Below are 288,358 nucleotides of genomic sequence, written 5' to 3' on the forward strand. Positions count from 1 at the left end.
TCTGTGTCGAAGCAGTGGGCTGAGAGTGGGTGAAGAAAGCAAGGGTAACTCTCTGCTCTTCAAGATCCCACATTAACTCCACCTCCTCCAGTTTAAAATCCCTCTTAGCCCTGCAGCAGCCCAGACATCAGCTCTTAACTCACACGGCTGACGCACACATCGACTCACTGATCCACTAAATCACTTCTGTTAACTACATTGATTCCCTGTCTCTCTCCATTTTTACTTGTTTGGTGAGTCAGTGCTCCTACAGTACATCCTGGGTTGAATGAGACTCTTTCTAGCGCTGACTCATTGCAAACTTTTCACCGTCAAATTTGGAATTTTGTGGATTTCTCTTTGTGTTTTCCAATCTGAGTTTTAAACCAAGCTGTGTTGCATTAATGACGCAGCAAAGCTATATCCTCATAGCGCTCCACTACATTAGTTGACTTTATCTTCCACCCCCAGCTTAGCTCAGGCCATCACAAACTCATACGGGCCTGACAGCTGCTATAATTGAACCATATATTTTTCCCCCCTCAGTAAAGAAAAGAAGGGGCATCTTTCAGTGCTCTACTCCTCGGAGCATTTTTGCTGACAAAACAGAGGCTGCTGGGGTTGGGTTAACAATTGTAATGACACTGCTGTCAGAGAGGGGCGCCGCGAAAGAGGAATGGATAAACCTGCTCTCTGGAAGACCCACACATAGCCGACACTTAGTTTGTTCTGCCCAACCTTGGGGAGCGAGAGAGCGTATTAGAAAATGCTTTCACACAGCCCACCTCTGCTTTGCACTAATAACTGTCTGCTGCACTTTTAAAGGTTGTACTGTATTTCTATACAATATTTGACAATATTTGGAAACATTGTTGTCAGTGCAGTGAGATGTTTAACTCAAACATATCGTAGCAAATGTTGATTGCAGAATTATGCTTTGTATGCATAAACATTATTTTACTCATAGTACAAGCTATTTTGTTCTACTCTCTAGTTGTCTACAGTCAGCAGACCTGACATACAGAATACCAAACAACCTGAGGGAAGCTTTTCGTGTCGTCCGCTAATTCTCCTAGTGGTATGAACGGGGTGGGACAGGATCGGCAGCAAAAAAAGCACTCCTCTTCTTCAAAGCCAAATTGAACCACAAATGTCCATTGAAAATCCATAACTAGATCGCTATAGTGAAAGAGAACACACTCTTGCAGGGCGCTGTCGATGTTTTTTCTGTGGTAAACTTAGAGAGAAAACACAGGAGGGATCATTTGAACAAGAGAACCTGCGGCTGCTCATCACCTCTCGTGCTTTTACTTTCTCGTTCTCCCATATGTATATATGCAGCTAAATTCATGCCCCACACAAGTGTATGTGTTGCATAACAGATACACTTGTGTGAGGCATGAATTTAGTTTGGTTCTCATCCATTGCTCACATAAATGTGACGATATCGAAATAGATCCTAATGAAATTTCCTTGTCCACTTTCATTGGTAAAAATGTCCTTGTCAGTCTTACATAAAGATTTATGCAACATTGATAAATTACAGGGTTTTTTTTAAGCCCTCTCCCCTCCGGTTATTTGAGTGAACGCAAGCCTGAGAAGTAAGCAGGGCTGATTATTCATAGATATGACAAATCCGTTAAATTATCACACAAATATAGTGCATAATATAGTGCCAGCTTGAGCCATAAAATCAAACTGACAATAGAGAATAAATGCACAAAACTGACAAAAATAAGAGATATTGTTCACATTTTCATTATGCTACTTATAAAAAGTAAATGCTCATTTATTCATATATTCCAATATCTGCAGGCTCAAGAACAAGTGCATTAAATACAAAAGCCACTTTTAAAGGATAAGTTTGACATTTTTGGGAAATGAATGGCAAACTGCATGGTTTGTCTCGTCTTGACTCTACTGTACTCACCTTGGTGTCAGGTCCTCTATTTGGTTTTTGGAACCTCGACCAAGGTGCATGGTTCTGAAAAACTACTATCTAGCTATCTAACTGTCATATTTAAGAGACAGATATGAGGGTGGTTTATCTTCTCATCTAATCTTCCATCAGAGAGGAAATAAGCATACTTCCCAAAATGTCAAGCATCTGCTTTAACAAGTCAGTGTTTGTTCATGTAGCTATTTCATTGATGTATTTTTCTTGTTTTTGCTTTGCCTTTGTATAATTTTGCACCACACAATGTGAACAACATGAATCCAGCTGAGATTCTTGTTGCATTTCATTCCCCTCTTTAAATGGTTTGAAAAGATTGCTGTGTGTCTGGACAGAGAAGTCATCCATTAATTTAAATAAAAAACAGTAAATGCAATCTTAGGCTGTGTTGTTGCAGAGTTGCAGAGGTGCTCGTTTAATTATGTAATCTTGTTACATCCCCTTGAGTACATTTACATAACTCCTGCTGATGTAAACACACAGTAGTTCACATTTCATCTAGCCATTAATATATATATATATATATATATAGCCATTTGATGGAAGCCTTTCACTTGAATGTCGAATAATTTGACTATTAAATCCAGTATGTAGACAACCGATTATTGTTAAATGTCTCAGACAGTATAAAAGACATCAGTAGGGTACCACAAAGTGACGAAATGATTAGATGCATTTGATTTTTCTTCTCCCTAAATTTTGTTTTGAGAAAACAGCAATGCTAGTTCTCACAGCATTTCATACGTTTGCATAAAATCCTCTTGACAGCATGATGGAAACCTATCGTGTGCATAGAATTTGTTTAATATTCCTAACACTGCGCTCAGTTATTGCCTTCGCTGGATCTCGACAGGCTGCCCACATCACAGCCTATATCAAGGCACTCCTCCTTAACTGTAAACGTTTCTGTGGCACATGAACACACGGGCCTCCTCTGGCCCGTGCTCACATCTAACCCCAAAAGCACACAGTGAAAACCTGCTGGGAGACTGACCCCTCGCAAGGTTCGGAAAACACAGAGAAGAGCCCTGTTCCCCGTCTGGCCCAGGACACCGGAGCACACTGGAGCCTTCAGAGGGATGAAGGCAGGAGGACGGGATTGGTGGGGAGGACACACATTGGAGCTCTGTATTTCTGTATTGAACTTCCTCCTCCACCTCCCTCTGGCACAGCAGTCTCTCTACGCCATCCTGTTTCCCTCCTGTCCACGAATACGCCTGTGACACCAAGCCCCAGGGTTGCGTCTGATTTTGGCGGCTGCTATACCTCTTGCTTTTTTGCCAGGTTTTCTCATCTGCTGTGGCCCGCATCTCCTAGGCCCAAGAGCTCTCTACCTGTGACCTCAAGTCTTCTCTCTACTGTACAGAGCTTTATATCGGAGAGAGAGTAAGCGGCAGCCTGTCTTTCAAAGAGATGAGTACGGGACCCTGAGGGCACTTCTCAGCTGCATGGAAGCCTGCTAACCCTTTGCCTTTCTACATGCCTAGAGAGGTGTTTCATAAATGCCATCCTCAATGGCCACTTTCTCCTTAACTGTATGAAGCTAAAAGCCTTCTCCCAGGTCGGTGTTTATGTTAATGACTTTAGTCAGGGTTTTGAAGTGCCTGTATGATGAGCAGCTAGCCTAGAAATGGCTCTGACCTTGGCTCACTTCAGGGAAACACTCTGGTTTCTGACTAATAGAGTATGCCCTATTCTTTCTCCCACAACATGCACTCAAAATAGCTCTGGCATGCCCCATTAAGCAACACTTTAATTGTTAACACGGCATACTCTGTCCTTGGCACACATTAACTACTTCATTTAAATGTCAATCCCAATTAAAGAAGGACTGAGGAGACGGCCGTTTTATCCGGGAACGAGTGTGGTGCTGCAACCACAATTGCCATTATCTGCTTTTCAGGGGTTGGAGTGCAACCCCAAACAGTTTTTGGCATCTCACCTGATGAATGATGAATGACTCTGGGGTACCATTTAATTATAGAGTTATAATAGGGGAACGCCAAAGTTTTTGCACTTCTAGATGTATTTATTAGTCATGATGGACTACTCTGTAAAACAGTTGTATAATAATCTGTTGGGGGCTCTGAAGGAGCTTTGTCAAAGTGAGAATAACTGTCCCCAGGGATTGAAGACATTTTACTGGAAAGCCTACATTACAATATAGGGGTTAAGGGGGTATTTACCAGGTGAAGAGGGTCTAAGGGCCGGGTCATGCTTGAAACGAGTGAGTGGCAGGTGTCGGACAACGATTACAGGAATTCCCCCAAAGCAGATGTTTGAAAGGTGTGGGGGTAAAGGGTTTCCACAGCTGTTTGACCATCCAACAAGCACTTCTGTTGAGGCATACCGGTCTCTTTTCAAAGGGACACCTCTTTACAGAGAGTTTTACTTCATTGTAATTTAAGGATCCAGACATTTTGAAGGTTGACCCATACCATAGTCTGAAATTAGGGAACAAACCAGCATTGCCTGCATCAGTTTCAACCGTTATAATACCTTTTTTGTGAATACCACAACTTTATGGAAGTACAATACTAAATTGTTCTAGTAAGCGAGACATGGAGTAAATCAATGTGGTGATGCATTTCACTATTCAGTCTAAAGCTGCTCCAGTGCTTCAAAAGGAGGTGCTTGTATTTGTCAGTAACAAGGCAGACGCCTGTGACTGATCTTTGTTTCCCAGTGTGTACAGTGCCTCCTTTCCTTCCTCTAACTGAACGCCTCGGGTGACATACCCTGAGAAACCCAGGGAAAAATTACACAGTTGGCAACCGCCCCTTTCAACCCCTCCAGCCTGTAGCCTGCTCAGCTGTGCTGTGACACAAACCCCATTTCCCCTGAAGAGCAATAATGCTAGCATTAGGTTCTGCACGGAATGGTGCCAGCCCAGGGGCCTGCATGCAACCGTCCACTGCTGCAAACAGAAGCACGCATACACTGAATCCATTCCCAGTACTGCAGTACCAGAGAGATGGTCCAAATCCCCTCCTGCAGCCGGGCGGTAGACTCTCACAGCGCTGAGAGGGAGCAGGCCGGGATTGGGACCTACTGCGTCGTTTTTTTTTGCTGTTTTGTTGTACCACTACCATGAGCTGCCATGCAGGTCTTTTAAGCTGTCTAGATTTTGAATTGTCACCACACGTGTGCTTGAATTACTTTGTTGTTTTTTGTGTGTTTTTTCTCTTTCCGTGAGGCTCTCGCTGCTTGTTATGCACCATCTGATAACGGGTAATGCACCGGTGGCTTCCTGCCTAATGACTTAGATAGGTATAGGCACTCATTTGGGCAAGCAGGCGTAGTGTTGTCATGGGGATGATGTGTGGGCCTGTCCTCCTCTACTGGAGTGAACCAGTGAGCGGCGCTTGACTGCCCACCACCAAAAGGCGCAAAAAAACGCCACCACACTCATGCGGGCACACACAAGTACACACGTAGAAGTACCAACACTGCAGAGTGGATGAATCAGCGAGCTCTAGAAGTACCAACACTGCAGAGTGGATGAATCAGCGAGCTCTAGCATCTCAAAGACGAGCTGGGGGAGTGGGGGAGGGGTTGTCTAGATCGATCCAGCCTTATAGCGTGAGCAACAATGAATCACAGCGTTGCTTCAGTTTTAATCAACACACTTAGGTTACAAATGACTCACTCGTGGAAAAACGCTTCATTTAAATTCCTGCTTGTTTGCTATTATAATGCTAATGTGTTCCTCAGCGCCCACCAGCCTACTTGAACACTCTCCATCATTCAGTCCTTCTATTTAGAACATCTCTCTTTCTCTATCTGTCTATCTCTAGCTCTGGCAACCCCTCCACCGATTCCTCCTATTCCACAGCCCCCACTTCTGTCTTCTGCCATGCTCCCATGTCTCCCATTAGGAAAGGAAATGAGGCGAGGTACCGATGCAAATATCTTGGACCCCTCGCTGCTCCCTGACTCATCACCCAGACACAGAAACAAGGATGGAGTGAGGGGGAGAGGAGGGGAGGAGGTGTGGCGATTAGACAGAAAAACAGACCTATACAAAACACGTATGATTGGTACACAGTGAAAAAACAGCCTTCACATTGGTGCGACCGCTTTTCCCAGAGGTTATTATCATGCAAAAAGCTTTATCCGGCAATGTAGAGCAACAAAGGGAGCATAACCATTCAACACAGCATTATTTCTCACTTTTACTCCACATCCTTCTTTTTTTGTGGCGGGGCTGTCCTATCGTTCAGCCTGCAGTGCTATTCCAGCAGTTCGGAGGGGTCATTCCTTTTCTCTGCCTCTTGCTTTGTCTGTCTCTAACGCACTTGATTGTTTTGTAGATTATATTGTAAAGGGCTCAGCAAAGCAAGCTCCCTCATTGAAAGCACAGTTTGCTCCTCATTAATAGCTTACTCTGTTGGATTGCTTTGTACTTTCATGCACAGAGATGGACTGAAGAGATGCATGGAGATTATGGCCATTGCAAGGCTGTGTATGTGTTTACATTTTAAACTTTTTTTCTGTCTCTTTGCAATTCCTATGGTAGGGACAGACGGGGAGGAAAAAAATGCAAAAGAGTGTGAAGCATAAACAAATGTATTTACTGTCAAAAATGCAACAAAGCTGACTACATATTCTCAGAAAAATGCTGGCAGCTGCACCAACCAGCTGTAGGTGGAAAAACACGGTGCACATTCACTTTGTGATTATCAGAAGCTGTTGTTGCTGAAGTACTCAGTCAGGATGTGAAAACTTGAATGTTCTTCTCGAGGATGTTAAAGTCCACTCCCTTATCGGCAGGGTTATGGAAATGAGGGAGTGTATTGCTGACTCAGAATAGTAATAGTCGACAACTAAACAATTCCAGTTGCCCCAAAACAGTATATGTCTACCTTTTCATAGCAATGACGAAAACATATTTAAATCAGCAGCTATATCTATATGTTTTTCTTTGATCTCAGGGATGTGACTGGATGCAGAGCAAATAATTAGTGAGGCAGGTTGTAAACAAATGCCCAATTCAAAAGTATTTTTTGGGGGGATTTGAATGCAAATCTTTTTATTGAAACGATCCTCTGGACAAAAGTGAAAATTAAAAACCAGAAAAACATTAAATAAATTTAGCAGAACTGCTTCATTGTTCTACTTGAAATAAGATTGAGGTTGTAAAGAAGACAAAAAAAATGTCCTTCATATTCTGCTGCTCTGTCAATAAAAAGATAAAGCCCCGCCATGTGGAGACATTTGTCCCAGCTGGGCGTCTGGCCCACAAGCTTGGCCCGGGCCTCCAGCATGAGCGTTTTGCTCCAAAGGCATGGGGTGCCCAACGATATAAAGACAGCACAGTGGAATCCTAATGAGTGTAATGATTATCTCTGTGGCCAGTTGGGCCGTTTACCCGGCTGGTGTCCTGCACCATTCCTGCTGTTTGACAAGCCATATATGAACAGAGAGGGTACGATTTGTCTTTGTCCTCAAAGGGAAAATATATTTCATCCAGACAAAAAGATGAAGAGTCTCTAGTTGCAGTGCCAAAACCTGTGTGTGTCTGCCTGTGTGCACTTGTGTGGCTATCTTGATGCGTAGACTGCAAAACACTTTATCTCAAGTGTCAATTCCAGCCATGTTGCGGCCTAGTCAGACATTTCCTGTGAATTCTCTCTCACTTTTTGTAGCTCTCTTGTCTCTTGGTTTAGCACTTCTAATATTAGTCAGGTCTAATTGCTGTGTTGAGTGTCATCTAAAGAGCTAATTAGGGCAGTGGTTTCTGGTTAAAGAGGAGGAAGAAAGTGAACAGAGGGTTTCTATTCCAGTAACAGGGACCCTGACAGTGCTGTATTTTCCCCCGCAACAATCTGCACTTTAGCAGTTTGGTAATAATTCCCAGAGGAAGTGGTTGCCAGATCCAGAGAGATTTGTGGACGATTATGTTCCACCTCAAGGTGTACCATAAAATAAGTCTAATTTAAACTTCTCTGAAATATATATACACCTATATATATTTTTTATTTTCTTTTTACTGTTGAGTGATCTCTGCCGCCAACATTATGGTGATCAGACGTCCAGGAATTGTCCAGGATCGTCCCAGATTGAATCTGGGATTGAATCAGTCTAAAACACTAAACGACCACATTTCCACATTATTTTCTAAGGAGCTCAAAGAGGCTTATTCCTGCCACTTAAATTCTGCATTCACTGCAAGAGTATATTTTCAGTTGTGCAACAGTGGAAGTGCTCCCCCAAAAGATCATATTAAAACCGAATAGTAATATCCAGGTGGCAGAGAAAGTGTCTCATTCGGCCATTTAGCTGTTAGCCTGCACTTGTGCAAACTGACAAATACCGTGTCTAATTAAAACAAATACCTGATGTAAACATGTTTGTAAACATTATACCAATCCTATCCTTGTATTTTGAGTGTACAAGTGTAGCTATGCAGTTTTCAGATTAACTATATATATTGGTGGATATTGGGAGACAAATTCTACATCTGCTTTGACGCTCTCCATGGTGTTGAAAGTTGCACTCGCTAGGTGTGCTAAGCGCTGAAATAATTGCCCTTCATCTTTATGAAAATGCATATTGTGCATGCATAAGCGCATACATGTGTACATGCATGAATGGGCTACACCAAAGGGTCCTCATTTGGGGGTTTTACAATTATGTTCCCCCTATCCAACATGTGCCCTGAATTTGCAGGGATAGTGTGCATAGTGAGCACTAGTGTGTGTCCAGGTAAACACAAAGATGCATGTACAAGATTATGTGTGACTTCTTTATTCCCTCAGACGCTCGAGGTGAAAATGCAATATAGGATTTTCACACCAATCTCCTGACTTTCGTTCAGGAATCTTGTTTAAATCTTTTCCGCCTTAAGGTTTTTACACTCTTTTCTCTTTTCCCTTTTTTTGGGGGGCGGTGGGGGGATTTCCCCTCTGCTTCTTTTGCATTTTTGAGTGCGAGCAGAGTGAACAAATTAAGACCGAGCTTAATAACAGTCAGCCTTTAAATTCCAACAGACTGGCCTTGCATGCATGGGTGACTGTCAGAGCCCTCTCCCCTCCACCTCCAGCAAAAACAAACACAACAGGGCGGGGCTGGGCCTCGCCGTCCCTTATGTTATGTCCATTCTCGGAGAGTGGCCTGATTTAACACCATCGCGTTTCAGGGTGCTGTGAGGGTGATTTAACGTCATGATGATGTACTGAGTAGCGCGCGTGTGCCTCCTGTATTTTTTTCCGTTTCATTAAGCAGAGGGTAATGAAAGTCTTTCTTCACGCAGAGGAAAGTCATTTTCGTTTGGCTTGATTGTGTTTCAATCCTGACAAATGTAGACGCCTTGTTTTTGTCTTTCTGAGTTACTGTTTGCACTTAATGTTCTGTGTTGTGTCTTGGTCTCTGTTTGGGGAAAGTAGATGTCTGATTTTATCTTGAAAAACAGGCTCAGAGGATGTAGCTGTTCCAGAGTTGTGTTTGTTCTGAGTACTGGATGCTTTCATGTAGCAACTGTTGTTGGTGCTGTGTAAGGGTCTATATCGTGTCTCATTGAGCCTTCATATGTTCTCATCCTCCCTGTGATGTGTCGACTTAAACATTTCCCCCTGTTTCTGTGTGTGTGTTTGAAAATGTCAACGTGATAATGCGCACAGTGAATTTAATCACCTTGATTGTGTTTTATAACCAAGAAAAGCAGCTTAGTTAAAGGCCAGATATTTGCTGGGTGTTTTCAAGAAAAGACATTTAAGCAACAATTAAAAAGCAAGTTAGGGCATGATTTGACCAGGACTCCCTGAAAGAAGAGATCTTGTATCTCAATGGGACCTTTTTGGCTACATCAAGGATAAAGACTTTTATCACATAATGACAACTGTTAAATATCTTAACATGTTAGTTAGAATAAGTTGAAACAGTCAGTCTTTGATGTTGAGAACAGAACGCCAGATTGACTCAAATGTAATTTACTAGTAGTCACTTGACATATTTCAATTTCCACATTTTTAGGAACATTAACCTTTAGCATTGCTTAAAACTGCATGATTACATTTGCTTTAAACCATCCAAATACAGAATATTCTCGAGTATATTTTGGAAATAAATTCAGGGGACTAAACAAACTGCATCATTGTCAACGCGGTGTATATGAGGGCTGTGAATCTGGTGATACGATACGTATCCTGATACAGGGGCTATGAGTCAATTAGGCAAACTGTAAACAAGGTGTTCTATTGAGAGTTTCTAAATATTATTTCAGGAACACTGTATAAAGAACACCCATAACATTCATTTTTTATACAATTAGAACAGTAGGATTTGCATTTGCATTTATCACAGGAACATTGAACATCACAGCACTACTTTCTTGTGCAATCTGAGCCAATTTTTGCATGAAACTATAAATTAAAAAACAGTAGGGTTTCTGAGAATCGCTGCAGTATCAAAAAAACATGATATTCGCGAAACTCAAGTGTATTGTACTTGCAACATCAGTGTAGGTAAAAGTATCAAAACATGAAATCAACAACAGCGTTAAACATCTTCAATTTTCGCAGCAAATCTTTAAATTTGATCGTTGTTGATAAGTCCTTCCAGCAGAATGACACCACATCTTTGGGTCACCGTACAGCTGTGGGTGTAGAGTGTGAATGCATTAACAATGGCGCTGGTTGAATCAGTTTGAATCTGTAGCTGCTCGTCTTAAACCCATGCATCATATCTCAAAACTGCAGTATTTAAGGCTGAGTGGTAATGCTTTTACAAACTGGGTACAATTTCAAGATTTGTGAAAGCGTTCTGACTCCGTTGAGGTGGATAACAGCTTTGGCTTCGGTAGGTTTGTTTTAAAATTTAGAGCACTTTCTTTTGTCAGTTGAGCGTGGGTTGATTTGTTGGAGCGTTTTTCGGTCTAATTTGAAAAAGAGCAGGAGGCTGAGGAGGAGAATTAGTGTGGGAGAAGTAGAACAAGCTCTCGGGTCTGCCCCGAGCTCAGGTGTTGGGCTCAGCAGTGTGTGGGTGTATGGGTATCTTCCAGCTCTAATACAGAGGCTTCTAGTGACACGTATGGTCTGCCTAACCGTTGCCTCACACATTGTGCTGTTGGTCTGTCAGCTGGAGCTTTAAAACCAGCAAGTTAGACTAATTTGCATGTAACCTCACTGTTATATATTTACTTAAGGACGAGAAATGTCAGCAGCACACTTTACTTCTTTTTCTCTGCCACTTCAGCACCATGCCATCCTTGAGTCACATCTGCTCTTTAGCTCGTGGTGTATGTGATGCAACGAGCTGCTCTCATCACTGTTGAGCAAGGAAAATATGATGTGAGCACTCTGGACGTGTCAGCAGACCGTCAACAACATAAGGTTGTGTGTCTGACACATGGCTCAGATATTCTATCCATTGCAGAGACCTACAGTTAGAAATGCTTGTTTTGATTTTAATCAGGCTGTACATTTAAATATGTAGATCTTACTGTATAGGAATCAAATTACTTTTGAAACATTTGGTCTTGGTTATTCATGTTGTTTGTTGTTGATATGAAGCATTTAATTCAGTGAAATTGACAATTGACAAATTATTGACAATTATTTTGGTCAATATTGAGATAAGCATTTTTGAACACGATCACATAATGCATTTATAAAAGTTAAATATAAAAGTTAAATGTGTCAATATGGTGCAACATCTATGTTATGACTTAGAGACGGTTGAGGTGCACTTCCAAGGAAGAAATACGCGTGGGAGAGCTGGTTGCTGCCCCTGACCTGCCGAGACAAAACAAGATAACAATTATACTTTTATGTGGATTTATCTTGTTTTCATATTTGTTGGAAGCTATCATATTAATTCCCCAAGTTCATATTATGTTTCGTAGATGTAGTAGGACGGAATTACATGATTTGATCGGGAAAGTGACACATTATTTCCACCTAGATTCAGATCGGAGTCAACACTGGATTACTTGTATAGTTTGCTATTCTATAGGGATAGCTTTCAGACCAGGTGGCAACTTCGGTTCTGCCGAGTAGAGCCAATGCAGAAGTGTCTTTAAAAACATGCATTATCTCTACTGACTGGTTGCAAAAAGAAGTCTGATTGTATAGAAGTCTATTTAAAAAATACTCTACTTCTCACTTGATTTTATACCTGAGTAAACATTGTACAAATGAGTTTATGGTCTCAATCACTTGTTTAAAGTCTTCTTAAATACAACATGATGTTCATTTAATCGGTCCATTTAGAGTTAAATAGACCATACATCGGAGTATGCTTTTGGGCAGGCTTCCTGTGATTGACAGGTTGCTGCCGTTACCAGAGACGAATACGTCGTCACTACGTCGCTCCTCCACATTCCAAATATGGTAACTTCTGTTCATTGTTTGCAAAAAACAACATGGAGGTGGCCGTAATCCAAGATGGCGACAGCAAAATCGGCAAACTCAAGGCTTAAAAAGGCCGTCCACAAGTCAATGGGTGACATCACGACGACTACGGTCACTATAATTCAGACACATTCATGTCTAAATGCTATTGTCTGTCATGCTAGTCATTTTTTAACAGCTATAGTCCCACTTTAATACAAGCTTTGCCTTTTGACCTTTTCTTATTGTTCTGTGAAAGGACCATTAGCTGACTGGGTCACGCAGCTCCAGCTGAAGCCTTAAGCCTCCATACTGAAGATGAAAAGTAAGCAGAAGCCATGGGGACATATTGGAGTAGGCTCTGCCTGGGAAGCTGTGACCAATTTCCCAGAAAGTCTTTCCCATCTTGTATGAAAAATAATCACTAGCTTGAGTATGTGTATATAGAGACCATTCATAGAATGCAACCAGCAAATAGCTTCCTAAAATACATTCAGGCTCATCCAAGAATGTCAGCAGGCTCATGGGGTCTGACGCTATGCTTTGATTACTGATTCGGCCACATTCTCAGACTACTATGAAAATGTGACATACTCCTTTTTTTAATCCCTCGTGTCAGTGTGTGTCTGTGTGAGTGTTAACTAAAACCATAATAATCCACCAGAAAATGCTTAGCTGCAGGGCTGTGGTTTGACACTGTGGAGGAGTTGAGCATCCATGAGGCACAGATGTTGTTGGAATGTAGGTGGAACAAAGAAAAGGGTCTTAAAGAGAGACTTAGTCTTTTATCTCTTACAGTTGTTTGATTTATTCGGTTGGTGTGTCAAATGACACATATACAGTCAAGAGTAGCTGTTGCTAAGGCAACACGAAATAGAGACCCCAATAAGAAATGTACAATGGTTATAGTCCCTATTATAACAACTGACTCTCTGGGACTAAAGTCATGAGTAAACGTTGATTATTGGAGCCAAAAAGGATGACATCAACTAATCCACCTTGGTTGTTTTTTATGTGTGTGTGTCACTGTTTGTTTCTGGTCATCTCTCCAAGCTGAATGCCCAGTCGGTACAGCAGGTGCCCTCCCCACTGACTGGCATGTTAATCAGGTGGGATTAGGCCTAAATTGAGTACAAATGTTATGGAAAATGGTTTGAATTACATGCTAAGCCCCCAATGGCCTGTAATCCACCGCCCTTCACTTGGAAGAGTCATCCATGGGGTTAGTGTGTGTGTGTGTGTGGGGGGGGGGGGGGGGGGGGGGGGGGGGGGGGGGGGTACGCACTGAGGCACGTGCCAGCATGTGCCTCAGTGCGAGCCCCACACTCTCTCCACACATGAGGCAAATCCTAATCGTAATCACATCCACTGTGATCAAAGATGTTTGCCCTGGGAAGGACTTCATCTGCTTATTCTGGCTCCCCCTGAAAAAGACACACCAGTTAACAGAAATGTAACTGTTGGGGATGGAGGGAGTGAGAGCAGAAGGAAAGGCTCGAGGCATCCCCTTGGTGTTTTTAAAGGACGCAATCAACGTGTTTGTCCCCTCTGAGCCACAGACGGCCTGGATAAAGATTAGTCTCAGCAAAGCAATAGATCCCTATCTCAAGGACAGTTTACCCCACACCCATCACACATTAAACTGGCTTTGGGACAGTTGTTTTTACCCTTTTCCTGTCACTCACTTCTCACGCCACCTCTTAACCCTGTCTAACACAGCGACGTCTAAGAATCCCTCTGACGCTTCCCCCCCCCCTCGTTGCTCATCGCCTCTATGCCAGGTGGTCGAGGTTACACTATCATCATGATTAACAGATGGTAAATAATCTGCACAGAGGACAAAAATCCCTGCTCGGGGTGAGGAAAAGAGGTAAAATCTTTCAGAAGCGGCTCGGTTTAATAACTGTGTCTGTGTCTGGAAGGTGTAAGGAAAGTAATGAGTAGCGTTGTTTCCTAGCTTAACTGTTACTGAAGGGCCATTCAGCAAAGCACATGATCTCATCGGCTGAAATGAAGCAGACTGTGATTGCTCTTGTCTTAAAGGTTGCTTCAGCCACAATCCTGCAGTTAAAATCATTAGACTAAAAGAAAGTAAATGGTCAGTTGTCGTATTATGAAACCTGAAACTATTAGAACGTGTCATGCCCAGACCTCCTGGGTAGTTCTGTCTGTTTCTGTTGTGTGTCTGTCAGTCTCCTTCTCTCTCGTTCCAGACTCCTCCCTCCTCGTGTGCCGCCCTCCTGTGTGATTGCAAGCCCCGCCCTCATTGTTTCCACCTGTGTCTCGTTCCCCTGTGTATTTAGTCTGTGTCAACTCCCTGTCCTGTGCCGGTTTGTCTTTTGATGTCCGAGTGAGTTTGTCCAAGTAAACCTTGTTATTGTGAAAGCAACTACCTCGTCCTGTGTCTGCTTGTGGGTCCTGCCCTCTGTGGTTCCTGGTTCCTAACAGAACGTGTTGATAGAAACTGCTGCCAGCGTTGGGTCATTAGAGCAGCATACAGTGAGGTTGGATGTTGAAAAGCATCTTACTGATGCAAAGCAGCCCATAATTTAGATGGGAGGGGGTCTAGGGGATGGTAGATATTGTCTTGTACAAGTTAAAAAATGTAACCTTTTGCCGTCCTTTGCAATGGAATTTATAATCGGTTGTTATTCTCTCACGCCTGAGAACGTTAAGTTTTCAATAGAATAGTAAGAAAAGGCTGCATTTATAACCCTAACCCCTTGGTCTACGTTTTCATGTAATTATTCTAGTAATGCATGTAGCTGTTTTCTTCTGAGGCAATAGCAATAGCTCATATAATGTATGTGTACAGATTTTGCTTTAGAATAATTTTGAATGCGCTGTTAACCACGCAAACCAAATTCGGGTGGAGGCAGTCATCTAAGTGACATTTATGTCAAAAACTAACTGCATGCCAATGGACAAAGAAATGCATGCGGGCTCTAGGATTTTGTGATTTGGGTAACTAACCCTATAATATGAATCTGTGTAACTATACAGAGATGAAGCGGGGAGAAGCTGGAAAAGAGCAACTATACACAGTTGACTTTCCTTGGATAAATAAACCTCCAAATGATTTATTTTCACAAGTCAAGATACTGATCTCACTGCAGTGTTTCCAGTGTGTGTGTGTGTGTGTGTGTGTGTGTGTGTGTGTGTGTGTGTACGTTTGTGAGGCATAAAGGCAGACATAAGTACAAAGAAAAACTAAAACACACACACACACACACACACACACACACACACCTACAAATGCCTCATGAATAGATAGTAGGGTCATTTGAAATAAGCGTTGTCCATGCGACAAGCACAGTGACTGTCCTCTGTGGAGGAGAGGGATAATTCTCTTTCACGCATCATTAGCCCTCCTCATCTGCCCGTGCGTGTGTGTGTGTGTGTGTGTGTGTGTTCAGCATCTGCCGCAGCCAATCAGAGCTGTTCATCAGTCCTGGACTACTCCAACTTCACATCACTGTAGGATGGCATCTCATTTCGGTTTCATCTCTGTGTCGGGACCAGCCCGTGTGTCTTCCCTTTTCTCTCCCTCCTTTATGTCGTTCTCTCTTCTTCCATCTCTCCTTTACTCTCAGTGGTAGAGAGACACAATGAGAGTCACTCCTGTTTGTGGCTGACAGTCCATTTGGTATTGAATTACATTTTTGGGTGTTCAATTTCATTTCTCTCCTCTTATTCAGCAACCTCCGCTGCTGTTATCATTTCTTGTGCAGAGGAGGTTGTAATGGCTGCCATTCTCCTACCCTGGACATTGTGCTGAACATGTAGAAATGTTGTCACTTTCATCTGGCTGCTGAGGTGCTAAGTGTAGCGTTTTCACTGCTGTCCCATCTAGTATCATCATCTTTCGATTACTTTGACAGCCACAGCCATCATAATCATTACTGGGTTAGATGTGTATCAGTAGTCATAGGCATAACTTTCCCCTGCTCTCTCTTTTTGATCTGTTCTTTGGGTATCTGATGAATATGAATACTGATATTTCCATTTAAAGATGCTAATGAATAGAGCAAAGACTGTGACTCAGCAAAGGTCAACTGAGGCAAACTAAGGTAAACTAAAAGTAGTTTATTTCGTGGAACAAAATAAAACCAGACAAATTGGTTAATACTAAGTTTCTATCATTGTATTTTAATCTGCAATTATTCAAAATAAATATTTAAAGCTGGGGTCGGCAACATTGGAGAAACCAGAAATAGCTGAAAAAAAAGGATCCTTCCAAAATACCCAACTCAGTGTTGAAACTGTTTTCCAATGAAAGTAGTGAGCAGCACTAACTTCAAAAGTTACTGAATCAAGCAAGAAAGTCCCCAAGTCGGGCCTCCCTCAGAAGCCCCTCCCCCAAAATTATAATTATGAACGTAAAGAATGAACATGGCCAGTAGTTACAGCTGTCAAGCTAGCAGCTTGTGGAAGACTCAGAGGAAGACAATGAGTGAACGGGCAGAATACATGCAGGGAGACGGGCAGGAAGCAGGTAGGGCATCCAATCATTTCATTTGCATTTGATTTATTGATTGTATAAATATAAAATATATATATATATATATATATATATATATATATATATATATATATATATATATATATATAGCAAAAAAGGGTTTCTAAAACACATTGTCCACTCTAGTAAGTGTTTGCTGGCCAGAAACAAACAGGATGTTTGCCAAAATCTTCCTCATTGCTCTGCTGTTCTCAGTTTGAAATACATGTGTGGAGACCCTTCAGCCTCAAAGCAGAAGCCAGTGGCAGAAATGTGCTCTTTTGTCATTGTGCCTAACTTGGCTGTCCCAATTATGGAAATGGGCCGTGGCTAAAAAGAATCCACCCATGGCGTTGAACGGCCTTACTGGCTGTTAGCACAAACATCTTTGCCGATGAAGAAACTATATTATATAAATATTGGATAGCAAGCGTGGAAAGTGTTGGATCCCTTTTAATTTGGACCAGCAGAGGTGTGGAGGATGCTGTCAAACTCCTGCTGCATTTCCTACACACATCTGGAGGGCCAATAGACTGATGCCAGGTTTCATTTTGTTCAAATTTTCATCAGCTTTAAAACGATCTGCCCACACATGCTGGCTGATAAGATACTGTCATATTTCTAAAACAGAAAACTTGTGGGATGGATGATTTCAACTTCATGACTAACTAATCCCAATAAGTAAGAACCGGAAAGCTGTTTTCCTGAGAGCTTGTGTTGGTTTGAAGTTCTGAATCTTTCCTCTCTCTTCCTCCTTACAGCAGCTTGACACTTCAATGTTTGATGCTAAATAAAGGAAAATAGTATCAGTTGGTCTTCGGGGTTTAGGCTTCAGGGGTTGCTGTTCTCCAGGAGAGAGGGGTTGAGCTCTAGCTGTGAGGCTTCACTTTCTTATCTATGTGTTTGCCTGGATGTCCGTCTGTTTGTCTGTTTAACAATCAGGGCATCAAGCTTTTGCAGTCAGAGTTGGAGTCAGGTTAGCACACCCCTCCAAATCAATCAAAGCAAACTAGACTGCAGGAGTGACTGTCTCCCAGTACGCGGCCAGAAGTTAATCAGAGTTTAGCTGCTGGCTACTGCTGATTTTTTAAGTTGCACTCGTCGTTGATCCCAGGCCAACTTTCAGGGCGACTGTACAGCCATATATCACACAGACAGAACCTAAGTATAGGGTTGCCGTGACACCCAGTGACATTCTCACTTGTCACCACTGAATCCACTGATCCATCACACTATTCTAAGAGTGTAGCCTGCATAATGGTCACCGTGGAACAACAACAACAACAACAACATCATTGTGTCGCTGATGAGTTAAACCTCTGGTCACCAGCCATATTGGAAAGGTTAGCTTTGAAGATATATTTCTGCAAAAGTGGGGATCAGTAGCAAATCTCTATCAAAAGGATTACTAATATTATTCTGTTCATGTCAGGAGCTTATAAAAAACATTTTTCATTGATCATTGTACATTTTAGGGATCAGTGTTATCTTGAACTAGAAAATTAAGACTTTGCACTACCTATTCTAGAGATTTGGGAAGCAGCAACAAATACTCAGCAACCAAAGCCTTTCAGGACATTTTTATGATATCTATTCTTTCATAATGGAATCATACCATACATATGAAACAATAATTGATACATGTAGGTGAATAAGTACCACAATTAGTTTGGCTTTGCAATAACTATTCTTGAGTACATGGCTGCACGGTGGTGTATTGGCTAGCACTGTCACCTCACAGCAAGAGGGGTCCGGGTTCGATATCCAGTCTTTTGCAGGTTCTCCCCGTGGCAGCGTGGGGTTCTCCCACAGCCCAAATACATGCAGTTTACGTTAATTGGCCGAAGGTGTGAATGTGAGCATGAATGGCTGTCTTTCTCTATATGTGCCCTACGATAATCTGGCGACCCATCCAGGGTGAACTCTGCCTTCGCCCAATGTCAGCTGGGGTCGGCTTTTCCATTCAGATCATGGAATGGAATTCTTGAATCTTGAAGTGTTTAACCATTACCCGCTTCCAAGGGCCTGTTGTCTACACCTCACTTGTCTCTGAAGCTCTTCATGTCCAGTAGGCCCTGTATGTCCAGGCCCTCACTGTAAACAATCTCATCAACACTCAATGGGCTTTTCTCAGCTACTGGAAGTCGGTCCTAAGTTTATTCCTCTGCAGCGGCATCTGGTGATCCATGAGCACCAGTTGGCTCTGTCACTATACACTAAAACAGTGATGAAGAGCCCTGATCCAAGCTGTCATCCCAGAAATACATCAGGAAACCAATACATAACCAACAGTGACTTGTCGGTACACTCATACGGAGCATGCGAATTTAGTGCCAAGTGCTGAATAATTGATATGGTGATAAAACTATTTTCCTCCTGGAGTCATTTCAGCATTTATGGCTGTTGTGGAGGCAACAGCGGACGGTTTTGTTATTAATAGCCCGGTAATTGTGAGTGGCAACCTGATTGATTCACTTCGCTTCCTGTGAGAGCAATTGACGACCCACGCACATCGTACGCGACCGTACAAATGTGTGCTCTTTCGCACACACCCATTTCATACACACACACACACTTTCTCAGACAGTGTTAAAAGTGTCTGCTTTGTAATTAACCTACTTTAACAGTGTTAATGTGTTCCTCAGGGTCCTTTACGTGCTGATAGGGGGCGGTGGGGAGAGGACGATGTGCCAGCGATTGCAAAGACGGAGGGGGAGTGTGCTGGTGTGTGAAGGTGTGTCTAGGTGTGTGTAGGTGTGTGTTGTAGACACACAGCTGGTGCTTATAGCAAGACATGCTGCAAGGTTTTTCCACATGAGCCTGCTCTGACCCCAGTCTGAGTAGCTCCCTTGACATTCTCACATAAGATATCAACTTGGCAACATGCTCAAGTGCACAATAAGGCTGCCGTGTGCTGTGTCAAGTTGAGAGTAAGACGTGATGTGTATCTGTTCAGAGATGGGTCTGTCATAGTGCAAGGAGGAATGTTTCGGGGCAACTCAATTGGCCTGCAGAGTTCAAAGGTTATGCTCATTTCTTTAAGTCTGTCATGTCGTCGTAAAAGACACAGTGAGTGGTGTGTTTGCTATGGAAGTCTGTGTGTGTTGCTGTAATTGCACTTTATCAATCATAACACAAGCACAGACTAGCCATGTTTCTCTGCGCCGAAAGATTGCATGGGATCCAGATACCACACCGACGTTACATGGAAGCTGATTTATGGCAGGGAATGTGTCTTTTCATTTGTTTGCTATGCCTGCTCACTGTAGCTTGTCAACTGAGCTCTGAGCGTGTGTATGACCCTTTTTTTGGAAAGCATCCAAACACAGAAAGTGCCCGAAGTCTTTCTGTCAGAGCTTTAACAAAGCAGATACACATCCTCATCAAAGAATTGGCATGGACGAGATGCAGATTACGGGAGCGTGCCCAGTGCCATTTACCCTCAGCCCTCACTCCCACTGTGTTTCATCGCGGACTCTAGTTCGGGACTCTCTGCAGGGGCAGCCAAGTGCAGCCTCGCTCTGATTGGCACATTAGGAGCACAGGCTCAATCGCTTGCTCACAATGCAACCGTAGACCTGATTATAATCTCTGCCATACATGCAGCAGAGACACTGGTGTAGCATTATGCAGTTGTAGTCATTTAATCCTTGCATACAATGCTAATACTTCCACTAAATGTAACAGCTGTGTTGATCAATGATCTACAACTCAATCAAATCTAAAGTCTAAATGAAGTAACTCTGAGTATTTCTTTGCTAATGCATGGCTTGAATCTGCAAAGCCCGCTCCAGCTGGCACAGATTCACACTTGAACTCTAATACATGCAATGGACTTCCCTTGATCTGGATTAGGTATACCCATATTAGATTATTGGATTAGATGAAATCAGAGATGCAGACATGGTAAAGTCAAAGAGCGGTACGGATGTGACGTACACATGGTCTGGGTTGTGTGTGCTTTGTGTCTTTGTGGTTGATGAGGGGCACGGTGATGTACAGTATGTGTGCTGTTGTGGAAGCTCTATTGCAGTGGCAAGTGTTAATGTGTTTATAGGTGGAACTGAAATGAACTCGGAGACTGTATGCGTCAGTCTTTTTTGCAGCTTTGTTCTCCTTTCACCTGATTTTCTCTCCTATGGTTACACTCCAAAAGGGCAATTCAAGTAACTACTCTCTTATTTTAACTAAATGTATTCTAATTTAAGGTTAATAATTGTTTCATGCACTATTTGCATAAAATGATTAAATTTTCAAGGGGAATAGGCCCGATAGTAATAACAGCGTTTTTTCTTTTCTTTTCTTTTGTTGAACCTGTCAAAAGCACAGTGTGTTTCAAAGATAACACAGTAAAATTATACATACTAGTATTGTCAGATTTCAAATTGAGTTGTCTGAAAGCAGACCTTGAAACCGGGAGAGTGAGCAGGCCCTAATTTATGAGGCAGCTGCTTTGTTATTTTTTTGCCTGTAATTCTGCTCTTTTCAACCCAATTTTTGGCTGCGGACAGCAGCTGTTTTCAGTGAAAAAAGCTCTGATGACACATCTTGCTGGACCAAATGGCAGATCAAAGTTCTATTCGATACACAGTGGAGCATTTAGCAGCTAAAGAACGCAGTTAGTGGAACAAAGCTGAGCTAAATGGAGCTTGAATACTAGATTTACATTCATCAGCTTGCCAGAAACATGTCTTCAGAATAAGAGCTAATGTTGCTCTGTGGATACCAGAACTGTTTGCCCTATCAACTCTGTCGGTGATAATATATAAATGTTGTGCTCTCAGCTCCTTCCGCAACTAGCGAGTGGCCAAAGAACTAATTTTTGATCACCCTGTTTTTGGTTTCTCAGGAATGCCTCGAGTGAATTTCTTCAAATTTGGCACAAACGTCCACTCGGACTCAGGAATAAAGTAATTAGAATTGGGCGGTCAAAGGTTTAGAAGACACATTGTCGACCGCGACTCAATAATGTATTTGATAATTATGACAATTACCCACAACTGTCTAATAGGATAACATTATGAAGTGATGCCATTTCAGACATGGATGTAAACTGCAACTTGACTGGGAATTAGAGGCATTCAACGGTCATTTCATTTCATTGAATTCTTGCAGTTGCTCTTGATTATAAAATATTTTGCTCGTGTTTCGAGGGGATTTTTTTGCATTGTATACGGAACATGTCAGGCCCACTCTTCACCATATTTCTTATGCTACTTTCAGACACTGAACTCATCTTACCAGCATCTATATAAATATATCACCTCGCCACTAATCATTTATTTTTCTTCGCTGTGTGTCTCTGTGAGTAGCACGGCAACATAAATAACCAGTAAACTCTCAATTCTGCAATTCTGGGCAAGTAATCCTTCCTCTTGTTGGAGCTGGCACTGGGGGTGTGGCGGGGACTGATGGATGCAGAGGCAGCTTATTGGCGAGGACAGCTTGCATGCCAGCATCAACACCCTAGTTGATCCTCGGATAATAAGGTTGGACACTCACTCTTAGATCCTCCAACACACACACATGCATACACACAGAGAGACATGTGCAGTTGAATCACACTCGCTCACCCACATGCTGAAAGAGCATTTCAGCAGGAGCAGTATTGCTCTTGATCTCCCTTTATTGGGACAGCCCTGCCTTTGGTCTTTCCTCTGAGACAACTTTCTTCAGCACTGATGACGCGCGTGTGTGTGTGTGTGTGTGTGTCACATTGTCTGTGTGCATGTGCATACATTTAGTTTGAAGCAGCGTGCCTCATTTGAAATCCCAGCTCCTCTTCTGTATCTTCAGGCAGCCATTTCCTTTCCTTTCTCGTAATGAAAAACAAAAAATCCACATTTGATGTTGAATGCTTTAAGTGTTTGTGTGCTTGTTGCATAAATACCCCCCTTACTAAATTACATTTGTTTACAATGGAGCACGCAATTTGTCAGTGTGTCTAACCACATGTGAGGAAGATCGACTCCGCTCTCTGGGTCTAATGAATTTCTTCTAACAGGACTAATGTCATTAAGGACAGGTAGGGATGGAGCTAATGCAATCAAACCCTTGCAGTAATTACAGCTATCCCCAGCCGGGCCCAGATCCGCCACAGCAATGAAGCCGCTCATCAGGAGTGCTTGTAAGCGATGCTGCGCCCGCATCAATGGAGGCGCCTTCCTCTGTTGTAGGTGTCATCAGGTGGTTTCAGTGAATGGAAAATGCTTGAGTTGGGTTGAATCTGGCTGCGCATAAATGTAGTGCAGTTTTATGCCTTTTTAATTGGGCAGGACATGTGAGGAAACCTGTCAGTGTCTTCATGCAACATCTTACTCTCCCATTCTGAAAGTGTGTGTTTAGTTTGCTCCATGACAGAGAAGGAGGCGGTGTGTATTTCATTCACTTCGTTTCCCTCACTTGTGTCTCTTCCTCGCGTGTTAGCTGAGATGAGAAGGCAGAGGAATCCTCAGCTGGGAAACGGGACATAGTCGTTCACTCAAGTGTTACTTTTTTTTTGCACAGCTGTATCACCTGTCACTGGGCTTAATTCAAAGGAAATCCTACATATACCCTGATGCGTGTATTAATATATATATATATATATATATATATATATATATATATATATTTTTGTTCATGGGATTACATGAACTTTACATCATCTTTTCAACAAAATATGCACATGGATAGCTTTTGTCGGTTTTAATTAATTCCAACATTAAGAAATAAATCGCTGATAATAATCTTCACAAAACTTTAAGCACTTACATTTGTGATGTGTTTTGTTTCCTGCCATGGCTTGTTTCATCCTGTCAGCTGTGGAGCTTTTATGTGTATAAGTGTAGCAATAACACTCCCTTATTGCCTGCACTTGTGTGCTTCCCTCTCCTCTGGAAGCCGCTTCTCTTCTGGATTTGAGTGAATTTAAGGAATTGGGACATTCTTCAAGATGCTGGGTCTCGATCAAATTCCCAGAAAATAGTCAAAAACTGTGAAACTGTTACATTTGCAACAGAAACACGTCATATAGATGTGTAAATATTAGATAAAAAGGCTATCGCAACCCATAAAGAGTGCAGTCAGACAACCAAAAATGACAAACAATGATGATGACAGTTTGTTTGGTAATACTGTCAAAACCCCACCAAATATTGACAAAAGCAACCCATATTTCATATACCAGCCCAAAGGATTCAAAAGTAGCACATTTGGGTGGAAACCAGCTAAATCTGGCAACACTGATAGGTGTGGCTGCCAGGTGCTCTCATGGTAATGGATAACAGAACAAAACACAATCTGTTCAGAGTCACCTTACTGTTAACAGTGATGTTTTGATGAGACTATATATATTATGTTATCTGAATTTACTCTCTGTTTCCTATGACAGAGATACTTTAATTTAAATTGTCTTCTGTGTGTTATCTTTATAGAGATTCTTAAAGAATGGATTAAAATAGGACTAAGAAATATGGATGAATCACTTCGATGACAAACTAATGAAATGGGAAATTTATATTGTATAAAAATATATAATTAATAATCATAAGCACAATTATGACTGTGTGATGTGTTAATATTAAGGATATCTTATTTTAAGTGAGTTTAGTCATACTTCATTCATTGACTAGGTTTGAACCTATTCATGTTAAAAGTGACTCTAATCAACATTTTTATAATAACAGTATATCAAATGAAAAATACATTTGTAATTGTGACAGATTTAAAGCAGAGCCCTGACAGCTCGTGTAATGCCTGTTTGTGGGAGAATTGCATGGTTTTCACTGGAGCTTGGAACGTATTCGACAATAATTGCATTGGAGTTTGGAGATGGAGGCAAATTTTCTTACTTAGCTCATTTCATCATTTTAAATAAATTCAGGATTAGAGTCTCTTATCTAAAAGCAAAAATCCATCTACTCTCCCTGCAAAATCGGTGTCATGTCAGCTCCGAATTAATCCCGTTCCCCAGACATCTGACAGAGCAAACAACAGCGTCTGTATCTCGAGATTGATACAGATGCCTGTACATTTATGGTTAAAATAAACTTGGGGTAAAAACTTTCCTCTGTGATGGGAGACGGACAGTTCCCTGCATCCGAGAGAGTAAAAGTGGAAGCCAGTGCTACTCAGTACCAATCATTCTGAAAGATTCTCTGAACCATGCATGTTTCAGCCCGCGGTGACAAACGTCCTCCATGCCTCTTCTCAATGCGGTCATCAGAATACCTCGGCACACGCCAAGCACCACTGACAGGGCTCTCAAAGTGCCAACTTTTTATGTAACACCTCCTGGAAAGAAGACGACCACGACATGTTATTCAGATGTTCCAGATTGAGTCACATGTTTGCTGAAGAAGGCAGAAACTGACAAGCGGTTAACAACACTGGTACATTTACATTTTACTCAAAGCACACAAAATACACAGATAGGACTTTGGCATTCAACACGTTTCTGTCTCTTCTTCTAAGTGTGTGTGTTTGTGTGTGTGTGTGTGTGTGTGTGTGTGTGTGCATGTTGTGACTGTGGCTGAGCCTGGGTTTGTCCATGTCTAAGTATATCCAGTGTTGTATGGAACCTCTCCCAGTGTCTGTGGTTACTCCTGCTGGGCAGTTCCCCCAGTTGAGTTTGTGGTGAAATGCGAACAAGGCGAATCTGAAAATGCTTTCCCTGCATGAGCTAACTTTAGGGCGCTCGAGGCAGACGGATGTTTGAGTAGTAGTGCAAAAACTGGACCGGTCTGTTTTTTTGTGGTTGAAGAATGAATAGGGCCAACCGGACGGAGTCGGCCGAGGCGGTGCAGTGGGTGTTGTGGGTGTTGTGGGACGTTTCCAGATTGTGAACCTGTTTTTTTGCCATCCATGAAGGGAAGTCCAATAAAATATGTTGTATAATAATAGCACAGTGGAGACAGACAGGGCACACAACAAGCACTTGGGAGATGCTGAGCAAATGGAACAAAAGTCAAAGGAAAGAAATGTTCTAAAAATCTTATCAAGTGTTTTGACAGGCCCCTGTGACTGAAATGTTGCTGATGTGCTAATAATGTGTCACCCATTTGATCCTTTTTCGAATAACACCAATCTGTTGCAGACACCTTAGAAGACTGAAGCACTCAACGATGTCCATCCAGTTGATCACTATCAATTCTGGGGTTAGATATATGATGATATATGATCTATATTTCTAGTTTTACATTCAGATGAGGAGATTTTTCCCATTATCCTATGATAGATGTACTCTTAAATAACTAATTCACCACATTTATGAGGCTCCATTCATAACATCTACATTACTCCATCAAGTACCACTTACATTTAAATGTCAAACAGAGTTTATTAGAATTTCAAAGAAGAGATTAATCTGCACTTCAGAGCAAATATATCGCGAAAATTGCTCTTTCTATAATTTTATTTATAAACGTTTTTTGGTCAAAACAATTATTCTGCATAATATGTGATCACAAAAGGGGGTGGGGGCTTTACAATGTTGTTTAACTCATATAGGACACTATACATGAATAGGCTATTGAGCACGTTGTTATCCTTTGAAACAACAACAAGCGTGTGCTCGCTGGCACTTGCAGCAGCAGACATTGTGTTTGTGCTCACACACAAGCACATTCAAAGAGTGAGAAAGAGAGTCTGTCTTTCACACAATTTCACACCATCCGGCACACATTAATAGCTGTTCCCTGGTGGCTGCATGTTGGAGCTGTGGAAATATATCAGACTGAGAACAAGCAAAGAAGTCAGGGGTGAAGAATACAGACATGCACACTGTGTATGTGTGTGTGAGAGAGAGAGAGAGAGAGTGAGAGAGAGAGAGAGAGAGAGAGAGAGAGAGAGAGAGAGAGAGCAATATGTAACTGCTTGTTGACTGTGAGCTCAGCATGGAAGAGGAAAACAGCATAAGAGGTTGAACAGTCATAGTGGAGGTGATGAATGGAGTCAGCTGACCCGGGACACGGTGGAGACGGTCTGTCCTGGCGGTAGACTGCAGGTATTAACTAATTCACATAAATGCTCTTCTTCATCTGGTGAAATTATTTCTGGAAGATTAGAGCAACAAATGATATCTTCATCTCAACAGAAGTGAGTGTCGTATACATAAAACACAATCTACTTTTTTTGTGAAAGTATACTGTCAACTTGTGGAGGGAATGCCATGAAACGATTCCTCAATAACTAATGAGAGAGTTGCCATCAGCCTCAGCCTCATCAACTAACAACTGAAGCTAAAGAAGCTAATTTGATTTAAATTGGCCTTTCATCTGATGCTTTGAGCCAGACTTTACATTTTTAACCCGTTACTGACGAGTTTTTAAGTAAGCTAATTGAGCTTTGTTGTAGTGCAGTTTCTATCATCCGAAAGAGAAATTTGCTACAAATATGTTCAACATGAAAGCTCACAACAATGTGTGTTTGCATTGGACAGATTTTGGCCGATACAAAATAAACTGAATTGAATTGAATAAGCTCAAAGCGCAAAACATGCTGGGACAAAATGATCCCAAAACTTGTTAACCTTTGCATATCTTTTCCATCAAGGCATGTGCACTGGATGGAACAGATATGAACCTTCATTGAACCTCTTTCTGACACGGTGTCTTGACAGGTGTGTTTACTTGTAACACAAGTGTCCCTTTTCTTCATTATTTTCTTTAAAATCAGAAGCCCACCTTCTAACTCGCCTATCTTCTTCTCTTTTTGCTCTCTGAATTCTTGTTCTTGTTCTTTCATCTTTTCTAATACCTCCCTCTCGTCTGATGTGTGTACTAACCTGCACAGGCGTGCGCACATCAGCAAGAGCAACCGCACTCAGCTAACAAACAAACACCTCAAATACAGCCTCAGTGATAGGATCAGTGTGATGCAGAATGCATTTCCCCTGGTGAACCAGGACACACTGACACAATCGTGTACAAGCAAGCACATGCACAGAAAGTAAACACACACACACACAATATGAACAAATGCCCTCGCTGTGTGTTGCCAAAGGACTACTGCAAACAGAGATTAGAGAAAACACATCACTTTATTTGCCACTGCTTTTCATTTACTCTCGTTCTGGAGCCGGTGGAAGTGCACCGGGTCCAAGCTCTCGACTGCAGCCAGCCACCTTATGGTTGTAACTTGTTTTGTAATAAGCACAGCACTGATTCCTGTATAATTACACTCATTAGAGAACCGTAGCCTGGACTTGACAAAATCAGCACTGATGCACTGGACACAAAGACCTCGGGCCTGTTTCTGTAGTTGCCGCGGTGACGAGAGTAATGATACTTTGATGATGCCAATTATACAAGTGCCTTTATGCTCTCCTCACAAATCACTCTCTCTCTCCCCGTCCGTCTCTCTGCCATCGCTGACCTGATTGAAAAATGCCTCGAGCGCTGGTAGATTTTTCGGAACATTTTTGATCCTTACCCATCTAATGCATGTCAGACAGGGAAACAGGATATCCCCGCCCGCAGTCATATCCCTTCCAGGCCTCACTGTCGAGACTGCTTAATGGTGAGGAATGCTAACTATCGTTGCATCCAACCTTTCCATCAAACTACCTTTTCCTTCCCGCAGGTGTATCGGTGTCACCTCCCCTGAGGCGGTGGATACAGAATATGTGTGCGTGCTCTGGCTGCTGCGATGCTCGTCGGCTTGATTGGATTTCATTTTTTGTCGATTGCGTTTGTTTATACTGCCAAGGTCAGTCCATGTGTTCTGGGCAGCAGAGGATATATTTAGCCATGTCCAAAGGCCTCTGTTTATTTCTGCACGTTCCTTGAATATCCTCACTCCTTGTTTACACAATCTGAGGGCAACTTGTGTTTGTAATTGTGCCTGTAACTGTACACACGCGTGTGAGGAGTGTGCGTGCTTCTTGCTCACAGTTCGCATTGTGTGGTCACGTGACCTGTGTGAGAATCAGTGTCCCATTGGGCTTACGCTGGTTGTCGATGTCCCCTTCTTATCAGCGTGATTTAGGAGCTGCTAACATGCGTGCAGTGTTTGTACTGGTCCATCTGGAGGCCAGTTCCTGCCCACAGGGTGTATGGGTGGTGGTGCTCGTCGCGGTGGGTCGGTGGTTAGAGCTGGTTTGAGCTGGGGAGGGTGCTGTAGTATTTCAGGATCAGTGAGCGGCAAACACAAGATCATAAATAGAGTTTTTATTGCTGAGCTGCTATGCCGGTTGAGCTTGGATCTTTCACCAAGATCACAGCAGTGATTGATGGTTCCCATGTGCCGAGGGAGGGAGGGGGTGCGGTCTAGACCGAGGGGAACATCAGACAGCGGAAACAGCGGACATGGCAAAGGCTGGCAGAGCCTCCTGGCCTCACGCTCCTCCCCCGGGGTTACCCCCTGACAGTCTCCTGTCCTGTGTCAGCCTCCAATACAGATATCTGTGTGCACACACAGCGGGGGCTCTTGTCTCACACAGCTTCTACCTTCAGCTGGATGAGTCTTTCAAGTTTGTGGAAGCTTTTCGGTTCAAACACACTCAGACACACAAACGCACAGGTGAAAGCTACAACAACCTCCCACCAGCAGGTGGAATCACAGCCACAAAGGTTGCTCATCCCGTTCACTTTACAGGTACTGAAGTGTGAAGTGTAAGACACCCAGAGTGTAAATATCCTATTGGCATATACAGCCTGCTATACTAGCAATTGGCATTTGCTAAAACGTATTAAAAGGTGTATTCAATGAGTGTGAGTTGATCTGCAATCTATTTTAGAGGGTTGTGCAATGGGCTTTAAAGGCAAGCATTAAGTCAAGACCGACTCTTCTATGCTAGACACCCTGCTTTTCTTCCTCCAAAGCACAAGCAATCTTTGAGATGATCTTATGTATGAGCGTTATGTTCCACGAAGAACTGTCTGTTAGTGCGAGGTGATGGAGTTCTGCAGGTCTTCATTGAAGGTTTTTGTTTTGACAACCAATGCTAATTTTGGGGCGGCTTGCTGAGTAGGTTGCGTGGTTAAGGACCACAGAGATTTTTTTTTAATTTGGTGCCAGAAACCAGCGTTGCTCAAAGCTTTTGAGAAAATATCTGATGGGGCCTCTTGAGTGCTCATGGATTGGCAACGTGAATAGCAGCTTTCATGGAGGCTGCTCGCCCTAATGTGTTTTTTAGCAATGTGAGTTGAGAGAGAGAGCTGGGGGGCGGGAGAGCGTTTTCATGCATGTAGGTATGTATGCATCATATACTCCACTTTACATTAGTGTGTGTGTGTGTGTGTGTGTGTGTGTGTGTGTGTGTGTGTGTGTGTATGTGTGTGTGTGTGTGTGTGGGGGGGGGGGCAGTTTGGGTGTTTGCATAAATAAAGAGGCAGAAAGCCAGCAGCATAAAGGCACAGCTGGGTATATTTCAGGGACTTTTTCCAATGTTGATGTCTCAATCCTTCACAGAGCCACTGTGGATGTACCTTTTCATTTATTTATAGAGACAGTAGCTGCATGTGAAACAAACAGCTCTTCTCTCTGACTGTCTATCCTATCGAGGCTTCTTCTCCACCAGAGAGTCCTCCATAGAAAAATAGGTTCAAGCAGATGGCCTTTTTGAGTCACTTTGCTTGATATCAATTTCCTGCTTTGCTGTCAACATTCATCCAGGTGCTCACACGTCTTCACAGATAGTTGTACAAACACAGAAGTGTTTCAGCTTCAGCTCTAATACTTACTTCAGTTGCCGTGATATTCATAATCCTGCCGATCTAGTTGAACCTTAATGTCAGCAGACATCGTCAGAGCTGTTTCATAAACCTCTGGACTCTTTTTCCTGTTTGCCAGTCTGATTCAGGCCCCGGTTGGCTGAGATCCTCCTCAGAGGCAGTGAAGCTGCTGCTGCTGCAGGATTTTGGCAAACGGGGGTGCTCAGACAGCAAGCAGGCATGCAGTCTTCACAATTGAAGCAGCTTGTCGTGAGGAGGGGGGGGGGGGGGGGGGGGGGCTAACTGGTCCTCAGAGAGCCACACTGCGGCACTCTGTCTCCCCCAAGTGGTGCGCCATTGCACCCCAGGACCACCACCACTTGGACTTCCCACCATACAGCGTGATCATGTACATATTCGTGCTCAGTCTGTATTTAGTTTTCTGATGTCTTCATGAATGTGTGCTCGTGCGTGTGTGTATACAGTGCAAGTGTCATTTTGTTCTGAGGGTGCTGAAAAGCATGACAGACAGGAACGAGGTCAGATTCCACACACTCCTCCACAAAGCTTTGGGAATCAGGGGTATTTTTGCCCGCGTGTCCTCGGCGGCTATCAGGTTTTAACAGGCTGGCTTTGTATGCCGGGTGAGCCGGGTCATGCCAGGAAGACGATACCTCCATCATCCACAGGAGGCACGGCCTCAGTCTGTTCCATGCTGTGCTGCACATGCTAATGCTGGGGTGCTTCGGGGGGGGGGGGGGGCATCTGACATGTTTCCCCTAAAAAAAGGTTTTGCGCATGGAGTGGTATGACACCTGAGCTGTAAAGTGAACCTCTAAGCGGTACTGGTCTTTCCTCCTGTCCAGTCACTTGTCCATCCTCTTGTATTTATTCTGTCATCTTCTATTATCACAGGTATGAAACGTCCATTCAGCCCATCACCTCTGCCAGACGACGAGCTGGACAGGAGGGGGTTTGATGCCGGGCCGGGAGCGCAGATGGACTGCGAGCCTTGCTGCGACACCCAGGATGAAGTACCAGATGAGCAGTCACCAGGGGGCGCCCTGCCTTCTGCGCTCTGCAGACCCAAAAGGGAGCGAAAGCAGCGGAGCTACACGATGTGTGAGGTTTGCAACATCCAGCTCAACTCAGCCGCACAGGCCCAGATCCACTACAGTGGCAAATCCCACCAGAAGAGACTCAAGCAGATCAGCAATGGCAAGGTGCCAAGTAAGACAGGTAGGCCTGAAGCGCCACTCAACTGGCCACAATATTGTTACGAAATCAGATGTAAGTGCAGAACATTGGATAAAGTGCTCTGCCTCTGGATTTGACAACATCCAAAGCCTAACCCGTTGCCAATATGAATCCCACACACTGTTCACAGAAACACTGTCGCCAGCCTCTGTGGACCAGTGCTCCCTACTTGCATTCAATAGAAGTTAAACAAATGCAATTATATTTGCTGAAGTGTGTTAAGACGGAGCCTCTGGGCTGAGGACACAAACACACACACAAACACAAAAGTTGAGCAGAGCTGAGTGAAGTCAGCAAGTGAGACACTAATTAAGTGTTGGTTTTGTTTGATGCGGATTGAGTGAAGCTGGACATTTTTTGTCATTCTAGTCACAGCCTCGATTAGGACTCCGCTCCGGGGGAATCAGTCTCTGCTTAGTTTGACTCGTTATTTTTGCTCTTTTTTCAGCCCTTGCTAAAAAGATGCAGACAAACCACACAAGTTTGGTAAAGTAAAGAAGGCAGACAGACAGACTATAAGCTCACATGGCCCTGTACAAAAATAATCAAGCAAGGGGAACAATTTGGAAAGCCAGGTCAAGCTCATATGACATGCGAGTAGATCCTCAGCAGCGACAGGTTGCAGTGGATTGTGTCTCGGCACAACGTCCGTCTATAACCAGTCACATGGCCTACACTGGCCAACAGCCAACGGGGCCTTGTAGATAACGTGGTCTGATGCATGTGTGCTTATATTCAGCATTTATGTGTGTCTGACGTCTGTGTTCCTGAAAGAGCTTAACAATATTTGAACCGGTGCAATCTGAAAAAAGCATTTGGGAATATAAAATCCTTCAAAGCAAGTGAAATAATCTCATCCCAGCGGTGGATCCATGTGGTTAAATGTCAAGCTCTGAAAATATGTTTCTAAAGCAGCACGGGACTGATGCTAAAGGCCTTAGGGGTGTTCAATGGTTACATTTTTGAGATAGCTGGGGAAATCTATGTGGGGTCGATATACCCTTGAGCAAGGCACTTCACATCATAACGCGCCATTTCTATGAGGCTTTATCTATCAAAATGTGTTGCTGTAGCATCTGAAGCAGGTCTTAAAAGAGCAAAAATAAAAATGGATAAAGCAATTAAGTGTATTTTTAAAGAACTGAAATTCCCTGAAGCGGATGTCTGAGCTATTTGTGAAACCCACTGTGGTGCTACTTTAACAGCTGCATAATAGATTATGTGTTATTTGTCCTCCAAATACATTCTCCTGATGCTTTTGAAAATAATGGGTAAGTTATTTGGATAGCTTTGCTTGCCTGGAATTGATTTAGTGTTTGTAGAGGGTAGAACTTTTTTGCATTTACATCATTTTGTTGTCACTTTTTGCAACTTTTCTAGAGAGAGTTTTGTGTGTTAGCCTGTTTCATTATTTTTAATGAAGACTTTTCTTCGCATTTCTTATGGATTTCCTTGTTGGGAAGCAATTCTATTACAAAGACAAGGGACTACAATTGTTAAAAGGGAAGGTTTACAGCCAAGAATCTGTGTCAGTGTTATTTTTATTGTACCTTTATATGCACGAAGTTTAAAGCTACAACTTAATGATGAATCAATGGCTCTGAGTCTCTTTTTGTATCGACGTCCTTTCAAGAGATGTGTTGCTGCTCTCACACTGTACTCTCAGTGCTGAATTCAGGACACTGTAATTGATTGTGTTCAAGCTCAGTGTGCAGACATGACACTCTGTCAACATGCTGACATGATTGTCGTATAATTATCTTTTCACAAACATGGCCTACATACATCAACCTAGCAGCAATGTTCAATGGTGCCTTCAGGTGCCTATGACTCTTCCTGTGATTGTTTAATCTAGGTTTTGTTTATATGCACAAGTTGAATTATGGATTTATCTCAGAAGTTCCATGCAGCATCTAAGGAATTTGTTAGGCAGCTTTCAAGACAGTCGATCAAATCTCTATTTTAGTCGTGATTCATCTGACAATAGAATCACAAAAACGGAAATGTGTGTCTCTATTGATGCAGACGGTTAACGATCACAGAGGAGAGCAGTGTGTCATTGACAGCGATTGTCAAAAACAGTGAATGGAGCATTTAGTGGACTGCAAAGCAAAAAGAGGAAAAAGAGGACATTTAAAAAAATTGTCAATGTGGGCAGCACATTCTTTTCAAAATTTGTTCTGAAAATGCAAGTGTTGACAGAAAACCTTCAGATGTATCTCCATTAGTGTGGTCACAGCCTGAGATCAGCACATATGCTTATCCTGAGCTGAAAATTGGGTTTGAGCGGTTGTGCAAAAAGTGCTTCGGTCCTACTTTTTGGCGAGAACTTCTTCACCCATATAACACCCGTGAGTCGAGTATTGCTGACGGCTTTGTGTGCTTATGGGCCAATGGAAAATTATGGACATGCATCTGTCTTACATGTGCATGTGTGTCTGCATGGATGCATGCATATTTTGTGCCTGAATAAATACATGCAATGTATGTATTTCTGCATTACATCCAGAAATACGTGTGTTGTCCTCCTCACAAGACACAGAAATATGCATTCATCCGTTCACACGCATATACTGGACAAACATACACATTGCACAGCATCTAAGGCCCTGGTACTGTTGGTTCTTATCAGCCCTCATCAGTGGCGTTTGCCTGATTCAGCATGTTCGGGTGTGCAGCAGAGGCAGCCGGTGAGATGGAGCTGCCATGGCGACTCAGTGATTACACCGTTTTAATGCAGTAACTCCTTAGTTTCCTACTCAAAGAAAAGCACAACTTTTCTCTCAAAGTGATTCACAGTGGTCTGTGTCTTTAGGTTTTCTATTTAGATTACAAACTAATTATATATTCCTTCTTACGGAAGTGCAGAACACAAGTCAGCTTGTCATTGCCTCTGGTCTTTGCTGTGTGTTCAAGTGCAACTTTTTGCAGCAAAGTGTTTCCCATGCTGCTTTTCAAGTTGCTTATTGTAGCTGCAGCAGAGCGGCAAGCATGAAACCAACTTCATAAATTCTATAATATACCAGAAACTCAGTCAGTCATACCACGTGCTGGCGACATCCCCCTTTTCGGTACACTGCTGTGATGCAGACTGCATATCTAAAAGTTTGTGAGCATGTAAGCGTGTGTGTGGCGCAGGGACTGCTGAACTGTTGTGTTGTGCAGATTCTCTCTGACATGCAGTCACAATCACACAGCCTTATCTCTCTTCACCTTCTGCTGACTCCCTCAGGCAGCCAGCTCTGCTGTGTCCTCAGCTCCACCACAGCTTCTCCGCTGTGTGTGTGTGTGTGTGTGTGTGTGTGTGTGTGTGTGTGTGTGTGTGTGTGTGTGTGTGTGGGTGTTTGTGTGCACGTATGTGTGCGTCCTGCATGTCTGGTTCAGATATTTTTAGAATTCTTAAATGCTGCAGAGTCTGTTACTTTTTCCGTGGAAACACAAATCCGAGCTTCGTCGCCTCTGTGTTTATGTCAGCCGCATACAGTAAGGCATCCATGCCTGGATCTTTTATAGGTTTATAGGTTCTTTGAACAAAAACTATAACATTTCCTTCTAAATCAATGTGTGTGTGTTACTCCCAGCGAATCGTCTCCATGTCGGAGTGCGTTTTCTTCCCTCTATGCTTCACTGAGCTGACAGTGGGTTCAGGCTCTTTTCTCCCTCTTGTCTGCCCTCCTTCCCCTCCCTTCTTCCTCATCTCTCCCTCCTTCTGGCATGGATGCTGGACATGAGGCAAAGCCAGCCCGACTGCAAGATGAATGTGCCACTGATTAAGTGATTTCACCCGGTTCTGATGGAGAGTGATATGCTGACTGATTAGGATGGAGAGAAGAAATCTAGATGCTTGGGTGACAATGCAAGTTTCGGTGTTCATTTGTGCAGTTTATGCCCGTTTTTATCTTGGCGAATTTTTCACGTCACTCGTTATGAAAGATTATGGCAGTGTAGTTGCTATTTTAAGGCAATGTTTAAGGTGTGGCCCACACAAATGAGCTTTTCCATCACCTTACCTGGAGCATATTTATTTCCTGAAGATAGAATAAAGCTACTTAAAGAAAAAACAAACAACAAATCCACAAGATATTTTTTTTACCTTGTGTGGCTGCTAATGCTGGCTATATTTCATCCTGTCCAAAAAGAAAAACAATCCCAATGCTTGCAATACTTCAATGCCATAGACATGTTTTGAACAAGAGCAAAAAATGGTGGTGGGGGAGATATTTTTAGCCATTTATTTGTGTTTATTGTGTTTACATCACTTGCATAATTTCCTCACTAATAGACTAAAGCGCTGGGAAAGTTTGCAGTATTGAAGACCTTTACAATGCTGGAAAGAAATACAAGGAGGAAAGCCCAGGTGATTTGGGTGACTCAGAGTTTTTCTCACAATCTAACTTCAAGTTGATAACAGAAATTAAGTCCAGATGCAATTCTTATTGTTATAATGAAGTTGGTCCCCAGAGGAATATCTTGTATGGGGCTTTGCCCTCACAGCACGATCCATCTCAGCGCATCCTAACGTGTGCACAGGCACGTGCATCTATCGAACAATACACCTTCAAAAAACTTCTATTGAGGCTTCTTAATTCACATCCCTCCTTTCACAAGGCTGTGATGGCTGATGGTTGTTGAATGTGTTATGGCAAGTTGTTATATGCTTTTACATTCGCATCCACATTCCCACAGCACTCACACACTTGCTCTCTCCTACAAACATACACATGTGGCTCAGTTCTGCATTGCTATTGCTATAAATAATCCCGATGATCAAATGATGATGGAAGGGTGTGGAGAGAGAAAGGGAAGAGAAAAGGGATGGAGAGAGTGGACAGCAGCATGGGCCTGGCCTGATATGACCCAACAGAGGCGGATCTGTGGATCTATAAATCTGACAACACGCTGATTTACTGTGTGTGTGTGTGTGTGTGTGTGTGTGTGTGTGTGTGTGTGTGTGTGTGTGTGTTTGTGCGTGTGTGTCACGTGTTAATCTTCTTTGGCTTTGTGAGGAAGCAAAATGTGTCATTCTGTGAGACACAGAAAGTGCGAGGAGGGAGAGAGAATTTGCATTTTCTTTTTTTTCATGGACCTCAATCTCTCGATTTCCTTTGATTTGTGATTTTTGTGTGTGTGTGTGTGTTAGTGTATGCTTGTGTAATGTGAGCCTCCTCTTCATGGTTAGTCTCTTCATCATGGTCCCTGTCTGACTCCATCTCTCTGGCTCTGTTTTAATAAAGCGTGAGGAATTGGATTAAAGGCAAGGATTTTCTGCTTGAATATATTTGCGCATCTGCGTTTTATTTTTGTGCTGCCTCGCCGTTTTCCAATTTTCTTCCCCAGCGGAGTGAAATGACTTTCCCCTCCTTTGGACATACATGTGCATATGTTGACTGCGTGTGGTGTTTGTGTAACGAGCGGCCTTATCTTAATCGTTGTATATCGTTGAGTGTCTTCTGCCTCAGGTTGGTCTATTTGATGTTTTCATAAAAACTGAGAAATTACTATGCAGCTGCTGGCTGTCTGCTTTATCTAACTCCAGAACACACTTTGGCAAACATTAAAATCCTCACAAACGAGTAAATCAAAACAATGAGAATAGCAAAATATGCTTTCCATGAATGTGAACATTTACAACAAATTAAAATCACAATGAGGACATATAGGAGATTGCAGTGACATATTTTACATCTGCATGAGCTAACCAAACTCTCAAATTATTGTATAGAATTTGAGCAACTCTTTCCCTTAGTGTCTTTTCCTGGTGATGGCTATTGCGTAAATCTACGTAAATGCTATGTGGCGGTGGAGTCTTGCACCTCTCACCTTCTCAGCCCTCCACCTCCGATCCCTCCGCTCGCTGGCCTTCTCTCTCCCGTCTCTCTGCCTCTCTGGGTGCGCCCCTCAATGTGACGGCAGTTCAAACTCTGGAAAAAGGTCGGCGGGCCTCCCGGGTCAGCACACAGAGCCCAGTGGAGCGAGAAACATGAGGAGCGGTGCTCACAAGGCCACGGGGAGAGGGGCGCATCTCTCAGAAATCAACCGATGTCTGTGTTTACCCGGGTTCTGACAGGTCGACTGGCTCCGTCTGTGGATAAGGCCAAACGAATCTCCCTATGAGCCCTTATCTCGCCTGTCTGATACACAAACCCGTATTGCGACATCTGCCGCAGACATATCTGCGAAATGAATTGAACCGTTTGCCAGTTTGCTAAATGTCAGAAAATATCAGTTTCAACGGTATTTTCTCAATCCGGTCACCTGGCACGACCCTGGGTTTTACTCATTTGTGCTTTTTATTAGCGCAACACTGTTGTATCAGCTCCTCCAACACACACTGAGCCTCAGTAGATATGTTGTATATTTCACATAGAGACAACAAAGGTACAATGTGACCTGATGAGCCTCTCTCTTTTTCTCTTACTCTGTCTTTCTATCTTAACCAATTTTGCCCTCTTCTCCCAGTGGCTCATTGTAAAAAGACCCATGAAAGGCTTTCATTCTAGGCAGAGACGAGTCCTTTTAACCCCCCCACCCCCTTCATCTCGCCTCCACCTTAGCCATCCTCTGAGCTCCATCATTACAGGCCTTTAGAAGGGCTAAATTACAGCAGAGTGACTTATTACCAGCTGTATCCAGGGATGGAGGTTAGAGAGGGAGAAGGTAGGCAGGAATTAAGGGGAGAGAGTGATGAAGCAGATGAGGGAGAGGAACAAGGAAGATGGAGGTTCTGAGGGGAAGGATCACATTGAAGAGATAGAGAGAAGGCGTACAGATTAAAAAAGGAGATTGAGAGGGTAGAGAGAGTGGGTGGTGTGTGTGTGTGTGAGAGAGAGCAAGTCGCAGACATAGACAAACACTGTCATTTACCGAGCGAGGTAAAGCTGTCCGCTAATAGACACATGATGTATAGCCCCTGAAAGTTTGCTGCGCCTCATAGTTCCCAAAGTTCACACTTATAGCTCCCATCTCTCACATCCAGTGCCTTGCCAACGGAAGCAATACACTATGGGAGGCCATGGTCAATAAGTTAGATTATAATTTATTGGAATTTGATCTGCTCTCATGAGAGCGCATGTTTCACATTGTGTGAATCAGCGGCAAAATAGTCTGACAGTGTCAGAGCGTTTGTTAGCGCGTGGACCTCCAGAGACCCGCGCTGTGTCGTACACAAAACCGAAGCAGACAGGCTTTAGTAAACAGATGTAAACTAGGTGGAATGAGATGCGGATGGAAGTGGGAGGAAGGCGCGTGTGGTGCACTAACAAACACAGAAATAGATTCCTCACTGGTATGGATGTGTGTAGCTTTTTGCCTCACACACGCACAAAGGACACTCATTTTTATTTCACACCGACACATGAACATCTGCTTTTTGTCTGTGTTAGTACCAACCTCAAACTGAGTCACATGATAACACATACTTAACAAAGTGTGAACGCATACCGTTTATGGCAAGGGTGTCAAACTCATTTTAGTTAAGGGGCCACATGCTGCCCATTTTGATCTCAAGTGGGTCGGAACAGTAAAATCATAGCATAATAAAGCATACATAACAACAATATTTCTTTATGTTTAAATCATTGGTGAAGGTTGTTGGATGATAAAACCTATTTTAAGGTCTTTCTACAATAAACTAGAAGCATAAAGACCAAAGATTCAGACCTCAGCCCGTTGTTTACCTGCCTGGGCTCTCCTCTGCAGATTCCCTCGCAGTCAAGTAATATTTTTAGTCAGTGTTGCACTCAATTGTGGCTTAATGGTTACAATGCCTATCTTACAATCAGCAGATCAGTGGTTCTAGTCCCAACTCAGGTAGTTTATTTTTTTTTTCCTGCAACTGAAACAATTATCCCGCGGGCCGGACTGGACCCCCTGGCGGGCCGAATCTGGCCCGCGGGCCGTATGTTTGACACCCCTGGTTTATGGAGTAGGATACACGTTACACGCATAAAGGAAACCACATGGATTAAGTGTAAACTAACTTTTCTGCACAACATATAAAAATAGGCAGGTTTATTTGTAAACATGTTGGGATATAGCCGGAGCGTGATTGGTTATTTGCAAATAGGAAAATGTTATTATATATACAAATACAATTATTAACATCAATAGGATTATTAACAATAATAGGGCACCACCCTGGCATCAGGGACCAATAACCAAATTGTGGATTAAAGTCTAAAAATGTGTGTTCACTCAAAAAAAGTATTATTATTATTAAAATTAGTCAAATTATTATTTCACATTCAGAGTGAACAATGGAGGTTTGGATCTGAGCACTTGACTATAGCCACCATCTATTATTACAACACGTTTGCATAAAATATTGAAAGAAACAGCTCCTTAAAATATAATGGAGTTTATTTACTTAACATTACTGATTGAAACCAATAATATGAATCAAGAAACATCTATTATACAACAACAAGCATACTATCTAAAAGTTATAAACAGAGGTGTGTGTGTGTGTGTGTGTGTGTGTGTGTGTGTGTGTGTGTGTGTGTGTGTGTGTGTGTGTGTGTGTGTGTGTGTGTTAGTTTGGGGGGAAAAGGAAAGAAGAAAGCACACACAGCTGTAACTCTATAGCACAGAAGACCGGCTGGACCTTTAACTCATAAAGTGCAGTTTCCTGACTTTACTCACGGAGGCAGATTTAAACACAACAAAGCTCAGCAGCGTGGAACAACACTATTACATCAGCAACAAGCACAGTTGTGTTACACAACGCTGGACGGGACTCAGTGGCCAGTAAAATACACACTAACAAGGTAAATAGTGCAGTTCACTGAAACTAAACAAAACAAGGTGACAAACACACTATGACCTGCAGTATCTCTGCCCAGACGAAAGCCTCTTACTTGAGATTGCTTTGTAGCAGTTGGTGTGTATCTTCTTATTTCTTTCTCTATTCGGGGACCGGAGCTTAACCGGTTCGGCGAGCTAAGCGGGACACAAATCCTCCGTACGACAGCGGGGATTGATTATTCGGAAATTTCTCCCTTCTACGACCGACAAATGTCGAGTTAAATAGAAACAGAGCAGGGCGTAGAAGTTATCCTTCTCTTCCTCTGAAGAATCCGTGAATCTTCCTTCCACAGGTTAAAGGCACACAGGGCAAGTTATCCGCTTTCTCCTTAGGGATCCAAAAACAGTCCCAGCAGGGGAATGAGGAACAAAGTAATCAAACTTGAACTGTAGCCTACATGAGAGTTGTTATTGGTATTGAGGAGTAAGGACCACAGCAGCATCTAAACGTACTGCAGTGATATTTGCAGGTACTTGTACATGCTGTTTGATGTGGTGCATTTGACCAGCTAATTAGCCCAATCTAGCCTGATGTTAGCGGTGCACTCTTCCCTGGTGAATGTTTGTCTGGATACCTCTTCAACAAGCTAAATTGCAGGACAGGATGCGTATTCATGTTTGTAATTTATATGACAAAAGACTCTGTGGCTCTTGCGTTGCATAGTAACTATCAACGTAGACAGGGGAAACTAACTATATTCCTTATGCTAAGATATTGGCCTGCCGTCAGGAAACCAACACATTAGATATACCATCCTCCCTTTTTCTCAAAGCAGAACACAGGAAATATGATTTCAATAGGAGATATATAAGGTGTAGAACAGGGAAATCTGTTTTATTTATATACACTGAAAAAAATTATACTATTATTTCAGTCCTTTTACTTTAAAAGGTCACCTTTTATATAATCTGTTACTTTGTGTTTGTTAGTAATTATGAATCCTTATTTTGTAAAGGAGTAAATGTGATCATTCAAACCAAGTAATATTACCGGTAACTAAACTACTGGAGTGACTGTACAACCTGACACAACGAAGTAACATTTACTTGGCGGATACAAGTAAACCTGGCAACTAGGGCTGGGTGGTATGGTCAAACATTCATATCACGGTATTTTGTAAGATTCTGGCGGTTTCACGGTATATCACGGTATTTTTTTCGAATAAAAACATTAATTCATTGATGCCGAAAAGGACCACTGGCCAACTGAAAAGCTGTTGTAAGTGGTGGGACTTAGGACCCAGGGAAATTCCTGCGATGTGAAAGTGGGCGACTCTACCCAGCATGCAATTCGGCAGTGTAATTTTATAAATGTACAATTATATGTGTCACAAACTGTTGTGTCGTGATGTTTGACCCTGTTAGTTGAGCGTTAGTTGTGGGTTATTAATTGTTGTTATAAAGTTAGAAACCATGACTCAGTCTCAATACACGTAATACAACTAGCTCTGGCTGTGCCCGCAGCGGAGAGCTGTGAAAAATACATGTTGCTGCCTGCCGAAGAGCAGCAACTGTTGTTACCATGTACTGGACTCAATAAACGTCTAAAGGTTACGGCTATATGACGGTATATGAAATCTTTATATATAAAGATTACTATCAAAGGCTGAGTAAATGTTGTCTCAGGAAGTAATTTTCAAGTAAAATTGTTATTAGTAAGTAAACTTAACTTTCAAACAGTAAAAATGACTTGGAAATTGTTACCGAGCTTTTTTTAAGTAAATGGCACTTTTTTTCAGTGTACTATCTCTTGACTCTTCAACGTACATCTAATATCCTAACCAATTGATTTGGAGAACGAAAAACCAGAAAAACTCTTAACAATGAAAAAAAACTACAAAGATACATGAAATTATAACAGCAAACATTATATAAAAGAAAACTGTTCCTAATTTACACAATTAGATAAAAAATGTAATTGACTGCACATCAAATGCACAGGTAGCAACAAGAGATATTTAAGAGCCATACTGGAAATGGCAGATTTGTGTTTTAATGACTAATGATGATGATCTTAATTACTGCACATGTGATGTTTCTAAGGGAAGGACTAAACTTGAATCCGTTTTCATCCCAAAATGCATGCACCTGATCTGAATGATCTTGGCTACTGTACTGTAGGTATGCCAGTTCTTAGAGGTTTTATGTAAATAGCATAAGCTCCTTGGTGAGCATGGCCAAAAGGGACGACTACAGCTCCTCCTGACTGCCACACACAAACATGCATACACACACGCAATGCCATTTAGAGAGCAAGCGAGGCAACTCATAGATGATTTTCATTGTTATTCATGTATTAATTTATTTGGTCATGGCAGATGTGAAACAGGGCTGTAATATGCAGATGTGGGTTTGTTTCTCGATGGGAATTTTCCGGTCCACTGCCTCTAGCTGCCACTAATAATAAAGACAGGCAAGGAAGGTGGAGGAGGAAATGGGGAGGAGAGAGAGAAAGAGAGAGAGGGAGAGAGAAATGTTAGTCAGAGAGAGAAGGTTGGACTTGTCAAGATGCCTCCAGTCATACACCAGCTCTCAAACAACTCACCTACTCCCTTTTTTCACACACACACACACACACACACACACACACACACACACACACACACACACACACACACACACACACACACACGCAAGCAGTGACCAGGTGTGATCTAGCTGTGAATGAGCTTGTCCTTGACATGAAGGTGAGCATGTAGAGTTGTACTCTCTATTGTTGACAAGACGCCTGAGCTGCTGCAGGTTGTTGCTCCTCTGTGTTTGGATCAGCAGTAGAAACTGATTTTACTGGCTACGTTTAATGTAACAACACATTAAGACACGAGGGAAATACTTTTAAATAGATATTTATGACCCGCTACGCACAGAACAATGTGGCTGAAAACGAGGCTTAAAAAATTCACAGCCAACTACTTTTCAACCCTCATCAACATCAACCTTTTATTTCTCAGCTCATAAAGAAAATGAATATCTCTGTTGTGCAGCTGCTAGAAAGCTAATGCATTTTTATGTGCCGCTTTTGTTGTAACGCTTGCTGTGAGTAGTGCAGTCTTTGTAAGCAAATACGCAGTTGAATAAACTGACTGTGTCACTGCCTGAGACATAAATAGCCAAGGACTTTAAGACACCCTGCAGGCAATTGGCTGTGAGACATGTTGTTTTCTGTGTGTGTTGTTGTGGTGTGGCACCGGAGTTAGTTCCTGCGGGAGGGTCATAGGCGGGGAACATTGCCACGCCGGAGAAGTAATGATGTCAAAGTAGAGATGCTAACAGGCAGCGAAGGATTCACCCTTTTTTTTTGTGTCTTCCCCGCTGCATTTATTACAGATATTAACCCCCTACTGTCTGTGTGATGGAGTGGTGGATTGTATCCTAGAGGAGAGGAAGGAGATGGATGAGAGACATAGCGATATCCGTCAGATGTTGAGCTATTAATATGAAAGAAGAAAAAGTGACTTCAAAGGTCACAGGCGACCGACATTGTGGATACACAGCTTGGACAAAACATTTTTTCTATATAATACTATCAAAATAAAAGTATAGTAATATATTTATACTGTTTTTATACAGTTTATTCTATCCACTGTTTATGCTTACAATGAAAGACAATAAAATACTAACTTCATTAAAAAAGGAAATTAATTACAATTGTGTAGCAGCACTGTCGTGTCAAGTTGATCAGCTAATTAGCAGCATCGTCAGCTGTACGACTGCCAATATACACGGTGGTTTTTCAAAATAGCCCGGGACCACAAACGGAGCTTCAAAGAGGCTGAAAAGGCAAAAACAAATGAAAATGACTTAATCTGGCAGAAGAGCAGTTTCAGGAATCATGACACAAGGCTTCAACAAAGAGGGACAGGGTTGCAGCGAGACATTAAATATACAGTACACATTCAATGCATTTTTTTCATCTTTGTCATTTTGGCTTGCACAATGTTCTGCTAAGTGGGTTGAAGGTTGGTTTCATCTGATGCTACAAATACAAATAAACCAGTAGTGAAACAAGTATTTAGATACTTTACTGAAGGGTCCAGTGTGGAGGAGTTAGTGGCAAGTTGCAGTCCTCTTCAGCAGTGTTGGGTCATTGGTAGATGTGTTTGTGCTTTACCAGCAGGACTGTGTCTCACGTGTTCAGGTATGATGTCTATATGTCTGTCCTTGTGCGTGTGCATGGCAAACAAAAAGGTGGACCCACTCTAAAAACATTGCCACTGGCCTAAGCTTGAATGACCATGAAGGTCCACCCATGTGGTGTAGTTACAAAAAGTTGCCATGGACGATGGTCTATTTCGAGAAGAGCCTTTATACTGTTTTGAAAACATGGAGTCTTCAGCTTTCAGAATCTGTACACCAACTGTATGTAAAACTGTGTCTCATCATGAAGTGTTTAAATCCAGGTTTCGACATTGTAACCCGAGCTCTGTAAGCACTGGCGGTAATACTTCAACCACGAGCACGCATTCTCCCTCTGAAAATGTGTATAGCATGCCAATCAGGGTGTGCTTATGAAAATACGTGTGGACCGACAACAGAAACATGCATATCCCTTATGGTTGAGGAGCTATTCCTGATTCATTTTGAATATGTTATTTTTAGATTTTTTTTCCTACGGCTACAGAACAAAAGGTTACCAGGGCACCTTTTACATGAAAGTAGAAATGCATTATGACAAAATATACCATTGCAGGAGGGTCCAAAGTAGATGTACTCATAATGTTGTCATATATTATCATATATTATATCATATCAAGTATTACTGATGCATACAAATGCAAGAGGCCTATTAAAGTTGCAGCATTAAAGTATCTGTTCACTAAAGCTGCCAGATATGTTGTAGACAAAAATCAAATTTGAAATGTAATTTGATAGAAGTATACAGTGCCAGAAAATGGTAATAATTAAGCTAAGTACTTCAAAATTGTACTTCATTGCTTGTAAATGGACTTGGTTACATTCCACCGCTGCTATAAACACAAACCTCACAGCATCCATCAAGCATGCTGACGTCTTGTTCCCTTCTGATTTGTAGACACACGCATGGCTATCTAGAGCCGAAGCCCACAGGCATGCACCCAGGCCGGAGTCCAAGCTGTGTCGAATCAGCGGAGTCTTCACCAGAGGCCAAATCTGTAGCGTATAATTAGCTTTTAATCAGCACCCTCTTTCAGGCGAGCAGTAAAGATTAGCCCAGCTTGGGCTCTGCTTAAAATAAGCATTCATAAATGTGTGTGAAAGCCTCTGACCCATCACATCCAATCACACACACACACACACACACACACACACACACACACACACACACACACACACACACACACACACACACACACACACACACACACAATACCAAGGTCCCTCCCCGATGTCCTCTCTCTTCCCGCTTTCCCTACTCTTGCCTGTAAAGCTCCTTTTTATTTTATCCTCTCTCTTCTCCTCTCTCCGCTCTGAATTTGTTAACATTGTTCGTGGATGTTGCTCTGCCCCTCCTCCTTTTTTATAGAAAAATATACAGTGACTTGTGCTGCTGAAATACAGTTCCATGTTTGCAAGGGTATGCAGACACACACATGCACAGCAAGCCTGACCTTAGTGACACCTTCTGCGCCGGAGGGTCTATTTGGATAATCCAATATGGTGAATTTAAAGTGAGTGTCTTTATTTGTAAAAGCTGCTGGGGTTCGAGAGCGTAACATTTTCGATGAGCTTGTCGCGTCTAATCCCTGCCTCTCTCTGGGGTGAGCCGCAGCATTTATGCCAGTAATGAAGTGCAGTGAGATGAAAGCCTTTTTAATGGGATTTTGTTAAACTGGGACACAAACCAGAAAGTCAGGGAGAAGGGAGGAAAACACTTCCTCATCATCACAGCCATCGTCATCGTTATTTCTACTTTCGTGCGCTGCTGGCTCACCTGCTGTGATTATTTTATCAGTGTGTGTCACTTCTAATTTCTATGATAAATGTCAATCAGACCTCCTGTTGTAAAATGTAATCATATTCCTCATGGGGTTTTTATTTTGCTCCTGTTTAATTTTTCCAATCAACTCAGTAATTTTCCTCCATTCTCGCTCTCAGCCCGCACAGCTCATCTTCTGTTGGTCGAAAGTGAACAAGGAGTGACTTCAGTGTATTTCGCAGCTTGAGTGGGTACATTGTGTGAGTATCTAAGTCTCTGGGTGACGGGTTCAGTCTCAAACACACTGAGCACATCGCTGCTTCATTAAAGCACCAAATGACCCAAACTAGTGTAAAGGGTACCTAACTTTTCTTCAATATTACATAAATGTTGCTGTTCTAAAAATGTAAACGTTAAGGGGTAAATACATACGATTATTATCACGCAATTTTGATAGATACGATTTTGGGCTGGTTATATTTAGTTGTCATGACTGAGAACTTGAGCCTGTGGTCTGAGCCAGTTGCAGTGGATGATTGGGAGAAAAGGATTCAAATCGTTTGCCTTCTAGTCAAGTTGTTGCTGCTTGTTGCAGTGTAATTGTGTGTGAGGAGCAGGTGAAATAACATTACATCTGAAAATGTGTTGGTGTGCCAAGAGAAGGGTTTTATGATCCATTTGATCTGGTTTTCAGTGCAGAAAAAAACTGCTGAGGTGAGGTTTACTAACCTTCAGCTCTTTGCAGTTACGAACCTTGTTGCACACGCCATGTTCCATTTTACCTAAAATTGCCCTTTTCCATTGCTAATACACATTTTTGCACAATATGCAATATACGTCTATTTGTACTTGTCTAGCACACAAAATGTAATGTTTTGCAAGATTATTTATATTTACTTTTCTGAGCATCCAGACTATCCGTGTCGGTGGATGTCAGTACTGTAGGCTTTTTACACATATTCTAGCATTCTTCAGGTCAGTTCACAGCTTTAAGGCCGTTGCACACCAAGTCGATTTTTTGCATATGCGTTATCCTTCGGTAACATTTGTTATGCAGAGAAACTTCGCACACTGAGTCTGATACATATTTATTTGTTGATTTGCAATTCAAAACAAAAAATGTATCTTTACATTCTGCATCTATTCTTTATTTTGTGCTTTGTGCCGGGTGACGAATGAACCAACTGATCAGCTCATCAGATGCCATATTGGATGATGTTTGCTCTTGCGGTGGCTCCCGAGTGGTCAAACAACTCTGACGGGTATGAAAAAACACAAACAAAAATATAAATGAAACAAAATTGAACATATTCCAAAAACTTTAAAGACGGAAAAAAAGTTTTGGAGTTTGTGTGCAAACGTGATTGACACAACGTGAGGTTGTATTTGTTTTTAAGAACAATGCGGTTTTCAGAAGTGTCACCATATGCACCCTTTGACACTGCAGACGGAGCTAAATGGAATTTGCAGGAAACAAATCATTGTGAAACGGCTGTTGCGGCAAAGCGTTCAGCCTGTGAGAGCCAGTGTGTGTGACGAGTGGTGAGTCCAGCTCGCTCCAGCCAGCCAGCGATCCTGCTGCTGCTGCTGTGATGAGTTTGGCTCATGACCTCCTCAGGGCCGCGCTGCCTTACTGGCCCCCTGCCTACTGTTCTGTCAACAGCATCTGTTGGGCCTGATAACAGGATTAGACCAGCCCCCTGTAGGCCTGCTGGAGCTAGCCTGGATTAGCCAGCGAGGCCTGTTTTCATATGTGTGTGTGTGTGTGTGTGTGTGTCTGTGTGTGTGTGTGTATGTGTGTATAATATTAGCTCAGAGTCAATCCCTTATATCCTGTCAGAGAATTTACACCAGAAAAAGACGGCTGAAATGGATTTCTCTCATCCAGCAAATAAAACCTGATTTAATTTTTCCTACCATATTGTTCATCTATTATCAATATGATACCTTCCAGATCTCTTATAGCACAGAGAGCCTATTCTTTATGGGTTCTCTGCAAGGATGGAGTGCGAAGTAAATCGAGCATTATTATCCCGACCAATAGATTGAAGGTCGGGTCAAGGTCCAGGAGTGTGTTGCTTATGAATATTACATGTTCCTCTCCAACTTCATTACACGCCGCGTTGGTTTTCCAGGTAATAAACCGTTTCCCGGGTCAGGGAAGCAGACAGCAAATTTGAATCCCACAGAAAGTAAAGCAGTATAATAATGATCTCTTTCAAACCATTGTCTTGTTTGTTGTGGAGCCATCCATTGCGGAGTCATTTGTTAGAAAATCGCTGCAAAAGACAAGCCAACAAAAGCTATTAACGTCTGGGAAGCCAACACACGCGCGGGTCGATAATGGCCTTGGCGTCCTGTAGGGATGTGAGAGGCGCACAGGAAGGGTGCGATTCCAGAGTACACAGTGGGAATCTCACGGGAGCATGGCAACGGCGTCCCCAGGCTCCTCCACCGCCCCGGGATACGCAAATCCCACTTCCCCCTCGCCATGTTTTTTTCCCCCCTCTGAGAGTACACCTGCCAAAGTGGTCGCCATCCTGTGGCATTTCTGTCAAGCCCCACACCTGCTGATATGTTTGGTTCCACTTGACACAGGAATTTGGCTGTATTTTTGCATTAAAGATGGAAGACGGGTTCTCCGTTGCTTGTGGGACCTGGTTTAGTGTGTGTGCTTTTCCTATGTCTGTGTGTTTCTGTGTCAAAGAGACAGATGAAACCTTTTGTGAAAAGAAAGCATGGCAATACCCTCAGTGGCTCAGAACCGAGTGACTGAAAGAGAAGCTGAAGAGGAGAGTAGATAGTTGTCACAAACCGCTCTGCATCTCCTCTGCTCCGCTCTGTCTCTCTAATCTGCATGCCTCTCTCCTTCCAGAGCTGTAATCAGGGAAAGGACCTCCAGCTGCTTAAATGATGAAGCTATTGTGCGGCTTCATGTCATAACACACTATCATACGCACAGTTGTTGTGCTCTCCTTTACCGCCATTTCTCTCCCTGCTCAAAATGACAAGCACGTTGCCGTGAAAATGATGCGAGACACATTTCACAGAAATGCAGCTTTCCTCTTTTTCCTCCTCCGTCCCAGCTTGTCGAGAGCTGCATTTAAAATGGCTGGCAGATGCCGCGTTGCCGCGTGGTGATTGTTGGCTTGTACCGCGTGTCACCGCGACTCGCTATGTCAGGCTGCACCAATCATTTCCCACCAGTCAGATTAATCAGACACTCTTCAGAGGAGGCCACTGGTCACCGTGCCTTCATCTCATGCGCCCCGACCGAAGCAGAGCTGATGAATGAGCCGGAGAAGCTGGTGGAGAGATGCACTTTTGGCCGCCCAATCCCCCTCGAGAACACCGGTCACACACACACTCTCTTAGTACACTACTTGCGCAATATACAGCATGGATTATATTTTCATTTGTAAAATATCAATCCTCAGTTTGATGAAAGATACACGTGTGTGTACACTCTGAGTTCACAGACCTTTCCAGGTCAAAACCCTCTAAATAAGTTCACATAGCCCATGTATCAATCATGATATTCTGTCTGATGGAACTTTATCTGAGCACATTGTTGTTGTTGAAACCCTTTTAATACACATTAAGTACTGATAGGAGGACGATATCAGGCCTGTTTCCAGATTATTCCCCCGATGGGGAGTGCTTCATCGAGTGCTTATGTGTGGGTCTGGGTTAGATGTATCGGCAGCCCAGTATCTTAGTAATTGCATTTATATCAGACAATTCTGCTGTTCATGATTTACATCCAGTGCCAACGCAGGTAGTATCGAACTTCCGTGCGTGTTACCACAACTATTGTGCCTCAGTTCTTTCCCAAAGCATGCGTTGGGAAGCTCCAGTCGCTGCAAGCCTGTGCAGCTTTGATCCCTTTCTTTCAATTTGCCGATATAAGAGGCTGCACTCGGGGCATGAAATGGTCTGAGGTGAGAGACGAATAAATGCAAACACTCCAACATCATTCTCTGACTGCCCTCTCTTCTAGCGAATTCATCAATAGTCAATAATAGTGAATTAATATTGTGAGAGCGTGCTGGCGTTATAGACTAACCTGAGCCTGAGTACCCCCGTCTCCCCTGCCCCATTTCTGGTGTGAAGAAAGAGAGGAAGAGCGCTGTGAGGGCAGGCGGAGAGCTTCAGACGATCAGTTTTGCAGCTTTGAACAAAAAGGCGGCGTTTCCCTCCGCCTGCTCCTCTCCCTCCGCCTCCTGACGGAGCCCGTCTATCTGTGTATATTGTCTCGCCATCACATTGACTCCCTGTCACCGCCTCTATCTATTATTCGAACTCGTCTGTCTGTCAGTCTCTCCTGCACTCTTTTCCTCTCCACACTGTTAGCCTGTTTCTGTCAAACACTTTCTCCCTCCGCGTCTTCTCGTGGCCCCCCCACTCTTTATCCCGACACATGCTCTGTCTTATTTTAACCGGCATTTTATCATATGTAACCTCGTCTGTCTCTGTGTGTGTGCACACACCCCGGGCGTGTGTCTGTCCTGGGTCTTCTTGATGAGGAAAGTGCAAAGCACACACCCACACACACACACACACACACACACACACACAGGTCCACGTCAGCATGAAAACACACACACACACAGATGGTGTGCAGGTGTAAGATGTGACATAGCCCAGATAGCAGGCCACTGCCTCCACATTGCAATATGATCCAGTCGAGGCTGGATTCCAGTGACACAGCTTATTCTCTCACTGCCTCTCCCTTTCCCTCCTTTTTTTCCCCGTGTCCTTCCGATACATTTGATTTATGTCTATATGCTAGTGTGCATGTGCTGTCTCTGGATAGTCAGTCTTGTTTTTGTTTTTGACTTGTAGCAAGGCAGCTAGACAGTCTGCAGCATCCCAATAATGAAAATGATATCAGTGCTTTTACCGGTTTTGTGTTTGTTGATTCATCTGCAATTATGATATTATCACAGTTATAATTCATAACCCCTACCGCAAAAATCCAGCTTGTTTCATGCACCGTTATGCCCTCTGATGTGAATCATGCTTGTACTTTAGTGACACAGTTACGCATGTATACACACTGGATTTGCACAGTGGCGCTCACACACTGTTGCCGCGGTGTGTTCTCTACACAGTATGTGTGTTAGTTTATTTGTGTGTGCATCTGTGTGCAGAGGAGGGGGTGGTGGTTGCAGATTGTGCTCGGTCCAGTAGACCCCTCCCAGTCAGAGCGGAGCTGTCTCAGCTCGTCAGCATTAGACTCGCGTGGCACCCTCATGCGCCCCGACAGTCAGCCAAAGGAAATGATGGGACGTAAAACCGCCCACAGCACCCACGTGACCCGGCGTGCAGGGACGAGCGGGCAGTCAGTCAGAAGGGGGGATGGGGGGCGTTGGAAGGCAGCAGGGTGATGTGTCCTCACTATAGTGGAGGCAGAAAGCATAGCTCAGAGAGGACGCACGACACCTGCGCACACACATATCAAGAAATATCACACACATGTACACACAGCCAAACACACACAAAGTGACATTGGGCGTAGGCCACGACTGCTGTGATGTTTTACCCGTTTGAATGGCAGTGAAATGAATCTCAGCATGCCTCGCTCTAGACCTTTATGATCGTGCCGTTGCCTTTAACTCCACATGCTTCTGCTGCCGCAACCAAACACACACACACACACACACACACACACACACACACACACAAGCATGGAGCCGCACACAAATGCACACTGGAGGGTCCAATCAGAATATGGCACAGACAAAGAAAGCAGGCACGACTGCAAGAAGACTGTAAATAAATAGACACTGTAAAAAGCGATGTAGTCCATTATTAACTGTCTACCAACTCCTAGTTGTTTGGTGAATGCAGTAAATATTGAATTCAAAAGGAAAACATATCAAAAAATATGAAAGTGATTGAATACAAGACATTTAAATGAATATGCTTATATGTGTATATAAATGTTTTATACACACAATACTGAATTCAATTTTGAATGGATTTTTTTGCAGCCGGCCTGATTAACTGTTCAGTAATGTGTTTGTTTGTAGAGGTTATGAATTAGATCTCAAACCTAGATTTTTTTTTCTCTCCCAAAGGTGCCTCCAGCTCGTACTTGAAAAAGGAAGATTAAATAATTTAACAAGAGGGCCTCTTTCTCTGTCTATATATGTCATTCAGGATCTCCACGGGGAAGACGGAGGTTATGGGCCAGGTGGGGCTCTAACTTGGTCTTGGTGTGAAGGGAGAGGACAGGGCAGCATGCACATACAGGGTTTTTCCAAGGCCCAAACCCTATAGCCTTTCACATTTATGGCCCCTTTTTTTACTGATTTTCCAGGCCGACCATCAGGAGCATCAGTCGCCGTCATATTTCCAGGGTAGAGTGAAATTCCAGTGTTTCCACTGGGCCATCCGCTGCTCAGTGCATACCTCTCAGTGGATTTATTTCCCCTCTCACCTTCAATATCCCCTCTCATCCCTTTAGACTGAACCGCATCTCAAATCATAGCTGTTTCTCCTCTCTGTGCCTCTCTTTTCCGTCCCCTGTCTGATGGTCTGCTTCCATACTGTCACATTGTGTAAATCTGATGGAGAATGCTTTTGCTTTTTTCTCGTACTCTGTTTTTGCCGTCATTTCCGCTGCATTTTTGATGTGGGGGCACACGGTAACCACACTGCAGCTTGGATGTCTCTCTGTGGTGGTTTCAAGTGTACAATGTTTGCACAGACAATGCTCTAAAGTGCAAAGCTTTGTTCAAGAAACTGCACATTCAAACCAAGCGGATGTAACGCTCATCCTCACATCAAAAGGATAAACATGGTAAACACATGCAACGGTTGAGCTGTCAGTTTAGTGTCTAAGTGACCTCACATGGCACCTTCCTTGCTTTCACCTTACCTAAATAAATGCTCAGTTGACCTTGCTGATTGTGAGGACGGTCAATAGCCACATTTATTATGTCTGTCAACTCTGAATAGCCTTATCTTCAGTGTACAAAGCAGCATTCTGCCACTGCAATGACTCTGCTTTCCTTTATCTGAGTCGACAAGCACACTCGCTGCCTTATTGTATTATTTATTGGACCTGAAGACACAAGCTCTTCAAGGTGAATACCACCTAAATGTACATATATGTTGCTGAGGGCTGTGCCTCTATACATTCACTACATTTATATACACTCTGACAACTATTATCCCAAATTATTCCCCCTTTTGTTTTTTACTTGGATTTGACTTATTAACATATCCAAATTAAATTGAAAAATTGGTGGAGTTTTTCATTTGTAGGCAGAAAAAGCTAGAACATTGTAATTATGTGTAGACATTTATGTAGTTTTTTCTTCTTTTTATAACTTATAGATCAGGGTACTCATCAGTATGTGTGAACATGAGTACCTCTGCAAAAACCAGAGGGAACGAGTCTAATATGTGGTAATGTACAGCCTGGAGCCACCACTGATAATGAATAAGATATTGATTTCTTTGGCTTCATACAAAGTTGCAACATGCACTGGAATATTTTCCAAATGACCCACAAAGGAGCTCCACATCAGCCTGACAATACAGAGTAAAGCAGTTTTCCATTTCTGTCTTTAATAAACTCTAAAGAATTTATGCTAAGGTAGTCTGAACCAAATATTAAAACACAACAATGCATTTCAAGGCTAAGATTGAACACAATTTCCTTTTAGTTTGTTTCAAGTGTGTAGGTTTTTCATTGAGGAACAGTACTGTCCCTAACAGTACTAGTTACTTTGCTCTGTTTGGGAAAAAATTTCCCCTTGGGGATTAATAAAGTATATATTCATTCATTCAACGGAACGCATTGATGATTTATTCATGCTACGGAACCCATCTTCCCCTCTTTCCTTACAACTCCCTCTTCCTCCACGATGCACAGATATTTGCTCCGTCTCTTCTTCTTGTTCTCTGTCTGTGAAACCATATTTGACAGTGATGCTAAATGGAGTGTCCTCTCTCCTGTTGTGATGAGATGAGGAATGTGCAAGTGGAAGAGCTCTCACACACACACACACACACACACACATCTCTCTTCTGCAGCGTCATGCTGAGATGACAGTGCTCGGGTTAACTCACATGATCAAGGTATTTAACACTTTCTGCACAGCTTTTTATAAAGACAATATGTAGAGTCACACTGGGTGGCAACAATTTAGTTACAGTAACTAACATATGTTAGTGCTTTTAAGTGCATTTTATCAATCATTTCAAATATTATCAGCTCAACATATCTGCTGTAGCCAGGGTTATTTTTACTGCACAGCGACTCTTAGCTGCATACAGTTTCGCCAACTATCACCCACGACATTCACGTCTTGTGTGAACAGGGGAAGCCTGGTGAATCAAACCTTATGTTGTCTGTTCATATAAAATCTTACCCATAAGCCAAGCTGACAGGACTGGGCCATGTATCATTTATAGTTACGTACAATGATATATTCTTGTGCAAGTTGAGCAACACTGTAATCACCTCCGGTTAAAGTTGACAGCTTTTCTGCTCCACATATCTGGAACAAGGTCCCTGAAAGCTGCAGGTCTGCTGAGACCCTCAGCTCCTTTAAATCCAGATTGAAGACTTTTCTGTTTGCTGCTGCCTTTAATTGATCCAGATTCAATTGCTGCATCTCACTACTGCATTTTATTTCTTAAACTGCACTGCAACTTTTATTAAATTTTTGTTTTTTATTTAGCTTTTTGACTGTTTTAATGTTTTCTTAACTGTTTTAAATCCTGTTTTCTCTGCATTATGTTTTGATGCTTTTAATAGTTTTATGTGAAGCACTTTGAATCGCCTTGTTGTTAAAATATGCTATACGAATGAACTTGCCTTGCCTTGCCTTTAGGTGCTGTTTTATGAGTTGGAATCTTACACTGTCACCCTTAACCATCTTGTCTTTCTTGTCCACCCATCTTCAAATTACTTTCGCTGCTCACAGTCACCCTCTAAGTCCTCCTCCACCCTCCTGTCAGTCTTTCTGTCACTTAGTTAGTTAGTCTCTCTGTCAGTCAGTCTCTTTGTCAGTCAGTCAGCTGGCCCAGCCGTCACGCTCCAAGGCTGTTCCCTCCCAATGCTCTTCAATTCATTTGTTTGTTTGTCAGAGAAAGAGGTTGAGAGAAGTGTGGGGAGTTTTTGCTCTAGAAAGGGGGAAAAAATATGCCAAATGAGGTAAGCAAATTGCTGGAGGGACTGAGAGAAAGAGAGAGATGTCAATTTAGAGAGTGAGAGCTCAGCTTAGAGTCAGCTTTTCAAAAAGAAGAGTGTGAGAAAGCGAAGTAAGAATGAGCAGAGTTTACTTTAGACAAAGTTATTTTACAGGCGAGAGAGCGAGGGAGGGAGAGAGATAGAGCTGATCGTTCAGAGAGGAAGGGGGGAGAATGAAAGCTGTTAGTTTAGAGAGGGGTGGGACCGAGAGAACGAGAAAGGAAAATTGTTAGTTTAGAGCGAGAGAAAGATAGATGGCTGTTCGCCTCGTGTGCTGCTGCCACTCATTACCTAGCCGAGCCTCAGCGGCAGGTTGGCAGCGCCAGCTCTAATTGAGGAGGCCGGTGGCTTGGAACAGCAGAGAAAGAGGCAGGGCGAGCTTTCCTCTTTGATGGCTCATAAATTAGCCTGTCACTCATTACACCCTGGCATGTGGCTGGGATCAGAAAACACACATTTCTAAAAACATTTGCATTTGTCACAAGTTCCTGTACAAGCAGAGGCTCATAAAGCTGGCTGTGTACATGCTGAATATTTAGTCTATTTATGGCGAACACCACGATGTGAACTGTCCAGATGACTTCTGCACAATGCTGTTGCACAGAACAAAACACATAATCTTCAGCTATGCATCAATATCCAATAAACCCAGAGGAGTGGCAACAGCATGCGTCTTGTTTAGTGAACCACACAACTCTCAAACCCACGTTCCTGCACTCTCATACTTGCTCATCAAACACCGCTGTGTCACTTTCATCTCGCTCTTACTTTCTCCCGCCGCATATTGGAAAACAAAAAGGTGGACATTGGGAAGCTGTCACGCCATGACAGGTATTGATCAGGCTGCCGCTGACAGACAGCTATAGATGAGCTTCACATCAGCATCGGGGAGAGGGCTTCTGGGTATTTGTCGCCTTCTGTTAATGACGAACGCAAGTTTGTGTATGTGAGGAGAATGTGGGCAAAAGAGGGAGGGGGAGTGGGTGGGAGGATGTTGTATAGATGCCCAGATGCCACCGCTAAAAAGATGTCACATGGCATTAGACTCGCACGGCGCCGTCGTCATCTCAGGTGACAGCAGCCATCTCCATATTTCACGCTTCCTCTTCCTTTCTCCCCTCAGGTCTCGTGACCTCGCTGTCACGCTGTCCAGGAGCACCCTGCATCCCCGTCTCTCTCTCTCACCCATCTATACCTCAGCCCATCCACCCCGAACCAACCGCGGCGACCGCGCCGGCACGCGACAGCGAACACGCACACTGCATGATAATCACAAGCCTCTTCTGTAGTTTCTTTCCCTCGTAAACAAACATCTACGTTTCTGTTTCTGTCACTTTTATCACAAATCCTGCTTCATTTGTTTAATTATTGAAATCCAGCATTGAATAGATAGATAGATAGATAGATAGATAGATAGATAGATAGATAGATGTATACTTTATTAATCCCCGAGGGGAAATTTCTTGTCATAGTAGCACCGTACAACTTATAGATACAATAAACACACAAGATAAAAGATAAAATATATAAAAAAGCAACAGGGATGAAAGATATATACAAATAAAATAAAATAAAATAAAAATAAAGTAAAATATAAATATATTTACAGCCGTAGAGTGTATTCAGAAATATATTTACAGCTGCAGAGTGTATTTAATCCTGAATGCTGTTCATGTTTGCAGACATAAAAGACAGCTATATGGAAAGAAGACACACTTTTGTAAGACTTGAGTGTGACTGCTTGACCTTCTCTCCTCCCCAGGATCCTCGTCACCATAGAGACTCAGCTCTCAGTAAATACCATTAGTTTTAACAAAGTCCAACAGCGTTGACTGCAGATTCGCCATCAGCACCGTCTAATGAAAAGAAACAATCAGGATGGAGATTATTTGTGCTGACCTGACATGCATGACAGTACTTGCAGCATGACAACTTGAAATTAGCAAGTATATATATATATTTGACCATGATACGGTTTTAGAGCGTGTCAAACTATCATAGTCTCTCACCTGGCTGTGAAGAATATGAACTGTATGTTGCATTAATAAACCGTTTTCTTACTTCGTGACAAATCTTGCCTGAGCAGTTTTAAGAAGAACACAATTTTAAGTCTCAAAAATTCATTTTGTTCACTGGTAACATTGTGGGAAGTGGGACATTTTTCACAGCTTGTGAGTCATCGGGATCCAGGTGGGCATCAGAGTGCACGACTTTGACGCCAGAGATTTCCACTTGTGGCTAAATTTAAGCAACAAAAGCACTTTTGGTTAAGGTTACAGAAAGCTTGTGGTAACCCAGTGGCATTATGATTTACTCAAAACATATTTGCTGTTAAAAATGTTATTTCTAGAGGACGCTTTGGAGAATTGTGGAGAGATGTAACCACGTATTCCGACTCCACTGGAGTGTCTTTGAACATATAGAGCAAATCGGTTAGAACAAATCATCTTGGCTGAAGCCGACTGATGTAAAGCTTGGAGTCAATCCCATGTTTCTAATTAGCCCCGGCTCTGGTGTGCCAGCCAGCAGGCCGGCGGTTGGCATGAGGCGGCAGGACAGCTGCACCAGCGTCCTTCACTCCACCCCAGGGGAGAGTCTCTGGTCCATCGCTGCCTCTGTGACTGGCAAGAAACAGAAACCTGGATCGGAGGGGAAAGGTAGCTCACACCTCACGTAACACTCTGTCAAGAGCGATATTTCACGTTTAAAAGGGAACTCTCCATCAGCAATCTCACTGCCGCCAAGCTCCACTTTCACACTTGCAGCGTAATCCTGTGGAGCAGCACTCTCACTACACAATAACAAACTTGACTGATAAACAGCATAATGAGTAGGCTATTGGAAGTATGAAATTAGAACATTCTAATGCACAATAGAGACAGCAGATGAACTGTTCATAATTCTGGCTGCACGGTGCATGTTAGGAACAATTGAAACATATTTTTAAAGGCCCTTTTTCCCCACAACGATGACATGGACACAGAAGCACCAGCGGGCGTTTTTGCCAAAGCAGCAAGAGAGGGAAAAGAGCAACAGGAGATAAAGGCAGAGAAAGACACAGTGAGAGGCAAGGGTACGATTAGATGGATGCACCGTTTGAGGAGAGGAGAGAGAGAGAGGAGGAAGGAGAAGAAATGGGGAAAGAAGGGGAAATGAACTAAGAGACAGAGAGGGAGCGATTTAATGCTGTAATGAAGTTCCTGATAGCACCCTGGGAGATGTGCTTTGGAGTAGCTCCAGGACAGCTTAGCATTGCACCAAGGCTCTTAAACCCACTATCTATGCTTCCACACACACACACACACACACACACACACACACACACACACACACACACACACACGCACCATTCGAACAAATGGAAATTTAATACGACCAGGCTCTCTGTGCTCTCGAGCCAATTCTGAATCCCCGAATATGTGTCAGCCCCACCAAATTATGCATCGACAAGAAGAGACACAAAGGAGGAGCAGACTGGCAAGAGAGATGGCTGTGAGAAAGCATCACTTGCAGTCATTCCCCCGTCGCTTTTACTCACACACTGACGTGCACACACGCAAGCTGCCTTGACAAGTGCACACAAATCATCCTTGGGAGAGCACGAACGGAAACCTGTCTCAGAAAACATTCTTTTCTTTCCCCTTAATGTTTACAGTGCAGCTATCACGCGTCTGCCACCTGAAGCCGCTCGATGCTTCCCCTGCACCTCATGGTGTTTTTCTTTCCCCACTCACTTCTTTGGCAAACATATGTCTGGAACATCAGTTACAGTGCTGACCTGTGAGACAGTAAGTTTGTCAAGAGGGCTAATGCGGTGCCAAGTTGTACAGGTAGGACGACTGTGGGAGAAAAAAAAGCAGCTAATTTTACCATCTGTGCATTTTTCTGTCAAGATAAAAGAAAAAAGGTGCCCACCCACTGAGAGGAGGAGGGAGAAAGAGGTTCAACTGAAGAGAGGAAGGGATGACAAGGAGAGAGAGAGAGAGAGAGAGAGAGAGAGAGAGAGAGAGAGAGAGAGAGAGAGAGAGAGAGAGAGAGAGAGAGAAGGAACAGGCAATTACACCCAGCCCCTCTCCAGCAGACCCATTCCTCGCCTCCTTCAGGCCAAGCAGAGCAGCAGCACGAGCAGTAGGATTTAACTGAGGATAACGCGCATCAATAGGATCTGAGATTTCTCGGGGATTGGTCGTCAAAGACGGAGAAAAAAAAATGATACAGTCTCGCAAAGAAATAGTTGTCACTTAAAAGAGACAAGAAAGGGGAGCAAGTCAGTCCGAATCGACTCCGGTAGAAATACGAGGCTCTTTACAACTACAGGAACGCCTCCGGTCCGCACCTGTGCGTCGTGCATGTCCTCTTTCTCTGGGGATAAAAGTGCGTAACGTTTATACCGTTTTTACGCACGGGGACGCCGAGCTGGAGAGACGCGGATACTGTCCTGGACGCACGATGCTGATCGGTGAGTGTCCGATACTCCACTCTTTACCGGGGATGATGTGGCTGCGCTGACGAAAGACACATGTGGAGGGCTCCAGAAATATCACGACTGATGTCCATGTGGATGTTATAGAAATGTTGCAGCGGTGTTATGAGAAAGAAGTGGTCTTATTCGGTCTATCTAAACTAAATAAAGTAAATTAATGATGCGTTTTAAAGTATTAAAACGCATCATTAAGAGGAGCAGGCGGAGTGAAAGTCGGGACTGTTAGAAATAGTGATGATGGAGTGACAAGCGGACGCGCATGCCGAGCGTTCAAAAAGAGTCGTTTCGTGATGGGATTTTAAGCGGAATGTATCAATAGTTTCGGTCTTGTCGTCGTTTACACGTCACTGTTATGGGCACTGCAGATTTTAAACTGTATCGATTAAGTTATTTGGAGCTCAGATCGGGAAAATCCAAATGTGCGCGTCCCGACTGGTGCGGAGTTACGGACACCTGAGCCTCCTGAGTCCTCCTCATTCCCACATAGCTGGAAGTTTATTCTTAAATTTGGAAAATAGAGCACATGGATGTTGCACATTAATAATGATAATGTTGAATTTGTCTCTTTCTGAAAAGTGAGAAAGTCCGAAAGCATCCGGATTGTCAATAGTTGGCATGCATGCATGTGACCTGCATGTCGGCTGTTCTGTAAATGTACATTAACAAACCCCTTGATGAGCAAATAATCAGCAAATACATTTCCGTTAAACATTGATAGTGCTAGAATTATTGTCTACTTGTAAAGAACTGATGTGTGTGAAACAGGGTTATGGGTTAATGCGCAGAGGATGACTGAACAGCGCTCTGTGTAAAGGATGTTTATTTATTGAAATATGTTTGCATCTTTTCTTGATAATATATAGTCAAAGGCAAACTTCTAAAATAATACTAAAACACTTATTTTCATATTTCACAAAGAGACTTCAGACTTGCTCATTTCATTTGTTTTTATTGCCGAGATTGATCAACATGCCTTAACTTATTTTATATAGTGAGGTTTTTTAACGGTGGAATGCAAAATCTTGACTATATTTGATACTTTTGATTTGATTAATAATAGCTGAAAATGAGAAAAAAAGACCCATTAAATCCAGAATAGAGAAGTTCTTCACTTCATTTGCATAATGAACTCCATCTCATCTCTGATTATATCAGAGAATGAAGCTGTACATTTATCTGTGTGAGCTGAACTCAGGGATGGAGCTATTTAACCTCTATTTCCTTCTCCCTCCAAAATGTACCTATATTCTCATCGGGCTCTGAGCATTGAGCCGTTTTGTACATTTAAGTGTCGAAAGAAATGTAAGACAGAAGAGTATTTGAAAATGAAAATTACGAAATCATTACAAAGGTCTTAAAGGAATACGCTGATAGGATTTGGATTTTGATAGACTCACTCAGACAGAAACACACAGGTACACCAGGCCGCTGGACGTGATGGATCTGGCTATATGGCGAGATCGTGGGGCGCTCTTAAAATGGCTTCGGTTCACGGGCCAATGACTCATGCAAATGGATGCCACATTAGCATTTCTCCAGATATTTACTCCTCCCAAACGCCACTTCCCAATCCCTCCGCCAGTGAGCATGGATGTAAAGCAGGGAACCAAAGCCTTCAGTGTGGAGGTGTTTCACTGAAATGTTGCCTTCATCCCTCTCATGTCGGTGTTCTCTCCCTTTTAGTCGGCTCATAAAAGTGCAGCTCTGATGTCAAGTGGAGCCCTAACTAATGGGACCTTTGTCTTGTGTTGATTTCAGCACGGTCATTATGTCGTCTTAAAAGCCACTTGGTGGCTCACAGGGGAGCCTCAGCTTCTTCTCAGTACCAGATAACAGTCACTTGACGATGTCGGCCATGATAATTCACCGTGTTGTTGCCTTCGGAAAAGCAGGGCTCCGTTCCCGTTCAGTATTGACTTGAGGTGGAAAAAGAACCGGTGGTGGGGGGGATCAACCATGTCTCACTTTGCCCAACCGCCCGTGACCCCCAACCGTCCCCCCAGGCAGGAGACAGGTTGTGGGGCTGCGGGAGGGCTGATTACAGGCCTGTCCCTCTGGGAGTGGGTGCCATTCTTCTTCTTCCACCCCTTTTTTATCTGCAGGATCTGAGCTGTGGGAAGGGGGGCAGGAATGCCTGGGACCGGGTTAATCTCTGCTAAACAGGGTCCCAAGCTTGATTGGGACTAATTACAGGGGGTTAGGGTTACAGGCCGAGACCGTAGGGGGCTGGGCACATCCTGAAAGCCGGGCGGTGAGAGATTGATGAGAATAAGTAGAGCGGCCATTGAAAAACAGGGTTGTTTCTTAGAGATAGATAAGCGTAATGATAGCATATGTATAGCCCAAACAGGCAGCTCTCGACCTTGAGACGACTGTGTCCTCTTGCCCTCGGTTCCAGCTTTAACGTGTAGAGGCTGGAGGGGTTCCCAAGCAGCGTGCAGCAGAAAGCACGTCTGTTTGAAGTGGTTGTGCAGGTTGTGTAAATGAGGGGGTTAATTAAAAGGCCACACTGTTGTACTGAGGAGGGCTTTGCTCCATTTCCCACCAACTCCACATCTGCACATCAGCCTCTCAGACGGACAAGCTCTTCCTCGAGTGTGTGATTTGCTTTGGCCTCTCGGGTTAAAGCGCGCGTGCGTGTGTGCATATTTGTGTGTGTGTGTGTGCGTGTGTGTGTGTGTGTGTGTGTGTGTGTGCGTGCATGCATGCAAAAGCAAAATGTGAGAGGCAATGAGACATTATGATGGATGGATCTCCTGAGCCTCCTGTCTCTTTGTTCATCCCTCGTGAGCCAAAGGGATGAAGGTGGCAGCTCTCCAGCTCCTGCTCAACCCATGTAAACCTTCTCTTTCTCTCTCTCACACACACACACACACACACACACACACACACACACACACACACACACACACACACACACACACAGCAGAGACAAATAACCCACTGCTCTATTAGCTCAGCAAACACCTCACCTCCAATGACAAATATGGAGTAACACCGGCTTTTTTTATTTTTCATTAGCTCCGCTCCTATTAGTCTGCGTCATCTCAGTAAAGACTCCTGAGAGAGTGAGAGGAATGTCTCCCACTCCCACTAACTGTAATATATTATTTCGTATTTATTGTTTCTCATCTTACTGCATTTTATATTCTGTCCCACCGGTGTAAAGTTCCATTCCACTTTTATGTAGTAGTCGATGCATGCGTGTGGCTCTTTGTCACTTTAATGTGCTAGTCAGACATTGCTCCCAGGAAACGGGAACAGTGGGGCGTGTTATCACTCCAAAACTCTATTTTTTCTTTCAGGTCCTGCTGTAGTCACTGTTCTTGATCTTGTTTCATCTCTCCCTGTAGAGATCAGTCCAGGAGGTGATGTGACGTTAAAGGAGGATTCAATTCATCGAAGCTCTCACAATGTTGCAAATCATCCTCTGATGCTCAGTGACTTTCAGGAGTCATTTTGTAATTAGGTGCTGGTATTCGAGCATGAGTCTAAACTATACACATAATACAAAGAGTATTATGGAAGCACATTGTCTTTTGAGGTTGCTGTGGAAAAATAACAATCTGACACTCCTCTGAAGAATTTATTTCTGATTGCACTATTAAAGGGGGACTCCACCGATCTTACACATCAAAGTCCATTTACAGGTCTTGGGGAATATCTCTGCACATTATAACCCATTAATTCTGCACAAACAAGGAATCTGCACAACAAATCGAATGTAAGCAAATTAAAGAAATTTGTGGATGTGAAGTTAGCTTTCCAGACCTCTATCGCCCGCTCCTTGTCTCTTTGTAGGCCGCAGGTGTGGAATAAAAAAAGGCAATCTCTCTGGTTCTGCTGCATCAAATTTGCCAATCCAACAATGTCACAGAAGTAAAATGCTAAGTTGATGGAGCTTTCGTTTAAATATGTAACAACATTTTACATTTGTATCGAATTCATTCACTTATTTGTGTATCTGGGTTTTATCCTTGAAAATGGGGAAATACCTTGAATGAGAGGAAATAGAACAAGCTGAATGTGTGTGAGTGTTAAGGCTTTTTTTTGCGTGAATTTTATTCAGAAGGCCTTGGAGAGTGGGTGGACTAATGCAGTGGCGATAATTAGACCCGTCTACATGGACCTGCGGGCGCCTTTCAGACAGGTCAAAGGTCAGCAAAGAGCAGAGGTTAATGAAGTTAATGAAGTTGCCAAAACATGACCCAGACAATAGCTTCCCCTGATCCCCATAGATATTTTGTGAGATCCTTTTCTTTTGTTTTCATACACACACTTGTATGTTCTTTGTAGTGGAGGCCATTGTTGTAGTCAAAACCACATGAACCGAGACCGAGTCATGACAAGAACCAGAGTGTATGGCGACATAGACAAGACCAAGACTTTAGAGGTTGAGATGGATAAAATATAAAATCCAGAGCCCTCTTTGTCTGAGACAGAGACAAGACCAGGTACAAATGCAGCGGTGGAGATTATTAATATGCAAGTGTGCAATTTGTATATTGACATAAATTATATGTGTCTACTTTTGCACATACAGAGCTTGTACGTACGTGTCCCTTTCTGGCCTCGGGCGGGCCCCCTGCGTGTGAGTGACAGTTCAAGTCATTTCGCTGAAGTGACAGCGTGGGTTTGATTAGCCCGTCTGCTGGAGTGAAGGCTTCTGGATGCTCAGCGCTGCAGGCATATGTGAGGCCCAGCGGGAGCTCTGACAACATGAGAAATGGTCCCGCGCTGCACTCGTCACCAAAACCTGTGTGTGTGTGTGTGTGTGTGCGTGTGTGTGTGTGTGTGTGTGTGTGTGTGTGTGTGTGTGTGTGTGTGTGTTTGTCTGCCCTTGTGAATTCATTGATCTTTAGCAGGTAATGCAGCTTCTGACGGAAATGGTCGACTTCTCCTCCACCTCATTCTCTGACCTCGACATAAATGATTGGGAGAAGAGTTAAAGGCTGTTGAGAGGGACAGACCCGACTAAAGGATGAGAAGTAGTGCATAAAGAAAAGAAAAAGAGCGCTAGAAACTGAGACGGGTGGGACACAGAACGGATTGAAACTTAAAGGGAATATAACTTGAGAAGGAGTGCACACTCTTATTCCCTCTCAGTGTCTCAAGTGCGTTTGTAAGCAGGATCAGCAGCTGAGAAAGTAACAAAGGACATTGACTTTACAGTCAACTCCAGCCATCAGAACCTGGTGCCCTGACCCCCGATCTGCAATACTCCAGGGTCCAATGTGCATAATAGAGTGCAGCTAGTGTGTAAATGGTGGTAAGTGTGAACAGAAGACTCAGTGATCCGGCTCTCATGGCTGTCTTTGCTGCAGCTCTTTGTTAGCCATCGGGAGGCTGACCTACGCCTGTACTGCACGCCATTTCAGGAGCGTTTAACAGCTCACCGCTCGGCAGATTAATTACAGTGGCTGGGAATTAATGTCCGATCCTTGTACTAGTGCAGTACACACAAGCACAATTATATGGACAGTATTGGACACATAATAGAGGCTGCATTCACACTTAACTAAAGAGCTGCTGTACCAGCAGAAATCTGTATTGTTATCTCTCATAAATTGATCCCCGGCCCTTTCAATAAACTTAGATATGTGTTCTGTCAAATGTTTGTTTACAGCAGTTGTAAACAGCAGTAAAAACATAAAAGCTAAATAAAAGTCAGTTGAGAAACAAAAAATCTCCTCAATCTTAAATAATGTATGTGGATAAACTTTACAAAATTAAGACTTGCACGAAATGTATAATTTATTGGAAAAAGGCAAACACAATACATAAATTATAGTATCCATTTTTTGCAAACACACAAACGCACACAAAAAGTAGATCTCAGCATATCAGCTGTGCTTAAACAACAAATAAATATACATAAATCAATTGACAAAATGCAATCAACAAAGCATATGGTTTGCATTTTCCGTGCAAACCAACACACACACACACACGAGGCAATCCCCAGTATAAATAGTAAGCATTTTCTGTACACACACACACACACAGCGACACATTTAAATTGGCAGAGCTTGTGCACAGCAGAGCACACATTGCCAATTTATGATACACTTAAATCAAATGAAAAACCACAAATGCAAATATAGAAATTGCATTCTTTGTTCAGGCAGAGACACATTTAAATGCCATCAGTGGTATAAATCTGTAATGGGACTGCAATGAGTACACACAAACAGAATATGAAAATACCTAAATGAGTTTGGTGGGAGAGAAAAAAAATCTGGTTGCAAGTACATAAATACAGTGCATGGGCGTTTTTGGGTCTGCAAACATAATTATATATGAAACACGCCGAAGATGTACGAGCTTTGTACATAAATACATCTCAAGTCACCTGCTGTTTAGTTCAGCTGTCTCACTTCTCTGTGTTGATATTTTGCACTACAAAGGTGTGTGTTATCGCTGTTTCTGAGTGTGTCTGTGTGTTGGCTTACATCTCCTACAGAAATTGGCATTCGCTTCCTGTCGTCAGTACTGAGCCTGACTGGGAATGATCAGCTCTAATGATTTTATGAGAGTCTACATGATTAATGTTGGCACAGCAGTGAGTTTGCGAACAAACCTCCCTCTCTCTCTCTCTCTTTCTCTCTCTCTCTTTTCCTCTCCCCCCCCCCCCCCCACCTGCTCTCCATCCCCTCCCACGCCACTCTTCCTCCCCCATCTCAGAGGGAATATCCAGTCTCGCTAGCTGCCGTTTGCCACATTAGTGTGTGACAATGGGCCTCTTTGAAGTGGGTTATTCTAGCGCGGCTCACAGCAGCAGAGAAGATGTGCCAGCTCGCTGTGCAGACAGGGCCAGCATACGAGCACAGGGATAGACAGAAGGCATCGACACACACGTGCACGCCGGCACAGACAAAAACCGGGGTCAACACAATAGCTTTCACGCCCACATCCTCTAAATACGCTTGATGAAAGCACTTCCACGGCGGACAAAAGCCGCGCACTCCTCCTGTGTCGGCACGCATCTGCCTCAGAGCACAACACGGCACCAAATACGAGCCTGCACCGTCCTCCCAGCACTTCATCCACAATCTACCCATCTCTCATTCCATCCATCCGTTCAGGTTTTTTTTTGCTTCCCGTCCTCCTCTGTTCCCTCTGCAGGCCCAGTCCAATCTGAAAGCTTAGTTGAGCTCGCTCTCTCTCGGCTTATCTCCAAAGGCCGCCTTTCATTTGAGAAAATGCCTTCATTCCCAGCTCCTCTATGAAGAAGCTGATAAGGGATGTCTTTTATCCACAGCAGATATCCTCCCCCCCACCACCCCCCAACCGAGTGTGGGTGCTTCGCTTGTGTGTATTTAAACGCCTGCGAAGCATATGCTAAATTGTGTGTGAGATTATATTTGTGAGTCTTGTGTGAATATGTTTATTTTTTTCTACATTTGTGAGACTTAAATAAATATTTTTCCCCCATGCATGAGAATAGCCGGTGATTCCATGGTGTGCTTGGAGCCATTTTACCGTGCTGCTTATCATTCGAATGTGACATTTCAATGATTACACATAATCACACAAGACTGCTGCAACCTTGCAGGTGTCTCTAATAGGAAGTGATTAAGTGGGACAAGCTAATCATCACAGTGGCTCACGCTCGTGCGTGCGAGTGTGTGTGTGTGTGTGTGTGTGTGTGTGTGTACGTGTGTGTACGTGCATGTATGTGTTCAAAAAGAGGCGGTCTAACGAATTGATTAGGGCTGCAGGGTGGATTTGTTGCCAGGCATAGCGAGATAAGTTTGGTCTGCGTTTGACTAAGTCGTTGCTGAATGAACGCTTCTGTGCTGCTTTGACACAACAAATACATTGATTGGCCTTTAATGCCGCAAATGTCAAGGCGCCATTGAAGACATTTTTCAGTGTTCAGAATCAGACTCGAGGCACAAGTCTGTGTTCGACCATCTTGTTATCTGTATCTTTTAATTCTCATGTCTCAGATTAGAGTCCCAGTGGACACGCCCTGCTGTGTCTTGGACATTGGCGGGTTGTAGTGATGGTGTTACAGTGCTTTTCTCTGATCTGGGTGAAACTCTCTCTTAGTTTGGGGCCAAAGGAGCTGCGCCTGCTCTTCTTTTAGCCTCCGTGGAGGACACAGCTTGTCGTCTCAAATCTGCATTCTCCAACATGGACCTGCCCGTTTGGCGCTCCTGCCCTCCCCTCAAGCATAAACTCACTGCAGTTGGCTCTCTCCAGGGACTATGAATAAAATTTGTAAAGCTTTAAAAAATAAATAATATTCCTCACTGCTCCCCACAGAGCCTCAACCTCATTGATTTTTTTTTTTTTTGCTTGAGGCCAACAATTGTGTTCAGGTTAATCTTAGCGGAATAGCGAGCGCATGCGTCAATGAGAGCGATGCATTAGCAGCTCTGCATCTATTAAAGCTGCCGTGGTTGAAGCCACACACCACTTTGAAGGGATTTATCAAGTCGCTTACCAAAGAGAGGTGATTGAATTAATTTGCTTACTAATGAGGCGGGATTGTGAATTGTACACTTCCCCAGCTACACTTCCACCTGTTAAAGCCATTTCCTCATTGCTGCAATCAAATCCAACATTTGCTCGGTGTTACAATCAAACCTTTTTGTCAGCTCATCAGCTGCCTTTGTGCCTTTTTGGTACTCGAGCTTGTGCTGCTTTTTGTTGGCTTGTGTCATGAAGGGTGAGAGCTTCCCTCTGGATAACTGAGCAGCAAAATTTAAACCTTGTGCAAATACATCAGTACCACCTCAAGTTTTTGGGTCAACAATTCTGATTTATGTTGTTTGAAATAAGGATTAACTCATGTCAGGGTCATAGTTTTCAAATCCAAAACAGTTTAAATCATTGTTTTTTTTTCTTCTTTTTCTCAAGTGTCATCCTATACAAGCTCAAGTCTAATCAAATCCAATCAAATAACAATTTGCTCTCGTCCTCTTTCTTGTTCTCTCTGTCAATCAGCAAAATTGATTTTATTAAAGGTAATTGTTCCCTCTTGATAATCACGTTTAATCCTATTCTCTGGAGTGTTATTGTGTGCTCTGCTGCTGTTGTTTAGCCAGATTAGCGGTAAATCCTCTTTGTCTCAGCAGACAGACGCAGACAGTCTGAAGTGGGTTAGCTGACCCGGGGTTACAGTGTTATAACCAAAGGTCAACAAAGCTCACGTTACACCAGACTTTTGTCAACTTAATAGCGATGACTCCCTTAGATGCTGCCTTAAGATGTATGTAAGTGTAAATATGGGATTGATGTAAGGACTGATGCAACTGTGTGGTAAGACCTTGTCACAGCCCACTCCACCATGGTACCATCCCCAGCTGGATTTTATATCTGCAACTCACATTCAATGTTACATTCATTTCTGTTGAAAGTTCTTTTAAATACACATGTATTAAAAGTAACACAAATTATAGCCAAATAGACAGGAGTGTTTAGAGGTACAGGATATTGTAGTCTATGCCACACTTTATGTAAGATCTAAATTTGCGGCATGATTTTATTCAAAACATATGCTTTTTATTATTTATAATGTATTGCTCCTGACATAAAAAATAATATTGACGGATTGAGTGTCTAAATCATGTCACTAATTAATCATTCGAAAGAATATAGATGTAGAAAGTGGCCTAACAAATACAAATAAAAAAAGGTATAGTTTTCAAAACTGAAAAAAGTCCCACAAACTTGTCAATGAGTAATAAATAATATTTTCATGTCATAAAAGATACTGACAGGCGAAAAAACTGATTTCTCCCTCTGGGTGACAAAAATCCCAAATAATTGATGAGATTGTGTACATTAATATAACAGCAAACAACTATTTAAAGATATAGTGGAGTAATGTCTACCTCTGCAGAGAACGAAGTCACACTCTTAAGCCTTTGCCCTCAAGAAAGTGCCTTCTCACACAGCATTGCTCGGTCCAGTTTGAAGCGTCCAGCTAGAGGCAGCCTTCCAGATTTTCCTCGAGAAAGAACACACATTCTTTGGCTAAAAAGGCCTCTGACAAAGAGAGTGCTTAAACCAGAGTCAACATTGGTCTGGCGATGCCAAGATGGAGCCCTGCGAGCTGCGAAAGCGCTCCAACTTGACTTGCCCATTTACTTGCCCAGTAAATATTTTAATGCCCTTTGCTGCAGTCGGATTTTGGCTGATTTTAAAGGCCCTGTAAACTATCAATAAGTGTCTAACTGCAAGTGGTGGATCCACATGATGAGCATATGCACTATTATGTGTTATTCTCACTGGTTTGAGGTGGGTGGCAATTTGTTAGATAAGGATGATGTCATGAACCAATCAGGATTCAACAACATTTTAATCAGAGTCTGTTGACAGTTGGTGGGTTGATCAAAACATTCCCACATGAAGCATATTAGTTTAGGATTGAACTCTTCTATAAATAATCCCGAAAGACATTTGTATGCATTTAGTTTTTCGGGTTGTTCACTGTTAGCTCTGTCAGCAATGTTGCTGTAGTTTGTACTGTTAGCAATGTTAGAACCGTTAGCTCCAAGCTGAGGCTCAGCCGCTAATACAATTCTCCCAATCCACCTCTATAAGATTTGAAGTTTTCTGGGGCTTTAAACTTCAATGAAATAGATTGTGGGCATTACATTTTATTTAAAAAAAAGTCAGCAATCAATAATATCATGTCAATTTGGTATTAGTTTGCCTCGAGGATACAATAAAATGTGGAGTTGTATTTCAAATAGATCCTGGCATTGTGTCATGCCTAAAGTAACAAAGAGCATGCAATGAGAAAGAAATGTAAAGCATTTTATGTTCATTATTTACACCCAAAATTTATGGATTTTGCTGCTGTCTTAAAATATTATTTAAAGTCATATCATACTGTGAGTCATGATGATGTAAAACCAGCTGAGTTAATTCCACTAACTCAAGCTAACACGTTCAATGATATAAGACCAATGTCTGCTGGGAAGTCTCCTACTATGCTAATTATGTTTCTTTAGAAACTTAATTTACTGAAGAGAACATTCACTAATCTCATCATTTCAAAGTCCCACGCGTTCAATTAGATCAACTCTATTATCATTAAGTGAATAACAAAATGTTCGTTGGTTCCTCTAAATATATAGTTTTACAGTTTGGTGTTTCAAAACCTAAAAATCTACTCAACAGTCTGCTTCCCTCTGGTGACCCCTGACAAATGGAGAGTTTAGGCAGTGTTGCAAAGTGAAGCGGTAATGTTATAGTGCTACATTAAAATCATGTTCCAGATGATTTCATGTGAGAGGAAAAGGTTTCTCTCAGCAGCACACACTGTGGTACTAATGCTGGAACCACGACATCCATGCAGCTCCAACAGCAGCAGTCCAAGGTTAACAAGACAGACTTCTGTTGGATCAGAACTCCACACAACAAGGGTTTAATCTAGTCCGTGCGCACTTTACAGTCCTGCCCACTGTGCGGGTGTTCGTCCATCCCAAATGACCTCAGCGCTTATTTTCAGTCTTTTCATTGGATCGTCTCCACTGTGCTCTCCGGCGATAAGTAGCAATGCTTTGACGCTTGAGGACACTTCAGCGCCTTTCAATCGAGATTAATCTGTCTTTGAGATCTGCCAAGGTCTCTGTGGATGCACAGCTGAGAGAACGAGAGAGAGAGAAAGAGAAGACGGTTATAGAGACGGGCCATTTGTACCTGCTGTCTCGGAGATGTGGTTCCATTCCCGCTCTACAACCAGAGGGGACAGCTCACTATATCATTCAGCCGTTTGTTATTTTTGTCTAAAGCAGTAGATGGCCGAAGGGGAGAAATTTCTGTCTCTTTCCCCGGTTGCCTGAAGGTGAAGCCCATGCATCATACAGACAGTGTGTGTTTGCTTTGAATGCATTCTTGTGTGTGTGTGTGTGTGTGTGTGTGTGTCCATGCAGATGTCCACATCAATACGTGTGAATAAAGGGGAGGCCTATCAGGTGTCAGAGACTATTGTTCAGGCTGAGTGAACCAGATTGAATTCCTGATTCAGTTTGGTATTTCTTTCGTGTTAAGCTAAACAAACCAGACGGGTTTGCCTGTGTTTTTTTGACAACATCCGCTTATTTCCAGCCTCTACCCTCTTTGTCTGTCCGTCGCTGTTCCTTTGACTTTCAGCGGCGCTCCTCTTCTTTTCTTATCCGCCATACCTCTATTACATCTCATTTATGCTTGCATACTGATAATAGTGTTTTCATAGAGCAGAAAAGCGACTCAGTGTTGGACTTCGTGGTCCTCTCTGGGTGTTTACTGGGTCTGTGTGGCCACAGCGGCAGGAGATGCGTCTGGATTTCCCAGGCGTCCGCTGTGAATGGCAGTGATCCGTGTTTCTGCTGTTTCCGCGGCAGTTATTAAAAGCCAGGGGAAAGGTTACAGTAAATGCCACTCAGCCGATGTGCAGCTCAAGCTTGGCAGACCTCCTCAACTCCCCTGCCACCCTTGGTTTCACTCTAACATTTAGGGGGAATTCACCTTACTTGCTTTTTTTTACCCCTGCTTCAACCCCCATCAAAAAACCTTCCATGAAGCCATAACTAAAAGTCTGCTAAAGCTGTATTTCCTGCCACAGAATTAAAAGCAAAAGCATGAAAAAGCAAATGTAGCCCCAAGCCTAAACCGAGCACCTGAGTCTGACAAATTGGCAGTTTCCTCTGATTTCTCCCTCTCCTCCTCCACTTCTCCAGTACTGTCCCTCCGAGGTTTCCTCCCCTCCCCATCCCTCCTCACCTTCCCTTGTCACCACTTCTCCCAGACACCCTGGGCACTCATCACAGAGGTCACGCACCTGTCGCCTGCTGTAAACAGGAAATGAATAATTCAGGAGACGGCGCTGGTTGACTGCAACAGCTGATGGTCTCTCCGTGACGAGCAAAGATTCATCCCAAGGATTCGCATTATATTCCTGAGCCGGAATCACGCTAATGAGAAATGCTCTCTAGAGAGTCTGAGGACCCACTTGCAGCGAGACTACGTGTCCTTGACCTCTGTGGGTAATGAAGTTAGTTTGAAATGGCAGCCTGTAGTTGAACGAGGAACTTCCTCCACACAGACTGCTTTGCATTTTTTAGATTTGCAGACGGATCATGCTGATACAGTTGGACTCTTAACTGGACTAACTGTTAACAAAATAGCCTTTCCTCTCCTCTCCTCTCCTCTCCTCTCCTCTCCTCTCTCCTCCTCTCCTCTCGCGTAAGGAGCTGACCTATAACAGAAAGCCAGTTGTGTTTGAGAGAAATACCCAAGTAGCAGGTTGAGAGGCAGCAAGATGCCAGTTGGGGCTGCCGGCTAGCTGCAGTGATTGCTTTTCGCTCTTTATCGCCACACCAGCAGGTGTCCAAGACGCGCTGTACTGCGGCACTCTGAGGGAATTCACAATTATAACACCCGGGCCACACAACTCCCTTCGCCACTTCGACCCATCCCTCTGCGCTTCGTTTTCTCTTCACATCGAGGGAAATCCTGCTGACCAATAACAACTTGGGAATCCTGTGATGGCCTCACTCCTTCAAACACCTGCACAGGCTCTGATAAGAATCCTTATCTGCTCGGCCCCATGTCTCTCCTCTGCACCCAGGCAGAGCAGGAGGGCCTTACAGCTAGAGTGGAGGGTATATAGTAAAAAAACACCCTGGGTGGTCACATATTGTGTCTGGTGCGCCATTTTTGGAAGCACCACGAAGTAGGCAGCTGCAGAGCGACGTGCTAAATCATTTGCTGCGGTGAAGTTTTCCTATTTAAAGACGCCGGCTGCCTGGCTCGGGTGTGCCGCCTGCAGTACAATGTCTCGTATGTCGAATGATCCCTTCATGCCGTTCTCCCATCTCTGTAATTACTCATGAGGAATGAGAGGAGACATCTGCATGCCAGCACTGCGAGGAGAGGAGGAAGAAGATAACAAAGGGCAGAGCAGATTCTCACAAAGACTTTCCAATTTGCAGCTTGCAGCTGTTTCTCTTCAAAGAGCTTGTCGAGCGGCTCCGTCCTCTCAGCCTGAAAGTGGCTCACAATCCAAGTTTCTTAGCCGCCGCTGATTAGGGGCCAGCGTTTATCAAACGATGACACTTTTCCTCCTTTGTTAAAATGTGTTGACTGTGTCTGAGCCTGACTTCTTCTCCATTAACAGGTGTTTAGACGTCGGCGTGATAAGAAACTAGTCATTTGAGGCAGTTTTTCGCAGCTGTTTCTTTCTGCATCTGTCTTCATTGCACACGTTGTGCGTGTATGTACATACGTGTTGGAAACTGCGTGCATGTGATAGTTTGTGCATAATTGTGTTTGCTTGTTTCCCACCCATTGTTTTACCTTTGTTTAGTTGCACATGCTGTACACAGGATTGAAAACCCAATGAGTCTAATGGATCCACAAGGCATGGCACTGCAACCCGTAAATTAGGTCCCACAGATGTGCTTCTGTAGATTAATCTTCACGCTCCTGAGCAATTATTCTGTCGGTGACTCTGAGGCATGAGGTTGATTTAAAACTATTACAGTCCAGGTTGGGCAAAATTAGCTCTGTTAGTCTGATTGAGAGTGAGGGCATTTTAAAAAGAGCAACCAAGGGGTAATTGTTCTTCGATATTGGCATTGTCTTTGAGCCGACCTTTTCCCTGAGCGCGGTCATTTTGAGGGGGTAAATTATTTCAATAAATTGTCTCTCAGTTTTGCCTTCAGTCAACAAAGATGTTATATCTTGAAAGCACATTTGGCTAATTTTAATGATCTTTTAATTATCTTCCAGTTTTTTCTTGACGTGTTATCTCGACATTATGGAATATGAGCTAATTTATGCATTACCACTGTGCTAACCCTCACAGCTGAAGGACTTTCATTACCACAGTCGTATTCACGTGTCATAATTCTCATGTAACTGCCTTTCTGTTCCTCAAATAATATGAGAGCTGTCTTCCACTCCCCTGCTATGTGTTAAAAGGTAGAAAAGAAATTCATGGCCCTACAGCTAAGACTTAAAAAGAACAGGAAAGCTTTGCCTTTCAATAGCCAGTACACATTTCCATTAAGAGTTTTAAATGGCTCTAGACACACGCCTGAAAGCAGAATTCAAATTAGCTGATGAAAAGTCTCAAACGAGAACCCTGGAAAGACGGAATGAACGAGGAAAACAAATTCAGGTGGAATTAACAAAGATGATCAGCAGACCATTTGATGGAAAGAAAAAAAAGAGCCGCTCTATGAAGGCAATTTACTGGCTTGCAGCAAATACAGGAGCTCTTTTGCATGAACATTAATGTAATGATGCAAAAAGTAATGCACAATGCAATGCTCTCTGCAAGATGTTTTCTAGTGTCGTTTATATAAATAAATGGAATGTTCTCGCCTGCGATAAGAGTGTGAGTGTAAATGAATCATTACTTGGAAAGAGCCTTTCTCGTGTGTGTCTGTGTGTGTGTGTGTGTGTGTGTGTGTGTGTGTGTGTGTGTGTGTGTGTGTGTGTGTGTGTGTGTGTGTGTGTGTTGTGATACACTATTTGAAGAAATTCAAGAGAGGATATAGCCACTTTGTTCAGCCCAACTACAACTTCATTTTCGCTTCACATTCGTCACAGCCTCGTATAACCACCTTTTGTGTCTGAGCGATTTTGTTTTCATCTCCTGCTCCTCTCAACTCCTCAGCCGAGGAGTTAAAATTAGAAAGCAACCTCTGTCTTGTGTGCTTATTTTCTCCTGTACACCAATTCCCTCTCTCTCTCTCAGAGATCCTGCCAGCCCGGCCTGCCCACCACATCTAATCAATTTATAATGACCTGTCACAGTTGGCATGATGGCTGTGTGATGCTTGGTTGACCAGCCTGATATTTATTCATGTAAAAAACGATGTTGCACTTAATTCCACTTCCACAAATGACTCAATTTGTTGAGGAAATGAACCTCATCTGAGTTCCTGTCACTCCTGCAGAATTCCTGCAGCCCTGAGTTGTTGCATACGTGTGTGTGTGTGTGTGTGTGTGTATGGGCATGGATTCGGAATAAGTTTATTTGTGTTTTTACGCGCCACTGCAAGTTGGTTATGCTGGTTATCGTAATGAAAGGAAGATAATGCCAGTGTTGACTCTCTCAGACAGATGTTACAACTGTCATAGTTTTCTGGCTTTGATCATCTCCCACCTTTTCAACAGATTGTCATAAAAGTTAGTTTCTACCTAGAGGGAAAGGTCCGACAGCTGTCATTATCTTTGCAAAGCAAAAGAGAGGAGATTAAGAAATTGTGGGGGACTTATTAAAGCTGCTCACCCTAAGGCTTGAAAGCAAATAAAAAATTATTTTTCCGTATTTTTTTCTTCTTCTTCTTTCTTTGCCGTTTATCGTCACGTTGAAGTTCTGCGTACAGCTGCTGCTCCGGCAGAGCAATGGCTGGCCATCGGCGCCATCTGCATAGATTAATGTGTGTGATATTTCCCATCTCCTCCTCTTTTTTCCTGCGTAGCATCAGGACTAGCATCTTCGTCGCCTTACCCGTAGCCGTCTGCCTCGTAGGGCCTCGCAGTGGGGAAGCTGAGCAATTTGTTTCTGGGTGGCTCCGGGCTTATCGTCTCAGCTTGACAGATGGGCTTTGCCTGTGCTCAGGTTGGGTTCGGCAGCAACGCGCTGTTCGCTGCGTGCCTGACAGAAGTCATTATAGACACTGCCCGGGAGAAGAAGCATCTCTACGAGGTCCCTCTGCCATCGTCGCACTGCCGAAACTCACGGCTGAGCCAAACAATGTATAGACCCAAACATAGCGTTGACATTTCTTCTGTAGTTTGAGGTAAAATATTGAATTTGTTTAAATCTTAGCTTTTCATGTAAAATAGCATTCATTAATGCCAATGTGTTACATTATAACAGCAAGAAAAGAGACAGCAATGTCAGGGTCTTTTTGACCTCCCTCTCTCAGTGCACAGTACTTCCCATAATTGAATTTTAACCTTGTTGTTTATCAATGCGGGTAACAGGCAAAGGTTGATATCTTTCTCTGATGAGGAAGCATCACAGCTGAAGCCAGCGGCTGGATATTGATCTCTTTTAAACTTCAATGTCAGGTCATATTTGATTTATAAGCTGTAAACAAGCCTCTATATACTCGCATCCACGCTGTGACGGAGCGGCATGAGGGCTCTCCTGCATTCTTATCTCACTCCTTCTCATTGTGTCGTCTGTGATTAACAAAGCGCTAGAATGATTAGAAATTTACCCGACGCAGAAGGAGAGCAGAAGCCCGACTGAATAGAGGTGGGATTTTGGGGGTTGACTGAGAGATAACTCAGGGTCTGACTTTGTATAATTCTTCTAAAGCTGCATGTGAAAGAAAAGTTCTGAAGTCATCTTCCTTCGCAGAGAGCGCTCTATTTTCAGTCGGGGGGCAAACTGAGCTTAGCCTTGCATATAATCAGGCCACGTGCAGCAATCTGCCACCTGCAATCCTGGGAAAAGGAAGAGAAAGGAGGGCACAGCCACATATATTTCAGATTTTTTTTAAAGAGCAGATTATCTTCAAAAAGGGTCGCAGAAAGGAAGTTCTGAAATTAAATATATTGGTCACAAGAAAAATCCTCACAATGTTATACTGACTCCAGTATCTCGGCTGGAAATATCTCCGCCAACATTTTTATCATGTAGATTATTAGATTCCTGCAAATTCTTCTCCCCTCGCTCTGTTCTGCTCAAATATTCCTTGCACATATTTACCGAATAAACTGTATCTGTCTGCTGCACACACATCGGAATAAAAGCTGTCATGTGCAGTACACACAGTCATTGGCTTACACACCCCAGTACACAAAATAAAGTCACAGTGCAGCCAGCACGGCATGTTGAGTGACCCAGAAAAAAAAGAGCGAAAATATGATTTGATAAAACAACTTTAAAGGCTTGAAGGTAAGGAAACGAGAGAGGGAAAAGAGGGAGGGTATAATAAAAGGGCTCTTTGTGGAAATTTTAAATTGCATGCCATTAAGAATAGTTTATGTTTCTCTTCTGAAATAAAAAAAAGTGTCTTGCAGATAAAAAAAACTCCAAGAAGCTCATTTTGAATGCAAAAGCAGCTTCAGTAATGTATTTATTTGGCCACTTTCCAGGTTTGAGTCTCATTTTTAGAATAACTGCATGCATCATGATGAGAACTGCAGTTGTGGAGACACATAATTCTTTCCTGTTTCATGCATTTGAACCAATCAAATTGGCATAATTGGTGGCTGATTGAAGTTCTTTCATCATCTCTTTTTTCATATAATCAATCCTATAGCACCCTATTTTATTTAACTCAGGTCTGCAGATTATCATCATATTTTAGGGCGCGGTGGAGAAGTGAACTGAGGGAGGAATGGCTGGGGATGGAGATGAATAAAAAGCTGCAGTTTTTAATTAAACTGATTGTGCTTAATGTTCTCCCTCCATGCTATAATGGTTCCCACGGTGGCCCTCAAACCACCTCATGATCAAGCGGAAGCTAATTGGCTGTTAAGAGTCACTTTTCTCTCCCTCCCACTTTGTCTCTCTCTCTGTTTCTCAGTGGAGTACATTTGGACATCCAGAGGAAGTGCAATGTCATTTCATGCCCTCAAACGTCCGTAAGTCTCAAATACACCATGAGGCTAATTTACAATTTCCAGTCGCAACGTGTCTGAGGAAGCCATTTGTATGCATTGCATGTCTTGGGTTATTTCATACCTCGGTCAAAAAGAAGCCTCCTGTTGGTTGGGTTATTGTAACTAAAAGGCTCCCGTTCTATATTAATGTGTAGGGTTGTAGTTGCCGGCTCTTCCTGCTCTGTCAGATCCAGTCCCATCAGAGGCAGGGCAGCGGCTGCTGGGAAGTTGGCGGGGTGGCTGGGGGATGGGGAAACAGCGTGGCAACAGTGCGGCAGATGCACAATGTGCATCATCCTGTTATGACTCTCGACTGTGTGTGTCAGAGCTCGAGTGTCTACACATTTGGTACTGGCACATGAGGACTCTGCTAAACATCATCAAAAAGAGAGGTGTGTTCTTGGCAACTGACAAAAGAATCATCCACATGGTGCAGGGTAATTATGCTCGCATTATGCCTGCACTTAGTGCTCATCATTTCACCGGTCAGCAATTTTCCATGCAAATTTCTCTGTTCACCATATTCAAGTTTAGATGTGTAGATATTCATTATCACAGCTGGATAATCGGATCGGAGGCCTGATGGCGAAGGTCTATCTGACAATCCAACTGTTACTCAGCAGGCAGGCACTCGCGGCTGAGCAGCAGAGAGTTGGTGAATAATGTCTTTTGCAGAAATCAACAGCTTTTAACCCGGCAATCCCACAATCACTTTACCAAGAAGAAAAAAACACAAAACTAGATGACAAAGCCAACTCCTCCACTGGTGTATTATTTAAAAACCGCACAAAGGATTTCAACATGCTTACGTTACTTTACTTCAACACAGCAGCCTTTTGTCTTTTTATACAAACAGTACAGCCGAAGTCATGCGTGTCCTCAGGGATCCACAAGGGCGCATCGCTAGCAGCAGTACGGTGTCCTGGTTTTTTCAGTGATGTTTCCTTCTCGGTGCGACACAAATGACGATAAAGAGACTTATGTCATACTGGCGTCTACAAATATTGAAACTAGGTGATGAGAAATAAGTTGACGCAATTCTTTTTTGGTGAAAAAATGAATTACTGGAAAATATTTTATACTTATGTTGATCCAACCAATCGCAACCTTCTCTCAAAGTGGACTTGTCTGTTCCGGTTGCAAAAAGTCTGATTGTATACAAGTCTATGAGAAAATGACCCTACTTCTCTCTTGATTTATTACCTCAGTAAACATTGTATACATGAGTGTATCTTCAATACAGCATGACGCTCATGAAGTAAATCAATTAGAGTAAAATAGGTCATAAAGCAGAGTATGCTTTAGGGCACGACTACGTTGTGATTGACAGGTTGCTGCGACGGCATTGTCCGATCTGGGAGTGTCTTGTGTTTCAGTCTCATAACTTTAACCCTTTAAAAGTGTGTTTTCAGTTTGTGAAAGATAATTGTAACATTTTGGCCACCTAAAAATGAATTTTTCAAAGCTGTAGTCCACAAACCAGCGGGTGACCTTACAGTGACCATGTCCACTTTGTTTAGTCCATGCTTGAGCGTAAATATATGTTGTATTGGGGCTCTTGCTCAAACGAACTAGTCTTTTTTTGGAGGTCTCGAAATGGCCGTTTTAAGCAAGATCATACGAAGCGAAATTGTGGTGCATCTTTTGAGAGGCTATAACAGTCCGAGGGAAAAAGTGGAGATCAACTCTACCAACCTCAACCCTGCTGTGCCAGCATCTATCCCACATAATTACACTGGGCCACAAATAGAAAGGCAGTTTTCTCTCCACCCGACTCTCCTTTTCTCCTTCCTGTGCCGCTCAGCAGCACTTTGCAGGGATACGCAAAGCACGGGGGCAGGGCGTAGGTATTTAGATGTGAGAAAAGGCAATTTGTCAGAAACCTAAGGGAGCACTAGAGTGATGACAAGAGAATTACAGTAGAAGGCCTCAATGTTGAATGGCTAATTCTGTGAGAGTAGAAGAGTAATGAGGAAGGAAGGCTCAGTATGTTTGCTTGTGCACGATGGAATCCATTATTTTCTCATATGTGCAAGAAGAAAATAATTCTGTGGCTCGGATGTACCACACAAACATCCGAGTAGATGCGATGTGACGGTGGCTGTTGTGTAACAAAGCCCAGTGAGTCATGAGAGGGAGGAATGCGTTGTTGTGATGGTTGGAGGAGGAGGAGGATGATGATGAGGAGGAGGAGGCCTGCCTGGGGACAGACTGGCGGAGACTGGCGGAGGCAGTCGCATCCGTTAGCAAATTCATCTGGGAGAGAGAAAGAGGCCGGACATTTGGTTTCAGGCCTTGCCTCAACTGCCAGTGGTTGTCTGGACCTCGGACCACAACTGAGGCGTAAATAAACCTGAGCCTCGACGCAGAAGGTCAGAAAGAGCATATGTGCACATAACGACATACGCATACATATGTTCAGACACACATTAAATGAGTGGAAAATGACGCAGTGTGTGAGAAGGAGGCTATCAGGGGCTGCAAGCTGAAATAAGCCTTCCTCCTTGCTCGTACACGCACAAAAACACACTGAAAATCACTAAAAATGTGCTCGAAAAATGCATGTTGCTTTGCTTTAAAGTGTACTCCTGCTGGAATCACACGCAATATGTGCCGTGCATGTTATGTGACTTCCTATTGACTTCTTTCTTGCCCCGGGAGCTATTTGTTTTCAAAGGTGCGTAGGTAGGTAGTTCTCTTTGTATGCGTTTGTGTGTGTGCGTGTGATACTGGTCTAGTACATACAAGAAAAGCATACACACACACACACACACACATACACGCCTTCACTCGCTGTCGTACATGCTTGGATTCGGGCTGTGCTTCCGTTATCATCCAAAAAGGCAAACAGCCAGCACCTGATTTAATAAGCTGCCGAGGGAGTCACAGAGAGGTGGGGAAGAACTATCAGCTGATAACCGTCCTCCCTGCAAGCCCAGCTTTTCCTCTGATAGCGCTGCCAAGAGAAGACTCGGCTTCTCCTCGTTTTCTCTGCGAATGTGTATGTGTGCTGAGTGTGTGAGCGATCTCCCGCCGGCTGCTGCCCACGTGTCTGGAGGCTGCCTGCGTCCAACCTTTGCTGCATCTCTCTGGGTGTCAGACAAACAGCAGAGGAGAGCCACACATAGCAAAGGCTTTAGCCCGGCACGGAGGAGCATATGCTCAGCGCTCCAGTCTTTTAGCCTAACCACCCACCAACCACATACACCAATCCTGCCAAGCCATGGGCCAGACTACTGACACATTTCTCCATCCATCACTCTGTTCTGTGCTTCACACAGAACATACAGCAGCAAAAAAACAGGTTGAGATAGTAGATGTGTGTGTATAGTGCACTTGGTTTTCATGGTGGAGACAGCAGACCTATAATTAAAGTTGGCTTTTTATTTAAACAGGGTCTTTTCTTAACCTTAAAGGAGACATAGCATGCCAATTTGCAGGTCTATACTTGTATTTTGGGTTTGTACTGGAACATGTTTACATGCTTTAATGTTCAAAAAACTGTATTTTTCTCATACAGTCTATCCCTGTATTCACCCTCTTTTCTGAAATGCTCTGTTTAAGTGTCTGTCTCTGTAAGCCTCCCTCCCAAAAAAAAAAAGCCCAGTCTGCTCTGATTGGCTTTTGCAAGAAATATTGTGCTATTTTGCAAAGGTAGTTCTCAAGTCAACAGGGTTTAGATTAGTAAATTAACTTCTGTCTATTTGAGTTCCATGTGCAACACGACTGGCCAAGACTCGGTGTTGAATTCTGTCTTTTCTCATAGTGATAACAAAAAGTAGCATCATTCATGATAAACTCAGCTATGAATATGTTATCAATTATCACAGACAAGTGTTTCTGTCTTTTTTTTATCTCACCATCTGTCTCTGAAATCTTACACATCTCCCTCCCCTTTTCTGACAAGAAGCTCTTTTTGTTCGGCCGCTGTTTTTCTGTATTTCTAAGCCGTTAGTATTATTGTAAAGTCAGTGATTGCTTTTTTTGACTGTGGTGTGCGTTAAGTCAAGTATCGAGTACTACCACCTCACGGTGTTGGAGGGGGGCTCACATGATAGGCATACGTTGGTGTGGCCACGGTGACCCGCAGCTGACACTGATGATTGATCCTGGCGCTGGGATAAGTGCCTGTGCACCGGTGAGCACACTGGTCCACTGAAACGCAGCCAAGCGGAAAATTAGAAATCTCTTCATCCCTGGTCCATTTGAAATCCGATATCTCCCATCTTCCCCCTCGCACAGGCACCTTTCCTTTGCCAATAAATCAGTAATTAAATGATGTGTTTCTGTGTTTGTGTGTGTGTGCGTATGTGTGTGTGTGTGTGTGTGTGTGTGTGTGTGTGTGTGTGTTTGTGTGTGTGTGTGTATGCACAGGAGGACTCGTGGCTTGTCCTTGGGGGATCAGCCTGGGCAATTGGGGTGATGGGAGTATTAAGTCTCCAGCAAAAGTGCCCGTGTACATCTCCTATTGTCTGTATAAGAAGAGAAACACACACACACACACACACACACACACACACACACACACACTAGAGTTGTATAATGTGTGTTGGATGTCAGCTGGAGGTGTAATGGTGCCTCTGGTACCAAATAAATCAAAGTCAGGCCTCCTCTGAGCGCAGCACCTGACCTTTTGGAAGCCATCAGTTCAGTTCCACTCCTATAATCACACTGGGGCAGAAATGTCCTCTGTGTTAACATGTCCTGCTCTTTTTCAACTTCTCACATCTCTTTGTGTTTTCCAGGTACATCGGCCCAGGGCAACCCCCTTCTGGCTTCCCTCCCCATCCCGGGACGGCCTCTGCACCCTCAGCTCGACCTCAAACACCTCCTGCCCTTCAGACTCAATGGATCCTCCCCCCTCAGCCTCTTCCCTAACTTTAGCACGGTGAGTGTTAAAGTTACTCTTTAGCACCTGAAGTCATGGAAATATAGTGATTAGATAAAGTGGAACCAGTATATACAATATATCCAAGGTCTCAAGCAGAGACTGACAAAATTATCTTACAAACATTTAGTCTTTTCTCATCTTGCACACGCTTGCATCAGTTGTATTGATGAAAGATCACGTCAACCCCCAACAAACATGGTCACGTTTTTTTTACTATGCCAGGAACAACCTTAATTTAGTGTCAATACTCAACCTCATGATCAGTGAGAGGTATAAAAACAGACAGGGCTATAAAACCATGTCCTTATTGCTATCCTGCCAGACCGTAGCCTCAAATACTCGTCCCATAAACTCTCCCGCTGTCTCTGCAGGGGCTTTACCTTCAGTTTGGGATGCTAATCTTTATTCAAGCAGTGTGTCCCCTCTGAGTAGCCCAGTTGTCACCTCAGTATCAGCATCTCAACAGATGAGACCCTTATTACTTGGTTTCAAGCCTCAGCAGCAAACTCTTCAGTGCTTACCTTGTGCCTAGAATTAAAAGCCTGTATCTTTGATCCTTTACTCACCAGCGCTATACCCATTGTCGTTTTGTGTGTGTATGTGTGTGTAGGAACTTCTGATTTCTTTGATCCTAGTTTTACGCGCGTGTGCTTGTGCATGAGGGTGTGTGTGTGTGTGTTCCCTTCACTCATCGCACACTGTGAAACCATCTCCAGTTCCGTGGTCTGTAAATGAAACATAAGCTGCAGCTTTCGCTCCAGCATACACTTTACACCTTTTCAAACCAAGCAAAAAAGGTTGAAAGAGAGAAAGAGGTAGGGCCACACACGTGTGTGAGGGAGTGTATAAACGTGTGCTGTGTGACGTGAGTGTGTGTAGGGGGTCTCTGACCAAGTGCAGTTTATTCATGTGTCCTGCTGCTCTGCGCTATGGAGGGTTGAGCATGCCTGGCAGCAAAGGCAACATTAATTCCTCTACACCCTCATGTATTTATATTAGTGGTGGAGGCAGTAGGGCAGCTCTATGGTTATTTTGTCTCTGTAATGCTGTTTCAGTGAGGACATTTTTGTTTTTATTCTCAAACCAACGTCTCGGCCTTGCAGTTCTGTTCTAGCCTTTATGTTGTCGGATATTAACGATTTGTGGCAACCCACAGCAAATAATTCTGAGAATTTGGACAAAGAAACTCAGCTTAAAAAATAAAAGCAGTCATATTATAAACCTTTATTTTAGAAGAATATTAATATTAATGAATGCAGAAAATCAAACTCACAGAGTTTCAATAATATTCAGTCTTTCAGCCATTGTTAAATAGAATACAACTCGCAGTAGGACGTGGAATCCACCACAACTGTAATGCAGAAATTATGATAACTGTGGAAATAGCATCAAATCAGTGTCGCTTCAGTCCCGTGAGGAGATGATTAGCCTCTATAACACACAGTCTGACAGCGCAGCTGTGGCATTAATCACAAAGTCCATTCACCGGGGAGCCCCTGCAGGTTCTCTTCGCCCTGATAAGGCACATGTTGTCCCTCACGTGTGCAGGGGAGAAGATGAATGCACCTGTCTCCAAAACTAAATATCCTCCGGTTCCCCTGGTGTCCCTTCTTACATCCCCTTCCCCCCACTCCTCCCCCTCCTCCCGCTGTATGTCTCTTTCTCCCTCTTTCTTTCTACCTACCATTAAACCCCATCATGGTCTCCGCCCGGCGCAGGATAAGTTCTGTCTGCACCAGGATGGCGGGGGAGGACGGAGGGCTCGGACAAAAGGCTCATTTATAGCAGTCGGTTCAGGATGGCTGCAGACGGACAATGGGCACATTCTTCGGTTCCTAAAACAAATAGCTGTGTGCAGCCTGCCCTGCTAAGGTGGACAGAGGGCAGCAGGAGTGGAAGCGCTAGGTTTCAACAGTCCGGCTTTGGCTGGTGAAGGGAAAAGTCAGTTGATCCCAGAGGTGGCTTTGAGTCCGGCAGAAGAGGCCAAAATAAAGCAACAAAGGCCAAGATAGCCCTTAGGGAGAGATATACCTTCAGCGTGGAGGTTTCAGTGTCAGGTGTGTTTATATTCCCTCTCACACCTGGCCTTCTTGAGGAATCGGCAGTAAACAGACTCCACTCTTGCATAGAGGGGCTGTCTCGAACATGGCACAAACTGTTTGTGTGGTACGAAGGGATCGGATGTTGAAACAAGGCAGCGCGCGATCAATACACCAACACTCCTTGATCTTAGGGCAACTGAGGCTGCCTGCAGTGCCACTGGTGTAGAACCAGTGAGCGGTCCAACTCTGTGTGAGAACTTCGCTCTCCGCGGTCACAAAGCGAGCGGAGGAATGGACCGGGCCAGACCCCGGGACCTGGGCCAGCCTGGGGAGCGATCCAAGATGATTGTTGCATGTGACACCACGGTGAACGGGTGCCACAATGAAATCAGCTGTCGTCGTGGCACGCAGACCTTCTAATGAAGCCCTGGCTTTCACTCCACTGTTTATAGTATGCTGTTCTGGGACTGTCTGGAGTCTATTCAGAGACAGTTAAAATTGAATTAGTCTGCCCAAAACCCTCTCCAAACACTTCCCCCTGGGCTGCACTGACTCATAATGTATTAGACAGTCACATAACTGGGATTACAATGAACTCTAACTACATTTAAATATGAGCTGTAGCGAGGCTTGTAACAACATCCTGCAGAGCATGTCTGGAGAGAAACGTGAAGACTAAAGCTGAACTCATGGTCTATGTAAGGGGTTAATAGGAGTCGCCCCATAGATGCCTGTGGCGTAGGTTTTGATCTATAGTTGAGCATCAGATTGGTGTCACTGCACCATGTATTGTGCATGATCAGGCTCTATGATGCTTGATTTATATTCCACTCAGTGTCTGTATGCACATTGTGGCACAGGGCGATGGTGAGGTCTATATACACACTCACAGAACGGGAGCGACATCCATCTGCAGTTCAACGGCTCTGAGATGTGTAACTGAAAAACAGAAGACGACTCTATCTCTTTAAATTCGTTCACTCTGAACAATCTCTAAAAGGTAAAGCAGCAGAGATCACAGACATCCAGCAGCTCTCTGAATACTCCTTTAACTTACAGAAATTCCTGCATTCTGGGTGGGTGTAACTCTCTATTAAACTTGCATCATATTATCATTTTTATGTCAGAAAGGACAATTTTTCAGAGCCATGATGTTACCATTTCTATCCTGGACCCCAGTGCATTGTGACTAATATGGCGTGGGGCCCGTCTTGGCTCGGCCCCATTTTTGAGGTCCTGATGTTGAATTAAAAAAGGTGGGGCTCTATTAATACATTCCACCCTGTGAGAGCAGGAATAACCCTGATGATTACTCGCCTGCAATGCATGAGCGAAGAATGAAAATGACACACATCTTAATTACTATCAAAACACAGGGACCAGTCACACACAGCAAAAAGGATTCCACACCAGCAGAATGTCTCCCGTCTTTACTGTGTCTGCAATTAGGATCCAACAGCTAACAGCCACAGAGTTGCTGAAATTAAAATATGTTTTTAATTGTATTGCTGAACACAAAAGGACTCAGGTGCACAATAAAGTGACATTAAAACCAATAGTCCCTCAGACGTTCATAGGTGCTTACAGAGTCATGCTTTCAGGTCACTTAAATATAGCAGGCACAGATGCTATCAATCGGTTCACTAAAGTAGAAACAGGAACTGTTGCAACAGCACACATACAATACTAAACAATACTGGGTATTGTTTGACTGGGGGAGATGTCAATCAAGCACATTGTGCACAAACCCCCACTGTCCTGAGAGGAGGTCTATTCTAACTAATAAGGGGAAATACCTTTGTTGATGGACAATATGCGTTAATGAGTATGCATTGACATTGTAAATGAACGTTTTCAATGCAGAAAATAATGGTAAAAGCCTTTTTAAATATAACATATGTCTTATAGAAATATAATAGAAATGTTTGATTGTGTGGGAGTAGTAATGTTATTAGTGCAAATGCCATTAAACTGCAGACATTTTTACACATTTTTATATTGGTGAAGGATCTCTCTCTCTCTCTCTCTCTCTCTCTCTGTATATATATATATATATATATATATATATATATATATATATATATATATATATATATATATATATATATATATATTTCTCATGTATATATGTTGAAGTAGTTTTTTCTTGCTACTGAATTACACTGATTTTGGTTGCACCTGTTGACATCACTTTTCTAAGTAGTAGAACAGAAAAGAGGAGAAGAAGTTGGAAAGCAGCCATCTTTTGTTGAAAAGCAATGCAATCAGCCTGAATATACTTACATTTGTACTTATTACAGTCACATTACTTTCGATCGCTGGCACACCTCACTAGCAACAATTAATTAGCTGGTATTCAGTATAGTTGAGATATATGAAGTAGGCCTCTCCACTCCTCTCTGAGCTATAGCTATTTCTTCTAGCTGGTTATACCTCTAGTCTAGTGCATCATTGCATCATAAGAAGTGTGTCGGTGGCACTCGTAATGCACTTCTACTTTTGCTCTTTTATAACAAGTAACAAAATAAAACACGGCCGCTGGTCAAGTTAACAGTATCGCACACTGTCCCTGAAACAGATAAATTCCCCTCACAATCACAGGGTCACAGTGGTGGGCCGTGCGTTTTCGAGCTAGGCCTTCAGTGCCATATAGTCCACATCAGGACTGCATGCGGACTGAGGGAAAAAAGTGTCCTGGGAGTTACTGTCACAGACCGACCCACTTAATACACGGCGCGTTCATACAGTCCACCATGAGTGGACAGCAGACACCCACTCCGCCACACAGCACCACCACAAGCATGGAGGGAGGTCACACGGGGCGCGTGGACCAACCCACGAAGCTTCAACCACCAGCGGACACCCCCGCCGAGCAACGCACAGTTACGCAGCGCTTCTCGGTCGGACGCCTCCAACCCCTGTTGTGCGTCCGACAACAGGTTGTGCGTCCGTTGTGTGTCTGTTGGGCGTCCGACAACAGGGGTCGGACGCCTCCAACCCCTGTTGTGCGTCCTGACTGACCCACCTGACCAGCCCAACCCCATGAAAACAGCACCATAGACACATCAACACAACGCCACCGCAGATGAAAAAACACAAAAAGCAGGAAACTTACCAGATGCTGTTCAGTAAAGACAAAGTCCATCCGCTCTCCTTAAAAAAATGTCAGCAATGCGGTTGTACAGTTTGTCGGTGCGCTTCAGTTCCAGAAACAGGTGGCCATGTACTCCAACTGAGTGTGTACTGACACACTGACCAATCACAGCGCACGTTAATGGTCACGCGGGCGCTGTGGCAAAACAGATGCTAGAAGGCCTTCTCATATAGTTCGATCAGCTCTCGAGTCCATAGAGAAACAGAAGTGAAATGTGATTGGATGAGCGCTGTTAACCAGATCATTAAACAGCGGCTGCGCCATGCAGCAGGCTGAAGGCTGAAGGCAACAGAGGAACACAGGAGCTGTGCAATGAGAATGTAAGCTAATAGGAAAAATAATTATAATACATGTAAAAAAACATTACAAAAAAATATGTAATGTAAACTTTAGGCCATTCTGTTTAGGCCAGCAGAGAAGGCTTAGCAGCAGTGTTCCCTCTAAGCTACGCGGCCACGTAGGCCAGTCGAACTGGCCGTGCAATAGATTTTTCAGACCGCGCACATTTTTCAGACCGCACAAACGATTTTTTTCAGGGGTTAAAAATCTTTTTTGCGCCATTGTTTCTGAGATAGGAGTGAGCCATCTCCGCAATAATAAGATCTTTGATGTGACGTGTCGAGTCTTCTTGGCCAATCAGCGTCCCGTTTCTCGACATGCGCTCTCTGTACCTCTGCTAGCGCTCTGCCTCCGTTCGCACCCCCTAATTTTTCACTAATAACTGATATTTTTCCCCATTACGTTACTATATTTGTCTATTTCTGCAAAATGGTTAAAAACTACACATTCATTGTTGTTTGGCCTGTGACACCTTATATGTTTTCTTTATTTGGCCCCAAATCTAAAAAGATGGCCACCCCTGCACCAAAGGATATAAGATTGAATCTGCTGGTCTGTCTGGGGAATAACCTCAGTTGTGTGCTGCACAGACATTTCTCATTTAGGAAAATAAAATTGTATAGAGCTGATGTGGTTTGTATTGGTCTTTTCTTTCGGCCCCTCAGATGGACCCTGTCCAGAAGGCGGTGATCAACCACACATTCGGTGTCCCTCAGCCCCTCAAGAAGAAACAGATTATCTCCTGCAACATTTGCCACCTGCGCTTTAACTCAACGGTAAGAAATGTTTTAGTGTCTTGCTGTTTATGAGAAATTTGTGGGACAATAAGAGAGTGAATGAGATGAAATGCCAGACTTGGTGATTTACGACATAAATGCAATCTGTATCAAAAAGTGTGTCTAGCCTCAGAGAACATAATTGGTTTGTTTTGTGCTTCTGCTATCTTCTTGAATGTTGCTTTTTGAAAATATGGCCGCCCCTCATTTACTTAAGCCCTTATCATCCCCACTGACTGTTTGTCTGTGTGTGGATAAGCAAATCCTTGTGTCTGTATGCAAAACACACAAAAAATGTAAGTGAAGCCCTTTCTGTAAATTTATGTAAAAGTTGGTGATTTAGTTTTTTTTTCTAGTTTTGTGTACATATAAGTTGAAAGTTTCCCCTTCTGTTAAATCCGTGTGTGTGTGTGTGTGTGTGTGTGTGTGTGTGTGTGTGTGTGTGTGTGTATGTGTGTGCGTGTTGTTTTGGTATGAGGGATTAGACAGCAGGGAGAGCTGTCGTTTATCAAGGAAGAGCAGAGACAATCAGCAGCCACAGCAGGAAGAAGCATTCTCAGCTCCTCGTTCCATTTCTCCCATCCTTGCCACTCGTAGCACGCGCACACAAACACACACATACTGCCGGCTGTCAAACTTGCGCACTAGAGCACAAACAAACACACACACATACACATACGCAGAAATCCCATGACATTTCATGCATATTCACATAAACAAATAGATAATAGTCCAGAAGGCCTTAAGACATCTCTGGCACTGTAAAGCACACACACAGAGACACACATTTTTCTATTTTTTTTACTCCATCTTCAAAGAAAGGCTGAGGCACAGGGGACGGGGCGCTGAGGGGGAGAGGAGACTCAGACGTGCTCCTCGCCCACTATAGAGAAAATCCCATTCCCTGCCGCTGCACACCGACTTAAAGAGGAGTGTCAGGTCTGACTGTAGCGTTATCTGTCACCCCGAGACCATGAATACTTTCCTTACACCTCCATGTATCCTCCTCAGAGTTTTCTAACATATTATACCCAGTTATCCTTGTGCATAATCCTCAAAGGGCAAAAAAGTAAGCTTTCTCTGTTGCTCAGGAGAGCACACATTTACCTTAAAGAGCAATTTAATAGCAGCTGAAAGTGTGTTTTTTGCTGACCTCTATTGGTTCAACTGCTCACCTGCCTGCAGTGATGTGAAGGTGTACTCCAGGGTGACATCACTGTCGGGTGTGGCCACAGGTGTAAAAGATCAAAATTCTGGCAACACGTATGTGTTATCAAATGACACTTTTGACATATTGGGTCTGCAGCTGGTTCGGCTAGCTTAGCACAAAGACTGAAAACACAGGAAGCTAGCCTGGCTCTGTCCAAAGGTGACACAATATTCATAACTGCACCTTTAAACTAATCTGGTTTCATACAAAGTCATCTGCTGGGCTATTACTTTTCAGATAAAGTAACTTCCTAGAGTCTTGTCATCACTATCATCATATGAAGAGACATATGACTCTCCGCAAGAGAGCCAATCAGCATATTCCCCAAAATGGCAAATTATTCCTTTAATTTCACACTAGAGGAACACCTCAGTAGCCAAGTGCCCTCTGGTTGCCTTGGGCCTGTCTGCTGTGAAGCTTCCAATAACGGAAATTAAATGGTTTCAGGACGTGTCGCTATCGAGGCATTTTGCATGTTAATGTGTGTTAGATATTTCGGTTAAAAACGTTTTTTTCATTATTTTCATTAACAGTCAAGGAGATGGGAGGGATGTTGTCTGTCAATGGCTTCTGAAAAGGGCTTGAGGTTGTTTGAATGTTGTTTTATGCAGCGTGCGTGCGCGTGGCAAGAGAATACATTCCTGCATACATTTTTCATTCGATGTCTTTCCTCTTGTTCGTCATATCTCAAATTCTTACATTGTGATCACATAATAGAACATAATTAGGCGACATGTATTTATAGCACAGTGCAGCAAAAACTTTATTTTCTAAATTACCACCAATCTTACACTTTTTAGTGACTTGCGAGGAAACATGCACGTCAACAATCAAATTGAATTAAGCAAACCAACTGCAGATCTGTTTTGTTTCATGGCTTTTTGCTGCAAGCAAGTCATTATTGGGAGAGAGGATTCAGCAGCATTTCAGAGCTATGGAGGGACATGTTCCACGCCCACCTAACATCATACTATGCACCAGATATAGTCCAATGTTTACTCTGAGCCGAAGGATTGCTTAATCACTGGACAATGAAGAATCCCTTAGAAGAGTGCTGTATCCTGCTGGCCGGGATGGCGATGTGAAAACCAAAGCTTATTTCACACCGTGTCCCTCTGCCTCCACTGACACTCAATTGGACGGAGACACTGTGGTGAAGAAGGCACTGGCTGAATTTGTCAAGTCGCGCTAATCTCCGAAGCCTTTTCATGGCAGATCAGTCACACGATGCGCTGAAGTCTCTGACTTGTTTTTACAGACACTCTGACAGCCACTTTATTCATAGGCTGCCACTATATCACACCATTAGACTCGCTAATGTGAAGTGTACGTGTTTAACTCCTTCCCCAGGCTGCTGGTGTTCACATTAGAACCAACACATGAGGCTGTGTTGGGCCATGTATGTGTACCTGGATCTGTGCACGGCACCAATCTTATTTATTGCTCGCGCTACTTAATGTATTGTTGATGCGCAGGTAATCAGATAATTCCACATTTTGCGCCTACTGAAAAAGTATTTTTCGTCATTTTTGCATGTATTTATTCTTCACTTAGGAGCCCTTCAAAATATAGTCCAAACCCTTTACTCAACTTGTTTTGTACTTGAGGATTTGCATGATTTATTTCTCAAAGAATTAAATCTGGATGAGAGTTTGGAAGGAAGCATTGCAGCAGAGGAAAAAAAGACTTACCTAGCTCCACATGTCAAAACATCCTTTTGAAAAAAAAGTGTATTTTATACTAAATCCTTTGCCCTTAATCCATGTATCACCTAAATATTGAGGCTATGAAAATATCCCTATTACTCAGTAGTCTCTATGTGTTGTGTTATTTGGGGACATTGAAGTTTTTCACACTTTGGGTTGACTTCAAACAAAACTCCTCATTTAGCCGACGGGTTCTAGTTCTGCTTCTTCCCTCTATAACAATGTCCTATCGAGACCGGGAGCTGATGAGAGCGGATCCCTGGAGGTTGTTTTCGGCTTTTAATGAGTGATCTCTGTATTGATTTCTCTGCTATTCCTATGTATCCACGCTTGCTCTGACAACAGGGGCTTTGTTCTCGGATTGAACAGGACCGTGAGAATGATGAGAATGTGAAGGTAAATCTCCTTCCTCCTGGAGGGAAATTTGTGTGAACGTGTTTATTGCTGCCGCAGTTAGTGTTTTACGTCTGATTTGTATTTCTGGGATTGTATGCTTGCGAGTGCTCAGGTGTGTGTGTGTGTGTGTGTGTGTGTGTGTGTGTGTGTGTGTTGCCACGTATCTCGGATTTGCAGAGGCTGACTCTCACAGTCCACATTAATAGGGTAGTTGTGGAGATGGGATCCTCACTCTTGTTGCATATTACGCATGCAATTATACCTATGGCCTCCCAATGTGCCAGCGCCGTTATCAGGTGGAAACAGACTCTCGTCCTTGCAGCCTGTGTATGCCTGCAAGAGAGCGAACATTCAGCCGTGCATTTTAACATTTACTGCACGTGGGCTCCAGTCCTTCCAGCAAACAATACAATGAGTCAAACACTCATTTTTGCTTTTCCCTGCTAACCTGTTTTTTTTTCTTCTTCTTCATTTTCCTGCAGAACCAAGCAGAGGCCCACTATAAGGGCCACAAGCATGCCCGGAAGCTCAAGGCTATGGAGACCCAGAAGAACAGGCAGCGACGAGCTGGGGAGGCCTCATCCACAGGAAGGGAGAGAGACCGAGACAAGGACAAAGACCGGGAACGAGATCGGGACAGTTGCAAGACGTCCACGTCTGAGGCGGCTCTTCCTGTGCTCATGGAAATAAGCCTAGTGGAGGGAGCGAGTAAGTAAACCGAAAGCATCTCTTGATGATCACTCTATCCTCCTCCTCGCATCATTGACAGCTTCCATCCTCCTCCTCCTCCTCCTCCTCATTCTCCTCCTCCTTCCTCATATGTTGGCCTCCCTTATCTCTGCCCCTGCGCTCCAAGATTACATCTTCTGTACACCTTATCCTTCACCCTCTCGCCCTCCTATCCTCTGTGTTCCTGTGAATTCACACCTCAGCAATTTCAACCCACACTATACTCCTAAAACCTTTCTGACCCGGCCCCATGTCCCTGAGCTTTGTGATGGATGGTGGACTCTGAAGCTGTGGGATTGTGGGATGTCTGGGAGCAAGAGATGTTGTGTAAATAAAGGGGCTGGCTGAGATCGATCGAAGCCTCGCCGGGCTCGTTTTTACCCCCTTTGCTTCTTAATTTCCACTGCTTGACTCCCCAGCTCTCTCCTATCTATCTCGGTTAGATAGAGAGGGTAGTTCTAGAACCATAATTGGTGTATTTGTGAATCATGAAAAGAACGACACACAGTGCTGGTTGAGTTGAGAGGGAGCGAAATAGTGGCGATAGTTTTCAGGGGCTGTCCAAATCGAAACAAAAGTTGAAAGAAATCAAAGGCACTTATCTTCTTTTACCAAACAGTTGCTGTAAATATATACATTTTAACTTGTGATGAAGAAAGAGGAGTGCATTGGTTTCCTTTCAGCAGAATGGGAATGTTGACTTTTGCACACGGCACGTCTGCAACTTTAACTTGGAAAGCACAAATTGCTCCGATGTCATTCTGACTGCAGAGTGAGCCCATTACCTTCTCATGTAGCACTCGTCTGGGTCCACACTTTCCATTTATCCATCCAAGGTGATGGGAGAGGAGAGCAGTTGTCCCTCCCTCTCGTCTCCTCTCCTCCACTTCCCTTGCCCCGCAGAATATCACTATCTGAGCAGAATTTAAAAATGCACTTGGATGCTAGATGGAATATCAGAAAGGAGATACGAAGGTACTGCGCAGAGGGAGACAGTTTGTACTTTACAACCCCCCACCCCATAGGCAGGCTTGTGTGCACGTGGATACACACACACATGCACACTTTTTCGCCTTGAGCACTAACAGTCTCCTTCAGAAAGGAGAAAGTGGACAAAAGACTGGGAGCCTGATAACACTCTCATCAAATCTCATTTTAATATTCCGGCGTTGCAAAGGAGAGCTCTGAAAAGAGGGAAGCAGCACTGGAGACGAAACGAGATGTTGAGTGGAAAATGAAAGATAAGATGAAATGAGAGAAAGAGAGAGAGAGACAGCATGGAGGGAAAGAGAAAGTAGATAAGTGCTGGCTAGTTTTTATGCTGTGAATAATTTTACAGTTCCAAGGCAATTTTGTGAGGAGGAACATTCTTTAATAAGCCCAATTGTGTGATTGGCCTAATGTGAAATTAAAATGCAGCAGAGCGAGCCAGTGTTGGCATGCACCACAATGCCAACCTGTAATGGAATAGCGCTCCAAATGAACACTCTATGAAATGAGTTATGTCTGCCATGAAACTAAAGGCTGGTGGAACTGTCTGAGGGTAATGCCCACATTGTCTCCCATCAGGAACCAATAACACAACTGTGGGCTGTTCCTCTATGTCTGGTTCACAATAAACAAACCCAGACCCACAAGGGCAGCCTTTTCAGCTCCATTAAATATCCACCGATGCATATTCAGGCGTAGGATGCCTGGACCATTCATATACCACCTTTTGGCTGGGAGTTGCTGGATGGAGTTCAAAGAGCACTTTTTCGAAGGTACTCGAGAACAAATTAAGAATCCCATATTGCAAGTCTATTTGGGGCGAGTGACACAGTGTAATATAAATGTAATAGCAAAATGACCACAACGCAGGACCTTGAACTGCTCAAGGACCAACACAACCTCGTCCCAATGGGGATTCCCTATATGTGGTCAATTTACTTTTAACTACCAACAGCATCGCTGACGTCCTGGAGATATTCTGTTGTTAAGGGTAACGCAACAATTCATCCATACAGGAGGGGAAGACGGGAAAGAGCACAGATGACGTCTTCAGTCGTATAAAGGACTAATCGATGCTTATAAACCATGTCCCAGACTGGCAAAGGAGGGAGTGAGCGAGTGAGCAAGTGAGAGAGCAGCAGGCTGATGCCCAGAGACAGAGGGCCTGCATCAATCGTGACAAGCATCAATCACCCTCTGCTTTGATTGACTCCGCTTTTGAAACCGTCTTCACGAGGGACTCGGTCTGTCACCGTAGTAATGATGATTTAAAGCACGGATTTATTTATTTTCCCCCGGGAAGTTGTTTATGTTCTGAGGCTGCCTTGGATCAGCGCTCGCTGTCTGAATGCGTATGCGCGTGTGTGCATAATGAGTCCCAAATTCATATTCATTTGCTGTTTGGCTTTGGTTAAAGTTCTCAACGGATCAATCTGCCCAACAGAGATCTCTTCCGTTGTGTTTACACTCTAAAAGCCTGTCATAATGAATTGGTCTGTTAAAACATGAATTTCATTCTTTTCAAGTTAAAGAAAACTGATGATTGCCTGCATAGCATTGATCCAATTATCCATAATTTTCAGCTGTGTAGTCTTCCCCCGCAGAGGCCCTGTTGGCACTGCCTATATGCTGGCCTTTGGTCTGACAGTTTGCCAATTTTGGTGGCAGTTTCTCTCATCATGTCAGAGAGCAAGTGGGACGACTAACAGATGGATAAACAAGCATTTGTACGGGAGGATGTGGAACAGTCTTGGTATTTATCAAACCTTTCTTTAGTTTTTTCAGCGATATCTATGTTATACATAATTTGAAAAACAAAATTCAATGGTGTTCTCAAATTCATCCTCAACTTTGGTTATTGTGCGCTTTGTTTCTTTTATTGCACACAAAATACAAGCATAGGGAAGTGGACAAAATCTGTAATACAATGATATAATAAGCAATGGATTATTTACACAATATCATAATATGTGTATTATGAACATGTTTTTTTTTTTTTATATCACGGTTAACGTCAATACTGGTATATTGCAACACCCTTAATTTACAATAGTATAATAAGAGAATAGTAGCAAAATTTGTAAACCAGAATCGAGGGAGGAACATTTCCAGTCATGATAAACAACCACCATAATAGAAAGTCAAAATTATGAGTTGACTTACCGTGAGCATTTTTTACATTTCTTTCTTTTACTTGCAGAGATGGACTAGTGGAGTGGACCAGTTTGGCACTGTTGCTTGATAAATAGCTGAAATGATTATCAATCTTCTTGTTGATTGCTTTATTAATGGCCAATAATTTCAGCAGCTTAACCGAGTAGATTCATTGAGGATTTGAGTTAGAATTTGGGCTTTTTAAAACATTGTAATATCTTAACCTCAGCTGGCTTAGCTGAAATGATTATGTATATCCTTCAGGATCTGAGTCTTATTTTTTAGGGTTTGATTCCAACCAGCCTCCATGTCGTCCTCTGTCAATGGATCAATATCCCTCTCCTCCAGAGACTTCTCAGGTGTCCCTGTCGTTCACATGAGCTCAGGATCATACCTACCCTCACCTCAATCCCCAGCAGAGGAGCTCAAATCCCTCCGGGGTCACTCTCATTACAGCGAAGGGACTTTCTAATCTTGCTCTTTTTTCTTTAACTGGAATGAGAGAGGAAGAACCTTATCTCCAATGATGAATTTACCAACTGAGACATAACAGGGAAAATCAATGGAGCAGAGTTGCTCAGAGGAGGGTTGTGAATGTGTGCGGGGAGAAAGCACACCAAATGAAATGGAGATATTCAGTGAGCGTCGCGCAAAGTGCTCTGGGGTGAAGTGTGTGACTCCCTCGGGAGAGCAATGGGGTGAAGGGGAGATGTGTAATAGAACTCCAGTGACTTATCGGCCCGGGCCCGGCAGTCGATGGGTTTGTTTATATTGACTGCGACTCTGGGTCCACTTGATGTTTGAATAGTGAGGGAGAAACGAGGGAGGTAGAAGGCTGGTGGCATTTACTTTCCCAAACCAACACTAATCTAGTCTGTGCCACATTGTTTAAAACGAAGGCTGATAGGCTGATACTATATCAGAAAATACCACAAAGCGAGCACTTCAAAGGCACTCTTAATGTTGGCTGCAATATTGTAAAAAGATAAATGGTTATTTGGAGATTAATTCCGCCGACTTTTTGTCAATCTAGATAGAGTTGTGCTGATTACACATGCAAGGGCATTTATTCAGGCTTTGTTACAGACATCATGCTGAGGTGGTATTATATTCACTGCGATCAAAAGAAATAAAAAAAGGTTTTAATCAGTGTTGGGCAAGTTTCTTAAAAAATATAATTTATTACATATTACATTGAAAGAAAGTAATGACATTACCTCTAATTACTCAAAAAGTACCCAAAAAGTATTTAGTTACATACCAATTTTTTCATTCCCTATACTTTAGAGTGAGTTTTGGCATATTGTCCGGCACATCAATTTACTGTTTTGGTTCACTCCCACCGGTACTAACTGGTACTATGCCGTGATCTGGGAATCCTGAAGCAATAACCTCATTGCATCACTGTAAACCACTATGAGCCTTCACATACCTTTCCTATAGCTACATACAAGATGTGCAGACAGCTCTAAAATATATATACTAATTTTGAAGCAACATACTGGCCTGAGCACTCAAATCCTCCTTGAGAAAATGGCCAAGGTATTTTCATCCCTTGCATGTCATCAGAGGAAATAAACAACCGCTAACACGTTCCCCATATCAGCTCAAAAAGTGATAATATGTCAATGTTGCGTTCACGGCTTATTCCCGTTGGCTAAACAAATCAAGTATTGCAGGTTTAAATGAATCACAACTTGCTGATGTTGTCCTATATGTTACCTTTTATGCAGGTCTTCAGTCTGACCCAGAGCCAGCCAACCTGGAGGAAAAGCTTGAGGAGAGTCTCAGCAGCTCACTTGTGCAGACATCAGTGTCCGAGGTTTCCTCTGTGGAGTTGGTCACCCTTTCCCCTCCACAGGTATCGCCTTCCTCACACCTCTCAGAGACCGCCTCGGACACCAGCACCCCTGAAGTCCCAGAGGCTATCGAGGCTATCAAGGCTATCGAGGCTATCGAGGCCGTGGCACCCATCACTGAGTCAGGCACCAATGCGGACACGTTCAGCATAAAGGAGGAGCCACAAACGGATGAGGACAAGGACCCCAAAAAGAGCAAGGCTCACCTCCATTGTCCTGTCTGCAAAGTCACAGTCAACTCCACCTCCCAACTGGATGCACACAACAGTGGTAAAACAGGCTTTAATTCAAGGCTTTGGACATCTGAGCATCAAATACATGCCTGTGTGATTATTTAATGTGAACCATCACAAACCGGCCGGCTCTCTGCTCTCTCCACCAGGTACAAAGCACAAGCTGATGCTGGAAGGTCACAGCGTTCTGCCTCGGCGCAGGGGAAAGGTGGTGGCAGCTCGCGCGGGCTGCAAGAGCAAGAGGCTGGCCAACAAAGGCAGCGTCGGGGTGCCCAGCAAGAACTTTCAGTGTGAAGTGTGTGAGATCTGTGTGAACTCTGAGACCCAGCTTAGCCAGGTAAGTGTCAAAAGAAACACAGAGATTTAGTTTTGATTGCGTGTTCATGTCTAGTGTTTTACTATCTACATTGTGGATTTTGTAAAAGAAAAACTGGTCGACTTTGAGACAAGAGTTGGTCCAAACTAATGAATGTGGAATTCATTCTTCACATGATCGGTGTTATAATGTGATGAAGACTTGGACAGAAATGTGTATGTGAAGCACTGGCAGCAGTCCTGCGCGGTAAGAAATGAAAGACGAGGAGGGAAGCGGGGCCTTTGAGAAGTCGTGCAGATTTGTCAAGTGAGACAAACTAAGTGAGAGGGTCGCTTACCCGATATGATTTTGTTTAAAAGTGCATTAAAGCACTGTTGACTCTGCCGGGGAAAGCGCTCTTGCCCAATCACTTTAGGCGGTGGAGGAAATGTTGCATATAATTACCTTACCTCCACAGACGGAGGACGTGGTCTCAGAACTAACCGCACATGGTTCGCAATTACCTGACACGTGAAGAGATATTACACATTGAACTTAGACCAGACTGACCTTGAATGTCACACGTATAAAAGCTATTACATATGCTGTGTATTAACATGATAAATATGCATGATGGCATTTCAAAGACCTTACACAATCCAAGAGACCATTTTAGCATCACGGCGACAAAGTGTGGCTTTGATTTACAGCCGCGTAAATGAAGCCATTTAAAGCAGATTGCGAGCGCTGAGTACATTCAAGTAGCAGCTATTTTGCTAAATTAGACAGATAATCTGATGCTATAACTAACCGCAAAGCCCTTCAGTGATTAGGCATTCATTTACCACTCAATATTGAAAGCTACTAATGCCGCCTGTATTTAATTTCTGGTTACATTGGCATTAAACCAGGTTTGGGAGGCAATTTCTCCCCTTTCGATGTTCATTAAATGCGACATCTGAGTGAAGGGATTGTCTTGAAAACTTGGAAAGATGCAGGATATGCTGGCATGTGTCTTACATAAACAACCTCTATCCCAGGAGGACAGAATCCTGTTAGTACTGCAGCCAGAGAAGGAGATTGTGTGGCAGCCCTAGAAAGCAAAATGATGTAATTTCTGTGGACTTCAATCATACACGCTGTGTAAAATATCCATTATTAATCAGCAGATAACATTTGACGTTCTACCACTGTGGTACAACAGATGCTTGTTAGCTCACTGATGGTATTTTTGCTGGTCTCGGCAGCACATGAACAGCAGAAGGCACAAGGATAGGCTGGCCGGAAAACCACCCAAACCCAAATTTACCCCCCACAGCAAGAGCCAGCCAAGCACCAGCTTAGCGGTAAGTCTCAGCATAAAGACACAGACAAATAAAACACATATGCACGCATGCACAATGCGCACACACTCCAGTAAGACAAGCGAAACATAATTGCCTTTCTCCTACAGCAGATATATACAGACATGCTGTGACAACATTGGAATAAATACAGTCCAGCTTGTAAATGAATGCATTTTTAAACCCAGTTGTAATTCATCTTCAGTTACAGTTAACTGGTTTGACCCCAGCTCAAGCAGACATACAGTGAAGAAACACACACAGACACAGATCTGGTTACATTGAGCTCAGGGACTCAGCCTGCGTGTGTGTCTGTACTGTCATAGAGGTTAAGCACGCTGTTGTACTCAGTGAGTCCTCTACCCCTGAGACTAGTCGAGAATAATCCTGACCAGCTCTGACATCAGCAGCCTGAATCAGCACTCTAGATGAATCACTTCTCTACTCCTGTCATAAACACACCTCCTCATCTCTCCTCCTCCTCCTCATCATCTCTCCTCTTTCATCCAACAGAACGTGAGATGGAGTAGCTATGCAGGCGTGGCTGTGTCTGCCATGAAGAAAGCGTTCAGCCAGTACAATCTCACCTCCCTCTCCTCACAGGTCAGTGGCAGGAGAAGCCGCGTCTGGGGTTGGATGGGAGGGCGAGAGCTTCAGATGGCTGAACTTTAGGCCACGAGGCAGGGGGACTAAGCAGAGATCATGAAGATCTTCATATTAAAGGGATACTTCTGATTTATCTTTTTGGTTTGTGTATTTTACACAAGGTGCTACTCATTTTATTTGCAGAGTGTGATGCCAATGGTATCAAAGTGGAAGGAGCTATTCCAGGTGGCCCTGGTTTCTAGAAGAAAAAATGTGAAGAAAGCTGACGATACAATCTGCCGCTTGAATCAATGATTGTGAAAGAGAACATATCATGTTCATTTTCAGGTTCATACTTGTATTTTGGGTTTTATACTAGAACATGCTTTAATGTTCAAAAAACTAATTATTTTTCTCCTACTATCTAAAACCCCTCGGATTTACCGCCTGTCTATTTAAGTCAGCCTCCCCAAAAAGCCCAGTTTGCTCTGATTGGCTGCTGAGAAAAATATGGTGCACCTTCTAAAGCCGCGGGTGGAGGTATTCAGATGAGGATGGTGTATTCTAATCAGCCTGCATGTGACATAAGAAGGGGAGCCACATTTGACTTGCTGGTTGAATCACATGCTTTCTGATCGAGGCAACTGACTGGGTTGTTGAAAGCTGAGTCGTCATGATACGTCCCCTTTAAATTATTCTGGAGAATCCCATGTTTTTATGTTATTTCATATTGAGGGTCGTGTTTGAATAAAAATTTGAAATGAGAATACAGAACGGGGAAAAACACTCATGGATGAACATGAGTATTTCTGAAGCTCAAACCTCTTCAAAGACTCGTCTAGACTCTTTGTATCATTGCACCTTTTTGTTTGTTCCATGGTCGAGAGGATGCAACAAGCTAACAGGAGCCCAGTTATGGATGGTATTTAGTGTGTAGCAATGTATAAAAATGCATTCCTCTATGTTTCGGCCAGTTTGGTGAACATGTTTGCCTTCATTGTGTTCTTCCCTCACTTCTCACCGTTCCCCCTCCTGTCCTCTCCAGACCAAACTGGCCTTGCAGAAGCAGCTGACCAAGAGCTTGACAACTGGCTTCCTGCCCGGCCCCCTCACCCAGCCAACTCTGTGCACAATGGCTACTAACCCACTGGCTCTGCGCCACCCAGTGGGCACCACCACCTTCATCCAGAACCCCTTCCTGGGCCCTGCACTGTTTCGGCCTGCCCCGGGGCCGCTGCGGGCCACACACACACCCTACATCTTCTCCCCTTACTAAAGACTTGGCCCACCTCCTGATTGAGCTCCACCCTTGTCCCTTTACCAAACCCCAGGCCTTCCTTCAGTGTGACCCACATGACAAAGGCCACACGCAAACTATGCAGCCCGCCTGACTTACAATGGAAAGAGTGCACAAGTCCTGATACTCAGTAGTAGGCCATTAGGCCTGAGAGCTGTTCCTATCATAAAGGCCAAGATCCCCCATCATGCCTTCTTTCTGCTCCTCTTATCATGACCTAAGGAGCAGGACGGGCCTCCAGACAGTGACTGGTGCACAGAGGCCGCTTTTAAAGCCATTTCATGGGTCAACATGGTTTGGATTATTATATTATTGTGTAATTTATTAGAGAACAAATATAGACATGTCTAGATGTATGTTTAGTGTGGTTGCCACAAAATAAGGTCCCTTTACTTGATGCTCTTTTAAAACATTTTTTTTAACTTATTGGTTTGGGGGTTCCATGAGAGGTGGGAGGTTCAAAGGTCATTACAGCAGCTGTACCAGAGGCCTCCTCATATGGCTGGACAGACCTCTCATTGATCGGTGTTTTCAATCAACAATCTTAAAGGACCATGTGAGGTCCATTGCTGTTATGTTTCATGTTGGTTATGGCGATTATCAAACAGTCCTGTGAGTGGCATGTAAAACTGCATATATTAAAACCCTGCTTCATCTCACAACTTTACTTTCTGAGTCACAGCCATCGTCATAACCCTTTCCTGCATCCGCAGGATTAAGTACTCATTAGGGTCCAGAAAAGGTCAGCTTGTCAACTTGACTTTATTTCAATTTGCAAATCTCTTTATGGAGTCATTTTTTTTCCGGTTCATGCAGTGCAGCCTGAACATTATGTTCTCGTCGAGCTCGCGTCACAAAATCATTCTCGCAGCTACGGATGTCGTACGCCATCATTTCATTCCCCTTGTGACTGCTCCTTTTCTCTCCCTCCCCTCCTTCGCCACGCTGGCGCCTCGCTGTTGCCCTTGATTTTCTGCGGCGTGATCTCAGCCTGAGATGGTGATGATGATGATGAGGCGGAGGAGGAAGAGGAGGAGCAACACAAGCACGTACACTAACACACACAGAATGAAAACACCATGGATAACTTGAAGACTTGATGGGATTTCCGAGCTCAGTGAAAAGTTTGGATGGCAGTGAGCGGCGAGGCTGCGCAGGCAGTTCTTGATTGACATCCTGTTCCAGCGTGGGAGGGAACAAAGCACAGTGCCATGGCAACCACATTAAAAGCACCTTAAAAACTGATTTTACTTACACAAGCAATGAAAATTGTGTCGATATTTGCCTTCGTTTTGCCCTGGGTGTATGTCTTTACATATCAATTTAATTTGAAAGAAAAAAAAATAACAATCAGGTGGGATTGTTTACATTATGGTTTATCCATAACTCAGACATTCAAAGCAATACATTCAGTATGTTCATGTTTATGATGTGTTTTCAGTGTGTCGATGGCTTTATCTACTCTATACTGTACACACCTGTAACAAGGTACTCCAACACAGCCAAGGGCCAACTCTGAACAGCCGGTCATTTGAAACGAGGGGACGTCCCGTGGGTGCCGCCCTCGATGCTCGTGGTCCGTCTCCACATGCCGTGACTCTGGGCTGAGCCGTTCCATTTATAGCCGATCTATAGGCCGCTCCAGCGCCATATGACATTGCTGTTTCCCTTTCCAGTGGAGCGGGAGAACTTTTGTATGACTTCCACTGAGCAAAAATTGTTTGGGATAAGTGTCACAAGTGCAACATCAACTGTCATATTGCTGTTCATGCCCGCGTGCTGTCCTCCCCCAAGGATATCTACTAACTTTCAGCCATCCCTCTGCCAAAAATGAACTGTTGGCAAGGTCTCATGAGGACTGTGAGCGTAAACACCCTCCTTCTTTCAACACTCAAACCAAATCATGTGTATTCTTACATTACAGTAATGGAGCGAGTCCTATGCATTTCTCATTGTGCAATCTGTAAAGTTGTCTGTGATGCAGCAGTGCCATCTGTCGTAAAAACCCTGTAATTGCCATCCAGTGCTTGTGCTTCTACGAAACTATTGATCATGTCATACAAGTATGTGTATTTCTGTTTAAGGACCCCCAAGTCTTTCTGGGTAAGCGAGGCCATACTGATGTGATTCTCCCCAGTCGCACTACTCAGTGAACCAGCCAGCCTTTAATATTCACTGTTTGTTTGTTTCTATCGCTCAGTGGGAACTCTGACCTAAAGAACTGAAACTTTCTTAAAAAAAATAATCTAGAGAAGGCAAATTATATGTAGAAATCATAGAGGAACTATAGAGATTTTATCAGAGTTGCTATTGTTATCTGTATCATAATCAACTGCTATCATAGAGGAGAGTAGATTACGTTATCGTAGGCTCTGTACAGCATACAGGGAAAGGAAAAATGTTTTTTTGTTGTTCTTTTTTTGTTTATTTACATGTTTTGCCAATATGTTCTTCTTCTTTTTTTTTAAGTACAACAGAAAATATTTAAAACAAAGGTTTTTGGAGTGATCTTTTTTTTTTCTCCTTGTTGACGGTGACTGAATTAATAATGTAATTCAAGGCCTTTTTAGACAATATCCTAAAGTCACATTAGCCAGGCCTTCTCAGGGGTGACAGGTTGAGCAAAAGCTAGCATGACCATCCATTCAGGGTATCCCTCCACAGCTCGAAAGAGCAGGAAACACTGTACGCATGGATGGATTGACGAGGGAAAAAAAATCATATTTACAGTGCTGTACCATAGAGAGGACAAGGGATGGATTTTGGAAAATAAAGCTTTTAGAACTTGTAAAAAAAAAAACGTTTTAATGACTGACTGTGTGTGTGTTCCTGCATCAAGGGTAAAAAAAAAAAAGAAAACCGTCCCAGATTGCTACTTGAGCAGTGACAATCTGAGAGTGGGTGTGTGAAGGAACATAATGAGAGAAAACTCTGCCAGATGATTGCTAATGAATAAACAGTGACAACATGAATGCTCAGATATGTGGAGATGCTCGAAATGGCACTTTCTTTGTTTTGAATTATGTTTGGTTAAGTTGAGTCACGCAGGGAAAAGAGAAAAGGCATCACTGATACAACGCACTAATTAATCAGCCTTTCGAACCTGAGCATGTCCAGCTATGAGAGTCATGAAATCAAACAACTGATTGTCTTTGTGTTCCTGAGTTTGCAGGTGCAGGAGGTGCTGGCTCCTCTAAAAGTATGCAACACCCTCACAGCATCTGCTTATGTGGCAACCTACAGCTACTCATTTTCCAGCCATTTTCAGGAGCCTTGTAACAGCGGGGCTGGTGTTTAGCCAAGATGTAACGGTGAAAGCAAATGGAAGCGAGCGCCTGAGCTGTGTTGCATCTGTGGCACACAGCGGAGCGATAGAATAATACACCTGAGAGGCTGATGTGGTATCAGGACGATGCTAATCTCCTTGATCTGCAGATGATTCTCCACAGATGGCCATCCCAGAGTGCGTTGTTCTCTGAAATGGCTTCAGCGGCTGCAGAAAGATTTGTTTTACAAGACAATGAATCCACTTGGAGCGTTGAGCAGCTGTGTGTGTGTGTGTGTGTGTGTGTGTGTGTGTGTGTGTGTGTGTGTGTGTGTGTGTTGCCCGTCGCTGCTAGTCCCTAAAGGCAACTTCAACATGGTGGAACCGAGCAGAGGACCGTCTTCATAGTGATTAACCGTGACTCTTATCGCTTAAACTGGATAATCATGTATTTTGCTCAGTTACCTCTGTAATAATTATCCAGCGTTCCTGTTTATTTGAAGGAGAGTCCTTGGATCATTTATTGACATTGTCCTCTAGGTCTCTGGCCCTCAGCCAGCGCCGTCCTTTGTGGAAACAGTAGATAAGCACAACATCCAAGTCCAGCCCCTCCTGTGGTGTCAATCAAAGGGAAGTCATCGGATCCCCAGCACCTAAAGCCAGCGATATGGCAGAAGGACACGGTGACCTTGCTCAGCAGGAACACCGGTGTGTGTTCGCTGTATTGATCAATCACCTTATCTGACTCCTCTCCATGGGGGAGTGACACCATTATCTCCTGTTGTGGGGGTCAGTCCCCGGTTCTCCACTCAAAGTGTCATGACTTACAAACATCTTCTGTGTGTGTGTGTGTGTGTGTGTGTGTGTGTGTGTGTGTGTGTGTGTGTGTGTGTGTGTGTGTGTGTGTTTAATTGAAAGGAAATGGATGATTGTCAGTTATCATGACTAATAATGTAACATAATGTCTGGTGGAAATTGTGTGTTTTATCAAATATAGCAGTCGCACTTTATTTTACAGCAGAGTCACAAGTCGCAGTAACATAATCATAAACAAATGTAATTGTGTTTCGTACCATGAGTGTATGTCCTGACTTTATTTACATTTATTTAGTTTTTGTTGGAACAAAAAAGTAATAATTATATCTAGTTATTGTCAGGTAAGTATTACCTTCTGCCGTTATTGTTTTGTACATGAAAGTAATCAACCTGAAAAAATAAATAAACTACTCGTATAAAGGAATTACACAGTAGAGACTGTAATTGTAAATATGAACATATAATTACTATAAATAATGAGTAACATGACATTACTTACTATTTTAGAATATTAATGTTGGTTTCAATCATTTAAAAAAACAGTCATAGAGAATGGAAATTATAGCCTTTTTAGTGTTATATATTTTGCTGCTGATTTTAGTTTCAGCTTTGCTTTCATATTGGATAAATGGTAAAAGAATGTTTTAATTAGTTTTTTTAAAACATATAGTATTACTATTAGTATTACATATAGTAATCACACATTGTGCCTATTATGGCTAGTTATTTTTATTTTGGTAATCCACATGCGTATAATTATGTTTTGAATACAATGATCAAATGGGTAATATTCCATAGTAGTCACAAGATATTCCCTTTTTTGGTTTCTTGCATGAATATATTTCTTACCGTATGTGATGCAAATATATTTACAATAACACAGTAGAGATTACTATAGAAAACATCAGGCTGGTACTGCACTGTAAAATACTGAGCCATCAATTATGTAAAATCTGTACTTCAGGGTAAAATAAAAGAGCCATAAAAAGATGAGAGAAGGAGGCAGACTGTCGGAATAAATCAATGTGTTTTCCGGTTTCCACAGTCACTTCAGTCTTTATAGATCTTACATTGTTTGGTGGGAGGCAACCTGTCCATGTGTACTATTTCAACATCACTGAACACACAAACTATAAGCAAAATCCACATTTTGCCTGATTCAGAATGCTTTATGCTTATCTGCCTGATGAAATCACCCCGTGCTTTCAGGATAAATGATCTAAGAGGTTTGTGGGCAGCCAGCATGACGGCCAACATTTGACAGAACTGACGGCTTGAGGGCAGTTGGTCCTTCCAGCCCACACCGATAGCACAGAGCACACGGGAAGCTGCAGTTTAGGACGGACGTGTTCACTCCAGTGTGGAATTGTTTCTGTTAATCTGATGCCTCATGAGCTTCCAGGCAGATGAGGTCTATTTTCTCTTCACACAAAAAAGCAAAACTAGGTGGGGGATCAAACGTTATCTCTTTCATGCGTCCCCTGGGAGAGCCGGATGCTCGGCTGCTGTCATGAGAGACAATGTAATGCAACAGTAAAAGGGTATTACTGGTAGCAACACAAGGGCGTCGCTTTGTTGCCCTGTGACTGTGACAAGCAAGTGTGAATTTCTCTTTTGTGGTCAGTGTAGTCTGAAGGAAGGAGAAGGTTCATAAATCACACAGGGAAGCGACAAATCGATCCCTCGCTCTGGCACACTCACAGTGTGTATTCCACATTTTGTGTTTCACATGCTGTGTTGTGAATCTTCTGTTTTTTTGTTTTTTTTATGTGGGTCAATACAGACGTGGAGACATTACACAGAAAGACAGGAGCTTGTATTGACAACTCGCAGGAGTCTCTTCCTCGCTGTTAGAACTTGGGGACATAAAACAACACCCCTGTGTGCTGTCAATGTGTGATGCAATAACTGAACCAATTTCTGAGTGAAGCAACATCAGTGCACTGGCTCTATTCTAGTCATTAAAAAGAACATGATTGAAAGGAGATGGTACATGATAGCACCCTCTGGGGAAACTAAGGTGAGTGTAATATCATTTCATAAATGTTCCACTTGAGGTTTTCTCATTATCTTGCATTAACCTCTCCAGTCAACGTGGCCGTGTGGGACTAGCGGATCATTTTGTCTCTGCCTAAACATCTCTGACCTTTTTCTGGCCCATTTTGTTTTCCCTGCCAGGAAAGCCAATGCAATGATTTGTCCTTTATCGATGGATATAGAATGCCAAATTCCAGCTTTTCAGCCTTGAGATTATGCATTGTGCAAAATGTGAAGAGTTGGAGTGCACAGATCACGAGGATACCTGAACACAAAACTGGTTCAGTTACGACTGCATTGATGTTTTAGGTGTCAGTTTAGAGGTATGAAAATAATAAGGATCAATCAACAGAACAGATTCCACACTGGCATTTCCATCAGTGAATCACTGGCACGGAGGGGGATCTTTTCTCCTGGATAATTATTTCACTTTTGTACATTCCATATTTAGTTGGCATCAGGTACGCTGCTGGATATCGCCTGCTCTTGTTTGAGTTTTAATGAATGAATGATTGTGTTTTTCTTTCAAGGGAGACAAAAGACCACATTTGAAATTCCTTGGAAACGGTCCTTAAATCCTCCCACAGGATAAAAAGTATTAATAACATGTTGGGCAACATGGTGAACCCAGAGGAACTAAATGAACAGATGACATGTAACACTTCATTAATTTGGCAGAATGTTTCAGTGAGCGGTGTCATGGGGTGTCAATGCGGGTTATCACATAATGGGAATATTACAGATATTTATAGTGATTATTATTGTTCTTTAATTAAAATGATATCAACAGGCATATTACCACAAATGTTAATCTGTATTAATAATATTGACTTCAGTATTAGATACCCCTGCATCGTGAAAAGTATTTCAATACAAAGCTATGAGATGATTGTGCATGCTTTGTCCACCTTTATTTAGGTACTGGTATGTCATGTTGCAGTTTTTCACTTTGACCACTGGAGGGCAGTTGTGATTCTGAATACAATCAAGCCAACTATATCACTGTGCTAATATCAATAAATTGTTATTAATATGAGTATTTGCAGCTAATTATTAGAGTGATTGTTACAAATAGCATCAGGGACATCAGTATTTGTAATACTTGCCTTTTTTAAATTCATTTATTTGTTTTAATTTACCATGTCTGTTGTGGGCCCTCCTACTGCACACATCCTGGCTGTACGCACAATTTTGTCAAAATGTTGTGAAGCCAAACTGATTTATTGCTGACATTAGATGCAACTTATTAGTCAAATCAGAGCACTCCTTTAAAGATTGTTGTAAACACAGATTAGTTACAGCCTGGTGCAGACATCCCACGGTTACTCAGTTATATACACGTGGATATTTCCCTTCAAGCGAGACGGGAGAGACACCATATCCTTTAAACCGGCATGAGAACCTCCACATTGTTTTACTGGAGGAACTGAGACATATACTGGCCATGAAACAACATAGATGAAATCAGTGATTGGGGTTGGGTACATTTTTACTTCATTAATTCAAGCACAACCACAAATTCTGATTAGGCACAGCAAAAATCTTTATTTTGTTTACAAAACATGCAAACAAATATCAAGTGAACACATTTTCTAGATATTAATACACAAAAAGTAGCCTCCATATGTTGAGAGCCTGAGGCACGAACACATGAATAAAGACTATATCGATGAATTTCCTCTTCTTCAATCAAACAAGTATTGATCGGTCATATTTTGACTTGAAGAAACAGTTCAATGTTCGGCTAATGAATACTTACAAGTTTTTACAGCTTAGTAAAAAATATACCAGCTTCAACTTCAACAGTGACTGTAACTGATTACATGATGAGTCATAGTGACAATGCCACGGCTTTTTATGTGTCACAACCAGAAGAAATATAGCACCTGAGCCTGCAGAAACCTCTCATCTGAACAGTTTGAGCTTGTACAGAAGGCAATATGTGGTAAGGAATGTCAATCATTCACTGTATGGCATCCGACAGTGAATCTCAGCAAAGAACAAATATAGTGTAACACATCTCCAGATCAACACACTGCACAGTTACTGTACATCATCAATAATGTATCAATAAAACACCTTCACCCATCAAATCTTTTACAACGTGTTCAGCATTTATGTGATGCAATAATAAGGTAACAAGAGTAACTGCTGCCATTTATGATTTAATATGTGTGTACATGTTGCGTACATGTAAATAAAACAGTAGCCTGTGTATACGTGTGCTCGGTCCTAATGTATCCATACTGTGAGTACCATGAGTCTCAGAGATATAGAAACGCAGGAATATTTAGGGATAAACTGAGAGCAAAATGTGTGTCAGTAGTTGTGTGTCGGTTGAAGGAATAATAATAAAAGCTGTACTTGTAAAGAATGTAGATGAATAGTTTGACCATAATCCAAACTAATACAATGGGAATGACAAACAAAATCACTTTGCATTCTTCAATTTCTTAGCTGATAAAAGATCAGAATGTTTACTCATTTAAAATTAAAGTATTATGTATTTCACCAAAACATCAAATATGGATCCTATACCAGCAGTACTCACTGTATATAAATATCCATACAATCATCCTGCCTTTTCTCATCATCGCTTCACCTCATACTCCAAACCAACTCTTACGACCTCAATCCTTCATAATATCAAAATAGTTTTTCGTGAAACTAAGTTCCCTTTAATACACTTCTTATCCCTTGTTCCTCCCTCTTGAACACAACAACAGTGTTTGGTCATTCAGCTGTCTGTAGACCCGCTCCCCTTATTCTTATTGCGACTAAGAGGGAAAGTGGACTTGCTCTGTGGCTGGGTCATTTTGCTGGCCAGGTAGACAAAGGGTTCAATCAGCGAGCGCCGCTCTACCACCGACACCTCCCATAGACGCACCTTCTCATTCTTGGCCCAGTTCTGTGCCATATTCGAGTCAACTCTCCTCTCATCCTGCTTGTCCAGCTTGTTACCCAGCACAACAATAGTCACCTGCGGATCAGGATCATCAGGTTAGCTTCACGTCAGCCTAATCTCTCGCATCACATCAACTGCAATATTAACAATGGCAACAACTATGGCAGGTTGTCTGTTGGGACTAAGAGAATCTTGAGGACATAACATTCAAATTAATCATTTATGGATCTCATTCCAATAATTGGAATTCAAATTGGAGAAAACTATTCATTGTTATTCTGCTTATAGGGAAACAGCTCCGGTCCAGTTTTACTTCCTGTCAGCTAGTACATTAACCAACATTGCAACAGGAAATATAAAGTGGCCCATTTAGAATGTTTAAGTAGTCAACTTGCCTGTTGTGAGTTACCCAAATTGGTGTCCTCTAAATGTAGTCTTTATTGAAGTAGCATCAAATTAACCTGCCCAAGCATATACATGGGTTCGGTCCTCACCTCTTTCTTATCTCTGTGGCGGTCGATGTCCTTCTTGAGGGCCTCCATCCGCTTAAAGGACTCTTTACTGTCAACACTGTAGACGAGAACAAAGCCATCTGCAAAAGTGTAGTAATGTCGAGGAAACTCCATCCCATCCCGGAGTCCGCGAGTGTCATAAAAGCGAACCTGCTCTCGTGTGCCACGGTCAGTTTCTATGGAGCCAATGTAGATATCCTCCAGGGTCTCCATGGGCTCTGAACCTAACCGTGGACAAACAAAGACAAGCACATATGGTGTGATATACTACAAAAGGATTCATAAAATTGATTGTGATCACCACATTGTGCATGTGACCTTTAATATTTTGTAACGTGAAACAAATCATATACTTTGTATGACTGGGTGACAGTAGAGGAAAACATATGCAGGAAATCTGTTCAACATTACCCAAGAGAGTCTTCAGCTGGGGTTACAGACTGCAGTCATTTTAGGGAACAGAAATCTAATTTGGCTGCTACACTGTCAGTAAGAGTTGATGCCAATTAACATGTCCTTTCAAGAAAGCTTTAGCAACTGTTTTAAAGTAAGATGTATAATGCCCATCGACAAAACTCAAAAAGACCCAGTCATGATACTTTATATGTCGGGTCTTATCACAAGCTCAATGTCATACATTGAGTTATTTATGCAATCAGCCTCTCTGGTTTTGCCTTCATGAGCAAGTTGACTGTTCTTTAATTTACATATGCTGCAATTCAAAAAATATAATATGCTTATTCAATTGCCATTTCCAAAGAACGAAAGAGTGCATGTGATATTAAATAACCTTAAATAGACCAGTATATCAGCAATAATTAATGTAAATCAAATTTAACAGGCAATTGTTGCCAAGCATTTTATTTAAATTGCCTTGGTGTCTGGTGCATGCAGTAAACATGGCAAGAAGAGATAAAAGAACAGGCCAAGTGTTGCAACGGTCAAGAACAGAAAAAAATACAAAACAGAAAATTACAATACAAATATGAAAGAGATTCAATAAGAAACATTGTAACAAGAACATACTGTATACAATATAAATGTGTACCGGTAGTAACAGTAATAACACACAATGTAGAGTGCATCAAAGACAGATCAATGGTGATAGTTTAACTAATAAATGTAAAATCGTATTTCTATAAAGACAGAAAAGGTAATTATACCTGCAACATGATTAGCATACAGTAGTTGTTCCAATACTGCCGTTTTGCCGACTGCAGCCTGGCCACACACAACCACCTTACAGCTTTTGCCCATGACTCTCGGATCAGTTCAAGTGAATCTGTTTCTGGAGAAGATACACAGATGGGAAAATGTCACAAGTCCTTTATTACACGCTACGTTATGTTACGTTGCAATGTTATTACATAGCGTTATCATAGCATCATGCTACACGCGTTTGGAGTAACAGCATTGCAATGTATTATGTTATACATAATTAATAACCTAGAGCTAATAAAGATAGCAAACATATAAAACACATCACGTTACGTTACTCATAATGATATAATCCTGGAACTAAGCTAGATAGCGTTAGCAATTCAGAAATAGCTTAGCATTAGCTTTCTGTGGAAGACAGAGCCACGACAACACATACCAAGTAGCTAATGGGATCTGAAACTGACTAACCCGAGTAGAAGCTGTGTCCTCAAAATATATAAGTTGACATTAGCTGCCAGCAGCTAGACATGTAACCGCTAATAGTCACGAGAATAAGTCTTACTTGCAAGTAAACTGCTCTTCCCACCGAGCTGTCTACTTCCTGTTTACAATGTGCGTCACGACTGCAGTGAGAGGCCCCGCCCCTCCGCATTCACGGCAAAATGGCGTCGGAGAGCTGTGATTCTGTGAACATGGACCCTGACATGGAACTGCTCAGTGACGAAGAATTAGAAAGGTAAAACAAATCAAGTGCTGTGTTGTCATCGCCAGAGATACAATGGTAGCGACGCGTCTTCCTAAAACGTGTAATATGACGTCCTTCATGTGTTAAATTTATTCGCACTTTGCACTGTGAACGCTAACGCGCGCGCCGCCGCCGTGGAGCTACGTTCTGCCCAGGCTAGCTTGGCTAGCTTGGTTCTCCCTTAGCTAACTCCTGCGCTGGGTTTCTGGGTCACAGTCAGGACCTGTAATGTCTATGAATCTGCCGTTACCTGCCAAGAATACAGTGTTCACATGATGACTATGTTCCCAGTGACATACGATAACTAGTTTAACTAGTTGACATCATTCACTGACTGTGTAGTTGTGGTGTTAAACATGACAGACTTCCAAAAAAAGTAACAGCAGTGGCCCACGGTATGGTGTCATATATTCCTGGCTCAGCTTCACTAAATGTCTACGTGTTACATTGTCGTAGGCACTTCTGCCCTGCTGGTTTGGCTCTTTCTATGTTTAGCGAAGCAAGCTCCCTGGTGCACTGTCAGTCACACTCCTGGACGTGCTCTCTGTGCACATGATGATGAATGCAATGCTTACACTTAACTGTTAACTGTCTTACTGTTTAAAGGGGCAGTATGCAAGACCTGGCCTCGTGCCTCGAACCAATAGGGGGCAGCATTTCACCTCTATTACCTGGGCCCTTTTCAGAGAGCAGGTCGATCAAACCCTGTGACTCTGGCCCAATGCCCCCCCCAACACATGTGCCGTCCCCTTTGTTTACATTTTACCATGCTTCCATTGGTAGCTGTGTATTTAACGTCACGTTGCAATGAATTGTGGGTAATTCCCTTGGGCAAAGTCTGCATCTAATGCTGATTTACGGAAAGGGTTCATAAAGGGCTCAAAATGTCTGACAGTGGGACAGAACTAAATCCTCATGGAATTTATGGGAGCACGCCTCACAGTCTGTGGAGATTGGGATTGGGCCAGAACAGCTGATCAGAGTTAGATTAATTAACTCAGGTGGAGCTTCCATTTTATTACAGTGATGATAGAGATATTATTAAATGTATATGCAGACTGTGCCCATTTGTCTTTCAGAAAAGAGCCAGAAAAATACATATACAAATAGTTTTGTTCAGGGATCTCCATTAATTAATCGTTTACTAGACTTACGTTTCCCTGATGGATGATAAAGTGGTGAAATGCTGACCCACTGTTTGTTTGCAGCTCGTGGTCAGATCTTTCACATTGCACCCTTTTTAAATACTTTTTGCGGTTTAGTAATCTGAAACGCACGCAGCCAGCTGACCACCACATACCTGTATCATAATGCTCGGGCCATAACTACACTCCTGAGTCTTTTTCTGATATTTGCCTTGTTTTTCTGTCTTTCTGCCTACTTGTACACAGGGAAGCGGAGGGCTTCAAAGAGCAAGGCAATGCCTTTTATATCAAGAAGGATTATGCAGAAGCATTCATTTATTACACCAAGGCCATCGGTAATTATCCTGAAATAATTTGAGTCGGTCCTCTTGTTAGTCGATAGGATTATGTTTATTTCCTGTTTGGACAAGAAATAAAAGTTTGAATTCTGTCTGTCCTTGATAGGATGTCAATAACTTGTTTGTTATACAGACATGTGTCCGAAGAATGCAAGTTACTATGGAAACCGGGCAGCCACGCTAATGATGTTGTATCGGTACAGAGAGGCTTTAGAGGATTCCCAGCAAGCAGTACGACTAGATAACGACTTCATGAAGGTAGATTGTGGGAACCAAACCATTTATAGATTTAATTATGAGAATGCATCAAAAGGGAAATCTACTCTCATAATGTCTTACATTGTTGAGCATTCTGTGGTCCGCAATATGCAATTTGTTGTTTTTGTTTTGTTGGACACTTTCCCTTCAGCCTACTAGTATTAATGCTTTGCTAAATTAAGTATAATATTTTCCAGAACACTTTGGACATTGCCTAGAAAAGGGGGCATGCTGTGTGTGTGTTTTGATTTAGCAGTAATATGTGGGGGGGAAAGCTTTTTCTTTATATTTGAGAAAAATTCACTTGGTAGGTTGTTTTGGAAATGCCACATAACTGTTGGCCCTTTTTATCTTGTAGTGTAGTTGTTTACTACAACGCAGAGCCATGTGCCTGTTCAAATGAAGGAATGACCAGCTTTATGCATGTATACATTTGTTTGTAGAGCAGTGTGGCTCCTTACTACATACGCTACAGCCCTATGGCTACAGCACATCCCTATAGTAGTTCAGTGGGTAACTAGCATGATGTAGCCGGAAGGATAAAAGATGTGTGTCGCATAACAAATGTGTACGTTTTTCTGCTAGTCATGGTTTAGTTTTTGGTACACAGTGCCCAGCTGCTTTCAACCAGGGAATTATGGGACGCTATCACGTCAGTAAGTGAACTGTAAGCCTTTCACCCACAGGGCCATCTGCGAGAGGGCAAATGCCACCTGTCTCTTGGCAACGCCATGGCGGCAAGCCGCTGTTTCCAGAGGGTTCTGGAGCTGGAACCTGACAACAGCCCGGCCCAGCAGGAAGTGAGTTGGCCTCAGTTTGACCGAGCATGATGGGACAACTTGGATATGATTATCCACTTCATCAGATTAGTTTTGGCTATGCGAGTGCAAATAAAGTGGGGAAAAGTTTGATACGTTAGCGGTTTAAGAGGAGATTAACTAGACTTACTGTTAATTCTCAATGACAAAACCAGGAGGCAAGTTTTAGGTTGTTTACAGAGGTGCTGCGGCTTCCGTTGACCTAGTTTTACAAGCACTAAGCAAAGCACAAAAGCGAGGTCGTTGGTAGCTGTGAAGCTACTCCTCTACTGCAAGTCTTTGAAATTGTCCCTGAACAGCACACATTCCTTTCAGCTGAAGAATGCAGAATCAATCCTTGAATATGAGCGAATGGCAGAGATTGGATTTGAGAAGAGGGACTTCAGGATGGTAAGCTGCACAGTGGTTGCAATTTTATTTGATTTTGACAGTTGTGCTGTACGTCGCCAGCAACAGACGCGTCAAGCAACACAGACTTCAGGTGTGCTTTGATTGTCTCCAGGTGGTTTTTTGCATGGACCGTGCCTTGGAGGCTGCCGCAGCCTGTCACAGGTTCAAGATACTGAAGGCCGAGTGCTTGGCCATGCTGGGGCGCTACCCTGAGGCTCAGTCTGTAGCCAGGTAAGACACCATATTTGAAAAATAATTATTGTTTTAATATGTATGCTTTCACTTAATATTGATCTTCATAATTTGTCCCTGTTTAGTGATATTCTGCGGATGGATTCTACTAATGCAGATGCGCTGTACGTGCGTGGTCTTTGTCTGTATTATGAGGACTGCATTGACAAGGCGGTCCAGTTCTTTGTCCAGGCCCTGCGCATGGCTCCTGACCACGACAAGGCCCGGCTCGCATGCAGAGTGAGTAATTCAGGGCAAGGGATTGTGAGACATTGGATACACTTGCTTGTGAATGCCTTTTAAATACAACCATATATTACCATTATTTTTATTGGGAGCCTTTCTCCATTGTAAGTCTGATTGACAATGCTATGGTGTTAGCCCAGAGTAACTTTTTAAGATAGTCATATATATATATTTGTCTTTCCAGAATGCCAAAGCACTAAAAGCCAAGAAGGATGAAGGGAACAAGGCGTTCAAGGAGGGAAACTTTGAGGCAGCCCATGAGCTGTACACTGAAGCACTAACAATAGACCCCAACAACATCAAGACGAATGCCAAGCTGTACTGTAATAGGGCCACTGTCGGATCTAAGGTGAGGAGCATGTACAGGAGAGACGCCGCTGGTACATCAACACCTGACAAGTTGTTTTGGCTGGTCAACTGTAAAATGAATCTTAGCTTCCTTGTGTGTTGCTCAGTGAGTATTCAAGTAAGGACACTTGTATTCATTACATGAGTAAGTTAGATCAGTAAATATTGCAAAGGAGACAGAAAGAGGAAAGGAAAAAAAAGTGACTCAAAGGGAATTCATCTTGATACTGGTGGATGAATCAGGCATTAGTCAATATATTTGCATACAAGTCATACACCACTCATTCAGTTATTCATAAGTAAAGTTCTCATTCTGTATCTCTGACAGTATGTGTTTTGGTGTTTTTTGCCATATTGAGAACTAGGCCACTGCTTTTCTCTCTCCGGCTCCGCCTCACATGGTTACAGTTTTTTATTTTTCTCTGAAAGCTGAAGAAACTAGAGCAGGCTGTTGAAGACTGCACGAGGGCCATTAAACTGGATGAGACCTACATCAAGGCCTATTTACGGAGAGCACAGTGGTATGTCCCAGGATTTCTAACTTAGTTGTTAATGGACGTTCTGTTTTGTAGACGTTCTGTTATATTTGGTTCCTCAGACCTGAACATAAGGGATCTTGTATGTTTTATTGTTCAAACTGTTCAAACAAAACCCGATTTATTCATACTGTGCTGCAGCTACATGGACACGGAGCAGTATGAAGAGGCTGTGCGGGATTATGAGAAGGTTTACCAGACAGAGAAGACAAAAGGTGAGGATCCGACTCCTCTATTGAGGCTGAGCTCACAGATTCATCATCCTTATTATGCTTTATTGTGTGTTCACCTGTCCTGTCTTTTTCTTCCTCCAGAACACAAGCACCTTCTGAAACATGCCCAGCTGGAGTTGAAGAAAAGCAAGCGGAAAGATTACTACAAAGTGCTTGGGGTGAATAAGACCGCCACAGAAGATGAAATCAAGAAAGCTTACCGCAAACGTGCGCTCCTACATCACCCAGGTGCTTAATTTAACAGAAACATTCCATTTTATTTACTTCTTTATTGTAATACTACATACAGTTTTTCCTCTGCCCAAGTAACTTTTGTACCTCCCGTCAGATCGTCACAGCGGAGCTACTCCTGAGCTGCAGAAGGAAGAGGAGAAGAAGTTTAAGGAGGTGGGCGAGGCTTTCAGCGTGCTTTCGGACCCAAAGAAGAAGTCTCGCTATGACAGCGGTCAGGATCTGGAGGATGACGGCATGAACATGGGAGGTCAGAACATGGGCAAGCCTTGGGGCGGGGGGGGGATCACATCTGAGTTAATGAACCATCCTTTTATCATAAACAAGCAGAATCTGGCAGGAAAGTGCTCTGTGTCGATGTTGAGTCTTACTTGTGTTTTGTCTCCACCAGATTTCGATGCCAACAACATTTTCAAGGCATTCTTCGGGGGCCCAGGAGGTTTTAGTTTTGAAAGTAACTTCCAACTGTACAACATTTGGTATGACGTTCCCATTTTTAAATACACTAGTTATTGACTTGTTTGTCGTGTGTTTCAGCATCCGGACCGGGGAATTTCTTCTTCCAGTTTGGTTAATCGGAGGATTCGTCTACCTAAACAGTTACTACATCAGGGCTCTTCAACAATGTCTACCCCCGACCCACCATCCGTATTTAATGACTACTTGCAAGTCAGATTCCCGTCTATGCCATTGACTGAATGAACCCAATGACCACATGCAACTAATCTTTTAGCGCCCGTATAGTAAGGACTCCAAGACGGCACAGACTGAGTTGAAATAGTGTTACTGGTTTTGGATTTGGTTTCCTTCCTTTTCAGAATGAAACAAACTTCAAAGTCAGTAATGGCTACCAACGGTGGTCCAAATATAATATCAGAATTATTTTTTTTTCAGATTGCACAGCTATTGTGTCAAAGCTTTTAGGGGCCTGTGCAAGAAGGGACGTCCTGAGGAAACTATTGAGCTGCAGCTGAGCATTGAGCAAGCTATTATCCACCTTGTCTTCACTTGCTGCTGAGGGCGCATTCTCTGCATGAAACCTAATAACTTGCTTAATGATTTCTGAAGAAAATCCCTTAGCAAGTGGCACCTTGTCCTTTTTGAAGAATATGTCAGACAGACAGGCTGCTACGAATTCACACTGAAAACTGCCTCCTTGTCATCAGCCAAAAGGAGCACTTGAGCATTTTTTTTTTTTTTTTTTATTCACAGCTGGAGGCTGAAGCACATTAGAAAGATGGCAGCGGAGGAAGCTGTGCTGGCTTCTTCGCCGGCAAAGTGTGCCTCCCTCTTGATGTCACAAGTTTTATGTTTGATGTTGTCATTCACAGATTGCTGCATTGTACATTTTACTGGAATGTAAAGTGTTGATTTGTGATGATCTTTTTTTATTTTATTTTGTTTAAATTTTTATATGTATATTTATTGTAAATTTGCCGTCCGATAGAGAACCACCTGCGTAAGATGAGGACGCCTTTCTGTTATTTAAAAATTTGAGAGGGACATCTATGTTGATCACCCTTGGACACAAATTCAGGAAGATCATTGTTTTTGCTTGGTCTGCATGAAATATTGTGCAAAAAAATTGATTATGCTTTGTGTGTGTTCTTTGACTGTGACGCAAGCTGTCTCATTTAACTCAATGCAAAAGAACCGAACAAAGTAGATGCATTCGCTATTGTCCAAGTCTTTGGGTGAGGGCTACGTGGTTATGCTCGGTTTACTTCCCGATGAGTGTAGTGTTCTCTTGATGGACTTCACGAAGGAAAGAAAAGTGTCTTCATCTTTGCTCTCATTGTTTTTGCCCTGATGGTGAAACCATCCCCTCTTTATCCTTGAAGTACCAGCCATGTCAATAAAATTGGCCTCCTCTGGGTTTCCCCTAAACTGTGTGTTTTCTTTTTGTTGTGGTGGCAAAGGATTCAATTAAAACCATCTTGTAAGTATTTCGTTCCGCTGTGGATTACTTGCTACAGACAAAAAAAAAACCCTCTATAATTTACGTTTGATGTGGACTTTAATGGTTCTGTAAATATTAATATTGGATCATATTAAAAACAAATACATGTTCAAATTGTGCTGCATTAAACCAAGCGGTAGAGGTGTGTTCTGCGGGTCGAGCAGAAGAGGGCGCTGTTTCTCGCTCTTGGTGTGTTAGTGGGGTTGCTAGGAGATGTTCACGTGTGGAGATAACGAGCCACCAAAGTTAAATCTTCTGTAAGCGTTGTGACGCCAACGTTTTCCTAGAAATGTCGGACACAGACGAGGAACAAGATGGGCAAAAGTTAAAGGCCTTATTCGCCACTATGGTGGCCGACGGGGATTGGCTTTTCATCAAGGGAGAGTATAAAAAGGCTCTGGGCAGTTACACGGCGGTAAGTTACGTTAGTTACGTTGTTTACGTTACTTAGCTGAAGTTTATCATCTTAGTGATGGCGACGGAGCATTTGGGAATAGCAATACTTTATGCAAGGGAGTACATGTATCTTCAGAATCAGCTTTATTGGTCAACTAGTGTGCACCGACATAATTTGACTAATTTGAACAAATGAAGCGATACAAAAAAGTGCAGTTATTTTACAGATGATCTAGGTTTGCCTAATCAGAGGTTTTGGACAGATTTGACTTAAACACCTGCAGCACGGCTGGAAAATGAAAGTGAATTGGAAATTTGACTTTTCTCATAAAAAAATACACTGGATCTTTGAAATGACATCACTCTCCACACACTCCAGTGTAAGGGAAAGGACCCACAATGTTTAGGAAGATTTGGGGAGCCTTCATTGAGGCCATACCTCAACTCAAAAAGTACTTATGTCTGGACGGATAGATATACTTTTTTGAATGGTTTTATGGTTTAATAATACGTGCAATGAACCAATCCAATGGGGGTTTGCTTGTATTTTTGTGTTTTAGAGTGTGCATTGGACTGTTTTTCTCTTTTTCTTCCCTCCTATGTTATGTCGTTTTAGTATGACTGATTGTTCATCAGAGTGACTTTTTTGTGGTCTTTGTCTAGGCCCTGGCCCTAAAGCCTGATGACAAGATTTGCTCTGTGGGCCGATCCAAATGTTACCTGAAGCTTGGGCAATCTGAAAGCGCTTTAAAGGATGCAGAGGCTTCACTCAAAAAGGACAAGTTGTTTTTCGAGGTAATCTAAAGGTTACAGAAATGTTAATGCCTCTCTGTTAAAAGAAGAAACACATAATAATAATATTGTGAATGAAATAACAGCCCTCAAGTGAGCACCTCATTTAAATATGGGATGATTCATGACAAGTGACGTGAATTTATTTTCTTCTGATACTTTTAGGGATTGTACCAGAAGGCGGAGGCCTTGTACTACATGGGAGACTTTGAATTTGCACTAGTGTTTTACCACAGAGGACACACATTACGTCCTCAAATACAGGGGTTCAGACTGGGTATCCAGAAAGCTCAAGAGGCTGTCGAAACATCTGCTGGCAGTAAGTCATTATTTTGTAATTTACACTAAATTATATTCACAAGTTCACAACATATGAAAACCCTCCTCACACCTAAAACCATGTGTTCCTCTCTGGCATCTTCTAGACCCTTCCTTTGTAAAACTGAACGTTGAGGGAGACCTGTCATCTTTCCAAAAAGTTCAGGAGGTGAGTCTTTCTTGTGTTCCTCTTTAATAAGGAAAAATTGGGGCGGGAAAACTCTAATAAGTATCTATGTACACATACAAATATCAAGGAAAAAGTTAAGAGTTAAAGCAAATATTGTAAAGTTATTTGTGTATAAAGTTCAACCCTGGTGCATGATATTATGTTTCTGAATGACCGACGGGTAAAGAGGGCACAGCCAATTGCTGCTAACCATCTGACGAATAAAAAAGAGCAAACCCAAAAGACCCCCAAGAGTGAGAAGACAACCAAACAACTGCTGGGAGAGTTTTACACTGACAAGAAATATCTAGAAAACCTGCTGAAAGATGAAGGTACTATTTTATTTCACCTTGTGTTTTGGGATTCTCTGGATTCATTTACTGGCAGGTATACATTGTAGCTTCAAATGTTTAATGTTACTCATCCAGCCCTGACGGTTTATTTAAAACCACCCACTGTGGTGCAATTTTTTTTCTTCTTCACTTTTAAAAGATGAACATTTACACAATGATCTGCAGATTTGGTGAAAGGACAGACCAAAGGAGGGGAACAACTGCATGACGTCATTAAGGGCTGCCTCACATACCTGGACTCTTGCACCGAGTTCTGGACCGAGGAGACACCTAGCAGTGCGCGGGACCGAGAGCGTAAGCTACGGCAGGAAGAATGTGTCGAGCCCCGTCACGGAGCGCCCTCTGAACCGGCTCAGTTTCTGCTGAAGAGCCTGACTGACATCGACGCAGGTGAGGCAGGCCTCTGGCTGAACCGCCTTCCTTTATAGTCGGGAGAATGCTCACTGTAATCTGTTTTGTCGTCATAGAGTTGACGTCTGGAAATGCAGAAGGTAGTCTCAAGAAGGCCGAGAACGTCATGGAGATAGTGCGGGGCTGGTCGGAGAAAGAGGTGCCCAATCAGAAAGAATTGTTGGGCAGCCTGCACAGTTGCATTGGGAACGCCTTGATCGACTTGGGAGACATGGACAGAGCTTTAGACCATCATCAAAAAGACTTGGAGTTGGCTAAACAGTGGTGAGAATGTGTAGAAATTACACAATATTAGTGGCTGTGTTTTAAAACAGTAGATCAAATGTTATTTTTCTTATCAACAGCAAACTCCCGGATGCAATGTCCAGGGCTCTGCACAACATCGGGTTGGTTTATGCTGAGGTTGGACAGTTCACACAGGCCATTGAGTTGTAAGTACACACTGGAAGAGCAGATTCACTTGTGTCATTTAGAAGATTGCTGTGCTTTGCAAAACACTGTATAGTCACACCTTTTCCTCTGGTCATGTCGAGGTGTGACCGTTGCAGATTGGTTGGTAGACGATATATTTATTTATGTTTTCAATTCAGCTGGGAGAAGAAGATCACTTTGGCCCGTGGTGGTTTGGAGAAGACCTGGTTGTTTCATGAGATTGGGAAGTGTTACCTCAAGCTCAATCGCCACAAAGAAGCCAGAGACTACGGCGCGCGTTCAGTCGCTGCTGCCGATGAAATTGCTGACGAGAAATGGCAGATAAACGCCAATGTGTTGGTGGCACAATCAGAATGTAATTATTCATCTTTCTTATGTTTACAAAAATCAGTTACTGTGACATGTTGGCTGATTTTACTAGATATTGAAGTTTTTTAAAACCATTAAGATTTACGTTGCTGATTTCTGATCAATTCCGTTCTGTTTCATCTCAGTAAATCTAGGACACTTTGAATCATGTGTCTCCCACTTTGAGAGGGCCTTGACCCAGGCCAAGCTGCAAGATGACGACTCTGCCATGAACGTCATTCAGAAGGTCCCTTTTCTGTTGTCATGCGCTTCCTTTAACGATCCTTTCAGTTCCAGTTAAAGATGTTTGTATCGCTGATGTTCATCCTTCTGCTTTCAGGCCCTTGATGAGGCAAAGCAGCAGCTCCCACAGTGACGACGTCATCAGTCAAGATTTATGTTGATACAAAGTGCGAATTGAAAAAAAAACCTTCAGAAGACAACGCTCCACAATTAAAGTAGAACAAAAAGAAACCAATAAAAGTCATCTCCCACACTGATGAATAAGACCCAGTATCTGCATTTAGGTCTCAAGGGTTTGATTAATAACTTCCCAAAGGTCAAAATATAAACACTCCAGTATGAAGCACATATATTAACAAGGCCCTGGATCTCATGCTGTTTTTTTTATAACGTCATACTGTGGAAATTCATATCAGGACCATTGGTCTCATTCAAGGTAGTGAATTATGCAAATGTTCAGGACAAAAAAATGAATACGTACAGTGTATGGGGAAGCGTTTCAAAGTTCAATATCTGGCCTGCATTCTTTTTTCAGTGTTGCTAATGTTTTAAATTCCAGTTCAAAACTATATGAGAGGCTGAATTGTTGTCAGACTTCTAGGAAAAACTGAAACATCAATTCCCTAGAAACTGCGTGACTTAATATACAAAATAGAGAGCATCTTATCACACTATTTGATTTGCACACTGCAACCTGCCAACAATGAAGTCCTTTTGCCTTTTGATAATTTAAATACAGGACCGTACATGCTGCTGGGGACTTCCCGATGTCACATCTTTATTACATCTGTCACCATGGCTCACATGGTGTAATTTACATACAGAGGATTGCTTCCTGCAGAGTTTACACTAGTATCACTGTATGTTTCACTGACAGTAGATGTACAAATAATGACCATTGCCTCTTTACCAGAATGTCTCGATGGAGCCACTGTGGTTCTTATCGAGTCAGCTATTGTTGACGAGTCATCCCTGACTGACGCTAAGTTATTGCACTGAGTGAGAAAAGGTCTGGGCCTTAACAGCTGAATGAGTCAGTGGCCTGCAGTGCACACTGTGTCGTGTTACATAGCTTTGAGGGGAGAGACTCAAATTATGTATAAATTATGTATAAAAGTCTGTATATCGATGGTAACTCCTTTTGTCTGAACGTTTGATAAGGAATGTGAAGCACAGTTGTAGTTTGGTCATGTAACTAAACTGAAGTCTTTGTTAATCTTAAGAAAACTTTCACTAATGCATTGCTGTGAAGTATGACCTGAAAAATGGGAATTAATGGGGGGAAAACATCGGTAATGATGTTAAGCTCATATGTACATCATCATACAATCAAATACATAATACAAACAAAAAGACCAAACAAACATATAAAATGAATACATAAAAAAAAGGTGAAGGAGTTTATTATTGTATTTATGCCGATGTGGTTTGGGGCACACTGCAACTGAAACAAAGAGGTGACGGGGCAATTTTCTCTGAAAATTGTGAAAGTATAGCTTAGACATAGAGTACACGTATACGTTCTTATACGTGTACTTTGCTTCTTTATTCCATTTATTTATTTTTTCAAGCCACATTTTTATGTTATTTTCATGTTCTTTTTCAAAAATCACTTCAAATAAAGAGATGATTCTGCAAAGGCGTCTCCCGCAATTGTTATTATTTTTTTGCAACCCTCCTTCAGCGGCGTCCTTCCGGTCCACAGGGGCGTGTCTGTGGCCCCGCCCAGTTTGCGCGTTCACGTAAATTTCCGTTTTCTTTTGCGAAGAGAGGAGCGGGTGCGTGTCTGTCCCAAGCTTTGCCTTGTCATTGTATCCTGAGAGAAACGCGTGGTCAGCGGCGCTAGCGACAGCTCCACTGCAGCGGAACCGGTAAGCTGACACAAAACTAACAAAAGCGCTTCATGCTTTTACGTCGTCCGTAATTCGTGTTTTCCTTTTGCACTAACAGCGTAAATAAGTTGCTGCTTTTTTTTTTTTTTAAACGCCTGGAAAAAACAACCAAGTTGCTAAAACGTGGCGCTGTAGCCTGTGATGTTGTAGCCAAACGTAGTGCCTGGCTAAATTGTTTTTGTCTGGCGAGCTAGCGGGAGGTGCACGCCACTCCCCGCCTGGCCGCATGCGCTTGCTCGTATAATGAAAATAATGTAAAACGTTTGAGCTCACTTGTAAGCGGTCTTAAACACACGCACACACAGAATAATGTTATTAATCAAGTAAACGTGTGCTGCTTTTAGTCCAAACTTGCCATAAACGGAACAAAAAAGATGATAATTCCCCCCTTTACTGCCACTGCGCGTCACCGTGCGCGTAACTGTGTATATATAAAGATTGAGCAGAAGAAGTTTGATGCGCCTGAAAGTAGTCCACGCTTTTAGTTTCGTCTATTGGCTTTTCCCGAGCTGGAAAAACACACACACACACACAGCCTGTTGTCTTTGTTGCTGCACTGGGGCTGAGTGGTGTTTGCGAGAGCTTCCTCTTCTGTCTCATGACACGATGTGGTTTCGCACATCTGCTAAACTCAGCCTTGAGTCACCAAGCCTTCAAGCCATGACCTGCCGCACGCGGAGCTCGCGACTCTGAGGGATTCACGGCCTTTTCCCCAACTACACCCCTCTTTTTTTTGTCTGCCAAACTTTTGTCAGCAGACAATGTGAGGTTTTTAGTCTAATATGGTGTGCGCGTGCCGCTGGCACACCGCTTATTGTGTTCTTGACACATTAGGATGCGCTCTAATGCCAAAATGTTGACAAACGAGCACACCCCTCCTGAACATCAGAATCAGAACCATTTATTGCCATGTATGTTTTCACATATACGGAATTTGTCTTGGTGGGAGGTGCTTAAAATCTATCAATAAACATAAAACAGAGTGCAACAATGGGAGCCTGAATGTTTACAAGGATATACAGTAGAATATAACAGTTAAAATAAAGTGCATGGCATGCAAGTGTTGTGTGAAAGTGTATTTAAATGAGGTGTGCAGAGGAGTGAAGATTTACATAAACGCACACTAACTTAAAGTAGCGCAGTCATTGTGTTGGATGGCCTCTGATTGTATATTATCTGGTCTGCCCGTCGTGCACATCAACACACCTCCTCTCCTCACACTCTGGACATTGGGTAACTTCCCGGTTGAGACATAATGACCACAGTCTTTTATACAACTTTTATTTTGGCCTCTGGTTAAAGAACCTGTTGTGTCGAAATTAAATGAAGTTGCTGAAGCTTGTGTGTCCTAACGATTCCAGTCAGTTGATCTAAATGGACAACTTCTCTCTTTCTTTTCCCTTTTGTATTTAAGGTACATGGTGGTGTGTGACGTCAGACTTTAAGCCAGACATGGACACGGAAAACAGTGCAGAGGTTTTGGACTCACCGAAGACTCCACAGCAAGAGGAGGCCGAAATGGAAAAGGAGGTTGTGTCGAAAGTGGAGACACCGGAGGACTCCACAGAGCCTGAGAAGCCACCAGCTGCCAGGGAAGAGGCCGAGCAGCTGGCAGCGAACGGTCACGATACAGAAGTCACAAACCTGCAAGAAACGGAAGAGTTGATTGTCACGCTGTCCGAGGAAATGAACGAAATGGAGATTGAGGACGACGTGCCCGGAGAAAGAGCTGACGTGGAGCCGGTGCCCGTTGCGGCGGCGCCACCAGAACCAGACGAGTCATCTGAAAAGATCTCTGACCCAGTGGCAGCGCTGGACGCAGAACCCGAAAACATGCAGCCGGTGCCAGAGAACGACCCAGAACCATTGCCTGTGCAAACGCCTCTGGCCGAGAGTGCCCCTGAACCAGAGCCAGAGAAATTGGCAGACTCGGTTGCAGAGGCTGAACTACGAGAGCAAACATTACCTGAACCAACAGTGCTGCAGCTGCCGGTACATGCACAACCACCCGGCCAAGAGGAGAAGGGGTCAGAACAAGTGGGAACGGAGACAGAATTGCAGACCCCGATGGATACCGGGGCAGAAGAAGTTTCCAAAGAGGTGGTGGCAGAAAAAGATGTCGCGGTGGAAGAAGAAAAACCAGCAGAGACGGCAGTGTTGGTGGCCGAGGCTTTCTCAGCAAAGCCGGCGGAGGCTGCGATATTAAAGGAGGAGGCAGCCGCTGAAAGCGTGGAACCTGCAAAGGACGAGAAGGAAACTGAAGCAGCAGCAGCAGGTGTTGAATCTGAGCTTCAAAAGGAAGAGGTCGTCGTCCCTGCAGCCGGCTCCCTGTCCTTTGCCCTCCTGGAACGAGAGCAGACCAAAGACGCCCTGCGATCGTCTCGTACCCTTGTGGTCCTCAGAGGCCTTCCAGGAAGCGGTAAAAGCTTTTTGGCGCGCGCCATAGCCGACGCCTACAAAGGCCACTGCTCCGTCTTCTGTGCCGACGACCACGGTGTGAAGCCGGAGAATCCCGAATCCTCCGTGGAAGGGTACCAGGCTCTGGATGAAGCGGTGGTGGCCTGCTGCAGCGCCGGAACGGCGTCTGCTGTGCTGGTGGTGGTGGACGACACCAACCACACCCAGGACCGACTGGCCCGTTTGGGGGAGATCGCCATGCAGCAGCACCTCGTCACTGTCTTTTTGGAGCCGCGTACGGAGTGGAGCCGAGATCCAGCACAGCTGAGCAAGAAGACCAGCCGTGGACTGGAGGAGGCCCAACTGGAAGCCATGAGAGGGGCACATGAGGAAATGTCCCTTCCGCTTTACTTTGGCTGGTTTCTTCTCTCCACCATCCAGGACAAGGTTAGGTGCATGTCAATGGACTTCCTGAAAACGCTGGACACCTTGGAGGCCTTCAAGAAACACTTGATTGATTGTGAGTGTATTTAAATTGTTATTCATTTAATGCAACGTTTTACAAATATTGAGTCTTTTAAGCAGGTTAATATTTTAAAATTGTGACTGCGATGTCTCTGATCTTGTGTTTACAGTCACTGGGAAAGCTGAGAAGGAGGTGGATTTGGAGCAATACTTCCAAGCGAAAGGAACCCTCCATTGCACTACAGCATTCTGTGACTATGGAAAAGCAGAGGGTGCCAAGGAGTATGCAAATAATCCAGTGAGTTATTTAATAGTTTGCTTAAAGATCATTTTAATAATACAATAATTGGATAAATAGAAATCGGATGGCTCCTTTATTGCTTTTTTAAAAATGTTTTATTCCATGCAGTGTTGACTGACCATTTCAAAGAGCAACATCCGAGCATGGTAATGTTTGACTACATAAAATAATAGTCCATCTTGTGATTTTTCCACTCTCCAGGCTGTTAAAGATTTCTATGGTTCTGCATTCGAGCTGTCACTGAGTGCCCTCTTTGTGACTCCTCGCACTGTTGGAGCCAGAGTGTCCCTCTCCGAGGAGCAGCTTTTGCTGTGGCCAGCTGATGCCGAGAAGGAGGCGGGGCCCGCCTCCCTGCCTCTGGGAAGCCGCGCCCATGTCACTCTGGGATGTGCTGAGGGTGTGGAGCCCGTTCAGACGGGCCTTGATCTGCTCGATATCCTGGCCCTGCAGCAGGAAGGCCAGCAGGGGGAGCCCATCGAGGAGATGGAGCTCGGCTCGCTGACCTACTATGGCGAGGGAAGGTGGCTGCTCGCTCTCCGAGAGCCCATCTGCGCCCCTGCCTGCTTCTCCAGCTTGTACGGGCCAAAGGAGCTCGTGCCGACCAAAAAAGAACCCGAGAAGAAAAAGAAGACAAAGTGCACCATACTGTAAATGGCAAAACATGGGGATGTGTGTCCGGGATGACTGGTGAATTAAGACTTAGGCTTCCTCTGTGCAAGGTGTGTTTGTGCAGTGTTTAGGGTTCAGTTATAGCCATCCTAAATCCACAAGCTGTGTGCCTTTTTTTTCTTTATCTTTTTTTTTACTGTTGATTTGCACCACAACCCAAGATGCCTTCAATCCTGTTAGGCTAGTTGACAACGTTGTTCAGTGTCTTGTCTTGCATATCGCTGCCAGAGTTGCAGTCCCTGGCTGTTTGCTGAGGCGTTAGCTAGCGTTTTAGAAGGTAGTATAGCCGCTCCACACTTCTGAAACTTAGAGTTCCTCCTCCACACTAGTCTGTCAGTATTCAGATGTGAATAACTAGGTACTTTCATTGCATGCATCACAGGTTTATTTGTCACATGCATGACATTTGAGTTTCATTTTAAGCATATCATATTCAATCAATTAAGCATAGTAACAAATGTCTGCCCTGCTAAAGGTACCGCACCAGCTTCAACATCATTTGTTTAGTGTTTCCTTTGGCTTAGTTGTAAGTGAAGAAAATGGCTGTCATGTCTCTTTAAGTGTGTGTGCACTGCCTAGGAAGTAGTTATTACAATAGCGTATGGGCCAAAGTTATCTATTTGATTAAGTGTATTAGAATGACTGTCATTCATAGAGGTCCTTCCTTGTAAAATATTTGCACTGTGCATAGTTTGAAAGGGAGAATGCTGATGAATTTGTCATTTGTTTCTGCAGCTTGCACTTAATACTTATCAAACGCTGTGAACCCAACTTCATGTTTTGCAACCTTTTCTACTGCGCAAGACTGCACCGCTGATCCCTTTTATTCTCTTTGAACAGCACTTCATGTATTGCATTTCAATTTGTATCCCCTGCGACTGTAATTTTTGAAGGGCAATTCCTACTTTCTGTAGCTCTTATGAATCACTATTTTTGCACTTGTTTTGTACACTTAATAAAAAGAACATGCTTTGCTCCAGTACTGCAGTTTGCTGTGTGTTCAGTGTTTCTAATGCAGTTTGATGTCTCGCATGTGGTCTGCTGATTCCTCTGTTTATCTGCACATGGTCAATCTCTTGATGCATGCAGTTGTAGTTGAGTCCATAAACCAGAAGAGGGCACTCATCCTCTAGTGCAGTGAGTAGACTGTAAAGACCTCGGTGTTATGTTGTATACATTTCATCTCTATTAGCTTCCAGTACATTGTGTAAGAATTGGCTTGATTGGGGATAAAACCCTCAGAATTATTGCAATACTGTATTTTCAAACCTTGCACCCCAGACTGGATTGCACAATTTGTTTGATTGCCTATCAGTTAGCCCTTGCATAAGAATGTGGCACAATAAAAACAGACTATAAAATATAAATATTTCACTAAGTAGCTTGTGTATTTCCCCAACGGGTTATGGATCTGAATCTTTAAGGCAACTTTCCACCGATGTAAAAATCCATTTAATTCTAATTAATTTATAATTCATAAACTACCATGTTGACATGCCCTATCCAACACATGGTATAATGCAATGTGTTTGCTATTATTTACGTACTTAAAATAATGTATACTACAAGTGCTAATTAATCGTTGAAACCATAAAAACGTAACTGGTGTTTAGGTCAAGGAAAGGTCTGAAGACCATAAACTGGTGCTCTACATTCATAAAGTGCACCTCAAAGTCCGGGACGGTCCGTGTCAGACTTGATGTGTTGGATGTGTGCAACATGAAGTGATTACCTCATTGGTAGATGTGTAGATAAAGAGCTATGTCAACCAATCAATGTCGGCCCTGTTTTCTCCACGAGTGGTGTGTGAGTGTAAGAGTGCTTGTGCTTTGAGAGGACACTAATGATACCTTCAGGTGCTCCCCGGAATCTCTGATTTTGAGTTTGTCCAATACTCATACGTGAAATATGTGGAAAACTAAAGTGCTTTTGATCTAACATAATTTGAAAAATCCCGTGGTGGATGACATGTTTAGACCCTGTAGTTAAGTAAGTGAGTATAATCTACTCTCCACCACTATAAAACTGTTCCAGTGGCATAATTAAGTGGAGAAAATGTACAATAGGCATGCAATTGTTGTTTAATGTTGAAGCTGCAATGAGTATCAACTACAAAAGCAAACAATAATAATAATGCCTTTGATTATTAATTGATATATTTAATTATATTATAGAATTTCAATATAAAAGTACCATGTGTCGATACATCTTCCAAGCACGCTGCTATTTAAATCTGACTTACATGTGAATATAATAAAGACAATCAATAACAAAATATCAGACTTCTTGTTCTCTTATTTGCAGTAATGGAATGTATCAAAGTACATATACTCAAGTGCAGTACTTAAATACACATCTGAGGTACTTGCACTTGCACAGTATTTCAACTTTATGCAATATACTTCTACACCAATACACATCACAGGCGAATATTGCACTTTTTAGTCCACTATATTTGCCTGACAGTTACTTAAGTTTTATTTTAATGCAGGACTTTTATTGTAGGTATAACTACTTCTTTAGTAAAGGAGCATAATGATGCTTCTACCACTGCTTGTTGGCCGTTTAGGTCCATTATTTCCCAGTATCCCTGAAGGTAGCAATAGAGCATGGTGTGGAATGAACCAATCAGAAGCGAGGAAACATCAGCCAAGCCTATCGGCAGATGGGCGATGGGGACAAAACTCCCAGGAAGCCCTGCTCTTTGGCACCTCTGACAACCACAGACGGCAGGAGGGAAGCAACATTTACCAGAAGATTCCCACTTACGTCCGCAACATACTTCTAGACCCGTCAAAGGAAGAACACACAAGGTAAATTACGTGTTGTTTTTAAAAACACAATAACTTGTTTGCTTCTTCCACTAACTCTGTCTGTTTCTGTCTCTTATATCTGACCAAAAAAAAGAAAGTTGAACTGCTCTGTCAAACCTGCCACATCACGATTATCAAGAAGTTTGAGTTATACTCAATAAAAGTTTTCTACGACTGCTGAATATTTTCTAAAACATTGCAGTCTGACCGGTTTGTTAATGAATGGAACAGCCGGCGGAGTGATTTCTCTCTGTGAACTTCCTCAAGCCAGCCAGGTTGTGTCGTATACGTTGGTATGTCAACAATGGTGACGTTGCAAGGGAATATGAAGCAGCAACTTTCCTCGTATTACCTCACTGTCTGTTTGGTTTAGGTTACGGTTACACTTGCGCTTGTCCAGACCTGTGCCGATAGTGCCTCCTCCTCCTCCTCCTCCTCCAGCCATCCATCATCTGAATCAGTGTTGTCGCTGATGTGGCGCAGTGATATTTAATACCTATTAGATGACGCATGGAACCTGCACGAGCTTTGGATAAAACCGGGTCCACCTGGCTTGGAACCGGCTCGGTGGTGACTCAGGACAGGAGCGATGATCAATAACGAGAAAGGACCATGACAGTCCCATTAATCCATTTAAGAAATGGCTGCCAGGGCCGGAGTGTATAGTCCTGTTTGAGCCGACATCAGGGCTCTCAGCTTAATGAACCACGTCCAAGAAACAAAAACCCCATCCCAAGGTTGCATGGGACACAGACAGGGACTCTGATTTAGGAGAGATGTGATCAGTGAACCCTTCTGTGTGTTTTAGCTTTAAGCTACATTTCTCAATATTGATGCACAATTGATTTGAGGTAGAAGCAGTGATAATAGTGACTTCCTCCATAGGTGTTGCATCAATATCCCAACAAAACACTTTTGCATTAAATTAGCTAAAAAAAAGACTTTTAATGTAACTCTAAATTGTTTGATAAAATATAAGTGTAATAATGGTATTGTAAGTTTGAATCCGCCGGTTCAGGTCAAAAGCTGTGTTTCGGCAGGATGCACAATATATTCTTGCTGATCGGTGAGTCTTACTGGCGATGCCATATCATAAGTGATGTAAATCTAAATTTCATTTTCCAGTTTTTCCTGATCTTGGTCCAATCATTGAAGAAAAATTGTTCCATGTTGCGTCCTATGTGTCTCCTCTAAAAAGACAAAAGAACCTCTGTACAGTAAAACGACAGGCAGTATCTGTAAAGATTTTCTATCACATTTAGATTTATATGAGAGTTCTCATCTGGTTGGTCTCGTCTCCGCTTTGAATGGCGTTCGTCTCATACTAATATTAGCTCGAGCCGTGTTGCTGCATCCTCGTTGGGAGACTTGATTGAATATCACTGGTTTTAAAAGACAAACCTACACGGCCTGTGGGTGTTGGTCCTGTTGGAGATGACCTCATCGAGTGAAGCTTGTGGCCAAAGTGTAAAGGTCATAACTCTGCTCTTTTGTAATTCAAATTTATGGATGTTATAACAAATAATTACATTTGTTTATATTCTTCTTTCAGGCACTGCTAATAATCGTTCAGATCAGCTGTCACTAGATTGCCTTTGCAGATGTAGGATGGTGGACAGAGTCCAGTTAGAGAGTTACTCCCTCCAGTAGGACCCTGATTGTTTGAGTGGCAAATGCGTGCAATTTACCTCATTAGGTAAACCACACTGAGGCTAATCCATGTTGTCTTCAGCTTCCCTGTCTTCTCTGTCTGTGTCATGCTGAGTTCAGCTAACTAAGGAATATCTGACCGTGCAAAAGGACAGAAGGCCTGAATCTGCAATCTCTTTTCAGTCTCTCTTAATTCTGTGCAGACAAACTTCATTTTGTCTTTCAGTTCATTGAAAATACAAATTAGGATGCTGTCTTGTTAACCTGGGTACGAGACCAATCCTTGACATGTTGTTTTTGTTTTTCTCATTGATAAATCGTTCTCGTTCCATGTATCTGTCCATCGCGTATGTCTGCTTTCCTGTATTCATCCGTCTCTCCACATCTCTATCTGTCCGTCTCTCTCAGTCAAGCCTGAGCAGTCATGTCGGCCAAAGCCATCTCTGAACAGACGGGAAAGGAGTTCCTCTACAAGCACATCTGCACCTCGGCAGCTGTGCAGAACCGATTCCGCTACGCCAACGTGACGGCCGAGACCGACTTTGAACGACTGGCGCAGGAGCACCCATGGCTGCTCACACAGGTGAGGCAGAAGATCCAGCTGTGGGGGAATTAAATATGGATGATGACGTCAGATTTTCTTAAGCTAAAACGAACAGTGAGTTTGTGTTATCACAAATTTATAGCCCATGAATGCCTGGAGCACCTTCCTCCTTACGGCGGTGGATAATGATCTCCTCTTTATGGAGACAATTACTTAGGCTGGCGGCAGAGTGCTCTCTTGGCGCTTGTTAGCCGACGTCTCTGACAGCAGAGCGATCCAGCAGCTCTGTGGGAATGAAGCGTGACTGCAGAAGAGAACATCGCAGAAAGAAAATGCTCTTGTCTTTTCCACTCTTGGTTGGGACAAATAAAGTAAATCTGTCAACAGGTAGGTCAGGGTTCAGCTGTATAGGTACGATTTCTTGCACAAGCAGTTCTCCAGGTACGGCACAGTTGTATCGCCTCTCGCTGTTCTTCATAGCGAAGCACTGGTGGATAGTGGATAGATGGGCTGTAATAGAAGTTAATTAAATTACGCTGGGACTCGTCTTTCAGGATAAGATGACATTCCCCCCCTCCCTTCCTGACGTTTTTTTTTTTTTTATCTAGGAGGTACGAGGAGGATGTGGAGGGCAGATACATGTGCAGTAGAATTGATTGGGAAATTGCATTAACTTTCAACCCCGACCCTCTTTCTTTGTTCATTGGCGAGTACCCAGATACTAATGGGTCCGCTGTCGTACGTTATTCTCTTTTATCTGTCCTGCAAGTGAGAGGACCCGTGCTGGGTTGGATGTCATTTTGCATTTGCGTGAGAAGGGAGAGATTCCTACTGAAGTGACTTTCAGCTCGACTTCCAGGCGATGACATTGTTCGTGAATCTGGGATTTGCTGATCCCAGATGTCCCTGAATGATAACTAAACCTAACTGATAACTAAAAACCTGCTGTCACATGTTGGAAGTTGAGATGAACAGTATTAAGTTGTTGTGTGTCATTTTTGTATTTCAATGATGCATTTCGAGGCTGGAGTCCTGTTTCATGATGTTTGTGAAAAGAATGTCTGTTGGATCTGCAACTGACTTTTTTCATCTCCATCATCAGGCAGAAGACAGTAAACGACATCACGACTTCCTAAAACCACAATAGTCCAATACCCAAAACACTCTGTGTACTATAATATAATAGACAACTACATTTGGCTTCGGGTCAGGGTTACATTTGAGATGTTGCACCTAATTATTGTTATCTTAAAGAATTACTGAAGTGATTAATTGATATTCCACATTGCTGCAGATAATTGTGTTCATTTTTTACAATTTAAAATGTACTAATCATTTCAGCTCTAGTTGAACCTAAAAAAAAAACAAATCAAGAGTAGCGATCTGTCTTTGTGAAATGTCATTAAGAGAATTTGACATTTCAATAACAGTTTGAATTTATTACCATGACCAGCTTGTTGCTTTCAACGTATAAATATGCTGTTGAGATGTGAATGCAACAGAGCAGCCTTAGAAATCATGTCTAAAAATAGCTTTGAACAGATCTGCAATCTACCTGAAATAAATAACCATAAAATGGACTGCAGACTGATGCCTTTTAGCTCAGGCTGATTGTAGGTATCTTGCTAAAATCTACCATTATTCATCTTCCTTCTGCAGAGGCTGGTGGTGAAGCCCGACCAGCTGATCAAGAGGCGAGGGAAGCTGGGCCTGGTTGGCGTCAACCTGGACCTGAGCGGCGTCAGAGAGTGGCTGAAGTCCCGCCTCATGAGAGAGACGACCGTAAGTCATCCGCCCTTTCCCTCTCTGCTGTGTTTGAGAGCGTGCACTTCGCTGAACACTCACAGAGCTTTGTTCAGACACTCCTGCTGCCCTTTCCTTCACCCCATCCCCGTTTTGCATTGATGCATTTAGTTTGTGTGTGTTTTCTTTTGTATGTTTGTATGTTGACTCAAACAGCCGCCCAGATCACTGAGAGGTTCAGTATCAATCCACTGGCAGTAAATCAGTCCAGTTAGCTGAAGCGCTCATGAATAAACCGTCCGTCTATCTATCCAGTCAGCATAACCACAGCACAAAAGATCCCTCACCGTGCCACCGGGATGCTGCTCTGCCTCATAAACCAAGGAGCTATGGTTATGGAGGACGGCTCATAAAGCATTGGGCGTCGGCGTGTGTGTTGCAGCACGGAGATTGCGTAGATGTATCTCTTCACAGATGAGATGAAACTGTCAGCTGCTGGTGGCAGTATATAAGAATAAATGAAGCCACGGCTGTATGGACGGTGCTTTTGCTTGTATGGTATCTTTATTGTCCTTTTTAGGAGTAGATATAGAATCGAGTTAAAGTAAAGCAGATGAAATACTATCAGATGTATGTTGAGACTAACTTGTATTTTTGATTCTGGTGCCTTTTAAAAATAATTATGGTGCATTAAAATAGAAGCAATCTGTAACCTAATGCAACCATCTTGGTCTTATGATAGAAGAAACACATCTTGTATGTTGCCACTTAAATAGAATTGTCTGCTGCTTGTTTAGTTTAGCTGGCCTCTGCGCTTATTGCAGAGAAACCATCAGGGTCGTTCTGTAAAGAGGAAAAGGTCAGAACACGTCCCAGTAGCTGTGAATAACTTCATATAATAGAGCCATTTTAATACATTACAGACCATTTTCATTCACTTTCTTTCCATATGTGGTTAAATTGAATCATTCATACCCAAAGAGCATTCACAACATGAGTCGCTTTCCTTTCCTTTGTACTCCGTAAGATGGTAATAGAGGTCAGTTCATTTCTCTGAATTGGTCTGACCCCCTTGTGGGTTTTTCTTCAGCTACGCGTTCTTTTTTTCTTCTTCTACCCGTTAACAGTCTTTTTCCCTAGCACACTTCAAAATGGCAACTCCGTCTCCGCCCTTTTTTATTATTTTGTCCTGTTCTCTCCAGCTGGCTGCTCTCAGCCGGTCCCTGGCTACAACATGCCCGTTGGCCTTTAACGGAGGAACGATGAAAGCCCCACCAAATGAGCTGTGGCTGTTTCAGCAGCAATACATGACATTTTCTTCTTCCTTTCTTTGGTTTCTTCTCGACCGGTCTCCTTTTTTTCTTTTGTCAATTTTGATTTATTATACCTTTTGTCGCCTACTCCCACCAGTCCAGGAAGCATGTCTGAAAATAAGTGCGGGGACTAATGCATCAATATGGAAACACCCACGATCGGAAGACCATTCAGATGCTCCCAACTGTTTCTTTATCTACGAAGCATTTCATCTTCTTATAATGACTTTGTTGATGATCCCCAGGTGGGAAAAGCCAAGGGCGTACTCAAGAACTTCCTCATCGAGCCTTTTGTCCCCCATAAGCAGGTAAAGCTCTCACTACGCATCTACACATCTCAGTGTTTACATGCCTTATTTACACGTTCTCACCAGCATCAATAGCAGTGATGATAGAGAATTTTAATGGCCCATTGTTCAGGAGGAGGAGTTCTACGTGTGCATCTACGCCACCCGTGAGGGCGACTATGTGCTGTTTCACCATGAGGGAGGGGTGGATGTGGGAGATGTGGACGCCAAGGCCAAGAAGCTGCTGATTGGGGTGGATGAAAAAATCAGTGAAGACTCTGTGAAGAAAGAGCTGCTGACTCACATCCCCAACGACAAGAAAGTGTGAGTTAAATGGAAGTATTTGTAGTGCACGTGCAAAGCTTCAGCTTTGTGTCAATGATGGGAGTTAGAAGAATCCTGGCAGAGGACGATACATTATATGTAGAATCTAAAGCCGTACAATAGTCTGAAGCTTACAGTGTGACTTTATGACTTTAAACTACAGAGCTTCGGGATAACATTCGAAACAAACATATTTTCAAATGACAAATAAAAGGTATTTTTTTCTGAAGCAGCAATTTTAAAGGTGTTGCTCTACAATCAATTGTATTTAGGTAGCTCAACCCCAAACTACAAAAAAAAAGACCCAAAACTGGGAGCATTTTCCATTATGTAATTAAACCAAAAGAGGAAAACTAAAGCGTCACACAAATGGAGTAAAAGCACTTTGATATTGGCAGTACATGTGGGAGCAGCAGCAGCAGCAGGAGGTGGATGGGGGGGTTTCCATTAGACAAATGACAAACTCTCCTCTGCTTCGCCTTCCTTCGATCCGCCTCCACCCCGAGCTTTTCTTTTTTTTTTTTTTACACTGCAGCCACATTCAGATCACGTCCCTTTTTTATTTTGCTCTACGATACCGTGGCCCAGCTGCTCCTATCCATCTCTCCAGCGGTCCTCTTGACAGCGTCTACTGGCCAGACTCACTGTCTTGGCTGACATTGAATAAACTGCCCCAGAATTCACTCTGCCAACCCCAGCTCACCTCCTCCCCCCCGAGCACTCTTCTCCCCACACTCTGGATTACAAACAAAAGCGACACTTGGCCAGTTTTCTTGCCCTCCCATCAGAAGCAGACATGGGCAGCTGAGTCACTCGGGGTTTGGGTCACAGTTTTCCCCGGCAGGCCAGTCGGAGTCCTGACAACCGGCTGACGTGGTTACAAAGGCTCCGAGCTGCCTGCACAACTGACAGGCAGGAGAGCAAGATACAGCCTCCCCCCTCCTCCTCCTCCTCCTCTTCCTCCAGCAACCCCTTACTCCTTACTGCTCTGTTTTGACATGTGAAGGAGGAAGTAAATTAGATGTTTCCTTCTCTCCAGCAGCTAATTTACAGGTGGACTGTTTACCGTCCAGTTCAGCCTTAACAATCTGTCAGGGATATTGCCTGTAGTTTGTCATGGTTTGAATTACGTTGAAATAATATGATATACATGTAATATAATTTTATATTAATGTATAATGGTCATGCTTTATTTTTAAATCACCAGGCTGTACAGGGACATTTTATTACATAGCCCAGTAAGAATGAATGCCCTTTTACTTAAAAATATGATATTAGCTCCAAAGCAAACTGTGAAACCAATACAGTCTTATTCTTAAGATTAAGATCTTGTTAAGTCTTATTAAGAGTTTTGCATTGCAATACTGTGAATATTTAGCAAGTCAGGAGATTATTAAATGGCTGTTTGTGTATTCACTTTTCTTTTCTTCTTAAAGTTATAGTGATCCTACACTTTTAGGGCTACAACTAATACTTATTTTCATTGTCAAAAAAACTACAAATAATTTTCTCGTTTCATCAAGTGTTTTGTCGACAAAGATGACTGCTTCAAATAGCTTGTTTTATCTCAAATGTATTCAATTCACAATAATGTAAGCCAGAGAGAATATACTTGCATTTAAGAAGCTGATTCTAGCGACTCTTTGCACTTTTGCTTAAAAAGTGATTAAAATGAGTTGTCCCTTATCAAAATGGCTGCAGATAAATGTTCTGTCTGTCGATTATTCAACTAATTATTTTACCGGAACATGATTATATCTCCTTTTTAATATTATTACATGATTAACATCATCAGTCACTTGTGGCGCTGCAGCAACAGATCCGAGTTGCAAAGACGAGAGTTGAATGAGTCGAATGTCGTCTCTCCGCAGGGTCCTGGCCAACTTCATCGTTGGGCTCTTCAACCTGTATGAGGACCTGTTCTTCACATACCTGGAGATCAATCCACTGGGTAGGGTTTTCTCAAATACATTGATGTGATATGTCTGATGGCATATACATTTTGATGTACGCAGATTCATAAATATGTCATCAGATTATGAAATTGTAAAGGGGACATCAAAAGGAAATTGGAGATGAAAACATCAATGCATAATCAAACGTCTTCTTAAAGCCAAGAGGCAGAAGTGTATTCTTGGGCATTTTTAACACTGTGGGAGGAAACTATTAAATAATGTATGCACTTCCTGTTTGATGAAGGCAGCCCATATTTATAATAGAATAATTGGGCACCAGTATGTGCCTCCTGGCAGCTGTTCCTGTGTATGTAGCAAGGCTGCTGAGACCGCCTCTCGCTGCTTTGATTTCATAACACCTCCTCCCCATCTTTACTTTCCTTCCACCTCCTACAGGGACAGCAGGAAGGTTGTGGTCACATGGGCTTGAGGCATGGTCCTCCCAGGCTGACATAATTAAACTCAGTGGGTGGGTGTTTGTGAATCTTCTCGGAGTATAGATCTCTGTTGTTTAATATTTTCTCTTTCTCAGTGGTCACAAAAGATGGAGTTTACGTGCTGGACATGGCAGCCAAGATCGATGCCACAGCTGACTATATCTGCAAGTCCAAGTGGGGAGACGTGGAGTTCCCTCCACCCTTCGGTAGAGAGGCTTATCCTGAGGTGAGGGAGGCCTGGAGAGCCGGAGCAAAGTGTCGGATTTCAATCCGTCTGCATCTAATAGCTGCTGGTGTTCTCCGAAGAGGGAGAAAATATCTTATTTGGAGTGTTAATTAGGATGTAAAGGAGCAAATTATTAATCTTAAAAAATGTAAGATTTGGTTAACTCTATCATCTCAATTTAGATCATACCTAATCGAGGGTGGATAATCTGGATTTACTTCCAATAAATGAACTTCCTAAACTATGACATGTCTTTCGTTAAGACATAAATTGTTTAATTTAAAATGTGTTCGCCTGAAGAAGGGCGGTGTAACTCTCCACCCCTGACCCAGCTGCCCCACGGGCACTAATGAGGAAGGGTAGCATCAGCCTTCATGACTCATTCTGGAGAGGTATGGAGATGAAGACAGAGCTTGGGTAAAGGTCGTCTGGCCCTGTGCATAAAGAATTAATATGTTGACGTCACGTCCTGTAATGAGATGCATGATATGCTTTTGTTAGAAAAGATCAGATTTTGAGTTTTCTTTCTTCTTCTTTTAAATTAGGCTTACACATCAGTATTATGAAGGTATTCTAAAGTGTTTTTAAAACCTCCATGTCTACTTAAACAATGTAATCTATATCACCTGCATGAAGGAGTTCAATAATATGTATACAGGACTTTTTTAATTTTGGCTGATGTATGTAGGAGTTTGTTTGAGAGACTGTCTGTGCACCAGACGGGCCGGTCTAATTGGGCTGCTGTGAGACTGGAGTGGAGATGAGGGACAGCGGGTGCCTTTGATTGGGAGCTGTTTTACTCTCCGCCACCAGCTGTGGCCCTGACTGTCACAAACAACCACTGATGCACATCACATTCTCTATCGCTCTTGATATTTCTACAATATTTCCCATTAATAGCTCTTCAAAATCAAACCAAGAACAGGAAATTAATTGTGGCCAAATGGAGAGGCTCTTGTCCAAGTCCTGCACTGATTAAGGCCACACACACACACACACACACACACACACACACACACACACACGTTATATAAATGCCTACTTTTTGTAGCAATCATATAACGTGTCTCACAAGTATTAGTTGACCTTTTCTTTAACATTTGCAGGAGGCCTACATTGCCGACCTTGATGCAAAGAGTGGAGCGAGCCTCAAACTGACCCTCCTCAACCCGCGAGGCCGGATCTGGACCATGGTGGCAGGAGGAGGCGCCTCAGTGGTGTACAGGTAACAAACCAAAAGCCTGAACAAATGCAAACCACTAGCCATGAATCTAAAAATAATCCAATTGGATGTTTTCTTCTGGCTGCTGAAATCGTCTCCTGGCTCTGTCCTCATTACATTGATTACCCTACGCATAATTGAGTTTAGCAGTGTACGCCAGTGACGCAGCAGTGAGACTGATGGTGCAGCAGCTCAGACTCTGCCCGTTCAGCTGCCTGGTAAATTGGATTCGTGACATTTTAGTGAGTCTGGAGGAATGAGCACGTCTCCCTCACTCCCATCTGTTGGAGGTGTTAAGCGTGACATGCAGACACATCAGCCATAACTAATTATTCCCTCTGTGCACCGTTAAGTTGTTGTGTCTGTTTACAGTTCAGTATTAATTCAGAACCGGTGGGAGAAAAAAATACATTTACTGTTTCAGTGCATTCTGAAGTTGAGCGCTCAAGTTAAGTTGCTGATCCTCTCATTTTATTTTGAATACTGATACGACTGGATAGGCACAGGAGACGCATAGCTGTTGTTGGTAGTGCCTTTTAACTCTTGTGTGGGTAACTCATATAAAACTCTTCTAGTGACACAATCTGTGACCTGGGTGGCGTCAACGAGCTGGCCAATTATGGGGAGTATTCAGGAGCGCCAAGCGAACAGCAAACCTATGACTACGCCAAGACCATCCTGTCTCTGATGACCAGAGAGAAGCACCCTGACGGTAGGACGGCAGCCCAGACGGAGCCTTCTGTGTGTCCTCAAAGTGGTCTTTTTCTCTTCTAAAACTGTGTTTCTGTAATGATTTCCAGGAAAGGTTTTAATCATTGGAGGAAGCATTGCAAACTTCACAAATGTTGCAGCAACATTTAAGGTACAGTACCGCTTATGTTTATGTAGTCGCCTGGATATTACTTGATGAAGTCAAGTTGTCAAGTTATTCACTGAGCTTAATCCTTGTTTCTGCTAGGGGATTGTTCGAGCCATCAGAGACTATCAGGTGCCATTGAAGGAGCATGAGGTCACCATTTTTGTCCGCCGTGGAGGCCCCAACTACCAGGAAGGCCTCAGAGTGATGGGAGAAGTTGGTATGTTATACTTCTTAAGTGCATTTTCAATCTGCAAGCACCCACTGGGTTTCAAATGCCACACTTTAACATCCCTCTGCCCGCTCTCCTCAGGCAAGACAACTGGGATCCCCATCCATGTCTTTGGCACGGAAACTCACATGACTGCCATTGTTGGCATGGCACTGGGCCACCGGCCAATCCCCAACCAGCCTCCTGCTGCTGCCCACACTGCCAACTTCCTTCTCAACTCCAGCGGCAGCACATCGGTATGACATACCGACCCCACAGAGACAAATAGGCTGTCACGATGCTGTGTGCTCACTGTGTAGTGGATTTAGTGAGGAGAAGACTTGCATGCCACAGCCTCTGTTTCACTTAATGTCTCCTCCTTTTCGTGAACCAGATTATCAGAAGCCCAAAGGCTCTTTTGTATAATGGCATTGCAGAGCATTGTGGACTGCTCTCACTCAGACAGTCTTGAGATCAGTCAGTAACTCACTGCGACTGCCCCGAGGCATCCATTAAGTCTGTGCAGTACGCAGGCTTTCAGAGAAGTGTGCGTGGGCCTGCGAGTAAGCACAATCATTCATGTCTTTGCCAATTTGCTCCTATGTTGTTGTTTAAGTTTGAGAGTCATTCAATTCTAAAACTAAAGCTTTAAGCTCTGAAATCCAGTTGGTTATACTTCACGAAAGTCTACTTGTGTAGCCGATGACATGAAAAATCCAGATGGTGCAGGTGGCATCTTCTAAAATAACCGGAATGTTTGAGGCGACCCTGCTTCATCAAGAACCAGTTTTGCCAGTTTTTACACTTCAAGCAGATCAGTTCTCCATTGAGCTGTCCTCATTAGCACACACTTTTTAAAATGTACTGAGCAGAATTCTTTTTTTTTTTTCACTTCCAGACCCCAGTATCCAGCCGAACGGCTTCTTTCTCTGAAAACCGAGCCAAAGTTGAGGACTCGCCAGCCAAGAAGGCCAAAACTGGAGCTCCCATCGGTGAGGAAACGCAGTCACAGCTGCACTGTGAAATCTTTGCACGGTGAACGCTGAGGCTCTGGTGTGTTTCCATGAGCAGCGTGGTAGTTTTAGGTCTTATAGCTCCCCCTTTGGACAGCTGGACGGCTTTTTAATTTACCTCACCAAAATGGAAGTGGAGTGCACTGATAAGTAATTGGACGCATACACACCTAATCCCATACATTTTAATGATACACTTTTTATTTTGTTTTATGATTTATGTCAAACATCCGCAATCTCAGACCCCTAAAGCATCCTGGGTTTTATGGCGGTAAAACACTATCAGTCTACTTTTATTAATCTTATTGATGGCTGCAAAAGACCTCATTGATCTCTTTTTCATCCCCATGTCAGTGGTGTTATTATTTTTACTTTTAATTTATTCAGTTGCTATTTTGTTCATGTGTACCGGTCACTTTTTGCTTGTGTTAAATATTTATTTAATAAGCTTCTTAGAAACCCAGACGAAAATAAATATAATGTCTAAAAGCACGGACGGCTTATGTATGTAATGTAAATACACAGGAACAAGTGGAAGAAAGAATACACACTTTTGTGACCTGGTATTCAGATAGTTTCTGTAACAGCTTTCCTCTCCCTGCAGCCAAGTCAACTTCCCTCTTCAGCAAACACACCAAGTCCATCGTGTGGGGCATGCAGACGCGGGCAGTGCAGGGGATGCTGGACTTTGATTACGTCTGCTCCAGAGAGCAGCCATCTGTTGCAGCCATGGTCTACCCGTTCACGTAAGTGTGCTTTGTCCACTATTGTACATTTAAAATAATAAAAATCACTGAAGGTGTCTAAAATGCCTTTCTGCATGGCTGCCTTTCAGTGGAGACCACAAACAGAAGTACTACTGGGGCCATAAAGAGATCCTCATACCAGTGTATAAGAACATGAGTGACGCCATGAAGAAGCACCCCGATGTGGACGTGCTGATCAGCTTTGCCTCTTTGCGTTCAGCCTTCGACAGCACCATGGAGACCTTGCAGTACCCACAGGTAAGTGCACACATCATCCTTTACCATCTGCGAGGTGCTTAAAAGTTGAGAAATATAAAGTAACGTCATTCTATCGTTTGCTTTCAGATTCACACCATTGCCATCATTGCTGAGGGAATCCCTGAAGCCCATACCAGGAAGATCATCAAGGCCGCAGATGAGAAGAGGGTTACAATCATTGGACCAGCAACCGTGAGTCTTGCTTCACTTCTCATTGGGATTATCATACATTTCACTCTGTGTTCTGTTATCCGAGCAAACCAACAAATCTTTGTTTTTGACCAGGTTGGAGGAATCAAGCCAGGCTGTTTCAAGATCGGGAACACGGGAGGCATGTTGGATAACATCCTCGCCTCCAAGCTCTATCGCCCAGGCAGCGTGGCCTACGTGTCCCGCTCAGGCGGCATGTCCAATGAACTCAACAACATAATCTCACGCACCACCGACGGTGTTTTTGAAGGTGTTGCCATTGGTGGGGACAGGTATGCAACTGTCTTTTATCTGCAGCAAGTAAGCATGTGGGTTTGAATTGGACTATAATATTGGACCTTCCTGCAGATACCCAGGCTCCGTGTTTACTGATCATGTGCTGCGCTACCAAGACACTCCTGGGGTAAAGATGATTGTTGTACTGGGAGAGGTAAGGAATACATCCACACACACACACACACACACACACACACACTGGTGCCTGCAGCTTTTAAACGGTTATTGATTTGATACATGCTGACTCTGTCTCTGCCTTCAACAGATTGGAGGCACAGAGGAATACAAGATCTGCCAAGCCATCAAACAGGGCAGGATCACAAAGCCAGTGGTGTGCTGGTGTATTGGTACCTGTGCCACCATGTTCTCCTCAGAGGTGCATTACACTTCATCACACAATGGAATAATTTACTGTTTTAAAGACATTTCTGACCCATGTTCTACCTCCTTGCCCTCCTCTCAGGTGCAATTTGGCCATGCAGGAGCCTGTGCCAACCAGGCCTCTGAGACAGCAGTAGCTAAAAACATTGCCCTGAAGGAGGCTGGTGCCTTTGTCCCTAAGAGCTTTGATGAACTGGGAGAGCTCATCAAGTCAGTGCACATTGTCACATTCATTCCTTCTGTATTTTTTTTAGTATTCTTTTTTTTTTAGAATGATTCCTGTGCTCCTCTTATACTCTTCTATGTTTTTTTCATCCATGCAGTTCTGTTTATGATGACCTCGTTGCCAAAGGAGTTATCCAACCAGCCGTAGAGATGCCTCCTCCCACTGTGCCGATGGATTACTCCTGGGCACGAGTGAGTACGCCCTCTGAACATGAATGAATCAAGCATTTAGCTGTTCGATGAAGGCAAAAGAAAATGAAACAAATCATATTATTTTAAAATAAGAGAGCTGGACCACAACAAATGTAGGCAGTAAACTTGTTTTCCCTCTTGCCCTGCAGGAGCTCGGTCTGATCCGTAAGCCTGCCTCCTTCATGACGAGTATCTGTGACGAGAGGGGTCAGGAGCTCATCTACGCCGGCATGCCCATCACCGAGGTCTTCAAGTCAGAAATAGGCCTCGGAGGAACTCTGGGGCTTCTCTGGTTCCAGAGGAGGTCAGCCTCTTAACGCTGTCGTTATGATAAACAAACTCTTGATTAACCATTTAACCATTTAACCCTAAAACCATATTTGTCCCCCGCCCCCCCTCTCTGTGTGCAGGTTGCCGAGGTATGCCTGCCAGTTCATTGAGATGTGCCTGATGGTGACCGCTGATCACGGCCCTGCTGTTTCCGGTGCCCACAACACCATCGTCTGTGCTCGAGCTGGCAAAGATCTCATCTCCAGTCTCACCTCCGGCCTTCTCACCATCGTAAGACACTTGTGACTCGTGGGCTTTCTTTACTGACCTGCCAAAAGTCCACCATGAGCAAGAGTTTTATCCTTTTTCAGGGTGACCGCTTTGGAGGCGCTCTGGATGCTGCAGCAAAGCAGTTCAGCAAGGCTTTCGACAGCGGCATGCTGCCCATGGAGTTTGTCAACAAGATGAAGAAGGATGGCAAGCTGATCATGGGCATTGGCCACAGAGTCAAGTCGGTGAGTACAATGGCTCCTGAGCATGCGTGTACCCAGCGTGGACATATCATTTAAAGGACTAGTACTAGAGATAGAGGGAAAACAAGATTCATTGGAGAAGGAAGATGTTTAATGAAAGGGAATTGTCTGTACTTCACCAGATTAACAATCCAGACATGAGAGTCCAGATCTTGAAGGACTATGTGAAGCAGCACTTCCCCTCCACCCAGGTGCTGGACTACGCTTTAGATGTGGAGAAGATCACCACCTCCAAAGTAGGATTTATCACTTCATCCTGTCAGACTTTACTAAATAGTGACACGCTGCATTATTTATTTTTTAATCACATGATCTTCTTTTCCCTGTGTGTGTGTGTTGATTGTGTTGTATTAGAAACCCAACTTGATCCTGAATGTGGATGGCTTCATCGGTGTAGCCTTTGTGGACTTGCTCAGGAATTGTGGTGGTTTTACAAGGTGAGCCAATAAATACTGCCCATCTTTACCATGTCTTCATACAGTTTACATCTTGTTTCTCTGAAAAAAAGATGCCTTTTACTTTACATACAAGACAAAATAGAGAAACAGGCTTTCAAGTACATTTCTATATTGAATTCATAGAGAATGGGGATCCAAGGCTGGTTGACAACTCAGATCTTTGATTAAATGCTTCTACTCCATACTGCCTTGGAGTAATTTAGAGCCAAATATTTTAAAGTGTGGACGGCAAAGACCTGTTGTATAGTTTGTCCGGACTAAAAATGAACACAACTAAAAAACCACACAAATGCAGAAATTGCCTTAAAATTGTCCGTCTGCACTTCACACATGGTCAATATGTTTGAGTTTAAGTACAAAATAAGTAGTATTATGTCTACATTGTGGGCAGCCATCTTTTCAATTCAACAACTCTCATCCTTGTTATCCATCATGCCCGTCACAGGGATGAAGCTGATGAGTTTGTGGAAATCGGAGCTCTGAACGGCATCTTTGTCATGGGGCGCAGCATGGGATTTATCGGTGAGTCATTTCTGTGTACAGACACACCGCTACAGTGACGTGTGCAAGATGGCAAACACTTGACAGTAAAGCCCTCCTTTTTCATATTTTCTCAGGACACTACCTGGACCAGAAGAGGCTGAAGCAGGGTCTGTATCGTCACCCCTGGGATGACATCTCCTATGTGCTGCCAGAACACATGTCCATGTAATCAGAGGGACTCAACCAGAGAGCGCCAGCCCTCTGTCCCCAGATCAACTCACCCGAGCCGTCAATACCCTGCCCATACTGTAATATCGGAAACATGTAACTATTGATATCATTGTAAATTGCAAATATTGAAAAGAAGAGTATGTTTTTAGTTTTAGAAACCTGTCAGTGCTGCAGCTCTATGAATATTAGTATAACCTGCCAAACTGTGACGCTCTACATGATCTCACTCAGTCGGGATGTGACTGAGTGAGATCAGAATCAGATATACAGCTAAAGGGAAGCTGATTATTCAACTGACCACCACCACTCTCATGGCTAGTGAAGTACTATTCTTGACCCCAAATATATATATATATATCACTGTTGTATTAACCTAGCATGTATCGCAGGCTACTGTGTCTCTGTGCAGCTCTCTTCCTTGTGCCACTTGAGAATCATGAGCTTGCTACAAGGGGGTTGTACATGTAGTGCAATAAGGCCTATAATATGAGAACATACTGTAGAGCAGAGCTTTATTTATGTATAGATGTATCAATGTAATAGTTTTTATTTTTTGTAATGTTTTTGACACGCAGGGGGAGGGGGGGTGAAATCAGTCCGCTTACTGTGGCAAAAGGGGCCATTATGAGTCATTCCTGGCAGGTGCTGCAATTCACTGTCCCCAGAAAGTATTCTCTCTTAGCTGGTGGGTTTAAATGGAACATGAATGTTGTTAGTCATAAGAACACCACAGATAAAAATCCCTTCCCAGTTACTTAAACGAATAAGGGCCTTTTTGCCACAAGCCCCAGGATGTGGTTATAGTAAAATCTTCTATGAAAAATGATCTATGACAAGATTACATATGCAGGTTTTTTTTTTTAGGTCTATTGTGTCTTGATATTGCTGACATAAATGCACTATTTCCATTAAAATAACCTGAACTATCATTAGAATATTTCCATCAGCACTACAAGACAGCAAGTCATTTTAGCCGTTAAATACTATCATATATTTAATGTCTTCACATATTTTTTTCACATGGTTAATATTTTAGGTCTAAATATGTTTTTTAAGGAATTAAGATTTTAGAGTATGATTTTAAAAGGCATTACATCCCCACTATTTCTCCACGTATTACTCACAGGCTTTTTGCATTTCAACAAAGCCAATTATTATGACAAAGCTCAACACACCTTTCAGATTGCTATATTTTTATTCAACGGAGAGAAACTGTGGACCATCTGCTAATCGTGAGACTGAGTGAAGGACAAAACTTCCATTCTATTTGAAATGAAAGCAAACGTAACATTTTCCCATACTATATGGGGACCAAAAGAAAATGTGTTTTCAACCATCACCAGTGTCATTTATTATGTGAATGTTAAAAAACAAAAACAAATCTTTGGACAACCAGAAACCTCACTAATATTGCCGCAATGTTTGTTTGTAATTGTTTCGATGTGAATTGAACGTGCTTCTACTGATTTGTTGTATGTTGACAACTGTGTAATTGAGTAACATAAAATGTAATTAATGTAATGTAATAAAACAATGTGTGTGTGCACAGAATTATCTTTTACATATATTTAACCTCTGCCCAGATTACATTTGCATGTCCATGTGTCAGGGTTGGGTTTGGGACTTTGACATTATTATTATTTGTCATTATTAATATTTTTGAGATTTAAAACGTTTCACACCCTTTATCTCTTTAGAGCTGCTTTAACGTAAATGCTCTACAAACATGCTTTGTACACACAAGTGTTAAATCTGAAACGTAAATGAGCTTTTTTCTGCTATTACAAATCGAATGTCTGCCATGAGTGGCCTTTTGTTCTTGTCTCAATTAGAATAACCTATTGAAATCAAAGTAGCATGGTCCGACTTTATGGGTTTGTATTTCAGCCAGCTCAGAAACTATATAGCAGTGATTGAAACACTGATTATAAAAAGTCTGTATAAACTGTCTGTCTCTGAGCCTGCAGTGAACTGCAAGCGTGTCAGTGCGAGTTTCTCACGATATATTAAGCTCAGTTTAGTGGGAACTGCTGCCACTGACGTAACGACGTGGTTACGCCTTTCAGCCACTGCGCATGTCAGCTAGCCGGTCTGTTTACCAAACTGAAGTTGGTTCCTTATTCGTTGTTCCCAACGCTTAAATCAACTATGCTCAATGACTGTGACACAAGGTATGTGTTTCATCTTATCTGTGAATGTTAAGCCGTAAAGTAATATCCAAGTCGTTATTCCGTTGTTCTGTGCATGTAGCTGTGTGTGTGCTGTATAATTATGTACATCTATCACTATTTGACATGCAAATACAATTAACATTTGTTTGATTGCAGACGTCACTATTGACACTACAATATTGCTTTTAAAACAGAAAACTAATATAATTGTAATGATTTGTTTTGAGCTAACTGTATTGCTCTTTAAAAGAGACAACCAGTCCTAGTTGATTTAAATATTGCAATACTCTCATCAGTGGGTCGTAGGGTCAGTAACAATAGTGATATCTCCCACGGGGATTGATAGTGACTTAAAGTGTCAACCATTAAGACTTTCATTGACATTTTTGTATAAACATAAAACATGAGCTATACTCTGAACACAAACATATTGTTTTCCATCAATTAGATGTCACATTAACAGACATGTCTTGAAATGTAATCTTCGTGATTGACACTTCAAAAATACAGGCTATGGACATGACACGGCCAACGCGAAACGCGCTTCGCCGCCGTCCTCTGCGTTGACTCCATGTATGTGTGGCTGCGTATGCCGCCTCCTTTCCTTCACTAGTTTCCTTCATCTCCCTCCACCGCTCACCTCCAGCGCTGGCAGCACGATGGCAGCGGCGGCCCCCAACCCGGAGGACTCCGCCAGGAGCGGCGGCAGCGGCGCCGGCAGCAGCGGCAGCAGCAGCAGCGGCACCAGCACGCCCAGCGCCCTCGTCGGAGACGGGGACGCGGAGGAGGCCGAGGACTTCACCTCGTCCTCCCACTGCTCGGAGCTGTCTCGGCGGCAGAACGAGCAGCGGAAGCAGGGCTTGTTCTGCGACGTGACGCTGGCCTTCAGCAGCGGGGCGGCGAGCGGCAGCGTCCAGAGTTGCGAGTTCTCGGCCCACAAGTCGGTCCTGGCCGCGGCGACCGATTATTTCCCCCCGTTGCTTGGGGGACAGTTTTCCGAGTCGCTGTCCGGTCGGGTAGAGATGAAGGAATGGAGCTCGGAACCGGGGCCGGACCCGGATACGGTGGAGAGTGTCATCCAGTTCATGTACACTGGAGAGATACGAGTTAGCACCTGCAATGTGCATGAGGTCCTGGAGCTAGCTGACAGGTACGCTGTGTTTACAGTAACATTTCAGTCTGAGTGTGTCAGAGAGAGAGAGGGAGGGAGGGAGGGAGAGAGAGAGGGAGGGAGGGTGTGAGTTTGAAAATCAAAGCAGCAGAGTCCATCTATTGCTGCTCTGTTGCCTCAAAGTGTTGTTTATGTGAGGAGGCCTGGCAGAACCAGTCGAAACAGAGTAGCAGTGTGTAGTAACAAAGGACTGACATCCATCCTGAACTGTATGTTCTCTGTTTGCTCAACGCTAGATTCCTCCTGCTGCAGCTGAAGGATTTCTGTGGCGAGTTCCTGAAGAAGAAGCTGAGCCTGACCAACTGTGTGGCGGTGCACAGTCTCGCCCACATGTACACGCTGGACCAGCTGGCTCTACGGGCCGCAGACATGATCCGTCGCAATTTCCACAAGGTTATCCAGGACGACGAGTTCTACACGCTGCCCTTTCACCTGGTGCGCGACTGGCTGTCTGATGCGGAGATCACGGTGGATTCGGAGGAGGTGCTGTTCGAGGCCGTGGTGAAGTGGGTGCAGAAGAACCCAGAGGAGCGAAGCCGCTACTTCGAGGAGCTGTTCCGTCTCCTGAGGCTGCCGCAGATCAAGCCCACCTACCTGACCAGGGTGGTGAAAACCGAGCAGCTGGTGGCGGCCAATGAGGCCTGCCTCCGGCTGGTGTCGGAGGCGGTAGAGGGCCACGCCATTCGCTTTGAGAACCTCAAGTCAACAGATATGGAGTCCTGGTCCTCCCACATGGCCTCCTTTCAGCCGCGCTTTGGCCAGAACATGGACGTCATCATGGTAGTAGGCGGTGTGTCGGAAGGAGGGGACTACCTGAGTGAGTGCGTGGGCTACTTCATTTACGAGGACCGTTGGGTCAACCTGCCGCACATCCACAACCACCTGGACGGCCACGCTATCGCGGCCACGGATTCCCACGTCTACGTAGCCGGTTCCATGGAACCAGGCTTCGCTAAGACGGTGGAACGTTACAACCCTAATCGCAACACCTGGGAGCAGGTGAGCAACCTGACCACACGCAAGCACTCCTTTGGCCTCACCTGCATTAAGGATATACTGTACAGCATCGGCGGCCATGGGAACTTCAGTCCGGGTTTCAAAGACGTCAGTATATACGAGCCGGAGCAGGACAAGTGGCTCAATCTGGAATCTGCCCCCAAAATCCTGCGAGACGTGAAGGCGGTGAGTGTGGAGGACCGCTACGTGTACGTCACGGCACGCACACCTGTTGATACAGATAACGAGGATGGACTGAAGACGGTGACCACTCGCTATGACACAGAGAGCCGCCAGTGGCAAGATGTGGACTCCCTGCCCCTTATTGACAACTACTGCATCTTCCAGATGGCTGTGGCCTCGACTAACTTCTACCACACGGCCTCCTGCTGCCCCAAGAGCTACACGGAGCGCGAGGAGGTCGCCAAGCAAAAGATCAGCTTGCGCATCTCCGATGAGATCCTGGAGAGCCTGCCACCAGAGGTAACCAGCATCGAGGGTGCTGCCATTTGCCACTTTGATGAGGACGTCTTCATCATCGGAGGCTGGAAGAACAGTGACGATGTGGACAAGCAGTATCGCAAGGAGGCCTACCGCTACTGCGCCGAGAGGAAACGCTGGATGCTGTTGCCGCCCATGCCTCAGCCTCGCTGCCGAGCCACCGCTTGCCACGTCCGCATCCCCTACCGCTTCCTGTATGGCTGCCAGCGATACCCCATGCCACAGAACCTGGCCCGCCAGCGGGATCGCATGCAGCAGATGCAGCAACTTCACCGGCGTACACTCACCTTACGCCGGCAGCTCCAGTCGCAGATAGAGTGCTGAGCAGGTCGGGGGTTCGCTTCATCAAAGAACTGCCCTGCTCTGTCCGAGGACACACCGCAAGCATCCATTCCATTGCAGCCGTCTTCATCGACCCCTCTCCCACGTAACATGCCGCAGCGGGTCTTGTGTCGCACTCGTACTGGATTTCCTTGAGCTGAACTCTGTCCATCGGCTCTCATGCTGTGTTGTTATTAATGGCTGATTTGCCGAAAGCCGTGAAATGTGTGGCCAGGTGTGCACTGACCCGCAGGTGGTGAGGGGAATGTAAATATGTGAATAAGAGCGTTATATAGCAGCCAACAACTGGATATCCTTTTGTCAAGTATGTTGGTATAGATGCTGTTCATGTTTGTACATAAATAAGATAACGGTGTTTATGTAAACATTTACATGGGTATTTTACATTCCTTTTATTGTGTGCCTGTACTCGGGGGGGGGGGGGGGACGTAACATTACCAATAACTGCGCTCCTACATGCAATTTAACTCTCTTTATGAAGTCTCATTCCATTTTAACACTGTGACAATCTCTTCCTGCCAGTAGAACATCGGTCCAAATGTCTTAACTCTAACGTCTATCACAACTGATCTATTCGAATATCTCTGCTTGTTACTGTGCAGCCTCAACAACAAAATATGAATTATTTCAGAAAGGCTGTTCATCGTAAAATCGCATAGACTAGTTTACTTTAGATTGCAGTTTCCCTTCAACGGTTTATTTAATTACAATATATTTTCTGTTGCTTATTTAACACTTAAACTAGAATGTTTCATCCTGGTATCTGGGGAGGTGAAATTATAAGAGAACTGTGATGTTGAATTCCTTTGCTTTATCTTAACATTGAACTATTATATTTGTCCACTGCATAAAGCGCCAATAACTGGCCATAGCTCAATCATTCCTTTCTTTTGCACTTTGGCAAGCTATTGCTCAGTGTATATTCCCATTAATACATTTAAAATGTATATATGTGTGGGTACAAAAGTGTGTATGATTTGTGTTTGTAGAGCAGAGCTTCTCTTCAACTGCACTTTTTGACATGTAATTGTTTGTAAAGTCTTAAAAGAAACATAGGGATTTAAGTTGCCATTGCACTTTTGACTTTGCTTATTTAATTTGTTTCATATCAGACAAGGTGATTGTATTTTGGAAAGGCTTGGACTGCGTAAGTTTTGATCTTCTTTGAAAGAACATGTTATCATTATTTGCGGACTTGTTTCCAACATGCGGTGTCTTGTTTAACCTTGTGTTATTGTACTTTACTTCCAGCTGGGTGTATATTAGAGATTTGCTATGTTGTTCCTCTGACCCTCCTAATGGACTTACAGGCAAAACAACAGGATTGTTATATGAATGTGTTGTGACTGACATTCAGATATTCCAGGTGTGGCAGCGCCTATTAAAGTATAAAGGTTACGGAGTGCAGAAATGATATTCATTTCCACTTTATGACCAACATAAACAGCACTGCCAATATTAAGTGGAATAAGCTGTGTAATTTGCTTTGCATTTGATAGTCTGACATTGTGTCCTCCTTCTGTTGGATGTATGATATGCTAACGTCATCACTTGCAATTAAAGTTGTTTTGTTAGTCAAATGGTTGCACACACGGTGTGTTATTTTTTGGGGTACTTCTTGGTGAAATCTTGGTGTAACCTGCATCTAATAAAATACTGCAGTGTTAACTGCTTAGTCCCCTCAGTTGTGTCATAAGAAGCCACACATGTCATGTTCCAGTGGTTACTTGGAACAAAAGTAAGTAGGTTGCACTGACATCAGTAGTATTACCTTTCATTATTTAACTATGTTTTGTTTCATTTTTTCATTTGAGATACATAATAATAATAATACATTAAATTTGGAGGCGCCTTTCAAGGCACCCAAGGTCGCCTTACAATTACAATAAAATAATACAGGGTAAAAGATAAGCATGAAAGATATAAACAACAGTAAAACAGAGCATCAACATAAAAACAAGTGAGGTGCACAGGGACCAGTTATCACAGACATGCAATTATCTTGGGGTGGGAACCTTCGATCATGGCCTCTGTCGGGAGGGTAGAATACATACCGTCACACCTCAATTTATGTAAGTACTGGTGCTGCATTTACGTCTAGTCTCGCACTCAAGTTACTATCAAATACAAATTAGTTTGTGGTCCCAGGTAATGAATAGGCAACTTCACCTTTATGATATTTTGTGTAGACGGTCCCCATTACTGATTTCTAGAAAAAAGTCACGTCTCAGTCACTGATAAAATAATTATAAATGAACTGTGTACCACTTTGTTTTGTCACTTAAAAAGAAATTCCGACACTCTCGACAGTCCTTGAAGGCACCATCACCGCTGAAGCTACACCCAGACGATTGAGTCGCACCAACAGCCACATTAACGAGACACATCAACGGAGGCTGAGAACTGATGATACTCCTTTTGTCAACCTTAACTGAGCGGCAACCTATTTCAAGAAAATGGTAATCATGTGTGTTTTTCAAGTTTAAACTTTAAGGGGAATGCCAAACAACAACAAAAACGCACTCACATTCAACAACAAACTTGAAAACTAGCTAGCTAGGTTAGCTACACGTACCTAGCTTAGCTCTTTGCGTTAACGTGAGCTATTTGGGTTTCATAGCTGCATCTACTGTAACACAACAGATTATTATATGAATTATAGCCTCCATGTTTGGTACTGGTTGTGCGAGTAAATAATCTAAACAATGGGTTTCAGCTTGGTGCTAGCCCCTGGCTGGTTAGCTAACTGTCCATCCAGCAGGACTACTGTTAGATGCTTGTTTTGCACGTGTACGATATTGTGTCACCACTTTCTCTTTAAGTGTCATATTTTCAATGTTAAGATTCCAGAGTTATCCAACCCCTCCGTGTGTATGAGGGACCCTCAGAGGGTCCAGGAGATACTTGAGTCCATGGTGAAGGCTGGCTCCAACACCGTGCAGGTAAAACAATACAAGTGGCAGTGTCTCCACAATATAAATGAGTGCAGTTGAGAAATACAACTTTCTGTTTCTATTTTTCATCCAGGTGATCTCAGATTTTGACATGACTCTGACAAGATTTGCACACAATGGCAAAAGGTGCCCTACGTGTCACAGTAAGTCACCAGACGAGTCAGCTTGAGTTAGATGCATTTTAAGGTTTTTGGCTAAACGTTGTTGTCATTGAATCTGTGTATTTTATTTGCAGATATTCTTGATAACAGCAAACTCATCTCCAATGAATGCAAAGAAGAGGTACTGTAGTAATGAGGCCATTGTGCAGAAGCAGGGTTTCACTGTTAGGACTATTGCCATTAAGTAAACTTCTACTATGTTTTTCTCTACGTGGACGCCACAACGCAGACATCATAAACATAATGTTCAACTTGTTAGATCTTACAAGTGAACAGTGTTGGGGAGTAACTAGATAGAGTTGCGGGATTAAGTTACAAAATAAATGTCATTGTAATCAGTTATTAAGAAAAATATGTAATTTAATTTCACTTATTCATCAAAATATTGGCGATGACATCTGACTATTATGAATGTATGTAATTACATTTCAAAAGTAACTTTCCCAACACTGCAAGGGAACTACATGCACATGTGCTTTTTTTGTTGGCAAAGTTGTATCAATGTTTATGTTTAGACTACCTACAACAATACAATATTTAAAATGTAATTTGGGGAATCACTTATTAGTTCTGTGACATATGTAGTCTGTCTGCCCTCTAGTGAGCAAAAGGAAGAATTAAAACTTATAAAGTGAATCATGATCTGTGACTTGAATCGGTTCTTGTTGTAGTCTTCCTGCTGTTAAATCTTCTTTTTCCTCAGTACATTTTCGTATCTTCAATGTGGCATATTTCTTTCAAGAAGATACATATTGCTTAATAATATTTGGGGGAAATACTTTTATAAATAATTCCCAAATCCATTTAAGCTGACAAAAAGTAGAAAACTAAAGATCATCTCCAGGTCTAATTAAACTCACAGTTTTGTAGATGTGTACAAGCCATTTAAAGTTGACTGAATATTGTTGCCTGTCTTTCAGCTGAAGGAGTTGCTCAACAAATACTACCCGATAGAGATAGACTATTCACGGTCAATAGAAGACAAACTGCCTCTTATGGTGGAGTGGTGAGTATCTAATAAGGCTTTTACAAAAAAATTATGTAATATATTCCGATGTGTTCGTAAAACTGTGCTGCCCCTACACAGGTGGACTAAAGCTCATGAAATACTGGTACAGCAGGAGATTAGGAAAGACCTGCTGGCCATTGTGGTGCGGGAGTCCGATGCCATGCTGAGGTCAGAAAACCTGCTCCTCAAAAGATCAGCAAATCTATTCAGTAGTTTAAACGTTAAAAACATTTAGTTATGTGTCTACTTTAATAATTGCTTGATGTTTTCACAGAGAGGGCTACCAGCTCCTTTTTGACCACCTGCATGAGCACAGCATCCCTCTGCTCATCTTCTCTGCTGGAATAGGAGACATCCTAGAAGAGGTTATTCGCCAGGCGGGAGTCTTCCACCCCAACGTCAAAGTCTTCTCCAACTACATGGACTTCGATGAGTCTGTGAGTAGCCACACCTCAAACCACGAGTTATTGTCACACCAGAGATTGAAACAATGTAATTGACTCCTCATCTGCTCGTCCAGGGAGTGTTGAGGGCTTTCAAGGGAGAGCTGATCCACATCTACAATAAAAGGGAAGGTGCACTGCTCAACACCGGTCATTTCCAGGAGTTGCGTACACGGCCTAATGTGCTGCTGCTGGGAGATTCTCTGGGAGACCTGACCATGGCTGACGGGGTGCAGGACATGGAAAACATCCTCAAGATTGGGTTCCTCAATGACAAGGTAAATCAAATCTCACTCTTTCATCATCAACATGACTACACCTTACTGAAATCTTTATTGTTTATATTTTGTTTATTTGAACCCCCACTTTGTACTGCAACTGTTGCCCAATAATGTTCAGTACCTGCATCCCTAAGATAAGGGTCAGAACCCCAATACATTCAGATTCACCCTCTAAAAGAATAGTCCCCTCCCAATTTTCACCATGTTAAAGTGTATTTTTGGTATTTTTCAATCTGGATCCCATTTTCCCATGTGTTTGTGTCTAACTGAGTAATAAGGACAACAATGTCTTTTCCGACCAGCTGCAGTATTAAGTGAGAGCACTGCAGACGGCAATGTAATCCTATCACTAAAAGTGCTTGTTTTTGCCACTGACAGGCTCTGGTTGTGTCTGACAACATTATGGAAAGAGACTCGCTCAAAGAAAAGTCTCGTTATGAAATCTCACGTGTTGACGTGTTGTTAATGCCAGCCAGGCAGAGTTTGTTTCGTTGGAGTACAGAAAGTGTAGCTAAATGTTCTCTAAAAGATTTCCAATCTCAAGGCCGATGTTTAGCCGATTTTGACAATGGGGATGAGGTCTTTGAGTTCAATGGACGCCCGTATGTATTTGAGTCAAAGTATACAGACGAGGAGCTCCAACAAGTAGAAGAGCGCATCAGGCAGAGGAGGGTAAACCCACAACGTTCCATTGATGGAGCAAAGTTACACTTCTTGCATCTTATTTTGCGACTCTTGCTTACGGTGCTCTCGCTGAATATGAAAAAAATAAAAAATGCTGTCCCCATTCGTCACCTCAACAAAAAACATAGGAAAATAATTTACCATTTTAATTTTTGAATAACACTTCTCATTTGTTTTTGTGTTTTCTCAGGTGGAGGAGAGGAAACAGTCTTACTTAGACTCATATGACATTGTGTTGGTAAAAGATGAGACCTTGGAAGTCCCCAATGCTTTACTGCTCTACCTTACTGGCAATAAGTGAAGTAAGAATCTCACGGGCCGTTTTGTATTAAACACTCCGGTCCCATCAGCTAAGGGAGGCCTCTCCTCAAAGTGCCAGTTGAAAGCTTATTTACAGCCAACTAAGAATGTTTCATGATCTTTTTATTTGACAGAATTATTCACCTGTCCAGTCATTCACATCCCCTTTTTATATCTGTGTTTGCACCGTTGATCTACGCTGCAGCATGTAAAGAGTGTGTGGTTATGGGTGTGTATGTGTGTGTTTGTTTGGGGAGGAGATTAGTTTTGGTTTTGGTCTTCATATTGGATGTAATGATAAAGGGAAATAAAAACGCACAACTTAAAAGGCAGCACTTAACTTGGCATCTGGTTAAAAAATGGTTTCCAGCCTTTTACAATAAAGCTTATTTCCAGCTTATTTTAACCTGAAACCTGACGTTTTGAAAAGGTTTAACGTTTTCTTACAGTGTCAAGTCTTCCAGTTTCTGGCCATATTGTCAAGCATACTGTACAGGTTCTAGTTTTTATTAAAAACAATTGTTTTTTAATGCTACTAAGTGGTGAACTATGACGCCTGACTTTTTAAGAGAATAAGTAGGTCAACAGAATGTGAAAAAAAAAAAAGTATGGTAGAGGTCACAGTTTTTTGCTAGAACTAACTGCTTCCTCAAATGTTGCAGTATTAATAAGAAAAACAGATCAATAGGATTTTAAGAATTGTTTGTATTTAACAGATTTTGAAAAAGATTGATTCAAAAGACTGTTACGTTCCACATTGTAACAAACTAGTTTTATGTAACACAGTATCCAAAAAGGACTTTGTGTTGGTCTCCTTTCGTCTAAACTCATTACCGCTTCATATGTTCCAACTTCTCTCAAATAAAATATGCTTCCACCTGTTCACGAATGTCATGTTTTATTATGTTTTCAGATTATTTGTCTATTGCGCTGTCCCTTTCTCGTTAACATGACATCTCAGTCAACGCCTCGAGGGAACTTTCTTCAAATTTGTTGTCAAACATCCACTCAGACACAATGAGGATTAGAATTTGGTAGTCAAAGGTCACTGTGACCTTTAGGATAAATTGATGAAGTGATGATGTTTTGGACCGACATGAATGTGAAGGCATACAACCATGAGGTGGCTATTCTTGTTAGAAATGCTTTAAACTGCTGTCCTAGTTTATATTTTTAGTTTTGGTTTGAATTGAATGAGTTTGGATACAATTATGCACTTTCAAGACAAACACATTTTTCATTTTATTTCACGGATACTTTATAAGATAAGTCTTTGAGATTTGCTTGAACACCCAGCAAGTGTAATGTGGTCAAATGAGTTTTTTCCTGCAGAGATCCATCAGTGTTAACTGGGTTCCGGTGATCTCTTATCAGGACTAACATAACAATAATTGTGATGCGTAATAATAATTATGCATCACTACCTATAATTCAGTGATACAATATACTGTACATTATTCTGAAATTGATTGTTCTGCAATATGAGTAGTTTTACTTTTGGTATTCTATGTAGATTTTGTTGCTAATACTTTATACGTATTTTTTTTTTAAAGTACGAATTGGAATGCATAACTTTTACTTGTATAGAGTAGTTTTACACTGGTTTGGTAAATAAAACATCGGGGCACTTCTTCCACAAAAACTTTATTACAATATAACCTTCATGAAGGTAAAATCTATGACATCACTGCAGTTTCACCATCAGCTCCAGCTGGGCGTGGCCTAATACGGTGGGCGTGGTCGAATGAGGGCGTGGCCTAATACGGTCCCATTCCATCTAGTGTTCTATAGAATTTATAAATGCTATAAATTATGATACAAACTTAATTTCAACCTTGTTCCTTGGCTTTTTGACTTGCAGACAACTTTGAAGATGTTTTATTACTCACAGTTACTATACCTTGTTCAATTCAGCTATTATAAACAGATTTAATTCAGTTCTATATTCAATTCAGTTAGTTGGTCTAATTAGTTTTCACTGAGAGTCTACAGCAAACCACTTGACATCAAGTGAACTTTGGACTTCTGGTAAGTTAATTTAGTTTTCCAAATATTACTTGTTTCTGCAGAGGAAAGTCATGAGTGTTTTCTTTAAGATATTAGTTGAATATATAAATATTATAAAGATTTGTTTGTGTACTTAATGATAAGCAGGTTTGGGAAAGCAGGAAAATATCAAAACAATGGGAGTATATGGTCAAAAGATCGGATATTTTCCTGATTTATTAGTTTCATTGTTATATCTTATTTAAGATCTATTTGTATATGTTTACAGTGAATATAATGATGTATTAAAGGAGTGGCAGTAGTAATCAATGCTTCGAGGTCTTTTAATTTGGTTTCAGCTTCAGCTTCAAGGTTAAAATGACTCTTTCTACTCTCCTCTCAGGTGTGAGAAACCCACAGCAGGTTTGATATCTCACCATGACGGCCAAAGACAACTTCCAGGTCGTTGTCGGAAGCCTGATCTCCTCCGCCTGCTCTGACTACGTGGTGATGGATCTCCTGGGGTCTGGCAGCTATGGAGAAGTCACCCGATGTCAGAAATTAGCCACCGATGAAACGGTGGCTGTAAAGATCATCCGTGGTTTTCAGGGCATTGAGGAGGCAAAGCAAGAGGTATAGATATCATGTCTATTGTTCTCTTTTATAGTAATTCAAAACCGATTGCATTCAAATCTAATCTTGTTCTAACATGGCATACAACAGGCGGAGATCCTCAAACTGATGAAAACGCTCAACTCTGACAAATACAACATTGTCGTTTGGAACGACTCGTTTACCTACAAGGGCCGTTATTGTCTGGAGTTCGAGCAGCTGGACATAAATCTGCACCAGCTTCTGCAGATCCGCCGACCTCTGTCCCTGGAGTTGAAGGAGATCCGCCCCATACTGCAACAGGTTGGCTTTTGTAATGCAAAAGATGTAAAACAAATTGCATTGTATAAAACAATGATAAAGGCTGTGCTTTATTTCTTAAATACATATATTCACTGATGCAATTTCTATTAAAATACATCTTTAAGTTAAATCCCTAAAACAACAAATAAAGATAATGTCTCAGTAATTCCTAATGTCTTAGTCAATAAAACATGTTTCATCATAGTTTTGTTGATGAAGTGAACAATGCAGTACAGACGATATATATTGTTGTTCATGATTTTAGTTGGCCACTGCTCTGAAATTCCTCAAGAGCACAGGGATTGTTCATGCTGACTTAAAGCCTGACAATATAATGATGGTGGACCATTTACGGCAGCCTATAAGGGTCAAAGTCATCGACTTTGGCTTAGCATTTAACAATCCCGAGGAGTGGTGGGGTAAGAAGCTTCAGCCCCGGTGGTACAGGTAAAGAACTGACATCACATCCAAAGCAATATCAAATACATAAAATCCTGCCTCCTGACATGTCAAGTTCTTAGTCAGGCTGACTTTTTAGTGAGTCTTTATGACCAGTGACGCGTTTGTGTTTCTCCTGCTTGTCTAAAGGTCTCCAGAGGTCCTGCTGGGAGCTCCCTTCGACGAGGCGATCGACGTGTGGTCTCTTGGCTGCGTCGCTGCAGAAATGTTAACGGGCATCCCACTATTTCCTGGCACCGACGAGCATGATATGGCCAGTATTACACTTAAAACCCACACGGCAATGTCAACTTCAGCCATACGTCTCTGTATTTGTATTTTATGGAAGTCTCACATTGTATGAAATGCACATTTTGCCTGATCCCCGAAGATCAGTGTGTTTCTAACATTTTCAGCAATTCTCTTGTGAAACCATAAAAAATGTACCTTGGAGTATAACTCAACATTGTGTTGTGCCCACAGGTCAGACACGTGCCGAAATGCGTACAGCACATTATTTCAGTGCACCATGCACTGGACTGGGACCTCCGCTGTGGCAATTGACGGTCACAATATATTTACATCGCTGAGTTTATACATTTATGTGTCAATGCATTTAAAAGAAGCTAGCTAACTCAAATATTTATTCTCTTTAGTTTGCTGTGGAAGTGAGAAAACTGACTGGCAGGCCACTCACGATCACCAGCCTGAAGGATCTGGTGATGGTAGGATGTCTCTTTTGGAAAACAGGCTTTTATGATCATAATGTCAGAATGTATGAACAAATTCTGACTGTTGTTGTTTTATCCTGATCCTCCACAAGGTGTCTCATAAATTATCTGGAGAAGATGCCGAGGCTTATAGTAGTGACCGGGCAAATTTTATGCATTGCCTCACAAGGATGCTGCAGGTGGATGCGGCTCAAAGAATAACACCGAGCCAAATTCTGCAGCATCCCTACTTGAAAATAAGTCACCTTGGCCCTTGACCTTGGTAGGTGTGTGCTTGAATACTGTGTGTATTATCTCCACGCTGATGTAGGTAGTTGAAGTTGTTTGAATCAGCGATTGGTCGTTTTTCAGTGTAAAATCGTCCATAGAGCTGATGGCAATCTGCCCGAGCCGGAGCTCTAAGGATGGCGAGGATGTGGCTCAGAGGGCCTCTGACAACCTTGAAGTGGAGACCACACGGAAACGAAAGAGGGCTGATAAGTAAGAGGTCACAAATAAGAGGAGGAGGGTCGGTTTTGACCGCTCTCCTTCTTTTCCATGTAAAGACAAGGAAAAGAAGTAGGGCGGTACGCTGCTCATGGACCCTTACCCCGAATCACTTTCAAATCTACTCACAATTTTTTTAATATGAACTTGTTTAGTTGTTTCTTTCCCCTCAGTTTTTCTCTGCCACTTTGAATATTCTTGTTTTGTACAGTAAAAAAGTCCTCCGAAATAAATATTGTGTGTTATTTTCTGATCTGAGCTGTTATCGTCAGGATTACACTGTCAAAAACTGCTAACTAACTAAATGGTTAACAATTGTCAGTTATCCAAAGACATATACAATATACAAGACAGTTTTCTGATCTGACACAACTGTTGATTTGGTTGAGGGAATACATCTTTTTTTCCATTGAAATGTAGTTCACTGAATTAAAGTCTACCAAACGAATGTGGAAGAAATAAAGCAGGTGTTGCCATAATTTTTCTATAAAACTGTTTATTTTAAACACACATTATTACATCATTTTCTTTAATAGATTTTCTAATATTGTACAAACTAGCCACCCCCAATACACTGTACAACCAATGTTTTTTTTCAGCATATTTATATGAGGCACTGCATTGACTACTAATTTTATGAAGTCATATTTATGATGTCATATTTTAGAAGAAGGGCCCAGCCCAAATGCGTGCGTAAGTAGTTCAATATAAATCTTTGAGTCTTTGTGCCTTCTTCAACACAAGGAAATTTCACGACAGAACATTTGTTTTTCACATTTTTCAAACACTGTTGCCTTTGCACAATATATTCAAACTGAATCTAGAAAGTAGACCGCTTGGCTGCCTTCAATAAAAGGCTCAACAATGTTTCAATCTCTGAAACATTTTTTTAAAATAGGTGCAAACCACTAAGATGACAGTATAACCCCAGCCACTGCACGGCGGTTCCTTACCACCAATACATATTGTACGTGTCCCCTTTACAGCTCGTCTCGTCTCGTCTGTTCAGGCTCGTCATCCACCTGATTCAGTTCATTTTCTACAATCTTCCCGTCTTTATTGTAGTCCTGGTTATTGAACATGTCCTGAATGATGCTATCGGCATCGACCCCTGGCCGAAGACGACCTTTGCCCTCTTCAACTTGTCGCATGATGAAGGCAGAAAACTGGAGAGAATAGGAGATGGGGTGGCACTGTTACAAGCCGTTTCCCTGCTGATGAATTGAGCAGGAAGGTAGTTAGACTGGACCGAGCTTGTGTGCTTACCTCCTCTCGAGGTACCTCTTTGTCCCCATTGAGGTCCATAGCAGGAAAGAGGGGATCCGGGCCGTCTCCCAGCCATACGAACATGTAGCCGTCAGGCACACCCTTCTTCAGCTCCACTAACTCCAGCTCAAAGAAGAGCACTGCACTCTTGGGAACTTCTCCAGCTGCGTGGCACCAAAACAGAGAAAAACATGATGATTCGGGTAAAATTAAAGTGTGTTCAGGGAGCAACCTGAGCAGTGTCAGTGACTGACCTCCATTTTCACCATGGCCCCAGTGTGGTGGAACAACCACCTCCCTCTTCTCGCCCACACACATGCCACCCAAACCTTTCTCAAGACCAGGGATCACCTTGTCCGCTCCGAGAGTCGTGATGGAAGGCGCGTCGTAATGGTCCCTGGAAATGGACACATAACCTGTTACCACTCTTAACAGAGGGGGTTTAAAACACTTTATTTTTTGCATTATTCCATATATCAACACCTCGGAACATGCAGGCATATGTGCCGTGGTCATGGACTCGTAAATTGGAGTTATATCTGCAATTGTTGGCCGACTGAAACGTGTCAGACAAGGAGCCCGCAGTGATCGCATGCATAAAGCAGGAGGAAGGATGCAGTGTAGCAGAGAGCGCTCACGAGGAGTACAGCAGGGTGCCGTCCATCAAGGAGCAATTGTAACGATACTGAATCAAATCGTCCGCTTCACTGGTCACTTTGCAGTCCTGAGGCTTGTGGGTAACTTTAACATCGACTGGGTCTTTGAGGTTGTGGAAATCAATGACGTAAATGTCAAAGACAAGCACAGCTGAGCCAGGAATGAGGTCTCCTACAGCGGGAGAGAACAAATAAATAAACAAGACAAAGTGGTTAGTTGGCCCATTCCAAGGGTTTTCTGAATCTTCCTGAATTGCGTTAGTAAAACTCACCAACTCCCGCCTCGCCATACGCCAAGTGAGGAGGGATGGTAATCTTTCTCTTCTCTCCGATACACAGCCCTTGCAGGGCTTTGTCCATCCCTCGGATCACATATCCCATGTCGATGTAAGTGTTGTAGGTGCTGTTTCGCTTGTAGCTGTGAAGAAAAGCGTTGAACTCTTAAAACGCTGCTGATATATTTTGCCGCTTTTTACGCAACAGAGGTATCTCGGGTTTACCTGGAGTCGAAGACCGTGCCATCCAGGAAGGTGCCGTTGTAGTGGTAGCGGATGTAATCTCCAGTCGCCGTCCTGCGTGTGCAGCCTTCAGGCACCTCCTTCACCTCCACAATCAGATCATCCTTGGGGTTGAACACGTCAACCAGCAGCGCCTCAAACACCAGCGTAGCCTGAGGAGGGATCTGAGTTCCTGGCAGGACGAGAATAAGACTTACAGAGGGTCTATATGTCCATACCAGCCAACTATACTTTACCTTAATGCAAAAAAAATGAATTAGACATTCAGTCATCCTGAACATTGTTAGGTCGTACCATGGCCAGTCTCTCCATACGCCAGGAAGGGTGGGACGATGATGATCCTCCTCTCCCCAACGCACATGCCCAGAAGACCCTCGTCCATGCCTTTGATGAGGTCGCCCTGTCCCAAGTAGGTGTCATAGGTTGCATTCCTCGAGTAACTACGTAGAACACAAAGTGTTCTTGAGAATCACAGAAAGCAACAAGAGCTTTCTTTATGTCAATAAAACCTAAGCTCACCTCACCTGGAGTCGAAAGCTGCACCAGACAGCAGCGTGCCATTATAGTGGTAGCGGATGAAGTCTGAGGCCACGGTGGTGCGGTGGCAGCTGGCTGGTTTGCGGAGTGTGCGAATTTCGAGCTTGTCCTCAGTGTTCCATATGTCCAGCAGGAGGACGTCATACACCAGCACGGCGTCAGGAGGAACTACACCGCCTGTAGGACAGACAACACAGATTGGCATAAACCAAAACAGATGATGTGTTTAAACCCCCCCCCCCCCCGCCCCCCTCCACCCCCCTATGAGTGTCCCATTTGTCTGCACCTGTTCCGATACTTCCATAGGCCAGGTGTGAGGGGATCGTGATCCTCCGTTGTTCGTTGACACACATGCCCTGAAGACCGCGGTCCATCCCCGTGATGAGTCTGCCCAGGCCGACCTGGCTGATGAAGGCTTTGCCTCGGTCATGACTGTGGACATTGAGAGAGAGGTGGATGAGAGTCGAGAAGGTAGAGGTGTCAAAATATGAGGTAAGAGGAGGACGGCGCCATGAAACTGTTATAACATCTGAATCCATCCCCATCAGCAGTATTATTCAAAAGGACACTATTTCATTGTTGGCTTCTTTATTATCAGACATTTATTTTACATGTATTTTTGCAAAACCTGGGGAGGTTTTTTGAAGAAATTGCCAACAAATATCCACCACTTTAAAAAAAATACCACCTCGTCTCTGTCACATTTAAATTGTGGATACTAAGTCAATGCTAAAAAATCACTCATGTATTCTGTGTAATGGCGTTTGACACGTCTGCATGTTATCTCAGCTGCAGTAAATTGTCTTTGAATTCCTGTATTTTCTTTGCTTACAGCGTTGATACTAATTGGCGTCACTGAATAGACATTCTTATTGGATTTTGCACCATTTTAACAACTCCAAATAATATTTCTGCAAGAGGCAGACATGTATTCTTACACGCTGTATTTTCGGTAAATATATGTTTTTACCGTAGGCCGTTGTTAACTTTAAACATAAAAGCCAACATTTCCGGAGAGAGACACACTCCAGCTGAATGAACGCAGTCTACATGAATTGTCAGGAAACGGCGCATCTCGCTGTTACTTCACCTGGAGTCAAACTTCTTCCCGTCGGCATGAAAGGTACCGTTAAAATGATAACGGATAAAATCCTCGGTTTGCACCTCTCGGGGACAAACTTGAGGTATCTTGTACCGATCGACCACAACATCCACTAACATCCCCGGGTTGCAATTCACAAGGACCTCATGGAGGCAAAATGCAAGCGTTAATATTGTCAGATCCATTTGGAGAGTTGTGACAATACGTGCGGAAGCTCGCAGGGTCTAACGGAGGCGCGACGAGCTTCAAGGAATGGAGAGAGTAATGTGAGAGAAGTCTGTGGCGATGTGTCAAAACCCTGGAATGAGAGAGGAAGTACTTCCGCTTACGATTACAAAAAAAAAGTCCTTAACTAGTTCACAATTTTACATCATGCGCCATTTCAAATTCCCCACACAGTTTTACAATAAACCGACTGAGCACAAACACGCTTATGACATTTTTGTGACATACTTTACTATTCAATAGTCATGACATTTGAATGGCCTATGGTATTTTATGACATTTCATGACAGTATAGTTTTTTTTCAGTATACTATAACACAGCATTTTTACTTTTTAATATTTCACAGTTCATGGCATTTTCATGATACACTAAAATATGACATTCTATGGCATAGTATACTATGTCATTGGTATGACACTTTAAATGACAAACTCTACTGCGACTTTTTCTGTATACCATGACACACCAGTGTGTTTGTGTATTTGGGCATGACTTCTTGTGCTTCTGAGGCCTTGAGTCTCATCCCCTTCTGAGTTGCTGCAGTATATCAGCCCATGGCTTTCCTCATAGTCTTCTCCAGCTGCGTCAGCCTGCGCCAGTGGTGATAACATTAAGTAGTGTTGTGCGAGTTCCTGTGTGTTGATCATCTGTTTCCTTGTGTTCAGATCTCCGCTTGCCTCTGCAGCTTGTCATTTATTTCCAATGTCCTGCCTTCACACTCTCAGCCATCAAACGTAGCTCACCGTTCCCAGCTCTTCGACCACTGGGTCAGCCCAGAGACACTCACCCTCTGCCTCGCCAGTCTGCTATTATCTCTATTCAGAAATACTCTGCTTTGAGACTTTGTGCATACTATTCTATGAAATTTTGATGGCATAGACATTTATAATACAGTTACCATTAGCACGTGGCATCACATTTGTGCCATCCCCATGCATCATGTCTATCCCCACTTGAGCGCAGCACATTGCACACAATGCAAGCGACGATGATTTCATATCATGTATTAATCCAGAATATAATTGATAGGCTAAAGGCTGACAATTGACTAATTTGTTGCGATGTAGAGTAGCAGTATGGTGTACAAATAGAATACAGTAGGCCTAAATCGGACACATTGACTACAATAACCAACAGTTTTCAGGGATTCTGCCTAGACATCTGACCCCACATATCCATCCATTCAACCCAGAGGTCAAGAAACTCTTCATCATCTGTTATCATAAAGCACCAGCATGTTTCAGCTTCAGAAAAGTCAACATAATGTACAAACTGGCATAGCTTGAATAGAAGAAAAATATATATAATTTACAATAGAATAGTATTTTTTAATAAAAAGAAAGATACATTTGTGCTTTTATTTTGGATGGGAAGACGACAAAACTTCCGGCCACGCTCTGTCTCTCTCGGTGGTGCTTAATGCCTCTGTCGGCTCATGTACTCCAGAGAGCAGCAGGAGGAGTGGCCCCTGGGTCCCACCCACTTTTTAATGGAATTCTGCAAACGTGTAATGCCTGGCCCAGAGGCCTGGGCCCATGATTCCAGGCACGTATGAGATGAACATTATAACGTAAATACGTAATTACCCATAACCCGAAGTTATTCCTTGGTGTCACAATAAAGTATCAGACCCATTGCTTGTGTTTTTATATTAAAACGACACACATGATTACTTTTCGGACTTAACTGTCTGCTCTACCTTAACTGTCTGCTCTACCAAAATAAGTCTGAGTCTTATAATATAATATGAACGTGAAATGCAACGTATATTGGAGGCTCAGCGGTTATTTTTTCCCCAGAAGTGATGTGTCAAACTATGCCAATCATCTTGTGCATGGCTCACCAACCCAAGTCTCAGCTTGTCAGTTTGCTTGGAATATAGGTAGCCAAGCAGACAACTATTTAGTCAATATGTTTTATGAATGCATCATTTGTCAAGAGTTTGAGATCTGGAAGCAAAATGATTCAAACATATATATATATATATAAAAAAGCAAAAACATTAAGATCACCGTTAATACGTTACATTTTCGTTCATGGGTCTGTTGGGTATTTTGACAACACATCAGAAAACAGTGAGGACAACTGGACCCTCTCGCCTTTCCTGAGGTCGAACTCTCGTCTGTGTCAAGCGAACCAGAGTGATCACCATTCAAACCGGAAGTGGCTCTTTCTTCAAGGTAATTGTCGAGAGTTGCATTTGGTAGCTGTAAACTTGTTGATTGAGCTATATATATTACATAAAATCTACTCAAAGTTGTAAAAACTACTCAAATTTGCCATAGCCTGTAATTGTATTTTTCTTATTCTGCCACAAAACATAACCTTTCTTAAGGGAACATGCATGCAAATGTTTTTGTGTGTGTTTTTTAATACTATTTTAAACAATACATGACTATCTGCATATGCGGATGCAACACACACGCACACACAGTACTTAAGGAGCATGTAATGTAACTCAAAACAATGTATTCATTATAATACCTCCAGACATGATGTTCTTCATGTTTATATTTTGCGTGTACTAAATGTGAAAATCGAAAGATGGAGGAGGAAAAAACACATTTAAAAGCAATACAGCACGCTTCGAAGGATGGCTGAATATAATATGACATGTCTGTGAAATCAAAATAAATGGGCTCAACCTAAAGAAGACCAGAAGAGCGATCGCACAAATAAGAAGGGCTTTTATTTTGAAAGTTTTGACCGCGGTTCTCGTCTTCAGCATCTTAATGGACGCGTCTTTCACAGCAGCTTACGTGCGAGCAGTCATGAGTATTCCCAAGTAAAGAAAGATAGTTTCCTGCTCCATTCAAAACAAGAACCCTGCTGCTCAGAGCCGGTTGAGCTCACGATGCTCCTGAGAAGCTTGTGTCTGGCCCTCCTCATCCCGGCCGTGGTGGAGGCTCAGTATGAGAATTACAGCTTTAAAAGTTTCCCCCAGGAGGACATCGTGCCGCTGGACTCTACCTACAACTACGCGCTGGAGCAGTACGCGGCGGAGAACTGGGCAGAGAGCATCAAGTTCCTGGAGCTCAGCCTGCGTCTCCGCCGGCTGCTGCGGGACAGCGAGGCGTTCTGTAGCCGCAACTGCAGCTCCGTGAGCCGGGACAACAGCACTCTGTTCGCCGACAGCAGCCTCCGCGTCGTGCGCCACATCCTCCTGAGAGCTGCGTGCCTTAAAAAGTGCAAGGCGGATTTCCCTGTGTTTAACATCTCATATCCACAGAGGGATTTACTGGAGGCGTTCGAGAAAAGGGTCCCGTATCGGTACATCCAGTATGCGCACTTCAAGGTGAGACCAGGGAGGCGAGTTTAGGTTCAAGAAAGCAAAATACATGTAGGCCGTTACCACTAAGTTCTGTAGCCAAAGTTCACGTTGTAGAAATGTCATATGGTTATAGGTTATACACGTATTAGTATGTGTGCAATATCACAGGAGCTTGTACGGCAGGCTATATATGTATTAGCATAATAACTGTGCGTAACGGGCGCAATCACAAAATAAAAATAACTAAAGTTAGTCGTTTTTTTGAGGCAAATTGGCTCGGCTCGACTCCCCGAGAGGACATTTGTAGTCGGCGAGACGTGCGATGGTTTCCGTCCCGCTTTGTTGCGTCCTCCTGCAGCCCGAGCAGCGCGTGTGCCACGTCTCTCCAGTGTTCCCCTGAAACAATCCCCTCATTCTTCTCTGTCAGCCAGGTGGATGGGGACTAGGTACGAGGCAAAAACGCTGATCTCATTATTTTTTTCCACCATCTTTAGTTAACACATGAAGTGTGTAAAGACCCCCAGCTATTATTATTGAGATATTGTGTATCGTTTATTATATTGGTGTAATAAACAGCACAACCCCTTTAACTGCTGGTACTGCGTAGGTGTGTCTGGTCTAACCAGTCTGGGAGATAAAAAGGGATTCAAAGCTCCAATCTGGTGATCAAGCAGCCGCCCAGATCAATAAACATGCTTTTAAAGATGCTTACCGGATTGGACCATGAATGCACGCAATTATTATCAGCATCAAAAGGTGGATCTCTCCTCTTCTTTGATGTGTTTATTACACTTAGTTTTTTTTTGCCACGGTTTAGTTTGCACTGACTCAACAATGTATATTCCAACATCAGTGATTACATCTGTCAGTAGTTGTTGCCGCAAAGGGGTCAGAGGTCACGTTATCCAGGGAAGAGTGGTAATAACAGGAGCTGCTGTTTCCCTTCATGCCAGTGAGAGCGATGGTGTCTCTTATTTCACCCCCCCCCCCAACATACTGTGATATTCATTAACAAGCTATCTATTCCTCCTCAGCTTGACAACTTGGAGAAGGCTGTGTCGGCGGCTCACACCTTCCTGAAGAAGAACCCAACGGATTCCTATTTGACTAAGAACATGAAGTACTACAAGACTCTGTTTGATGTGGAAGAATATCTAATCGACCACGAGGAGCAGCCGTATGAGGTTCGTAGATTGACACTGTTGTTCTCACCCGACTCAAATTAAACACATGTTTAACTATTCAAAGTTGTACAAATAACATCTCTTTGTTATCCAGAGTGTTTTCCTGAAGAGTGTGACACTTTACAACAACGGAGACTTCAGCAACAGCGCCCGAAACATGGAGCAGGCTATCACACATTACTTAGAAATATACAGTCTCTGCTTGGCAGGCTGCGAGGGCTCGTATGAGATCTTAGAGTTCAAAGACTTCTATCCCACCCTGGCAGGTAATAAGGGGAGCAATGCAACTGCTGTTTGGGTTTACTGTGCTTTTGAGATAAGAAAATAACATGGCGGTTTGTTCCCTCAGATCTCTACGCAGATGCGTTGAAATGTAAGGTGACATGCGAGGAGAACCTGACACCCAACGTTGGAGGCTTCTTTGTGGAGAAGTTTGTAGCCACCATGTATCACTACCTCCAGTTTTGCTATTATAAATGTAAGAAGTGTGACAAAGGCTCTGGATTCAGGCTTTTGACAACAATAAGCCTGAGACTGTTTTCACATGTATGACTTTGTGATCCTCTACAGTGAATGACGTAAAGAGTGCTGCCCCGTGTGCAGCCAGTTACATGCTGTTTGACCGTAAAGACCAGGTGATGCAGCAAAACATAGCGTACTACCGCTTCTACCGGGAGCAGTGGGGACTTGAGGAAGTGGACTTTCAGCCTCGGCCCGTGAGTGAAACAAAGACCTCGTCACGATTCCCTTCTGGTACTTCCTGGGTTTTGGTGGTTGAACAAGAGGCGGCGAAGGGTGTTAACATATTTCACGCTGCTTTTACTAAACCAAAGCAGGAAAACTGGAGCATGAAGCGGTCTTGGCATGGACATTAACACAATCTAAGGGTGGTAATTAGAAAGCCATGTACTCTCGTAAAGGCCGACTTGTTTTCCCATCTTTTTTTCTTGGTGTCGAGTCGTCAGCAGCTGCAGTGTAGCAGCTCTGTTTGTAAAACGCCTTTGCCTTCTGAAGTAAACAAAAGCACAACAGGTCAAATGTGTTGCTTAGTGCCGAGCTATAAAACAGGCTTTTTCTTGCCTGCTCCTTTGGTCACCACGCAAGTTTATGCCACTTTTGTTTTTCAGGAGGCTCTGAGGTACTTTAACGAGACAACCAAGCAGAAGGAGATGCTGGAGTTTGCACTGAACTACCTACAAACTGAAGATGAGGTATGTTGTTGGACAGTTGATGGAGGCAAATTAGACATTTTAGCGTCAGTATTGCTATAGCTAGAAAAAAGTTGCCAAAAAAAAAGCTGTTTTTCTACTTACTCCAAGTACGGTTATCTCGCTACGTTGATTTTATGTGATGAGGTTTTCAGATATCAGATATTTTCTTTTGAAGAAAACCAATTCAACTCCATCAACCTCCATTGTGCTGGTGTGGCGGCAGAGACAAAAGCAGATAAAACCTAAACTGTCAGCATGACCAGACAAGCCGAGGGGCACACAGGTCTGAAATGTGTTTTTGTGAACTGACACTTTAACTTGGCTCAACAAGTTAATTGGCTGATTTAGTTGGAATTTTCTCCCTTGTTTCCCTAAGTACAAATTCCACCTTTTCATTCAAGTATAACAAATTATACAATATTTTTGGGGGCATTAAACCCTTGGAGGAGTTAACTAGCAGACTAAGCGCAAGCTGCTGTTGAGGTTTTGGAAAGAACAAAGTCTGAGAGGATGAAAGGGAAAGGAAGAGGGGATGAAGGCAGCGGAAGAGAAAGCGGGGGGGGGGGGCTGTGTTTTCCGCCAGCAGCGTGTGGTATGTGGCTGGGAGGTGTTGGCCACTGAGGCTGTGCCACATCATTATACTCAGGTCAGCCCCTCCCATAAACACACTGCCTGGACCTAAACGTTGACGAGGAGGACTAAGAGAGAGTTGAGGCTGAATTACAGGGTGCACAAGTGACAGATTTACAGACATAAAAAGGAAAAAGTATGCATTTTGCCAGATAGAAGTAAGAGAGTAAAATGTTTTGTGTTCCCTTTAAGGGCGAGGTGGGTGCAGAAGAAACCGCCTCCTCTCGCACAGAGCATTCTGACACCGAGTTTGAGGGTATGGGAGACTACGAGGAGTCCTTCCTGGCTGAATGGTGGCAAGAACCCAAAACTAAGTCGGACGCTGGACAGGTCGCAGACTGACATCTGACCTCGTCTCCTGAGCAAAGAGCTTCCTCATCCGACTCCGTTCCAGCTCTCCTGAGCAACATACCAAAGAGTGTTGACCTCCCTACAGACACACATCGACATTCCCAACAGTATTCAGCAGAAACATAGCAAATCATCAGTGTACTTCCCCCCAGCAAAAGGATGAAATGACATCCGTTATGTTGATCAAGATCAGAGATCGACATATTCTGTTTTGGCTGTAATCAGCCTATTAAAAGTTTCATGTATATTGTCAGTAATGCCAATACTTGTGATTGACTTTTCTACCGTTTTTATTGAGTTTTTATTTAATGACAGCTGAATGCCTCTGTGCCGTGTTATAAAGAAGGTGACATGTAGCTTTTCTTATGCTGACCGATTTGTCAACGACCAATTGGGTCGTTGATGTAATGATTTGCTCATAATTAAAGTAATATTTTAATATACTTTCTTGTTGTTGTCACTTAATATCAATAAGATCATAAAAAAATGCATGAGGCACAACTTCCTATTTGATTTCAGTAATGTTGATTTGATTTGTTGATTCATTTGGATAACCCATTAATCATTTATCAATGAGTCATTTGTCAAGAAAAAGAAAGGTAAAAAGGTTGCTGGTTCCAGCCTCACAAATGTAAAGATTTGTGGCTTTTTCATGTTATATAGTAATTTGAATTACAGTTTTAAATACATTCACTGATAAGACAAAAATAACTAGCAGATGCAGCCTCAGATGGAATAATTGAAGGAAACAATATTGATGTATAGTTTTACAGTTTTGCCTGAGTTACTGGGTTTCATACCACTGTGAACTAAAATACATTAAAAAACATCTTTCAGAAGCAGAAGACCAACGCATAAAACGCTAAAGTCTAACCATCTATGAAAACCATCAAATATGAATACCATAACAGAGAGTAGTAGGTGGTTATTTTTTTGTATTTTATTTTCTTTCCATTTCAAATCAACTACAAGCCTTAGTTAATTTCTCTCTTTTTGTCTCAATTCAAAAAGTGTCTAAAAATATTGAATACAATGCATCTTATTTTTCACTTTTTTTCCATAAACTTCATCAAACAAGATTGTATTTGTTACCAACTCTGTACATATTGTAATAATAACAATAGTGCATCTGCCATAGTGCAAAGCTCAGCTGAACCAAACCGACCTCTTAGATGCGTACAGTTTCAGACAAGCTGCCTCCTGGACCCAGACCAGATCTCTTTAATCTCATTTACAGTGGGGATCAGTACAAAGCCTCTGGCTGAAGCGTTCCCCCAGGACTCAGGGCTATCAACAAATGTACAAAAGATTAATGGCATTTACATGAGAGCTGGAATGGTAAGAGCGATGTGAGACAGCTAGCTCAGCTGTTACATTTAAAGACGCATGGACAGCGTGGACGACAGGAGCGATTTGCAGATGCGGGTCCTGTCGAGAGACTGACAGCTCTATGTTTGAAACAGATACAACTCATTATTTTAACATAGCTTTGAAATAAATCTCCATACAGTGCATTTAACATTCACTATATCTTGCACATATTTACAAATAGGTGTGCATACAGTTGGCTAGTGCTCGTTTTTTTGTAGATACATGACATAAAAACTGTTGAACTCTTTATTACTGTGCTGTCTTATGGTGGTGCCATGGCTGCAGCACACAACAGCTTGTAGAAAGAGATGATATTCTAGAGGTAAAAACCTGCCACTCTACCTTTGATAGGAGTTGTGTTACTATACACACTCACAACTGGACACAACTGCCCCTAACACGCATACATTCTTCTTCTCTTTAAAAATCTCTTGCACGCGTACATTCACACGTGAACAAAGATACAGATTCAACCTCCCAAGCGTACACACATTTGGCCTCAAAGTGGTGAGCACGCACACAGACAGATATTGTGGAATGTATGTTGGTCAGTCTGTGGTTGAAAACACTAAGTTACGGTCTCTGCTGCTTTAAAGGTCAGTGGTTCAAAATGATCCCAAAACCATAACACCTAGCTTCCCTTTTAGTACCTGAAACGTGTGTGTGTGTGTGGGGGGGGGGCAAGTAGGATGCCTCGTGTTAAAAGAACAAATAACATTAAACATAAACTCAGTTATCAGGCAGGGCTCCGGCTAATGGCTGACTGCTTTTTGAGCCATCGGTTGTATGATCAATAGTCCTTCCTCAGACTTTCTTTGGAAAACATGCTCACAACAGTCCAATGTGTGGTTTCTTTTCAATTGTCCATGTTGCCAAACAATGAAGATTAAAACAGATAACTGTCCACTTAGTCACGGCCTGGCCTCCGAGAAGCAGAGCCTCAGGTCCTTCTCCTTTAAGAAAAAAATAAACTATTCCACTCCTGTTACTTTATTCCAGTCTCTGAAATTGCTCGTCCAACATTAACCTGTGGACTCAGTTGGTGGCCAGTTGTATGCAGGCAGGCAGGCATTGGAAAGACATGTCTCGTATTAAATTGGTCCACCGTTGATATGTTCTTCATCAGACTGTTCAAGATGAGAGTGAAGGAGGTGCACAGACGCCAAATTACATTCTCAGAGCCCCCGGACTGGAGGAAGACTCCCACAGGGAGAGCCAGCTGCTCGCTCCAGGCAGTGGCCCAGTCCTCAGTGGCCCGGCCGGAAGCAGCCACACCAGTGTGATACGGCTGGTAAGAGGAGAGCCCGGAGGAGGTTGGAGCCAGACGGGGACGTGGAGGAAACGATGATCGGAAGAGGTTTGGAGATATTTTGGGGCAGGAGTGGAAGACTTTTTTTTTTGTCCCCCTCTTTTCTGGTGTGGAAACGTTGGAGGAATACAGGAGTAGACAGGACAGAGAGACAGAAAGACAGGACAGACATCTTATCCTCCACCAGATCTGGAAGAGAAGTGAAAAAGCCGAACGTTAACAGAAAAAACTAAAACTTATACTGACTGTTGTATAGGCAACAGGAAATGAAGATGCTTGAGAAATGGAAGAAACTATTCTGCTTAAAGGGAATATTATGAGATTGTAATGAAATTCAGTGAGATTCAGAAGCTGAAATGAGATGAAGGTGAGGATGATGAGTCAAGGGATGAACTTTAGATGGAAGATGACGGAGTAGGAAGTCATTTGGAATGGGAGGGGATGTTTAGGGATTCTGCTCCACAGAAATCGACATGGTCACAGTCCTGCAAGGTTATACCTTCCTCTCCGAATGTTCCTGCATCCCATGAGCACACATCGAGAGAAAAGACCAGAACACAATCATTAATGACAATAGGAAATATGACAAATAATGACTAACAAGCTAAACTATTTTAAGAAGCATGTGGTGAAGCTCATCATCTTGTCTCGCTTTAGAATTGCATGAAATAGAAAGAACGAATAAGCAGTAACAAATGATCATTCATTAACAGTTAGAACTGTAAAAACGTGACATAAACAAACTTTAATGTGAACATACGATCTTGTTTTTGTACTCAGTTAAGTTTTAACCAGAGAACAGATTATAGGACAAAAACATAAATCACCTAATGGTTAGTTTTCTCCATAATTGTTCTTGATCACATGCAGCAGGACTACAGTAGTCATAACACTGACCATCTCATAGAGTCTCACAAGGCTCGACACCACAGACTTCTACACCTCTCAGCCAGGGGTCTGACTGGGACAGAAAACTTGTGACAGCTCATGCACACATGCACAGACACTTACCTCTGGCCCTAAAAGGACTGACTACAAAAATGTTGCTATTCAAGTCACAACTTTTCATCAACCACAATAGTCGTATGAATCCAACTGTGAGTAAAGTAAGTCGGAGCAGTCCTTTTAGGTCAGAGTATAAGGAGTGAACAATAGCCAGCATGCACAGGTGGAACAGCGCAGAAGAAGCACATCAGTGAGGGCCTTTGGGTCAGGACGCTGCCTGTAACCCGATAACGCAGGCTAAAAGATCACCAGAGGTAAAGCTTTAAAGAAAAGGATGTTCAGGGTAATCTACTGTAAGCATTACACTTTCCATAAATGGCTAATAACATCTGGTGGAAAGGTGCAGGATGGAGCTCAGCTTTGACTCATGATTCAATCAAAGAAAACAACCATTGTGATGTTTCGTACAGATTTTGCCGCCAAAAGCAGTTCAAGCTTTTACGCGGTTAAGCTCAGACTCGACTTCCCATTTCCCCTCCCCCGGTTGGGCGACAAGTTACAAACTAGTATGTCAGAGAGGTGAGAGTGGGAGGAGCAGGGGTTCCTTTAGGTAGAAGCAGACAGGTACACAAAGGCATGCCAGAACTCTTACTTAAATCCCCATCCTGTTCCCCCTAGGACTATAGCTGCCAGGAGAATAGCACCTGCGATGGACCCTATTATGATATTGGTGCCACTGGGACCTGCGCAGAGGAAGGAGGAGGGAGGAAGGGTGCGGAGGAGGAAGAGGAGGGGCAGAAACAAAACAACACCACTAAAAAACACACATCAGAGGACAGCATCGACACTGTACATCAACAACAACAACTAGAGAGAGAGAAAGGCAGATGGTAAGATACCTGCAGACAGAGAAATAGAGATGAAGCGAAGGAGGAGGATACCAGCACGTGGGGTGGAGGTGGGACAACGGGCGGGTGAGCGAGGGAGGTCAGGGAGACAACAGAAACAAAAAAAGCAAAGGAGAGAGAGCGTTTTATTACTTTGTTCTCATCCCCCTCTCCTGCTCTTTCAGCTGGACACCCTCTTGCTCAGGGTGGCTTTTTTGGCCCTATGATTGCTCTGTGTCAGTGGCAGACTGCAAGAAAGTAAGGAAGACACTTAAAGATGGCAGTGACTGCAAGATATACAGTACTACCTTACACATACACACCCACACACAGATACACACACACACACACACACACACACACACACACACACACACACACACACACACTAACATATGCTCTAATGAGTAAACGTGTCTCAACACACGCCCACACTCTTCCAATGTTGAAACCAAGACTTAGCAGGAAGTAAAACACTGTGTGTACTTACTATCTCACAAAAAACAGGTGAACTACTCTTTGTGTTTGAGGACAAGACTCTGTGGGAACTTCAGTACATCGAGACAGTGATGATGGGTCGAGAGTATGAGGGGAATATGAGAAGCAGACAGAAAGAGAGACGTGAGTGGGTTGAGAGGCGCCATGGACCTTTCTTCTCTGTGCCAGTCGGGACTGTTGGCTCAGGGATGGGATCAAAGACACTGCAGTCCTTCCCCGTGTAGTCCCTGTCACAGATACACTTCACCTCGTTACTGCAGGTCTACAAGAGAGTGGGAGAAGGAGAGAGAGAGAGATTAATATCAAGTGCAATGGCTGCAAATAGTAAGAGACGAGCAAGCAGGATGTGATGAACTGGTAAAAAGACAATTAATCCTTGTTAAAACAAGGGTGAATTTCAATTGAATTGTCATTTTAGTGACATATAGCCATTGTTTAAACAACCTTTAAATTACAGTATTTAACTGTCATGTAGTTTGACCCTGTTTCACAACAAACAGTCATTTAGATGCTGTTGAAGCAACACTTCCAGTGTGCAACTTTGATGATTTTGCATCGGAATATGCTTATTTTATAAATAACAAAGAAGAGGAAATATTTCACAAAAACAATGGTTGTTTATCATCTATATCTAAATGGGGAACAGGCCACATACATGTTACAGTAGTTAATAAATCGAGGGTTATACACAATATTGGCTTTTTGTTGACACTGTCATAGACGTGTGAATATTTGCATTATAGTAAAAATATTAGAAACACCACCTTTAACTATGACCTCAGTAATAAAAGAATAATTACCAAAAACATTAGATATTATTGCAAGGTTTGCATTAGATGAGATTATTGGCTACTGATATGTCATTTATATGTCTGTAAAACGTGGAGAGCTGGTGAAGAGGAATTCTTTACCCCGTGGTCAGTACAAATGCGCCCAAAGTTAGATCCTGAACAGGTGCTGAGATTGAATGTCGCCACAGGGAGGCAGCGTCGCTCCAAACACATCATGTTGGGACCACAAGGAGTGCCCTCCTCCACATAGCCCAGGTCTGAACCGTCCTCCAGCAGAGCATGGCCGCCTCTGAGTGAAGCATCCATGTATGCCACACAGGTGGGAGAGGAATTAGACTTGTAATGAAACATTTAAGGACATGGTATTATCATTGTAAACTCTGTTATTTGTGGCAGATCAGATAGATGTGACCCACTTACCTGCAGTCCAGGTATTTGTTCTGGTGGTAGAGGGTGAAGCTGGTCACCTCACCCTGCAGGTCTCCAAACTTTGGTTTCATCGTCAGATTGGCACAGAACAGGAAGCCACATAAGACATCCCTATCAGGAAAAAAAGTAAATGACAACTGAGAACAAACTTTGGCAGTGTTAACAATATCCCACTTCTTTTTGTTTTCAAAATAAAAGAACATATAATTTGGACCATTTTCTGGCAATCTAGTTGTAACAAAGGATTTCAGTATTTTATGCAACAAAAGCTGTTTCCAACGAGATGGCTTCCGTCTTCAGAATGCAACAGTAAAGTTTTAATATTGTATTTATGAAATTGATTTAATTAAGTAAAGCTTCAAACTTAAGCGGTGCAAAATCTGCACAAAATTAAGTTGAGGCGAATACTTTTTTGCAAAAGAAGCAGAATGTAGTGAACACACTCGTATCCTTCTACAAGAAGATCAGCAAGAGATGTCAGGATGGTGTGACTCACGGCTTGTTGCACTGCAGCCATCCTCGGCCTTCAGGACCCGGACCACAGTTGCCTTTCTCTGTCCCCTCAGCATTCAGCTTCTCATAACAAAACCTGTCTGCTGAATCTGGGAGGGCAAACAAGGATACTAATCAGACTGTTGCAGGTGGAATGAGACTACAAAGCCATATATACACAACACACCCTTTCCAGGTGAAAGCCGCATGCGTTCTATACTTACTATAACCCCAGAGCCACCTACACTGGCCATCACGAGTTCTGCATCGTCCACCGTAACAGCGACCCTGAAGAAATGAGGCAACAATAATAAAGGATCTGGAAGCGTGAACTGCAGAGCAGAAAACATGCCACAAGTGAGCTCTTACCTGATTAGTATCACACATGTAGCCGTCAAGCTTGTGCACATTATGAGGACACTGCAAAAGAATTAGAGTACTTAATGTTCCTGATACCCTTCTTGATCTTGTTGTTGTTGTTTATTTGTTACAGTCAACTCTACCTGGCTGGAGTCTCCGGTGCAGGTTTCTGGAATGTCACAGTCATTCACAGCCTCTCGACATACCACGCCTCTCCGCTCATACTAGATCCAAGCATAGAAAAGGCATCAGGTAAATGCTGGATAAGTCATACACAGTGCGTTATTATATAAGATATAGAGATATTTAACTCTTAATCAACGCTTTTCTTATCTTTTTTTGCATTTTGGGGAAAAGTACTGTATACCTAATGGGGCACACACCAGGAATCCCTGGACATCAATATGAAGGTTGTTGGGGGTGGAAGCTTAAGCCATGCCTTATATCTAGAACTCATTTCTTATTCCAGCTATCCTGATGAGCAAAACAATCTAAAAAAATATATTACTATATCAAGTTATTTATTAGGTGGACTCACCTTGCAGCTACTGCAGCAGAGTCCGTTACTGCACATGGCATCGTGGGTAAGTGTGCACTTTTTACAGCAGGCTCCTCCACTACGGGCGCACTCCTGCAGCCATAGACATGAAAACAAACCTTCAGCTCCGCTCCAGAAAACAGCTTAAGAACTGGCTTTCATGCATGATGTCCAACTCACCACTTGGGATCCACAATCACACTCTTCCCCTGGCTCCACAAAGCCATTCCCACACTCCGGAGGGTCCAACAGCTGATGGAGACAGATATCGACATATATGAGCACATATACTGTATGTATGTGAGGGCATATATATATATATATATATATATATATATATATATATATATATAAATATATATATATATATATATATATATATATATATATATATATATATATATATACAGTATGTATATTTATCACATACTTCATCCCCACATGGCCCTCACCTTGTTTGGCTTGTTGAAGAGGCAGCTCCCGCTCCCCTGGAGCAGGAACTGGATGTACTCATCAACACTGCAGCGAGAAAACTTTCTGGGCAGATAGTATCTGTATTCACAAACAAAAACACACAGCACAATGCTTTTCATACTGTGTAAGGAATGCCAGATCCACTGTGGGTGTCTGTGCCATCACTTTGCAATCAGACAGAAATGTTACCATCTGACGTAGTATATTACTCAAAGGAATCATTTTGATTGGTATTGTTCCATTTGGTAAGGAGAGCCAAATGCAAATCGTGCATACTGTAGAGTAAATGGTTTAAATTAAATTTGTAATTCTTACAAGGTAGTTGGCACATTTATGTCTGAGGTTTTCAACATGCCTTCATGTCAGATAGAAGCTGTGATTATCACAAGTTTGGCTAACTGAGTGAAAGGAACAGAAATAAATAGCAGAGGAAGTGCAACAAAACCTGTCAACAAACAGACAAAAGATGAATTTTACAGGTGTGTTGTGTTTTTGGTTGTTGTTTACGTCAGTGTGCACTCATGTGGATCTTTACCCCGTGTCTTCCATGATGCAGCCGAGCCAGGCATCCGGGCATCTGCAGTCTCCTGTGAAGAAGACAAGGAGGAAGAAGAGCACAGGTGAGAGGGGGAAACTTAAATACACAACGTGAAAGAAAACAATGTGATTACCGACCAACCAAGGCTGTGACACTTCACACGCTGTAGCAAGTCTTGAGAAAACAGATTTATGATCAACAAAGAAGAATAGGCTTTCCCTACAACTGATACTTAGTGACAGAGGTAAGAAGAACCTATAGTGTCTCTTGTCCTGGCATTGAATAATGGACCCGATGGCTCTTAATCTTGGAACCCATTGTTCAGTGGCAGCAATGCTCTAACCACCAACCCCTCCTTCTTGGACTCAGGTGACTAATCACCTAATGGAGAAGTCTAATTACAGAAGAGAACAGGGATGCTCAATACCGTCTCTCTCTGCCTCAATCCTTCCCACGCTGAACTTGCTCTCTTTGATAATGTATTTCTGATTTATTTGCAGATCCTATCTTCCCTCCTGCACTATCAGGCTTTCCTGTCATCTTTTACCTGCAGAGTTGCGCACGTTGTTCCACCTCATGCCGATGTTCTGGCCCAGACTCTGGCACAAAGTGATGGCCATTGCTCCAACATTCCCGTACTGCAACACATTCATATAGGGGGAGCTTTATTGTGAGACTTTGAAATCCAATCCTAAAAGGTATTTACCAGGATTAAATAGTTTGACCTTTTGGGAAATATTCCTATTACTTTTCTTGCCAAGATGAGAAGATCAATACCACTCTCGTATGATAGATATGAGGCTACAGCCAGCAACCAGTTAGTGCAAAGACTGGAAGCAGGGGAGTGAGCCTGGCTCTGCCAAAAGGGTAACAATATACCAGCATGTGCAAGTTTCAAGTCAAAAACTGAGTTGTAAGAACAACAAATCAACGTTTTACCGGAGAGTTATGTGCTGGACTATTTCTTGGCTTGGACCGGTAAGGTATTGGAAGGCAGATTTTGTTTACCTTTGAAGAGAGCCGGGCTGCTGGTACTGTTTCCAGGCCTTATACTCAACTAAGTGCCTGCTGACTCAAGCTACATATTTATCATACAATCATGAGAGAGGTACAAAAGAAAAAGAAATTAGCATGGTTTCCTAAATGTAAAACTATTCCTTTATTTAGTCGTTCATCTAATAATTTGGTTGCAACACAATTTAAAACCTTGAACTCATTTAATAAAAAAAAAGGTTTTCAGTAGTGGTCGTTCAATATAGAGACGTTGCAACTGAAAATGCAACCTTTCTAGCTTTTCCTCACCTCGTTGATGCCTCCTGCCCTCGTGAGAGAGCACACTCCTCCTGTGAAGGCCGTCCCACTGCGGCTGCTGTGAAATGTACGCCCTCTGAGGCGCAAAGGAAATATGATTTAAATAAAACCTCAATAAGCACCCAAACATCATATAGGCCTCAATTATCAAGATTTTAGATTCCTCTTACGAGAAAAGATGGACGACGTCACTCTGATCTTTGATGTTGTCCTTCCTGTATTTCATGAAGTTCTGCAGCGTTATCAATGGATCTTCCACGACTGGCATCATATTTTTAGAGGTCCAGGTCTCCATAGCAACCAGCACGATCCTTGTGTTCAACTGTTCCTTGTAGATCTGGGGACCAAAAGAAAACGGCCATCAGTCTCCCACTTTGTGGGTGTGACACATGTGCTGTGAACACTGTGTGCAATCTGGGATAAATCATTCTCAAATGTAGAAATAAGCACACAGTTCTCGACAGGTGGCAGCGTGAGTCAACAGAGTTTAGGAGCAGGAGGATTATAATCTTTCAAACAAAGCTCTTACCGCGTCTGCCATGTTGACCACTGCTTTGGCAAAGTTCTTGGTTTGGCTGTTGGAGCGACGCAGCTGTACAAACTGTGGAGACACAGAGATACACAGATGGCGTCAGAGATGACTCACATTCACTCTCACACACAAGTACACACACACACACACGTTTGTATATAGATACCTATAAGGACCCTGATTTAGATTTAAAGGAATGTGTCACTGATTGATTATAGGTTATCTTCCATTTATCGTCAGCTATATTTTAGTATTATAGTTTCCACTGACACGTCAACATCTGTACATTTATGCCTCTGAGGACAGTTGTAACAGTATAGTTTACTTTCACCAAAAAGACATGCGCTGATATTAGAGGATGCCACAGAAAAATGACCAGCAGCCCAAATGTAGCTTTCTTTTCCCATGTTGACATTTGTCAGACAAGCAATCATGACAATAAGCAGATTAAATGCACACATTGCTAAACTAGGCTTAACCAAACCATGCTGTTAGATCAAGGCACTGTTTGACAGCTTCGGACAACAAACTTTCTCTGCACAACAAAGTCCACATAATTAGCAGTAAAAAGTACTTTCGGCTCACCATTTCATTGTCGTTGACCACCATCAACTCAATATATTTGGTCTCAGTCTGGACAGAGGGTTTGCGAACATATCTCTTGGATCGCCTCGGCCCCCCGGACACCTGCTGCTCCCTCAGTTGGTCCGGTGTGTCGTCATCACCGTCACCTCCTCTGCTATCCCACTCATCGTCCTCTGTACAGTCTGGACACACAGAGAAGCAGAGCTGCAGGCACTTAGAGCAGTATTACTATTTTATTGTGTATTAAAGGCGCAGGGCAAATATTTCTATGTTAATTTCAGTCAGAACATTACAGTTCCCAATACAAACAGCTGTAACTGTCGTCATCACCCCGTCTGAATTAATTCATTTAGCTTCCCGTTCAATTATAACATTAGTTTTGTCAGAATTGTCCTCTCTTGCTTTGACGACAACAAAATGTAGTTTTTTTTAACACTGGAATGACGACAATAATTGTGTTGGACAGTAACAGTAAGCAGTAAATATAAAACATGTACAGTCAAATCTATTTTGAAATTATTGCAAAAGTAGAAGGGGGGTTATGTCTAATTAATCTAATTGAAGAAAAGGCAATTATATAAATATATTAAAATATCATAAAGATAAGAAAAGACGTAAAGGTTGTACTATTCTGATGTGATATGAGTGTCAGTAATTTATGCTTTAAATACAATTGAGTACCTGGGCAGTGGGGGGAAAGTCTGATATCAGGCATTCTGCGGATTAAGTGAGCGCCATCATCCTATAACAAAATATACCCAGATGACATTAGACAAATAAGGAAATCACAATACTTTGGTAATCATCACGACAACGGCTACCCTCTGACCGTTTACCTGTTGGCTCCCGTTGTGAACCGGCTCAATCCCGTAAGAGAAGAAGCCGTCGGAGAACATGCCGCTGAGGACCAACAACAAGAGAAAGACACTGAGATGCAGAGCAGAAAGAGACAGGGAACTTACTAATCAAGCAAAAATAAAGTAATTGTGTGTGCAGAAAAACATAGCAGGACAACCAATGTGATTTTATGAATAAAGCTTTACTGTCAGGCTCACCACAGGCCGTGGCAGGTGGAGAGAGCTGCCCAGGACTCTGGCAAACCTCTCAACCGTCCCTGGTAGTAGCAGTGCTCCCCTCCCTGTGGACACAACATACCACTGTGTCATGAAACAATCTCCACTGACACATATCAGGCTTCACATGCTCTTTTATCCTTCATTTGGGTATCAGAACCGGTCCTCTCTGAGGGAAAACCTCTCACAACCTCTGCATATACGACTACCCTCTCCCTCTTTCCACGCTATTGCATTTATGGCACAGTTTGTGACCTACTTGTATCCTGCGCTTTGCTCCACTCTATTCTGCTTCACCGACAATGGAGTTGAAGTTAAACCTATGACAAGCATCTCTTCAATAAATTAAACAGATAGATCTGAGAATGTAACGTGAAATGTACAGTATGAAGGCTGCATCGGCGTCATCTGCTCTTTCCATTCCTCATCCCAACTTTGACCAGACAATAGAGCCCCAGCTTTTGTCTCCAGCTGAGCTAACACTCCCGAGAAGGTCACAGAGGCGAAGATGAACCACCGGGAAAGGTGAGAAAATTGAGAGACACTGTTTCACCTGGATCAAATTGAGTTCAGCAGGGTGTCTCAGCCTTGCCACAACAGCTCCGGAAAACAACACCTTGGTGCTTTAAATGAAGAGGGAAAAAAAGCAGTCTGACAACAGAGATGAGTCTGGTTACGTGCTGCCCACAATGCATCACATGTTCAGCAGCAGCATCAGAGGCATTACGTGAGGCCTCCGTCCAGCTGAGTGACAATCTGGTGTAACTGCAGGTCTCCATCCTCGACCCTGCGAACCACCTCTCCCTCCCGCTGCTCTGGGAGCAAACCCAGATTGTCGATAATCACACATACACCCCCGAAAATAACTATTCAAAAGCTCGTCTTGCCTTTGTATTAACTGACAATTTCCTCCTCATTTTTCCTCCTCCTTTTCCTCCTCTCCTGCTCGCTCTTTCCTCCCTCTCGCTTTTCTTTCATTCTCTGCGCTGCCAAGAAGTTAATGACACTGCTGAGCAAACCGGTTGCTATAGAAACAGGCTTGTGATTGGTCAGGAGGACTGAGGGAGAGTTTGGAATGATTGTGGGTGGGGACATGGAGTGCTTGGGTAGGTGGGTGGGGGACTGTAAGCAGTGAGTGGCACATTTAGACAGAAACATTAATGCCATCCCTCCTGGCGAGTAAAATGCAATGGCATTCCTCTGGTCGGTCCTGACAAGAACACATCACGTTAGATGTCAAAGCTTTCATCCATTTCCCCGTTCTCTATCTCTATCCTTTGAGCTTGTGGTTTTACATCACAGGCATCCACTGACTTTCTTCTTGACCGTCTGAGAAAGGCCCCAGCTGAGAGAAATGCATGCACACCGCTGACAGGAAGAGCCCAAGTATGTAGAGCACAGTAACAGACAGTTAAATGGCAGCCTACTTTTGAAGCAGAGAGCACACAATGCACGGTCTATAAATAGATCAAAATAGGAGGATGAGATCAAACTGTAAAAACTTTCAAAAAAAACATTACAATCACATAAAGAGATCAGCCATAAAAGGTACAAACAAACAAAAAGAATGTCTTTTGTTTCTAAAAGGAGACTTAAATGAAGCAGCTCTGCGCTAGATGACCTTAAAATATAAATGAGACATGGGGACTGTGTTATATAAAGAGCTCTCGAGAGGCATTGCATCTGACAAACAAAACTTTAAATGTATTCTAAGATTTACTGGCAACAGCACCAGTGTTAAAGTCTCAGTTTGTGCAGCCAAAGAACTGAATGCTGTGCGGCCGCTCTGGTCATCTCATTAATATGCTGCCTTCTTTGTGCCAAAAGACAAGTTCACTCACTGAAATCCTGTCCCTTCACATCCCCGCCCCACGCAAACTGCCTTACCACAGACTGCGAGGGGCTGCCATGCTGGTTAAAGTTCCGTTCCACATATTCTGAAGACAGGAGGTGACTGCAAAGAGAAGAGAGAAGTCATTAACATAAATCTGTGGAACCCCACAAACATACAGCAGTGTGTGTCTGTGTTTTCCACAGTGGTATTCTCTATCTTGTGATGTAACATAATAGAGGCGCTAAGTGCATTTGCTTAAGTGCTGGGAAATGCTAATGAGAACAGCTGTTGTGAATTAGGAGCGCCTCCTGATACTGTATTAAAGTGTGTACAGAAAGGCAGATCTGATGGATAATCAGTAATACTAACTGGTTTAGCTCCAGCTCCAGAGTGAAGGTGTGTCCAAAGGCTTCCACTTGGAAACAGCTCTGGGCCAAGTGGACGGGCTGAAAAAAAAGCCCACAGTGACAGATTTTATAATTGATCAATTCAAGTATTACAAAACATTTATTGTTCAGAGTGTTACTCTAAAAGCCAAAGAGTTATTGTGAAAAGGTTCTATGAATAATTTAACAGAATCAATAGTGTGCACAACTCGGCTGCTGACATAATATAATTGATAAAGTCTCCATTGATCAACACTGACTGCTAGCATTCTGGCAGGTATAACTACAGAGAGCGATGGTTGTTTACGAGCTAAGCTGGACTTCATGATAGAGATGGATGGAGAGGGAGGAGGCAGAAGAGAAGGAAGAGAAGACTTTGCTGGTACGGTCTATATTCATGATATGCTGTGCCAATGCCCCAAATGGACAGCTGCCAGAGCTGAGGAGGTGAGGAGGCAGCCGGGCCATGAGTGAGAGAGAGATTTATTATGTGTCTCTTCAGCAGCCATGACTGTGCTAGCATGGCTTTGATCTCAGTCTGGAGGAACCAGGCTTGAGTGAATCACTGGGCTTTTACAATAAAATGCATCACTATCCAGGATTATTCCCTCCGGTGAGTTTGGACAACAGATTTCGTCCTACTGTCTCGGGGAGGCTGAAGCATGCGGTGCCATCAGGGCCTCGGTCTGTGTGCAGTAATGTAGTTACATCGGTTGCATTTGTGTTTTGATCTTTATGTGATACTACTCTTTATGTGATACTTTATTTGATACTACTCTTGTCTTGACCAACTGTTTTCACTATGGAAATACATTGAGTAGCTGCGCTGGAGCTTTTGATTGTTTCACAACATCTTCTTCAGCGTCTGCACAGTTGCAATGAAATTGTTCAAAATTGTAAAATAAATTGAGCACATTGGTTCAAAAGGTGAGATTGAAATGTTCCATCCATCTTGGTCTCACAGAGAGTGCTTTTCATCAGGAATTGAACCTTAAAAATCCTGAAATTACATTTCATCTACATAAAAAATTGAGGCCAATAACCAGTAAAATCAGTTTCTCATACAGGTTTATCCACCGCCAAAACAATAACGTAAATATCCAGGTACAGCATATGAACAGCCTGAAATCTTAAAATACTTGTAATTCAATCTGCGGTAACACATGAACACTAGTTCGTCTTTCAGTGTCAACTGAACACAAATAAATCCTCACAGATCAAAACAAACTAGTGTGGCAAGAATGCTGTCTCATCACTTCTTAACGCAACATGATGTGACAGAAAAGAAAAAAAATTCAGCTCATCTCTTGCTGCCTCTAAGTTTATCATGTCCCTCATTACAAGTATCTTAAATACTTCAAAAAAAAGGGCAAATCTAGTAGAGCAGCTGAAACAGGGACGTCTGAAACCTTTTGTATCTCCAGAATGTATATTATGGGAACTGCAACACCATTCATCAGTCTTCAAACATGTGACTATGTGTGTGTGTGTGTGTGTGTGTGTGTGTGTGTGTGTGTGTGTGTGTGGTGTGTGTGTGTCTGTCTAAGGAGCCTAATGTACTCTTTCAACAGTTCTATGATCTACATCATATCAGCATGACAGAGAGAGATACAGGGCCTCTTGGACCATGCAGCACTTCTCACACAGGCCTGCTTCATAATTAATGGAGACATACTTCAACACATCGCTGAATAATGAAGAAGTCGGGGGCTCAGCACAGCAGTCGGATGATCGGACATTACGACTGAATATTTCAGGACAGGCTAAGCTTTGCCATGTGGAGATGAGGGCCGTTACAATAACAAACATGCACGCAAACATTTAAAAAGCTCTTTGATAAACTGTGCATTTACTACAATGCTTGCACACAAAGCAGGTCAGAACTTGCCCCACGTGTTGTGGCCTGAATGTAGGCAGGAAGATGGCTGCAAAACAACAACTTGTCTGTCTTGGTTTAATCTCATCTGACATTAATTCTCAGTGGACATTGGAAAGGGTTTTTTAGTAACTAACTGGGTCAAAATAACTGCTGAGAGACACCATTCTTCACTCTATCCCTGTGTAGCAGAAGCCGAGCAGTAGAGAGATGAATGCTGCACTGTTACACAAACAAAAATGAGGTTTCCATCAGCAGCACAACAGCCTGTGTTGGTACTGTCACAGCTATACACTGTATGTCCACAAAGACTTGCTTAATGCCACCAATAGTGAATCTCTTGAGTAAGGATACATGCTGAGCACTATATGTCTACATGCTGATATGCACATTAAGCTGCAAGCACCCTTTTCATATGACTTTGTTCCAGAAAAATATGTTCTACCTGTGTATGTGAGGTAACAATGAATAAATGTGCTCATCCATTTCCCAACTGGGATGCTTTCTTTTTAAATCTAATTACAGTGAAATGGATCTATTCCTCATTTTGTCAGGCGATTCCTGAAAGATAAGGACCCCTGGGTGTACTTGGCCCTCAAATTAAGACCACTGGGCAGAGAATCACAGAGAACCAAGTGATCCATTGTGGAAAATAAACAGCATTGGGAATAGGACAGATTAATTGGCTTTTTTTTTTTTTTTTTTACAATTAGTTACAACTTACCAAAGTGCTCCCAGTGCTGTTCTTCACCCTGGTATCCAAGTGGTCATGAGCCATTTCCTCCTCCGACTCAATCTGCTGCACCAACCGCTTTGGATAGGTGACCTTGGTGGCAGTGTCCCCGCTGTCCGGGGTAAACCAGTCCCAGATGGCTCCATCCGGTGCAGGGCTCCTGTCCACACCTGCGGGTGAAACAAAGACACTCAGGCTCATGAGTGTGCACAGGGCTTGGCAAGGTAGGGACACACCTGAGCCTGTCCAACGTGTACCTGGTAGTGGTGTAGTAAACAAAACAAATCATAAGACTTCATTATAAAGTGTTATATTTTGAATAAGTCACACTGTGAGCATTTAGATCAGTGTTTTTATTAACAACTGAGCTGTTAATAACGTCGTATCAGTACAATAAATGTAGTGGATAAGATTTTACTGAAAAAAATGTAGTAGTTTGTCATAGCTTATTCTCTATAGTAGCCTGACGCCCATATTTATATATAGGTAGCTACACGAGGCCATGTAGCTTCAAATCACTCACGTAAAACGCGCTCCCTTGTTGATTGATCAATTAAATCATTGTGCTCTTCGATGTGTATCGGATTAAACAGCGCTTTAAATACTTATGGGAGCGTTTCATTTAGGCGATGGGGCTGCGATGAAAATGTGTTGATGCAGCAAATCTACCGCAACGGAGAGTGCTTTCAAGCCAGCGGACCGACTGGCACCGAGCTCCCGCTACAATCAACACAGCCTACACCGGGGATGGAAAAGTGCTGGCGCAAGGGGGGTGGCGGGGGATGCAAAGGAAACGAAAAGGGTGCTCCCGCTCTTTATCCGAACCCCTCTTACCTGAGACCGCAAGCCTCTCCCCCACTGCAGCAAAGACCATGAAGCACCACACCGCCAGCATGATCTTCACATATTCTCCCGGATTACAACATCGAGAGCGGCATAATGTCACAAAGCCGACCGACGGAGGGGAAGAGGTAGACCAAAGAACCGCGCAGCCAGAAATGATCGCGAGGAGCGAAAGTGAATCTGCTAAACATCTGATGATGCTCTCTCTTTCTCTCTCTCTCTCTCTCTCTCTCTCTCTCTCTCTCTCTCTCTCTCTCTCTCTCTCTCTCTCTCTCTCTCTCTCAGCTTCGGCAAACACCGCTGTTGACAATTTGGATTATCATATCAGAATTATGAAAAATGAATCACAACCCAGGCCTACGGTTGATCAATACAGGCCAGTGTATTGATCGGTGAGGATGGAGCGCGTCTCGGATGCAAAGCTGCGCGGGAGCGTTTGTGTGAATGGTTGAGGTTATATACGTGGAGGCTGTTGCTTATATGTGAATCTGCGGTATGCGGAAACGAAGGGACGGGAAAGCGAAGAGCAATGCATTGGGTCTGCGGTGAGGAGGACACGTGGGAGCGTGGTACCCTCCCTCATCCCCGAGCAGCCTCCTCCTCTCGTTGCCAGGGAGAGGATGCGACAGCGCGGCTGGTGCCGACAGAAGCCTGAAAGGGAGGGGAACGACAATGCATAGGTTTTCTAAATGTGGGCCACGATATTTAGGAATACACGAAGAATACAAATAGGCAGGATGAGGGTGTGTCCCGAACGAGGAGAGGCATCACAGCAGTACACTACACATCAGAGGCCCTGACGTCATAGTCTCATGTAGACTGTTATTCTGTCATTCTCTGCTGTGAAATAAGAAGAAGTTATACTGGGATTACATAAAAGCTGGGGCTGCTGTAGTAGGACGAGGAGTCACAAGTTCACTTTAATAATTCAGATTTTGTTCACAAACAGATCCTTCTCATCTGCCCCTCAATCCCCTCAGATAAGCTTTCCTGCATCTGTATCTCATTATCCCGATCAGCCACTCATTCGTATCCAGAGGGGGAATCTGACCTGTATACATGGTTTAGGATTCATATCCACCTTGGTGTCAGCTGCCTGGTTTTGTGACCCCTGCTTGTTTTTCTTCTGACTTGATTAAAGGATGTTGGATAGCTACTGCCTTTGAATTTGTGCTTTTAGGTCTGATATCAAAATAATTATAAAATGGATAATTTGATATCTGTTGAATAATGACAATTGCTCAATAAATACATTAACATGAAATCATATTTGCAATTTTTGTTCTTTCTTTTTTTAGCTTATGGAACCTTTACATATAGCTGCAGAAAACCTGACTTGTTACCTAAATTAAATGAAAAATATCTGTACAATAGTGTACAAAATAAGCCATTTATTATTAAGATTCTGTAAATAACCTAAAAAATTGAAAATGGAAAAAAGGTAAATACTCCAAAAAATACTCCAAAACACGCATCAATATAAACATATTACTGTGCTGCCAACACATTTAGTAATACAGTGAGTATAGGTAAACATGACAGGCACTGTTTTAACCAGTGTACAATCAATTTGCTTCTTATAAGGAACCACAGATCAATCAAACATTATGGAGACTTGCAGACTGTGTCAATGTGTCTGTCTCAGCCGACCTGCAGGGTTTGTTTCCAGTGCAAGTCTTCCAGCAGCCATCCTGCAACACATCCCGCTAATGGAGGCATGTTGTGCACTGACAGCCCACTCTGAATATTTCATCATACCCCCCTTTGAGAGAAACATGGATCAAGAGATAGGCGAAAGATGGAGGGGATGGCAGCAGGAGGAGTGCAGCATCAACAGCCAAGCCTGACCTATCCTTTCTCTGCTGAGAAAATGTATTATCTCAAACTCCACAGACCTCATTTCACTTCAGACCTTCCTGTAGATCTGAACTCAAACATCACCATCGACATCACCACTGCCTTTTAGTGGTTTCCATGCATGTACTCAATTAAGTATTCAGCAATACCACTGAGTATAAGAAAAGCTGCAAAGAGAACTGTGAGGACTCAGGGCAGCAGAGTATGCTGAGTGCGCTTCATCTGTATTTATTAGTGTAAGTGGTTCTTGTAGGGTCTAAGGCAGTGGTTCTCAACCTTTTTGTAATTTGTTTTCAGCCAAGTACCCCATTAACCAGCGCAAAGCATTTTTGGTTGAAAAAAACACTTAGCAATGTCCTTATTTTTCAAAGAAAAGCAACATTTTTTCAATGAAGATAACTTTAAATAATTCAGAAATACACTATACATTGTTAATGTGGTAAATGACTATTCTAGGTGGAAAAAGGTTTTTAATGAAATATCTACATAGGTGTATAGAGGCCCATTTCCAGCAACTATCAGTCAAGTGTTCTAATGGTACATTGCGTTTGCTCATCGCCTTAGAAGACTAATGGATGATTTGAAAACCCTTGAAAACCCTTGTGTAACTATGTTAGCACAGCTGAAAACAGTTATGCTGCTTAGAGAAGCTATACAACTGGCCTTCCTTTAAGCTAGTTGAGTATCTGGAGCATCACATTTGTGGGTTTGATTATACTCTCAAAATGGCCAGAAAAAGAGAACTATCATGTGAAACTCGCAAGTCTGTTCTTGTTCTTATAAATGAAGGCTATTCCATGCGAGAAATTGCAAAGAAACTGAAAATGTGTCTGGCTGACCCCAAACTTTTGAACGGTAGTGTATACAAATCAGTTTAAGAACTCACACTTATTTTATTGAATATTTATTAAATAACATTTTTTAAAGGATTTTTGAATTGATGCTAATTTTAAATATATATATTTTAAATATCACGTACCCCCAGGGGTACTAGTACCCCCATTTGAGAACCACTGGTCTAAGGAATCCAAACAATTATGAATGTATTTTAATCAATTGTAAAAGTGCAGTCAACCTAAATGCCAGAGCCTTGTGAGATAAAGGCACACTGCCCTCTACTGTGTGAATCGCTATATCATAATGCAAACACACACCAGGAAAATGTGGTATTTACTACTGTATAAAGTCAGCCAGACTCTGAAGTCTGATCACTTTGGGAGTAGAAAGCACTAGGAGTTGACACTGACAGGTAACAACTGTCTGTCTTTGAGTAGCTGCACATGTGTTCACTTCCCGTGTTTTACACTAATGAGCCCAGCAGAGCAATTAGGTTAATTAGTTTCAGCTTGAGGCGACTTCTTGGGGGTTGCACCAGTGTTGAATCAGTGAACACTGGCCCACCCGACGTTGCCAATAAAGCAATTAGGTTCTTTCGTGAGGCCATAAAACCGACTGACACAAGCTATACAGTCGTGACATTACGTATCGTCTTTGAAGACGTGTTCAGACATCGAGCAACAATGAATGGCGAGCCCAGTGAGAAACCCGTCGGCGGTCCGCCGCTGCAGCTCTTCAACTGCACCCACGCGGACTGTGGCGTGACTTTCACCAGAGAGTGGAGACTGAAGGAGCACGAGACCGTGCACACCGGAGCGGTGAGGGGAATAGCGAAGCCACCGCTTCGATGTTCACAATGTCTTGATAAACAAACCATTCTGTTAACTGTAGTGTACGCGCATATGCGTGGGGTAGGCCTCATTGAAAGTTGTAGGCCAACTGTTGCCAAATGTCCACAGCGCCCGTGTCTCTGTACAATTGCTGGCTGCAGTCGTCGTTTCTCGCGAAAGTCTCACCTGAGTCGCCACATGCTTCAGCACAGAGGGGTGAAGCATTTCCAGTAAGTCACATGTTCTACTGTTGCTCCTCACAACTTGAACCTTCGACTTCATTTTAACTTTGCTCTTTGTAGATGCGAATTTGAGAGCTGCACACAGAGTTTCTTCCACGCAGGCAATCTGAAGAGACACGTGGGCTACGTCCACGGAGACAAAAACAAGTATTTCAAGGTTTGTCCAAATACATCCCCCGTTTCCACGAGATGGCGCCAAAAGGCCAACCTGTAACTGCAAAGTCACTGCTCTTGACGTTGAATGGCCAGTTTTCGAGTCTCTCGTTTAATTTTAACCACTTGACTGGTTTTTCTCCACAGTGCAACCAGCCAAACTGCTCATTGACCTTCAAAAAACGCAGAGTGTTTAAAATGCACTTGCAGAAGCATCAAGTGCCTGTTAAGTCAAAGTATGTCTCTAGTACACCGCCACATCTCAGAAAAGGGGGCATCATTTTGTTTTTGAGTTAATGACATGCCTGAGACCATGATTTGTTAAAGATTATGCACTTGCCTTTTTAATTAATCAGATCTTTGATGCCTGGAGTACAAGCTCTAGCAGAGATAAATGAGTGGTAACAGGCTGAGTGGGTGTGGTCCCAGTTGACTTAGTTAAAAGTATTTTTACCTCTGCCTGTCCCCGGTGGGGTACTCAGGTGTTCGAAGGCCGGATGCACCGCCACGTTCGACTCCCATATCACCCGCAAAGCCCACGAGAAGAAGCATGCAGGTGGGTTTATTTCAGTCTTAGTACGGGTTCTTTTGTCTTTCACCCCTATCAAACTCTTTCACTAAAACGGGTTTGTGGCTGCATTTCCATGTAACCTTTTTGTGAGTCTGCTTTAATTAAGATCAAATTACATGTATGATGCATGGTTCCTCCAAAGGAGCGACCTGTTGACGATCCTTTGATTTCCTGATACTCACTGGCCGTGTTGGTTTCCCTGCAGGTTACCGCTGCCCTCATGTTGACTGCCAAGTGTTGGAACACACCTGGGGTAAACTTAAGAAGCACATGGCCAAACATCCAGGTAACTGTGTTGTGGTCTTCGTACAAAAGTCCTGCGTGTTTTGCTATTTGTTTTTCACATTATAAAATGTGTTGTAGCCACCTTCACATGCCAAGCATGCAAGAAGGTGTTTAAGAAAGCGGATGCTCTGCGGCGGCACAAGCGGACCCACGCTTCCCATAAGCCCGTGCTGGTTTGTCCCAGGGACGACTGCCAGGCCTACTTCTCCACAACCTTTAACCTGCAGCACCACATCCGAAAGGTGCACCTCGAGCTCCTGAAATACAGATGCTCCTTCCCCGACTGCCCACGTGTGTTTGCTATGCGGGTAAGTAACATCTCTTCTATTACTGGTCCTTGATGGGAGATGTATTATAATTGTGCTTTCTTTGCCTTCAAAGACTTGAAACTAAATTTCCTTGAGTAATTTGCATGTATAACTGACATTTTAATAAACTGAATTAATATTCTGACACTTCTGAGCCAAGAAAATGTACAACTTCTGAAAGAACATCTTCATTGTAATTGAATGACGTTTTAATTTTGTGTTGTAAAGTGTATTACGTTATGGCTTTGTTCCGTTGCAGGAGAGTGTGACCAGACATCTGCTTTGCCATGACCCAAGCGCCACCTCCCTGAAGGCAAGTCTGATGCCATTATCCAACAGTGCAGATGTGGACTAACGCACCACACAGCAGTGAGCTCTTGAGCCGTCTGCCAGGAGACTATTCAATTTTAGATTTTCCTCTAAACCTGTTGCAATCCAACTCTCCCGTGCTTTTGGCCACCTGAAGCTTGAGAGTTGGAAGTTTAAATGGTTTTCACTGAAAGCATATGCAACTTCTACTGTTTAGGTGTTTTCAATTGCCATGTATCAAAACCTGACAGTCTTCCAAAACCTCTCCTAAATAGTTGTCTTTATCCCATCAGAAACGTCAGCGGCCAAAGAAGTACTGGCAGAAGCGTTTGGATGGACACCATCTGCCGCTTGTGGAGGAGAACTTGCGTGGCCTCTTCGCCCTGCGCATGCGGATCTCCCGACGTGCCAAGGTGGAAACTAACCTCTCAGGCCTCTTCAATGAACGAAAGATTCCTCACTATGTTGACCCAGAGGTCAACCTGCGCAATCTGTTTGGCATCAAACAGCCCCGCCCTTTGGAGGAGAACCCTGAGGTCCTACCACCTACTACTCCCTGTTAAGTTTGAACTTCCTGAAATTGGTGCAGGCTTTAAGTTTGACTTTCCTCAATTTGAGAATTGGGTCTCTTTGGTTAAATCTTTCTAATGTAGCTGACATACATTACGCTATTTGAATTTCAAAGTCCTTATTTGAATGTCACTTGACACATTGATTAGGCTGTCAAGCATTTCAGAATTTCAAAGATTGAATTCTAGTTCTTAAAGTCTTAATTGAAATGCTTATTTTCTAACATGAAATTTCTTGACCCAATAAAAATGAGTTACATTTTGATCAAAGTGGCATTTGACTCTTTTTCGCCTTCATTTGAGTATTCCAATTAACAGTGCTGGAGGTCTGCCCATCAGTAGCAGCTGCTGGAGTGGTATCATCTCGGGACTAAACATGTTTGCTCACTCTTGTCTTTGCAATGGAGAGATCATCTAATTGTTGGCACACTCAAACGGCTGTTCTCCTCCGGCCTCCATCTTTTGAGCTAGCTTAAACCTCCATCTTAGTTGACATTTGTTGAACATGTTGGAGCGCATTAAGTATGGACAAAAGGACTTGCACGTGAGTTAGAGCTGAGTCACAGAAAGCATGTCACTTTTGGGGCTGGATGAGACTTTCGAACACCAAATAGACAATCAACTAGTCAAATCTGAGATGAGGCTATTTCAGTTTAGATTCTAGCCTCATGAGCAATCGAAATGAACGGAGGTAATGGAGTATGTTTAACCATGTAGGAAGCATATTAGACTTGGCTTGGTTTGCATTAGAGCTGTGCCAATTTTAATTATCCATTTTCACAATTTGATCTACATTTTAATCTTGTGGTTGACGGAAGTGGTGCTAATATCAGATTTCATACACAAAGTGATTTGGGCTATTTTAAATGTATAGTAACTAAAGCTGTCTAGAGTAAGAACTTAAATACTTCTCTTTGAAACATGTTTGGCATAGAAATGTGAAGTAGCATAGAGTTAAAGTAACGTCACCATTGTAAGCGAGGAAACGGAACTTCAATGACGCCATGACTCTCTTACCCGTGGTACAACTCTAACATTGGCAGCGTTTAGCCATTAAAAAAATCAATACATGACATTTCAATATCTAAAGTTGCATGTGGAGACGGAAGTTTGAGGGACAAGACAATATCCACTAATTATAATAAATAACTACAAGTATAATGGCATGCATCATGTAGTTCAAAGCGAGACCCACCTCTTTGAAAAGCAGAAAGTCATCCTCCCTTTTATTGATACACTCATTTTATTAATCGACTAATCCTTACAGGTTTGGTTCGTAGCCAGGAAAGAACATTAAACAAGCTAATATTAAGACTTGATGTGTTCCTTTTTTAGTTTCAATGTTTTGTTAAATGGCTCCTTTGTGTTAAACAACTCTTTCGTTCTGGTCCAGTAGAGCAAGGAGTCCTTTTCAAAGCTTCGGCTAAGTTTTATCCCGGCTTGTCAGTTTGTGTTCGGACAGTGTCTTCACTGCTGGGTTTTTCTTTGCTCTTTCAAAGGTCATTCTCCTGTTTTCCAGCCTCGGGCGACCTTCCTTCCTTTCTTCACTAGCCGCGTCTCTGCCTCTTTAGGTACTATACATTAACCTGACCTACAGCAACTGACCTGTCAAACTGGAGGGTCTAAGCACAGTCTGTTCATCCATAATTATCTTGGATATTTGTGCATCCCATTCCTTTGTAAAAGTCAAAGCCCATATAAAATCATTAATCATACACCGATGTTTGCATTCAAAGTTAAAATTCAGCTCAAGAGGAATTGAAAAGGATTGTCTTGTTTTTATGGCGATGCAACACCGTAAAAAAAAGGTTTTCTTAAATCTTACATTTGTTCTGTTGCTTTTCTCGTTTGTTTTTGTTTTATTTAATGGGACAGGACTGTTTACAGGTGTGCAGCAGGTGTGGAAAGTACTTAAGTGATTAGATGTTCCTTGTTGACTAGAGTTGTTTTCCACTGCTGGTGCCGTGGCGTCCCATAAGAGCAACGGCACTAATTTGTCTCATAGGAGCCAATCACTGGACTCGTACCATCATCACCATCAAACTGAATCACATAGTTAACCACGAGCCTCACTGTCGGCCTCTGACTCTCCGAAAGGCCATGCCAATTAGCCACACAGTGACCATGACCTTTGGTGTAACATGCCAAGGTTGATTTTTGCAACATGTGCATCACAGAGCAGCACAAAGGAAAAGTCACAGCATGGGGGACTGGGACGTTCTTCCCACGATTGTTAATTATTGATAATGATCTTTTACTGTATATCTTTTTGAATTTTCATCATACCTTGATCCCAACTTATAAATCTCACATTTCTAATTCAAATGTGAGCTGTTTGGTGACCGCCTTTAAAAAAAAAAAAAAAAAAAGACAAGCTATTGATCCAATTCGCAATCGGCCTTATCTATAAATAGGGAGAAGAGCAGATTTGTGCGTAAATAAAAGCCATTTGTACTGTCATTTCTGCATCACCTTATATCATCTTGAGATATACGTTTGATAATTCCCAACTTTGTTTAATGCATGTGTTATTGAAAACATATACAAATGTTAAATTCATTATAATACAAATTAATTAATTTAGGTGTAGTTCATTTTTTTAATTTCCTGTCATCTGTAAAACAAATGAATCTCGCCTTTTCATATTAGACTCGATATAAGCTAGCAATTATCAGAACAATGCAAACATATGTGTCTCAAAGGTGTATACTGCAGATGTAGCTGTTGCATAAAAGACTAGAATAAATTCTGCAAATGTGTTTGCTAACCATATTCAAATCTCCTGCGACCCCCCGTGGGTTCCGACCCGGTCCCTCATGACTAATGTGGCTTAAGTTTGACGAGACGTTGAAATTCAATACAAATCTTAAGCTACCTGGCAGATCAAAGGGGACACGTCACCATCTATGATGCCCGAGCTGCTATGGCTTTTGATGTTGGCAGTTTATTTACAGGAATGGATAACTAGTTTCTAAAATAAATATATATCAGGCTGCACAGACTTTATGCAAAGGGAACACACTGTCTTAATCTGCTGGTGGTTCCAAAAAGCAGTCAAAGAGAAGGGATTTGATATTGACAATAAAGTGTATCTGTGGAGATGGGTCACTTCTTGTCCTCATCCACGCGTTGGACTCTGGCAAAGGCAGGTAGAAGAGTTACGTCTATATATCTTTGCAGCGACACATTCCCGGTTTGTTTTCCCCATCCAAGGGCAAAGATGTGGTTCATACACTTGAACCACCTTGATTCTGCATGTTGTGAGTCATTTTTATCACAGTGACGACAGCTTCTCAATAACAAATGCTCGCTTAGTGTCTCGAGAAGCAACAGAATGATTCAGCTAATGTATTCACCACAGTAAATATCACTTTTTGCTTTTATCAATAATGCAGCATTGGAGCTCTATCTCTGTAATACTTTTACAAATCTGTCAGGGGACAATAAAGATGGCTGGTTCTTTGTTGTGACGCAAGTATATATTATGAAAATATTGCATTTTGTGCACTCAAGTTAAAGTAACTGCTTCATCCTCCCTAAAAAAGCAATAAGTCATAAAGATCATAAGTGCATTTCTTCCAAAGAGCACATGTGTTTTTTATAGAGGCACTAATAAAAAAACTCTCTGAAGCTTTTAGTTGCCACTACAACTAGTTTGTGATGTTCCTTTTTATTCTCTCTTGTCAATGAAGTCTTATCCTTTATTCCACACAGATGGCAATTTTGAGTTGTAACCTACATTCGTCTTCTCCAGTCTCAGACACAGAACGAAAAGGAGGAAAAAAAACACGCAGTCACAGAAGGAGAAAAACGTTGCTTGAGAAAAATCTGGAAACAAGGAGATAAACCAAAGTAGGTTAACCATACAGTCGTCATGCCCTAATTTAGCCTGCTTCCTCCAGAATAGATGACCCAAAACCTTTTCTAGCCTCCCATTTCTTACTGTTTCCATGGCCCTTCTCTGAGAAGAGCTTTAGCTGTAACACGACTATGCCTGCTAAATTGACAGGATTAACAGAATAAGCTTAAAAAACTGACTGTTGAGCCAAAAATAACTCAAACGACAAAATCTGAATTAAAATAGGACTTTGTTACTTTAAAAAGATCATACAAATAAGGATTAGAGATTTTTTTTTAAATTAATGCTAATGTTTTCAGGCGCTTACCTTGAACATTTTAATGAGTCTGGATGAGAGCGAGGACACTGGGAAACAAATCATGGAGATTTAATTCCCCTGAACTTAGCTGACAGAAGGTTTGTGCCAGGACTGATGGCAGGAGATGGGTTTACAATAGATAAATGAAGATAAAAAGAAATATTAGTCCACGGATAGCAGCTCTGTGAGGTTGTATCGGCACAGCAGTGCTTATGTGCTAATGTCTGCATGCTCTTTATGACAGGGGCTAACATGCCAATAAGCAGGTATAATGTTTCCCATGATCACTGTCTTGTTAACATGGCAACGTGCTTATGAGGCTGATGGAAATACCATTAGTTTCGAAGGCTAGTTGCAGCTAATTTCATGGCAATTCATCTGATAGTTGTTGAAATAATTCACTCCGGACCAAAGTGGAGGACCCTGGAGCCGCATGCTGTTAGCACGGCGGAAAAATAGATTTGTACTTCAGAGATAAAAATGAAGCTTTCAAACTCTCCGGCTTTATTTAAGCACAGATTAAACTCCTTGTATTTGAACAGTAAAATATATCTCACCATCAAATACATACCACCTGTTGCATTATTCTATAAGGACATCCGCTCCTGCTTGCCAAGAGACCAACATGACCTTCAAATTAACCCCATGCTTGCCTCAGGCCTCATCGCTGACCTTTGGGGGAACTTATTGCACAAGTGTGCTCAAGCAATCACACCATTGCCACTTACCTCGAGATGATTGTATATTCCTTCCTAAATATTTGAACAGTCATTTTTGCCTCCCCCATGTTGTAGCAAATGTCATGCCCTCAGTCAAAGTGAATGATTCTGTAAATTCTTGACACACAAATTAAACTATTGAACGAAAAAGCAGCATAGAGTGACTTCAGACTGACACGGATGGTGTGTCTTTATCTTTGCTGGCAAAATTTGCCTTCACAAATTAATTTGGTTCACAAGAAATGACTATCCAAGCAGGAGGTCCCAGTTCCTTGGAAACTAGAGCAGGCACACAGTGGCCAGGACGCTGAAAGTCATCCAAAAAAGCATAGATTGATAGTGTCTCTTTTAAGATGCCTTTGGCTTTGTGTCAGGAGCTGTGAATTCAGGGGAGAAGCATTTCCCTCGGCTGGTCCGCTTTGTAATTGACTACTTTGTCGGGGACATTTTGTCTATCAGCGTGACAGAGGAGATCTTGTTTTTCCTCTCATCTCTTATTGTAAACGCCCCTCAGTGATGTAGCATTAGCAGTAGGCTGTTTATCATCTTTTCTTGTTCATTAAATCCTGCCACATCAAAGCTCTCCTTTCTTTTGCTGCTGTTTGTCTTCATGGTCTCTCTTCTGTCTCCTGTTGGGGTTATTTTCATGGGAAAAGATTCACTGACAGTTAGTCCAGTGGTAACTTTGTCTCCATCTGAAAGTTGTAATCTTTGCAGTGGAGAGCATAATAAGGAGAGCGTATAACAAACAAATGGCCTTGTGTCTTGCAATGGTGCCATGTGTATAGTGGGATAGAAGGTAGCTCTGCAGCTCCAGATTGAAATACAACTGAATTGCAGTGAAACACATGCCCACAGGCTGACAACGGATTGAAACCTGCATCGTTCCTTCCCTGTGACGCAAATTTGCATAATACAGTCGTGCGTGCAAAAAGACTCTCTGAAAAATAGACACTGACAAGATTTATCGAGGCAGACTATATCAGAGTCATTTTGATCAGATTAGATGTGATCTGTGTTGCCTGAGATTAGACATGATTAACAGAGATGACAATTTAGGGTTGATTGCACTTCCTTTTGTTGAAATCACAACATCCAACATCCCTCATTTCCTCATGTTCACCTTTACGGCTTCATCAATCAAAGCCCGGCTTCCGATAAGTACCTTGTATTCCAGTCAAGCCTCACCAGTAATTAAAAGTGCTAATGGGGAGCAATCAGGAAAAGGGAGATCTTTGTTTTCCAATATCTTGAAATGACTTGCCGAAGATTCTGGCCCTTATAATAGATCAACGCTGGCAAATAGTGAGAATCTGATTAAATTGAACTTGATGCGCACCATATGTCTCTCCTGGTTATATTCATAGATAATTAGCTGACGTTTGAGATGTTTCTGTGTGAGATGTGCAACGAGTCGCTGATTGATTTCAGTTGCAGTTTAATCAATGTACAGGAAAATGTGTACAGAGCAGCGGGTGGGCCGGCGTGCAATTACCAGCCATGTAATCCTGAATGATTAGTTTACATGAGCTCAACAGCATGAGGGGAGGACAAGGCTACAATAACATGGACCAGCAGTCTGAGAGAAGTCTGCTTTATATATGTTATGCAGATTTGCATGAAAGAAACCTTATTGATCCCTTTGGGGGAATTGAGTCTTCATAGTAGCAAAGGTTATTCAGCAGGGATCAAATGAAGTGGAAGTTAAAGTAGGAAAATAGGAAAACCCAAAATAGAAGATTTGAACTGCTCGAAAATATCTCTGTTTGTAATTTTGGGGCTAAAAAAGTACAAACATATTTTCCCAAAGCTCAAACTCAGCAAATGGAAACTTCATGTTATGCTAATATGAGTATAGGCCATGGTTTAATTAATTTCTTTGTGAAATATAGGCACACAAATGGGAATATTTCATTGAGATGTTGATATATTTCAAACCAAATAAATATCTAACAAAACGAGAATAAACAGTTAAGCTCAACAATTTAAAGGTGTGATTTGACATTTCGTGCAATCATTTGCTTTCTTTCCCAGAGTGAGATGTCAAAATATTAATTTTGTGTTGTTGTGGTATATCGTCCTGACCCAAGGTTAAGAAACCGTCCTTTTTATAATAAGTATGTAAACGTAATGTACTGGTGGCAGTAATGTAAATGATACGCATACATATACACACAATTAAATATATAACATACACATATATTCAATTGTGTCTTTATGTGGGAAAGAAAATAGCGTTAAGACTGAGATTGAGGCTCTCAGAATCAGAGGAGTCCTTTTGCTTCGTCCGCATCAACAGGCGCCCGCAGTTTCATTTCATCTATCCGTCGACTTAAGTAAAGGTCAACTGGGTAGAGAGAAGGATGACGTGAGTTGTTCACTATAACAGCTTGTGTGTGTGTGTGTGTGTGTGTGTGTGTGTGTGTGTGTGTGTGTGTGTGTGTACCACGAGCGATGCCTCGAGAGAAGAGCAACAAGAAAGTGAAAACGAGGGGCTCAGTGGGGCAGAGGAGGCTTATGTTTCATTAATAGGGCAAATCATGCCATTGGGATGTGTATAGGAAGGGGTGGGGTGGAGGCAGGGTCACAGTTGACTTTAATTAGAGGGAGAATATGTTGAACAAATGTAGGTCAATCACTGATTCACAGGAGCGTGGCGTCCATGTTAGTCTACCTCTAATCAGCGCTGATCAGGGGCGGAGCACCGCGGGTTAGATGAGACAGGGAAGAAGACTGATGAGTCAGTCAGTTTGAAGCATCAGTCATCATTACTGACTGAGTGCTGCATCACAGTCAGACCAACGTCTCCTGCTATTATTTTCTCCAGAGGGACGGTGAAGCTGCCCTGCTTATCTGCCTCCTGGCCCGTCAGTCACTTCCTATCATCACATGTGTAATGACCTCTGACTCTTGTCTGGTCATGGAGGGACTGACCTCCCCGGCCACCTGTCTGTCTGTCTGTCTGTCTGTCTGTCTGTCTGTCTCTCTGTCTCTCTCTGTCTCTCTCTCTCTCTCTCTCTCTCTCTCTCTCTACCAGCAGGAGCTATTGTTGACGAGTGCAGCCGTTGCTCTGCTGCTAAGACACATCCCCATGCCAGCCTCCTCAGAGATGCCAGGAAACAACTCGTCTTATTAAAAGAATAAATCAAGATTTTAGAAAAGTCTTGCATATGGTCAGATTAGTATTGATTCGTGCTCCATACATACATTTTTAGCATGCCCTAATAAACATGTATAGGAAAGTCTTCATTTCAAGGAATGGCCATGTTGGTCTGGCACCACCAACACTTTGATCCAGACTGAAATAGCTCAGCCATGACTTTTTGCACAGACACTCACGGTACCCAGAGGAATAAGTCTATAGGACTTTGGCTGGTAATCAGCTGGTAATTGTTACATTTTCTGAATTCTCTCATTCTTCTTCTGTCAAACTGGAATTTTATTTAAAACACCTCTAAGCGGCTACAATGTGAAAACAACGTTTACACAGCAGCAAAATGTGAACCCACAGATAATTATCCTGATGATGTAACTGAACCTAACTTTGAAATAAACTTGTATAAATCTTAAATGGTACGGAAAAGTCAGGAAACAAATAAGGAAATGTCCAATACTGCACTCCAATTCAGTTTGCAAGCATTTTGTCTAACATGTCTAGAGAGAATACAATAACACACCTGGAATATGTTGTTATTCTTTTGCTTCAGAGCTAGCGTGATGTATGCTCAGCTGTCAGCATTGAGAGCACCAAAGCAACACATGAATGATGATGTTTATATTCTTCTTCTCTCTTAAAAGCGAAGTTGACCAGCGGTCCAATCTCCCCGAAAAATCTAGTTTATCCTTCTGATGGCTCTCTGCTTTGTCACACAGCACCCCTTAATCCCTGATTTACAGAAGAATCATGTTCTTTCAAGTTTGGTTTTGAAGTCGTGAGTGAGAATAAAAAGAACAAAAAACGACCTGCTATTTTTTCTTTACTTGACATAACTGGCCTGGATTTTCTTTCTTACCAAATGTGTTCTTTGAGGAATTTAAACACTCGATGCACCTTGAGATTTTTGTTGTCAGTGTCTTTTATTTGTCTTATTCAACAAGACTTCATTTCGTCTCTTCTGTGCTGTGTAATACAGGGAGAGGAAACAGGAGTGTAACTGAAATAGTGGGGATGTAAAAGAGGAATGAACTTCAACCTGCCCCTCATCTCTAAACATGTAAATCTGTGAATCTGTAAACAACATCATAAATTGCTTTTTGTTTTCACTTCTCTCTGTCTTCCCGTATACTCTATATTCATTTATGAGTGTGTGGCGGCTCGATGTCAGGAGACAGATTATTGCACCACATTTGTTCCTGTGTGGGGGAAGTAGAAAGGGTAATGGTATGTTGTACTCGCAGCTGAAGAAATAATTATTTATGTTTCTGTCCACCAGTATCAGTGACAGGTCTGTACGTTTATGTGCGTGTGTGTGTGTGTGTGTGTGCACGTGTGTGTTTCAGCAACCTGTGATTACCTCTATTTTTAGAGACCCTATTCATTTAATCACCCCTATTTTTGCAATTGGAGTCCCCTGACAGAGGCTTTTGTGATGATTTGCTTTGCTTCGATAATCGCTTGCTCTCTGTAGGAATAGAAAGTGTGAAAATTGCATTATAAAAAGAAACACCCAGAAGGAGAAAGTGTGTGTGTGTGTGTGTGTGTGTGTGTGTGTGTGTGTGTGTGTGTGTGTGTGTGTGTGTGTGTGTGTTGGAGGAGGGGGTGGATTGAAATCTGTTTTGCTCAAGATTTGGAGGAGGCAACGGTAAACATATGTGAGACTTTTCCCACATGAGACACTGGTCATTGTCATTTTCCTTTATTTTTTTCATTGTAGTTTACATGCTTTCATTTGTGCAAGGGAATAGGTTTGGGTTTTTATTTAGGGTTTGTCAATTCTGTATCAGATTATAGTTACAGTTCCAATACATTTTCTTGCCTTATTTAAGAAAGAAAACAAAAAAATATTCCTATATCTAGATGCATTTTCTATATATATGTATATATATACATATATATATATATATATATATATATATATATATATATATATATATGTATATATATACATACATATATATATATATATATATATATATATGTATATATATATATACATATATATATATATATATATATATATATATATGTATATATATACATATATATAGAAAATGCATATATATATATATATATATGTATATATATACATACATATATATATATATATATACATATATATACATATATATATATATATGTATATATATATATATATATACATACATTTGCTGATTTGCTGTTCCACTGTAATGAGCTACTAACTCACAGCTGCCAAGAGAAACTAGGTTTTGTTTTCTATTGTTCCTCATATTTCTGGTCCACACCCAAAACACGAAACATGCGGTTGAGAGATAAAAGACGAGGAATACAATGTTCAGAGCAGCAGCTGATGCTCTCTCCATCGCTCTCGCTCTTTCTGTCCGTCTCTCTTTTTCTCTCTCTCTTTCTTTCCATCTCTCTTTCTCTCTCTCTTTCTTTCCATCTCTCTTTCTCTCTCTCTCTCTCTCTCTCTCTCTCTCTCTCTCTCTCTCTCTCTCTTTCTCTCCGTCTCTATTGATGTTATGGCTCTCTGTTCACCTGGACCGGGACAGAAGGCACAGAAGCTGTTAGTCCTGACACTTGCTTGGAGGCATAGCGAAAGGTCATGAGATCTAACAATAACAGCAGGGGACATTCTGAATAATGATAGTGGACATTTATGTTACAGGAACACAAGCAATCCCTGCAGGGTTAGCCAGATATGACACGTTGCCAGATTTCAGAAATAACCACGTTTACACCAGGCTTTAATTATCCCCCTCCTGTTGCTTTACCTCAGAAAGTGGACGTCATGGCCAAGCTGAGCTGGAGCAGCCAGCAGAAATGAGGCATTATTAATAGGCAATTTCACTTTCAGTAGCTTCCCCACCTCCTCTGATATTTCTCCATAATCAAATCAGGTAAGGTGAGTCCAGATAAAGGTTCCTTACAATAACTGTAACGATAAGTAATGTCAAAACAAGAGCTGGAAAAAATACGGAAAGAACACTCATTCCCTAGTCCCCCCCCCCTCCACCCCCCTCTCTCTTTCAGAAACTCCGAAAATGAAAGGAGAGGGACAGAAAGAGAGCCAGAGAAGATGACAATAGTGAGACATTGAAAGATTAGATAGTCTGAGGGTCTGCGTCAAGGTGAGAGTAAAAAAGGGAGACAGCGAGTGATTGAGTGAGGCAGATGGAGCCCGAAAAATGAAATGAGAGGATTACAAGAGGGAGAGAAAGATGGAACTGTTCAACAACACTCCTCCACACTGGCAAAGTTTCATCAGCTTCAGAAGAGTCACGGTTTGAGTCACAGCAGATGGGAAGCACGGTTGAGTGTTAATAGAGGTATAGCACAGCAACTCAGCTGCTTATCAACCAACCGAAGATCCCTCCCAGCCCTTCTGTTAAGACATCGGCTATTGCTTAGCCGGTGTGTTAACAAAGTCAAATTTATTGCAAAAATCAAGCATTATGCACTAGTAACTCTGGCTTACACGTTACAAGTTACAAGTTCAGCCAACAATGAAAATGGGCTAGTTTATTCTCTGTAATGTCAAAACATTAGTTCCATGTCAGAATGTATATTAATTCTTCAGAACCTCCGAAAATGATTTCAATATACATTTTCTTAAGCAAACATTACTGTACATGGTAACGATTCCCTCTGTGTTTACACCTAAAGCACAAGTTTACATTATAAATGAAAAACCAAACTGATCAGTGACGTACAATGTAAACCGTGGGCTTCTTGGACCGTTGCACTACTAACACAGGCCTGTTAATTATTTGATGAGGTAACAGAGAATCAATCAAATCAATTAATCTATCCATGTATGTATTTTGCAGTTTGAACACATTGGAAATGGTTATGTTTTTCTTCTTCCTAATGTGCAAACCAAAGCGAACCAAAACCGAAACTGCCTCCCCAAAAATGCAATCCAAACCAAACCATGGGCCTGTTGAACCGTTGCGCCATTAGTTTACATGACGCAAAACAGAGACAGCTCTGCTTCAGCTGTGACTTATAATGCAAACCACTTGGAGGAACAAAACTTTAATTTTTTTAAAAGAGGAAACCAATGAACACAAATGCAGCCAAACAAGCTTCAGTCTGTTGTGTCTGTTCAGGATATTGGCCTCTCGAGAAGAAAACAAGGTCAAATTAGTTTGAGTTCTTTTAGTTTTGTGTGACGTACACCTCTTCACATAAGCTTGGACATGGGTCATCATCCACATCAAATAGAGAATGAACAGGTGCACATTCTGGTGTAAATACAGTTCTATTTTTTAACTCAAGTGTAGCTGTTTTGCTTCAGGGTGATTGGCTAGTGGTAAGTGAATGAATTGACTACATTTACATTTTTTGTTCCAAATGAAACCGAATCAGTAAAACCAATCAGTGTTGGTTTCCTTGATTCGACTGGTTGTTGTTTGCTAAAAGTGTCCTTACTTTTCCTCTGGTTTATGTAGCTAGGGGGGATTAAATAAAAAAGGTATGAATCACTCTCCCTCCAGCTGTGCCATTACGTGATATTTATGCTGCCACTGTTTTTTCAGAATCATTTTTGGCATTCCTCCGTGCACAGCAATGTGCGTTTGAAGAGGATGGTGAATAATGCATGGGTGACGGCACTAAAACCTCCCAATAAAGCTTTTTTATAGCTTCCTGCTATCATTTAGGCCTTGAATATGATTACAGATGCAGAAAAACACAAACTGTCATGCAGACCTACGTGATCAACAGCATTTCCACATGCTGGAGTAATTTCAACGTGTCGGTGCGTACAGGGAAAGGGCAGAAACTGTTTTGTAAAGATCTTTTAATGAGGTGTGCGGCCAACCAATGGCTGGCTCGGGATACATCCAAACACATACTGAACATTTTGAACTCTCAAAGGTGAGAACATGTGATGCTACAGAAAACTAGGGACAATGCATAATAACTATTTTACATGGGTAAAAGTCATAAATCCAGTTCTGTTCTGATGCCATTTTTCTCCAGGATGGTCGTAATATTCATGCTGCTCTGTAATTCTCAGTTTTGTCCATCTCTGATATTTTATGACCTTAGAAACACATGACGTACAACAAGCCATCAGCCCTTTGACCAGAGAGCTTCAGGGTGACGTGAAGTTGCAGGTAGTATTGAATATGACAGCTATTACTATGAAGGAGATACTTCAACAAAAAGAACTTATGACACAAAATAAAGTGCTTTTCTCGTTATACTTTTCACATATATTGAAAGTTGGACTTGAGACGGATCAGATTAGCTCGATCTCTGTGCTCCGAAAGGAGACATACAAGTAAAATGATGTCATCATTCTATGGCTGCATTCTGTGCTTTAAACCAACATTTCCGTGACACACGTTCATGACACACTATGTGTATTCTCTCTGGAACACAATGTCCTTTTAAAGAATGCTTCAACCTTGTTAAATAAGTAATGGATGAATGAATCGATGGTCTAAACTACTAAAAGTGCACCAACGTTCACTACAAGTAAAGAAATGCCTTCGCTTTTTTATGTCATAACTGAACAGCGACCTCAATAAAGAGAGGACGAGTGGGGTCAAACGGAGAGCAGAAGATGAGGATGACAGGCTGACATTTTATCAATGATGACTGGTTCACCCATGGGTACAACACTACCTGCATGCACACACTGACTCATAAGGGTTTGACACTGATGTCATTCCTCTCACTGCACATCCTCCTCCCCCTGTTCTCCTGTGTCCTCCTCCAAGCTGTCAGTGAAAGTTAGACTCCTTGTCATGGTCCGAAGATCTGATTTGTTATTTTTTCTGGCAGACTGGCCGCAGTTTATTTCCCACTGTTCCAGCTCCAGTGAAGTCGTGTAATAACGCTGTGCAACATTTGCAACACCCACTGCAGCTCAAGCTCCTTTATGTGAGAACAGGGGAACAGCAACTGCCATTGCTACATTTAGAGGGTGTTGCTCAATGCTCTCAACAACCAGCCAAACACGGTAGTACAACCCGGCCTGCTTTCCGAGATCGACTCAAGTTTCATCTCTCTTTGGATTACCCCTGCATCATCTTAGCTTCAAACAATAAGACAACAGACTTAGACCCTTGATAATTACTGCGGTTTCTGAGATATCAACAAGATACTTTCCACCAAATTGTGTTTCTGCATGGTTGCCATTAGTCAAAAAGAAAAGGCAAGGAAACACTTTCAAGAAATTCCTGATAGTTAAATAGGTTGATAGATCGATAGATAGTTGAAAAGCAAACGCTTATGTTGTAAAATTATAACTTCTGTCGGCTGATTCATGCTCTCTTAGCAGAAATAAAAAATATATGCTGTCACATATTTCCGTTGTTCTACTATACTGAAAAAGTCAGAGGGGAAAGGTTTTTGAGTTTCCTGTGAAAAGATCCCCAGAGCTTTCCATTTTCTTTTGAAAATCTTCTCACTTCTTAACTCTCAAGTTGGCGAGTGCAGTTATAACTCAGTCTGACACTGCGGAGGATTTTCGGCTCGGGTCTCCTCCTTTCATCTTCTTCTCCTCTCTTTCTGGATGAGGGCAGCTTCCTCTGACTGGCAGTGGTTGTCCTTGGCCGGGCGCCTCATGTTGGTATCATGAAGGTGATATCAGTCCACAGGACAGAAATCCTGACACGAGCAGAAAGTGATGAAACACACGGAGTGGGCCGAAAGAAGAAAAGGACACTGACAGAGGCATCATGTTCCCATGACAGGACTCAGCTTCCGCCCACATCTTTTGATGGAAAGAAACTAAATGTGAACAGTCATCTGGCAAGCATAACTAAAGCATGTTTTTTACATTGATTTTTTTGTATTGGAAAGATAAAACTAGACTGCTGAGAAACAGTGCCTTTCTAAGAGCAGGACTTCTGCTTAACTGTACACTCTTTTTAAGACAGTCAATCAATTCAACTGTAAACCACGTGTTTATCAGGATTCATCAGGTTCATCAGGTTCCAGCTCTTTGAAGAATGTGTGTGTTTTTTTCTCCAGTTTATCTTCGTTCGGTTTAAGTCACTGACAACTGGTTGGAGAGGCTGCGGCAGTGGTTTTGCCGAGGGCAGGATAGAGGGAGGGTGATCGTGGTCGTCTGAATTCGAGTGCCTCCCAGGGGAAAGGAGAAGTGGAGGGGAAGCTCAGATCTCCTCTATGGAGTCAGCTGGGACCAACCCTCTCTTCTTTCCGCTGCTCAGCTTCAGAAACTCCTCGTCGTCTTCTCGCTTTCCAACACAGATCTAAAAGGAATTGACAGAAAATGAGTTGCTCTATTTTTCAATAAAGATACAGATACTTAACTATTTCTAAATTTAGGAAATTGGATTAATAGATCTGTGAGAACATAGGTGTGTTTGGGGGAATGGAAAATGCGCGTATCCATTTTGGCAGAAAATTAAGGGATTTAGTTGTATATATATATTAGAATCGTTCTCTTAGTATGTAAATCAACAGCACCAAAAGAATTAATGAACAAGCTGGAAATTAGTGCCAGCTTATGCTTTGTAAATCATTATTCATATATAATAAAACAAATCTATACATTTCAAATCTATGTCATTTAGAAATTGGAGCATCATTTTTTTCATTTCATGACTACAAGAAGAGTTCCTGACATTTGCTTCAGAGAAGCTCTCAAAAGGGACAGTTCCCCCTAAAATCAATTCATTGATTTAGATTGTTTTGATGTGAGTTGCCTATAGTTTTTGAGATATCAGTCGAAGAGATGTCTGCCTTCTCAAACATGTATTTTGGATTTATATTGAAACTATGGTGACAATGCACTCAATACAGCCTTTAGTAGCAGGAACAGGTTTTGGTTGTGTGGGGAAATATATCATTAGTAAGAGTTGGTTGAAAGTGATCTTTAAAAAAAAAAAAAAAATATCAGTGCATTTTCTTGCTGAAAGTCTGCAAAAAACAATAATGGAAATAATGAGCCCTATAGTTGCCATACAGACACAGAGCTATTTGGGTGCTAATCCTTTAATCACACCCAGGATGTACCCTGCCTCTCTCCCAGTGCATGCTGGGATAGGCTCCAGCCCCCTGCACAGGAAAATGTCAGCACCACAAATAGAACACAAGCTAAGCACGATGACAAACATTTAACGTAAATCATAATCCCAAATTGTCAGTGTAGCTCTTTAAATTGTATACAAATGAATGAGAGGAATGAGAGTGCGGAATAAGTTGGTGTACCTGGGATTCCCTCACGGCCATGTGTCCTCTCTCTCGGTTGCCGGGAAGACCTTGGACGACCCGCCACACTCTCTCTCCTGGACGGACCCTCTGCACAAAGTTGGCCGGGAAGAAGCCGACTTTATCGCCACTCTTGCCCTGGAAACCAAGAGAGACCAGAACCAGTCAACATTGAATATCTATACCATGATGGGTGTCATGATGACTATTATGCACTGCAAAGTACTGAATTAGCTTTACAGCTGGTTTTATTAAGGCCATTGATTCATTGAGTCTCTCACTATATATTAGTCTTCATTGTGTGGTGAGTCCGATGAACACAGAACGTTTCTGCTTTCATTCATACATTTCAGAATAGTAGAAACAAATAGTATCTTCATTCTGAACAGTGAATTTGAAATTATAAACAAAAGGAAACATTTCTGATTGTGTTAGTGACAAATTTTTGTGGCAGGTGTGGAAACAATTTAAGAAGACAGAACACTAGCTCCGGTTACATACATTAAAAGTAGTAATTGCTTCACCTTGTATGTATTTAAAGAAACAGCAGATTGAGGTGCTACACTTTGCTTGCTGGTGAAGGCAGATGATGTGTGAATAAACCAGCAATATTTCACAGTTTATCACCCTCTGCCTCAGCTGTGTGATGTGTGTACTGGAGGGATTCACAAACCATGCATTAGTGATGAACGGATGATTCACAAATCATATATAATTTAAAGCTTCACCGGAGTGTTGATTAAAGTTGTTAAATGACTACCGAGTCATTTTAGGCTTCATAAAAATACTGGTTCACTGATGGAAGATACACAGACTCTGCTCTCGAGTTAAGTCTGCGTGCATCTTCCTTTTTCTTTGACGGAAAACCCAGGCGCACACAGATGCACATTTTTTTTCCATCAGGAGCGACTGACGTTCATTACAGACTCAATAATGAGCTCTTTGAGGTTACAACACTAGTCAAGTTCATTATGCTAAACTCTTTGGTAATTTTCAGCGTTCAGTTCTATTTCTGTCTGTGGCTGCCTGCATGTTTATGAGAGGGGGAATTGGAGCAGGTGTTATTCATGAAAGTCTTGTTTTAAAGACCCAAATTCATACAGGTGGACAATAAATGCACACACACACACATTTATGTTCCCTCAAATACACATTATGCACACACTAACACACACAGATGTTGACAAATGGTTTATTACCCACCTTCCACCACTCCTCGTTAGAGTCGTCAGTGACCTGCACACGATCACCGGGCCTAGAGGAGACAAGACACAAGAGGAGATGGGAAAAACATAAGGAGGCGAGAAGGGAGGTGATTAAGGGGAGAGGAAAAGGGGAGACGAGAGCGGGATACATGGTGCGAAGATGAAGGGGGTGAGAGAGCGATAGAGAGAGAGAGGCAAGCAAGAAAAGAGTTGAGTGCGAGGACCAAAGATTACATTATAAAACTGCCACAGTGAGCGGTCGTACCAGTTAGATAGCTGTGAAGGTTAAAATGAGTCTTTGTGTTCCTCTGCAGAGGTTACAGAGCAGCAGCCATCAGGTCCACATGAAATACGACTCTAGCATCTAATCTACTGCAGTGGTGAAGGCTAGACCGAATCAGCAGCCAACCTGGCCTGAATGCTAATGATGTTACCAGTTTTTGATGACTTTTACTCGCACACGCAAACGCACAGAGTCCTAGATACAAATTGCTGTCCCAAATGCTCTTCTGTATGTTGCGTCTCCTGGGTGTCTGCTCTCACGACTGCCCTATATGATCATCACTCACATACACACACACACACACACACACACACACACACTAGTTTGCACACTGTTACCGAAATTTACCAACAAGGGTGAACCCGATATATCTCAACTGATACCGTATAAAACAAGTATTCTGTTCAGTGACATTTCTCCCAGAAGCTAGAACCTAAATGCATACTTAAGTTTTTGGATATATCAAAGAAAAAAGTCTATTCCTTAGCCAGAGTTAGACAAACTCATAGATGCCTTTTATAGGTCTCTGCGTGCAGTTTGACGGTATAAATTGAACAGTGGGATTAACCCAGTTTAACTGATGTCTGTGGGAACGGCAGCTTTGCTCAATGTTAGAAAAAGGCACTTTTACCAGTCCTCCAATAATGGATGGAGGGTCTCATTAAACATTACTTAAATTGAAATGTCACAATCTTGACATTCGGACATACTATATCAAATGTTGCATCAGTATTTCCTGTGTGCACCCACAGTCAGAGGCAGATACAGTTGCTCTAAAAATGACTTATGATTGGATTTGTGTGAAAATTACATACAATGTATTAAACCTTCAGCCTCCCTACTTGATTCTATCAACAACTATGAAAAAAGCTAAAATAATCCATCAAACTCAAAGCTTTAACATAAGCAATGGCCCATGTTCCCCTAAATTCCCCCCAAGATCGAACCCAACAATTCCCAGCATATATTTTGACTTGTCATAGCAGAAAACAGGTGAAACTCATTTTGCTAACGACGGCTCAGTTCCATCCAGTGCCGCAGTAAGCTTGAATGAGCCAGCATGCACAATAGGACCCTGGATATACCCAGAACTCCTTTTTAATATTTTAAAGTACATCCGTTATTTTCCTAACTGTCTCCTTTGAGAACGGTCTATCGTTTACACACCACTCATACAACCAGGTGTTTTCCCTTATTTGGCCTCTCTGGACTGTGGTAGTGTATAGTTTGTGCTTGATAGACATCTGTCTCAATCTCCATAGTTGTGTTGTACCTGTCAGGGGGGCACTTACACCTTACCATCCCTCTTTGCACAGTGAAAGAGTGATAGTAAAGACACTAGACTAATCTAGAAATATAATGCCAGAAGGTAAATGAAGTGCAACGTAGAACAAATAAAATAACGAGTGCTCTTGGACACAGCAGTAGGGATTTGGTAACCTTAATTAACTTAATTACCAGCATCGCTCCATTATGGACCTTGCGTGCGTGTGCCGGACCTTTAGTGATACAGTTGAAAATTAATGCATCTAGGTGTTCTCTATTGTTGAACATTTACAATCAGCCATATCACAAACAAATTCTAATTATCTTTTTAATCAAATCATTAACTTTAAAGATGTGAATCAGCGCTAGCTGCTGTCTGTTCTTGTTTCTGTCCAACATATTGTTTAGATTTTGTCTTCTGCAGTCCATACTGGTCAAACCTCGACAGAAGCACAGAGACACATTATGCTTTCATTAATTAATGTATATTGTGCAGTCACACACACAGAGCCTCAGCACAGATGGCTGCTAACAGTCCCATGAATCTGCCGCTGTTGTCCCCTAACATCCACATATCCTGCCCTCATCTGTCCTTCCTTTCTTCTCTTTCCTCGTTCTTCGTTCTTCTTCATCTTATATAGCTTTTATTTCTATATTTGTCCTTAATTTTCTCCGCCCCTCTCACGTCCTCCCTCTCTCTCTGCCTATAATAAGCTTCAGCTTCATGACTTCTCCTTTTATGTGTGCTCGCACTTTCATCTCGCAGTTGTTCAGTGCCTTTATCCACTCCCCTGCTGGAAACACAGCTCAGTTGCTAGCTCTGTAAGGGGACAGTGATGGGCTTTGGGTTTATAATTAGTCGTCCTTAAGGGCGCCCTCACACTGTCCTCTGCAGATGGTGGGGACATTTTTCATCCTGCAGGAACAATAACTGGGGCAGAAATACAGACAAAGCAGTCACAAACAATAGCAAAAACACAATTCCACACATGCAATGCATGAAAACGCTTGCCATGGGCAGTCTGTTTGTCTTTAACTCACTGAAGTTCCAGGTCATTCTGTTCCTGAGGCAGAAACTTGTAGAGCGCTACATAGGTGTGGATGGAGTGGACTTCAATGCGCTTGGGCACCTGGACACAGGAAGACACAGGGACGGGAAGGTAGTGAGACAGAATTATACGCTTTGGGAGGAGGACATCAATGGGCGAGAGTCTACGCAGGTGGATTAAAAGGGAGCGGTACCATCAGACTGCTCTCCTCCGCGGGAGTCTGGGCTTCTGCAGGAGGCTGAGCTTCTGCAGGGGTCTCGGCTTCTGCAGGAGTCTGAGCTTCTGCAGGAGTCTCAGCTTGGCTGCAGCTCTCTTCCTCATCCCTCTCGATCTCGACTTCGGGGACAGAGATATCTGAGGGAGGCGAAAAATGTTCTTAGAAGATGCTGGGCACGCACAAAATCATACATATCCTACAGGCACAAGTAAATCTCTCTCTCTCTCTCACACACACAGACACAGAGACATGCACAGGTAAACGTAACATATGCATAGGCACACATAGGCATGGACAGAGAGCACATATGCCTATCCACATACACAGACACACAGCAGTGTTTACCCCCTGTCTCCTGAGTTATCTCTTCCTCCATGCTGTACTGTCTCTGCTGCATCTCCTCACCTCCCTCCCCCTTATCAAAGAAGGAAATAGAGAGGAAAACATGTAATGTCTGCGGCAGATGTCAAAGAGGATGCATTTGATAGTGGGACTAACACTTTTGTCTGCTCTGAATGCACGGCACACAGATCAGTAGGTCACAGTATTGTAAAAGGATCTGCTTATGACATATATGTATACCGTTAGGTCATGAAACAAGCGAGGGTCGAGGACGATGTGCACTCTGTTTCAACTACATGTTTAATGAGAAGAACACAGAGACCCCAGGTCATCCATGATGCTCCTCATAGACAGATGAGTCTGGTGCTCAATTATAACACTTCAGCACATGCTAAATTGGATTTACAGTAAGTAGGTGAATAAAAAGACCTCAGAAGAGAGTAAACTTTTGAAAAGCCGTAATTAATTTTTCAAGAAAATCTGACATTTTTGGAATTACATCGCCTCTTTTACTTTCTTATCTTTCTCATTCAAGAGATGAGAAGATTGATGCCGCTCTACTGTACAGACATGAAATCAATCTGCTTCTTTAATTCTGCACCAACATGTTAAACTATACCTTTGAGGCTCAATCCTTACTAATCTTTCAAATCATTCAGGCAATTCTGATGATTTGTAAAAAAAAAGAAAAGAAAAATCTGGCAGAACTATAAACTAGGGAGTGCGGTGCTAAATATCACTGTTTCTATGGTCTCAATATTTCAACAGTGAGTTGACCAATGGACCAATGTCGTAAAAACTGTATGTCTTAATCACACCGATCTAACTGTCCTTTACCCTTAACCACAGGGTGATGAGGTCATACCAGGCTGCGTGTTGGCGACTCTGACAAACTGCCAAAACTGGAGCGGCTCATCTGTGCCAAGGATGTCCCGAAGCGCAAGGCGGCATACACGGGATCTACACGCAGCCGCACAGCCTCTGAAACCACATACACACATCCATAAGACTAATGCACGCACGCGCTTATGTTCAATTCATTTACAAACCCAACGGTAAATTATTCCCACAATTTGGACTACCCACAGAGATTACACTGTACATAATTATTACTATGCCAATCTGGTGGAACCAGAGGGTCTAAATATAACTGTAGCACATTCAGTCCTGGACCAAAGTGACCCACTTTAGATCTGACAGAGGACGTGAGCCAAAAGTTAAGGAGACATCAAGACATTCTAATAATTCTACGATTTGATTTATTTATACATTCGCTCATTGGCAGGAGATATGTCTTAGTTGTAATAGCCATAATATATCTGGAGCTGTAGTTGAGTAGAAAGGGAATAAGAGATGAGATTTAAATATGAAAATCCACAGCGAGGCTTCATTACTACATTTCATGTAGATGGTAGCGCTATCGAAGTATTTCTGAAAATAGGAATTAAATGTGCTGCTCCTTTTTCCATCCAGCTCAACACGAGTCAAGGGATGTGAAGGATGAAGTCATAATAATATTCAGTTTTTTTTTATTGAAGTCAGTGAGTCCAGGCTCTTGTCAAGTGATAAATTAAATAGAAACATGTAAGTATTCAGAGGTGAGAAAGCTCAAGTGCTTTCACTGAAGCAAGCGTTTTTACGAAGAGCAATTAATTGCGGGGGAAGAGAGTAAACAGTAGAAAGTTGTGCTCAGAGACTCTATACTCCTTCAAATAATGAGTTTTTTTAGAGTCTCTGACCTTCAGCTTTCCTTTCAGTGCAGACATGAGAATTTTATATATGATATGGCTTAATATCCGTCTTCATATATCAACTTTGGCTCTTGGAACTTGATCTTACTTTGACAAATTATAATCTCAAACATTGAATTCATTAACAACCACAGTTTGACATTTTGTTCCATCTTTCACTTGAATCAAACACAGCTGTTATTCTTGTTTAAAAAGAGAAACAAATCCTTGCATGAATTTCAATTTCTAGCTAATCAGATTTGAATGGTCATTGAAAGATTGCGACCGAGAGCGTTAACTGTTAAGTACTTCCCCCTCACAAATGAGGTTTAATATGACACAATTAACTGCTTTTCAAAAAGTTGATTACTGGGTCAATAAGTATCTTTTCATAAAAATGGCATCTAATATGAATGTGTGCAAACATGAGCTCAGTATTTTACCCAGCCTCTAGTTTGCTTAATAATGAGGACACTTTGCAATGTGTGATTGTGAGTTTGGCAGGTTGCAGTCTCAGCTGGCTCTCGCAGAGTCTGAGGCGTCATGGTGCTCAGCTCATGGGTGATGACAGAGCTGTAGGTCAATTGTGCCCTGATTCATAGATAGTGCAAGGAAGTGACCGCGCGAGGTGCTAACCCTGATTCAGCGAGGCACACAAAATTTGAGATGAAGGACTGTATCACTTACACAGATGTTCATCCAAAAGGTATTTCAAAGAATAACACTCTCCCAATCAGAGATGATGATGATTGTAAGAACAAATTCTGGCACTTTTAGGACACAACAGTCTGTGCTTGGAGCAATGCGTTTTAGCCCTCAGCAGGTTTACTTCACAAAGAAACAACAAGGAAATGTCAGATTTGATTACTTCCAGAATTCTGAACCACTAAGTAAAAATAAAATGTTTGGTGAAACAGAAGGGATGCAGAGAGCTAGTTGGGAGGTAGACCAATCAGCAAATAGGCAGAATTCCAATGTGGATGTATAGCCTAAACAAGCAAACCGAAGTACCAGACAATACAATAAAACCCTTCATCGCAAATGCATGAACAGAAATAGAAACACATAAACATTAGAACTTATAAATATCTATTCACATACTTTCAGGGTGCAGACCGTCCGTCAGCCTCCAAGAGAAGCTGAATTTGTTCTTCCTCTTTACATTTTCCCACTTCATGCTCCTCGGTCATCAGGTGAGATGGAGATGGTTCTGGTTTTATTACAGTGCATGCACAAGCACACAAAAAATCTACAAATAAACGAAAAGGCTAGAAGAGCAACATCACAAAACAAAAGCACATGGGACGCATACATAACAATGCACGTCTGCACTCACTCCTATAGCACACCCACGCAGGCTCTCACGTATGCTCACCTTGGCTCGGTTGAACTTCCTTGACGACAGACAATTGGTCATTGACGAGCATTGGCGAGCTGAAGTTTCGCTTGAATGCTCCGGACTAATGGAGGAGAACAGAAAGATGGATTTCTTTTCAGTTTATTTCTTCTTTATAGGCTGAGCTGAAGCTAAACTGCCTCGTAGCTTTAAGAATTTAAGACTCATTTCAAAATGACTGAATCAGAAACAGTTTGTGGTGCACATGCTGCAGAAAAAGCTTGTGCAATTTCTGACATCAAGTAACAAACCGGGACAACGTGTAGCTCTCTTTGTTGCTAATTATGAACAATACATTCACTTTGCCACTTACCAGTATACACATGGCTTACACACAGGCATCGGCATGTGATTATGCGTGTGTGTCTGCATGGGTGCAATTTCACACTGAATTAAGCAGAGTAAGTGTTTCAGATGAGATATCAGATCGTCTTTCCCTTGACTTGCAAATGAGCCACTCAGTTTGTCATATCATGTTGATGAGAAACACAACTGTGTGACACCTTTGTTCCTGTAAAGATACCCGGGCTCTGATATATTTTTGCCTTTCTCTGCCCTCATCTTTCCCCTTTCGGAGAGAAAGTCTCTCGGCATTTGTGCTCTTCTGTCAAACTGCACTGAGCCATTTTAAACACAATGCTCTTAAAATTGTCCGAGTGGCTCTCAGAAGGTCTCGCATCTTGCTGCATGCTAATGTACTCTTCCCTGTACTAGAAGATAAACACAAGAGCTCTGTCTGAAATCACTCCTTATTTTCTACCGAGTGCACTACACTCCTCAGGTCAAGAGCTACAGTGTTTGTGTCTGTGGGTTGAAACTTGCATTTTATAATCAGGCAATCTATCTTTTCTTTATTCTTTATACTTAAGACTGTTCCACAAAACGCATTAAATTGATATTAAAACGCAGGTTAAATTGCGTGGTACGGCAGTCCAGGTTCACCGTGGCAATGTTACCATGGCAACAGTGGCCTCAGTCTTATATCTACTTATTACGGCAATGACTATCTTCTTATATTTTAAATAAACAATTGATAACACCAAATGATTGCAATCTAAATTGTTACTCGGGTTTTTATAATCTATCTATCTATCTTCAAGATGTCTGGGGAAACACAGATAAATTGGACGTAAGACTGAACTGAGGTGGCAAAACTTGAGTTGTTCGATAAACATGCTAACAGAGACTATATCCTGCAAACAGACTGAATATAAGAAGTAGATTTAGTCAGCGTGACGCCCCCTCATTAGTTTGCGGACTAACGTTTTGAAACCTCGATTTCGGCATTTTATCCGTAGCCATCTTGGTTTTTGGACACAAGAGGGAGGAGCTAAGTACAAGTTCCGAACTCTTAATAAGACATTGTAAGGCCACACCAGCCGCTTCAAAAACCCTTGTCAAAGCAAGTCAAGCAAAACTGCGAATGAGTTTGTGGAGTGGGAGTGTGTGTGCAACCAGGCCATCGGCATCTAAACAGGAAAGCAGTCTTAAAGTAGTAAATTGATTGATTAATTGATTGTATTGGCTACAAAGTGTTCCATTGATGAGTGGTGTGACTAGGAATAGAAAAACAATGTTTTTTTGCAGGTAGCCCCCTGTTTTGTGGGTAGCCCCCTGTTAGCCAATACCAGTGATCCTGCAAAAGACTGGCATTGGCACATTTTAATCCGCTTCATGCAAACAAAGATATAACGTGGATGTGAGTCTCTGTGGGTCCAAAGCTAATCGTCTCTGATCTTCACCGCACGCTGGTACTACACGTTGCGGAAACTAATTAGTGAGCAGATTGTACCTTTGGACGGAGCTAGCAGTTTCTCCAATGTGTACAGTTTTGTGCTAAGCTAACCGGCTTCTTTAGTACAATTTAAGAGAGCAACTGATTTGTCCCCCTGGGATGCTTCATGCAACTGATATCTGATAACAGATAGAAATGTATTATCAGAAACTGGAAGTGATGTTTAGTTTTTTTCCAGATTGTTTGGAATTAAAAACTGAGCAACTGAGTAGTTAAAGCCACCCTGGTTTAATAGACAAAGACAATATTACCACACACACAAACTTCACAATCAGGAAATCTAAGGACAAAAAATCAACACATTGTCACCCACTCTGTCTAAAGTGAAGTAGGCCTACATTGTCAGAACAGCACAGCAGTGATTGCTTAGTGCCAAAAATGTTGCCAAATAACAAAACAAAAAAACGTTGATTCACAGACACAACATTGAGCAAACCAAGACACACAGTCAGTAATTATGTTGAGAACAACTATACCAATGTTATCTATGAGGACATTAAATCAAGTAATTTCGCACCTTCCCGTGGCACTGCTGCTGCGATAGTTCTGAGGTGCACCACAGGTGAGCAGCCATCTTGCATGTTTTACACCGCAGAGCCTGTTTGGAGCTTCCTGCAGAGAGGGACAAAGATGAGAGAGGCTGCCACAAAAACAAGGCTACACAGCATGCTGCAGAGCTGCAACAGCGAGACAATCCTAACAAACCAGAGTGGCCTTCAGATCATATGAGCAGGTTTCCTTCTGCTCAGGTAGAGAGCAAAATAAAGTGTTGATGTTCTATCAAGCTGGCACTGACAGCTTCATAATCAACAGCTCCTCTTCCAAAACAATCTGGAGAGATTGGACACCAGCTGGAGATATTTCAACCATAATCGATTTGGCAATAAGTCATCTGCTTTTTCTCCTTTCAAGTACTTCAGTAAAAGCTTTTGAGAATGAAGATGTGTTCCCTTCATTTGTGAGGCAATGTTGATTTTGAACGTGTTTCACGATCAAGAGGTTGAGTCATTTTTATCCTACAAACCAAAGATGAATAGATTTCTGGATTTGTTGCAGATGGGGATAACATTAGGGCTGCAACTAACGATTATTTTAATAATCGATTAATCGGTTGATTATTTTTTCGATTAATCGATGAATCGGATAAAAAAATGTTTTTTATCAAAAAAGCATTCATTTCCAACCCTTTATTCAAAAACAGAAGTCACAGTGCAAAACATCTTCAGAAAGTGCACAAACAGGTTGCTCCTTGAACATCCCTGAGCTGTTAATTTAAACAACAAAATGGACTAACACTAAAAACATACACATCTATGCTTTACATCTGCCAAATGTGAGCCCTTTTCACTGTAATTGATCCCTCCAGAGGCTGCATTTACATAGCCTGCTTTATCAATATGTATGAAATACTGGGACAGAGGGAAGCTGTACTGCTCCATATAGAGCGTCCTCTTCCTTAAACTCTTTCATTCTGGGTCTCTTATGACCACGACGTCACGTTGTTGGCTAAGCCCAACGACGTGATTTGCTTCATTCTACTTTGAGTAAAAAAAAAACAAAAAAAAACCTGCAGCCAGATCCGCCGGTGAGCCGGTTTAACGTTAACGAGTGACAGCGTGAACTGAACCAGACCGGGGGGGTGACGGCATGTTTCATCACGTTACGTTTTTTTACAAGCAAGACTGAACTGTAACGGAACATAACGGAACTTTAACGACAATACACAACCAAACACGTTAGCTAACGCGATAGCAAGCTGACTAGCTTCCATTAAAAACAAGTTTGAGGAACATGAAGACGCTGATTGGCCAAGACTCGACTTGTCAAAGATCTTCTATTTTTGAGAACATCACAACCTCAGCTTTTCTCGTGTCTCACTCCAATCTCAGAAACGCTGGCCGGCCAGTTGCTCTGCTCCGCTCTTTTTTTTTCTTCTCCGTGACTTATTGCCCGCCGTAATAATCGCGCGACACAACGAATCGATAATGAAATTCGTTGCCAACACTTTTGATAATCGATTTTTATCGATTTTATCGATTCGTTGTTGCAGCCCTAGATAACATTCTATTATGGAGCAGAAACCACAAACGAAAAAATATGATGGCTCGATAAAAACAATTGCTTTTACTTTGAAAAGCAAACATGGATTCTGCCTAATCAGCGTAAAACAAGGAGGCAGAGGCTGGACTGTGTTTGGGGACTACAGAGGAGTACAGCTACAGTGAGGTGATGCATCACATAAATAAACCCAATACATGCAAAATAAACCAACCGCAGGGGAAAATGAGCAGCTTGCAGCCTGTAATCAATCACAGCGACAGGAAGTAGATTTAGCAGAAATACCATGTGCGGCTAATTAGGGATGAGAGCACTCACACACTATATCCCTGTTAATAAAAACCTGGTTTCTTCACAGATGTAAACACCGAAAGTCCAACCCTGAATCTAATTTTAGAAAGAAACTGTCTATTTGTACCAGAGTGAGAATAGTCGAGCCAAGTTGAAAATGCTTCATAATTTAGCTGTCGTTAGCTAGCCTGGCGGAATTTTCATAGTAGTATGTAAAGCAACAAAGTATGTGCTTTATAAAGGGGATGCAATGTTAACAAACACAGGGAGGCCATACATGCTAAGAAGCAAAGAGAGTCCAGGAGGTAGATTGAGGACCTTACCCACTATCATGTGCTTGCAGTGCTGGCAGTTGGTGGTCCTGCGAAAGACATGGTCCTGGAAACAGTGGGTAATCTGAGGCCGGGGAGGCTTGGTGGGCAGTGATGGAGAAAGGCTGAGAGAGGGGGAGTGGGAGCAGATGGAGGGGTTGGGGCTGAGAGACGGTGAAATGGACGGTGAGCGGTCGCCGACGAGAGGAGAGCCAGGCAGCAGTGGAGGAGAAGGAGGCGGCGGGTCAGTGATGAAATCTGGCGGCAGGCGAGCGTCGCTGTAGGACCTTTGGAAGAAGTTCTCCACGCTTTTGCTGCGCATGATAGTCTTGAAGGACAGCGAGCGTTTTAGTCTCTGGAGCTACACACACACATACACACACATGGACAGAGACAGAGAGAGAGAGGGTACACTGTAATAAACACAAGATAAGCAAGAATGCAGTGGCACATTTGGAAGCAATAACAAATGTCCACTACGGCCTCAGGGCAGCACAAGCAATATCCCGGCATCCATAAACACAATGCTTTGCTCTGATCTGCAATATAACCTCATATGGAAAGAACACATTAATAGCTAAGATACCTGTATGATCCCTTTAGTATAAGACCAAGCACATCCTTTGCACAGTCACATTTAAACGGGCAGCCTGTGCACTTGGCCAATGGTTTAGACCAGATAAGCCGTTTCTCATTGATAACACATGGCCATACATCAAGGTGGTGGCAGGTGGTCTATTGTGGTGAAATAAAACAAGGTCGTTTACACAGCCTTATCATCCAGCAACAGTCTATCTTCAGGGGTCTTAATCTGATGGAGTCTGCTCATTGGACCGATTGATCGTGGCACAGGCTCACACTAAGCACACATCGGTGGATCCATCCTCACAGCGACAAACTCACATCCTCACAACATCCAACAGTGTCAAACCGCATGTACCCTTTCTCATGTGTATTAACATAAACCAACTGTGCTCGTATCTTGTAAGTGGCATTGACCAAACTGCATCTCAAAAGCCAAACAATCAGATGACAGAACATCAGCTCGGCTCTCTGCGGCCGTCCGGCATTGATTGGCGGACGTTTCTGACGTTCCTGACGTTTCCCTCTGGCTCTGTGGACGGACAATGATCCCCAAAGGGATGGTCAGCCATTCATTACGCTGACATGCAGTGGCAGCGAGAGAGCGGCGTGAGGGTGTGGCTGTGTCGCAGGGGATGAATGGATCAACACAGACAGACAAGCAGACAGATAATCAGTAGGCCACATACACTCTGCCCGTCTGCGCTCGCTCTCTGCTCAGCGACGAACCTAATCACTTTACATGCTGTTTACAGCTCCACGCGTCTGGGAATAAGATATAAAAACAGTTTGTCTATTTGAGTGTGTGTTTGTGAGGCACACAGAGCAGGAAAAACAAAAGTCTGTGAAATTATCTTTAGTATTGATACAAACTGAGCCAGTCTGACTCATCTCCCTGACTCTTGATTTCCAGTATTTACCCTCTGGTAGAAGATTCATTCCTAATTTGAAGAAAAACATATTTATATATATATTTAGCATTTATTTTTTATTGCAGTAAACATAAATAGTGTTGTTACCTCCTAAGACCCGACTGATGATGACTCAAGTGACATCACTTGGGGGGATTCATCAACTTCACACAGCTCCCTCTGGAGCAGCAAAACACCCTCCAAGACCTGTAAACAGACTTTGATGTCTAACATCACCTTGCTTTCCGTTTAAGGTGCCCAGAAAAAATGGAACTCTCAACATGTACAACTTTATGACAACTGGGCACTCTCTGGTAAGGAAGGAGAGCAAGTTGGGCTGGAGGAAGATAAACATCAGCCAAAAGCATTTTTCTAAACGTGGCAAACCAACTGTTCTGACTGATTTTTATAACTAGCAACCATTACAACCAACAACTCCATGAAAAATGCCTTACAAGAAGGGGGTATGTATTCTTTAAAACCCCTGTTTGTTCACAGTGCAGTGCTTGGACACACGTCTGCACGTTTTCTGTGCAGCATCACAGTTTTCAGCTGAGCTCTCTCAATCAGAGCAGATGAGTGCTGGCATAACAGCTCCGGCTAGAGCACATGTCTCAATTACAGCTAATCTAATCATCTGTCAATGTGCGTGCAAGCCTAAAAAGCATTCCCGTTAGCTTCCATCTGAACATTAGCTAAGAGCGTCATGGTTAAAGCCTAGTGTGATATCACGTTTGATTTGGGTCACTTGAATTTCTGAGACAGGTGAGAGGCCGGCGGCGATGAGTCAGAGTGAACCGAACTACGCCGCAGATGATACCCTGCTTGTGACGTTTAATCTAGTCCCATATGTATAACAGCAATGTTATGTAACTGTCTGTCATGAAAACAACCTCAATCTTCTTCCATCTCCAAAAATAAACATTTGCATTTATTTTAGCTTATTGATCGCTCAACAACTAACTCACAAATGACTCACAATGCCACAAAAAAATGCCCAGATTTACATGCACCTATACACAATCAATACTCTGTAGAACTAATTTTGACGAGGTGCCTCAGCGAACGTGTAAACGCCCATAATTCTCACATCTTAGATCCATAAACCAACCCCCAGTTGTTCTCACATGGAGCCAACATAATCGTGCAAAATCAATGCTCCATAGAGGGACAGCTGGGTTTGAGCAGACATAATTCAATAATAAAGCTTTTATTTCTTCCAAATATGTAGCTTTCATAATGTATTGGGGCCAGGGCACAGGCATGTAGTATATATATATATATATATATATATATATATATATATATCCATGTCATAACTTAGCAACAAAGGCTCAGTCCCACTGGGAATGTGACTGTAAGCTTAGACCGTTATAAATGATTCAGCCATTAGAGAACATTTCAAAAGGAAAGGCTTATCCAGTCTTTCCAGCTGTGTCTTTGTTTAGAGGTTGTAAAGGTCAAAACATACACTCTCTGTCTGGAATATCGTAAAAAGGTATGGTTGTAGGATCTGCCTCTTGCAGTTTGTGTATCTCTCTCAAACCAACAGCCAAACAGTCACTTTATGTAAAGAGTGGCCAGGTGTGCATGGGTGTTAAATTGACAACTGCCTCCAATTGTGTCTTATTCAACCACCATCCATGTTCACTCCTGACTGTGCCAAAGACAAGTGCAGCAGTAATAGGGGGAAACAACTGCAACGGAGATACACCTCCACCCCGCTCTAAATCACGGAAACAAAGCTTTTCAACAAAGTGCATGTGAATTCAATATTTTACTTTCTGTAGCTACTAATTTCCATTTTAAAGTTCTTCCCAGCTTTGTGCCCTCTTTAAAGCGTGTCACACACAAGAAAGAAATGTACCCAATTAGTTTTTTTGTTCTTTGTGACGGACGTCACTGTGTTCGACCTTGTTTTAAGTGATATTTCAGTCTCATGAAGGATAACTGACCTATGGAAGACAGTTTCTTGGCTCAATTCAGTTCTAAATCATCAGCAGGTTATGTGGTTTTAGAGGAAATGACCACCCCAAAGTAATTGGTTCAGGATGTTTTTATACCCTCACAATGTGGCTCCATTTGTTTTGGGCAGGTGATGTACAACTTAAATAAGGAGACAGAAAATAACTGGGATTTTGAGCACAACATGCAAACAGCTTCGTTCTTCATCCTTACACTTTAACGTCCCAATGTGAACCAGTTTCATATCCCATTGTTTCCCTTCTTGGCTGAAATTTGTCATTATTCACGGCAGCCGATTCCCGCTCTGAATATGAGATAAGAGATGCATAATCACAGGCTGCTTCCATCGTTCTGTCCCTATCACTCATGCATGTACACACACACACACACACACACACACACACACACACACACACACACACACACACACACACACACACACACACACACACAAACAGACATACTTCCCGTCTCTCTATGATTGTTTAATGGGGGAGAAACTGTGTGTGAAATAGTAGCGAGGATTATAACCACTTCCCTCACTGCAGTGCAATTCTTCGCCCCCACATTCAGCTAACCCTGCCATGGAGCTTTGCCCTGGTAACTCATCATCCCCATTTTTCAGTGTACACACAACACAATGGCTGTCAGTGTCTGACGAGGGGAGGAGATTGTTATTTCTGAGTGAGCATTGGCGGCAACAAATAAATCCCCAGCACAGATACTTTTCTAAACAAATAAATACAGCCAGTTATTTAGCCCATTTGTAGCTATGTGTAGCCTTCTAGTGTCCATTATTTCAACAGCTCACACCTTTCCCTTCAGTGTCACATCAATAAGCATCACAGCAGTAAAGGTGTTACATTAATCAATGAAGACCTTGGCCCACTTCAGCCTCCTTCTGCTATACTCCCCTGTTCACGTCACTCAGGATCAGTGTCGCTGATACTTAATGAAAAGTGAAGTGAACTCAAAACGTGGATGTGGCTTCAAAGAAACGTCGGGAGATTAACTTGTGAAATGACAGCGAAAACACCAGAAATTATCCTTGCAGACTATTGCCAACACTTCAGCACTCACAATGCAGTGAATGTGAAAAGTGAATCCAGGTAATTAACACGGACGTTGGTAAAACAAATTAAAAAAAGGTGTACATGAAAAATCCAGATCACTCTTAATATCAATGGCCTCATTCACGTTCGTCTGTCGGTCCACCACTTAAATATATGAAAAAATGGCTATGAAATATTTCACATGTATTCAATGATGAACCCTATCCCCTCTCTGCCTCCCTCATGTCTGCTTACACCGTCTAAAAAAATGCCAGAGTAGAAGAACACCAAAACATTTCTTTCAAAGTTGCTACAGCAGTTTTGCTTTGGATTAAGCCGCCATCACTCAACATTCTGTGTGTTCAAGTATGAAGCATAGTGTGAAATATCTACTTAATAAAACAGCTAGACTTGGCCACAAACGGTGTGGGTTACTATTAAGCTTCTTGTCATTTAGCTTTGGAGCAGTGACAAGTTCTCATTTTCACACTGTAAGCAGTTCCAGTCACCTTTTAACACTCAGCCAGCTGTGAGAGTGTTTAAGTGCTCACATTGAGCGAGGAAGAGGAATCCAAAAGGGGGCACAGGGATGAATTGTGATGTTCTTGTCACACAGTTAGCAAGCTGCCAAATGGACCAATCTCCAAAAAAACATGTTGGAGGGTATTGTTTTAAGTATATCTGCTCTCAGAAATGGTCCTGTACACTCATCCTAAAATAAGAGCTTTACCTGTGCACTTCCATCACAGAAAAAGCTCCCAAAGCGTCACCATCCCTGAGCAATCCAACAGCTCTCCACAAAGAGCGTCACTATAGGCTGTTGATTGCTGCTCAGGCATCTCTTCTGCTCCACCAATCACATGTCTGCCAGCCTTGGCAATAGATCAGTACATTGTTGGGAACCAGGGAGAAAGTCCATGCTTCCATTTCTCTTAATCCCCTGGCACTATATTCCTCTATTCCTGATTTCTGATATCCATCTTTGTGGGGAAGTGCTGCGGGTGGATTTCAGGGAGCATCTGTTATCAGAGCAAGTTCCCTGTCATCCTTATCTAATTAATGTGTGCACTATGTGTCTGATTAGATTCCTTCAAAATGAAAACCCTGCGGCTCTGTTTTTTGTATGTTAGCGATGCTCTTGATTATGTGTTAAAAATATATATGGGTGAAATATTAATGTGAGAGATTGTTAACCCTCCTGGGACCACACCTGCATATTAGAGCAAAGCTGACATGAACTTAAATAGACCCATATTGACCCACAAAGTGTCATTGGCCCTCCAGTTGCTGCATGGAGCTATTGAATCCTAAACATTTAAAGGAAGTTCAAAATATGTTACAATTAACTTTTCACAAGGGGGAGGAGGGGAGACTCAGCTGAGGGAAAGTTGTATGAAGTATTTGGGCTAATGAATCAAGTGTCCTAAAAGCCTTCTATCAAAAAGTAGCCATTGAGAAGGCTTTCACAGCTCCTGCATTTGAAAGCCAGCCCTTGAAATCTTTGTTTATACAGTCAAGTCAACAAATTGAATGGAATCATAAGGACACTTTGTAAGGACACTTAAGGCTCACACTGTATGGTGGAAGGGATCTCGTTCTTCACATTGTGGTCATATGCTTATTGCAATATAAACTTTCTTGCAGCATATAGAAGAAAAGGTTATTTTGCCAAAAAGCAGACATGAAAAGCATTAATTATAACCATCCACGTAAATTATACTCATTAAAATACAACGTGTGAATTAATAATAAGCATACATCCCCTTTGTGTGCGTGTGTGTGTGTGTGTGTGTGTGTGTGTGTGTGTGTGTGTGTGTGTGTGTTTGCGCGTGCGTGCAGGAAGTGAGTTTGGAGCGGAAAAGAGAAAGAGGCAGACAGAGACAGAGTGACATCACACCTTACGTGTGTGGTTACACCTAGTGACGCAGTCATGATGAATACAGTTGCAATTGTGAATAATTAATGTTACACAAACCGGCGGAATAATAAAAGGAGGAATACATTACTGCATAATAACAGGTCAAATAACCGCTCTTATTATTCAGTCAAAAATAATTCATCTTAAATTTTCCGCGGAAGAAACTGTTCTGCGAAGTTGAGTGTCTATTTCTCCTCGTGACAGAGATTATAGTAGGATCTGTATGATGGTTTATTACAGTAGGATCTATATAAGGTTTATTATAGTAGGATCTATATAAGGTTTATTATAGTAGGATCTGTATGATGGTTTATTATAGGAGGACCTGTATAATGGTTTATTATAGTAGGATCTGTATGATGGTTTATTATAGGAGGACCTGTATGATGGTTTATTCTAGGAGGACCTGTATGATGGTTTATTATAGTTATAGGATATGTTTGATGGTTCATTATAGTAGGATCTGTATGATTTATTATAGGAGGAGGATCTGTATATGGTTTCACGGAACAAAGCTCAAAGCTGCGGTACTTACCTTGGATGACATCGGTTGGATGGACATGGTGCTTGGAGAGCGCTGGAGCTGAGATTCGCTCTCCATCTCATTGTTCTCAGTCATCATTGACACCGCGGTGGTCGGAGTCGTGAAAGACTCAAACAATTAAAGAAAACCTTTTAACTCCTCAAACTGTGTCCAGTCGGTAGGAAATGTCCGGCTTCAGCCAAACACCAGCGCGGCAAAGTGTGACAGACCCACATCACAGGAATGTGTGCGCGCTGGGAGGTGGACGCCTTATGGCCATTTGCCCTCCACACACAAACTGCAGGTTGATTAAAGACTTTCCAAACACACACACACACACACACACACACGCACACGCCAGCTGTTTATGTTTCGCTCATTCCATGCAAGGACAAGCATTCAGGATTGAGGCTCGCCTTTGGGCAGAGGAATTGCATCGTCCCTTGAAGGCATCTGAAAACTCCAATGTGGAACAATTCCGTCCTACAGTTTCAAGAAACAGTTTTCAAAACATCGATGGTATCGTAGTCTGATCAGATCCGAATGAAGCGCGTGCTCTAGAAGGCGCCGGGTGTAAATCCAAAGCGAGCTGTGCCCTTCACAACTGCACACGCTTAAATTTAAGCGCAATCGGAGCCACGCCCTCCCGTGCGTCTGAGGCGCGTGATTGGGTCAATGTTTACAACTCTGCCAGGATTCATTTAGACAGAATCGGGACCACGGCCGTGGGCGGGGGCTTATTCCAAGCCCAAATATAGACTACCTCACAATTCGCAAACAGAGAGCAGATTTTCTCTTTGAGAGGATGAACGTTTGCAACAAAAGCAGGATGATCCTCCCTCTTCTTTTTTTCTTCTTCTCTTTTTTTTTTAAGTCAAAGCAGTAAAGTGCTCCTCTTTGCTTTTACTTTGTGCCGTCCTTGGTGCAAACTAAATATGCATCAAATGAAATGACTACATCATTGCAAATAGTTCCACAAGGTTAATTAATGTCACCATCTAGCTTGTATTAAAAACTGCCATGTACCTGCATATGGCTAAGGAGGTGTAGACCGCTGTACAACCAGCACAGACACTACACACAAGATGCAGGGAAAAACAACATACATAAGTACGTCATTATTATGAATCAACGTCAGAGGATTGTTCTAGTGACAGAAATGGGTGCAGGATGCTGTTGCAGAACTTTCTGCAGCCTATTTAATGGAATTGTGAGTCAATTCATCACAGTCATCTTCTCCTATAGTAGAACATGACCCATATGGGATGACTTGCACTACTTTCAGTAGTTTTTTAGGGGGGTAAACAGTTTTTAGCCATGCACTCTTAACTCTGTTATCATTCATTCCTTGTCGTTTCCCACCTGCCCTCCAAACACAGAGGCTGAAGCTGCATGTCGGTGCCTTCCTGCAGAGGTAAAGCTACATCAGGGCTGGCATGATTTGTTTAAAACAGCTACAATAAGGCCAGAGGATCAGCTCCTCTGATTTCAAATGCAATCTCATTTTCTACCTGGTTACATAGACTCCCGGGGTGAGTTTCTATTGATTGCCCTCTTTATACACATCAAATGAGAATGAAGCAATACGGTTTTGGTCACAGCTACTGCTTTTTGCATTAACCTGACCAAGGTAAAACGACAGGTGGAGTTAACACAATAAGTGATATTTCAAAGTGATTTTTAAGCAAATACTGCACCACTGTGAGCAGCAAACACTGATTGAAGTATTTTTGTCTATCTGCACTGAATTATTTCACCTAAGCCTGACATCAAAGTTTGCTCTAAGCTGTCAGAAAGTCCTTGTGCGTGTGTGGGTTGCAGAAAGAGACAGAATGAAGACAAAGAGAGAGCCTCAGTTATCACATTAATTATTGCTTCAACCAGAGCCACAGCACAGCAGATAGCAGAGTGACTGCTGAAAGGGGGAAAAATGAACAAAAGTCAAGCCAAAAGTTGTCTGGTGATGTGTAGTTGTGGCTTTGCTGCCAAAAATAAACCAAAGCACAATGTCTTGGTGGGGCAGTGTGCGGTGAGCTGTGATCTGATCCGTCTGTGTTCAAACGCAGAAAACACAAAACAGTTGAGAAAATTGCTGAAGGAGAAAAACACACACACGCTTACATTTAAATGTCTCCCTCTGAGACACCCTTTCATCCTCCAGTGTGATACCCCAGGTGCCGGAACGTGGCTGCTAAAAAATGAGCATTAAAACAGGAGTTGAAACACACAGATCTCTCAGTGATGGAGAGACGAGGGGGGAAACGATAGGAGGATGAGAGGAACAAAATGAGCCCCATGCGGCGGAAGACAGATCCCAGCCGTGACAGCGGTCGTCATGGTGCAGTTACAGGACCAGAGCTGCTGCTCGTTCCACTGGAATAAATAGATACAGATTGTTCATGGGCTTTCACCTCAGACATGTTCACGTTAGAACACACAAACAGAGAGACTGCATTGTCACAAACACAAATAGTCCCTTTATAAACAGGCACCCATCGGATAAAGACTGTGCTCTTATAGGACACTTGTGCGAGGTATCTCGGGAATAAACTGTTCGGATTAAAGTATTTTCATTTGTAATTCACCCCAAAATCTAAACTTCACAACTGTGCAAGTCTGTAAGTCATTTTAGTAACCTTGATTTGTCGACCTCTGCTGCTTTAGCCTCTCGTATTATCTTCAGAGGAACTTTAGAAAGTGGTTTTGCAGAAATGCATTTTGTCCACCATCTTACATTGACATGACAGGACTCCGGTGGGACGAGAGGAGGTGGAGTCTGTGTTTACATCACGATGTTGGTGCTCAAACCCACTCAAAGTAGATGCACAATGTTTTCTTAATGTTTTAATTTTTAATGCCGGCCATCTTATCTGCCAAGATAAAAAAAAATGTTTTGCTGCTGTTTACATTCCTTATGATGCAAATACAAATAAAGCACAACAGGAATGCCCTTCTGCTTTTGTTTTGTTTCTCATGTTACAAATGGACTGAAACTGAATCTCGTTGTGGATCCCGGTGCTGCATCATGGCAATAAACGATCCTTGAATTGGAAGCGTATTAGGTAGGGATGTTTAAATGCCTAGTATGAAGGGGACGAATAATCACAGAAAGCAATGTTTCAATGTTCATATTGGCACAATTGTTGGAAGACGGAGTAAAACAAAAGACAATTAAATTGGACAATCTAATTTAACATTTTGTACAAACATTGCAAAGTTGTGTTTTGAAGATTAGCAACAATCACTAACAGAAATGATAAAAGATAAAGTAATGACCATACAATAATTGACAATGTAATAAGTGACAGAATTATTTGTATGATGTTCTTTAAGTAAATAACATATTCTAGTCTAGGAACTGGTGGTTTACCACACTTTACTTACTTAAGATAAGCAAATCCATTTGTCTCAACAAAAAAGCTGACCAGTCCTGAATCCTGTAGCCGCTGAAAGCTGAAAGCAGAGCAGCAGTGTGTGGGGATCTTTAGGACCGGCTCTTGGCTGCCATCTGCTGCGCCGACAACGTCAAACAACCCCTGGCCATAAAACGAGAACAAGCTCCCCACCAGAGTGAAAACCAGACAAGTCTTAATAATATAGGTATATATTTATTCATTCGTACATATTCATTTATATCGGTTAATTGTAAAAAAAAAAAAAAAAAAGAAAGAAAGAAAAGAAAAACATTTACAGTAATTATATGAACTACAGTCATTGTCAAAAAGTTTGTTTTTTATTTCAGCGGTGTCAATCTACCATGAACGCACTGTAGATTCACCTCTTGCTCTGTCCTAACCCTCAACCTTACTCCAGTGTTTGGGACATGAAACAAGTGTGTGTAGCTCGACGTGTAAACTGGTGGAAGGTCTGACAGAAGGACAGAGGTGTTTGACGCTGGGAGGAACAATAAGTCTAGAGTTCTGTTTTGTAGAGCCTGTAGTGTATTTTGTACCATGAAAAGATATAAATAGCAGGATGTTTTTTTTGTACATATAAAACCATCAGGAGCAGGTGCTACGACCTGTGACCCTTTCAAAGTGTTTGGCTTAAAAGCGCGGCGCTGCTCTGATGACTCAGGCTGTGCCACGTACGGTTTGTGACGAGGCCAAGCAGGTGTTACAACCTGGCTCAGTCTAAAAATCCTACCACGTTTTCTTTTTCTTCCAGTTAACCGTCATAACCCCGGCGCACAGAGAGAGTACATTAGATATCTTCGCCATTTTAACTCTCAGTTGTTCCCTAATCCCCTGTAAACCCCCATTCAAACAAACAGATCCGACTGGATTACACTGGATTCGTCTCAGTTTATCCTTCTGCTTGCCGTAGCCATCATTACCAATTTCTGTCTTGTTTGATGTATTTGGACAGGGGTGCATCATGGGAGGGAAAAGCCAGGCATACAAATATGGGAGGAAAATCTGATTCTGCTTAAGCGGCACACAATGCCTGAACAGCCATCCCCGAGACTTCTCCTTGATGGAACCATTCAATAAGTGGAACCCACATCATACATACATGTCATCATGAACTCCTCCTCAACGCACAGTAAAAAAAAATTCAACTCAAAGTTCAACATTTATTTCAATTGCACTGGCGCCAAACTTCCCCTGGACAAAGGCTACACTCTGGACATTAAGTAACAATAAACTCTTAATGAAAACACAAACACCATCAGATCAAAACTGAGGACTGGAAGAGGAAACTCATCTTGGAGACACTGAACTCATGACTTCAAAAACACAGAGCAGACGCAATCCAAACCACACCAAAAACAGAAACGCAAAAGAAGAGAAAAAGGTAGAGATCCAGAGGAAATCAGAAAGAAAAGCAGTAAAAGACACATTTATAAAAGGAAACGGGACGAAAAAGAGACGCAGAATAAAGCAGGTGCAAGTGCAGGAGAGGATAATCAATAAGAAAAGGCTTCAATACTTCATTGGGCGGGGGGCAATCCATTAAAGCCCTCCGTTGTGACAAAAGTCTTTCCATCATATCTGCCAGCAGGCCATAATTCAGATGACTTCCTCTTTTAGAGCCTCTGCCGGTCTGATCGGTTCTCCACGTTCGGCGTCAGACAGACGCCGACGCAGGAGGTCCCAGGGAGGCAGGGTGTCCCACGCTGTAACTCCATCCTCTGCAAGGCCTCATGGGAGTTGAGGAGTTGCCGATGCCAACATCCGGCGCGTCCTCTCACCGCTGCGCGTGGTTCACCAGTTCCTCGTCGTCATCAGAACCGTCACCGATGCAAAAACAAGAGCAACTAAATGAAATCAAATGAACTGAAAATAGACGTACTTTGATTGTTTTCAGTTGACTTTTTCTTTCCATTGTTCTGGCCCGACAACATGATTTCATGTAGTCATGTCAGACTTTTATATTCTTTCCTTCCTTCAAAAGAGCGTCTTTATTACTTTCCTTTTGTCGACGTGAGCTTCCGCAGGCCAGCATCAGTTCTTCTGTCAAACTGCAGGTTACGTGCTGGCTCAGTCGGACTGTCCGAAGCTCCAGCACACACTCCAACACTTACACAAGCATGTGTGAGCTTCGCCATAGTTCCTTCAGGAGGACAGAAATCTCTGCCCCCATCTCATATCATCATCTGTCGTTTAGCTGGCTTCGACTCACTGACTATTTACAATTAGATTTTAAAAAACTAGAGGTGTTACATGCAACATTTGGCATCTTCTCGAGTCCCCACTTGTGAGTATTAATTGGTGTCCATTTTTAGAAAAATATTGAACTTTTTTTCTTCAGCATATTGAAGCTTCTGATTGTAACAGAGAGAGGTGAGGGTACATGTGTAGCAAGCTCAGTGTGCATGACGATTTGTATTTGTGTGTGTTAGTAAAATGCTAGTTTTAATTTCTGAGATGGCCATTTGGTAAAGTGTCTTATCATTGCTTTACTGCAATAGGTGCAAATAGCTGCAAGTATGTTTTCTTTCTTTTTTTTTTTCTTAAATCACAAAACGAGCTTTCTGCTGCTGTCTGTGTGTTTGTTGGAGGTGTCGGCAGTTTACTGGCTGCATTGTAGCCTAATCTTTATTTATTTTATAAAACAGCCTGCAGGAAAAAGCTAACTGAGGTCTTACTCAAGTGCCTTTCCCGTCTAGAGGTAGCTGGCAAGTGACCTTCAACAACAAGGGAAGTATGCGTGAGAGGTTAAGAGGGATTTTTCTATATTTTCTCAAGAAACCATAACTGTTACCAGTCTCAAAGTGTTAAATAGAAGTGTGTGTCGCTCTCTCTCCCTTCAAATACGAAACAATGTTTAAGTCGATGAAAAATTATTTTGTACCTCATTTGATGAAGAGTTAAATCCCTTGACAGAGGTGACCACATTTTATTTTACATAACCCTCTTTGTAATACTGGTTTGGCCACTGAACACAGACCGGAAATGTTCAGACATTCTTCTAAGAGTTAATCTGTGTATGCAAGTTTGTCTGCATAGCAGAAAGCCTGGTGTGTGTGTGTCCTGTATGCGTGTGGTGGAGAGATTTAGGAATGTTTTTGGGAAAGTTACCCAAGACCATGTAGCGTGTTTTGGCTCTCTCCCTCTCTCTGCAGCTCCAAACAGGAGACACACCAGCATATACTCTATGACAGGGCGCCAGGAGGGGGACAGCAGGTCCGGGGTCAAGTGACGGGCTGCGGGGAGCATGTACGAGGGACACGGGGAGCGGAAAGGGGGGGTTGTTGTCTTTACATCATAGTAGGACGCAGCAGCGGCAAAACCTCTGACGACTGCCCCCGACGGAGGGTGGTGGAGTGACGGGAGCGAAGTATGCATGCACTTTGATGTTAGGCAGATGGGTCTGTGGAGCGGAAAGAAGGAAACATAGATGGAAATATGTTAATGGTTGTACAAATAGTTCCAATCTAATACAATTAAAAGACAGCATGAGCTCTCTCTGGACAGTGATTCCTCATTATTGTATTTCACACCTCAGTTTTGATTTATCACTTCTTGTGGGTGGAGCGGTGACTCAAACACCAGTTTTATTTGGACAAAATGTATGAATCTATGACATTTGTCGGGAATGTTCTCCTGCTGCTTCTTAAAAATCAGGCTGATGGGAATCATGTTTTCATAGAAAAAAGGCTGCCCTGACCTGGTCTGTCATACACTGCTTATTGTGCTCCACTTAAACTCTTCCTTCCTCATTTGGTGACTGCAGAGCTGCTTGTACATTATAAGATAAGATAATCTTTTATTAGTCACACAGCGGGGACATTTACAATTGTCATTGTTGTAAAACAACATTTCGCCATCAGTGTCAGCCCTGAAAGTCATGTTGCTGTGTCATCTTGAATTCCATGTTGGGTTCAATTGATGTCAAACAGACAGTTTGTTATGTTACACATCAAATGTACTCCTCTTCATATGTCGAAATTTGTATTTCCAACAAACCTCCATTCAACTAAAAGTAACTTGTGGAGTCTTGTTTAAAAAAATAAAAAAATAGACATAGTTCAACAAAGAAATCAGGAGGCTCCAGCTAACGTGTTGTTTATGTACTTTTATCTCTGTTGCCACTTTATTATTTACACCATGTGCATATGCAAAACGACAGGGTTCACGCATAAAACAAAACCTGGTCCATAACTCTACTAGAGGTAAACAACAAACTCCACTTTAATAAGGATCAAATATCTGGAATGGGTGGGTTCATTTGTATATTTTTGATTTGCAGTCTGACGAACTTGTTTAGTAATAGTGCAGAGAAGTGAAATGCCTATATCAATATGTGGTTGCTGCAAAAAATATGTAGCATTTGAGGTAAGAAGATGACTTGGATGGCCAGCTGAAACACTCAACCAATGGACAGTGCCAGGATGGGGAGCATATACATTTAGGGATTCCAAATCCACGTTGAGTGCACAAAAAGGCTTTTTACAGTACATTCTACACAGAGCAAAAATATAAACACTTTTGTTTTCGCTCTCATTTAAAAAAAAAAAAATGTAAAGACAATGTACACGAAAGGTTTTTTGCTTTAAAATGGTGTGTCCAACTTCGTTAAAATCTGTGTTATTGAGCACCTCTCCCTTGCCAGGATCATCAATCCCCCTGACAGGTGTGTCATATCCAGATTATAACACAGGAGAACCATTGTCTAGTCACAATAAAAGGCCACTCTAAAATGCAGTTTTATCATGAAAAAATGTATTAGGTACTCTGAACTATGGATTCCACATAACTAGGGATACAGATATGCCATCAGAAGTGAGCATTTGCACACTCAAGTCGGGTACGATTAAGTCAAGACCCTCTTGTGCAAAGCATCGGTTACATCAGCGTCTGGCCCGGCAGGAGAAGTAGCTGGATGTGGATGATCTGGGCTGGTGGACATTTCAGAAGTCAGCATGCCAATAGAACGCTGCCTCAAAACTTCTGACATCGGGTTTCATGAAATTGTGTCATGAAACTGCACTTTTATGAGAGACCTTTTTATTGTGACCAGCCCAAGACACACCTGTGTAATAATTGTGCTGCTAAATCAGTATCTTGAAATGCCAAAGCTGTCAGGTGGATAGATTATCTTTGAAAAAGAAAAGTACTCACCAACACTGATGTTAACACCTATGGGCCCGTAATACGACGAATAAGCCTTTTGTGTGTTTATAGGAAGAGTCTTAGATCATATATTTCAGGTTTTTTGGGAGCAAAAAACAAGTGCATTTTTGTTCAGTGTACATAAGAAGCAGAGCTTACTCACTGTTACTAGCCCACACAACTCACCCTTAGTCTCTTGATGCCAGCGCGGGTAATCTGCTGGCAGTCATAGAGCTCAATGCGATCCAGACTATGGCAGCTCTTCAGGTGCTCCAGTGAAGCGTCTGTGATCAGGGGGCAGTTGTCCAGCTCGATCACCTCCAGACGGTCGTGAGCACACGGACCGCTGCCGAGGTGTCTGATGCCGTCATCAGTGATCAGCTCACAGTGAGACAGACTCTACAGGAGGACCAACACAGGAGCTCCGTTACTCAACTGTCTGCTAGAACAAGCTGCGATGTGGTGCTTGTAAATACCACACGAGTGGCAGCCACACACACTCACTCACCAGGACTTGCAAACGAGGGCAGTGGATAGACAGCTGGATGAGTGTTCCATCTGTGATCTGATGCAAAATGTAAACAAAAGGACAAACAATTGTCATAACTGCATTCAACAGCAGTGGAAAGCATATTTTGTTGCATTGGATTGTTTATTACCTGCACACATTCTTCTAAATCCATTTTTTCAAGCTCATGACAGTTCTACAGCAGAGAAAGAGATAATAAACTGAGACACTTTGTTTTCAAGATATTGTTGGACTAAAAACAAATGAGACATGAAATTAAAATATTGAAATCTCTAAGTATTTAATATTTGTGTTTATATACAACCAATAGAGGCCACACTCACCCTGGCTAATGTAGTGAAGCCCACATCTGTAAGCTGAGAGCAGCGAGCCACTTCTAATATTCTGAAAGAAGGAGAGGAGCAGAGAGTTATACAATCACCTACACTCGGTCACTCTTTGGGACTTTAACTGAAACAGTAGCTTCAACATTTATTCATTTTAAATCGCTGAATGGAGCAAGAAAGTCATCAAGTCGGCAACACCAATCCTGTCAATACAAGCCTCCCCCCGAAGTCCCTCCCCCAAAATGGGGTGTAAAGAGAATTTCAACAAGTATAACAAAAGAAGTTCAGAGTGAGGATTTGTGTGTAAATTCACCTGAGGCGAGGGCAGTTCTGGCCCAGGGCGTGCAGGATGGCGTCTGTGATATTGGCACAGCCCGACACACAAAGAGACTGCAGGCGGTGACAACCCCGGCAAATTGTGATGAGGCCCTCATCTGTTATCTGCTGCTGACAGAAAGTTCAGTTTGTGTTTATGTGTGTGGGAGGTCACTTCAATCCACATCCAATGTGAGATGTGAACACATACAAGCTTTTGCTGTGCTCACCAGAAGCTATGTATTAAAAGCAATCAATGTACAACTTTGGCACATAGAATATAACTGTACTTAACACCCAGCAAATTAAATAATTTGTTTTCCTCCTGCATTTTCTGTTTTAAGTATTGCTCAAGAAAACTCAGGATCGGGCATAGGAAGAGGAGGAACAGGTGAGTAATAGCTCGGCAAGAGAAAAGGAGGAAGAGGAAGTGGGACAAGATGAGACGATGAGGTTCCTGAGGTGCGAGATGAGGAGGAGATGGACAGATGAAGGAGGCAGATTATTTAGGACAGGTACAACCAGAGAAAATTATATGCATTGTGTGAGCAGGCTTCAAAGACAATTGGTATTCACAATGAGTTGGAGAGCACAACGTGTCCTGAGTGCACATCAGGGTACACCCTGGAAAGTAACAAACAGTGCTTGTGTTCTTTTTACTTTCATGCCAAAATGTGAAGGGTTTTATAACAAATGATTTGTCATTAAAATTGCAAAACCAGGTTGTTTTTCCAGATTTATAAGATACATTTTCTGGCCGTGTCACCTGTACTTACTGAGCATGTTTGCAAGTTGAGTGTGACCAGCTCTGGACAGTGAGCCCCGATATGTTTCAGAGCCTCGTCCTCCAGCTGTGGGGGAGATTGACAGAGGAAAGACAGTCAACTGAAATCAAAATACATTGATAAAAAGTATAAAAGTATAATGAAGCATAAAAGTATAATAAAGCATATTAAAGTTATCCCAAAATAACCTTATACTGTCACTGATATAATGACTGTTGATAAAACAACATGTTGCTATATTTGTTCACATTTGCTGTAAACAGTGTCTGGCATGCCGTTTCTCAGAAACATCCTCTATTGCACAGGAAGTGATGCCTTTTATGTTTGCGATAGCAGCAGCTGTGTTCAATGCGAATGAAAATAAGAGGAACTTGGTAGTTACTTTGGTAAATGGACTTGTGCTTCTAAAAATGCTTTTCTAGTCTTCCAACCACTTAGTGTTTTTACACTACATGTTATACACCCATTCACACACTGAGCAATTTGGGGTAGAGTGTCTTGCCCAAAGACACATCGGCATGAACTAGAGGACAGTATGTGATGACCACTATGACGGAACGTACAAAACAGTGCTACCTACTGCAGTGTTGAGCAATAACAACAGTGTGTCCAAGAAGTGACCAATGGATTACAACAATTAACTGCAACAAATCAAGCTGCTCTCAAATGTATCCAATAGAATTTTTACTCATTATGCACAAAGGACCGACACCATTCGCCCTGGTCAGCATCTCCAGCTCATACTGAGCCCTGAAGCGTACCTGTGTGCATCCCTTTAAGAAAAGGCCTTTGAGTCCTGGACAGCAACGCACCAGAGCCTGGATGCCATCCTTGGTGACCTGATCACACCAGGAGATGTTGAGCTGCTCCAGCAGAGGACAACCCTCACTGCCAGAAGGAAATTCAGAAAGGACATGTAAGAGTTGGGGGGGCGGGGGGGGGGGAACAAGAAAAACAAGTCTATGAGAGGGAGGGAGAATATATTGTTTTTAAATGTTCCCGAGAAGGAGTTAAAGTACCGTTTGTGCAATTCACATCCATTATAAAAAGGTACAATGTATTTACTTGAATTGTGTAGGTTTAACAGAGGAAAACCATTGAGGGAAACAGATGGTATCCGAGGGTGTATGTTGTAAATTCAGGGGAAGTATATATCACAACATTGACCCTACACACCTGAGAGCTTTGAGTGACAGGTTGGTGATTGAGGTACAGGAGGCGAGGTCCAGGTGCTTCAGCTTTGGACAGAACTTACTGAGGCTATTACACGTGCTGCAGAAGAGACAGTAGACAATGAGCCTTTTACAAGGAGAAGAGGCATGATAAGACACTCGCATCCCAGAATAATGCACAAACCTGTCAGTGATCTTGGTGCAGCCATTCAGACTAAGCAGCTCGATGTTCCTGCAGTTCTGAGAGAAAGTCCTACAGGGAGAAATAACAAACAGAACTTGCAGGTCTCTCTCGCTCCCCCCAGGGCCTAAAGTAGAACTACAATTTCTGTCAGGCTAAGTCCTCGCCATACTCACCTCAGGGCGCTGTCACCCACACCCAAGCAACCCCGCAAACTCAGCTTCCTAAGGAACCCCCCACATCGCTTTGAGATGTTCTCCACCACCCGGCCCTGGAATGAAAACAATCCACTCAGTCCGCTGTACATGATTCCAAACCTCAATTTAAAGTAATGACAGATCATTAGTGAAGTGTGAAGGGAAATCTACAAAGCAAAGTTACAGACGAAGATCAGATTTAATCACCTCAATGTCCCTCTGGAAGTCAAAGAGGTCGATTCGCTGCCAGTTGCTGCCATCCAAGGCCAGAACGTTCCAGGACTGTGAGAAGGGAGGGAGAGGCAACGTTTAGGGTCAAGTTTGTTCTCAAACTTAGCACATACACGCACTAAAAAAAAAACACACACACAGACAAAAACCACATACAGTCACGCACACATGCATACACACACCTTGTGAACACAGACTCACCCGTGAGACCTGGGCACAGCGACAGAGTGTCACCACATCCAGAAAGGAGAAGATTCTGGAAGACAGACAGGGACGGTTTAGAGACCCTGAACCCCGCTGCCAGAAGCTTCCTCTTTACACTAAACTGCCCAACTCAACCCTGCTTCGGCTTCCACTCACAGCACAGGGGTGTGAGTAAATCAGCTAATATTGTCTTTGATTGCAGGCAGGATAGATGCGTTTACCCCGTTTCCAAGATAGATGTGTTTTCTCAAAGTGGGGTCCAGGCGAGGAAGAAACGCTTCTTAGAACAGAGATGGAAACTTACTATGCAGCAAAAAACTGCATACAAGTTCAAGCAGGGATGCAGAGTCCCAGCACAGCCTGCCAGCCTCACAAATCAGGGCGCTGAACCTGGCCCGGCAGCACAGGCAGATCGGCTGGCAAGGCCGAGGCTTGAGTTATGGCCTTCATTTTCTGTTTGCTCAGGGGCTCGCTTTTCTTTTTGGCTGAATTAAATTTGAATGCTTTATAGCCTCAAGCCTCTGCATTTAATTACAGTTTTAGCGGGAGGGGGTGGGCGAAGAAGAGGAGGGTGGGGAACGAGAGGACATTTGCATCTTGGTGGTTAGTTTAGTTGAATCATTGCAAAAGGGCAAGTGTCACACAGTATATGATCGAGAGATGCACAGTGTGCGCGTCTGTGTTTGGGGGCTGCAATGGGAGGAGGGTGGTGCAAGGCCAATTGTGCCCTTGTGGATGATTGATGTGCTGATTGGGAGCGAAGGCAGGGAGGCGAGTGTGGAGAATGCAACATGCCATATTTGCTTGCAAAAAAAAAAAAAAAAAACCTACAGGGATTTTGATTGAAGTGTTTTGGAATGTCAACTCACCGTAGCAACAGCTCCTTAGGCAGCTTCTTGTTGATGACCGCCTCATCACTATTTGTGAACATCTGAAAGGGTGCAGAAGATAATATCAGTCCTGGCATCCATCTTAAACATAGCTGGGCCCCCATTCATCCACTCACCTCACTCAAGGATGGCCCAAGCATAAAAACAAGGATGAATGATCTTAATCTCATCAGCTGTGATAGATTCAATGTCAAGTCTTGGAAAACATGGGGCAACAGAAGATAAAGCAGCACAAGAAACTGCAATGTGTGTCTTCTAAGCAAAATCAACAGGAGAGGACTTTGTACTGTCGACTATAGAGCTGTGATGGCCTCTGCGTTCATGTTATCTTTTCTGCCGGCATATGCTCCCCACACCGCCTCTGTTTACATTGTTGAATTGACACCAGCGTCCACATCAGCATGCACCGAGAATGTACACTGAAATGAGTTACAATATATTATTGTGACTGAGACAAATTGCTCCAGATTCTGCAAACTGCTAATTGATTTCCACGTGAATAATTGCCCATTGTGTGATTGCAAATACTAAGCTATAATCTACAGGAAAAAGCCACAGTAAACAAAGAGATAATACATCAGCATTCATTAAGACCAAGCTACTTACACAATACACACACAGACAGACAGACGACTGCATTATAAAATGTAAGATATTAAGACGATGACATTTGGGTGCATCCACTCAGTCACAGCAACGCAAATGAAGCAACATCTGGCCAAATCCATTTTCCTCCATAGATTTGGAAAGATAAATCTAAACCAGAGACGGGGTAATTGAGGGGCGGGGACTTTAGTGTGTAAATAAAAAGTGCACATGCTATTTAGAAGAGCCAAACATCTGCGACAAAATCAACAAGGAATTTGCATGTCCTTCTTTGCACTTCGTTACTGGTACAAATATGAAGCATTCATGAGCATTCATGAAGCAAATCTTAATTTTGTGTGTGTTTTTAAATAACTCATGGGTGCCAACTGAGTTTACAGTGAGGCCATATTAATTGTGGGCATATATCCTAAAACCCCATTCACAATAGCTTCATATGTTTTACTTACACACTGAAACAAACCTATTCATCAGGACATAAAAACAAACGGACAGGTTGTCCCCCATTTAGAAACTCAGTCAGGGTGAAAGCCTCCATGTCTCTCTGATAAACACACACACACACACACACACACACACACACACACAGAAAGAGTAAGAAAGGACATTTCACATTTGGGACAAACTGACTCCGATAGCTCGCCCTTCACAGCGCTACTTTCTGGGCAAATAATCCAGGGCCATTTCCAAAGAACCAGATGAGCGTGCTCAATGGGCATACACTGTCCCCTTTTGTAATCAAACATAAAATGAAACTAATGCTGCATGAATGTGAGCATTATGTTTTCTCCACTGGTGAGCTATAGTCAGTGAAGCAGGCCTGGTAGGAGGTAAAGAGCTGGGTGAGCTATAACTTCCTGCTAGACATCATTGCAATGCGAAACAAAAAGTGATCATATTTTTTGAAAATTGAAATGGTTTTTTTCTTCGGAAAAGACCAATTTCTCAGATTAAATCTATACATCAGTTTGACACTTGCAACTGCATTTTCCATGAAGAGTTAACGGTAAATCAGCAGTTAAATTGGGTTCATATATTTAATTTATCCTAAACTACATCAGTGGACAACTAATATATGAAACACCCAAGAGACAGGCCATCAGCAATTAAAAGACTGCTTTTCTGTCTACAGTTTAAACTGCTTCAACAAGTCTTACATCAAACACCCAATTATACAAACACAACGGAGTTGTAATTGTCAGTCACAATATTGGTTATTAATTGCATATCAGAGGGCTGTAGTCTTAAGGCGGGTCTACAACAGATCAGTGTCTAAAGCAGAGCAGTAAAGCTTGACAAAATACAACAGGACATTTTAGGAAATGTCAATCAAAGTGAAACTCTCCTTAGCTTATAGTGTATTAACTGGGTTTGACCACTATGCATTTTTGATGGCCTATGGTGACAGTTTCATCTTGGATCTCATGACTTTTACAATAGTTTTCTGGGCTAACTCTGGACTATTGAAAAATACCACTATGCTGTATTGTGTTTTTATCCTATGTCATTTAACTACTCAAGTGCATGAGTATTCATTTTCTTATTGTCCATCAATACAAATCTACCAATAAATAATTAGCACTGTCCCTAACAAATAAATTAAGAAATGAAAAGTACAGGTGCACTTTTCATACACCGTAACACGCCTACATCTCCACGAAGACACAATCAGTGTAGCAAATGCAGCGTCAACGTCTCAAAGATATACCCTCTTAACAGGAGCCCCAAAATAAAAAAATGCACACTTTATTTTGAAATCCAGGTCGCCACTTCCGATTCCTCGTGGTCAAAATCCGCTTATCTTGACACAGCAGCTCTCCCGCAGCTGTCGGGCCAGAAGGTAACGGCCTGAATCTTCTGAGTCGTCAGCTGTTGCACCGTTAAAAATAAATAAAACCACACACAAATCCCACACTGGCTGGGGATTAAACAACACCAAGTGCTTAGGCTCCACAGTGCAATGTCACCGACCGGATCCGTTTGGGTGCTCACCAAAATATTCCGCTCCGCTTGCGGCACAAAGTTTACACAATGGTAAATACTACAATACAACAGCACTGTAGCTCGTGTATGTACATGTAGCTCTTTTGCTACCGGGACAGGTCACTGTGTTTTTGTTGATAGTGTGTGTGCTAACACGGGTAACGTCGGTCCCAACCCGAGGCCCCCCACAACCGCAGCGGCCATGGATAGGCACAACAATCCGGCTCGTCAGACAACCCCCCAACCTCTCAAAGAAAACAACCAAAAGTCATATTTACAAAATTACACCGCGGTAGATATCAGGGCACATATGAAACGGCTCATTAGAAAAGCGAAGTGGACAGCTTTCCCTTCTTGGTAAATACGTGAACGTGTGCAGGTCCTCGGCGTGCTCCATGGAGCCTCGGCGTCTTTGTTTTGACGGCGCAATGTGAAACGAGGAAAACATTTTTCGGGACCTTTAAAAACGCTCCATTCAAAGCGAGAACAACACGATAGCTTTATGGGGAAACGCCGACTCGTGTCTTCTGTGAAACATGTCATGCCAAAACTACGTTGTTTGAACAAAAAAACAGCGTTTGACCTAATCCCAAACAGTGACTGCGGAAGCTGCTTCCACAGCCTCTCCATAAGCGCAGTTTAACAATAAATACAGCGACAGTCACCCCGTAGGCCCGCATCCTGACGGGTTTAACTGCTACGGTGGATGTGTGTCAATGGCTGTCAGCTTGTATTGATGGTAAACTCACCTCAAACCGGCTCCGCGACACTCCATTTACCTCCTTCCCCATGTCGGACGCTGGTTACCGACTCAATGAATTCGGTTTAGGCGAAGTGAAATGCAGATACGGGCCCTCTTCCTTCCGAGTCCCCTCCACGACTATCATGCTACCGTCCGGTCGGTAGCTCCTCGGTTGCGATGTCGTTGTTTTTTCGGACTGTAAAACAAACGGCGAGACGTTTTCTTTCAGATAAAATATGAGCTACAGGCAGCAGACATCCAATAAACCAGTTCTCATATCTGCTCGCTTCGCCCTCACCTCCCCCTATAGGCTACAGCTTTCCATCCATCCACACAATAGCCCGACAGGAATAGGACCTGACAGCCTAAAATGGAGCTGGTACTACGCCTACATCACTTGAAAATAAAAAACATATTATGAAATTGCCCTGGTGCATGTATTGTCCATAAAACAAACAAACAAAAAGGAAGTCCTCCCCTTAAGCTATTTAATTGGCTGGTCGTTTAACTCCGGAACAAAGATGCATATCAACGTGGGGTCCTAAGATGTTGAAAGCGTAGCACGAATATCTGGCAAGAGGCAACAGGGTAGCATTTATAATTAATAACAAACAAGTCTTAATCCAGGTTTTGGTATATTTTGACACCAACCAAGAAAGAGAGGCCCGTTCGGATATGTGATACAGTCTACATAGTTGATCCTTTCCCTCACAGCCTACTTGAAATAACATATAGTCTATCTAAGGCTATTTATGTCAAATATGAGTACTTTAAACTTGAAGGCCCTGTCATTTGAGTGTGGGCTACTGCGTTCATCATGTTTGTCAAGTACTATAACGTACACAGAAGCAGAGGGTTTGCCCCCTTAAACGGGTCAACCTGTGAAATGCGTAATAACTCGATTCCATTACATTAATTGTTCTCAAACATACAATGCAACTTTTTTATTGCTGTGGGAAACGCACTTCCTGGTTCTCGTAAACCACGCCCACTTTGACAGGGGATCCAATGAACATCCAGGACGGTTGCTCGTCATACTGCGTAATCATACTGTGGGACACACGCTTGATAACAGTTCAACGTTGTCTGGAGTGCTACAATAAAATGTAACTGGGGGGACTTTCACATTTTTTATTATTAGCGTCTTTCCCTATCTTTGAAAACATCTCATTTGAAATCTATTTGTTCATGCTTTTTGATGGAAACACCAACTACAGTAATTGTAGGGTAAAAGTGCTGCTCTAGGCAAAACTAGTATATGCTGTCTGTACAAATACAAGTTAAATTCGAATAAATCGTATGCAATATGTTTAATCACACACTGACTTTATTTCCATGTATTTATGGTGCTGAGCTGTCAGCAGACTTTTGTTAGCTTAATCCATCCTATAGCTATCATTTAATGGTGCCACTCTATGTATTTTTTTTATTTGCATTCAGAGTAATTACGAGGAGTTTCCCACTAGCCTGAAGCTACTTGGTGCGAAGCATACAGTGAGATGCCATGCTTGGTTATAAGGCCCAGCTAAAACAGCCAAATCCAGAACCAGAAGAACAGATGTGAGAAGTTTGACTCCAGATATCATTCTTATCTACTTAAAAAAACGTACAACTTAAAGTGAGCTTTATAAAGTTACCAGAACACAATAATTGTTGTATATTTCTTTTTCAACTAATCTTAACATATTATTTAAATAATCCTCACTGTTAACTATTTACTTTTGGCATGTGTATATTTTGAATTTATGAAGCCTGGGCTACTGTAAACCTGTTTACCTCTGTCTCATTCTGTGCATTATTTATTTTTTTACACCTTATTGATACTCTTTATTGATTATATTTGGTTTATTTACACTATTGCACATTACCACTTTGTACGGCAACTGCTGTGCAACAATTTTCCTCCAACAATATTCAAACGATCAATTAAATTAGCACAGACCAGATTGCTCAATAGCATGGAGCTGTCAGGGCCCCAGGACAGTTGCCCATGTTGCCTGTTGGTAATCCATCTTTGCCATGTTTAAAATGTAAAACCCACCATGATCCTGATACTTCCATTGCATGTGAGTCCAATGTCGTGTGTTTTTCATTTCTAATGGAAATCCTGTAATGATTGAATGTTATTCTTTTTTTTTCTTCTTTTTTTTTTTTACATTTTGCGTAGCTGGCGCGCGACCACGAGTACAGTGGGCGGGCTTTTTGTTGTGATAGGTCGTTGCTTAGACACGACCGAGATTGACAGCGTTCCGGTTTCCGGTTCATTCTGCTGTGCGAAGTTGCTAGTCACAGGAGCCACAATGGCGTTTGTAGTCTCCTTCAGATAGGGCTGTGGATAATATTAAATCCACTAGCATCGCCCTAAATATAGGCCTGGTTGATTCCCAGAGCCATTGATAATAAACTGGAACATCTACTGCACACGAAAATACTATGATTTCTAATCAATATTGACTTTATAGGGGATAAAACCTACATTAAAGGCAACATGTAAACAGTACCAACCGGGTCAAGTTTTCATTTTGTTCGAGAAACGAGCGTCTTTTAATGAAGGCACTTGCTTGTTTCTGAATGCTAAGATCGTAATTCTGTGGAATAAAAGCACCTTCACTTAAACTTGGCACTGGACAAGGACACCTTTCACAAAGGGACTTTTTCTTTTTTACGAGTCAGCTCGCTAGCAGCCGAGCATTAGCTAGCGGTGCTAGCTAAATTGAGACGGAGACGACACCACAATGCTCCGATGCTCGGTCCGGATCCTTTTCCTCCACTGACTCATTCAAAGTACACACTCTACAGCACCGGACAACCACCGTGGCATTGCTCTGCTTGGGCTAACTATGTTGGCGATGTCGGTGGAATGAATTGGCGTTGAGGAGGACTGGACGTGAGCGGCCTGGTGTGTTGATTTGTGTTTATTTTCTTGCCGTTTCTGCTTAGTAACGTAACACTTTTGTCTGGGATTTGGAGGAGCTCTACTGGTCCCCTGTGAATGAATTGCCTGGACCAACGAGGCCCAGTCGCATCCGAGGTACCGACGCCGGCGTGAGGGATGCCTGGGTCGGACCGACACCATGGGACCAAGAAGAAGCCGGAATCTAGCGGTGCGCTCCACCAGACCCAGGCCTCGACTCACACCCCTGCGGGAGACAAGACGAGCAAGGACGGTAAGGTGCAGTTAAAATCTCCAATGCCCTCTTCCAAACGTAAACGGCACAAATCAACCAAACATAATCGTGAATTCTCGGCGGCACCGGGACCCGAAGATGATACCCACGGCGATACGGCGCCACCTGGCGTCCACACGGTGAAGCCTCTGGTGGAGTACGACGACATCAGCTCCGACTCGGACACTTTTTCAGACCCACCGTCCTCGAGGCCTTCTGAGAGGGGGGGCGGTGACCGACTGGAGCCCTCCCCGGACTACGAGAGGGACGACCTCGAAGCCGGCGATAGAGAGAACAGGGGCCAAAAACAATACCGGAAAAAGTCAAAGGACCCGAACAAAGTTAAAGACTCTGGAAATGGAGAACGTGGGTGCAAGAAAAAGAATAGCAAAGACCACGAGAAGGGGACTGTTGAAAAGAGCAAGGAGAAGGCTGCGTCCTCAGGCCCCTCGTCCAAACGCCAAGTCCAGCCAGAGGGTGACTTTAAACATGGGGAGCCGATGCTCGCCGCCCAGGTACAGCCTGTAGCCAGTGTAGGCAGCACTACCTCCTCCACCTCATCTTCTCGCAGCAAGGAGAGCAGTCGCTCAGGGAAGTCTCGCAAAGACAAGCAACAACGGAGAGAGGGCCGAGGGGAGGGCAGCCGCAGCTCCTCCCAGAGGAACCGAGCAGACAGGAGCCACCGCAAGTCCTCCAAGAGCCACAAGTCGAGCCCCAAGGGCAAGGCTGCGGTTAGGGGAAGCCCTCGCAGGAAGGGCAGCAGCTCTGCTCTTTCGCCCAGTCCCAGAAGAGGGGCTGGCAGCGAGAGTCCGCAGGGCAGCGGGTATGGGCAGCAGGGGGATGACAGCTACTCCAGACGGAGGGTGGCCCAGCAGAGCCCCGGTCCTTACGGGGATATGTCCCGCCGCAGCAGGCAGAGATCAGACAGCCCCTACGGCAGCAGACACAGGTCCTCCAGCTATGAGAGGGACAGCAGTCCCTACTCGAGGAGACGCTCCAACAGCCCCTATGGCGCCCGCAGGTCCTCCAGCACCAGCCCCGTGTCTCGGTGAGTACACGCTGCAAGGCAGCTTTATCATCTTGGAGAATTCATACTTATTATATATAATTATATAGTTTAACATTAAGTGTGTCATGGTACAAAAGACCAATTATCTCCATTGAGCTATATTTATTAGGATCTTTCATAGCGGCGCACGTCGTGACGTTTTATTATCTAAGATACTGCCTTTTGGGCTATTTAAACAAACAAGCAACCTGCGTTGTAAGTGTAAAGTCAGGCAGACCTGTTGCACTTGCAGAGGCTTTCTCAGTCCTGCGACATAGTTGCTGCTTGTACCCTTGATAACATTGCCGAAAGCCTGATGGTGCAATTTATTTTGTATAGCCCAAAATCACAAATTAAAGGATTGGGGTACTATCAAGACAGGCAGGTGTTAAAACAGTTGATCTTCAGCCATTTTACTTTGCAGTGCAAAATGCAAGAGTTTGGCTGCTATGAGACTGTTGGGGCACAGCAACCCTGGTCTGTGCCTTTACTGTAATCATCAGAGACTTTTGAATTTATGATTACATTTGAGTTGTACAGTAGATTTAAGACACTGTTCTCTTTCAAAGGCAAAATAAAGGCAACTTAAAAAACTATCACCTCGTGGTGGGAACACAGTTTGACTTTGTTTTGTAAGTGATAGGATAATCAGTTATGTTAATGTGTAATAACATAGTAATACGCTTTCCACATCATAAAAAGCATTCATCTTTTCCACAGTGGACATATTATAACTTGTACTAGTAGAATGGAGCCCTGAGAAATCTCAGAATGTTTTCAAAATTGCTTCCAGTTTCTAAATTTGTTTGTCTGGTTATTTAGACATTTCCCTATGTTTATATTGTGGGTGACGATCTGTGACTGGAATGGAGTCTCAGCAAACACTAACTAGCACATTAAACAAGAAACAAGGCGTATTACTAAATACTATTTAAGTTTTGGATCCAACCTTTACTTCTGTTTGGACAAAAACAGTTGTTTGGGCTTTTTTGTCTATATAAACTTGGTTACAACCCATGTGAAAAGGTCTCATGGTTTTACTTTCATGTTGGATCAACAGCCATTTTATGTAGACTGGTGGGTAGTCAGTTTACTAGCCACTCAGTTAATTTTTAAACTGTTTTCAAAAGAATGCAACATGTTGGATGATATTCCCTGACTACAGGAAAAAAATGTTTTATTTCTTTACTTTAGCCGCTCTGGCCGCTCCAGGAGTCGATCCCCTATGCACTACTCGTCTTCTCGTCGCTCTCCCTCTCGTTCCCGGAGCAAGAGGCATACTTCCTCTGTTGCAGCGGGGTCCAGCTCCCACAGCAACCGACCAACTAGCCGCTCCCCTCCCTCCTCCCGCCTGCCCCTTAACTCCAGCCTGGGAGCGGAGCTGAGCCGCAGGAAGAAGGAACGGCAGGCTGCTGAGGCGGCGGCCCGCGGTGGTGCTTCCACTCCTCCTCCGCCGGCACCTGCACCGGCGCGTAAATCTGCTGCCTCAGCCTCCATGCGGCCAACTAAAGCTGCAGCTCCCCAGCCAGAAAGAGACTCGGCAGCAGCAGAACCTCTGCCCCCACCACCTGTGCCGTTACCCCAGGATGCTCCCAGTGGTGAAGATTCGGTTACAGCACCACTACTACCTTCCTCTTCCACCTCCTCTCCTGCACCGCCTCAGCCCTCTCCTCCTGTGCCACCCGCTCCAACCATCCAGGTTCCTCCACTGCCACCTCAGGCAGAAACACCTATCCAGCCTCCTACACCCTTCTCCACATCTCAGGCCGTATCGCCAGCTCCGGTTCCTACACGCAGCCCTGTCCGCCAGATCCCGCTCCACAAGACGTCGACTCTTCCCCTCCTGCCTTTACCACCTGCACTGCTGGGAAATGCTCAGGACAGGTTAGTGTCCTCCAACAGGGATACAAACCAACAGAGTATGTCACACTGGACACTTAACAGGGATGGAAATTAGCACCAGCCCCTCGAGCTCGGTGCTATGGCCAAAAATTCATATCAGGGTATTTTGTAAGATTCTGGCGGTTTCACGGTGTATATATATATTTTTTTTAACGAGTAAACGTATTGATTCCAAATACGGCACCGGTCAACTAGACAGCAGTACTGTCAGCGAGCCATCCATAGCCGCAACAACAGCAGGCAGCAGCATTTATTTTTTACAGATTAATACTGGGAGTGCAGTGGAGCTACTTACCTGTCAGGGTAACTTGCTTCAGTCATGGTTCACACTTGTTATAAAATTACAGCGCCAAATTTCATGCTGGGTAGAGTTCGCACAAAAAAAAAACAGGAAGAGACAGACCGGAAGAGCCCACACAAACAGCTATTCGCCGCCCAACTTCCCAGCATGCAATTTGGGCGTGTAATTGTGAACCATGAGTGAAGCAAGTTACCCTGACAGCTAAGTAGCGCCACTGCACTCCCAGTATTAAACTGTAAAAAATAAATGTTGCTGCTTGCTCTTCTTGCAGATATGCACGGCTTGTCACTGATGGCACCGCTGTAGAGTAAGCACTGGCATGACGGTAAATTCATATACTGAATCCGGTATACTGCACAGCCCTACCAGCCACAAGCCAAATGGATTTAGGAAGTTTTGAAATCTACCAGCCACATGGGCAGGAGGACGTAAAAGTTAATTTCCAGCACTGGTCCTAATGCATTCTCATTTCTTAGACGGAGATCACATTTTGTACGACTTTCACCTGTGCTCTTAAAACATAACCCACATTACATGCATCATAATACACCACTGAAGTCACCACTCTTTTGTTTTTATTCCATCATTATCATCGCTCACGTGTAAAGTGAGAGTAAGCAAGACAAGCAAGACATCACTTTAGATATGACAACTTGTGAAAATTGTATGATTTCTGCCTTAATTTAGGTGTTAGTTTATTATGATACTATTTAGAATGACAATTGTCATACTACAAAAAATATAATGTCCCACATCATCAAAGTGACCGACTGCCTCTTTATTGTTCATATTCACTTTTTGTGTTACACTTGGTAATTTAAACTCTGTCCCACCCATCAGAAGTTTTACAAAAAACGGTGAGCTGGGGGAAAAAAACGGTGATCTGGGATACACATATTTGAAGTACATCTTGAATTTTTGCTTCTCCTGTCTCTTTAGTCAATTATACTGTTCACTAAATATCTTTGTATTTTGCACCGTCAGTCCAAAGAAGTCCACACCTCCTCAGAGGCCATCCAGGAAGGAGAAGGAAGTCCGCAGCCGGCCATCACTCACCGACCTTCCTTTACCACCCACCCTTTCTGGAGGTGACTCCTCACCCCCGCAGTTCCCCATCCACCAGGCCCCACCGCTACCCCAGACAGTCCTTAAGAAGAGACCAAAGTTAGTTTAATTTATTACTCAACCACTTCCATTCTTCCTCTCCTCAATCCCAGAGGAAAATCAATTATCTTTATTTTTATTTCTTTACAGGATTTGCTGCCCGCGATATGGTGAGCGCAAGCATAACCAGAGCGACTGGGGCAAACGCTGGGTAGATAAATTTGATATAATTGGCATCATAGGGGAAGGCACTTACGGCCAAGTGTACAAGGCCAAGGACAAAATCACTGGTAAGGGAATATTATCTGGACTTAAGTCACTATAGTACTAATGTGTTTTACGTTAAATCCAGCAGATGCAATTTGCATTGACTGTTTTTTGTAAATACTCTATTTTTTATTTCTAACATGACAGGTGAACTGGTGGCTTTGAAGAAAGTGCGTTTGGACAATGAAAAGGAGGGTTTCCCCATCACAGCCATTAGAGAGATCAAGATCTTACGGCAGCTCAAGCACCGCAGTGTTGTCAACATGAAGGAGATAGTCACTGATAAGCAGGATGCACTTGACTTTAAAAAGGACAAAGGTAAGCAAGTTGGATATTATCTGCCAGGACTGGGTAAATGGAAAGTAACACTGCTACTCGACTGATGTGACTGACAAGAACTTTCAGACGTGTTGCTATATCAGTGTCAGAATTGAAACCCACAGCTGTGAATTGTAGCATGTCTGAAAGAAGGGCGGTCATGGTGTGGATTTTCTCCAACCCCTTCTGTGCACATTGCTCAAGGCTGCAGTGATAATCACAGGATAAATCATACCATGAAAACTCATTCATCAAACGATCGATATGAAGATAGAACTGTGAGAATGTGTTTAAAAACCAGACTTGTTTGATACAAAACTACGACAGACAAATTACTACACATATTGCTTCTCATCCCTACCCTGTATGTCTCTGTCCATCATTTACTGTTGTTGGTGTGGCAGTCAATCTTTTTAGATACTGTACATTTAAATTAATGTGCAGTTAAAGTATTAAATTATAGATAATCTAAGCTTAATAGATTTGGCAATCAGATCAACTTTAAATCACATTGTATCAAGCTGTAGTTATGTTAGTAATATGTTCTTCATTATCTAAGAGTATGACATTGGACACGGACAGTACCAGTCAAAAGTTTGGACACACCTGGCATGTTGATGTGAAATGTATTATTTACATTTGTAGTAGTTTTGGCCCCAAAGCAAGAAGAAGACTTACTTGAATGAAACCTGTGTTTATAGTCAAAGTCCCCAAAGTTCTATGTCCGGGGAGAATACTGTTGCAACTATATTTCCCCACAAATACCCTTTGTTTTTGAATTTGCATAATAGCCAAGCTCATTCTTGAAACACAACGGTGCATTTGGGCTCTACATATTGTGGACCCTTTGCAGTCGACTCAGTGGTGGGATTGAATAGTTTTACAATGTGATTTGTTTGTCCATATGCTATTCATTGATCATATTCCAATACTGCTAACCCTGTACTAACCTTCTATTTATATTGTGATGTTTTAAGAATAGCTATTGATATTAAGACACCTGTTAATATTCCTGCTTTTTACAGGCATGTTTGTGCACTTGACACTTTTTAATCTGCACTTTTTGATGCTAAGCTTCCAGTTCATTTGACCAATGAATGGTGATTCCTTCTATTCTTATTCAACTGTTGCTCAGAGGATCTTTTTCTCTTTCTGCCCTTTCACTTGTCAGTCTGGTCTAACCGTTGTACAGCGTTTTGTTCTGCATGTAAAAAACACAACTTTTTTTACAAACCCTTTCATACAAAATAACTTGTGAAGAGGACTTTCTACAACCTAAAATGATGACAAATACAGAAAAAAATACAGTGCACTCAGCCAGTGGCTGAGAGTGGAACGAGGCTGTAATGGTTCAAGCTTTTGTGGCGGGTGTGTCCAAACCTTTGACTAATGTCAACAAATGTTTGAGATCTGAAAAACTATGACTGATTATAATTACTACAGTTGGTTTGGTTACCTGGCAGCAGATGAAGTTCATGTGGCGATGACTCACATTAGCAGCCATTTGTTTAAGTTACATTCCACATGGAGCAGTGCTGGTTAATACTTTGAGAAGTAAACATGACATTGTACTGAAGCTGGCTGTGCAGTTATAGCAAAGCCACACTAGTTACACAGTTTCAGTAGCAAACTCACTGTAGAGCATTCTCACTTAATGAGAAGCACATTTGAAGCTAGGTTAAATAATATGAGCTGATCAAAGTACATGGCAAACCTCTCTTTCACATGCCCAAGTCTCTAACCTTGAGACTTGGTGTTCATGAGTGTATATTGTGTTTCTGGTTTCTAAATACATCTTCCCTCTGTATTTAGGTGCTTTTTACCTGGTGTTTGAGTACATGGACCACGACCTGATGGGCCTGCTGGAGTCGGGCTTGGTCCAGTTCTCCCATGAGCACGTCCGCAGCTTCATGCGCCAGCTGATGGAGGGTCTGGACTACTGCCACAAGAACAACTTCCTGCACAGAGACATCAAATGCTCCAACATACTGCTTAACAACCGGTAAGGAAAAGTAGGAGTGAAATATTGTGTCCTGTATGTAGACTGTTGGTTGTGGTTAATTTGCAGTAGCAGCTAGGATTCAGTTGATTGGCAGTTAACTAACCTGTGATCCCCTTTTGTAAACTGACTTTTAGAATATCAGCTGTAATGCAGCATCATCCACAACAGCAGCTTGGAAATATTCCTGCAAATGGTTTAAATGCAGCTGTATTCTGTAAATACTGTAAACTTAAAGACCAAAAGCAGTCAAATGCCAACTTTAATGATCGGAATGCAAGAAATGAAAAGTGTGTCAGCAGCAAAGCTAATTACTTTGCAACTAACTGCCGCTTCAAATTACAGCAATGAAGGAGCAACTTCTCACATATGCTTGCTCAGTACAAAACTGCATCTAAACTATAAACATTTCGGGATGCAAGGGGAAGCTAAACAAGCTGTAATAGCTTAGATGCTTATAAAAAGTAGCTGAATTGTGGATTTTGCTGTGAAATGGAGTACTTGGAGACACTGCCCTGCTACTGTACAACTGACTGAAATAGATACATTAAGTTTTGACATTTGTTAGCTGACGTTTGAAGACGGAAGACAAATCGGAGTGTGTATTTTTCCATCAGTTACATAGTTAGTGAACTAATTCTTGTATCAGCATTGAACCTGAATCTGACAAAAATACAAAAGGTCAGGGTCAGTAACTGTCTCAGAAATTTATAGTAGTCAGTGCTTCTGTTCTCATGCTTGGTGGTGTTGCTGCTGATATCTTTATTTTTCGTTGTACAGAGGTCAGATCAAACTGGCTGACTTCGGTTTGGCTCGGCTTTACAATTCGGAGGAAAGGTAAGACATGAGTGTTTGTCAACTACATATTTTTCCCAATAAAAGTATGCAATATATGGGGACCTCATCTGGTTGCTTCGGTATTTTAAGTACGTGATTAATGGTGCCAACGATGATTGAAGCAGTAATGAAGACTCACTGTGAGCATGGATTTACCTCTTAATTTACAATGACGATCCACTAGATGGTGGTGTTGGTCACAGTTGCCCTTCAGAGAGATCCCCATGAGTGAAAGCTGAAATGTTTGTGTTTGGGCACCCGGGGGTTGTGATACTCTATGAAAGTGCACAGAGTCTCATCATCCCTCTTTCCTTCCATCCCAGTCGGCCGTACACTAATAAAGTAATCACACTATGGTATCGCCCCCCTGAACTCCTGCTGGGAGAAGAGAGATATACTCCAGCCATTGATGTATGGAGCTGTGGGTGAGTCATGATCACTCACTCATTCTCACTCACTTTATTTCCTTTTTCATATACATGCTCCTCCATTATATAATGTAGTGTAGGCTTCATTAACCAATGGTCGTTGGTTGATGCAACCTTATTAATATTGGTCTAGTTCAAGCCCTAAATCTTGATATTTTAATCTCTATCACTAAATCATATTTCAAATCATATTTTTTCTGCCATGTAAAATTGACTAGATGTTTAACTTTGCACCAGCAATACATCTCCATACAACCTCTACTCTCTTTTTGTATTAATATGCACTGCTTTGTCTTATGTAACTATATTTACTGATAATATAATTTGTAGGAAATACTCTCTTCTTTAAGATGTGTAGGATTCAAAATATATCTCAACAAATACAATTTGTAGAATTTTAAAGTAGTAGTTATATTCACAATCTGAAAGATTCTGTTTGAAATTCACATATTGACACTGCTTTTTTTAAACTTAGTTTAAGCTTTGTGAGTGGTAGTGTATCATTTTGTACTACATCTACCTATTCTTTGTCATGGCTCAGGTGTATTCTGGGAGAGCTCTTTACCAAGAAGCCCATCTTCCAGGCTAACCAGGAGCTTCTACAGCTGGAGCTCATCAGGTAGGCTGCCCTTTTAGCAACACCTTAAGTAATATAATCTGCTGTCTACACCTCAATTTCTAGTGTTTCATCATATCTGAGCTCATCTTTGCCTTTCTCTTGTCATTTCCCTCAGCCGTCTGTGCGGGAGCCCCTGTCCTGCAGCCTGGCCTGACGTCATTAAACTTCCCCTCTTCAACACCATGAAACCCAAGAAGCAGTACAGACGGCGGCTGCGGGAGGAGTTTGCCTTGTGCGTAGCGATGCTGAGCTTCCCCAAAGTAGCCGAGATCCGCCATTCGTCTGTTTCCTCAGTTGAAAAATCTTTCCCCTTCTGCATAGTTTACCTACTCCTGCCCTGGACTTGCTAGACCGAATGCTGACCCTCGACCCCGGACGGCGCTGCACAGCGGAGCACGCTCTCGTCAGTGACTTTCTGAGTAACGTTGAGCCCAGCAAGATGCCGCCACCAGAGTCAGTAGCCCCATGGCCTCCGATTCCACTTTTCATCTATATAGTATCACATGTATAATAATGTTTTTTTTTTTCTTCGAATTGTGAGCACTAGTGGAAAAATATTTAAAAGGCACCCTTAATACTTTTTGTTGTTATTTATATATCTCATTCGGGGCATTTCTTTAGTTCTATTTGATTACAGATTTGTAATTAATGGTTGTGCTAGAATAATTAACTTTTTTTTCTGTGTCTGTCTACCAACTGCGACTCCAGTCTTCCTCACCATCAGGACTGCCACGAGCTGTGGAGTAAGAAGCGACGCCGTGCACGTCAGAGCGGGGTGCCCGAGGATGTGCCTGTGCCCAAAGTGCCCCGTAAGGAGTCGACAGGGACCTCCAGTGGAGAGAACAGCCGGCCCCAAATCAGCCCCGCTGGAGCCCCACCGCCTCCACCAGGAAAGCCTCCCTCCACAGCCAACTTGGAGACTGAGTTGTCAGGTAACAACTGCCTCTCCAAACTATTCTAGCAGAAACGCACAGAGACATAAGATATGCTTTTGTATTAAGTGTTTCAATACACGGCTTTTCCCCCCCAAACATAAAAACTGAGAAAATTTGCAGATTTAGTTCATATTAATGGAATAATAACCCAACTTCGGGGGGCACCCATTAATGTCCTTGTTTTATGATTGTCCTATTATTACTGTACCTATTTGTTACCCATGTTGACGGAGATTGAGGGTAGTATGCTGTTGCACTGCTTGTAAGTTTAAAAAAGTAAATTAGAATTATTCAGAAGAAATGTGTGTCTGTTTGCTTGTAGGTATATTGTATTTTCATAGTTTGAATTGTCGTTGCGGGAATGTGTTTAGGCCTTGGAGTTGCTGCAGAGCAGTTGAACCAGACAGAGCTGGCAGTGCTGCTTAACCTCCTCCAGGGACAGACGGACCTCAGCCTGCCCCAGGTGGCTCAGCTTCTCAACCTCTCTAAACCAGAGACTCTCAGTCAGTCGTTGTCTGCCCTCAGTGAAGCCTCTGACCAGCAGGGGGCTCCAGAGGACCAGGCCCCGCCTGCTGCCAGGTCCCAGCCCCCAGAGCCGCCTCCTGAACCCCAGGAACTCTCACCGACACCCGGAGAGCCACCGCTCAGCCAAGAAGACCAGGCCAAACTGCTGGCTCTCATTTTGGGCCAAATCATTAAGCCGCAAACCGAGGAGCAAGGCGACGAGAGCAATGGCGTCCAAACAGAGGAAGCACTAATGCGCGGTTCGTCCGCCTCTACTACTGATCGCAAGGGCAAGTCCAGGTTTAGTCTCTAGAGGGTTGAAAAAAGGGGGAACCAAGGTCAGTTGAAAATCACTGCGGACAGCAAGAATGAGGAGAGCAGCGCATAGAACAAATAGAACCTGACTGAGTTTCGTTATTCAAAATTCCTGCATACTCCTATCAAATTAATTACACTTTAGACTACCTGATGGAATCAACAAAGTGATCAATTAACCAAATAAATTGGGCCATTAGTTGTATCATGCGTCCCTCACCCCTTTCTTTATCCCTGACATTTCTCAAACACTCACCATTGTCCCCTCTTACCATCTCCCATATTGGAAAATGCAGTACCTTGCAAAATATCACTCAAGCGTTCGTCGTCCTATGACCCTGGGAAGCAGGCAAAGGTTTGGTGCACATGGTTGTCTCTCACTGGTGTACTCAATAAACCGGGAGAACATTTAGTTTTATTAATTTGAGTAAAAAGAGAGGTTCACACTGTATTGTTCCTTCTACGTTTCTCCCACTTCCTTGTTTCTTTCTCACAGTCTTTGTTTCTGTATCTTTCCCCATCTCCACTCATGTTCTCACTTCATTTTCATGATAAAGCAAGTGTCATGGATTCTTCACATGAGGCGATGTTGCTTTAAACAGTCTGTAATGTCCGCCTTTTTATGAAGAAAGTCTAATAAATTATCAAGTGAAAATAAATGTTTTGAGTCTTTAGACCTCACCTGCATGTGTTTCTTTTAACTTTGGTTTGTCACACTTTTTTGTTTCGTTTCAAACTGTTCACTCTGACTCGGCTATTAATTAAAAATGTGATTAGCAAGTTGAATAAAACTATTGACTATGCTGCTGACACTGGAGTGGTAACGGTCCTCTTTTCTTCTGGTTATTTTTCCTGTCGAGGTGTCTGAAGTCGCTGCCACCTTGGTTTGCCTTGCACTGTGTAGATTGGAAAAGAATGAGACTAACCTGGTTCAGTAATTTTGTCCTGACCTTTTAGAATACTTAAAATTCCTCTACATAAGTCACCCTTTCTGTTCATCCAGCTGTACATGTCCTTCCTAATGTTTCCTCATCTAGTTACTGCATTTTTTCCTCATTTTTTTTCCCCCCAAGGTTGAAAAACTAAAACAGCTGCATCTGTTTTGAGCCCATATAGGGAATAAATTAAATGTTGTGCTGTGTACAACGTTCTTTAACGGTGATGATGAATCACATTATAATAAAAGAGGATTTAATATATCTCAATAGGTTCATGCCCGTAGATGTTTCGTAGGCCAACTTTGTATTCAGGTCTGAGTAGTTTTGGTATCTATTGCGCCGTAGCTATACATTGTCCATAGGTTCACAAAGTGAACTTTATTGCAACAATACTGGCAGATATGTTTCCCTTAGAATGTTTCTGAAATGTACTTTATGTGATAATACATTTAGAGTACTCTGCTCTCCCTCTTGTGGTGAAAGTAGGAATGGCAACATTGAGTAACTTTCAGGCCAACAATGTAACAATATATATTTTTACTTTCCGTCAGTGCAGATTAAACAAGATGTATATATGGGGCACATTGAAATTCAACATTTTTTGCCTTAATGCCTAACGTTTCTTCCTCTGTCCTGTTTGGCCCCAGATGGTGCAACCTCAAAGAGGAAACGGCTTGGGGTCAGCCAGATGCCTCCCTCTGGTGAGCAGCGCCCACCCTCTCCACCCGGGACACCTCCATCAGCGCTCCTCCTTGGAAATGCCCAGCAGGCTGGGTCCGAGACGCAACCCAGCCAGGACATCAGCCCTGCCATGGCAGCTGCCTTGCTCCAGCTCATCTCACAGCAGGACTCGGAAGCTGGGGACCCTCAGCGCAGCAAGGACCCACCTCCTGCTGTGGGTGCCCTGGCCCGAGGACCGCCCCCTCCTCCCTGGGTTGCAGACTCTCCGCCGAAACCTAAGGCTGATACCCCAGCAGGTCTGGGGACTGCGGCTCCCACCACTGCAGCACAGTTCCCTAAAGACCAGGACCTCCGCTTTTCTCATGGAGCTGCCCGCTGACCCTCAGGCCCGTGGTGAGACAGAGCTAGGTATCTTGAGACGGCGACAGTAATCCTGGCATGAAGGAAAAGCCAGAGGAAGAATGCAGAGGAGGGCCAGCAGATTGTGACTCCCTGGACCATGAGCAGGTAGCTAAAGTTGAATCAAAGATTATGAAAATGAATGTCTTAAAGAAAGAGAGCCTTTTCAGGTCATGATCACCACTACCCCCTGAACAGCTGTGTTGTCATGGAGGGAGTGTTTGGTCCATTAAGTGACGGTCACCACCTGCAGCCCCTTGCTCTTTCCTGTCCACTGAGCATCCTGACTTGAATGAAGTTTAGCTTCCAAATTGGGTGCCATGCAGCTGACACTCAAGTTAGAAGGCGGCTGTGATATCTCCCCCCCCCCCCCCCCCCCCCCTAACAAATGATTGTCATGTCCACTGCAGTGCCCACTCCTAACAGAGTTAGCAGTGTTTTGGAGGAGGAAGTCCCGGTCGTCCACTCTGATAGTGGTGTCGATGACTGATGGAAGATTTGCTGAAGCTAAAATACTGTGTGTGGGTATATTTGAGGCAGAACACTGGAGCAACCTGAGTTTCCCACTGAACCTTAATGCCGGCTGGCTCCCCTGTTTTCTGCCTTGTGCCTACTTTGTGACCCCAGCGACCCCTAAAGGTTCTTGGCCTATCGGGGCAGTGTGCGTTACATTTCTGCTTTGGATGATACATTAAAACAGTGTACATCTGCGGGACTGTTTATTTTTTATTTTTACCCAAAGGCTATTCCATATTCTATTCTGTCTGTTATCAACTCGACTGAATTGCATTGTGTTCTCGGTACACATGAAGCTTTTCCTTCCTTTACATACAGCAAACCTCTGTGTCCTAACAAGCCTAAGCCTGCAGTACTACTTTCCTGTCTCAAATATGGATTTAACCACTAGATTACAACAAACTGCTCCATAATACTCAAGCTATTCTGCTAGTTGAAATATAAAGCTATAGAAACGTGTATACACAGACCGAAACTGACTTGTTTGGCTTTTCCTGGTGGGGTGTGAAAGCCTCTTCTAATGTCATCGCCTCCCTACCAACTTGTGCAACAAAAGCTTTTTCTTTATTTTCTACATATAGAAAATGTTTCACGCTTAAAAAAAAAAAAGGTCCATGGTTCTGTTTTCTTTGTTTGTTTTTGCTTTGGAAAAGGAAATGGAGGAGAAAATGATTTGGTGTGTCTGTAAAAAGAAGAAAAAAATATTTTGTAATATGTGTTTTCTCTGTTCAGTTTATTAAAGGAAGTAATGCGACCAGTTGAATAGTCTCTCCTGGCGTCTCTGAAGTGGCCACTAGATGGTAGGCACTCATTCATACAGGAAGTCCTCACAGTCGGGCCTTGGCAAAGCCTGATCGGAGTAAAGCTGCAGTATGGGCGAAGTTATGCACCAGATTTCTGATGTGTCTTATTCCACTTAAGATCTGGAGACTCATGTTAGTTTGTCTTTCATTCTACAGGCTATTTTGTACTAGGAACACATCAAGGAAGATAAGTCATTGATTAATCATGTAAAAATGCAATTACAAATGCACAAAACTAAAAGAATATATATCACTAAATCTTGAATAAAATATTCAATATAGTTAGGTTTTTTTCAGGTGTTACTAATCATTAAGTTTGCTTTTGGAGCTCGTAGCCAGAGGCTTATTTAAGACAATATAGATCATTGTGGCAGTCAAAGTGTAGTTTAATTTCCACTGTTCCATATACACTGCCTACACTAAGCATGAGACTGACCCAGTCAGACAGTGACGTAAAATGCTCCCTTCGCATCAATCTTATTTATGTGTAGATTCCATTACCACTTGGGTTGATCTCTTTATGAAGATCCTGACAGGCAGACAAGGATCATAAACTACAGATTGGCAAAGAGAGGGGCCTGCAAGGTTCATGCAAGACTGGCTGTGTTTGTATATGTGTGTGTGTGTGCGCGTTAGGATTGGCTCCATGCATACCCAGACCAGTTCCCCACTTGGCAGGCTTACAGAGCCGCTTACCCCTCTGGCCCACCAAGCAGCTGAGCCCTCTGGGTGAGAGATCCTTTCAGAGTGGAGGCAGTGGGAGGCTCACCTGCCCTCTAGCACAGGCCCAGTGTGAGTGAGATGAGACGGTGCCGTGTGTGTGCGTGTATGAGGGTGTGTATGTTTCTGTCTGATGCTTTCGCCCATCGGGACTCCCAAATAATAGTGAATGTGCCCGCAGGGATTTTCCACAGGAGAAGTAGTGGGCAATGCCAGTGCCAAGTCACAGAGACTAGACGAATAAATCAGGACTGAGGAGTGAAGAGAGGGAGGTGCAGGAGGCTGTGCCATCAATCAGAAAGGCACCTTATGGGGAATGCCCATAAATGTGCCACGCTGCCAGTCTGAAGCACATACTCGCCATGGCAGACACGGGCGACGGCGGCGGCATTCAAAATGGAGCCTCCATTTTGGATGCCGTCGCTTCACTCTCGGCCACAGGGATTTTGGAGGATTTCCAGACAAATGACAGACCATTTCTGTCAGTCAATTCCAAATTTTATTAATGCACTTGTATTTTTTGCATCAATTCTTTGTCCAATTTTCTTCTGTCCCCGTGCAAACTGATTGTTGGAGCAAATCTTTTAAATCTTCAACATATTTGACTATAATCGCAGCAGTTGCGTACCCTTTGTCCACTATGTGAAATCTGTCAACCTTGAACAAATAGCAGCTCCTTTAAATGTAATGAAGGACCCAGCTCTCACATCACACATCTGCCTCGACCCTGACTGAGTACAAAGAGCACTTAGGAACGGCTATCCATCTGCTTAAATGTACACCAGCCACTGCTCATGAATTTTGGGCAAAATTTGTACCAGCCACACTGGCCAGCAGTCGATGATTGTTTATTTGTTGTTGTTTTAGAAAGTCAGTTTAACCTTGTAGTGACTTTTCAGATGCTTCTTTCAAGCTGAAACCTTCTTTGCTCCAGAGTTCTTGATCATTTTTTTAGATTGCCACAACAAACAATGTAACAATTTATCTACGTCTGTCTGAACTGGTGTTACGTTTTAGTTTGGCAGAAAACTCACTCAGGATGCAAAAAAAAGAAGTGAATTGGAATGGAGAAATTTACACTGATGGACAATGAAGGAGGGCAAACACTGACTGGCTCTGGAGGGGAAAAGTAAGTAGTTCTGCATTTCAATATTCAGTTTAAGGAAATGTTTAAGCAAATCAAACATTTCATATTTTACCTTTAACCCTATTAGATAAGCCTAATGCCTGGATTGACAATCAACTTTTCAGACTTGCATTGAGATTTATTAACTCAAGTCCATGTTAACATTCAAAAGCGCACAGTTTCAGTTTGAGATATGACTGATGCAGGCTTCTCCAGACAAAACATTACTATGAATTCTGCAGCTGAGGCACTCCATAAATTCAATCACTCATTTTTTTTTATGACTTTTACTCGTTACTGTAATAAAAATCTAGATTTGAATTGAAGGGGAAAGAATAGGATCTGCACTTTTGCACATTTCTTCACTGACTCTTTAAAACTAGTTAATTTATCTCGCTCCAAACGCCCAGGTATTGTGTGTGTCTGACTGTGTGTGTGTGTGTGTGTGTGTGTGTGTGGGGTAGCGCCTTTTGTGCAGTGTAAATCTGGGCCGCTGTTCTCTCTCTGAGCCATGCTAGTGTTTGATGTTGAGTTTGATGACTGAGGCTGTTTGATCAGTGTGTAAACTCAGTGAGGGGAGGAAGGGAGTCCCACATCTAACACACACACACACACACACATGCAGAGTAGTCCGCAAAGAACAGCTAATGTAAAGCATAATTATTTAACTGAACATGCAAAATAACTGGATTTAAAAGAATTGACATTTACAATCTTTCACCCTTATAGTTGGGCAACCGAAAAAGAAAAACAAACATTTAATGATGAATGCAACTTGAGAAGTGAGCAAATTGTGCTGTCTTCATCAGATCCCTTCTTTGTCTTCAATCAAACCAAATTTAATGTCAGTCATTTCGTTTATGGCTACATCTTTATTTATGTGATATTTCGAAAATTGATTGACTTCATCCCAGCAGTGATATATGCTTTAGTGCTGCAACAGCATGCTTTATAGATGCCATAACACCATCTCCATTTCTACTCAGTTTATAGTTTTGTGAGAAACTGCTGTCACACACACTCGTTATTTCTTTATCACTTAACAGCAGTGAGACCAACCAAAGAGTTTTTAGGAGGCTTTTGGATGAGCCAAGTGATACAGATGTGTGTTGATTTTATGTAAAGTCACTGGTGCCAGGTCATAAAACTCAAAATAATCCTGAATCACATTCACTCCTTCCGCATAAATTATACCTGCACTGAAGTGTTTACTTTTATTTGCTCCATCAATAATCAATAATGAGGAAACTGCTCAAAAGGAAAAAATACGCTGGCTTTAAAAAAACAAACATCCTTCTCTGACCTTTTTTAAATTGTCTCCACTCAAGCCAAAGAAACATCGCCCCTCTCTGCATGATGCTGCACTTCTGCAAACCAAAGTACTTTTCCAAGGTCTAAGCATCTCATTACCGATTAAATTCAAAGAGCCTCATGAGCAAGGCAAGATCATTGTGTGTCTCTCTCTCTATCTCTCTGTGTGGATGCTGCCGCTTTAAGAGCAGAGGGGCTGCTGGGAAGGCAGTCAGCGAGGGTGGTGAAGGAAGAGGAGGCGGGTGGTGATGGTGTAGGGGGGAGGGTTGGGGTGTGGGGGTGGGGTGGACGGGCCCTGCAGGACCATTTGTGCTGAAGCTCATTTGCGCAGCGACACTTAATTGGCTACAACAATTAATTAATGTGTTGGAAAGTTGGCACAAAAAGTTCATTTAAGAGGGTTTTAATAAGCAATTAGAGGAAAAGCAGCAAAGAGGGGGAATTACTGGAGAGGAAAGAGAAAAGCAGAGATGGAGCGAATGTCTGGGCACTATGAGTGTGTACGCCCTGCTGTAGCAGGGTTCAGGGCTTTGTCTCTTTCACTGACCCTTCAGTCTTGAAGAGCTGATGAATGATTAGGCATCCATTATAATAACATGTTATCTCTTTCTGAGTCTCTTACTGCTGGTCTGAAGTGGACTTGAAACCCACGATGCCCTGATATTGTACATATCAACCCCGGTGGCCCCACTTGCCCCTCCCATTCCTACCTCTTGTCCCAGTGCCCAGTGTAAAATATCGCATGACTAATGAGTGGAGCAGGTTGGAATCCTGGGGAAGATGTCCTTGGAAGACGAATGCATTTTCAGCAGAATAATTAACTTAATTAACAAATTCACATGCATATTCATCAGCCTATTAATGTCTGCTCCGCGCTGCTTGATGAGCAATGCAATAATAACCGTTTCATTTGCATATTTGCATTCACACTCACACCCTTCTCCAAATAATAAAAGAGAAAAAAAAGACATAGATTGTAGGAAACTAAAGAGACAAGAAAGTCGCATGGCCTTACGCTGTGTTTTGCAGGCACTCGCCACCTGCAAAACACGCACAACTGCACACAGATATCTATCTCCGGAGTGTGTTTACCTCTCTGCATGGCAATTTAACTTGAACAAGATTAGAAGTGTGTGTGACAATCTCCCTCTCTCTCCCTGCCTGCACCTCCAGCCTCCTTCCAGAAACCACTGCATCTCCCTCTCTGCTTCCTCTCTTACTGCTGTACCCTCCGTCTCTCCTTCCTGTTTTCGTCTCTCTCTCCTCTTGTTATTTATTCATCCGTATCAGACTTGTCTGTAATTTATTTATTTCTAGCTTTTGAAGTTGGGCTCATCTGCCTGTCAGTGCATGTATGTTTTGCTGGAGAACTTGTATGCGTGCAAATCTCTGTGTGAGCACCGATGACAGTTGTGCTATTACACTTAAACTAAAGGAGCAGCTAGTAGGATCTAAATAAACAAATAAATGTGGAATGTTCATGTCCTTTTACTTCCTTGATTTCTGTTCATGTTTTAAGGGCTCATCGTGTGTGTGTGCGCATGCGCGTGAGTGTGTTTTCTTTCACACTGGGTTTGTATTCTGAGAAGCAGAGATGCTGTCTCTCTGTGTCTCTCAGCTACTGTCAGTGATGAAATGTGTGTGCGTGTTTCTAGTAGTGAGTGTCTATTTCCTGGGAGGCTGTAAATATCTCTGTCTTTCATCATTGTGTGTGTATTTGTGTTTATCTCTTTGAATTCAACTTGTACTGTATCATTGATGTCCCTTGTATGTGTTTGTGAGTTCCTCTCCAATATTTCAGATGACAGTGATGTGGAAGAGAAACGTGTGTGTTGCATTTAGACTGGACGTGGGGCGACTGTGTGGCTGTCTTTCATTGCCTATTTGAGGAAAGAGGGGGGGTCCACTGGTGCATTTGTGAAACTAAGAGTGTGTGTGTGTGTGTGTGTGTGTGTGTGTGTGTGTGTGTGTGTGTGCGCACACGTCTGCATGTATGTGTTGCCAGCTTGTGTTCAGACAGCAGCAGTTTGCGGAGCGAGAATTAAAAGTAGGGAGAGATGCCAAGTGAGTCCCTGGAGACAGATACATGGGACAGAGAGAGAAGAAAGAGGAAATAAAAAGGATTTCACACACACACACTAATGCAGTCACTTACACAAAGAAACCTAGCCTACTAGACTCTTACAAACCCCACGGAGAAACACACTCAGTCATTAAGCTAGTCTTTTATGTGGTTAAATGTCTGCTTTCTTATCAGTTACATCATCAGGTATAGCTTCATCACATCATGCATCCCCGAAGCCTAAGTTAATATCAATTTAGATTTTTGTTTTAAAAGAACAACCTAATGCAGAAGTAAGGACCGTCCAAAATGTCCTCAAGGTCCTGAGGTCCTCACAAAGGTAGAAGCACAAGAACACACAGATTGAGATGGTTTGCTCACCTTTTTCCCTGACTCTCTCTCTCTCTCTCTCTCTCTCCCCCCCCCCCACCCCCCCTCCCTTCCTCCCCCCTCTCCCTCCAAGTCTGGTGAGGTGACACCCTGTGTGCAGTGTGACACTGAGCTGCCACCTCCCACTCCCGGCATCACACCTCTGCCCCCTGCTGGGCTAACCCCATCACGGCACCCAGACACTCAGCCAGCGTCTCCTCCTCCGCTGTCATTAAAACTGGCAGCACTGAACATCACTTTCCATTCTCTCACTCTTTCACTTCAACTTTTCTATATGCAACTATATATTAATCTGTCTTCTACTTTGTGATATTTAGGGATTTTTTTTTAGAAGATGCTCATACTCCGAGGTTGAAATAATCTGCTGTTGATGGAAACATGACTAGATAGATCAGTTGGAATCTAGATTGTCAATCTGGTTTGTAACCCCTTGAAACGAAACAATATCTCCTTGCGACCCTTTCTCACAAGTCAGGTCAATAACTTCAGGCATAGTAACCTACATTCAAAACTGCCTCTATGGTAGTTCCCCCTATACAGTGGTGTCTCCATGATGACACACACACACACACACACACACACACATATGCTCATAAGGTGAGAACAATACCAGCCACATGTTGTCGCAGCTGGTGAAGAGGTCTGGGAATAGCTCTATATTATCACAGTCAATTCTCTCAATGGTTTCGTTAAAACCCTCAAGAAAAAAGGCAGTCAGTATTGTGTCACCTTCAGCCACAACGGCATCTCAGAGAGCTTTTCCTAACACAAGACTTGCATAGTTAAAACGTTTTTGGATTTCCACACATGGTCTGACATACCATAAGTTTGACTACCCCAACATACACTTTCTGATGTCTGTGTTTCAGCTTTGGTGTCACAGTTTTTAATTATGATAATTTCAAACAAAGCTGATTAAGCAAGAAAGCAAAACGCTTTTTTTGTCAATTACTTTGACAATTAATCAATTAATTTGTTCTCCTTAGGCCTCTAAAGATGATCTATTTCTGGATGGATTCCGTAAAAGGTAAAACATCCCTCTAGTCTTGACAACTTTGATTTAGGATTCCAACCCCAACAAATGTTTGCTTTAATTGTTTTGACATTTTTCTGTGGCTATGGTTTTACATACAGGAATCTGACTGCTCAGAAAGACACACTTGACGCGTCAGGCCTGTTTAGTTGTTTTGCAGACTGAGGAGAAGAGCAATCCAGTCTCATATCGAACAGCAGTCTGAGTGTGACATGTCGAGGCGCTACCAGATGAGGACTGCATGTCTCTCTGTCATGCTCAGTTGCGGCGTTGCGTGTGCTTTTAAAACCTGCATAGCTCCCAGCCCTCAAAGTCACTAGGTGTGTGTGTCCAGCCAGGCAGGCCAGTGGCGAGCGGGGACGGAGCAATTGAGATATAGAGCATTAGTTGGTGTCAGGAGTAAATTAGAGGCCAGATCTGTTTTCTAATCAGAGCACAAGCACCGTGTTAGAGGAATTAGGGCGACAGCTGCTGGGAGCTTTTTATTCCTCTCTCGCTCAGCCAGAGACAGTCAGACCCCAGCTCAGGGACCACCTCTTTACCACAGCCACCTGTCAACACCGGTGTGTGCTTGTGTGTGTGCGTGCGCAAACATGCATGTTTCCCTCCCCCATTGGCGTGCACACTCACATACATGTGAGCACACACCTACTGCCATGCGAGCCGGCACACATGCTTGCACACAGACACACAAACACCGTCTGGTACGCTGACCTCCCTCCATCTCTGAAATTAATGACAGTGCAGGTTCCGTGTGTTTATGTATTCCGGCAAGTGTGAAAGGCCCTTATGAGATATCAAATTTATATAAGGTGGAGCAGTGGGCGGCCTTGCATATGTCTGTTTACTATGAATCCTGCGAAGGCCTTAACGGCACATCAACGTATTGATTCACAAGGAACATATATGTTCGAGTCTTTGACAGATGATTTGGTGTAAACGAAACAAATGAGTACAAGTATAAAGCAATGTAAACAATGAATAAGGCAAGGTCAAAGACAGTTCCATCCAAAACAGTCTACAAATCTCATTCGTTGGGTTTACATCCTGACAGCTTAAGTAAAAAAAAAAAAGCCCTGAGGAAACTGTCACACACATTTAGTTTATTATTCGGTAACATAACTGATTTTTTAAAAGGATGACTGCTGGTTCGAAGGATGATTGATTATACCAGGGATGAATAAATGAATGTCGTGAGCTGCTTGCACTGAATTTACCCGGCAGAGTTCTCTTGTGGGCAGGATGGTAGGAGGGTGAGAGGTGTGGGAGGTGACATCGAGATTCACGCCGTGTCACGTACTTGCTTCGGAAATGTCACCTCTTTTTTCAGATCAACTGAATCCGTGTTGCGTTGAGTGTTTTCAGGTAATGTGCACGAACGGATTTTTGACTGTTTTTGAGATCATCACGGCGAGTCTTGGTGGAATGAAGTAATGCGTTTTTTTAAATTTAAATATGGTGCTTATTATTTCTGTGGTAAAATTAGAAAGAAATTACATCTCTCCACAATTTTCCAAAAATCATTTAGGGAAGGAAGATTGTGTTTGAATAACCCCTATTATTCTTAATATGAGAAACATGGTTTAAAATATTTATTCACGTCAGTCAACAACAAAATATTATAATTACATTCATTCTTTTCCTCTAAAAAACATATGCCACAACTGTCCTTGGCATATTGCACACTTGGTTTTGCATATTTGTACATGGGAAAACAAATTTGTTCTTGGAGGTCACCTAACTCCTTCTCTGCTCTTCAACTCTTTAAATGAGAGAAGTTTTTTGTGAGGTATGATGAAAACCTCTCTCCACTTATGGATTGTTGGATATTCCATACCCTGTTGCTAAAAATCTGACATTAAGACGGCCTTGCTCCTCATGCTCAACGTTTTTTTTCTCCCCTCGTAGATTTCACCCTTTTCTCTTTTCACTTTTTATCCATTTCCTCGGTCTGTGATTGCTGCATTTTGAATATAAAGATTTCTTACAATATAATGGCACCTAATTTTTAATGTCTGCTGTTTTTTTTTGTATTTCTCTTTTACAACCAGGAATGTTCCTTTTTGATTTTTAAATCCATCCTTTCCACTTTATCTGCCGGGTGGAGGGGGAGAGTACATACAAGAATAGAATATACATCACATTTTAACACAATATTTAAGAGGAACTCATCGATCGTAAAACAATAATCGACAGTTTGTCAGCCTTAAAGTTGTAATCTTCATCTTACCAACTTGGGTCCCCGCATACCCCAGAGGTATACTTATATCAAATCGTACAGGTACTTTATTCTGTCACTCAAATTTTTCATGACTGACAATCACTTTGTTTCTAACGATTTCATATCATTGTTTTCTGTTTCTTTTTTAATTTGTGCTTTTTAAAAATGCAAAGGGATCCCAGTCAAAAGCACCCAATTACAATATATGCTGTTTTAATATATAGAATAGTTAGATATAACAATTCACACAGTATAGAGGAAGGGGAGACAGATATTTCCTCATGTGCTCATGTCTATTTTCATTGTAAATCAACTGTAACTTTTTTAAAATAAATATTAATCATGTGTTCCTTCTTCAGATGACATTAATTACATAACTTATTTTTTCTCAACGCATTATTAGTTTACATTTTTCTATGGTTGTTGTTGCTTACAGTAGTTTATTCTTTGTTAGTCCTTGTACATTAAATATGTTGGTAGGATGAGTAAATCATTTTTAGCATGCTTACCAGGAAGTCTGAGAATAAATATCACACCCACGACTATTACATCACACTAAACATAGTCTTGCATAGCCAGTCCAATCTCTACAGCGCACACTAAACATAACCTGAAACTCCTGTAGACATTCAGCTAATAACACCGTAATATTATTGTGATTGGCTATCAAAAACAATGTTGTGGGAATAGTAAGAGTAATAGTGAGATAATCCAGTTTTACAGTGAGGAATCTGGAGGAGGAATCAAGGTTTGTAACACACATTTCTCTCTCTAACTTAAATTTAGGTGACAGTCTTGTGGCTTTGGAGGCTAATTTGCTATTGGCTGAAGTCTAATAGGAAAACACACAAATACACACACACACACACACACACACACAGTCCTCTTCTCACTCTTACACATCCCACACATGTGCGCCACCACACAGTGTCATAAATAGACAGACAGTGCCAATCTGAGGCCTGGATGGGAGCCAGCTCTGCAGCAGCTCAGTAGTTAAATTATTAACACCAACTGGGAGAGAGACAAAGAGAGGAGCGGATCAGGCAGCTCAGCGGAGAGGAGATCTGGAGAGGAGAAAAGAGGAGGTGAATCGAGACAGGCTAGACATCAGAGGAGGTTAGCTGTTTAGGTGACGAAGGTGTGTAAAGATGGAGAGAGAATCTTGAGTCAAAAATAAAAATATCTATTTGATTGCCAACAGGAGTTTGGGATGAATACCGAAAACAACAGGACGTTGGCGTGTGTGAGGGGAAGGTAGAAAGAGGTGGATGTTAAGGTTTTGTCATGGATGGCAGTGGAATACTAATGGTGTCTGTGTGTTTGTGTGTTTGTGTGTATATTTAGCAGAATGAGGGGAGGGGAAGAGAGATGGAGAGAGATCTGGGGAGGTTGGTTCTGATCCAGAGAGTTAATGTTGCGCTCATTGATGGATAGAGTGCCAGCCATGAGGCTCCATACCCACACAAGATGGATGTAGGACTCCTCTCTCTCTCTCTCTCTCTCTCTCTCTCTCTCTCTCTCTCTCTCTTTTATGTTCCTGCTATAGTTTGATGTCTCGTCTTATTTCTCTCTCTTTTCAAAGCAACGTGGTGATCAGAGAGCTCTGCCACAGAGCCACCATCAGATCCCAAAAAGCAGCAGCACGTGTTTGTGTGGAGGTTTCTTGGTTCGTCGTATGTCAGCTACCCTGTGGCAAGGCGTCTTGGGTTGTGCAAAAGTATATCAAAGTATTGTGTTTGTGTGTGACAGAGAGAACACTATTTAAACATACCTGTGACCGCATACTCAGTGATTGACCAAACACCAAAACTGCAACAAAAATGAAACATATCAATATTTTCAATGCTCATTAGTAAAGCAACTCTTATTTACTTCCAGAAAGATTCTTATTTTGCATCCATTTCAAACTTTTCTTTCTCAGTAGTATATATTGTTCCAAAAACAATGACAAATAACATTGTTGTGTGTTTAAACAGATAGCTTCTGAATGTAAATGCATGCTAAAAAAACAGATATTAAGTACTACCATGTGTTTAATAGTGTGCATGTGTGCATGCATGTACAGTATGTGTGTTGTTTTTATTTACACGCGGAACTTAAAGCTTGACTACTTTGTCTGCAAGGCCCCCGACACTTCCACCACACACACACGCACACAGACACACACTTCTGGCGGGGGCATCGGGGGGTGAAGTGATCTGTGCGAAAGCCTCCTGTTCTATGCGCCGCGCGGCTGAGGCAGAGGGGGATTGTGGGTAGCTGCTGTCTGCAGGGGTGGGGGGGGCAGAGTTAGCGAGGAGGGGAGGGGTGGATGGGTTGCCGGGGCGGGCGGCAGCAGATGGCGTGCCACACTGTGAGGGCCGTCGGCTGGCATCCAGAGGAGGAGGAGGGAGGAAGGGGGGGATGGGAGGAGGGGGGTACAGGGATTGGAGGGGCACTGCTCCCAAAGTGCCAGCAGGCATCAGGAGAGAGAGAGGGAGAGAGAGAGAGACAGAGGTGAGGCAGGAGACAGGCTGGTAGACAGAGAGACTGGAAGGAACCCACAGACTCTGAGATTAGAGCTTAAGCGGGGTTTGGGAGAAGGATTTTGCTCCTAATTGCACCCACTGAAGAAGAATCAGAACGACAGATTTGTTTTTGAACCCTAATTCACTAGTGACTTTTGACCTTTTCCACTTCTATACAATGTCTCCCAGTGCCGGCCACCAAGGGATTTGCACTTGGAGCCAAGCAGAGGTCCACCGTTGGCATATTGTTGTTTTAGGATTGCCACCGATGTAGCATGAGGTTGGCATGTGAAGGGCATCAGGTTGGCATATGTGCTGTGAGGAGTTGACACAGGGTCTGCTCTGATGTGACATAAGTTTGGCAGGCTTGGCATCAAGGTGGCATAAGACTGGCACCGGGTTACTGGGTGCCCAATGAATAGTGTCTGTATAATGTGTAAGAGGTCACAGTGTGCGGTTTCTGTGCTTCAGCATCTATACTGATGCAGACGGACAAAGTGTTTGCGTCCTTCACTTAAAGTGTCAATCTTGAAGATTTTCATTTAAATTAATGTCTGTAAAGACACTGTCTGTCACTGAAGGAGGTAACACAATGGTGATTGAGCCTATGGACCACTGATGAATGTCTGGCAATATTTTTTATATTTGCAGTATTACAGACAGGGTTTTGTGGCGACATTCCCAGCAAAAATGCTGTATTCATGTTTTTCTCCACTGTAAACACACATGGAACTATCAATTACTAAAAACGTAATGCTCATGTATCAACAACAAAACTCTAGACGGCCAAACTCAAAATGCAATTTGATTGTTTTCACTTGATTAGAAAATCTAAAATCAACCAGGACAACCAGGACTGATATCTTAAGTACTGACACTTTATATTAACTTAATAAACTTGCTTTGTGCCAATCCTTGAGATTTTAGTCTGTGTTGATTTAAGAATTTAGATTTGAGTGAAAACAATGGGATTGTGCTTTGAGTTTAGCTATTTGGAGTATTTCTAAGTACAAGCTTTGAGTTTTCAGAATTGTGTGCATAGTTTTTATGTGCATGCAATGGAGAAAAACTATAATGCAGCATTTCTTTCCAGGAATGTTGCCTACAGACGTAATTCTGCAAATATATAAATATTGAAATTATTTCATTAGTGGGCCATTGGCTCAATCCTCATTGTGTTGCCTCCTACAGCGATAGTAACTCAGACATTTATTTAAATGAAAATCTTTGAGATTGCCAGTTTCAGTGAAAGTCCCAATACTACTCCTGCATTTAAGTTTGACGGCTTGAAAGTCTTTTTAGGAAAAGCTACTATGACTGATTTGTTAATGTTGTATAACTAATGCTATCTAATTTATAGTGTGGTCATTTAATCTATAACAATGACGTTATGTTTTATATGTAAAATCTTAATCTACAAAGTAATTCTCAACTGAGTGTCAAATTAATGTAATTGAAAACACATTACAGTTTTTCTCCCTAAAATATAGTGGAGTAGTGTTTAGAAGAAGCATCAAATAGAAATATGTTGTATATTTTTAGTAACTCAAATTTGTAGAATACTTTAGAAAACACACAGTAGTCTTCACCACTGATGAGCCCCAGAGCTGTAAATGTTTGTTCTCCTGTCGCTCTCGCTCAGGAGTTGGCACACAGGACTTAAATATTTCATTTCAGAAATCTTTGTCATTCCACATTTATACGTGCACATGGCATGCTAATGCTAACCCATATCTCTCACTGAATTCTTCAAATCTGTGCTACAGGACTGCACTAAATGCACTCAGGCGTACTAACACCACAGAGCTCACTCCTGAGCCGTTCAGGTTGACCTACTTGGTTCATATGTTGCCCTGCTTTAGCCACAGATTTGATTATTCCTCTATGTTTGATGAAGGAAACACTTCAGTTTTATTATAGGTCTGACAGAGCGACCTGCAACATGCATTATGGTTTTGATCAAAGGCTTTGAACATGAGATGTAATTTGGGTCACAGTCCGGGGAGGAGAAAGGACGTCGTAGCTTTTGGAGGTGAATGGCTCTCTTTTTGTATTCACCACGAGCGCTTCCCATTACCTGCAAGTATTGTTGAAAATGAGTCTCTGTCTCCTCCTAATTAAGGTGCGGGTAACAACCAGCACCTTCAGCAGAGCATGCACATATGCAGACAGACACAAACACTCAACACACACATATGCACCCGTGGCCACACACACACACACACACACACACACACACACACACACACACACACACACACACACACACACACACACACACACACACACACACACACACACACACACACACACACACACACACACACACACACACATCACAACCCGCTACTGCAGAGAAGGGGTGAACAGATGTTGAGGAATTTAAGATGCAAAAGGGAACTGGGACTCTCCCCACGCCCCAAACACACACACACACACACACACACACACACACACACACACACACACACACACACACACACACACACACACACCCTTGTGCCCCACCTCTCTGAACTCCCCCCCATTCACATATACACATGCACTCACATCTTTACACTCTAACAGGCTCATGAATCTACATATATTACACCCAAAACTTGAAGACGCATCTTTCTTGTCTCTACACTTTTAAATACGGTACGTGTGGATGGTCATGCGTACACATGTACCTACACGTGCATGCACAAAAGCAGACACAAACACACACGCGTACATGCATTGTGGCCGACATCCCCCTCCAGGCTGGCCCTGCTCATAAGGGGCACCATGTGGCACTCTATTCCCTCTGGCACGAGGCACCGACTCTGCCAGCTCTGCATTGTCCTCTGCCCGCTGGAGAGCACGCGCCAAAGCCATGGCCCCTCTCTTCCTCTGTCTTTACCTCTATCTTTCATCGCCTTTCCTCTTGTTTACCATATGAACTGAGATGGATGTCGTTTGCTTGCTTTTGGTCTCCAAAGTGCACCAAAACTTAAGATGAATGGGTGTTTGTGATGGAACACGGTTGGGAAATCTTGTTCCCGCACCTCATTGTCTGCCTTTGTGTCCTGCCAAATTTCCATCCTTCGCCCAACTGAAATAGTAAATATGGTTGTCAAGCGCTGCCGTAGATGGTCGATAGCTTGGATCTCTGTCACATGAAAGACATAAATCTATATAGTCTGTGCACCAATGATTGATTGGTTGGTTGGATCTTTCATTTTCTTGTTCATTTCCTGGTTGATTATACGGTATGCCTCTCACAGCAGAAAAGATCCTGGAAAAACACAGTGTGTAAGGTTTGACAGACACTGATCAAGACATGACAGATGCTGATTTTCTTTGCCCGAGCATTGTCAACTGTGAGGTAGAAGAATATTTAGTAAACATGCAAAATCAGTCATGAACAACATGAACAAAACATTATTTTATGTTTTCTTTTATTTCCAACTGTACGCTACTTTCATTTGAAACGACTAGATGTCTTATTTTATGTCATTAGAATAAATACTAAAAGCCATTGGAGGTGGAATGAGTTTATACATAACAGGTCACATCATGTCAGTGTAAAACTCTTAATTTGTTAATGTTAAGAGTTATTAGTGTTATTAGATGGATACCCGGATCACTGTGACTGCAAGAGATAATCACATTATCACTTAGGATTTCAATGTAGTATTGGGATTGCCCTGCTTTCTGTTCTATTGCCTCAATTTAATATGATTAGTTTCATCTCAATTAAACTTTTATGATTATTTGATATTTAAAATGGGCTCAATTGTAGCAGGAAGTAATGGGTATAAAGAAAAAAGAACATTGAGAAAACCAAATGTATTATATACAGACACTACTATACAGCTCTGAAATATGAAAGTAACTGCATTGGCAGGTGTATAAATAATAACGTAATAACACTCTGATTATGAAGTAGAGAAAAATATAAAAATGCAATAATAAAAACATGAAATTGACAGAAAGAGGAATGGAGAGAAAGGTTGATATTTGACAGCTTACGATGTACACAGAGGTGTAATACAGTTTGGTTGTGTGAACCATTAGTGGTCAGCACTAATTCACAAAAAGTCATCAGAGTCATCGGGAGGAAACTGTATGAGTGATGCTTTGATTTTTCTCCAGTTCCTCAGAGTGAAGAAGCTCTGTCCCTCCCTCCACCCCACAGCTGCTCTGAGGAGAGAGGGGCTCCGCGGGGCTCTGGGTAGCCTTAGCTCGCTGTGCTTGGGTGAGAATTAGCCAGCTTTAGCACTCGCCTTGCCTGGTAATCCCTTAATCTGGCTAGGCTGAGGAGGAAAGCTTTGGAGGAGAGATGACGTGTCAATCCATGTCTTCACGGCTCTCTTGGCACAGTGAGGCACACAGAAACATGGAAAAGTTTGCAGTTGAGAGTTGTGCCGTGCTTTAATGAATCTGGCGCGCTATTCTGTGTGAGGATTTTTTATCTTCTTTAACACGGTGTTGCATTTTTAAACATCAATTTAATAATGCCAAATTCACTGCGATACCTAAGTATATTTGGAAAACGCAGAATTGGTTGAGAAGAATTGTGGCCTCTATTTCACACCATGGCGCTGAACATTTGTTACATTCAAGACCGCATTTTCTAATACACCCTGTGGTTCCTGGGGCCAACAGGATGCTGCTTCTTAAACCTACATGGCAAACGTGTTAGCAAACAGAGCCTCTTTTACATTGGCACCTTCTTTTTTGACATTGTTGTTTAATACATTATTGTAAAAAGATATGGATTATAAACACTTTAATGTAATTTATCAGTGATACTTTCTTTAATTCTTTTTTTCTTTTTCTTTTTTTCTTTGGCTCACTGTATTTCTGATCAGCAATGGTACCGTGTCCCATTCCATTATATTCACACATATTTGCACATACACTGTTTTTCTAATGTTATGCTCAAATGTTCTACCTCATGACAAAATAAACAGATCCAACCCTAACCTGACCAAATTGTGTTGGGATACCTGCACACATGTTTGATGCCACAGAGCACAACACCAAGTTCAATAGAGACCAGCTGTGGCACAATCTTTTGGGTTTTGGCTGTGTTTGTTCTCAGCAATCACATTTGATATGAAAATACAGGATGTACTGTTGTGTACCAGAAAACCGTAGACGTGTTTATGGGGTTTGGTACTGATGCCTATCCAAGTATTGCAAGGTGTAAGGAAAAAATACAGTGATAATTATGAAAGCGAATGCATTTTATAAAGCACAGGTGCCAATCGCCTGATGATAAGTGAAAGTTGAATTATAGTCCTGCTAATGGTCTATGAATAACAAAACATCCCGACATGTTAACATTGTCATGAATGCAATAACACAGAGGGGAACGAGGGGCCGCCTGGTACTGATTGTGCAAACACACAGTAATAAATGGCTAATGTGCTGGTGCAGAGGAGACGTTAATGCCATCCTAATTCCCTTTTGCTCAGAGCGGGGCACTGTGTCCTGAGCCTGTTAATCTGAACCCTTTAAACCTTTAATCTGGGAATCTGTCACACACAATCAGACAAACACACATACATAAAAACCTAGACACAGACTACCTGTCATTGCCTTGTAAAAGTACTACACCATACCTGCCACAATGCTCGGTCTCTCTCTCTTTTTCCGAAACACATGTGACATATTGAGTGCCTGCAGCGAGATTCTTCCCCATGAGTGGCATTCCAGAGCAGGCCGTCCCAGGGGAGCATGGGAGTGGGGCCAGGCAGTGGTGGGTCTAGGGGCGTTTTGAGGGGCGGGGGGGTTGGTGAAGGGAGCTTGTTGATGCAAAAGTCTGGTTGCTTAGGATAATTGGAGGGGTGTTAGGGTCGGATTAGTCTGTATACTGTTGGTCTCTTAGAGGTCAAGAGTTGTGGCTTTGAAGCAGGACAGTGACCTTAACCGAACTACAACACTAGCCTCAGCAGTTGTCTCACTGAGCATCTCATTTACACTTCCAGACACATGGATAGATGGACAACTTCATAGATCCCCTAAGAGAAAACTAGTTTGTCACCCAAGACAACAACGATACAAAAACAATTCACACTGATCACAATGGACCACATAAGGTATACTAAAACACAAATACACATCCTATTAAAACACATTCCAGGAGGACATTATGTTCAGGAGACAAGTTAAAAGGCAAACCAATATCATGAAACGAGATCAAACAAGGAAATCTTGCATGCCATTCATAAGCCGTGGGCACAAAGGACCTTCTAAAATGTTCTGTGGACCATCTGGGCTTCCTAAACTAGTCACTCAACACGTTTTAGGCTGCTAAATACCCCAAACGGGAAATGACCTTCATACTTAAGTGTGGTTTGAACTCCATCTGGTTATTTCCTAGCTTAGTCTATGTTATATCGCTTGCTTTGCAGTGTCCTCTGTTCTTCTTGAAGACATATTTCATTGTTTTCAATTTGCATGTTGCACATTTGCACAGACCATTCTTCATGTTTGGCAACCTGTTTCCATAAAGCATCACTCGTTTTTGAATTTTTTTACATTGCCCTTTTCTATCTTGCAGCAACACATCGATTGCAGTGTTCTAGACCTCTCCCGTGATTAGATCAGAATGAGATCCTTGTGTGCGTGAGTCGAGACACTGTGTTTGCATTTTTGTCACATATTATCTTATCATTTTCCTCTTTCTCTCCCTTTGTCCTCGCTCCTCTCCTCATTCTCTCTGCCAGTTAATATTTCATTTGCTTTGCAGTTGTAGAGGGCTGGTACATTAACCAGCGGTGCCAGTCGAGATCTCTGCTTGTGGCTGGCTGTATAAAAATAAACACACTCTAGTTGTAATGAACAGATGTCACAGAATTTAAACGTGCATGCCCCCCTCCTCCTCCTCCCCACACACAAATACACTTCACCCACCTCCTCCTCATTCTTGCTCACGCGTAAAGGCGTACATGCATGCATGCACACACTCGTGCATCAACATGTTTTCAGAAACACAGATAGAAAAGGAGCTGCAGGATCAAAACCCTTGTCCATATGAGTGTATATTGCACATACACAGAAACTCATATACATTTATTCCCACGTGAGCTTTCCCTTGACAGACGAGCATGCATGGCAAGCATTTTGTACTGCTGTGCACTGCTGTGCCAGTCTTTTAGTATCTTTATCCGCCTCTATTTTCCTCTTTCTCCTCCTGTCCTCCCTCCATTTCTGTCTGTCTGATAGTCCAACAGCAAGCTAACGCTATGGTCATTTTACAGACTATTTTCATGAGGTCCTCCTATCCACTTTGCAGAATTCGCATGTCATCCCTCAGTCCCCAGCGGCACCATCAGAACTCATTTTGGTACTGTGAGGAAGGGGATAGGCATGTGTGTGTGTGTGTGTGTGTGTGTCCATCCCCCTTGTCACTCCCGATCTTTTCCCACTTAGCGTGTGCCAGCTCTCTGTGTTTGCTGGCTGACAGGACCGAAGGAGAGACGATTGTTCTCTACGTACCCAGAGACTCTCCCCTGCCAAGTCTGGGATGAAATCCTTGCTAACTCCTCACAGTCGGGCATCTCACAGCAAAACACACACCATTACTGCTCCGGGTGGGAGGATACCATGCTTAAAGTCAGTCAGATACACAAAGGTCTGCAAAAAAGATCTTTCTGTCATGGGTCAATAACTTGTTGTTTTAGACTTAAAATGTTTGAAAAATTATTGAAGACATCGACAAACAATTCACGCTCACAGGTAAATCTGAATTGGTTCAAGTCAAGGCTCAATGTGTGGATCCATAAAAACCTTTTAACCTTTAATCCCTTAATCAACCAAAACTGTTTTCCAAAACACAAAACAAGTGTCTTTTCAGGAAGAAAACATGTTTATGAGTTCGTTCTTGGCTACTTCTCCAAAGTGGTGTAGTTGTTTTAAGTTTGGCGGATATTTGGAAAGTGTATGGCTGTAATGAACAGAGCAGGTCGACCCTGCGATGACAGAAGAGGCGGCAACACGCAAGATTAAAGGTGACGAGAGGGATGAAGGAGAAGGGAGAGATGAAAGGAAAAGAGGAGAGGTGCGGAGGTCGTCCGGGGGGTGATCAGTGAGGTGGATGCGATGCCATCTGACAGGTCCAGCTGGGAGACTGCCCGCCCCCCAGCGCTGCAAACTGGTCAATATGGAGGCCAATTACTGCTGCCCATGTGACCAGGGCATCATCCAACCCTATCATAACACACGCGCACGCCCACACGCACGCACACACGCCATCTGTGCAGACCAGCAACGACCCCCCTCGGATCCAGTTGCGTCCCAGTGCACGCTCCTACTTAACCTCCTAAACAGAGGCCATGCAGCCACGCCCACCGCCGGACCCTCCGACCGGAACATACCGGAACTGGGCATCCGTGAAGATGACGGAGAGCTGTCGGCCAGGTCAAGAAGGCTTTCTCACTCGTCAAACTCTCTGAAAAAACACACACACGTCAACATCTGGCACCAAGCAAAGGCAGAAAACATTGCCACCCGCCAAAGGCCTGAACCTACCTGGCGCTCACCCGGATCTTCACCTCTGTCTCTTCCTCCCCCGTCACCTTCCCTGGTCGCCCCCCTTTACCCCCCAACCTCCTATCCCCTCCTCCCCACTTCCTCCTCCTCCTGCAGCCCTTGTTTCTCCCTTGGCAGGACCTCCAGCATTAGCGCTCTCTCAGTTTAGCTTCTGCCGCGTCTTCTGCCCCACTGCCCGTGCTGCACCGTGCGCCATTGTGTGATAACAAACAGATGTTGTGGAATTTCCTCTGAATGGACTGCCAGTGACAGGCCCGCTCCCTTGTCTGGCAATGTGGGGGCACTGGCATACAGTCTGGCAGAGACGTTGGCCGAAGCCTGCACGATTGTTTCCTTTGCAACATTATAGTTTGCAGTGTATGCAGATGTCAGATAAGTTAACAATGTGCCATCTTTGTGTACATTAATTATTCAAATTTCGTGTGTGTG

At 42.7% G+C, this 288,358-nt stretch overlaps 15 protein-coding genes across 21 annotated transcripts; 10 read left to right on the plus strand and 5 right to left on the minus strand.

Moving 5' to 3' along the window:
• Positions 1-31,316: 31,316 nt before the first annotated feature.
• On the plus strand, positions 31,317-102,602 carry znf385c (zinc finger protein 385C; the record flags this gene model as incomplete). The annotated part of the gene is made up of 9 exons (XM_079233246.1): positions 31,317-31,638; positions 83,370-83,512; positions 89,716-89,826; positions 93,621-93,846; positions 98,745-99,140; positions 99,253-99,440; positions 100,646-100,744; positions 101,255-101,344; positions 102,372-102,602. The coding sequence occupies 9 exons, from the start codon at positions 31,317-31,319 to the stop codon at positions 102,600-102,602; spliced, it is 1,806 nt and encodes a 601-aa protein (XP_079089372.1).
• A 7,644-nt stretch (positions 102,603-110,246) lies between these two features.
• nkiras2 (NFKB inhibitor interacting Ras-like 2) lies at positions 110,247-113,415 on the minus strand (the record flags this gene model as incomplete). The annotated part of the gene is made up of 3 exons (XM_079232996.1): positions 110,247-111,721; positions 112,141-112,382; positions 113,322-113,415. 3 exons carry the CDS (start codon positions 113,413-113,415, stop codon positions 111,479-111,481), a joined length of 579 nt encoding a protein of 192 aa, XP_079089122.1. The 3' UTR covers positions 110,247-111,478.
• Positions 113,416-115,682: 2,267 nt separating this feature from the next.
• Positions 115,683-120,719, plus strand: dnajc7 (DnaJ (Hsp40) homolog, subfamily C, member 7; the record flags this gene model as incomplete). The annotated part of the gene is made up of 12 exons (XM_079233112.1): positions 115,683-115,805; positions 116,492-116,605; positions 116,939-117,013; positions 117,126-117,244; positions 117,331-117,484; positions 117,675-117,839; positions 118,268-118,359; positions 118,516-118,589; positions 118,689-118,835; positions 118,936-119,088; positions 119,230-119,292; positions 119,376-120,719. 12 exons carry the CDS (start codon positions 115,683-115,685, stop codon positions 119,411-119,413), a joined length of 1,317 nt encoding a protein of 438 aa, XP_079089238.1. The 3' UTR covers positions 119,414-120,719.
• A 368-nt stretch (positions 120,720-121,087) lies between these two features.
• On the plus strand, positions 121,088-124,393 carry odad4 (outer dynein arm docking complex subunit 4; the record flags this gene model as incomplete). The annotated part of the gene is made up of 11 exons (XM_079233579.1): positions 121,088-121,213; positions 121,858-121,989; positions 122,152-122,305; positions 122,412-122,473; positions 122,661-122,805; positions 122,992-123,216; positions 123,294-123,501; positions 123,582-123,668; positions 123,828-124,024; positions 124,164-124,264; positions 124,358-124,393. 11 exons carry the CDS (start codon positions 121,088-121,090, stop codon positions 124,391-124,393), a joined length of 1,473 nt encoding a protein of 490 aa, XP_079089705.1.
• A 1,644-nt stretch (positions 124,394-126,037) lies between these two features.
• cnp (2'',3''-cyclic nucleotide 3'' phosphodiesterase) lies at positions 126,038-130,958 on the plus strand. The gene is made up of 4 exons (XM_079233170.1): positions 126,038-126,131; positions 127,567-129,069; positions 129,185-129,312; positions 129,517-130,958. The coding sequence occupies exons 2-4, from the start codon at positions 127,605-127,607 to the stop codon at positions 129,964-129,966; spliced, it is 2,043 nt and encodes a 680-aa protein (XP_079089296.1). The 5' UTR covers positions 126,038-126,131; positions 127,567-127,604; the 3' UTR covers positions 129,967-130,958.
• Positions 130,959-134,871: 3,913 nt separating this feature from the next.
• aclya (ATP citrate lyase a) lies at positions 134,872-148,867 on the plus strand (the record flags this gene model as incomplete). Of its 5 annotated transcripts, none has more annotated exons than XM_079232697.1 (27): positions 134,872-135,030; positions 136,651-136,773; positions 138,293-138,355; positions 138,468-138,658; positions 140,530-140,609; positions 141,146-141,276; positions 142,383-142,501; positions 143,074-143,210; positions 143,299-143,360; positions 143,457-143,574; positions 143,668-143,822; positions 144,464-144,570; positions 145,166-145,324; positions 145,414-145,582; positions 145,670-145,774; positions 145,868-146,064; positions 146,141-146,222; positions 146,334-146,444; positions 146,532-146,659; positions 146,773-146,866; positions 147,016-147,170; positions 147,277-147,427; positions 147,508-147,651; positions 147,792-147,905; positions 148,024-148,106; positions 148,573-148,649; positions 148,745-148,867. In XM_079232697.1, 27 exons carry the CDS (start codon positions 134,872-134,874, stop codon positions 148,837-148,839), a joined length of 3,309 nt encoding a protein of 1,102 aa, XP_079088823.1. In that variant the 3' UTR covers positions 148,840-148,867. The 5 variants fall into 5 exon arrangements, with proteins under 5 accessions (XP_079088823.1, XP_079088820.1, XP_079088821.1 ...); XM_079232694.1 differs by having other exon boundaries at positions 144,464-144,557; positions 145,111-145,324; XM_079232695.1 differs by having other exon boundaries at positions 144,464-144,557; positions 145,117-145,324.
• Positions 148,868-150,938: 2,071 nt separating this feature from the next.
• On the plus strand, positions 150,939-154,004 carry LOC306749914 (kelch-like protein 11; the record flags this gene model as incomplete). 2 transcript variants are annotated; one of them, XM_079233272.1, is made up of 3 exons in its annotated part: positions 150,939-151,012; positions 151,659-152,162; positions 152,420-154,004. In XM_079233272.1, the coding sequence occupies 3 exons, from the start codon at positions 150,990-150,992 to the stop codon at positions 154,002-154,004; spliced, it is 2,112 nt and encodes a 703-aa protein (XP_079089398.1). The 2 variants fall into 2 exon arrangements, with proteins under 2 accessions (XP_079089398.1, XP_079089397.1); XM_079233271.1 differs by lacking the exon at positions 150,939-151,012 and having other exon boundaries at positions 151,588-152,162.
• A 2,402-nt stretch (positions 154,005-156,406) lies between these two features.
• LOC306749485 (cytosolic 5'-nucleotidase 3-like) lies at positions 156,407-160,737 on the plus strand. The gene is made up of 9 exons (XM_079232789.1): positions 156,407-156,481; positions 156,866-156,964; positions 157,050-157,119; positions 157,212-157,258; positions 158,058-158,143; positions 158,225-158,314; positions 158,421-158,583; positions 158,667-158,867; positions 159,745-160,737. The coding sequence occupies exons 1-9, from the start codon at positions 156,479-156,481 to the stop codon at positions 159,853-159,855; spliced, it is 870 nt and encodes a 289-aa protein (XP_079088915.1). The 5' UTR covers positions 156,407-156,478; the 3' UTR covers positions 159,856-160,737.
• Positions 160,738-165,000: 4,263 nt separating this feature from the next.
• On the minus strand, positions 165,001-168,674 carry LOC306749322 (peptidyl-prolyl cis-trans isomerase FKBP10-like; the record flags this gene model as incomplete). The annotated part of the gene is made up of 10 exons (XM_079232599.1): positions 165,001-165,576; positions 165,677-165,840; positions 165,931-166,073; positions 166,315-166,504; positions 166,605-166,750; positions 166,833-167,022; positions 167,145-167,290; positions 167,375-167,564; positions 167,674-167,819; positions 168,478-168,674. 10 exons carry the CDS (start codon positions 168,672-168,674, stop codon positions 165,391-165,393), a joined length of 1,698 nt encoding a protein of 565 aa, XP_079088725.1. The 3' UTR covers positions 165,001-165,390.
• Positions 168,675-171,569: 2,895 nt separating this feature from the next.
• Positions 171,570-175,805, plus strand: p3h4 (prolyl 3-hydroxylase family member 4 (inactive); the record flags this gene model as incomplete). The annotated part of the gene is made up of 7 exons (XM_079232603.1): positions 171,570-172,010; positions 173,021-173,170; positions 173,265-173,436; positions 173,520-173,648; positions 173,741-173,886; positions 174,298-174,381; positions 175,204-175,805. 7 exons carry the CDS (start codon positions 171,570-171,572, stop codon positions 175,351-175,353), a joined length of 1,272 nt encoding a protein of 423 aa, XP_079088729.1. The 3' UTR covers positions 175,354-175,805.
• Positions 175,806-179,635: 3,830 nt separating this feature from the next.
• On the minus strand, positions 179,636-193,219 carry LOC306749321 (disintegrin and metalloproteinase domain-containing protein 11-like; the record flags this gene model as incomplete). Its single annotated transcript, XM_079232598.1, has 24 exons — positions 179,636-179,730; positions 180,523-180,634; positions 181,284-181,452; positions 181,584-181,703; positions 182,089-182,194; positions 182,309-182,372; positions 182,454-182,504; positions 182,588-182,668; positions 182,983-183,075; positions 183,163-183,234; positions 183,435-183,534; positions 183,992-184,043; positions 184,542-184,632; positions 185,297-185,381; positions 185,476-185,642; positions 185,835-185,906; positions 186,423-186,604; positions 187,104-187,164; positions 187,259-187,322; positions 187,478-187,560; positions 189,383-189,449; positions 189,699-189,775; positions 192,316-192,494; positions 193,159-193,219. 24 exons carry the CDS (start codon positions 193,217-193,219, stop codon positions 179,636-179,638), a joined length of 2,304 nt encoding a protein of 767 aa, XP_079088724.1.
• Positions 193,220-196,544: 3,325 nt separating this feature from the next.
• Positions 196,545-199,122, plus strand: 42sp43 (P43 5S RNA-binding protein; the record flags this gene model as incomplete). The annotated part of the gene is made up of 9 exons (XM_079233580.1): positions 196,545-196,679; positions 196,821-196,921; positions 196,994-197,090; positions 197,234-197,322; positions 197,569-197,642; positions 197,863-197,943; positions 198,021-198,250; positions 198,510-198,563; positions 198,853-199,122. The coding sequence occupies 9 exons, from the start codon at positions 196,545-196,547 to the stop codon at positions 199,120-199,122; spliced, it is 1,131 nt and encodes a 376-aa protein (XP_079089706.1).
• Positions 199,123-214,276: 15,154 nt separating this feature from the next.
• LOC306750186 (SH3 and cysteine-rich domain-containing protein 2-like) lies at positions 214,277-234,329 on the minus strand (the record flags this gene model as incomplete). The annotated part of the gene is made up of 11 exons (XM_079233581.1): positions 214,277-214,375; positions 215,337-215,474; positions 216,540-216,591; positions 219,132-219,220; positions 219,333-219,493; positions 219,702-219,771; positions 220,564-220,679; positions 222,804-222,888; positions 225,137-225,231; positions 227,292-227,640; positions 234,243-234,329. The coding sequence occupies 11 exons, from the start codon at positions 234,327-234,329 to the stop codon at positions 214,277-214,279; spliced, it is 1,341 nt and encodes a 446-aa protein (XP_079089707.1).
• Positions 234,330-240,938: 6,609 nt separating this feature from the next.
• On the minus strand, positions 240,939-250,998 carry fbxl20 (F-box and leucine-rich repeat protein 20; the record flags this gene model as incomplete). Of its 2 annotated transcripts, XM_079232600.1 has the most annotated exons (15): positions 240,939-241,046; positions 242,975-243,187; positions 243,297-243,353; positions 243,448-243,492; positions 243,641-243,701; positions 243,957-244,087; positions 244,735-244,809; positions 245,505-245,631; positions 245,920-246,015; positions 246,100-246,168; positions 246,273-246,367; positions 246,501-246,575; positions 246,726-246,780; positions 247,598-247,659; positions 250,957-250,998. In XM_079232600.1, 15 exons carry the CDS (start codon positions 250,996-250,998, stop codon positions 240,939-240,941), a joined length of 1,311 nt encoding a protein of 436 aa, XP_079088726.1. The 2 variants fall into 2 exon arrangements, with proteins under 2 accessions (XP_079088726.1, XP_079088727.1); XM_079232601.1 differs by lacking the exon at positions 245,920-246,015.
• A 3,003-nt stretch (positions 250,999-254,001) lies between these two features.
• On the plus strand, positions 254,002-266,691 carry cdk12 (cyclin dependent kinase 12; the record flags this gene model as incomplete). The annotated part of the gene is made up of 14 exons (XM_079232597.1): positions 254,002-255,164; positions 256,359-257,048; positions 258,352-258,531; positions 258,622-258,761; positions 258,886-259,056; positions 260,869-261,058; positions 261,836-261,892; positions 262,216-262,317; positions 262,862-262,939; positions 263,055-263,171; positions 263,261-263,392; positions 263,648-263,871; positions 264,246-264,668; positions 266,279-266,691. The coding sequence occupies 14 exons, from the start codon at positions 254,002-254,004 to the stop codon at positions 266,689-266,691; spliced, it is 4,080 nt and encodes a 1,359-aa protein (XP_079088723.1).
• Positions 266,692-288,358: the final 21,667 nt, after the last annotated feature.

The sequence above is a fragment of the Taurulus bubalis genome (genome assembly GCF_910589615.1).
Source record: "Taurulus bubalis genome assembly, chromosome: 17".
In the NCBI taxonomy this organism is placed as follows: Eukaryota; Metazoa; Chordata; class Actinopteri; order Perciformes; family Cottidae; genus Taurulus; species Taurulus bubalis.

What these genes read in the sequence shown, in the direction of transcription:
- cnp (XM_079233170.1), top strand. Translation starts at nt 127,605, where the DNA reads ATGGACACGGAAAACAGTGCAGAGGTTTTGGACTCACCGAAGACTCCA. An exon ending in CAAGAAACACTTGATTGATT is followed by an intron (nt 129,070 to 129,184) that starts GTGAGTGTATTT and finishes TTGTGTTTACAG; the next exon opens with TCACTGGGAAAGCTGAGAAG. An exon ending in AGGAGTATGCAAATAATCCA is followed by an intron (nt 129,313 to 129,516) that starts GTGAGTTATTTA and finishes TCCACTCTCCAG; the next exon opens with GCTGTTAAAGATTTCTATGG.
- LOC306749485 (XM_079232789.1), top strand. An exon ending in GAGTCCGATGCCATGCTGAG is followed by an intron (nt 158,315 to 158,420) that starts GTCAGAAAACCT and finishes ATGTTTTCACAG; the next exon opens with AGAGGGCTACCAGCTCCTTT. An exon ending in ACATGGACTTCGATGAGTCT is followed by an intron (nt 158,584 to 158,666) that starts GTGAGTAGCCAC and finishes CTGCTCGTCCAG; the next exon opens with GGAGTGTTGAGGGCTTTCAA.